At 43.9% G+C, this 251,356-nt stretch overlaps 1 protein-coding gene across 2 annotated transcripts; it reads right to left on the reverse strand.

The window, feature by feature from the left end:
• Positions 1-53,481: 53,481 nt before the first annotated feature.
• On the reverse strand, positions 53,482-210,857 carry SHROOM3 (shroom family member 3). Of its 2 annotated transcripts, XM_070394480.1 has the most exons (10): positions 198,873-199,139; positions 112,354-112,485; positions 97,183-97,314; positions 89,880-92,976; positions 83,526-83,599; positions 77,121-78,014; positions 75,419-75,928; positions 71,697-71,847; positions 59,318-59,590; positions 53,482-54,503 (listed from the first exon to the last, which is right to left on the reverse strand). In XM_070394480.1, exons 1-10 carry the CDS (start codon positions 199,007-199,009, stop codon positions 54,135-54,137), a joined length of 5,769 nt encoding a protein of 1,922 aa, XP_070250581.1. In that variant the 5' UTR covers positions 199,010-199,139; the 3' UTR covers positions 53,482-54,134. The 2 variants fall into 2 exon arrangements, with proteins under 2 accessions (XP_070250581.1, XP_070250590.1); XM_070394489.1 differs by lacking the exons at positions 112,354-112,485; positions 198,873-199,139 and adding an exon at positions 210,320-210,857.
• Between the last annotated feature and the right edge of the window lie 40,499 nt (positions 210,858-251,356).

Raw genomic sequence — 251,356 nt, forward strand, 5'->3', positions numbered from 1 at the left:
GTGTGACCAAAGGGTAGAATGGCGCAGCACTCAAGCTCCTGACAATGAAGCAAGGCTGCTTGCTTTCCTCTCCTAGGTTGGAGAAGGTCTTCAAACTCTCAATTGTCTTATTTTGAAGGTGGATTTTTTTGAGAGGATCAAATGAATTAATACAGTACCTGGCACAGAGTAAATGCTCAATAAATGTGAGCTATTATTATTTTTAAACACCATTCAAAATATACAGCTCACTTTAAATTTCATCTATGCTGAAAAAATAGAAATCCTCTAGTTGACTTAGAAGGTGCTACAGGAATAAGATTTACTAATAAAGCCAAACACTTTCCCTTATACTTCTATATAACAATATGCTTGTGTTTCTCATTTCAAATGAAAAAAGACTGTTTAGCTATCTCTTGTGGGTAACAGTCATTAGCTATTATGTCATTAAGCAGAACTATGTCTAATTGAAGTTACATACACTAACACCCAACAAATAAGCAACTCTGGTGGGACCTGGAACTGAAACCCAGGCAGAGCTCCTAAGGGGTGAGGCTGATGGGGAGGTGTGTGTGTGTGTGTGTGTGTGTGCGCGTGCGCACGTGTGTGTGTGTGCTCGCGCACACGTGTGTGTGTTGAGCCACTATCACTTAAGAAATTGAAATATCTAAATTTAACCATACAGTAAATTTCATCAAAATTCCACTAACTTGGTCAAAATAAAGTCTCATCTTGGATTAAAAATGATTGACCTATTGAACTATTGCTTCTCCTTGGTATGGAAATAGCGCTTCTTGATTTTTAGTTCCCAAGTTTGACTTCTCTTTTCTACATCTAAGACGTGAGCTTTCTTAAAAAGGGCATAGATGTATGTAAATTATACTTCCATTAAACAAGAAAGTGACAAGACAAATAGGCGAAAGATGTTTATCAAATTGCCTGTTGGTGCCAAAACCAGGACTCTGATTTGAGAGGCTCTAATTCTTCCATGCGTTCGATTTCTCTTTTTGAAAAGAGTGAACACTCCCAAGCCTAACAGCTGCCAACAGGTGTTTCTGTGCCATCACTCTTTCTGAAACCATAACTGTTAGTCCTATAGGACTTGAAGCTTTTTGTTAATATATTCTTGTCCCCACACACAGTTAGCTTTCCAGTGAACCCTTATCCTTTGGTGTCAATCAGGGAAGAGCCCCAGGGACATGAATGTGGTGAACACAGTGACTTGCCACAATCCCACAACGGGTGTCGTTGCCTGAGAGACTGGGCTGGCTAAGGTAGGCCTGAGGCAAGGAGACGTCGGCCCAGAAGGAGTCCCACTTCCCTAGTGGTTTGAGGAAGTGGGCTTGCCAAATCATCTAAGGGTTTATAGATCAGAGCAATTGAAGTTTTGAATTAAAACAAACTTTTGAAAGTGAGCAAAAGGAATATTCAGTCAGCAGGTGACAATAGCTTTGCCTGAACTGATGGTCCAGGGAGAGTCACATTCACTTTTCTTTCTGGGAAGAGCTAGGATATATCCCTTACCCCTCAACTCACCCCCCCCCCCCCCCCCCCCCCCCCCCCCCGCATAGGAATAGCCATGCCCTTCCAGCGTTGGGATGTTGACTGGGGGTTCTCCTCAGTTTCCCACCTGTTTATGTGCCAAATGTGAAATCTCTGTGAGCCTTGATTTTGTGAAGAAAGGAGAGGTGAGGAAGGAGAAAAACATACCGACAGCGTAAAGCTGGCCTCAGATCTTCAGGATGGACCATGCTAACATGTACAATATTGCAATGGATAAAAGCAAATGGAGAAAAAAGAACAGAAGGCTGATTTTGCTTTATCCTGAGGCCAAATATTTTCCCAATGGAAATTTTAACGCTTGATTCCTAAGGGGCATGTAAACTAAGTAATTTTTCATAATAATGTATAATGAGCCTATCTGTGAAGCCATCTTTCTCTGCATTGAGGAGAGATCACAAAATATTGCCCAGATTCTTGATACCTGTCATGAAGTCTTGGGAACACTGAGTCCTAGAACCACTTTTCAAATATGGGTTACACTGAATATACCTCTCTCAGGAGCATTGTGTCCAACGAGAATGATCTTTTATGTGCTTTTTTCTTCTGAGCTTTGTTTTTGGCCAACTGTGGCAGTCAGTTGGGAACTGACAGGGGCTGGAATTCAAGTAGTATGGAAATAGATTTTTTAATTACTTGACATTTTCAATTATTAGTGTTATGGATATTCTATGCCATTTCACCCTCCCCTCTCCATATAGTTCTAGCATGGATAATGGGGAATTGAGTTATTGTATCTATATTTTTACACCACAAGATATATTGTATTTTTTTAATATGTTTCCACCTGGCCAATGTGGCTCAGTGGTTGAGCATCAACCTATGAACCAGGAGGTCAGGGTTCAATTCCTGGTGGGGCACATGCCCAGGTTGCAGCTAATCAATGATTCTCTCTCATCATTGATGTTTCTATCTCTCTCCCTCTCCCTTCTCTTTGAAATATATATATATATATATATATATCTGTATGTATTTCCCAGATTCTTAGTGGAGGAAGGCATCTGTGTAAGGAAGCTGACCCAGTGACTACTAAAATTCCTAATTCTGTGAACAGTCAGGGATTCTTTTGAGATCCAGGTATTTTCCTGTTAAAACAGTGGTTCTCAACCTTCTGGCCCTTTAAATACAGTTCCTCATGTTGTGACCCAACCATAAAATTATTTTCATTGCTACTTCATAACTGTGATGTTGCTACTGTTATGAATCATAATGTAAATATCTGATATGCAGGATGGTCTTAGGCGACCCCTGTGAAAGGGTCATTCAACCGCCAAAGGGGTCGCGACCCACAGGTTGAGAACCGCTGTGCTAAAAGCTTTATAAGGCCACTTGGAAAAGTAGAGTAGCAAAACAGGTGGACCAGTATCACCAGGCAATCCTTGCATTGTAGGCACAGAGTGGCTCTATTCTGCCTTAATGTGGTATATGGCTGACTCAAATTTCATTTTGGAGGTCTTTGTGTGTTTTTTCCCCCTCAGGTTCAAAACTTCTTATGTCTTTATTCATTTTCTCTGGTTGAGAAAAGAAAATCATCATCCATTATAAACTTAAAGCTATGGCAACTAGATACTGGCTTATGTTGGAAAATGGTTTTGATGTAACTAACAGTGGGTGTTCCTATAAAGAAACAAAACATTTATATGAGCAGAGATGAAGCAGTATTTTGTGATGTGTGTAGATACCACAACAAATGCTCCCATTATCCAGTAGGTTTGAAAAATGGATTGCTTTGATTAATAAATTATTCTAGTGAATATGGATTTCTCACATATTCTTTACATGATTAAGAGAATTGAACTACAATGAACTACACTAAGCACTAGACTAAACAAAGTATTTTATGTTTAAAAAAAACATACAAGACCCTGAAATGTTTTTTTGTGCTTATTATTGTGAATATCAATCATCTTTGCATTTTAGATGTACAGAACTAAAGCCAGTTGATGAAAGGTTGGGTTTTGTAAATTTTACAACTATTTTTATATTTTAAAAAATTGAAAAAATATACAAATAAGACATACTTACTGTAAAAAATCAGATAACAGATGGAGTAAAACAAGAAAAGCTCCAATTTCTCTACCTTGAGGTAATCACAGATAATATTTTGGCATGTGTACTTCCAGAATTTAGAACAAAAACGAAACCACAGTACATAGTAATTTCCAACTTATTTTATTGCTTAATATATTTATTTTTCCATTGGAATTGGTACTATATCTTGAGTTCAAGGAAGGAAATGTTTAGGTCTTCTGACAGAAGAGCAGGCAGACAGCTCTGGGAGAGGTGTTGGGGGCAGGGTGGAGGGATTGAGCAAAAGAAGAAAAAAAGAGAACTCATGAGCAAGGACAACAGTGTGGATTTCGGGGCAGGGCGTGGGGGGCAGATGGAGGTGGAAGAGAGCACAGAGGGGATAAATGGTAATGGAAAAAATGAAATAAGAAGTTTAAGTCTTTAGGTGGCTGAAAGTGGGGCAGTTCACCATCTATTTGTAGACCAGACTTTTGCTTCAGTGTAAACTTCCATTCTCCGCAGTCAAAGGCTATATCCTAAGTGTATCAAGTTTTCAATTATTTTAAAAATCATTTCTTGGATTCCTTTGACTTGAAGCAATAATGTTCTTTTGTGTCTAACCAGTGTCTTGGCCCGGGTTCTGGGTGCCAGCCTTTTCAGGTAGGAGGCCTCTCCTCCAGGAAACAGAAAGACAAGAGGGCACACCTGGCTGTGACCTCACGTCTCACACCTGCAGCTTTTCTGTTTGTTTGGGGTCAGTGGAGACATGAGAGAGGTGTGAGTCAGACCTGATTGAAGAATGTTTGCTGTGCTTGATTACAACTTAAAATGGGCTAGATCTACCAGTATCACTGGTCTGGAAAAAACATCCTCAGGTGAGGATTACAAAAAAAAGAATAGCCCTGGGCTGGGCTGGGCTGGGCTGGGCTGGGCTGGGCTGGTGGGCCGGGTAAATAAAGGTACAAGTGCCATCCAAGAGGTAATCCCAGTAAAGGCCTCCTGAGCCCTGCCTGTCTCCTCTGCTGGCGTTTTCCCAAGGACCTCATCTTCCCTATAGTCCTGCCCACTGCCTTCTGCCTTAACCCCTCCCCTACCTCACCAATTTCATAGGGAAGATGTGGACGTGTAAGCAGGCACCAGCCCCTCAGCTTGAATAAGAAAAAAGAGGAAGAATGAAAGAAGGAAGGAAGCAAGATGTTACACAGGGTAAGAATGACGACAATGCAGCCATTGACCGGTTTGTTAAGGCTTTTTTTTTTCTTTGTGGCTCTGACTCTTGAGGAATCATTGCGTCTTAATTATACACCTGATGGAGAAGAACTCAGGGCCTGCTACAAATGAAATTAAATTCCCTTTAGAATTAGTTGAAAGCTTCCAGCATAGATTCCCTTTTCTTCCAGCACAGACTCCAAGCAGCTGGCTATGTATTTGGCAAGTACTGCGATTGTGATTGCATGGAATGTGTCTCTGGGAGAGGAATCCCTGCCAGACAGGGAGACTCACGGCACCTCCAAGTTTTAAGATAATTGAATTAGGTTGCTGTGACCATGAGGTGCTGTCATTGCTCATCCAGACAGTGACTGAATAGCAAAGGTTCTTGGAATTAGGAAAGGAAGCTTAATGTAGTTCTTTAGCGTATCGATATATATAAAAGCCTAAGTGACCGCCTGACTGTCCGGTAGCTATGATGTGCACTGACCACCAGGGGGCAGGCGCTCAACGCAGGATGGCAACTTTGCAGAGTGCCCTCTCACACTCCGGGACCTCTTGGGGGATGTCGGACTGCTGGTTTTGGCCCAATCCCTGCAGGCCAGGCCAAGGGACCCCACCGGTGCACGAATCCATGCACTGGGCCTCTAGGATTCTATATTAACAGAACCATCAAAGGAATCAGCTTACAGATGATAAAGGCAACTAACTGCTCATGTATTACATTGTTGTCCTAAGGTGGCAAGATACTCCTTCAGATTTAAAGCCTAGGCATTTTCTGTTTTTCCCTAAGGGCAAGTAAACTAACGTGAGGTGCTCCAACTTGGGGTTGCTGGGGTCAGCTGTGCTGTAGGCTAGTGTATTTTGTATCTTCTCTAGCCCTCATTACAATTCACCACTTCTTAATTAGAGGCAGGTCATGACCTTGGAAGATGAAGGAAAGCATGTTTTCTCACGTGTGGTCTGTGACTCATCTATGTCATCGCTTTGCTTGTCAGATAAAAATGGCAGGGGCTTGAACTCCATCCCAGATTTAGTGAATCTGAATTTCTGGGGCCAGGACTGGGGAATCTTATTTAATCCAGAGGCTTTGGTAATTATTCTGATCACGGAAATGTGAGGACAGATTCCTGTTGTACCTTCTTCAGGCATTGTAAAATAACAAACCATGATAAGAAATATATCAAAATGCTAACAATGGTGTGGTTTGTGTGGTAGGACAATGTATGGGTTTTCTGCTTTATATCATTTTCTACATTTTAAATGTGATTTTATTAATATTGTAATTTTTTCTTTTTTTCCCTTTTTAAAAAAATTTAAATTCTTTTTTTTTTAAATTAAATCTTTATTGTTCTGATTACATTTGTTCCTCTTTTTTTCCCATAACTCCCCTTCTCCCAGTTCCCGCCCCACCCTCCGCCCTCACTCCCCACCCACTGTCCTCATCCATAGGTGCACGATTTTTGTCCATTCTCTTCCCGCATTTCCCATTCCCCTTCCCCCCCCCCCCCCAAGAATAGTCAGTCCATTCCCCTTCTATGTCCCTGATTCATTGTAATCACCAGTTCATTCTGTACATCAGATTATTTTTTCACTTGATTCTTAGATTCACTTGTTGATAGATGCATGTTTGTTGTTCACAATTTGTATCTTTACCTTTTTCTTCTTCCTCTTCTTAAAGGAAACCTTTCAGCATTTCGTATAATACTGGTTTAGTGGTGATGAAGTCCTTTAGCTTTTCCTTATTTGTGAAGCTCTTTATCTGACCTTCAATTCTGAATGATAGCTTTGCTGGATAAAGTAATCTTGGTTGTAGGTTCTTGGCATTCAGTACTTTGAATATTTCTTGCCATTCCCTTCTGGCCTGCAAAGTTTCTGTTGAGAAATCAGCTGACAGTCGTATGGGTATTCCCTTGTAGGTAATTGAGTCTCTTTCTCTTGCTGCTTTTAAGATTCTCTCTTTGTCTTTTGCTCTTGGCATTTTAATGATGATGTGTCTTGGTGTGGTCCTCTTTGGATTCATTTTGTTTGGGGTTCTCTTCGCTTCTTGGACCTGTAAGTCCATTTCTTTCACCAGGTGGGGGAAGTTTTCTGCCATTATTTCTTCAAATAGGTTTTCAATATCTTGCTGTCTCTCATCTTCTGGCACCCCTATTATTCTGATATTAGTGCGCTTGAAGCTGTCCCAGAGGCTCCTTACACTATCTTCACACTTTTGGATTCTTTTTTCATTTTGCTTTTCCAGTTGGGTGTTTTTTGCTTCTTCGTATTTCAAATCTTTGACTTGATTCTTGCGATCCTCTGGTCTGCTGTTGGGAGTCTGTATAATATTCTTTATTTCAGTCAGTGTATGCTTAATTTCTAGTTGGTCCTTTATCACAACATCGAGGGTCTCACTAGATTTCTTGAGGATCTCACTACATTTATCGGCAGTTTCCATAAAATTCTTGAAAAATCTTAGAAACGTGGTTTTGAACTCTATATCCAGTCGTTTGCTGTCCTCCATTTCTGTCATTTGTGACCTGTTTCTTTGTCTTCGCATTTTGTCTGCTTCCCTGTGTTGGTAGAGTGGTTTTGTGTGCTAGGTGTCCTACAGGGCCCAGTGGCTCAGCCTCCCCAGTTACCTGAGGTGGGCACTCTTGGTGCACCCCCTTGTGGGCTTTGTGCAGTCTTGTTGTAGTTATGCCTTGATTGTTTTAGGTGTCACTGGGAGGAATTGACCTCCAGGCCAATTGGCAGTGAGAATCAGCTGTGTCTGCAGTGGGAGAACTTCTGTGCTGAAGACACCCTTCTGGGGCAAGACTTGCTTCAGTGGGGCTTTGGTGCTCACTGAGTCTGCCCCCTGAGTGTGTTCCTTATGAATCTGAGGAGTTGTAATCTGGATGGTCCCACTCTGACCACTGGGTACACTGGCTCTTGGATCTAAGAGGTACTAATTTAGCCTCTCCCTGAGGCTACCCAGCAGGAGCTACGAAGAGATCTGCAGATTCCCCTTCCTTTTTTGGGGGTTTGGGGGTGCCCAGATGAGACCCAGCTGAGAAGCAATGCAAGCTGCTGTGGGGCCTTGGGCCTTCTCTTGGAAGTTCTGGGTCTGTCTGGCCCAGCTGCAATTTGTTAGGTAATTTTCAGGTTGCAAAGGACCTGGGCATTCATATGCAAAAGCCTTTGCAGCAGCCTGGGTGGGGCGGGGTCTTGGAATCAACAGGGTGAGCAAGCAGCTATGGCTGATCCTCAGCCCTGCCCTAAGGGGCCGCTCGTCTCAGTGTCCCGGTAATTGCTGCCAGCACCTCTGAGGGAAAGCCGTCCTCAAGTTCCGAGTTCTGCCTGCTGCCAGACCGTCCAGTTTCTCCCTGTATGAGCCCTGGGACCCCAGAGATTTCCCGGAACCAGAGTTCAGAGCAGTTGGGAGCTTGTGACTCCCTCCTGATTCAAAAAGACAGCCGCGTCCTCAGGTGCCAGCCCCTTTCCCCACGCGCCTGAGCCTCTGTACCTCTGCACTTTACTTTCGTAGCTCCTCTGAGTCTGTGTGCTCTTCTCTTTCCTTCTAGTTGTAGAATTTCCACTCAGCCAGCCTTCCTGTGGTTCTGGATGATGACCGTTCTGTCTTTTAGTTGTATTTTTGAAGTTGTTGTCGGAGGCAGCAATTTCCGGTGTTTACCTATGCCGCCATCTTGGTTTCTCTCAATTACATATTGTTTTTGTGATTAATCACTATGCTTTAATTATGTTCAATTTGTAACAATGAAAATACATCCTGCATATCAGATATTTACATTACGATTCATAACAGTAGCAAAATTAGTTATGAAGTAGCAACGAAAATAATTTTATGGTTGAGGGTCACACATGAGGAACTGTATTAAAGGGTCGCGGCATTAGGAAGGTTGAGAACCACTGTGCTACAGCCTCTCCAGGAAACGAATGTGCCATCCTTGAGCACGTGGCCTGAAATCTGCCTCCTTTCTAAGGCCTCCCCGCTTCCCGGAGGAAAAGTGTGTCCCCTCCCCTGAACTCCAAGGGTACTTGCTGTCTGGGCCACTGTGGAGTTCTTGGATGTTTGTTATGTGGATGTTTATTCTCCAGGATGAAGGCTTGTTTTTGAATCCTTCCTTGAGTCTTGCTTAGTTCCCTACTCAGTAGTATACACATATTAAGTGCTTCATACATACTTGTTGAATGTATGGTTTTTTCAATTCTGTCCTTCCATTTAATGCATTCATTCACCAAATATTTATTGCGTGCCAATGATGTGTCAGGCATTTTTCTTACCCTTGGGATAAATTCATGAACAAAAAGGATAGAATTCTGTCATTGTGAACCTTACTTTCTAGGAGAATGTAGGTTTGTGTATTGAAAATCAGATGCCCCAGTCTTATGTGTTAGATTTGTTTCTGTAGCTTTCCCTGTCCCTTTACTTTATTTTAAACATTTTTGTTTTGTTTTGTCAATAATCACCTGAGGATATTTTTTCATTGATTTTTAGAGAGAGTGGGAGGGAGGGGGAGAGACAGAGGGAGAAACGTTGATGTGAGACACATTGATTGCTTGCTTCCCGTACGTGCCCTGACCAGGGCCAGGGATCGAGCCTGCAACCAAGGTATGTGCCCTTTACTGGAATCAAACCCGGAACCCTTCAGTCTGTAGTCCGAAGCTCTATCCACTGATCCAAACCAGTGAGGGCTCCCTGTCCCTTTATTGTCCAGAGCCCAGTTGCAATGCTGGAGCTACTATATCTGTTTCGATATTCCTCTTGACTCCCAGGGCCAGAGAGGGGGAGTGAAGTGATCTGAGGGGCATCTCAGTTCTCTCAGAATGGTTCTCTCTCATAAGCCATCCTGTGTCCTGAACTTCCCTCTGCCCATTTAAACATGTCTGTAAGCTGTATTGGAGCCAACTTCTGGAGATAATGTTTGTAAGTCTGGACGCAGGCCAAGAAAACAGGAAGGCACATGCATATCTGGGCATAGTGTTAGCTACGACCCATGCCTTGATCTAGTCCCAGACAGGTGGCGGGTGCCACATTTGCCAGGGTTTGTGGCTCATCAGCTGCCAAGATAAAGGATTCTTGCTTTTCTAATTGGGGACAAACGCCAGGTACCAAGATCCCATGTATGGGATAAGTATGGTGTGTGTTATGATTGGGGATATGTGTAGAACAAAGCATGGTGCTCTCTAGTCTCATTTTGATTTTCATTGTTTCTGTAGCTAATTTGAGGAATGGGGGTAGGTGGTGGTGGAGAGAGAATACCAGTGTATTCTCAACCTGTCCAACAGGCAAATGCAGGGTTAAAAAATAATAGCTACTTTAGAGTATAGTAAAATGGCACTCTCATAAACTCTTAGGAGGAGAAAGTAAGATTTGAATACAAACTTACTAGTGAGCATTTTGGCAACATTTTTCAAAAGCCTTAAACATGTTCATCCTCTTGCCAAAACTGGTTTGGCTCAGTGGATAGAGCGTCAGCCTGTGGACTGAAAGGTCCCAGGTTCGATCCCGGTCAAGGGCATGTACCTGGGTTGCAGGCACATCCCCAGTGGGAGATGTGCAGGAGGCAGCTGATCGATGTTTCTCTCTCATCGATGTTTCTAACTCTCTATCTCTCTCCCCTTCTCCCTGTGTAAATTCAATAAAATATATATATATAAAAAAATGTTCATCCTCTTTAATGAAGTAATTTTATTTCCAGGAACTTTTCCTGAGGAAATAATTTTGTATTTGCACAAAAACTTACTCAGAATGATTTTCTTTTAAGTGTTATTTGCAGTAATGAAAAACAACACAAATGTTCAACAATACAAAATTGGTTAACAATGCACATTTATGCATTAGAATATGAGGTGGCCATTGAAAATTCTATTCAGCCCTGGCTGGTATGGCTCAGTTGTTTGGGCATCGTTCCATGCACTGAAGGGTTGCTAGTTTGATTTCTGGTCAGGGCACATGCCCAGGCTTTGGCTCAATCCTGGTCTGGGGCATGCAGCCGATTATCAATGTTTCACTCTCACATCAATGTTTCTCTCTCTCTCTCTCCCTCTTCTTTCCAATTTCCCTAAAAATCAATGAAAATCTTTTTTAAAATTCTATTCAAAGACTGGAAAATGTCAATAATTTTAAAGTTAAGTGAGATATACATGAGGGTTAATTATAGTATCCTCTGTACCTTGGGGAATGGTTGAAATTTGTGATAATAAAACTAAAAACTCTTGTTCTCAAAGAATGGTTATAGTTAATGCTTAAGAGACATCATCAAGTGGAAATTGGCAGATTATTAAACACTAGGGGCCCAGTGCACGAATTCGTGCACCTTGAAAGGAACTGTGGGTGGCGAGGCTGCAGTGGGCACAGGGGTGGGTCTCGGCCCATCCTCCGCGCCCCTGCCCGGCCCCTTCGGCTGTGGTCCTCCATCCCTGTCTGCCAGCAGCTCCGTTCCTGCCACCACTCCCACAGCGTGTGTGAGTGGTGGCTGCTGCTCTGATCACCCCTCAGGAGAAGGGGGTGGGGGTGGAGAAGCCTTCAGGGGTGATCTGGACCAGCGCCAGGCGCCAGCAGCGGGTGTGAGCGGTGGCTCTGACACTGACAGCAGGTACAAGTGGCGGCTGCTGCCCCCATTTGCCCCTCAGGAGCAGGGGTAGGTGGAGAAGCCCTGAGGGGCGATCGGGGCTGGCTGCCACCACTTGCACCCACTGACGGCACTGAGTGATCGGGGCCAGCACTGGGCGCCTGCAGCGGGTGCGAGCGGTGGCTCCAGTGCCAGCTGCAGGTGCGAGCAGAGCCGGTGCTGGCAGCAGGTGCGAACGTCAGGTGGAACTGTGGCATGCGGGAGCAAAGAATTGTCAGTTACCACCAAAGGCTCACCCCAATGACAGCAACTGGCACCCTGCCTTGGTTTGGTGCCCCCCCCAACTCACCTGCTCCACCATCCCACTGCAGCCACCTGCCATGTTCTGTGCTCTGTCACTTGCTACAGACGCCTGTCATGTTCCACACGCGCCCCCTGGTGGTCAGCACATGTCATAGCGACCGATTGTTCCACCGTTCGGTCTATTTGCATATTAGGATATATATATATATATACAAAATAATGTTAATAGTGGCTATCCCAGGGTGGTGCAAATATAGGGATTATAGAGTTTTCTTGTTATAATTCTTTATATTTTCAAACATTTACTTAATAAACATGCATTACTTTTATAATCAGAAAAAATAGTATTTCAGTATTAAAAGGGAGAAGAATCTTATAAAAGAAGGAGGGAGAGTCGGACAGGTCTGGGCCCTGGCACATGACTTACCAGCTGCATGACCTAGGACAGTGATGGCGAACCTATGACACGTGTGTCAGAGGTGACACACGAACTCATTTTTTTCGTTGATTTTTCTTTGTTAAATGGCATTTAAATATATAAAGTAAATATTAAAAATATACATCTTTGTTTTACTATGGTTGCAAATATCAAAAAATTTCTATATGTGTCACGGCACCAGAGTTAAGTTAGGGTTTTTCAAAATGCTGACACGCCGAGCTCAAAAGGTTCGCCATCACTGACCTAGGGCAAGTTCCTTAACCTTCCTAATCCACAGTTTTGTTTCTGTAATAAGAAAAAAAAATGTACGTACTTTATGGGTCTTATATGAAGATTAAACAAAAACAATAAGGAGAAAGGTTTTAAAATGATATCCAATAGAGAGGAAGGGCTCAGTAAATGTTATTTTAATAAGAACCAAGTCTAATTTCTGCTGAGGTCACGGTAGCATGATTGATAGTTGATTGGCCTCCCTACAATAAATAACTAGAGAACTGGACAAACTCAGATGCTGAACAACAGGCATCAGAGCTTAGATTCCAGAGAGGTGAAGAGCACATTTGGTGAGCTCTCTGATTTCTCTGGCTTTCTGGACTGCAGTACAGGGAGTGGGTTGCAAGGAGATCACGGCAGCCTCATTGAAATGAAGAAACAGACGTAGATTAGAGTTTGGGGAGGTTGAGGCAACTGGAATTTGTGGTACTAGTTATCCAAGAAAAAAGGAAGTATGCAGAAAAAGGACTATATAGGCATTCACAGGGTCCCTTCGCGTCTTTGGCCAAATACAAGACTCTACAGGCTGGGCACATAGCACAATTTACCAGAGAAACAAAAAGTACAAGGAACCTGCAAACTGAACAATAACTGGAGCTTGCAGAGCGTCGACATTCTAATTCCAACCAGCCAGCCAGTCGGTAGACTCCAGAAGGGCCACACCTGGGAGTTAGGCAAAAGTAGTCCTGAAAGAAAGGGTGCTTCATGAAAGGGCCGGCGGGGCACGTGGCCCCGCAGGCATCCGGCAGGGAGGATGACGGGCAGCCATGGCCGAGGCAGCGCCTGACCAGATAGGCGCAGGCCCGCGGACGCCCAGAAGGACCCGGGCCGCCCTCCTCGGCCTCCGAGTCACTTTCGGGCCGAGCAGCGGGCGACCCAAGGGCCAGGTGGGGTGGTGGGCGGCCCGCCTCCCGGTGACGCCCACGGCAGCAGGCCTTGCATGGGAGCCGAGTGGCTGGCTTCCCATCCATTAAGGGACCTCCATTTTGTATGGAACCATGTGCTCAGCGAAGGCTCCTTCCCCCTCGGAAGGAGCCTCTGCTAGCCACACCCACCATTTCTCTGGACTAACCAATGGTAATCAAGGGAAGTGCACGCCATCGCTATGACCACATCCTGTGTAATGGGTCACCAGCTCGCACCTGGCCAATCGGCGGGGGGCACAGCCCCCTCTCCCGCCCCTACTCCAACCCTCTATGAAACCCCTGGTTCGAGCAGACTGCTCTCTCTTTGCCACCTGCTGCTGCGTCAGTAAGGAAGGTAGAGGAGCTAAGCCCGGGCTTAAAATAAAAGACTCTTTGCTTTTGCATCGGATTGGATGGCTCCCTGGTGGCTTCTTGGGAATCTTGAAATCTGGGCATAACACTTCAGACCAGCGGTTGCCAACCTTTCGGACTTCAGGGACCACTGGTTGGTGACCGCTGCGACCTTCCCAAGGAAAACTTGAAAATAAGCCTCTAAATCAACTGCCTACAAAAATAAAACTGAACACTTTTAAAAGGGAAACAACAGAAATCCAGGTACTAAAAAACATGATGCTCACAATGTCCAGAATCCAATTAAAAGATTACCAGGCATGAGAAAAAAACATGAAAATAAGGTTCCTACCCAGCCACTAGAAACAAATCCAGAAATGATGGCAGAAACTAGCAGACAAGGACTCTAGAGAGCTATTGTGAATATGTTTAAGGATTTAAAGAAAAACTCAGTGAACATAATGAGAAACATGAACAATTATGATAAGAGAACCAAATGTAATTTTTAAACCTAAAAATCTGAACTGCATAATTCACTGGATGGGCTTAGTAGCACACTGCTAAGATCAGTGAACTTGAAATGTAACCCCTCCCTCACCTCCCCCCACCTCCAAAAAAAAGAAAGAAAAAAGTCCAGATTGAGGCTCAGAAAGAAAAAAAACTGAAATTAATTAATTAACTAATTAATTAATTGAGCCCCAGTGACCTCTGGGACAGTATTAAGCAATCTGACATGAGTAATTTGAGACCCAAAAGAAAGAAATGTGGAAAAGATATTTGAAGCAATAATGGCCGACATTCCAAATTTAATTTTAAAAATATATATTTACCAAGAGATTTAATAAACTCAACAAACCCCAAACAGTATAAACACGAAGAACCACATCAAGACATATCTTAATCAAATTGCTGAAAGCCAGTGATAAAAGCAGCCAGAAAAATAAAGACATTACTTTCAAGGAAACAAAGATAAGAATGTCCACTGACTTTACACCAGAAATAATGTAAACCAGAAGACACAGAGAAACATAGAAAGAAAATGTTATCTTAGGATTCTTTATACAATAAACAGAACCTTCAAAAATGCAGATGAAATATATTTTTACATAAACAAAAGCTAATTACTAAAAAGTTATTATTGCCTGCATTTCAATAGCTGATGATTAAAGTAAACAATAGCTAATTATTAGAAATAATTGCTGCCTATATTACAAGAAATAGAAAAGAAAGTTTTTTAGTTTACAAGGAAAAAATACTAGCTCTACACAAAGAAATGAAGATCATTCAAAACAGTAAATAAGCGGGTAAAAGTGTTCTCATTATTAAAATTTTCTTCAAAGATAATTGAGTGTTTTTTAAAAATATTTTTATTGATTTCAGAGAGGAAGGGAGAGGGAAAAAGAGATAGAAACATCAATGATGAGAGAGAATCATTGAACGGCTGCCTCCTGCATGTCCCCTCTACTGGGGATTGAGCCTGCAACTGGGGCATGTGCCCTGACTGGGAATCAAACCATGACCTCCTGGTTCACAGGTCGATGCTCAACCACTGAGCAACACTAGCCAGGCAATAATTGAGTATTTAAAAAAATAATAATACCAATATATTTGGGGTCAATAACATGTATATGTAAAAGGTATGACAATGGAAGGGGGAATGGAAGCAGACTGTTATAAGGTCTAACATTATCTATGCAGCAGTATGATTTTTAAAAAATTAAATATATTGGGGTGACATTGGACAACAAGAAATACGATTTTATTTGAAGGTAAATTGTGATAAGGTAAATAAGTATATTGTAAACTTAAAATTATAAAATTAAAACTAAGATGAATAAAATAATGGATATTATATGACATTGAAAATACTCATTCTAAAAGATGGCAGGAAACATGAAAAAACGAACAAAGAAGAGATGGGACAAATAGAAAACAAATAGCAAGATGGTTGATGTAAAAAAAAAACCCCAAATCCCAACAATATCAACAATTACATTAAATAAAAATGGACTAAACACACCAATTAAAATCCAAGGTTGTCAGACTGGAAGAAGACATGATTCACACAGGTTGTCTGAAAGAAATGCACTCTAAATATAAAGATCTTAAAAATAAAAAGAAGAAATAAAATATACCATGCAAGTATTAACCAAAATAAAGCTATATTAAAGTGGACTTTAGGACAAGGGATATTACCAATGACAGAGGGACGGACATTTCATAATAATAAAATAGCCAATTCATTATGAAGATATAACAATCCTAAAAGTGTATACACTCAGTAACAGAGCTTCAAATACATTAAAAAAAACCTGACTGAATTAAAAGGAGAAATAGATAAATCCACAATTATAGACATTTTAGTACTCCTTTCTCAATAATTGATAAAATAAGTAGATAACCAACCAGTAAGGACATAGATTTGAAAACTATCAACATGTCCTAATTGGCATAGATAAAAAAACTAAACCCAGCAGTGGCAAAATGCATATTTTTTTCAAGTCGAATAGTCACCAAGAGAGACCATATGCTAGGTCATAAACTAAGTCTCAATAAATTAAAAATGAGCATTTTTAAAAATATATATATATTATTGATTTTTTACAGAGAGGAAGGGAGAGGGATAGAGAGTTAGAAACGTCGATCAGCTGCCTCCTACACTCCCCCTACTGGGGATGTGCCCGCAACCAAGGCACATGCCCTTGACCAGAATCGAACCTGGGACCCTTGAGTCTGCAGGCTGACGCTGTATCCACTGAGCCAACCCGGTTAGGGCAAAAAATGGGCATTATTTTTATTATAAAGTAATTAAATGAGAAAATATATCTGTAAAATCTCCAAGTTTTTGGTAATTAAATAAGGCATTTCTAAGTAAACCATAGGTCAAAGAATAAATTATAAGAAAAGTTATAAAATATCTTCAATGAATGATAATGATATATAAAAGATATATAAAATATTTTATATTTATAAACATGTTAAATATCAGAATTTGTGGGATTCAGTTAAAGCAGTGCTTAGAGGAAAACTTATAACATTAAATGCTTATTATTAGACACAAAGAAAATTCAAAAATCAACATCTAAGAATTCCACCTTAAGAAGACAAAGAAGGTCAAAATAAGCTCAAAGCAAGTAGAAGTAGGAAATAATAAAGATAACAGCAGAAGTCAATAAAATAAGAAATGGGGAAAAATAGAAAAATAGAGGGGATATCACTACAGACTTAGACCATTTGTGACAACACATTTGACAACTTAGATGAAATTGAGAAATTCTTTAAAAATACAAATAACTGGCCCTAACCGGTTTGGCTCAGTGGGACTGAAGGGTCCCAGGTTCGATTCCGGTCAAGGGCATGTACCTTGGTTGCTGGCACATCTCCAGTAGGGGGTGTGCAGGAAGCAGCTGATCGATGTTTCTCTCTCATCGATGTTTCTAGCTCTCTATCCCTCTCTCTTCCTCTATGTGAAAAAATCAATAAAATATATATTTAAAAAAATGAAAATACAAATAACTGAAACATAGGAAGAAATGGAGTATATTTCAGAGCCTGGATTCTGGAGCTTGGATGCTAGAGTTTGAACCTGTGTTCTTTCGCTTATTAGTTGTGTAAATTTGTGCAAATTCCTTAACTTCTCTGTGCCTCAGTTTCTCCTTCTGTAAAATCAGGATAATAGGGTTTTTGTGAAGATGGAGTATTTTACAAAGATCTGTGCCTGGCACTACATGTGTTAGCTCTTATCATTTTTTTCAAATCTTATATGATTTTTTCTGGATTGAAACTTATAATTGGTTCTGATGGCTCAAATGAGATTTTGGGGTAGTGTTAGCGGTAGTTTTTTGGTCAGTAAGATGGTTGGTAATAGACACAGCTGGAAAGTTCATAGATTCAGTTCAAAAGTCCATTGGTAGTTTGCTTAAATTCAACATAGGAAATCAATCACTCCCCCCTTTCCAAAAGAGAAACAAACCCTGATAAGACACATTCCCCTTTGCCATGACCCTCCTAGCCTCCGGCATTACTCACTTCCCCACGTAATTCTGAAAGAGAGTTAAAAAAGGTTGACCTCATGGTTTGTTGGGAGCGTTATGCGTGTTCAGCAGTCAAAGTGCAGCTGAAAGAGGCTGTTGGGAACAGGAGGGCTTCTTGGGTCAGCTGGCAGATGGGAGGAAATGCTTCTAATCTGGTCTAGCTTCCAATCAATTAGGAGCAGAGTTTCTAAGCCTCGTTCTGAAACCCTGGATGTTTCTTGCCCTTCCAATTTCCTTCTTTCTTGGGCCCCCAGAGACTGAGCCATGCCTTGCACTCTCTCAGGTCACTGCTATGCAGAGGACTCACCAGCCTGCTTACCATTCATGATGCTGAAAAGCCCTGGCATGAGTTTTAGGGCTCACAGCCAACAAGACTGCAGGCAACGCCCCCCCCCCCCCCCCCCCCCCCCCCCGCCCATGGCCAAGACCGGCTGCTCCGGAGGGCCTCTGCCTGCTGCCAGGTGAAGCTAGAGGTTGTCCCTTCACAGTGCCCAGCTCAGACGGCTGTTGTCCTCCGTTACTTTGTTGGGATTCAATCCCTACCAAACATCCGTTGGGTGGCAGTGCCTCAGGCGGGGACGTGAGCCAAGAAGTTATCCACCACAAAAGAACATGAACCCAAGCTGAATTTGAACATCTGTTTCCTATGTAACGCCCTTCAGAAAGCATGGCATTGTTTGCTTTCCAAATCTGTTCCCAGCAATTCAGGAAAAAAAAAGAGAAAAAGACGCCAGAGTCTGAGGTAAGACAGCGTCTTCTCCAAGAGGGCGTCCTTCCCTCTGAACCTTGGGGTCCTGAGGGATCCCCAAATTATCACCATTTAAAGATGATGCGAACAGATGTCCTGGCAGAGGCGATGACTGCTCTCCCTGAGAAATCTGTAGCTCTCCCAGGAAGGGGGAGAGGAGGTATAGGCATTAAGTCCCGGAAGAGTTTGGGAAGGGATGGCTAACTCCTTAAGGCAGAGGATAGCAGGTGACCTGGAGTCAGACCTGCTGTCCCGGTGAACATCCGTAGCCAGAGATGCCACACCCATAATGACCAGGACTTGGGCTTGCGATTACACAGGCCCTGGACTTTATGAGCCATGTGACCTTGGGCAACTAATATAACTTCTTGGAATTTTCAATGGTCAAATGGAAATAATAATGCTTCCTTTATGGGATATTGTGTGGATTCAATGACCTAGCACTTATGAAGCACTTGAATCGTGCCTGGCATTGAGTAGGTCTTTAATATTATTATTAGGCCCAAGTCATCATCATCAGTCAGTTCTCATGAAACACATTCTGCTTGGAAAATTAGATTTTTTTTTCTTACAGAATAAAGACGTTCTGTAATAGATAATATTACAAAAATATTCAAAAATAGTCTGTAATATTCAGAATATAAAAATGGTACATTGGGTTTTTACAGAATATAGAAATATGTCATTTCTGCCTGTGAAGAATTTATGTCCTAAGAGATTTAATATGACCTAACCCAAAGGGTAATATTACTAGTCTATAACGGTGAGTAGCAGATTAGGAAGCGAAAGCTTTATGGAGGAAGTTGGAGAGTAAAGCCTAAATAACTACAATGATCACTCTACTACGTTCCAATCCCATCCATTCATTCACTTAAATCATTTATTTATTTACTCCCCAAATTTATTAACCAATGTTTGCTAAGGATCTTCTTATGTATCAGCTATTAACTTTCAATATGAAAGCCCTAAGGTATTGTGGTCATGGTATGAAGTGGGAATGCTAGACTAGTGTGAGATCTAAACTAAGACACTTTGAACAAATAAACTGTTAAGGTTCTTGTTGGTAGATAATGGTAGTCCCCAAAGAAGGTGAAGATTGGTGACTTCCTCACTCCTCACACCAGGTATAATGAAAGCAAGCGTCACACCAAATCCTGCCAAATAGAGGTTATTAGGTAAATATTCACCAACTAGCAGGCACAACACAGTTCAGATAACTGTCTGGGAGCTTACTAGTAAGTCCTAGATCTCAGACTGTATAGTTGCTTCCATCCTACTCTATATGGCAAGTTCTTTCAACACAGGTTTCTATGACGTATAGTGGGTATCAGACAATCAGAAATCAATGGCTTGTCATAGAACTGGTTTGCAATTAAGCCTTAGGCACCATTTCTAAAGATTCAGGCTCAGGCCTCGCTGGATTTTACATCTTGCTCATGGAAGAAGAGGGATTGCTGCTATAGTATTTTCTAACTGCTCTACTTACCTGATTCCTTTAATTTTGCCACTGAAAGCCCATTTTTTAACACCAGTCATGTGCATAAACGTCAATAGCTTCCCTTTGACATTGAGCATATTTAACGGAAACCTGTTGGTTGTTGGCTGAGGTGTGATAATGCAACGACTGGCTCTAACGCAGGGAACTCTCTGATGTACTGCTAGCTGCCAGCCCCTTCGCTGCGCTTTCTTGATCAGTCCCAGGGTTTTGGCTTAACTTGAGAAACACACATGTAATGTCACATTGTAAATGCTGAAATGTTTTAAAATGAATTACAGACACTAGAACAAAGAGGACTTGCAGGATGAACTCTACTTCACCTGGGATCTGGCCATCAGTCTCCTGAGCCAAAAATTTGATTTTGTTCTCACACCGTAAGAGAAAAGCTCAAATTCATCAAGTTTACAGAGCCTGGTATATAAAACCAGAAAGTCAAATTATTTGTGTACAATGACATCTCAAACTATTATGCAGCTTGGATGTTGATGGGATAACCATCTTTTCTCCCTGGACACTGTGTTAAGGGGAAGTTAATCATCACAAAGTTGCTTGTATTGAACATTGAAATCTGAACAAGAGGCTGTGTTGACTGATCCACAACAGGTATAGACCTGCCAGAAGTACTTGAGTCCGTAAGCCAAGGCATTTTTCTTCTTATCTCAAACTAAATGGGAGCTGACTAGTTTCTGACCTTTGGGGTTTCATGTTCTTTCTTCTGTTCATAATAGGCCACAATTCAGGCCACTATATAATCCATTATATTTCTTATAATCCACAAAATACCACGTGCGGGCGCGCATGTACAGTGCGATTGAAACTTTGTGGCCCATGTGCAGAAGTCAGTATTTTGTGGAAGAGCCACACTCAAGGGGCCAAAGAGCCGCATGTGGCTCGCGAGCCGCAGTTTGCCGACCACTGGTCTAGTCCAAACTCTCTAGAAATATCCATATTTTTCTTCAATGACGTTTAGACTATAGTCAAATTCTCCCATCACACTTTGACAGGAAGATGGCTAATCACTGTCACTTTGAGTGTATAGATTATACTCACTGAAATTTCAGAGAGTTCATTAAGCAGTGTTTTGCGTTGCTTATTTTATTATTACTAAAATATGTTTTTATTGATTTCGGAAAGAGGAAGGGAGAGGGAAAGAGAGACAGAAACATTAATGATAAAAGAGAATCATTGATTGGCGACTCTTGCACAACCCCACTGGGGATCAAGCCCACAACCTGGGCATGTGCCCTGACCAGGAATTGAACCATGATCTCCTGGGTCATGGGCCAATGCTCAATCACTGAGCAACACCGGCCAGACTTGTTTTGTTTTTTAATGACAAAGGTTTGAAGACCCAACTTAGAATCCATTGATTTGTGTAAGTTTCTGGCACAGCTGCATCCAAGGGTACAGTGCCATCGACCCAGTTCTTTGAATCTGCTGTACTTCATGTTTGCATCATCTTCAAGTCGGCTCTTCCCGTGTGGTGGGTGGCCTCTAACAGCTCCGGGCACACATCCTCCCAGTTTCAAGTCTGGTTTAAAAAGAGCTCCTTTCCTTCTCCATAGTTCGATTAAAACTGCTACAGTGAAATCTCATTGGCCTGGCTTGGGTTATATGCCCATCACTGTACCGATCATGGTGTCCAGGGAGATAGAAGGCATGGATTGTCTAGACCAGCTGTGGGCAAACTACGGCCCGCGGGCCGGATCCAGCCCATTTGAAATGAATAAAATTAAAAAAAAACACACACAAAAAACCGTACCCTTTTATGTAATGATGTTTACTTTGAATTTATATTAGTTCACACAAACACTCCATCCATGCTTTTGTTCCGGCCCTCCGGTCCAGTTTAAGAACCCATTGTGGCCCTCGAGTCAAAAAGTTTACCCACCCCTGGGCTAGACCTTGGTTACGTTACCACTCCTGAGATCTGTTTCTTTGTGCATGGAGTGAGTGAGTGTTAAATAATGAAGCTGTGACCAGAAGAAGGTGGTTGGATTCCACTGATTTGTCCCAGCTCCAAGTTCTAGGGGGGTTATTTTCCTTTGTGTCATGTATGTCCAAAAAATAGGGAGTATGGCCTTGTCATCCAACAACTCAGTCCACAGGGAGAATAGACATGTGCACAAATGACCAGAAAGAATAAACAAACAAACAAGAGAAGTGTCATAGGAATAGTGTAGAGAGAAGAGGGGAATTTGTAAGTTTGGAGGAAACAGGAATTACTGTGGTTTGAGAAGATGAGGGAAGCCTGCATGGAAGAGGGGGCATTTGAGCTTTGAGGGTAGGTAGGGCTTTGGCAGGCAGAGGCAGAGGAGAGGGGCTGACGCTCAGGGAGGAAACTGCACAGTGGAAAGGAGACAGTAGGCACATCTTCCAGTGTCTCCCAGAATTACTTCCGATTGTGTGAAGTGCGTAGTACAGGTGTGTGCAATGTCAGATTGAATAAGGATATGTAAGCAGCTTATCCAGGAGCAGTGCCCACGGCAGAGGATAAAGGGGGAAGTCTCGGGAGTTCCATAGCTTCTGTCTTAGTATCGAAAAGTATAGTCTGGATGCTTTTTAAAATGCAGCTTTCTGTACTCAATCCCAGAATCAGAAACTCAGAGGGAGTAGGTCTGAGCCCAAGTGGGTTTCAGGACATGCTCCAAGCCCACATGCAGCTCTGCCCACTGTTATATTGGCAGAAATACCCGCCTCCAGTCACATTGTATTAAAAAGCCCACAGCCACTCCAGACCCCTAGGCCCTACCCTGCCTTACCTTATGGCTTCCGTTGGAACTGGGCTGATTAGGGCAGAGCTGGGATCCAGAAAGGGGGCAGGGTGAGGCCTCTCTTGACCTTAAGGTGGAAAGTGAGAGCCTTATCAGATCCCCGGGCTTGGCCAAGCGGCTGTTCCTGTTACTGCTGCTGATGGGTGTATGGGTACAGCTCAAGAAGAGAGGGTTTCAGATTTTGTTTGGAAAAACCCAGACTGCATGACGTCTGTCAGCACTTAATCTCCAAGGGCAGTGAGCACTAACAGGCAGGGGCTGCGATTCAGTGGCCTCCGGCCCTTTGTAGTGGTGGGTGGGTTTACACGCCAGGTAAACAAACACTTCCGTTTAGCACACGTTGCCAGGAGCTTACATTTTCTGCCTGCCCCTGCACGCTGCACTGAATGGCCTGGCCACTGCCAGGGGTGGGGAACCTGTTTCTGCCAAGAGCCATTTGGATATTTATAACAGCATTCGAGGGCCATACACAATTATCAACTTAAAAGTTAGCCTGCGATATTTGGTCAAATATTTAATTAACTCATTCTTAATGCCTAGGCAGGGCCAGACCAAATGATTTCAGGGGCCTTATCCGGCCCTAGGGCCCGCGTTCCCCACCCCTGTATGAAAGGCAGTTTCCTTCGAGGAAGAAGTTCAGGAGTTCACGGTCCTCCACAGCTGCCTCTGAGTTCAGGGTCCTTTGTACATGTCAGGAACTGTGTCTGCATTTTAGGGAAGGATGAGAGTGGGCTGGGCTGTTCATAGTATTTAAATGGAGACATTGGCTCACTGAAAACTTACAAAAGCTGTACTGGAAATGGAAGAAGTAAGCTAAAGGGCAGACAGGCCCAGGTGGGCCTGGTCATTTTCTTCTGTTTATTAAGGCAGCTGCCTCTTGCTAAAGATCTGGCAGGCAACCTGGGGATTGCTGGCCGCTGGCATTGGGAGGCCGGTCTCTCCACGCTCCCCGCCCGCTCAGGAGTGGGAGTGAAGGAGCAGAGCTGCCCGGGTCCCTTCCAGAGCAGGCTGCTCCCAGCCCAGGGTCCAGGGGAGTGGCCGAGAGTGTGCCTTCTGCACCCCGGCCTGTGCCTCCTCTGCACCCCTGTGCTGTGCGGCCCCAGGCTCCTGCCGCTTCTTAGCTCGGGGCTGCCAAATTCAGGCTTCAGCTCACAAGTACTTGAGTCCAGCAGCTCCTTAAATTCGTTGGCTCCACTCAGCCTGGGAGGCCAACGGTTCTCCTTCCCGTAACTGCACACTTCCTCCTCCCACTTCATTTTGTTCTCCATGTGCATTCCCTTTGGAGGAGAAATGCGATTCCGATCCCTCCTGTGCGACTCCAAGCGAGCGCAGCGATGCCTTCTTGCTTCCAGCTTCCTGGCGCTGCTGACGCGACCTTTGGAATTCCCTGGCGCCCCGCCAGACACCCCGCTCTTCCCAGCATCTGTTTAAACACCGCACTTCCGGAGGCAATGCCCTTTGCCTTTCTAATCTTTTTGTCTTTTGGCTCCAAGTTCCAAAGGGGATTTTGCTGCCTGCCAGGTCAGTGCCAGTGCTCGGTGGCTAGAAGGAAAGCCTTACTCATACATTCTCTGGGCGGATGGAGTTGCCAGTGTTAAAGGTTGGCATTTGGGGAAAATGTCAAGGCTTCTCTTCACATGTTGGGAAGGGCACAGCCTGTAGCCTGGCACTTGATGCCCTCTGCCATGTGTGCCAGGCTGCCTTTGAGCCTTTTCTCCGACCACTGCTCCTTTCTTTACGCGTTTACTTGTACTTTATCCGGCACCCTGACCTCCCGGGCTTTGCTTAAGCTGTTCCTTCTGCCTGGATCACCTTCCCCCAGCCCATTTTCTCTTTCTGCATGGCACAATTCCTGCCCTTATTCTAGTGTCAAAGCCCACTCCAAAAGGCTTTCATCCGACTTAATCTCTGCCCCAGCCCTGCTCTCCCATTGAGCTACTATTGTATTTTCTCAATTCTAAAAGACACATTTTTTAAATAACAGCTATATTGAGATATAATTCACCTATCATACAATTCACCCATGTAAAGTGTACAGTTCAGTGGCTTTTGGCATAGTCAGAGTTCTGCAACCATCCCCATAATCAATTCTAGAATATTTTCATGATCTCCCTCCCCAAATCCCATGGTTTGCCATCCCCCACTAATCTAGGTGCACACTCCCCAGTCTTCTCCAGCTCTATGCAAACACATTGACTTTCTGTCTCTAAAGATTTGCCTATTTGGGATATTTCACATAAATGGAATCATACTATATGTGATCTTTTGTGACTGGCTGCTTTCAGTTGGCATAATGTTGCCCAGGTTTATCCATGTTATAGCATGCATCAGAACTTCATTCAAGAGGCACATTTTAACGTCTCTGAAATAAGGACGCATCTTCAAATCAATGGTGTGCATAGTTTAATTCACAGCAATTTGTCTTTCTTAGTAATACTTAAAATAATTTTTTCTTGTTTATTTTTATTTATTTAAAAAAGGGGAGTGGGGGAGGGGATGGCCAGTATTGCCTTCTAGATTTTTCCAGAATAACTAGCTTTCCTCGGTTCTTGCATCTTCCAATCAATGGCATCAAATTCAGTGAGATGTTACATTTATGTCTCTACTTTACCTTCTATCGCAATCGGCCTTGCAGCAAACTCATTTGTTTATGTCTGTCTTGCCTCATGAACTGTAGGCTCCAGTAGGATAGTAGCGATGTCTTAATTGTTTCTGTATTTTTTAAAGAGTCTTCATTGCCTTTGTATCCTTGAAAGAGTCTTGACTTTTAAGAAGTCCTCAGTAAATATGAAGAAGGAGCTATGCTATATGCGGAGACTTATTCTCCAACAATTACATGGCAGAGCAGGAGGAAGGTGCACACTCTTTGTGCACACTTGGTGAGCATGCAGTGTGCTAATGATTGTGTTTTGGTGACTGATATGGTTAATTAACTAAACGTTTGAGCACCTACTGTGGGCCAGGTTTTGTGTTCTAAGCAGAAAGTGTTACAAAGATGGTCAAAAGATTGTCTCTCTCCAAAGGAACTCATATTGTCGAAAGACATTTATGTAAGTTGTTATACAACAAGGAGACTGGGTTAGAGGGCAGTGGCTGTACTTAACACATGGGCATTAAGAACATGGGCTTTACAGTCCGGGGTCCTGGGTCCTGCCACTTTCTGGGAACCTGAGCGTGGTATTGAACTCTCCATGTCTTCCTTTTCCTATCTGTAAAATGGACACAATAAGAGTATATATCTCTTGTAGTAGTTATTAGAATCAAATGAGACAATGAGTCTAAAATATCTGGCACATTAGTAAGTGCTCAAATACATGATAATTATTGTTGTGACTTTTAGATAATTAAACCTGTGGGGATTTTAGAAATTATTTAGTCAACCCTCCCCCCACACACCTAACTTTATGCTGTAGGGTCTGAAGCACCAAGTGGCTTACCCTCTAGTTGGAGGGGGTGGGAGGGGGCTGCCCAGAGGGAAGATGTTGAGGGGTGAGAGACATTAAAATGGTTGAGAACTTTCAGCAAGTAAGATGGGTTCCTGGAGGTGAGCTTGAGGAAGCCTGTCCCTCTAGCCTAGGACCTGAGGGCCTTATTCATTTGGTCTGGCCCTGCCAAGGCATCAGGGGTGAGTTAATTAAATGTTTGACCAAACATAGCAGGTGAATTTTAAGTTGATAATTTTGTATAGCTCTTTGATGTTATAAATATCCAAATGGCCCTTGGCAGAAAAAAGTTTCCCCACCCCTGTACTGGGGTTAATGATCAGTCATTCAGCTATTTGTGTCAAGATCCAATCTTTGTCTCTTAAGAGTTCACAGTCTGGTTGGTGAGATAAGGAGTTATAAGACAATTACGTTGTATGATTCAGGAATTGTAATTCTGCATACAGGATGGGGCAAAAGTAGGTTTACAGTTGTTCATATGGCAAATAATGAGTAAATAATAATACAAGAGTAAACTCTTTTGAGCACTCACAACTGTAAGCCTACTTTTGCCTCACCCTGTACATATCCCAAAGGATTGAAAGCAGGGACTTGAACAGATATTTGCACATCCGTGTTCAAAGCAGTGCTATTCACAATAGCCAAAGAAGTGGAAACAAAATGCCCATCAATGGATGAATGAGTAAACAAAATGTGGTCTATCTATACAATGGAGTATTATTCAGCCTTAAAAAAAGAATGAAATTCTGACACATACAATAATGGGGATGAACCTTGAAGACATTATGCTATGTGAAATACACCAGACACAAAAGAACAATATTGTATGATCCTACCTCTGAGGTACGTAGTCAAATTCATATGAGACAGAGAGTAGAATGGTAGATTCCGGGGGCTGAGGGGAGAGGAGAATGGAGAGTTAGCGTGTAATGGGCACAGAGTTTCAGTTTGGGAAGATGAAAAGTTCTGGAGGTGAGTGGTTGTGATGGTTGCACAAGTATGTGAATGTATTCAAGTCACAGAACTGTATATTTCAAGATGGCTGTACTTGCTAACAGGCTGCAGCGTAGAGGCACATGACCTTGACGATGTTGCACACTTGTGTATTGAGTCACTGATATCACTTTGCCCATCTCCTCAGCTCCTTTTCCTTGGCCCTCAGCACTGGTCTGGGGGGTGGTTCGAAGGGGCTGAGAACAAGGGGTAGAGTAGATTGTTGCTGCTGGTGCTGTAGGAATCCTGCAGGCACAGCTGAGGTTGGAGGCCTTTATGACCATCACTTAGCAATCCAGGTGAGCACAAATGGGACCTGCACCAGGTGGGGGCAAGAAGAAATGCAGAGAAGTGCAGGGATTTGAGGAAGGTTAATAGTGCTTAGTGACCTATAGGAAGAGCAGCATAAGAAAAAAGAGCACCCAAGGAGGTCACCCAGGTTTCTGGTGAGGGTGACAGAGTGAATGGGAGCTGCTCCTGAGATGTGGAGGGAGAATGTGGTTTTGGGGGGAAGCAGTGAGTTCTGATTTCTATTTTTGGATGTATTGAGTTTAAAGTGATTGTAGTATATCCAAGCGGTCACTAACCCTAAACAAAATATCCGTTTCAATTTTATACAAAGAAGATACAGGAGGATCCACTAGGGCAGTGGTTGGCAAACTGCAGCCCCTTGAGTGTGGCTCTTCCACAAAATACCACGGCGCGCACGTACAGTGAGATTGAAACTTCGTGGCCACACTCAAGGGGCCAAAGAGCCGCATGTGACTCATGAGCCGCAGTTTGCCGACCACTGCACTAGGAGATCAGATTGATTTTTAAAAATATATATTTTATTGATTTTTTAGAGAGGAAGGGAGAGCGATAGAGAGTTAGAAGCATCGATAAGAGAGAAACATCGATCAGCTGCCTTCTGCACACCCCCTCCTGGGGATGTGCCCACAACCGAGGTACATGCCCTTGACCGGAATTGAACCTGGGACCCTTCAGTCCGCAGGCCGATGCTCTATCCACTGAGCCAAACCGGCCAGGGCGATTTTTTTTTTTTTTAAAGAAGAAAAAATGCTGCTCAGAAACTTTCCAAAGAGAATATAGGACCAGCTGTGCAGCTTGCTTAATTCTGGATCTTCCTGGGCAAGTCTGATTACTGATCTATGTTTATTTTCAGCAAGTAACCCACACTCGGTTTGCTTCTCTTGGTTCTTATTAGTAAAGTCACTGATTGGGATGCAGAATCAGTTACTCAGGTCTTCCTGGTTGAAATCCAAGCCATCATTTCCAGCCCTTGAAAGGAAGGAATAAAACCCTTTAGTTTTGGGGGATTATAAAATGCAAACCCCTAATTTTATATCATTGGGGATAGTTTCTTTGTTTCTAAGCTTGATTTGCCTCCAAAAGGATTTCCATTGGGGAGATATGTCCATTATTTAATTTGCTTTGCTGTTATATTATTTATGTTTACCTCCCATTTTACATCCATGATGGCTACAATCTTCAGATATTACTTCCAGGAACACTGGATTGGCCTTAGTCTTTCCAGCCTGTCCTCTCCGCTTGCGGCCCTCTGGCGCTTGAGGACACAACCACATAAATCATCAAGTTCCTACCCGGGGCCTTCCTCCATCTGCCAAAACTTGGGACAGTCTCTCTTCACACATTAGCCTGGTTTCCTTCCTGTTTTGAGATCCAGGGCAGAAAACACTGAAGAAAGACCCAAGACACTGGGTTTTTGGCAGTGTCTCATTGCTTGTCAAGAGACCATCTGTTTTTGTGTACTATGTTGCCATATACCAAGCACTTTTACATTTATTATCTTATTATTACCTCCTGGGCCTCAATTTTTTCACCTGTGAAATGGAATAAACATACCTACTCATCTTTCATACACTTGTAAAGATCAAGACTGATAAGAGATAGGAGAGGTCATGGAACTACCAAATCTGATGTTTGAAAATATACACAGTATTTATAGGGGGAGAGAGAGAAAGAGAGAGTATTAAACTTATTGCTCGAGTTTCTAAAGTTTCTCAACAGCTACTTTTCTGTTTTTCTTTCTTTCAAAAGCCCTGCCAGCTCCTATCCCAATGCTCCTTTTAATAAATAATAGTAATCTATACTAATAAAAGGGTAATATGCTAATTAGACTGGACATCTTCCGGACATCCTTCCAGACGTCCTTCCGGACAAAGCCACAGTGGCGAGGGCCAAGGCAGAGGTGGTTAGGGGGAAACCAGGCTGGTTGGGGGGCAGTTAGGGGGCGATCAGGCAGGCAGGCAGGCAGGCAGGCAAGTGGTTAGGAGCCAGCGGTCCCAGATTGTGAGGGGTCCCAGATTGGAGAGAGTGCAGGCTGGACTGAGGGACCCCTCCCCACCCCGTGCATGATTTTCGTGCACTGGGCCTCTAGTCTCATATAATTAATATTATTTAGCAAACATTTTCTAGAGTAGATAATAATTGTATTAAGAATCCCATTAGTTTTCAGCCTTGCAAGTAGTTACAAATAAGCCCATTTTATGGGTAAGGAGACAGAGGCTGAGAGAAGTTAAAATTGCCAGCCCCCATTCACACAATGAGTAGGTGGCAGAGACAGGATCAGAAACCAGGCCCCATGTGGATCTGGAGTGCCTGCCCTTGATCACGACAGTTTATTGACTTGCTAGCTCTTTTCAAAGTCACTTTTTCTTTCCTTCTTCCTCTTCTTTCCCTTTCCTAAAAGTATCTTTACTCCCAGGCCTTGAAAATGTCTATTTTGGAAACCTCAAGTAAATAAAAGAAATCTGGTTGGGCCTGGCCAGTGTGGCTCAGTTGGCTGAGCTTCGTCTGGGTTACCAGAAGGTCCCTGGTTTGATTGCCGGTCAAGAACACATGCCCTGCTTTCGGGTTCAGTCCATAGGGTCAGGGTGCCACGCGGGAGGCAAAACCGATTGATGTTTCTCTCTCTTTCCCACTCCCTTCCTCTGTCTCTAAAATAAGTAAAAAACATGTTTCTTTTCTCTTTCTTTTTTTTTAAATCCTCAGCCGAGGAGATTTTTCCATTGATTTTTAGAGAGAGTGAGAAGAGAGAGGGAAAGACAGAAAGAAATATCGATATGAGAGAAACGCATGGGTTGGTTGCCTCCTGCACTCGCCCAGCCAGTGCCTGAGCCCGGGAGGAGCCTGCAACCGAGGTATTTCTTAAAGAAATCAGGTTGGATGATCTCTACAGGTGTGGGCAAGTCGTGAGTGTAGGATGGGAGGTGGGGGACAGGGAGGTGAGGGGGAACTGTGGAGGACACCCATTGACTGTGTTTGCCGCACCCCATCGCCTTCCCCGGACAAAAGCCTACAGATCCAGGGAACAGGCCTCCAGTGAGGAGAGGTTCTCCTCTGTTTCTCAGCGTCTCAGTCCCTGGACTCCTCCCCTTTCACAGTGATGTTTTCCACCCGAAATCTTGTATGGCTTGGGGACAGGCCAGAGGAGGGAGGGATTGGGGGCCCAACAGGGGAGTGGGGGGAGGAGGGGAGGAAGAGTAAAGAAAGAAAAGCAGCTGGAACTCATCTCCTGGGGGCTGGCCAAGAAGGAGGCCCAGGCCCTGGGAAATCAGCTGGCCTCCTCTTCCGCAGCCCCTCCCGGCTTCCTTTCAGTCTGTGTGACTCAGGGACTTAGCCCACTTGGGGCAGCTCCCAACAGCAGGCGCTGCAGATGTCCCACCAGCAGGGAGACCCCACTGGGAGAGGAGATGTGCTTTCAAGCTGTGAGGAGCCAGTTGTCAAATCTTGGAGATGTCCTTCCAAGTGTCCACATTGCAAATCAGGGGGGAAAACCATCTCTGGGTGGGCACGACTCCAGTCCGCAGGGCAGTGTGGTCAGAAAATATAGCTGAGCTGTAGGTGTTCAGTGACAGAAAGGCAGTGTAAGTACTGGACTTGTTAGAGGGAGAATTTTAAACTTTAGTATTTCTGCAAGACCGTGTCCTCCAGAGGAGCTCAGCCGTGGGGAGGATCCCATGTGGCGGGAACGGAACCAGGAAAGGAGGTTGATTGAATGAATGTGGGGGAGAGTGAGAGAATTGCTATGGTGGGCCTGAAAGTCATTCCAGACTTGTTTTAAATTTAGAGAAAATTCGGTTATTCTGGAAGCATATTTGGGCTGTGCATGAGGTCGGGAGAAACTATGTGAGCAAATAGATCATATCATGTCACTCTCCTGCTTAAACCAGGGGGAGCTGCCATTAGAATAAAAATAAATTCCCAACTCCTGCTGCAGCCTGCAAACTTCACGACAGGCCCGGCCTACACGTTTCCCACTCATTTCCCACCCAAAAGGCTCCAGCCATGTCGCTTCTTAGGGTGCCAGGGGCTCCAGACTCAGGGTCTCGGCATCTGTTCTGCTCTTTGCCTGGAAAACGGTTGCTCCTGGCCTCAGCTTATGATAGTGCTTTTCAAATACAGGTCATGAGCCCTAACCGGTTTGGCTCAGTGGATAGAGCATCGGCCTGCAGACTCAAGGGTCCCGGGTTCGATTGTGGTCAAGGGCATGTACCTTGGTTGCAGGCACATCCCCAGTGGGGAGCGTGCAGGAGGCAGCTGATCGATGTTTCTCTCTCATCGATGTTTCTAACTCTCTATCTCTCTCCCTTCCTCTCTGTAAAAAAATCAATAAAAAAAAAAAAAATACAGGTCATGACCCATTAGTGGGTGGTGAAATTAAATTTAAAGTGGATTTAAATACAATAGACAGTATTAGAATGTATCATATAATATGAATTTATATTATTTTATGAAACATGTTCATGTGTATGAGTATTCTAGATTATGGCATAACATAAAATTCTTACTAACTAGTCTCAGTCATAAACTATGATGGATAATTTAGGCTCTTCTGCCCTTCCCCATCCCTCTCCAACAAGGAGTTACTTTTGATTTATAAGAAGCTTTCTGATCTCTTTGTAGTGGCACTATTATGAATGTTCAATAGAAATGAATTGAGCCTGGCTTCAAATATCATTAGCCAACTTTAAAAAGTTTTCATGTATCTTGTTTGAAAATTGGTTAGAAATGTACAGTCTCCATGTTGTGTGCCTTCATGAAATTAATAGAATGGTTTGCATATGAAACCCATGATTAAAAGTTCTATAGCAGGTATTGTTTAACCAACCCAACAGCCTTTCCCAAACTCCTATTTCCTCACCGTGTTTTACTGCAGAGCTAGGAAAAGCTAAATAGTTCTTCTTCCAGACTCCCTTGCAGCTAACAATGGCCATGTGATACAGGTCTGTTTAATGAGATACAAATGAAAGCTTGTTCTAAAGTTGATAGAGAAATTTTTGCTTTTCTAATAAAAGAAGCTCTGGTTGGCATTGCCTATTTCTCTCCTTTTCTTCCTGCTTTGAATGCAAATGTGATGCTTATAACTGTTTTGGATTAGCAACAAGTCATATTTTTGATGATGAGGGAAAGTCCCAGAAAATCACAGAGATGCTGGTGCTGATAATTGGGAGCTCTGCAAGCTCTGCTGGTGTCGCATTTGCTGATGTCCCAATGGATAAAGCCAAGCTCAGAGTCAAATGGCTGAGAACTACAAGGGTGTGGATATCAGGAAACATGATTCCTTGGAGCATGAATACATTGGAGCCATTAATATAACAATCTATTATGTCCTCTATCCCTTCCTCAAGACATTTTATTTCCATCTGTTAGAAAATTGTTGTAGTGTATTTATATTATTAGAACAAGACACTTGATTGTTCCCCAAAATTATTGTAATAAATATGTTAAATCTTTGTCTAAATTGTGAATTTTAATGTGTCTTTGGTGCTTCATATCTTATACCATGCTTTACATTTTATAATGTCTTCTATCTCTATCTCCAAAATTCCATTTACCTACCAGCAAGCTGCCAAGATTAACTCTCTGATTGAGCCTGCAACCCAGGCATGTGCCCTGACTGGGAATTGAACTGTGACTTCCTGGTTCATAGGTCAACACTCAACTACTGAGCCATGCCAGTTGGGCCAAGATTAACTTTTTAAGCAAAATAACAACAGCAATGAATATATTTTGGGCTCTTCTAATATTCCAGGTACTGTGCTAAGTATCTCATTTAATCCTCACTGCAACCTTAGAAAGCAAGTATCTTTATTTTTCCCATGTTATAGGTAAGGAAATTGAGACTTAGATGTATTATGTGCCTTCCCAAAACTACACAGTTAGTACAAGGCAGAATGAAACTGGAACTCAGGTCTGCTTGCCTGCAAAGTGCCCGTTGGGCATCCTCTGAGTAGTATTTCTCACAGGGAGATCTCTGGACCACCTCCCTCAAAGTGACCTAAAGTACATGTTAAAATGCAGAGTCCTGGACCCCACCCCAGACTTACTGGCCCAAAGATCAAAGCTTGAACTTCTTAGCAAAGTTCCTCATACTTTGGCCTTTGCCTTCCTATCTAGCTTCATGTTGGCTTGGCCATCACATTTCTTGCCATTGACCCTGCACCGATGCACACCTTGCAGATACACACAGGAGTACGCGGCACACTTGAATATGCTGGGCTCTTACCTTGGATGATGCAATTCCTTCTTGTGGAGTAGCTCCACTCCTTCCTACTTGCCTAATCTTGTGAAATTCCTTTTCTTGTTCAAGACTCAGCTTCTCTGAGAAACCTTTCCTTGTGGCCGCTTCCGCCAGTTGCATGCTGCTGCTTCCGAGGTTTCCTTGGAACTTCACAGCTAGCACTCCACACTTACCTTTGCAGGTCTCACTTGCTGTGACCCCAGGGGCATTTAGTAAGTCTTATTAAATGTTTTTCAATAAAGTCAAATGCGTTAAAACAACATTTCTAATGTAAAAACCACAATTTAATAATAAACTAGGTCTTATTGCTCAGGTTAGACTAAAGAAACAAAACCATAAAGCAAGACAAACTTTTAAAACAAAATAAAACAGGAAACAGGAAGGGGGTAAAGGTTGTTTTCTTAGCTTATAAAGGAAAATTCAGAATGTTTTATGCTAAATGCTAGTACTTAGAGTGAATATAGATTTAAGAATATTTACTTGTTTTATTTTTATTATAGAAAATTCAAATATGCACAAAAGTAGAGACTGGCACACTGATTCCTTGAGTACTTATCACCCGGCTACAACAGTTCTCAACATTCTGCTGCTCTTTCAAATGATGCAATTCTAAAACACTTTCATTAATTCAAAAATAGAGAGCTAAAAGCAAGTAAGGTGATTTAAAAATACCCTGTGTGTGATATTGCAAAACCAGCTATGGTTTTAAAAGAATGACCTTAACATCTACCATGTAGTCCTTGGGATTGAGCATCTAATTGGGGAGGAGTGGAGTGTGGGGCTGTCTCAGACTGCCTAGACCTAGGGGTAGGGCTGACAGCCTGTGGGAATCAAATACCCTTTGTTGTCCCTGCTCAAATTCATCAGTAGCTTGTTGAGAGCTAGATAAGAAGAGTGATAATTGGGCCAGATGGTTCTTCAAGGGGAAATGGATATCCAACTTTTCAACTGGGGCCCCAAATTCACAAGAGCCTTCTATTTAGACCTCAGATGATGTCTTTCAGAAACAGTTCAATTACAGTATATTGCTTTGGAGTGTGTGTTAAGGATTAATTTGTTTAATGTAAACATTTACAATATTCTACAATTTTTGTAATTTTTAGCATTCATTAGTTTTTCATTATAAAGTATCCTGGGAGCCCAGCCAGTGTGGGTCAGTGGTTGAGCATCGACCCATGAACCAGGAGATCATGGTTCAATTCCCGGTCAGGCTCTATCCCCAGTGGTGGTGGTGGGGCGTGCTGGAGGCAGCCAGCTATCAATGATTCTCTCTCATCATTGATGTTTCTACCTCTCTCTCCCTCTCCCTTTCTCTCTCTGAAATCAATAAAAACATATATATATATATATATATATATATATATATATATATATATATATGACTGTTACAACTGGTCGACCAAACGACTGGTCAACCACTCATTATGACGATGCACTGACCACCAGGGGGCAGATGCTCAATGCAGGAGCTGCCCCCTGGTGGTCAGTGCACTCCCACAGCCAACCTCCTTAGGCTGGCCAACCTCCCTCGGTCCCTCCCTCAGCTGGCCGACCCTGATTGGCCCAGATCTCAGGTCAGGCCGAGGACCCCACCCGTGCACGAATTTGTGCACCCAGCCTCTACTATATATATATATATTTAAAGTGTCCTGGGAGACTCAGCTAATGGAAGTGGCCTGGGACGCTCTTGACCTCTGAAAGACTCTCTTGGAGGTCCCCTCTTCAGAGTTGTCCCAGGTTTCCTTCACTCACAGCCCCTGTCTGAGCTGATGGAAATATTGCCAAGGTTAGAATTAGGTCCGGGAAGAATGACTGAGAAGCCATTGAGTAAAGTAACAGGAGATATTTTGTTGGAGAGGGAGCAAGAAGGAAAAATATAAGAGAGATGGGGTGGCATACTGAGATTAGATGTGTGAGGTGGGGTGGGGTACCCTATGCTCTGAGGGATCTCAAAAGGAAATCTGGATTTAGATTTTATTTTATTCAGATGTTTTTGCCTTTCTTAGAAAGGAGAAACCAAGGCACCAAAGCCGGGATCCTAATGTTTAAAAACTTGAAAGCAAATCCTAGGATGCCTGCCTGCTCGAGAGACTTGGAGACAGACACTTGCTGCATATGGACATATGGACAAGGAGGGCCTGAATTCCTGTCTGAAAGGAAAAGGAAACCCGTGGACTTTTCATCTCCCCCACTCTGGGCAGGCAGCTCTGACCCAGCCCTCTGACCCCTAGGACAGCTGCTCGGCTTCAGGGCCGGGGGCAACAATGAGAGGCTGCAGAGCTTCCTACTAGGTATGTGCTGACTGACGAGGGGAAAGCAGCCCTTAGCAAAGCAAGGAGCAAGAACTGCTGACTAGGGTCACCGTCCTCCCTCCCTAGGAACCCAGGGGAGGGCTTTACAGAGCTGGTGGTGTCCTGGAGAAAGGGTGGATTTTGTGAAAAATGCGGGATCAGCTGGGTGCTTGGAATGACTGCTCCGGACCTTTCAAGTTCTCTTCCAGGAAGAGCACTGGCGCCCAATGAGAGGGTGTGAGGACTCGCTTCCCCAGACAGGGCCAGCCTATGGACCGGTGACGGCAATGGGTCGGGAAAGGTCTGGAGGGCAGCCAATAGAGAAGGCCCCTGGGGCGGCTCCTTAATGAGCTCATCCAGCGAGGAGGTTAAATGACAGCCAGCTGTGTTGAAGCATTCACACAGCTCCAGGTTAGACAGCTAAGCAATGCGTAATCCGGCCGATTTCCTTTCCTCTGGGTGTGATTCACGGTGGAGGGTGTGTAGCAGGGAGTGGGAAGATGGGCTGGGAGAATTCCGCCCGCCCCCCCCCCCCCTTTACCCTTTTCTAGTAGCAAAAGTGGAGAGCATGAGCAATGACAATAAATCAGAAATACATTTCTCAGAAATCTAAAAAGAAAGTGATTTTGTTACAGATATGATTAACATTCAAAACAATTTTTTGACTTGCACTGCCTAATTGATTTGATTTGTAAGCTGTGCAGGGCTCTTTGTGATGAATAAACACCTTGGGCTTTTGTAGTTTATGTAACAAGCTGCATCATTTTTTATGGTTTTGTTGTTATTGTTTTTTACAGAGAGGAAGGGAGAGGGAATAGAGTTAGAAACATCGATGAGAGAGAAACATCGATCAGCTGCCTCCTGCACACCCCCCAGTGGGGATGTGCCTGCAACCAAGGTACATGCCTTTGACCGGAATCGAACCTGAGACCCTTCAGTCCACAGGCTGATGCTCTATCCACTGAGCCAAACAGGTTAAGGCTCATGTTTTATGTTTAATGCATAAAGAGAAGCCACATGGAAATGTGGATGAGGCATGGAATCCCAAGATTTTAATAAATCCCAAAGAAAAAAAAAAACTAAGCTCCTTGTTTGGGATGAATAATGTTCTTTGCCAACTGCCTGTTAAACCATTTTGATTCCAACTCAGGAGAGGAGGCAAGGGGGCCAGGGAGGGAGGGGGGAAACATTTTTAGGGCACATTTAGTCATGCATTCCTGCTTCCCACCCATGGCATTTTCTTTAGATCTGTTTTTATGTTTCCTCTCCTTTAGGCTCTTTCAACATTCTTCAGCTTGCAGATGGGCAGTGAGGCATGAAGAAGGTGAAGTATCCAAACAGGGACCCAAAATGAACTTGGCTCTCAAATAGACTTCTCTTTACACTTCACTACCTCTGGTACAAGCTGGACTCCCAGCTTCCTCCCCCCCGCCCCCTCCCCCTTTCCAGGCTACTCCCTCACCATTCCCATGCACTTGTGGACTCCGAGCTGACCTCAGGGATGGGGGAGGAGCAGAAAGACCATTTGGTTCTAGACTCAAATTCATCAAAGGCCTCAAGGGTTGAAACAGGAATTTTTGGGGGTGAAAAAGACAGGTTTTAGGAAATTTTAGAAATTAAGGGGACCGTGGAAGAAACACAGGGCTGCAAAGCAGCAGAAGGTACATTTCCATAGAATAGGGAAGCTGAAAAGCTGCAACAGGTACATTTCCATAGAATGAGGGAGCTGGGAACAGCAAAAGGTCTATATTTACAAAATAAAGAGAAGGAAGCCCTCCATCCAGAAGAAGAAGAAAGCCCAAAGGGAATAGGAAAACAATAAGGAGGGGGCGGGGGTGCCGGGGGAGAACCATGTGAGGTTGGACCTTTGAGCCCAGGAGTTACTATAGTAACCAGTCCGGGAATAGTGACCAATCAGAGGGAATATCAAGGCACCAAGATCTGCAGCCTTTATAAGCCGTAGGGAAAAGGAACTCAGTGGGACCCTTCCTCCTCCCCACATGGGAGTCCGTTCTGTGGGACTCTTCCCCCTCCCTACGTGGGAATCTGTACTTGTTCTTTAATAAATTTCCACTTTTGCTGTACCACCCCCTGTCCGTGGATTCATTCTTCAATTCCAGTGGACAAAGAATCCGGGTTCCAGTCCAAAAATTCCATTTCAGTGTGACTTTGGCATTATCCCCAGATGAGCATTTGTACAGTCATAGTAGTGCATTCTTGTCAAGAGCACTGATTGACAGAGGATCTTTACACCCCAGTGACGGTGTTTGTAACGTTCGGCATGCCTTCCTTTTAAAACCAAGTTCAGAGCTTCGAAATGAAGTGGCCCAGGGCTCTCACCTTCTGAGCAGACTTGCATGCACTGTTACCAGTCGAACACGTAGCGTCGTCCTTGATGAACTGCGGGAAGTTCTCCCCATGGAGTGGTCTCCCTAGGGAAGAAGCCCAGGGGAAGATGAGAGGATCTAGCTCTTAGGCACCCTGGGTCTTCAGGAAGGTGTTGCTTTCTTTGGTCTGGTTTCACAGCACCTCCTGAACTGTCAGTGGAACTTGTGGGGTCCGTGCCAGGCGGGTGGGGAGTGGACCAGAAAGTCGTGCGTCCTTTTCTCCCTTGGCCATAGCAATGCTCTGTCCTTTGGACGGAAAGGGGCTAAGCTGCCTGGTTCAGGGAAGGCCGGTGTGGTGGCCTTAAAAACTCAGAGACCTAGAGTGACCACAAAGGCTGGTCTGAAATTAGAACTTCTAAAATTAAAACGCAGTTTACGGTGGCAGTTGATGGTATCTCCCCTGACAAAGGCCAATGTTGACCTCAATGGAGCCTATTGTCTTTTTGCATCTACGATAACATATCGTTGGAATGTCAAAGTAATTTTCCTTTCTCGAGCCCCCTCCTGTGGAGACCACAAGTCCCCTGATTGTTATTGAGTTAATTGTTGACTTTTAACTATCCTGCACCCACCTAAGTAAAAGAAGTATGTCTATCATTTTACTTTTTAACCAATCCCAGAGTCTCCCGCACCCCCATGCTCTGTTCTCTCCCGCCTCCCTAATCAATCACCAATGGATTTCACATAACCCACTTAGGCCCCTCTTTGGATTGTAATATTTAAAACAAGGTGCAAAAAGCCATTCCAGGGAGCATTATCTCAATCCGTTGAGATTCTGCTTCCCATCAACTGTGACAGTGTGGCTCCAGGAAGCTCACAGAAATCCTTCACAGGTTTGAATGTTTCTTATGTTAACAGTCCCCCCAGCACCCGGACAGGTGCCCGGGTTTCCTCCCTCTGCTACTCCTGCTCCAAAAAGTGCCTCTGGGCAGGCGTTGAAAGGAGACTGTGTGTGTCATTTATTGACCAAATCAGGACACATTGGATAGTGAAAGGGGCACTATTGATCATTGTACTGGGGCAATAAGAATAAACCAGGTAAACTGGGAGCAGAGGCTGCCTCAGAGACTTGAATGCCCTAAGCAGGGCACAGGAGCATCAAGCCTCTGGGCCTAAAGTGCAAATAGGAGTGATGGCTATGTATGTCCCAGTGGTAACCTAGTGACAATTAATTGATGGTGCCTCTCACTCCTACCCTTTGCCCTAGGCCCTGGAACCCTGGCACAGTTCAGGGTGATGCTGGGGGAGGGGAGTGGGCCTGGAAGCAATCAAGATGATACGAGTATTACTCATCTATTCATTAAACCTGGAGGAAAGGGAAAAGGAGAGAAGAAACGACTAATAAACCTTTAATAAACTTCATAAGAACAGGGATCCTGTCTGTTTTGTTCAACACTTTCTAGCAGAAGCATTTCAAAGTCAAACTTAAGTATTTGTTAAATAAATGAATGAATGAGTGAATGAGTGAATAAATTAAGCTGGTGTCCCAGGAAGAATGGTATCAATAATAACAGAAAGACAGACAGGAATTGAAATAGATTTAGGAGGAAAGATAGCTTTGGTTTTGAAAATACTAGCTTGAGGTGGCAGTGCTATAGTTCCCAGGACCTATGTTCAAATCAGCCAGCTGTGTGTGTGAGTAGAGCTTTAAGACAGGTTGGTCCTGGGTTTGGGAGCCAGGTGCATGTTGGTAGTGAGTATCATGGAATGAGTATGATCGCTTGGGGAGTAAACAGAATAACGCTCATAACGGGCTCTTGGAAAAGGAGGCAAAGGAGTGATCAATAACGAATGATCAAGCTATTTGAATCACAATAAAGATCAAAGTTTATGTTAAAGGAATTACTTTCTAAGAATGAAATTTCACTCACAGGGAAAGTGGAATGGGAAAGAATGGACCACCTCAGTCGGCAAGTAAACATTATCCACTAAGGCAGGCTATGCATTGCCACCAATATCTATTTTTTCTTTGTAGTAATAGAGGATCTTTGTCCTCACTGATTTTTTTACCCCCAACAATTTACTTTTAATATTTCAAACATTCAACAAAAGTAATTTTACAGCAAAAACACATAAACCTGTGGCATAGATTCTACCACTAACCTTTTACTATTCCTGTTTTATCACTAATATATTTATTCTATCTATACCTCTGTCTAGCCATCAATCCATTTTAATTTTTGACACATTTCAAAGAAAATTATACACATCCTACATTTTTCAGTATGCTTGTTATTAACCAGAGTTCAATATTTGTTTATTTTCATTTTGTGTAAAATTTAAACACAATAAAATACACAAATTTAAAAAGTATATGCACTGAGTTTTCCTCAAAATCCTATATAATAATGTAATATGCAAATGGTCATTACATAACACCCCGGATCGCAGATCAGCAGGACTGTGGGGCAGCGAGATACAAGCGGCGGTGGAGGCGTACAGGAGGGGACAGGGCAGCACGGCAATGGGGGCGGGGGTGGGAGGAGCTACAGGAGGGCGGGGCAGCAGGCGGAGAGCTACATGAGGGCAGCAGTGAGCTACTGGCACATGGATTCGTGTGCAGGGCTACTAGTTATATTATAAAGGTTTCCCAAACATACAGCAAAGTTGGATGAATTTTATAATGATCCCTGTATATTCACCACCCAGATTTCACCATTAACATTTTCTTTGACTTACTTTATCACAATCTGTCCCTTCATGTGTTTCTCTAGTTGTTAAGCAACCTAATTTTTGAGGCATTTCAAATACTTTCCTTCTCCTCAATGCTTAGGCAGGCATAGCATAAACCAGAGATAGACGGGTGTTTATAGTTTTCTTTCTTTTGATGTAAAATTTACATTTAGTAAAATGCACACATCTTAAGTGTATAGTCATTGACTTGTCACAAATGCACACTCGGATGTGATCAAACCCTTATCCAGACAGAGGACATTACTGTCACCTCAGAAAGTTCCCGCACACTTCTTCCCACGCAATGCTGTCCTCATTCGGCCCAGAAACAATCATAGTTTTAATATTTTCCCAGTGTAGGTTTGATTTGCAAATAGCATCATACAGTATGTATTCTTTTTTTTAAAAATATATATTTTATTGATATTTTACAGAGAGGAAGAGAGAGGGATAGAGAGTTAGAAACATCGATGAGAGAGAAACATCGATCAGCTGCCTCCTGCACACCCCCCACTGGGGACGTGCCCGCAACCAAGGTACATGCCCTTGACCGGAATCGAACCCGGGACCCTTCAGTCCGCAGGCCGACGCTCTATCCGCTGAGCCACACCGGTCAGGGCTACAGTATGTATTCTTTGTGAAGGCTTCTATCGCACAGCATGGTGTTTTTGAGATCCACTCATGTTGTTGCTAGTACCACTAGTTCATGCCTGTATCACTGAGGCACATTCCCTTGTCTGAATATGCCACGTTGTTCTGTTGGTGGAAGTGGATACCTGCACTGCTTCCAGTTTGGGGGTATAATGAATAAAGGTGCTATGAATGTTCTTCATACAAGTCTTTTGGTGGGCCTCTGTTTTCATTTCTCATGGATAGATTCCTGGGATTGGAATTGCTGAGTCTTAAGGGCACGTATATGTATACTTTATAAGAAACTGACAGATATTTTTCCAAAAGTGATTGTACTACATACTTCCATCTACAGTGGATTAGAGGTCTGGTTGCTCCACAAACTTACCGGTTTTAGGAATTGTTAGTCTCTCTAATTGTAGCCTTTCTGGTGGGGGTGTGGTGATAACTTGTGGTCTTTTAAATTTGCATTTTTCCGATGATTAATGATGGTGTACATTGTTCATATGCTGGTTGGCCATTTGTATATCTTCTTTTGCGCAGTATTTGCTCAAATTTTTGCCATTGGTTGTTTGTCTTTTTCTTACGTCGTGGAAGTTCTTTAGATATTCTGGGTACCACTCCTTTGTGAGATATATGGTTTGTGAATATTTTCTTCCAATCTGTGGCTTTCGTATTCATTATCTTAATGATAGCTTGTGATGAACAGAAGTTTTAAATTTTGATGGCGTTACATTTATGTTTATTGCTTTTTTTGACCAGTTTCACAAAACGTTGCTTATTCCCACGTCACAAAGATAATCTTTTAGTTTTCCTGTAAAAACTTTATGATTTTAGTACTTATGTTTAAAGCCATAATCAATTTAAATTAACCTTTGTGTATGGTAAAGAAAGATGGATTTATATTTTTTCCCATATGGACACCTAGTTATTATAGCATTATAGGCCCTTCCCCTTATTTAGTTGTTTTGTTACCTTTTTTTCCTCCCTTCAAATGACCATATATGTCAGCCTATTTCTGGGCTCTATTCTGTTCCATAGTCTATTTGTTGATCCTTAAGCCAGGACCACACTTTCTTGATTACTCTAGTTTTATAGTAAATCTTGAAGTCAGGTAACGCAAGTACTCCAAATTTGTTATTATTTTCCAAAATGCTTTAGGTATCCTAGGTTCTTTGAATTTCCAATACAAATTTTAGAACAATCTGTCAATTAAAAAAAAAGTCTCCTGGGATTATGATTGGATTACATTGGATCTGTGATTATTTGGGGAGAATTGACATCATTTGGTGAGAAGTTTATTTAAACTTCCTCAACGTCTTTTCAACAACGTTTTGTAGTTATAAGTCTAGAAGTCTTGCATGTCTTTGGCTAAATTTATTTCTAAATTTTTTATTTTTTACACAATTAATTACAATTACAAAGTAAATTTCTAGTTAAATGTTTTAATTGATTAAGTTTAAGGCGTACAACATGTTGATTTGATACATTTATCTATTGCAATATGATTGCTGTGGTAGTGTTAGCTAACACATCTATGACCTTACAAAATCATCATTTTTTTCTTTGTGGTGGTAATAAGCAAAGCATAGTGATTAAATAATGCAAAGCATAGTGATTCTAGACCCTTAGCAAGTTTGATGTTTATAACATGATACTAGAGGCCCAGTGCACAGATTCGTGCACATTGAAAGGAAATTAATTAGAAGGTGGGCAGCAGGTTGGGACTGGGTGAGATGGGCTGGACACACCCTGGAGCCAACCTCCAGCAGTCTCTCCCTGGCTGGACACACACACGTGGGGCGGCGCCGGGGCTCAAACAGCGTCTGTGGAGTGAGGGGGGTCCCTCCCGCAGGTGGGGTCCGTCGGCCTGGCCTGTGGGGATCGGGCCGAAACCGGCAGTCCGACATCCCCTACGGGCAAGAGGGCACTCTGCAAAGTTGTTGTTGCTAGGCAGGTCCTGCATTGAGTGTCTGCTCCCTGGTGGTCAGTGCATGTCATACCTAACGGCTGGTCAGCCGGTCGCTTAGCCTTCTATATATATAGATTGTCTAGAACAGGGGTGGGCAAACTTTTTGACTCGAGGGCCACAATGGATTCTTAAACTGGACCGGAGGGCCGGAACAAAAGCATGGATGGAGTGTTTGTGTGAACTAATATAAATTCAAAGTAAACATCATTACATAAAAGGGTACGGTCTTTTTTTTTAAGTTTTATTCATTTCAAATGGGCCGGATCCGGCCCATGGGCCGTAGTTTGCCCACAGCTGGTCTAGAATCACTATGCTTTGCATTATTTAATCACTATGCTTTGCTTAAGCTTTATTTATATACCACTTCTAGCTCAATTTTCAATTATTTGCTACTAGTATACAAGAATACAATTATTTTCTATATTTACCATGTGTCCTGAAACCCTGTTAAATTCACTTGTAATTTCTAACATTTTTTTAATAGATTACTTAGGATTTTTAAAAATACAATTTTGTCATATACAAATTGTGATAGTTTTACTTCTTCCTTTGCAAACCTTTGCCTTTTATTTTTTCTTTTTGCCTGTGACAAAGGCTAGGACCCCCAACACAATATAAAATAGGGTGGTTACAGTAGTTATCCTTGTCCTGATCCCAGTTATAGGAGGGAACATTCAATATTTCACTATTAAGTATGATGTTAATTATAGATGTTTGTGTGAGTTGTATTTTTCTAGGAAGTGTCTCTTTAATCTGTGTTGTTTAATTATTTTGACATAAGGTTGTGTATAATATTCTTATTATTCTTTTAATGTTTATAGGATCTATAAGGTCCTTTCTGTCATAGATAATTTGTATTCTCACTTTTTTTTTCTCTGTTAGGTTAGCTACGGATTTATTAGTTTTATTGCTTTTGTTAATGTCCTCAATTATTTATCTGTTTTCCATATTATAAATTTCTACTTTTGCCTTTCTTTCTTACTTCTACTTCCTTTTGATATATGTTGTTCTTTCTTTAGCATTTTTAAAGTGGAAACTTAGGTATTGAATTTAGAGCATTCTTTTCTAATGTAAGCATTTAAAGCTATATATATTAGAGGCCCGTTTCACGAAGAGATTCGTGCAATAGGCCTTCCTTCCCCTGGCTGCCGGCACCGGTTTTCCTCCGGCACCCGGGACCCAGGCCTTCGCTCCGGCTGGAGCCACCTTCAGTCTTCGCTCCGCCACTTCGCGCCTACGTATGCAAATTAACCGCCATCTTTGTTGGGTTAATTTGCATACTCTCCCGATTGGCTGGTGAGCATAGTGGAGGGATGGTTAATTTACATGTTTGTCTATTATTAGGTAAGATATCTTTTTAAACTGTTTTTTAAAAAAATTTTCAATTGCAGTTTACATTCAATTTTATTTTGTATTAGTTTTAAGTATACAGCATAGCGGTCAATCACATACTTTACAAAGTATTCTCCCTGATATATCCAGTACCCGCCTGGCACCATATGTAGTTATTACAAGATTATTGACTATATTCCCAATGCTGCACTTTACATCCCCATGACTGTTTTGTCACTACCAATCTGTACTTCTCAGTCCCATCATGTTTTTCACCCAGTTGCCCAAGCCCTTTCCCCTCTGGCAACCATCAATCTGTTCTCTGTGTCTATGAGTCTGTTTTTACTTTGTTCATTTATATTGTTCTTTAGAGTCCACATATACTAGTAAGTGAAATCATATGTTTATATCTTTCTCTAACTGACTTATTTCACTTACTGTAATGCCCTCAAGGTCCATCCATGCTGTTGCAAATGGTAAGATTGCATTATTTTTTTATGGCCAAGTAATATTCCATTGTATATATGTACCACAGCTTTTTTACTTTTCTATTGGGCTATTGTAAATAGTGCTACAATGAATATAGGGGTGCATATATTCTTTCAAAGTAGTGTTTTGGGTTTCTTTAGATGTATATCCAGAAGTGGAACTGCTGGTTCATAAGGCAGTTCCATTTTTAATTTTTTAAAAAAAATATATTTTATTGATATTTTACAGAGAGGAAGGGAGAGGGATAGAGAGTCAGAAACATCAATGAGAGAGAAACATCAATCAGCTGCCTCCTGCACACTCCATACTAGGGATGTGCCCGCAACCAAGGTACATGCCCCTGACCGGAATTGAACCTGGGACCCTTGAATCCACAGGTTGACGCTCTATCCACTGAGCCAAACCAGTTAGGGCTATTTTTAACTTTTTGAGAAACCTCCATAGTGTTTTCCACAGTGGCTGCACCAATCTGCATTCCCACTAACAATGCACGAGGGTTCCCTTTTCCCCACATCCTCACCAAAACTTGTTGTTTTTTTTATTGATGACTAGAGGCCTGATGCACGAAATTCATGCAAGGGACTCTGCCCTCGCAGCCCCTCGCAGCCTCGGCCGGCCCTCGCAGCCCTGGCTTCGTCCAGAAGGTCATCCAGATGGTCGTCCGAAAGGATGTCCAGATGGTCCTTCTGCTGTTTGGTCTAATTAGCATATTAACTCTTTATTATATAGGATAGCCATTGTGACAGGTGTGAGGTGATATGTCATTGTGGTTTTAATTTGCATTTCTCTGATAATTTGTGACATTGAGCCTCTTTTCCTATGTCTATTGGCCATCTGTATGTACTGTTTGGAGAAGTGTCTATTCAGGTCCTTTGCTTATTTTTTAATTGGATTATTTGTGTTTTTTTGGTGTTGAGTCATATGAGTTCTTTTTTTTTTTTTTTTAATATATTTTATTGATTCTTTACAGAGAGGAAGGGAGAGAGATAGTTAGAAACATCGATGAGAGAGAAACATCGATCAGCTGCCTCCTGCACATCTCCCACTGAGGATGTGCCCGCAACCCAGGTACATGCCCTTGACCGGAATCGAACCTGGGACCTTTCAGTCCGCAGGCCGACGCTCTATCCACTGAGCCAAACCGGTTTCGGCTTAACTGCATCTTGAAATGATGACCTTCATTCCTTATTCCTAAGCACATTATTCCTTAGCTTTTAACTGACATTTGCAAGAAGGCCATACAATTTGTTCTTAAACCCTGTTCTACCATCTTCAAAATTTATTGTTCAAGAACAAGTCTTCAGGGAGATTTGTAGAAAAGGTCAGGGAATACAAATTTTTTTAAAGAAGGGAAAAAAGTGGAGGAAGAAAAGTACTTGCATTCTCAATGTGAAAATATATGTTTATTCAGAGTGTTAAGTTAGATTAAAGTTTTAAATAATAACATAAAACATATCCAGTGATGCATCATTAAACCAAGTTTATTATTAAACTTATTATTAAACCTTTTGAGTAAGCTAGGAAAATAGCAATTTATAAGCGCAAGCTAAAGTTCATTTTCTGTTTCTCTACTTTCACAGAACCCTAGTCCTGGTGTTAATAGGATTTACCAGGTGACCGAAATGTACACAGGAGTACCCAGAGATACAGGAAACACCCATTTATTTCCAGATGTACTAGTACCGTGATTCAGGGGAGCCTGTTTCCAAATTCTGAGCAAACCAATATGGAGGAAGCTTTCTCTTTATACCATTTGGTTTCTTTGTCCCCCAGATAAGGATCAGACATCCGGACCTTTCACAGGCTTTGCAAAAAGCCCCATGTGTTGGGATGGGGGTCTGGAGCCAGTGCTGATAAACCCCTCTGGGGGTTGTGTATTGTTCATGGTTTATGGCCACTGTAAAATGTGAGTATTTCGGTAAACAGGTCTTGGAAGACCAGATAATTAAGGAAGGGGCAGAGACTAGACTATAGGCTAACAGGAATGTGCATTAGGGATACTAATTAACTAGGTACAGAGTCCGGCTGCTGGTCTCCCCCCCGCAAAAATGTCTTTTTTTTCTCATCACTGGAAGGGCTGTCTACCTTCTGCCTTTTCACAAACCTGCTTCCAAGCCATTTCATACCAGGTGGGTTTGTATTCTCTCTTTTTTCTCTTTTAATTGCCAGGAAGGTAGATCCATATTTTTAAGTTCTTATTCCAATGTATGTGAGCCTTTGTTGGGTTATGTCTTCTTATCAGCTCAATTCCTATGCCCATAAACAAAGTCAATTCCTATATTCTGTTCTGGTTAAAGAGGGGAAATACATAGCTCTCATGTACTCCTATGCATATTTAAACAGTGCAAACTCTTTCTTTAGATATCTCCCTTGTTTAGCTTAAATGAGGTAACATTTTTAATTTTCCCCCAAATTAAAAACACACATATATTCTAGATTTTACTCACAGGTCTTTCCTTCTAGTTCTTTATTTATTCCCATTTTATCCTTTGTAAGACTCCCCACTCCCCAAATAATATAAAGAATATATTTGGAATCATCTGGGTAATGAAAGAACAGGAAGATGACAGATGTAAAGTTTGAGAAAGAGAAAAGCACACACAAGGAGACAGATGGTATACTACTACACGTGGAGACACAGCAAGAGACAGAGGCAGAGCTAGGCAGAGAGATGGGAAATAGAAAACTTATACAGCTGGATTTTACTCCTAATACAAAAGGGATTAGTATAAGCAAACTCCATTTTGTGTTGGAGGTGAAACCCAGAAGCAAAGTTTCAGACTAATACAAATCAAGGTTACTTATATGTACTAAACTTATTACTATAACACATGCTCTTACATAGGCCTCAATCTAAATCTATTGCTTTAGGTATTTTGAGGAATGTGAGTGTATGAAGCACATTTAAGAAACTGCTTTCTTCTTGGACACTTTCAAGAGATGTAAGTGAATCCACAGACAGAGGGTGGTATAGCAAAGGTGGAGATTTATTGAATAACAAGTGCAGACTCCCACGTGGGGAGGGGGAAAGGGTCCCGAGGAGTTCCTTTTCCCTACGGCTTATAAAGGCTGCAGATCTTGGTGTCTTGATATCCCCTCTGCTTGGTCACTATTCCCTTGGACTGGTTACTATAGTAACTCCTGGGCTCAAAGGTCCAACCTCACACGGGACACGGGACAGGTGAAGTTCTCCCCCACTCCTTCCTTATTGTTTCCCTATTCCCTGTGGGCTTTCTTCTTCTCCTTCTGGATGAAGGGCTTTCTTCCCTTTATTTTGTAAATATAGACCTTTTGCCGTTCCCAGCGTCCTCACTCTATGGAAATGTACCTGTTGCATCTTTTCAGCTCCCCTACTCTATGGAAATATACCTCTGTTGCTCTGCAGCCCTGTGCTTCCTCTATGGTCCCCTTAATTTCCAAAATTTCTCAAATTTCCTAAAACCTGTCATTTTCACCCTCAAAATTCCTGTTTCATAAGTAAGTTGTATGTTTGATAGACACTAATTTTTTCCTTATTGTCTGAGAACTTGTTCTTATAGAATCAGCAACTACAAAATCTTTATGATACCAGAAGATAATGCTAGGGTAATAATCTAGTCGTATAAATCTGTGCCATTTATCAATTAGTGCCTCTTAGCCCCACATTTGCCCTTCACTATTTCTCCTTTGTAGTGAGCATGCGAAGCTTTCTCAGTAGAGGGCACTAGAGGGGCAAGAGGGAGGGAAGGACCATCTTGCTGTTTTGGCTGCTGCCTGGTGCAGGAACGGTGTGGGTGTGGGGAGTCTGAGGGAGTTCTGCCCCAAGTACAGGTTTCCCCGGTAGGAGAGAACCTCCTCTCAGTCCTGCAGACTAGAAACCCACACCCTGATGGATTCCTGTTCGCATCAGTGCCCCAAAGGCATCTGCCAACACCTATTCGCTAAGCAAAGATCACCTGCAACTCCAAGGGTTTCCACTGAGCAGTCACCTTCTGCAGGCCACCACTACCCGTGTAGATGCCCGCGGTTGGTTGCTGAATGCACCGTTTGCACTCTGGGGGGTTGCTTTCTGCTTGCCCAGGGCCTGAGACCAGCGCTGGCCTGGGCAAATCAAGGAACGTCTGTTGTCAGTGGGCTGAGTCCTTGGGAAGGCCTAAACTCAGCCTTGGCAGAGGCCCCTGTCCAAGTCTTTCCTTGGGCAATCTCCTTGGGATGCAGGGTGTCATATCAAATGCCTTCTACCCCATAGCACTCCTTTACCAGAACCTAATCATTCTTCCTAGTAAATGTCTCCTGTTCAACCCACTGTGTAAGGCAATGGCAAAATTGATGTGTTAGCAAGAAATGCAGCTGTTTTCCCTGTATAGATTAGAGAGGAATTTATAGAATGAAGTAGGAATACATGAGCCAGTTTCTTCACTCACAACTTTTTCCTGGTCTAATTTTGATGGTAGGGTTTTGAAATTGGACGATAGCTCCTTTCACTTCTCAAAGGACATTAACACCCTTTTGTTTCATCAGGTAGGCTGTCAAATCCACGCCATGAGAAAGTCTAACTCACCTGTAGCATGAGACTTGTGAGGAAGCACCAAACATCTGGTAGGGTCCCCACTGAAAAGTCGGCCATGATTTCAGATGAGTGCAAGCATCATGAATTCAGAAAGTATCAGAACTTCAAATTACTGACATGTATTCATTCCTTTTGAGGAAAAATAATTAGTGCAGTTGAGCTTGAATTAACGTTTAGCTTGTTTAAGTTTACAAAAGTGGAAATAACCCATATCACAGTCTTGGGGATTATATGAAAGTAGAGGGAACAATAATAACTCATAATAATGTAGTTAATGAGAGTAAACTTGACAGGGCTTTGAACTCTGGATTAGCACATAAATTCATGTTAGTCTTATTGTGATCATAACAATAGGAACTGTACAAATGATTGGTGTCAGTGGCTCTCAAATGTTAAGACACAGATTCCCAGCCTACTTGGTTGTGTCCCAGCAACTGGCATTGTTAACATGCATTCTGTGATTCTGATGCAGAATATCTTGCTTGTACTGTACTTTGAGAAACCATGATGCAGTGTCTGAATGAACTTCCATAAAAGGAAGGCAGCAGTACCTTGTCTCCAATAAACTGTTTCTATATAGAGTGGCCCCTTCACATCCTCCTGATCTCTCTCTCTTTTTTAAAAATATATTTTTATTGATTTCAGAGAGGAAGGGAGAGGGATAGAGAGTTAGAAACATCAATGATGAGAAACATCGATCAGCTGCCTCCTGCACACCCCCTCCTGGGGATGTGCCCACAACCGAGGTACATGCCCTTGGCCGGAATCGAACCTGGGACCCTTCAGTCCGCAGGCTGATGCTCTATCCACCAAGCCAAACGGGTTAGGGCCCTCCTGATCTCTTTATGCATTCCTGGAGATGGAGGGGTTATTTCTGGCTGAAGTTTTTACTTTTTCTTGCCCATTGTAAGGTGAATAAAACTCATGCTGTTCTAACAATGAAAACAAAAAACCCAACCTAACAGAATAAAATCAACAATATTATGGAAAATTAAACTAAAGAGAAATAAATTTGGAACCACATAAGAATAAAAAGCGAATATTTTCCTAGGCATTTAGGGAACCCACAACCTGCCCCCCAACATCTTAGTAAAAGATGTTTGTATATAATACAAACTTAAAGGTAGAGCTTGAATTAGGAATAAATGTGACCTCACTTTTAAAATCGGAAGTGATTTTAGATCAGATATTGACAATGGACTACTAGGGACAGTGGGATGTCCCAGGCTGGTTTCTCCTCGTTTAAGCCCCCAGGCCCTCACTCCTAAAGCCGAAAGAAAGGCACTGATTCTTAGGGGTTGGTTGACCCAAACTTGCTCATCTTCAAGTTTGAAAACCAGTTGTGCAAAATGAAAACTAAAACGTTCCCCTGGAACAAAGGAAAACGTGTTTGGTTTTGACAGCGTCTCCTGGAGGAACTCAGACACTCACACTCTGGGTCCTCTCTGCATTCTTTGGGGTTAAGTAGCCACAAGGAACAAAGCAGCCCGAGAAAAGGCCGAGTCACCCAACATGCAGCAAGGCGCCCAGGAACTTCCCAAGCGGCCCAGGTGGGAGGCCTCCCGGTTTTGTTGCAGGACATTGTCCTTTCTTGGGACTTCACAGGTTTTAGTCTCAGCATTTGGATTATTGCAAGGCCATCCTCCCCGCCCCCCACCTGACTTCTGATGGGACGTGGTATTTCTGAAATGACCACATTCACAGGGAGAGTTATTGACTGTAGACACACATTCTTGATGTCATGTGTGCCCTGAAATCTTGACTGATAACCGGCTCATGGTTGCTCTGCTCGTCGTCTCGGTTGAGAGGATATTGTTGGGAGGAAAAAGGATGGCTTCCACTGTGGATGATTTAAAAAAAAATAATGGGGAAAGAATACAAATAGGAAAGGGAGAAAGTATAGGCTTATTTTCTAGCTGAAGGCATTTAGAGGTTAGCAGTGAAAATTAAGCTAGTGGTTTCTTCTCATCAGAGCCCAGAGGTCAAGTCCTGTTACAATAAATACCACACCCACCGAAGAATCAGACTTCAGAGTTGTACTTGGTCCCTCACTCACTTCGTGTGTAACAACTGAACAACTTTTCAGTGGAGGGAAAGAAGAGAGGCTATCGCAGGAGGGTCACAGGCTTTCAGGGGCTCCTGGCGTGCCCAGCAGCATCACCTGCTCCTCTACTACGGGGTCACCAAGTCTGACACATATACATTAGCAAAGTGACTGAAAAAGATTGATTGCAAAATGTTCCCCGTCAAATCCTTAAGAGGAATAATTTTAAGGAGTGTTGGGAATTAGGAGCCCTAGGTCCCTACAAGCAATTACACTAAGAACAGCGGAAGACATTGACTGGCTGGCTTCAGCCTGGCCTGCTCAGCGCAAGGAGCCACTCAGTAGCAGCAATTCACAGCCAGTTACCAAGTGCGGCGATTTCAGGCTCCTGTGTTGGCCTAAGTCTGATGAAACATCGGACTCTTTTCTCTACTTCAAAATGACCATTCGGAGTGGCTGTTGGATGCTGTCACTGGTCCCACCGATGCTCTGGGAAATGGGCCCTGTGGGTGTAAGAGAGGCTTTTGAAACGTTCCTGGGAAACCAAGGTGCTGTCTTACTGGACGAGTCAGTGTATAACCTCCAAAGAGCAGAGCAACAGCTGGGGTCGACGGCTCCACTGGGTGGCCCACTGGCTCTAAGCTCATCAAAAGACATCTGTATTGGGGACCAAAACTACAGTTTAGAAATTTTAAACCAGAAGGTAAATCTCATCCAGTGATTAAATATACTAAGGAAAATTTTACTCTCTGATTCTCTAGGACTGACTCTGATTCTCTAGGACTGGCTGCTAGAGTACTTGCAGCCCAAATGAGCAGAGAGAGCTACCAGCCACAGTTCAGGCACATATGGAAAGAAAAAACTAAAGCACAGCCTAGGATGCATCACCTGCAGTGTTAATCTGTTGCCATCTACAGTGGCTCTCAACACAGCCAGGCCTCTGGCCCTAGCCTCCTCCCATGGTTCCAGTTTTAATAGACTTACTGCTTGGGCTCTTGAGTATCCTCTATAAAGTTATTGAAGCATGAAAGTGCAAAATAAATCTTCAGATGCTGAGGGAATTGTTAATGGTGGTTGGTAGGTTTGACATGAAATAAAACCCCAAACTTTAAAAAACAGCATCATTAAAACAACCTGATAACCTATCTCACTAAACAGGCTATGGTGAGCCCAAATCCTGTGCACGACTGTGTGAATTCAGTTTTGAATTGTCTTGGTAGCTGACCTTCCTCTTGTCATACAGGCTGGTGAGTCGCTGGCCTCGTTAGTAAGATACGGTTTTATCTCCCCACCAGTGATGACAGTCAGCCCTAGGAAGTGATGCGGTAGCCTTATTGCTGGAAGCTGCCTTCCCGGAGGTGTGTGCTCCTGTGGCAGGAGTAGAGTGGCGGACGGGCAGCAGTGGGACCTGGGTCCCCCAGGACTCGGTTTAACACAAGCACAGGAGGTCCCCTCGTATTTGTAAAAATAAAGCAGGCAAGTCAAGAGTTTAAGAAAAAACAAGTCTCCACACTCCATGGGACTGTCTTTGGAATTCATTTCATTAAGGTTTCCACAAAATACAAAGCTCCAACAACATAACTGTCTACGTCCACCACAAAACAGAATCAAATAAGTGGTTAGCAAACAGACATAATGATCCTTTTCATTTTTAAAAATATAAATAACAATGTTCAAGGCTTTACAATTTTCTGCGGTGTGTGTTTTTCTTTAAGGCTTTATGATGCAGACCCTTCACTAATGAGTCCTTGTACCTGTCGTCAGGATGCATGGCCCACACATAGGCAGGTCACGGTGGGTACATTCCTGAGGGTGACACACACTGATCCCTGTTGCCTAAGCCGGTTGGAAACTAAATCATCAAACACCCTCCCATCAGTTCTCACAGTTTCATTAATTTTCTTTCTATTGCAAAGTAACAATAGAAAGGGCTAAGTTCCCAGCAGCATTCAAGCTCTCAGATCAACCATGAAGGGTGAGAAGGAAAATACAGGCTTTTTCCTGGATAGAATCTTTTCTTTTTATCCAGAAACCGCCCCCCAAACCCATAGAGTTTAAACAGTGGTTTGTACTGCAACATTTTTCAGATTAAATAGTGTTGAAAGAAAGGGTGATCTTTCGGTTGGGCGTTTTAGAAGAGGTTAGAGTGGAGAGGTTACCGCTGGGAAAACACCACTGGAAATACATCCCCCCACAGGAGTCATTTCCCCCGTGAGGTCCGGGGGCAGCGCCAGGGTGCCCGCCTTGGGGATGAAATCCACGGGGAGGCTCTCCAGCAGGCACTTGACCTGCTCCTGGCCCAGTTTGATCTTGTCGTCCAGCTTTCGCTGCTCAATGAGGAGTGTTGACTTCATTTTCACAAAATGCTGGTAATCCTGGAGTTGTTCCTCCGAAAGGTAATTGCCCAGGATGTCCAGCACCACGCGCTCCCTCCGGTCCAGGTTCTCCTTGAGCTCCCGGGCATCCTCGTGCTGCCCCGCCAGGACCTTCCTCTTCTCGTTGAGAGAGCTCTGCCGGGGCAAAACGAGCAGGTGAGCTAAGGGCGAGGGTCGGCAGGACAGAGCCAAACTGCCCACAAAGACAACCTTCCACAGGACTGCAAACGTGCAGGCTTCCCTTTCAATGATCACTCTAAATTAAGGAGATTATGTTTTTGAAAATCAGCTTATTACCTTTCGACTGGGTACCCATGGTTCTCCTACTTGTGAAGCCATGTGGCAGCGTTGAGGGAGATGACCTTAAATTGACTGGGTAATGACTTGACTTGAGGCTTGTGCACTTAAAAGCACAATCAATAATCTCACTTACATGAGGTTCTTAGGAGAGTCAAAATCGTGGAGACAAAAAGTAGAATGATGGCTGCCAGGGACTAGGGGGTGCGGAAATGGGGAATTAGGGTTTAACGAGCAGAGTTTGTTTTGCAAGATGACAGAGTTCTGGAAATGGATGCACAACCATATGAATGTATTAAATATTACTGAATTGGGTACTTTTAAAATGGCTAAGATGGCAAGTTTTATGTGTAGTTTACAACAATAAAAAAATTGAAAAGGCCAAACATCAAATATTTCTATTGATAGTGGTTTTCCAAGTGTGGACCAGCAGCAGCTAACCTGAGAGTCTGTTAGAAATGCAGATTTCAGGCCCTATTTCACCTACTGGGGGGTGGGGCCTAGAAGTCTGTGGTATTCTGAGAGTTTCTTATACAAACTGAATGGTAAGGTAACATGCAATCTTTAGGGATAATGTACGTTATGGAACATTTTAATGTGTATGTGTGTGTGTTGGTTTTTACTCATCATGCTGACATACAATGAATGTCATTAACATTTTAAAAAATTTTATAATTAGCCATTCAGACTTTTCAGGCCAAAGTGATTGAGAGACATTAAAATGAAAATTAAGAAACAGATTATTTAAATATATACCTCAATACAAATTAGCTTATGTAGGGTGATGAAAGGCTTATGTGTCTTTGTCCTAATTTTCCTCAAACTAGCCTATCTTAACATAATCATGTCTAGGGGGAAAAGTGCAAAATTATAGATTTGTCTTACAAATATCTCCATTTTCATAGGCTTCTTGCACCTAATCAGAAAAACCCACCTAAAACCTTCCTCCCTGATTTTGAATGAAGGCACCTTTCAAAGTACTGTAGAGATATAAGTTAAAAAGTGAAAACCTCTCCTCACCTTAAAAAAAAGGAAATATTTTAAACACCAGAAATTCATAGAGAATGATGTAATACCTGTGTACCCATCATTAACAGTGCCAAATCTCACCATGAAACTTTTTATATTTGCTTCTGATTAAAAAGTTAGATTCAGTTGAAGCCTTACACATACTTATCCCAGTCCCATCTTTCCTTCCCTCCCCTCTTTGGCAACTATTATCCTGAATTTGGCACTTAGTGAAACACGTATTACTCCTTTTCTCATTCCTATTGGATTTTTTATAGTTTCTTAGCAAAGACTGATCATTACAAAAACTAATATTGATGTAGTATTTCGCTGGTGAGCAAGCACTTATTTGTATTTGAGAGTGTATGTGTGCATTAAGTGTTGAGTTGAATTCGATTGTAGAACAACTTCTCTCCCCGAGATCTGCTCCAGAATTCCTATCTCAGATATCTGCAGCACCCACCCAACTTGTCAAACAGGAAACTACTTTCTGTTCTACCCGCCCTCTCTTGTAACACACCTGCTAATTCAAACTCATTCTCTAACCCCATTACAACTGCCCAAATTAATGGCCTGGAGCCTTCTTGCTAGACTATTACAATAAGTCTCCCAGCTGTAAGCATCATTCTCACCCCTCCCAGGCTGATTAAGTCATAAAATTAGTTTACAGCTCTTCTTGGCCAATAGGTTAAAGAGTCCAAAGCCTACAGCATGACACATAAGGTCCGTGTAACTATTTTCTGCACTGGATACTGCTTACCCCTCCAGACCCACACTCCTCAGCGCTGCTCTGTGGCTGCATCAACTGGGCTCCCTTGCCTTCTGGGTTTGGCCAATGGGAGTCATGGGGAGAGATTGGAGGAGAAAGCAAGGGGGTATTTATCCCTGGCTCCGTCTCTGCCAGGTGGTGGTGGCTGCATTCTTTCCCCAAGGCCTCAGTGCTGTAGGACAGCCACAGCTAGAGTTCTGATGAGGACCCCCTTCCTGTTGCTCCTCCAGATCTAGAGGTAGTAATGGCTTCCCCTCTGATGCTGGCTCTAGGGGCCAGGGAGCTTCATTCTTTCTTCTTGGTTGCCATTAATCCTTCCCATACCTTCAATGATACCTCTTTTTTGTTATTTATTTTGTTTATTAGATTCCACATATTAAGTAAAATCATGTGGTATTTGTCTTTCTCTTATTTCACTTGGCATAATACCCTCTAGGTCCATCCATGTTGTCACAGATGGCAAGATTTTATTCCTTCTAATGGCTATTGTATGTTAGACTACAGTAACATCTATTGTATATATGTACCACACTACTTTATTCAGTTGTCTTTTGATGGACTCTTAGGTTGTTTCTCTATCTTGGCGATTGTGTAAATAATACTGCAGTGAAGATAGAGGTGCGTATATCTTTTGAACTGTGTTTTGGATTTCTTTGGATAAACACACAGAAGTGGAATGGCTGGGTCATATGTAGTTCCACTTTTAATTTTTTTAAGGAACCTACGTATTACTTTCCATAGTGGCTGCATCAATTTACAATCCCACAAAAATGTACAAAGTTTCCCTTTTCTACACATCCTCACCATATTGATGATAGCCATCTGACAGGTGTGAGATTATATCTCATTGTAGTTTTGATTTGCATTTCTCTAATTATTAGTGATGTTGAGCATCTTTTCATATGTCTATTGGCCATCTGTATGTCCTCTTTGGAGAAATGTCTATTCAGGCCCTTTGCTCATTTTTAAAACTGAATTGTTTGATTTCTTTGGTGTTCTGAATGCCCCTTTAAATAGAGCTATCAAAAAAAAAAAAAAATTGGGAATCTATTTCCTGTCTAATCCCTGACTACATATTTTTCTATTTTCAGTAATTCACTATTTTAAAAAATGAACCAAGTAATCACTTTATGTTCTAGACATAACAACAATATGTAAATCAGTTTTTGAAGATGCCATGGTCTTTCTTTACTTGGTCTATGATATTCCTTCTAAATCATGAAGCCTTTCCATTCTTACTCTGCTTACAAATACGAAATTCTTCCCAGTGGTCGGCAGACTGTGGCTCGCGAGCCACATGTGGCTCTTTGGCCCCTTCGGTGTGGCTCTTCCACAAAATATCGGCTCTTCCACAAAATACCGACTTCTGTGCATGGGCCATGAAGTTTCAATCGCACTGTACGTGCGCGCCCGCACGTGGTATTTTGTGGAAGAGCCACACTCAAGGGGCCAAAGAGCTGCGGTTTGCCGACCACAGTACCTAGACTATTAAGCATCACTTGCGTGAAGTCTTTCCCCGCCTCACCCCACCCGCTGAGAAGTGTTTCTGGGCTCTGCCTTGATTGCTGTGCTGCAGCATACTGGACCCATTTGCTGCTTCCATACTGGTTTTCCTCACTGCTGGCGAGTTCCTGCAGGGCGGGGCCTGTGCTGTAGCCAGTGTTCATGCCTAGCACACACAGAACCTGACACAGTACAGGTTCTCGTTTGCTGTTTGCTGTTTGCTGAGTGGGAGGAAGGAGGAAAGGAAAGCCTTCCAAGGCAGATACTATTAGACAGTTCCCAGCAGAGGCAGCTCAGGCTCAGCACACTTCCAGGAAGAGGGCTCCCACTGCAGTGGAGCTGCAGAAAGTTTCTGGATACGCAGTCACAGTCCCAAATGCTTACCATCTGGACTTTTTCTAATCTCTTGGAAAAAAGACATCATTCCTTTTAATAAAAAAAAAGTACACACACACACACACACGCTCACTAGGAGAAATAATTGGGAAATCCCTGATAGCATTAAAAGACAGAAAGAGCTGTAGATAGGAGGAGGAGCCAGAGAGCAAGGGAGCATACTGATGGCTGGAGCATTTACCACTTTGCTTGTGCGTGTGTACACATTATAGCTACGTTTATTGTCTGACTTCCCTTGGTAAGTTAGTTCCCTGAGAGCAGGGGTCTGTCTGTTTTGTTCCAAGATATATCCCAAGTGCCCAGAGCAGTCAGTGGCACATACTAGACACCCAGCAGACGTATGTTACACAGATGAGTAGATGAAGAATGCTCTATGGCAATGGAATAAGTTCAATGAGGTGAATAAAACCTGGGGTCTGCAGCAGGACTCCTCCTGTCCTGGCTCTGTCACTCACTCCATGAGCCTGCACATAGAGAGTCAGCCCACAGTGCCTCACCGAGGAAGAACTAGAAGTTGATCCAGGATCAGCACCACTGTCATCACCTGTCCTCTTCCTTCCAGGAAGGGGTGTGGTAGCGACACTTGGGTGCATCCTCCCCGAGGGCTTGCAGCCTCCAGGTGAACTGCAGATTCCCTGGGGCGTAAGCTCATGTTCCTGCGCCCTCTCCTCATCCTCCAAAGTTCTGTTGTCCCTCTCTCTCTTTTTCCAAGGTCAACCCCCATTAGAAAGGAAGGAAAGAAACCCTGGCACCTGTGTTTTCACCCTCCTAAGTGTTCCCTGAGCCTGCAGGATCAGCTTTACATCTTGGCAGGGAACGTGCCTTCTCCGTTTCCTGGTTATCTATACTTTGGACTTCCTCCCTGCCCCAAGTAGATTGTCATCTTCTTGAGAGAAGGGACCGTGTCTTACTGTGCTTCTCTGTGTACATGGGCTCAGAGGGAAAATGTGTTGAATGGAATTGCTAGGCCACCTACCCTTTCTTCTTTACTGGCATCTTCACCAAGACCGCTGAGGGCGTTCTCCACGCGAGCCAGGCGCCCCGAGAGGGAGAGCAGCAGGCTGACCACCTTGTCCAGGTCCCCGATGAACATCTTGTACTTGTCAAACTCGTTGGGCTTGCAGAGCTCACTGATCAAAGCCTCCACCTCTTCTCCCAAGGCGTTATTGAGCTTGATGTCCATTAGCAGGCTCCCCTTGGCTTCCTGCAGAGTCTCAAGCTTGTGGGTGAGGCTTCCAATCAGCTCGGCCTGGAACCACAGAGGAGACCCACGGCAAAGGTTAGCCAACCACATCCCGTCTTTTCTTCAAGGCTCACCTGAAGGTCCCCACTCTATATGGCCTGCGCCCCAACATGAGGGCAAAAGACCCCTTCCTTTCTCTGAATATCCACAGCTGTCTTCTTGGAGCCTATGAATCCTAACAGGCCAACACACACATTGCCTCTTAATATTTTCCAACAGTGTTATGCTCTGTACAGCTCTGACTTCCCAACTGGTTTATTAAATACTTACTTTTAAAAGTCTTTTAAAAGACATAATCTCATTTGATCCTCACAACAATACCATCCAGAAGCAGGTAGGGTAAATATTCTTGTTTTACAAATAGTGAAGCCAAGAGTCAAAGAATTACGGGACTTGCCCAAGATCACAGAGTTGAGTTGAATATTAACCACAGATACCATTCATAGAGCAATGACTACATGCTAGACCAGGGGTGGGCAAACTTTTTGACTCGAGGGCCATAATGGGTTCTTAAACTGGACCGGAGAGCCGGAACAAAAGCATGGATGGAGTGTTTGTGTGAACTAATATAAATTCAAAGTAAACATCATTACATAAAAGGGTACGGTCTTTTTTTTTTTTGTTTTATTCATTTCAAACGTGCCGGATCCGGCCCACGGGCCGTAGTTTGCCCACGGCTGTGCTAGACACTATATGAGACACTGTACACAGATGATCTCATTTATTCTTCCCAACAATTTTGTAGTGAACACTATTTTATCCACACAATAGGCGAGGAAACGAAGACTCAGTGAGGTGACGTGAGGTCTGACACAGGTACCAGTAGGTGGGGCAGCTTTGAATGCAATCAGCCTGACTGTAGGGGCTCTCATGGGCAATCTGATAAACTAGGAGCCCAGTTCACCAACTCGTGCTCCTTGAAGGGAACTGTTGGCCGCGAGTCTGTGGTGGGCACAGGGGCGGGTCTCGGCCCATGCTCCGCGTCCCCGCCCGGCCCCTCCCGCCGTGGACCCAGTTCCGTCTGCTGGAAGTCTTGATCCTGCCACCGCCGCTCCCACACGCTGACAGTGCCAGTCCCACTCACACCCACTGATGGCACAGAGCGATTGGGGCTGCCCTGATTGCAGGGGGAGGTGGAGAAGCCCTCAGGGGTGATTGGGGCCAGCAGCTGCTGCTTGCAGTGGCTCCAGCTACAGGTGTGAGTGGGGCCGGTGCCAGCAGTAGGTACAAGCAGGGCCATCGCCGGTAGCAGGTGCGAGAGGTGACTGCTGGCCCCAATTGCCCCTCAGGAGCAGGGGGAGGTGGAGAAGCCCGGAGGGGTGATCAGGGCCGGCAGCCGCCGCTCGCACCTGCTGACGGTGCTGAGTTATCAGAGCTGGCACAGTGAGTGTGAGTGGTAGCTTTGGTGTTGGCAGCGGGTGCAAGGGCCAGGTGGGACTGCAGCACATGGGAGCAAAGAATTTTCAGTAACCACCAGAGGCTTGCCCCAGTGACAGTGACCAGTGCCCTGCCTTGGTCTGGCATTTCTGCTCACCTGCTCCACCATCCCGCCGGCTGATGCCTGCCATGTTCCATGCTCTGCCCCCTGCTGCCGATGCCTGCCCTGTTCTGTGCGCGCCCCTGGTGGTCAGCGCACGTCATAGTGACCGGTTATGCTGTTGTTCGGCTATCACACCATTTGGTTTATTTGCATATTAGTCTTTTATTATATAGGATATGCACACGAGACCGTTACCAGAATTCAGTTCCTTGTCCTTTCCATTGCACCCCTCACTGTCTCCATTTATTAGAGCCATGTAATTTGCCACCTTAATTGCTACATATATAAAACAGTTACACAAATAGCCAATATATTTAATTGAAGGGATAAAGTAAAGGTCTTAGTGGTTTCAAGCTTGACTTCATTTATATGAAGCGTCTACTATTTCTTTGAGGCAAGAGAAATTAAACTCCATGGCTTTTGATTCTTTTACTTTTCTCTTAGCCTGAGGTAGCCAGATGGGAAAAGGACATAATCTTTTGGGATTAAAACCTATTTCTTTGTCATCAAAAAGGTTCCAGCTCAAGTGTGTGTGTGTGTGTGTGTGTGTGGTGTAGCTTCAGTTGGAAACTTGGTACAAAATAGTCACAATTTCTATGTCAGAGTAAATCTTCATTTTAAAAGAAGGGAAAAACCTGACTGGCATGGCTCAGGGGTTGAGCGTCGACCTATGAACCAGCAGGTCATGGTTTGATTCCTGGTCAGGGCACATGCCCAGGCTGTGGGCTCAATCCCCAATGTGGGGTGTGCAGGAGGCAACTGATCAATGATTCCCTCTCATCATTGATGTTTCTATCTCTCTCCTTCTCCCTTCCTCTCTGAAATCAATAAAAACATATTTTTAAAAAAAGGAAGGGAAAAATAGAAATAGTTTTGACTAGCAGAATTAAAGGGTACTGATGACTTTTTGTATTACTTCTTCAACCTCAGCATCAGAGGATAAAATAATCACAATGATAAAGGGGAATATTTATTTCTACACAATCTGCCCATCTTGGAGTTGGCCCACGAGATATACTTCAATCCTAAGTCAGGTTCATAATGTTCTTGAAATGTCCAAGTTCTGGGTGACATCCTATTGTCTTCTCAACATGTCTAATCCCGGGGCTGCAGGGTAATTAAATATCATTTGGCCCTGACCAGGGGTTTCAAATTGGTTGGAGCATCATCTTGTACACCAAAAAGCTTGCAGGTTTGATTCCTGGTTGGGGAGCATATGGGAAGCAACTGATCTATATTTCTCTCTCTCCCCTTTCCTCTCTCTCTCAAATCAATAAACATACCCTCGGGTAAGGATTAAAAAACATTCCTATCTGCTGTACCCTCTCATCATGGGTTATAATCTCAGAATTCCTCAAGCTATTTTGTTAAGACGAAGTCAATGCAAAAGACAATTTTAGTGATGGAAAACTACGTGTATAATAGAGGCCCAGTGCACGGCTTCGTGCACCGGTGGGGTCCCTCGGCCTGGCCTACAGGGATCGAGCTGAAACCTGGCTGAAGCCGGCTCTCTGACATCCCCCGAGGGGTCCTGGATTGTGAGAGGGAAGTTCTCGGGTGACAAATCCCAGAATTGGGCTCCCACCTCTCTGGTTCCGGGTGCGTCACCTGAGAACCACTGCTGCCAAGTCACTGCAGCTTGGCAGCTCCTGCATTGAGCGTTTGCCCCCTGGTGGTCATTGTGTGTCATAGCCACCGGTCGGACAGTCACTTAGGCTTTTATATATATAGATATGGTTGTTACAATATTCAACTAAAGAGTCTCAGCCCAGAAAAATGCAGGTGGGAGAGACTATTACTTAGTGTTAATTGCTTAACTTTCCTTATAGTCTCCTAGAAAATTCATTGTTTTCCAAAAAACAATTCTGGCTGGTAGCTATGGTATTTGCCTGCAAGACAACCTGCTAGGTACCTCCAGCAAACCTCCCAGCAGGATGCTGCGCTCCTGCTCTGTGATGTCAGGTCCTGTGATAGGAACAGCAAGGACACGGATGGACAGCAGTGGGGAAAGAAGCACTGCCTGCTACCACCACGCCCCACAATCCTGCCGGTCAGGGTTAGGTTGACTGAGACCCTCAGATCGATGACTGAGACCCTGACAGGGACATGAAGTCAGGCCAGGATTCTTTAACCTCTTAGCTTGCATTTCCTAGGCTTGTCACTCTGAATGCCACTGGATGATACTTTCCAAGAGAAAACCAGGTTATACCCAAGTCCCAAGAGGTAGTTAACTGAGCAGCAATGTTCCTCTCACTCCAACCAAAGGAAAGGCCTCCTGCTTATTCAAGTGTTTTGCAATCCATTTCAACTTCATCTTGAGAAGTATAGTCTCAAAAAAGGCTTTTAACAAACTAAATAGTGGAAAGAAAAGGTAACAGCCTCTGGTTTTCCCTTATATTACTTCCTTTGAAATTAATATTGTGTGAAGGAACTCAAAGCACTTTTATTAATAATTTAATTCATATCATTAAAAAATTCTCATTATGGCGCTGTCGCTGGTATTTTAAGGGACAGTATGCTAATTTTTTAATTTGCAAATAAGCAGAAACCAGTAAGAATAAGTCTGTCCTCACATGTAGGGGTGAGTGGTGAAGATAAGCAAGAACTCTTCCTCTGCATTTCTCCTGAACTTGGTTCCCCAACTTTTTCAGGCTCTTTCAATCTAAGTCAGGCTGTACTGTCCTTGAAATATTCTCGTGCTGAAGGGGTAGCCACCGAGTAAGCAGAGCTCAGTGGGCAAGGACGGGCCAAAGAAACTGACACAGCTGATCAGCCATCTGTGATCAGGCTCAGTAGTCTCATTCACTGCTTTGGTTTCCAAAGGCATCAATGCTGGGCCGAGCTGTACACCCTCAGAGCTGTGAACTCCAGACTTCATGGTATGAGTAAGAGCAGAACGAGATGAAAAGGCCTAGGAGTGGCCCATGAAGGCTTCTTTGGGGAGGACCAATACACGTTTTGTGGCACTGTGATTTCTGAAAGCTGTTTGCTGGGACGTAATATGATATTGCAACAGCTCGGCCATATATGCTAATACAAGTATACTAAGCAGTCGACTCAGTCACTTGTGGCCCAAATGTTGCATATTTGAATGGTATTTGAATTTTTAAATTTTGCCACGCCCTTAAAATATGGACATTTGGATTTTAAAATGCAGTTAAAAGGGATTTGAGTAACTGAAGGCAGCAAGGGAAAGCTGGCTATACTAAATAGCCATTTCTTTGCCAGCAGATAGATCTCTTCCAAAAAAACCTACCAACTTCCTGCAGAGTTCACTGGAGAGAGAGAAGAGGTATTTTGGGTGTGTGTGTTTTTTTTAAAAAACAACAACATACTAGTCTCTTGGGAGCTACCGATTTGCAAAATCCCTGGCATTTATCCACTTCTCATCTGGGATAAACTTACCTCAACCTGTGTGAGGTGCTATTTATAAGGGTTCTTTCTCTAAACATAGTTTAGCAGGCCCTCCCTTCCTCTTCACCATCTGCACACAGCAACCCTACTGGGCCCTGTCCCATCTCCTTCCTGCTCCAGGGAAAACACGGACCAGGAGTCAGGAGACGGGCTGTGACAGAAAAGTCACCATCAGGCATCGACTGACCTTCTGGGTCTGGGCCTGCTCATCTCACCACAGCAGGGGGATAATAAGACCTGCCTAAAACTAGTAACAAGTAATGTTTCTGCACTGAACTCCTCTGTGCCAGGCACTGTTTAAGTGTTTTACTAGTCCATTGCCACCCCCGACCACCGGATGGGATAGATACTGTCATTATCCAGGTTTTACTTATTTAACTTGCCCAAGCTCATGTGGCTATACAGTGCCAGAGCCAGGCTTAGACCCAGGCCCTCTGGCTCGGCTTTTAATCGCTGCATTAAAATAGCCGATAGGAATATTATGAAGCTCCCATCAAATAAATGCTGGCTATTTGTGTGAGTGCGAGTGTGCTATCATTAACATTAGGCAACGCTTTGAAGAGCACATGCTACTCATTTTAGGGAGATGCCTCTAGGGCAGGGGTGGGGGGCATCCAGGCCACGAAAGGACCCATGAAATCATTTGGTCTGGCCCTGGCAAGGTCTTAGGGCTGAGTTAATTAAATGTTTGACCAAATATAGCAGGCTAATTTTTAAGTTGCTAATTTTGTATGGGAAATCCAATCTAATAAAAGAGTAATATGCAAATTAAACATCACTTCGCTATAAAGATGGCGGCACCCACAGCCAATAAGGAGGGAATATGCAAATTGACGTGACAAGGTGAGAGGTGGAAGGTGGCTCTGGGCTAGAGCGAAGGCAGAGAGGCGGCTCCGGGCCGGAGTGAAGGTGGTGCCTGCAGCCAGGGGAAGGAAGGCCTATTCTTGCATGAATCTTTGTGCATTGGGCCTCTAGTGGTGTTATAAATATCCAAACGGCCCTTGGCAGAAAGAAGGTTCGCCCCCCTGCTCTAGGGGCATACTCAAGGTCTCTCCACCCCACCCCCGAGCTTCACCTTCTGTTCCGAGAACTTGTGCTGACAGTGTTGCCAATATGTCATGTAGACACAGTTGGCCTCTGCTGATTGACTGTCTTCCTCTCAAACAAGAGTAATTCAGGACTCCTAGCCACGGGCGGGGCTCAGGGGCAGGGAATTCAGGGCCTGCTAGGAAAACCCAGGGAGGATCCAGGCAGCAACCCCGGGCTGTTTTCTTAGCTGAAGTTCACCCAGAGAAGTCAGGGGCCGTTTGTCCAGTGACAGCAGTGGAATCAAGCCTCTCTCCTGTGGTGTGACCCATCGAAACAGAAAGGCCCGGGGCACCCGACTGCCATACAGAGGTCCTCTGTCAAGAGCGGCTCCTCACCATTTCCTTTGGGAAGGCTGGTGCCAGAAAGCTGTCCCATCTACTTAGTATGGTCTCTCGGTATCGGGAATCTCTGATACACAACAAACAGTATTTCTTTAAATTCAACGAAGCTCCTTCTCCTCCCTCCCTAAATGACCTTCCTGCTTTTCCTGTTTCAGTCACGACACTCAACCTCGGCCAGGAACGTGGGAGTCATCCTCGGCCCTCGCCTCTCTTCCATGCTTCACATCTAATCTGGTACCGGTTCTATTTTACCTTTTTTTTCAATCCGTTTCTCACTGCTTCTACTGTTGCCCTTAGACCTGTGCCGTCACTCCCTGGACAGCTGTGACATGCTCCCTACTGCCCTCTCTTCCTCCTTGTACAGCTGCTGCAATGCAGATCTCCCTGCTGATAAACGGTGTGTGTGTGTGTCTGTGTCCCCATGTCCTCATACAGCTGCTGCAATGCAGATCTTCCTGCTGATAAACGGTGTGTGTGTGTGTGTGTGTGTGTGTGTGTGTGTCCGTGTCCTCACACAGCTGCTGCAATGCAGATCTCCCTGCTGATAAACGGTGTGTGTGTGTGTGTGTGTCCCCGTGTCCTCACACAGCTGCTGCAATGCAGATCTCCCTGCTGATAAACGGTGTGTGTGTGTGTCTGTGTCCCCATGTCCTCATACAGCTGCTGCAATGTAGATCTCCCTGCTGATAAACAGTGTGAGTGTGTGTGTGTGTGTGTGTGTGTGTCCATGTCCTCACACAGCTGCTGCAATGCAGATCTCCCTGCTGATAAATGGTGTGTGTGTGTGTGTGTGTCCCCATGTCCTCATACAGCTGCTGCAATGTAGATCTCCCTGCTGATAAACAGTGTGAGTGTGTGTGTGTGTGTGTGTGTGTCCCTGTGTCCTCACACAGCTGCTGCAATGCAGATCTCCCTGCTGATAAACCTGGCGTGGGGGGGGGGGGGGGGGGAGGGCGGTAACTCACGATGCTGGCCAAGATGGCATAACCCCCTGAAGCCTCTCTCCCTGCTTACTGCAGCCAACGTCCTAGGCTCAGAAGAGGGCTCAGTGAACTATGGCAGTGACCCGGAGGGCGGGCAGCCTCGAAGTATATCCATAATGGGGGTGAGTTTATGTGCGAGCTCTGACCTGAGAACAGCCCCCAGGCAGAACTACACAGACAGTGTGGTGGCAAAAACTCCAGGAAAAGCCCTGCCTTTAAAACCAGAGGATGAGAAACAGGGGCTGTTGTAAGCTCAAGAGTGGGGGGATTTCCTGTTTCGAAACCCCTTCTCTCTTTTTTTTCTTGCCCTGCCCCCACCACAGGTGACTCCACGTAAACAGAGCTGCATGCACTGTGCAGGGGAGGCTCCTGCATTTAAACTCCAAGAGAAAACCCTTCTCTCTGTCAGAGCAACTGGGAAAAGGACCTGTGGTCCAAAGAGCACGAGGGGAATCTTCACTACCTTTTCCTCCTCTTTCATTGAGGGTGGTCCCAGCAGTGCAGAATGGTACAGCGCTCAGGTTGCTATACTTGTTGCTAGAACTTATCTTTCTATATAACCATGAGAATGTGTCTTTCTGGCCAGATGCCCAGGAAAAGGGGCTGCTGGGAGCCAGAGAGTGGGGTGGGGGTGGGGGGGGCACTGAACAGTAGAGAGCTGGAAAAGATCCCCTATTCTGTGCAGAACTGACCTAAGTCCTAGGCTCACCCTCAAGCTGCACGTGTGTGGGACAGACCCACAGAGGCACTGCAACGACTCTGAGAATGGAACGCGATAGAAATAACTGCCCAAGTCCCAGGCTAAGCCCTGAACGGTTCCAGTGTGGGACACAGCCAAGTCTCTGAACCACCACCCAGAGGTGGGCTACAACTTGTAGTCAACATTTTCCAGGAGATTTTAACAGAACCCAGAGTCCCACAGCGTAATACTCAAAATGTTCAGAATGCAATACAAAATCACCCAGGATAAAAAGAACCAATGAAATGTGAGCAATTCAGGGGGAGATCATCAACAGGCACTAACACCAAGAATAACCCCAATGTTGGGATTATTACCAAAGCCTTTAAAATACTCTTTATAACGATGCTCCATGATAAAAGCAAGCACCCATGAAATGAAAAGGGAGAGAAGTTCTCAGTTTCTTGTCGTGTCTATTTCTTTGCTAACTGAATAGAAATTTTAGTACTGAAAACTGTATTTGAAATTAAAAAAAGAAATCACTCACAGAATGGAGACAGGCAAGTCAGTGAATTTGAAGATAGACTAATAGGAATTCTCCAACCAGAAGAAGTGACAAAAAAACAGATTGAACAACAACAACAACTACAAACCCGGAGCTTCAGGGACTTGTGGGACAATATCAGAAGGTCTAACATTTGTGTCCTGTCACCAGAGTCCCAAAAAAGAGAAGAGGAAGATCAGCGCACAAAACATATTTGAAGACATAACGGCTGCAAACGTCCTACATTTGGTGAAAGACATACATTTATGTAATCAAGAAGCTCAGCAAACCCAAACAGGATAAACCAAAAAAAAATCAGGCCCACCCACATCATAATCAAACTACTGAAAATCAAAAATAAAGAAGAAAAATTTTAAAGTAGCCAGAGAAAAACAACACATTGCATATGAGAGGAACGAGTATTTACATGACTGCATTTCTCACCGGAGACCGTGGAAACAAGAAAGTGCAGCAACAATTCTAAAATGCTAAAGAAAAGGAACAGGCAGCCCAGAATCCCTGTGAAAATACTCTTCAGGAGCGACAGCAAAATTCTTAGATGAAGAAAAACTGAAAGAATGTGTCACCAGCAGACCTATTCTAAAGAAATGCTAGGGGACGTTTTTCAGGCTGAAAGGAAGACAGAGCAGAGGGAAGCCTGGGACTTCAAGACTGAAGGAGGAGGAACGGAAAGGGCAGCTGAGACCATCTGGGTCACTAGTGATCTCTTGGGGAAAGCCAATTCCAGGGAACAACAGATTCTTTTTGCCTTTTAAAATTTTCCACTAAGTCTCTAAGCCAATGCCTTTTGCCCTGAGAATCGAGAATCATGGGCTCTGCTCAAGCAGATTTTTGCCAATAGATATGGCAGGGTTTAGCTACGGAGTTGGTATCAAACTGTCTTTAGTTTTTATGTATGTCAGAAGTTCAGACAATGAAAGTGTTTCATATTTTAAGTAACGCTTATATTTACTTGGAATATTATAATTCATCATCTAGGCTGGATATATAAATAGAAAATATATTAAAATGGAATTAATTTAAAATGCCAATTTCAATTTAACAAACATTAATAAATCAGGACTCTAGTTTCCACTGACTTTTGGTGAGTTTCATGCCTAGATATGCACCTTAGGGTATTAATAACTTTGGAATATTGAGCAACAAATTTCTACTGTGCAAAAGTTGGTGAAAGGCTACCCTCTGCCTCAGGACAGTCTTGGGGAGTGAATACTGACCATGTGTCATTTTTGAAAATCATTGTTAGAAAGCTTGTACATCAGGAGGACTGCACTTTCAACTTTATGCTGAACGTTTTAATAGATGCCTTCAACTTCATGTCACGTTCACATATTTTCTCTTTACAAGTCAGATATGCAAATGTAAGTACCACTCACAAAAATTCTATTACACATTCGTAAACTTGTAGTTCATCAAAACAAACAAAAAACTCTCAAAGGTTTCTCCATTGCTGAAGGCAGAAATCGAACCCTCCAGCATTTCACACCAAAGCCCCTGGTGATCATGAGGTGGTTCCAGTGGATCCTCCCACATCATCTCCTGCTGTATGTGGCCCTCCTTTATTTTCTAAATTTGGTCATTTCTAATTTAGTCACTTTGTTGTTGTTTTTTATATGTTTTTATTGATTTCGGAGAGTAAAAGAGAGGGAGAGATAGAAACATCGATGATGAGAATCATTGATCAGCTGCTTCCTGCACGCCCCCTACTGATGATTCAGCCCAAAACCTGTGCATGTGCCCTGAGAATTGAACCATGACCCCACTGGTTCATAGAACGATGCTCACCCACTGAGCCTCACCAGGTGGGCTAGTCACTTTGTTTTATATTCCAAAATACCAAGCTACCAGAAGTTCCTTTCTTCAAGACACACACTCCTTATGTTTTTCCACACCTCTAGGTCTTTTCCCACTCCATCTCCTTTGTCTTGAATGCCCCCATCTCCTCTTGTCTGACTCATTCCGATTACTTCAGTATAAAATGTGACAATCCAGTTTTGTGAAAATAAATACAGCGGTATGTAAAAAGAAAAGAGAAAAAAAGCTCACACCTAGAATATAGGAAGTACTCAATAAATGGCATCTAATGTTATTTCCCATGAGGATTAATCCTCTCTTCCTTCATATACTCAGTCCAAAAATACTTTGTGCCACATAATCCTCAGAATGAGAGGGTGATAATAAAGTGATGACAAAGAGGTTAAAAATAAAATTGAGATGTGGAGGGCAAAGCAATGAATAATATGCCACACTGCTGTTGTAAAGCAGGGTATATCTACATGAAAAAAATAAGTAAAATGTTCCATTATTTAAAGATGTCATGGCAGCTTGATACCTGTAATAGGGTTTATGTAGCTCCCTCTCTGGGATAAACACAGACAGAACAGAGCTAGGTGTGTTCCCCCGCTCAGAGGACCCATGCAATGGGGGCGCTCAGCAGCACCGAGATAGGGATATGAGGTGTGCTATGAAGCAGATGTTTAAAAGGGAAAACCTTGGGCTGGGAGAGAGTGTGTTACCACAGTGGCTGCATCAGCAAGTCAGTCCTGGCACTGTGAGCCCCCTGAGCTGGAGGGAGAATACCACTGAAGGAGGTGCTTCTAAACCCCTAAGACTTCCTGCCCCATAACTTCCTGCTCCCAGGGTCTGTATCCTGTGGTCTCATTCCAATACATAAACACGAGGGCTTAGGACACATATTCTAAAATAAGTGAATGGAATCACACGAGAAAGTTTCTCCTAGAATTGGTACCACTGAACCATTTACATTCCAGACTCAGCAAGAGGCAAGCCTTAACAAAGAGTCCTTTCAGCACACAGGCCTGAGCTGAGGGCTGTAAGCACAGGGCCAGGCAGCCCTCTGGGCTGCAGGGAAAGTGGAGCGGCAGGAACTTCTCCCCTGTAGGCACAGGCGAGCTTAGATCTCCGTGGCTTGGGGAAGACAGCAGCAGCATGGTCATTTTAAAAATGCTTAGCAATGAACATTTCTGTAAGAGTATCAAATGCTAAATTCCAATGCTGTGCTTTCAAGTTATTCTTCACTGGGGTATGGCAAAGAGAGCTGGGGAATTTAAAGATTAACATTCCCTTTTCCAAAGTGTCTTTTGATGATCCAGTCTCTCTTTAAAATTTCTAGATTTTCTAGTTTTCCTTCTGCGCATGAATCATGAGTGAAAATTCCGCAGGCCTCGAGAACAGTGTTGTGGTCTCTGTGCTGGACTAGGAGGCAGGGAACCGGGGTCTAGTCCCAGCTATAAGACCTTTAGGAAATAACTAATAGCCACTAACCTTCACTTTTGTCATTTATAAAAGTGAAAATGACAGGGGGGCTGTGAGGAAATTGCTCAAAGTGCCATGCAAGTCCGGAGACCAATGATGGTTTGGGCGCGACTGGTGATGTGACAGGCCCCTTTCCCTCTTGCCCTAAGGGGCGTTACTGAGTAACCCTGCCGGGACCCTGACTGGCTTTCTGGGGAAAACAAAACACAGGTCCCAATTCTTTACCTTCTTTTCATTGACATCCACCTGCTCCTCTTCCTCACTCATCTCTTCTGGCATATGTTTGATTTTGTTCAGAAGCTCAGCCTTGGGAGCCGACACGCTGTAGTAGGCAGGGCAGTTGACCAACATGCCCACTGCTTCCTTCTCTTCACTCCTGCGTCATAAAGAACAAAAAGTAGAGCCATACACAGCACACACCAGAAGCTTCATTTCACCAGGTCTCTCCATTCAGAAATGTGTAAAAAAATCCTGTTCAATTACCTCCTAGAAATTAGGATGAACTAACTAGTGAATAGTTACTAATGAGTGATAACCATGGGTAGAGCTCCTGAATCCAGGCAAACTTGGGATGAAAGCCACCAAAGGCAGTACTGGGAAGGGAGGAGTGGGGATCAGGCCTGCGGACTTGCCGGATGACTCTGGGCAAGTCATTTGCCTCTCTGCATGGTTCTCCTTTTGTGATAAATATAAGAAGGATATTGACTCCCCATTTCACAGAAAGACAGTGGGGAGCCAGGACTCAATCGCTGTGAAAGTATTTTAAGGCTATTGCACATATCTCAGATTTTAAGTTACTTCCTACTCTTCCAGGGTTCCCACTATCCTTCTGATGCACACTATAATTGTTACTTGGACATTTGTCAATATTCCTTCTCCCTAAGCCTGACATCCTATATAAACCCCAGAAATCTGGAGCTTGCTGTTCAATGTATATAAGGTCTGAAATCTACTCACTGATTTCACAGCAGGGGTTTTCAAGGCTGGGGAACAAATGAGGAGTTGAGAAACCTGATACCTACTGTTCTCTGTTTTACTATAACTAGAGGCCCAGTACACGAAATTCGTGTGTGTGTGTGTGGGGGCGTCCCTCAGCCCGGCCTGCACCCTCTCCAAACTGGGACCCCTCGGGGGATGTCCAACTGCCAGTTTAGGCCCGATCCCTGCCTAAACAGGCAGTTGGACATCCCTCTCACAATCCAAGACTGCTAGCTCCTAACTGCTCGCCTGCCTGCCTGTCTCATGGCCCCAAACTGCCCTCCTCTGCCAGCCTGATCGCCCCTAACTGCTTGCTCCCCTGCTGACCTGATCGCCCCTAACTGCCTCTGCCTTGGCCCCCACCCTGGTGGCTTTGTCCGGAAAGAAATCAGACATCCAGAAGATGTCTGGTCGACCCGGTCTAATTAGCATATTACCCTTTTATTAGTATAGATTAAGGTGCCTTTCAGACTTCCCACTGAATAAATGACTCTATGGAAGTAGGTTGGGCTCTCTCAAAGAGGTATTTCAACTGTTCAATACTATAACATTACATAACATCTAGACCAGGGGTGGGCAAACTTTTTGACTCGAGGGCCACAATGGGTTCTTAAACTGGACCGGAGGGCCGGAACAAAAGCATGGATGGAGTGTTTGTGTGAACTAATATAAATTCAAAGTAAACATCATTACATAAAAGGGTACGGTCTTTTTTTTTTTTTAGTTTTATTCATTTCAAACGGGCCGGATCCGGCCCGCGGGCCGTAGTTTGCCCACGGCTGATCTAGACCATCATTTTACTGTGGAATAAAAAAACCCATAAAAGTCTTTACTAGTTTTCTGCGTGGTGGGACTATTCCTCTAAGCCAGGGGTCCTCAAACTATGGCCCGCGGGCCACATGCAAATACAAATATTGTATTTGTTCCGGTTTTGTTTTTTTACTTCAAAATAAGATATGTGCAGTGTGCATAGGAATTTGTTCATAGTTTTTTTTTAAACTATAGTCTGGCCCTCCAATGGTCTGAGGGACAGTGAACTGGCCCCCTGTTTAAAAAGTTTGAGGACCTCTGCTCTAAGCAATATAATTACATCTAATTCAGTTAATTGAAAAAATAGGAAAAAGGTTTTTTGATATGTTCCCCTTGCTGCCCAGATATATTCATGACATTACAAATGGGCTTCTCATGCATTTATTTGATAACTAAATTTCACAATAGATATTTGCAGCCTCACCCACAACAGAGCGATGCTCATTCCCACCAGAAGATGGCACATGCCATCCTTTAAAATTCCTCCTGCAACAGCTACATGACCATTTCACTTCTAAATTGACTGAGAACATAGGTTCTCCATAATAATACTAGGAAATGCTAAGGATGTACTTATACATTACACTGATCTATCTGCAGCAAGTGGTCAGAGGACAGAATGAAGTGACTAGAAGCCCCCTGTTTTGACCTACCACAACCATTCATGGTGAGCTAACTGGCACACCCACAAACATTCATCTTTGGGTCCCTCCTGATACCCAGTGCATTGTCTTGCATACTCTAGGTGCTCAGTAAATGTTTGCCAAATACATGACCCTAGGTAAGTCAACTTCACCTCAATTTGTTTCTGCCAAATCTGAAGAAGAAGGGATGGACAAGGTGACTTAGTGTTCAGGCCTTGTATTAAGAAAGCCTCTGATATCAAAGAGCTCGTAAGTACTACATAACTCGTTCTTTCTCCCCTCTCCCAACAAAATATGGCATTCTTGTAATTTAGTGAGATCATTGGAAATTTCTAAAATGCACATCCAACTTTAGATGAAATGCTCTCTCTTTATTTAGTCTGGAAGAACTAACTGTGGAGTTCCAATCTGTCAATTCAGTTTTCATTGGAAACTAAAAAGAAAATAAAACTACTCTAAATCTTTCCCATAGCAGTACTTTAAGGAAATCAAACATGCAAGAAGATATTCAATAACCCAGGAAAAATCAAAAGAATGAAACAAAGACTTCTCACGGTCCCTTTGCCCCCTGGGGCTGGGCGCTGGCACAGGTTATGGGGCTGTAACATGTGTGGCTCAGGGAGCTTCAGGGGCAGAGGCTCAGAGGCTGAACAAAACCACGGGTGTGTCCCAGTCAGACCTTCCTTGATTCTTAGAACACGAGCATTCACCCTAACTCTTCAAAGGTGAATGTCAGTGTGGTATACAAATCAATGTCTCTAGACTCTCATCCTTTTTACAAAGACCCGTTCAGTTCCGCCTTGCAGGGGGGGTGCTCTATCGTGTTCATTTCTATCCCCCTCAGCACTGCCCTCTGTGGGACTCTCTGTAAAGGTGAGTGATGGAGAATGGGAGGGCTTCAATGTCCTCACTTGTAAAATGGAGATCAAACTGGTAGCTATCTCAGAAAGTTCTTGTGAAGATTAAACAAGATGATTATCTAAAGAAATGAATGCATTTGACACAAAGAACATGAACAATAAGTATTAAGACTATTATTGTTACTAGAGGCCCGGTGCACGAATTCATGCACAGGTGGGGTCTGGCAGGCCCACCTGATTGGGCTGGCTTTGGGGGAGGGGACGCGGGAGGTTGGCCATCCAGTCCTGCCTCTGATAGGGGTGAGGGGGCTGATTGGGGGCGGGGCCGGCTGGGGGGAGGAACCGTGAGCCCTTGGCCCACCGGCCCCACCCCCTGGTTGAACTCCCGGTTGAACTCCCAGTCTAGGGGACAATTTTCATATTAGCCTTTTATTATATAGGATTATTTTTTATGGTTGGACAAGAGCATGGTAACTCAAGGCCAGTCTGTCCCACCTCCTACACCTCAGAGCCATCCCCCGAAAGCTGACAGGGAATGTCACTGTTGGGTCAGGATCGTTAGAAGCAGGACAAGATCAGGTAAGTAGCCCCAGATTTATCACCCGTGGGTGGACTTCACTTGTAAGTCTGCTTGGGGACATTACCAGGGACCTACCTCTTGCCTTCGTGTCCTGGGCAGCTGACAGCTCTCTGCATGGCCTTCCTCTTCACGCCATTTTCCTGCAGCAAGTTACCGTCGCGAGGAAACAAACCCTCCATCAGGTCCATGGTGGTCTTCAGCCTGGAGTCGGGGTCCAAAATGTCTGCCAGAGATTTGTCTTGGTGGACAATTTCCTTGGCCAGCACCTCCGTTCTGATGTCTTCTGACGTCTTCTGAGGACCAGGACTGGCATTGTCTTCTAAACCACGAGTCCCACTGAGTAGGTCGTGGACGAGGCCTTGGGTCAGAGCGGGAGGCTGCTTTCCTGGGCCTGGCTGCCAGCCGAGGGGCCCAGCATGCTGGGGCCGGGCGCCCGAGGTGGGGGGCGGGCTGGGCCCGTGGTCCTCGGAACCTCTGACGGAAGTTTGGGTTCTGGAAGCTGGTATCTGATGGCCAATCGACTGGGCTGCCCCAGGCACGGGCCTTTCCTTGGCAACTGTCCTGTTGGCAGATTTGCTGGAGCTACTGGATATTAAAAGAAAAAGAGAGGGAGGTGGTGAGAAACAGTCAATAGGAAGGTGAGGATGAGGGTGAAAGAGCTGTCACCACTGGGCTGGTGGGAGTGGGGCGAGGCGGTCACATTTCCGAGCATCCTAAGGGCCTTCAACTGATTGCTCATGGGGAGGTCGTGTGACTTCTTAAGGGGGATGAATCAAGTAGGAATTCATATTCCAGAACTTTCTGAAGGGCCCAGGTGGACAGAGGGAAGGGGTAAATCACTCTGGTATTGAGAGTGATAGCAGGCAATGTGGTGGGTGGGTGTCTTATTCCGTGTTGTGAAAGATCACTTGTCCTAAGGAGTGTGTGTTGGGAAATGCTTCTTCCTCATTCTTCTGGCTTCCAAGAGCAGGTTTTCCTAAGTGTTACTGACCTTCAGCCCTACACTCGATTCCTTCCTAGTGTCTTTGGAAAGAGATGCTAACCACAGCTGGACCATTCATAGTCCAGCTCTTCTGTTTAAGAGCAAGGCTGCCTGTAGGCATGCTCCTGCGTTCTCTCTCGCTCTCCCTCCATCTATTCAGGGTGTCCCCCCAAAATGTATACATACTTAAACAGCTGATAGCTCAATTTTGAAAATGAAATGTATTTTAATAAATACTGCCTTTATAATTATTCAAAATGTGTATATACATTTGTTTGGACACCCTATATATAAAATAGACTCACATGTGTGTGTGGATGGCTGGCATGGCCTGTGAATAGGCAGGTAAACCTATTTAATCTGGGGGCTCAGTGTCCGGATGGAAGCCATTTCTCCGTATCAGCTCTCTCAGTAATGCAAGTGATATTTTTGTCTGCTGTATGCCTTCCTCTTATCTCTCATTCCTTAACCGACTCAGAGCGTGGGCAGGAAGGAGGGATGCTACTGATGTCGACCCATAGAAGCGAACTATGCCTCCTGGGAGAGGGCTTTCGTTTTCACTGCTCTCACTCCTTGCTGCCCAATGACTGCTTGTATAACCACCACCCAAGGTAACAAGAGAATCAACCTGCCAGCTCCAGGGGCTGAGCTTCTATAAAAACCCTCCATACCAGGGCTCTCCTGTGGCCAAAAGCAGGAGGGTCTAGGAAGCCTGGAGTGTGAAAACCTCTTACTAGTGAGGGAAACCCCCTCCTCCTTAGCTAAGGGCCTGCCCTACCCCATCTGCCCACTCACCTCGCAGGGGGCTCCATGCCATCCTCGCTGTCCAGCTGTGCCTCACACAGAGCTTGGGGAGGAGGAGGAGGAAAGTCTTCCCAGCTGTTCACCAGGATTTCCTGGCTCGGGGGAGGGGGTGGGGGTGGGGGTAGGGGGAGAGCTTCGAAGGTGGGGTGGGAAGTGGCATTGGGGTGCAAGTCCTTCACAAACACTTCGTCCTCGTAGTCCTCCCGAGGCAGTGGGGAGGCCTGCAGGACGGACTCCGATATTCGGAGGGAGATCCTCCCTGGAGTGCTCGGGACCCCAAGAGGTGTGTCTGGGTCGGAAGTGCTGCTTGAACTTGGGAGGTTCTGCTGCTTTTTGTAGTGCTTCAGGCTTGCTGACTCGGGAGAGCAGGATTCCTCGGGGAGGCTGTTCTCTCGGACAGTGTGGGCCCACTTCACACGAGGTGGGGGAGGCTGCTTCCTCTTCCCCTCTTCTGCCCCGCGCTCCGGGCTGTGGGGCTCCTGGCCTCTAGGACGGGGAGGCTGGGCCAGGCTGTGGCCGTTGCTCCTGTGAGTCACTGCTGGGGTGTAGGGCGGAAGAGGCTGCTGGCCCGTCTGACCGTCCCTCCCAGTCGGCTGATCACCGGCAGCCTGTGGACAGTGGCTGGAGGGGGCAGGGGAAGGCAGAGCGGAGCTGAGTGGGGTCAGTGATCCTGCCCTGGTGTCTGTGAGATGCCCTGGCAGCCCTGTGGGTAGTGGCCTGGGGCAGGGCATCCTGCTGGCCTGCCTCTGGTGGTCCAGCTGTCTGGGACAGTCGCTGGGAATGGAGGCACCAACTGCTTTGCAGCCGGAACCACCCCATGGAGGGCTGGGCTGGTGTTTGAGCACTAGCATCTCTTCTTCGCCTCTTTCTGGACAACCGAGGGACCTGGAGCAGGACACAAGCACAAGCATGACGGCTCTGCAGGAGCAAACCCTGAGCCCAGGTTCACTGCACAGGCGGGCAAAGCACTGCCAGGGAAGCTGCATGCTCTCTCCCTCCCCCACCAGCTGCTCATGCAAAGAACAGAGTTTAAATAAAATGCCAGACAGGCATGACCTCCTACAGGGAAATGTCACATAGCATTTGCTTGAATTCGCCTTCTCTCGCTGCCCCCACCTCCCACCCTCACCACCCACAAAAGGTGGCTTTGAGGACAGGCTTCAGGTTATAAAAGGAAAGAAACAAGTGGGTACATCTCTTCAGTTGCTTTGAGGCCTACTCTGGAGCCAGCCCCGGCCTCGGGGGACGAGAATGCTGCCTCATTCTCTCCCACTGCCGTCCCGTGGGGGAGGTCTGTTCAGAAAGCATCTGCGGGGGCTGCTGAATCTGAAGGTTTTATTTACAACTGTCTCGTAGTCTCTTAGTGTTTTCATTTCTTAAAATGGAATGTAAAAGGAAGGGGAGGGGTTTTCACCTAAGGAGCTAATAAGCAGTTACCTTGGGAGAAAGACTGACAGAATTGGACAGACAGGGTGCATGGTGAGTTAAACAAATATCCCCTAGCCAGGCTCCAAGGAAACCCCAGCGCCTTCCAATACCTTTGTTATTGTGTTCTACAGGACAAAAAGGAGGACAAAACAAAGAAAACAGCAGTGTGCGGCACTGCCCGCCTGCTGGCCATGATGTGAGGAGAAAAGGTATCTCCAGCAAACCACCATCTGTAAGTTCCTGACTAGCATGCCAGTGAATCTGGAGAGCAGATGGCCCTTCTCATGGTGCAGACCCAGTCCTCAGGGAGCACGGCTCAGCCCCAAGTCAGAGGCCGGCACAGGCCTGCCACAAAATTGTCTGAGTGCTTGTGGCAGAAGGAATGCAGCATACTGAAGAGAAAGACCGCAGAGACCAAACTAGCCCCTCCTGTGCCCTGGTTTTTCTTTTTTATAAATGCGCATAGTTGAATGAGGGGCCCATCTCTCTCTCCCTCCCTCCTCTCTCTTTCTCAGATGCAACCTCTTCCTTTCCATCACAGATCCTTTTCATTTAGAGGTGGGTTTTATTTGTTTGTTTTTACCAGGACGCTCTCACTATCTAGGATTGGCTGCTCGGTACTTGCCGGGTATACTTCTCGTATACAAATGGGTATACGAGAAGCCCAGAGGCAGGAGGCTTGCTAGGCGTGCCCTGCACTGCCTGTCTCATTCATGTTGGCATCCTTGGCACACAGTACCCTGTTAGTAAATGTCTGATGAACAATGTCTCTTCTACCCAACTGCTCTTTAAACTGGACAATATAAACTATTTTTAAACTTAGCATCCTCCAATAGGACATGGAGTCCACTAGAATCTGTTGCCCTATGACTAATTCGGGTACCTTCACCTTCTTTCCTCTGTATCTGGAGGCTTTTCAGGGAAGACACCACTAAATCATACAATAAAAGAGGATAGCCCCTATCCTTTAAGATCCAGCCCAGGAAACCTGGGTATAATGTTTTTAGTTTGTTTAATCTTTGAAGGTATTATTTGAGTTAAATGCTCGCTTAATTTGGTTGATAATGCCTCTTCTTGGTAACTGTTTTGTATTTTTTCAAGAACAAAAGATAGGATAAGAAAGGTTTCATTTGAGTCTCTTTGATAATAGAGTGTGCAAGGCAAGCACCTGTTGATCTGTATCCAGGAATCCTAATATCCAAGAACGGAGTTTGAGAACAATTAGTCTCATTTCCCCCCTCCTTCATAGCATTCTTTTTATGTGGTGAAAAACACGTAACATAAATTTTACTACTTTAACCATTCACGTCGTTGCAAAACAGATCTCCAGAACTTCATCTTGCAGATCTGAAACTTAGTACCTTATATGCAACAACTCCTCTTCCCCACTCCGCCAGGCCCGTCAACCACCTTTCTACTTTCTGTTTCTATAAATTTGACTCCTTTAGATACCTCATGTAGGTGGAATCATCGAGCATGTCTTTTTGTGATGGGCTTATTTCATTTAGCATGATATCCTCAACGTTCATCCATGTCATAGCATTTCCTTCCTTTTTAAAACTGAATAATATTCCACTGTGTGAACAGACCACATTTAGTTTAGCTGTTCTTCTACTGATGGACATTTGGATTGTTTGCTGTTGTGAATAATGCTGCTGTAATCATAAGTATGAAAATATCTCTTCAAAACACTGCTTTCAACTCTTTTGGATAAATACTAAGAAGTTGGATTGCTGGGTCATATGGTAGATCTATTTTAATTTTTTTGAGGAGTCTTCATATTGTTTTTCATAGCAGTTGCAGCATTTTGCAGTTCCAATTTCTCCACATCCTCACCAACACTTTTTTCTTTCAATAATAGTTATCTTAATAATCCTAATGGGTGTGAGATGGTATCTCAATGAGGTTTTGATTTGTATTTCTCTAATAATTAGTGATGTAGAATTGCCTATATAATAAAGAAGTAATATGCAAATTGACCACCACTCCAACACACAAGATGGCCACCCCCATGTGGACAAGAGATGGCCTGCAGGGGAGGGCAGTTGTGGGCAATCAGGCCAGCAGGGGAGGGCAGTTAGGGGAGGACCAGGCCTGCAGGGGAGGACAGTTGGGGGGGACCCAGGCCTGCAGGGGAGGGCAGTTGGGGGGGGCCCAGGCCTGCAGGGGAGGGCAGCTGGGGGGGGGGACCCAGGCCTGCAGGGGAGGGCAGCTGCGGGGGGGGGGGACCAGGCCTGCAGGGGAGGGCAGTTAGGGGTGACCAGGCCTGCAGAGAAGGGCAGTTGGGAAGGACCAGGCCTGAAAGGGAGGGCAGTTGTGAGCAATCAGGACTGCAGGGGAGGGCAGTTAGGGGGGGGCCAGTTAGGGGGGACTCAGGCCTGCAGGGGAGGGCAGTTGGGGGTGACCAGGCCTGCAGGGGAGGGCAGTTGGGGGCAATCAGGTCTGCAGGGGAGGGAAGTTGGGGACAACCAGGCTGGCAAGGGAGAGCAGTTAGGGGTGACTGAGTCAGCAGGGGAGGGCAGTTGGGGGTGACCAGGCCTGCAGGGGAGGACAGTTGGGGGCGACCAGGCCTGCAGAGGAGGGCAGTTAGGGGCAATCGAGCTGGCAGGGGAGCAGTTAGGTGTTGATCAGGCTGGTAGGGGAGTGGTTAGCAGGTGATCAGGCTGGCAGGCAGAAGCAGTTAGGGGCAATCAGGCAGGCAGGCAGGCGAGTGGTTGGGAGCCAGCAGTCCTGGATTGTGAGAGGGATGTCCGACTGCAGTTGGACATCCCTCGAGGGGTTCCCTGATTGGAGAGGGTGCAGGCTGGGCTGAGGGACACACACCCCCGTGCACAAATTTCGTGCACCAAGCCTCTCGTCTTTTTATATGCTTGTTGGCCACCTGACTATCATCTTTGGAGAAATGTCTATTCCAGTCCTTTTTATTTTTTTTTCAAAAGCTTTTTAAAATATGTTTTTTATTCATTTCAAAGTGAGGAAGGGAGAGGAAGAGAGAGATAGAAACATCAACGATGAAGGAGAATCACTGATCAGCTGCTTTCTGCACGCCCCACACTGGGGATCAAGCCTGCAACATGTGCATGTGCCCTAACCAGGAATTGAACGGTGACCTCCTGGTTCATGGGTCAAAGCTCAAACACTGAGCCACACAGGCCGGGCTATTTAAGCCTTGTTTATGAATGAGCTATTTGATTTATTATTTTTTAAAATATTTTTATTGATTTTAGAGAGGAAGAATGAGGGAGAGAGAGAAAGAAACACCAATGATGAGAGAGAATCATTGATTGGCTGCCTCCTGCACGCCCCCCACTGGGGATTGAGCCCGCAACCCAGGCACGTGCCCTTAACTGGAATCGAACCTGGGACCCTTCAGTCCACAGGCCGACGCTCTATCCACCCTGAGCTAAACCAGGTAGGGCAGCTATTTGATTTCTTAATGGTTGGGTTTAGTCTCACCTTTGACTTCAGACCAGTTCTCTTTTGGCAGTGCTCTAGTTCACTGAGTTTTCCTTTGTCTCTAGTGTTTAATTAATGCACCCAAACTAAACAAAGTCCTCGGCCTCACCTGGAATACTTATTCACTTTAGGCCCAGTCACAGGAGCAAGAGCAGAGAACTGTGGAAGGCTGCTCTTGGCAGTGGAGGTGGGAACTTAACATCACTTCCTGACCACGCTGGCTGCTCCTAAGTGACAGTTTTAGGGTGACTTATTGAGAAGGTGAATAAAGAAAAAGAGTGCATGAATTAAAATAAAAATGTCTGCATGAATTATAATAAAAATTAGGGTACTGGCTTGAAAAACATGGCAGGTAGTAGGGAGGGTTTAAATGCACCATCATTAGTAAGTAGGTTATAGTAGCTAGCTCTATGATGCCGCACTAAAACTACATATACACAGGCATATGGTTCAGGGGAAACACTGGAATTTTCTACTTATTTAGCTCCATGTGACTAGTTAAAAAATTCAAATTCTAAATAACTGCCCATTATATTTTTCTACCTGGGAGAAATGATTTTGATGATAAACATTTTTTAAATTTAATTTTTAATTTGTTTATTGATTTCAGAGAGGAAGTGAAAGGGATAGAAATAGAAACATCAATGATGAGAGAGAACCATCAATTGGCTGCCTCCCACTCATCCCTAAGTGGGAATCGAGCCTGCAACCTAGGCATGTGCCCTTGACTGGAATCGAACCCACGACCCTTCAGTCCACAGGCCGACACTTTATCTGCTGAGCCAAACCAGCTAGGGCTGATGATAAACTTTTAAAATGACTTTTTCTGTTATATTATACTAGAGGCCCAGGGCATGAAATTTGTGCACAGGTAGAGTCTCTAGTGGCTGCCGGCTGCTGGCCGGGGCCTCCCTTCCCCTGGCGGGACCAGCTGGGTGGAGGGGCCGCAGGTGGTTGGCTGTGGCCGGCCTCACCCCCTGGTCAAACTCCCAGTCAAGGGAACAATTAGCATATTAGGCTTTTATTATATAGGATCCTTTAGTGCTGAAACATTATGATTTAGGAGCGTTATTTTTTACTTCAGGTGCTTCCTGTGCGTTTGTTTGCCTCCCTATGTGAAGCCATTCGTGAAATGCTCGATCCTCTCTGAGCACTTTAGTCACCAGGCCGGCCCTCTGCACACAGAACTGGAAGAGATCAGCCACATGAGAGAGGCCCCATGTGTGAGAGCACAGGTGAGCATGAGAAGAGCATATCCACGAACTACTCTGATGCGAAGCTTATTTGAAGCCAAACGTTGCCTTACCAGCACACATTCAGAATCTACTTTGAACAAGTGTCATTTTTAGAGAAAGTCATCTATAAATAAAAAAGTTCCCCACAACCTAGACAAATGGAGAAGGCAGCACAGGACACAATGAAACATCACAATATCACATTTCAATTTCTTATTCAGAGGCATAGAAACGTTGAACTCTAGCAGCATTCATAGGCAGAGGGCATCACACATACCTGGGTCCAGGGCCAGCCAAGTAACATGGATCCTTCACCAGACCAGAGCCATTGTTTCCCCCCAAAAGCACATCCTGAAACACAAGAAAGGCACAGCATTATTACCGACAAATTTACTTGAGGGGGTGGAGGCAGGAAGGAGCAAGAATAGTCACTGGAGGCCTGCTGTTTGTTGTCAGGCACCATGGTGGCACTCTCCCACACCGCCCGTTTCTCCTCGAAGCCCCGGGAAGGACTGTGAGTCCCACCGCGCCGATGAGGAAGCGGCCCAAAGAGGTTAACTTCCCCAAGGTCTCAGCGGCAGAGCTGGGATTTCAACCTCGGCCTGTCTCACCAAGTGCTTCTCCTCACAAGGGCACTTGCTAAGCAAGAGAAGGCTGATAATTATCTCTAGGGTTCAAAACAACTGCTATCCTTGAAATGACAAAAATTAATTCAAAGGGCCAACTTTCTGAAACAGCAATAGGATATAACGGGAGATGACAGGATAGTTCATGACATTTAGCAAAAACCTCCGACGTTCTGACTTATAATTCCAGAAGATATGAATCTGACGTGTAATCAAGCTGAAGTATGTTCTCTCTGGGTTTGAAAATGTTTTACCCACATGTAATATCAATATCTTTGGGCCTTTTCAGGTAGTCATTACTTGTTTTTTTTTGTTTTTAATAAGGGTATTATTGGTTTCCTGAAAGGATCCTAGGTCAGTTTTTGATAAAGTTTTGCCCAGGTGAATAAGTCCCTGATGAAGACAATGTTGCTATTGATGATAAAACATTTAGCTCTCAATTATTTATGCTACTAGGAGACAGGTAGAAAACAAGAAATTAAATCCATACATTATCTCTACATTTAATTTCAGCAATTATTTCATCACTTAATCTGTCCAAAGAGCTTATTGCTTTCCACTCTGCTTTTCTCCCCTCCCCCCCTCCCCCCAGGCAGTGGCGCAGGTACTAATGAGCAATAAAGGAGCCCAAGGTAGTAGGCACAAAGAAGAAACCAACACTCCAAGATTATTGGTAACTGCAGCTAACCCTTATTGGGCATTTACTTTGTGCCGGACACTGCTAAATTCCTTACAGTCCTCAAATTATGAGCCTAGAGTTGTGTTAGGTACATGACATTTCTTCTGTAATTTAATCTAAAACAATGGGGAGAGGAGAGGTAATTGCAGCTCAGAAAGGTTAAGTAGTTTACCCACCCACACAGTTAAGTAGGTAGAGGAGCCAGGATTCAAACCATGATCGCTTCGAAACACAGGGCCTTTCTTGGTAATTTTAGCCAGCTGAGTGGCAGCTGAGGTGGATGCAATCAGACATCAGTGCTTTGAGAGAAAGGAATTCCACATGTCTCTGATTTGCGCAATGACCACTTTAGGGAATGGGAATTCCTGCTCTCCAGGAAACCTTGTGACCCTTTTAAAGTCCTTCCCTGCTGCACCTTCTCTGTTGACATGAATGTGAAGCTTTGCCAATAATTAATTGGGGAAGCCTCTAGGTCCTCTTTAAGCTCCTAACCCAGTATAACTTTTAAATATAGTTTCCCATTCTGTCATTTCCTTTGAATTACAGTATGAGCTTAAGTTGATATTTATGTTAGTGTGGGTAAAATAAAGGAAGTTAGACTCAGGAATAGGCTGTCGAGAGAACTCTCTAAATCTCTTGTCAACAAAACTTGGTTGGAGCATCGTCATGCACACCGAAAAGGTTCCGGGTTGATTCCTGGTTGGGTGCATAGAGGAGGGTGTAACCCGTCTGTCTGTCTCTCTCTCTTCCTCTCTCTAGAGAGCAATAAAAACATATCCTCAGCCCAACTGGCGTGGCTCAGTGGTTGAGTGTTGACCTATGAACCAGGAGGTCATGGTTCGATTCCCAGTCAAGGCACATGCCCAGGTTGCAGGCTGGATCCCCAGTGGGGGGCACGCAGGAGGCAGGCTATCAATGATTCTCATCACTGATGTTTCTATCTCTCTCTTCTTTTCCCTTCCTCTCTGAAATAAATAAATACACACACACACACATATACACACACACACAACAACAACAACAATAATAAACGTCCTTGGGTGGGGAATAAAAAAAACAAAACATTTGGACAGAAGGAAAATGCCTTCCCAAACCAGTAAAAGCCAGAGGAGGATAAATTTCTGTTGTATTTACTTGTTTTGATTAGGCATATGTTCACTGTTAAAGAAGACTTGATTTGCTACAAACCGGTAAGAAGTGTACAGTACATATAAGGCAATTTAGAGAAAAGCAGGGACTATGGAAGAAATACTTATGTTTGTTTTTTAATTATTCCTGATTTCTGATGACTTACTGGTTTTTTATTCTTCATTAGGCATAGCATACTTAAAACTATAGACCTAAAGCCTGTTGAATGCAAATCCTCACTCTTGCTTTGGGTTGAGTTAGAAATCCTAATACCTCTGTGACCAATGAAATATGAAATCAACAATATTCATCTACTTTGGAATACCAGTGTCCAGTATCTGCTAAAATGAATTAGAAATCCATTTGAAAAATCTTAAAATGGTATTAAAAAGGTAAATAACAGTAATGAATAAACTTTAAAATGAAATAGATTTATTGGCTGAAGTTTTACATGTAAGATATTTAACTCTCACCTCCCTCGCTGCTCACCAACCTTTTTTTTTATTTAAGGAGGCAGCATGCTATAATGACTTGAAGAGAGTATGGGGTCAAAACCTGGCTCCCACTACCTTGGGCAAATTTCTTACCCTTTCTGTGCCTCAGTGCCCTTATCTGTAATATAGGGATAGCAACTCTATCTACCTCTTTGCATAGATGTCAGAATTAATTTCATACTTACAAGAGCACTTAGTACAATGACTGGCACATAGTGCACATTTGGTTATTAGTAGCTATTTGCAATTTTACATTTTGTGGAAAGCTGATTCTGTTCTTTATCCACAAGGTGGAATGGGGCTTGTTGAGAGGTGCTAACCATGATTTACAAGCTGCATTCTTAGAATCCATGCATCGAGCCATTCCCTCAGCAATGAAATGCCTGGCACGCCATCACGTGGTGAATGTGTTACACACCAGAAACAAAGGTCTCTGAAAATACAGTGAGAACCAGAGCAGCCTCTAACTCAGCATCTAGAAAAAAAAATTCCTCACTAGGAATCTTAGTTCTTTGCAGGTTTATTTTTATAGCCTCTTCTGTATTTTAGATCTATGCCATGAAGAGGTATAAATTTCTGTCTCAGAGGTGAAATGTTTGAATATTTTTCTGCAGGGCCCAGCTACTTAAGAAAGGTTGTTTTACAAAGTCTCTAAAAAGTAGGAAATAGGCAAGAATTTGTTGTGCCCGTCAGCTCCATCACTAATATCCACTTGTTCAGCAATTACACCTTTGGAATGACCAGGAATGAAAGGAGAGGTAATGGGAGGCGGCGTGTTTCCAACTGGACCACAGCTGGCTGAGGAGAGGCCAGGCCTGCTGAGTATCTGAGTAGGTCTCTGGTTCCAGGTGTGGCAGCCTTCTGCAGTCATTATTTCAGGCCAAGGAATAATCAATTTCCTAAGCAGAGGAATTTATTTCCATGTTGACCTTATTTTGGAGACAGAAACTGTCCTTATAAACTTTTGAAAAGGAGCTGAATCCTTGTCCAAAGCTTGTAAAATCCTGCTCTATTAGCATCTGGCTGGCAGGATGGAACAAGTAACATTTGTTCAGGATGCCGAAGACTGAGCCAGCACCAGAAGAGACTCCATATTTTGGGTTTAACTCGGGTGGTCTCTACAGCAAGCATGTCGTTATTTAAACGAGGCTAAGTGGCCTGCCGGCCGCGAGTTTGACATGCTTGCTCTGGGTCACTTAATTTCATGGAGTTCTCTGAAGCTGAGATCAGAAAAATTCTTAATGCCCTCACCAATTCTTAATGATAAAGTTCCTGGAATTATTTAAAATAAAAGAATGTAACATTTTGAAATAACCACAATAATTATATGGTGAGACTACTTCTGCTTTGTTTTTAACTAGCTCTACAAATAAGGTATGAAGAAAATGGATCAGATCCTGCCATGACCAGGCCCCAGGGCAGGCAAGATCTGGCTGATGGAAGAAGGAACCTCAAGAACAGTCTTGGCACAATTACAATCTGGGGGATGGTAACCTATTTGCAGAATTTTTAGAAGCAAAACAGCACAGATAAAATATTTAATTTTGAAAGTTTCCTCCTCTGGTGTCACAGTCCCCAAATTAAATACTATCTAAACATGGTACTCTATTGAACAGGGTGCTTAAATAACGTTCTGTATTTAGTTGTCTTTCTAGAAAGCTTTTCAAATAATATAAAGTATGTAACTGGGTTTGGAGGAATCTATAGCACCTATGTTTTAGCTCTACTTTCCACTTTAACAGGTTTGAGAAGTATTTGTGGAGGGAAGGCAAAGTAACATTCGTATCTAACTGATTCCCCAAGAGAGGATGATGACATCTAGTGGTGGCTAACAAAACAAACCAGAAGAGGATCCAGTTTTTGCCTGAACGTTCTGTTTTCTTTAAAACATGTGGAGCAAAATGAAGAAAATGTTTGTTCTGTAGCTATGCACTGAATGACTGAAGCTCATCAAACTAGCTGCAACTGCATGTTACATACAAGGATTTAAAGGTGTTTTAGTTCCCTGGCTGGATAGCTCAGTTGGTTAGAGCATTGTCCCAATAAGCCAAAGTGGCAGGTTTGAGCCCCAGTCAGGGAACTTAACAAGAAACAACTAATGAATGCATAAATAAGTGGAACAACAAACCAAAGTTTCTCTCATATCAATAAAAATAAATAAGTTTTAAAAAGTGTTTTAGTGGTAGGATGAGGAGTGGAAATTAGCTTAGTTCATTCTGAAGGGGAGGAAAATGGCTAGCGAAGTCTTATAGAGCAGCGGTTCTCAACCTGTGGGTCGCAACCCCTTTGGGGGTCGAACGACCCTTTCACAGGGGTCGCCTAAGACCATCGGAAAACACATATATAATTACATATTGTTTTTGTGATTAATCACTATGCTTTAATTATGTTCAATTTGTTACAATGAAATTGGGGGTCACCACAACATGAGGAACTGTATTAAAGGGTCGCGGCATTAGGAAGGTTGAGAATCACTGTTATAGAGGATTGCCTCTATAGATTTGTGTGTGCTTGAGTTTACACTGGAGAGAAAGTATTTCTGAATATTCCTGAACAGGAAATACCTGGGAGGGCACAGTATTTTTGCTCAGAAGGCTGTGTGTATGTGCGTTTCAGAAGCCGTGCTGTAAACATACTTCTCAGGCAGTAATGACTGAATCTTTCTTTGTCTGAAGTTGTTTCCTCCAAATACTGCCTCCCACACACGACCCCCAATCCTTGACTTTTCTGCCAGGAAAAACAGAATTTGAGAGGGGGAATGGAGGGATGGTCTCCTCTGTGCTAACATATATGTGAATTCCTATCTCCTTAGGCGGAAAGGGAGCCATGAGGGAGGCCATTGATAGGCAGTGGAATGTGGAGCTTGAGGAGGGGCTAAGAATTAGAGAAATTCATAGACGCCTGGGAGTCAGTGCTCAGGTCTATTTATAGCTCTGCCTGAAATTTCCCCTGGAAAGCACTTCACAATCTTTGCATAGTTTAGAGCCTTTATTAGAAAACCCTTTTATCTGAGAATTGAAATGCCTGGGATTCATTCTCCTTTCTCACCAGGATAGTGCACAGAGAGAGCTCAGATGTGAGTCGGAGAAGCAGGGCTTTGATATGGATAATATACTCTACTGCATAGGATTACTGTGAGGATTAATGAGATAAATGTAAAGCATACTCATCTGAGGGCCTGGCATTCAATAACCTTTTAAAGTCAATAATTCTATTTTGCAAATGCATAAGTCCAACAGAAACATAGAGGGTGCAAAGCTAAAATATTTAAAACCCGAGACAGCCTCTATTCCTTGAACTAAAAAAAAAGACAAAAAAGATAATCCCTAACTTTTCCTAACCACACACTCTTGCACTGAGAGGTGAGTGACCTCCTAAAATGAAGTAATTACATATAATATGTATTCTATAATATATACCCACACATACATACACACATATACACACACACAAACATATAAAGATATCTATGTAAGATTTATGCATCTATTTAAGAAATCTATACAACGACATGAATATCCACACTTACCTTTGTCTCTGTAAGGCTATCAGATGGGGCACTGAGAAAGAAATGATCTCTTGAAAAGAAAGGCTACTCTTCTGCATGTAAAAGGAGCATTGAAGGGGGAAGGACGGGGTAGAGGAGAAGCAACGCAGCTTCCAGGGCCCAAAGGACATGCCCAGGGTCTGCTGGCGACGCCTACCTGGAGTTTCTGGTGGGTGGTGGGAGATGACCGCGACCTCACGTGGACAGGGACCGCCAGGAAATCCGAGCGCTCCAGCAGGTCCTCGGCGGACATGGACTTCCCGGCCCTCCCGGCCGCGGCCCCCCACGAGGAGGGCTCCCCAGGGGTCCTGTCCATCTTCTGGTTGCCGTTGGGCCCACCCAGCGGCTCCCTCTGGGCTGGGTCCCCGCGCCGCCTTTCTCCCAGGAGGCGGCCGCCCGCGAAGGAGCTGCTGCGATCCCGGGCCCCCCGCGGGGGCTCCAGCAGCAGGGCGGCCTCCCTGCGGGGCTGCAGGCTGGGCTCCCGCAGGGAACAGAGGCTGGCGGCCGAGGAGAGGCCGGGCTGCAGGTAGGTGCCGGGCGCGCGCTCCTGCACCCCGGGCTCCGGGAGGCCGCCCCCCGCGGCGGGGCCGGGCCGCTTGCCCGTCTTGCGCTGCACGTAGTCGGCCAGGGCGCTCTGCTGGAACTGCTTCAGCTCCGGCCCCGACAGGCTGAGCGTGGAGCAGGCCTTGCCGTCCCGCTCGAAGAGGCGGCGCCGGTCGGCCACCGTGCTCTCCGGGAAACGCAGCGCCGCCCGCTGCGGGCCCAGGGGCGCGGGCTCCGCCTCCTCCGAGACCCCCACCTCGTTCATCTTCTCGGGCTCCGAGTAGGAGCGCTTCTTCTGCTCGGGGTCCAGGCGCCGGCGGGGCCCCCTCCGGGCCACGGGGGGTGCCGGCCGGGCGCCCTTGGCGGGGGTCACGCTGTGCCGCTCCCGGGGGGTGTGCGGGGAGGCGGACACCGGGGCCTCGGGACCCCGCAGCCCCACGTGGGCCGAGGCTGGTCGCGGGCGCCAGGGCCGGGAAGCCCCCGCCGTCCCGGGCTCCAGGTCCCGGCGGCGGAAGGAGGTGGCCCCCAGCACGCGCGACTGTGCGTCCTTGATGCTGTTCCTGTAGGCGCGGCTGAAGGGGGCGTCCAGCACCGGCGACTCGGGGGTGCCCGGCCTGGGGTCCCGCCACCGGGCGTCCTCCTCGGCCTCGCTGAAGAGCTGGAAGGTGCTCTGGCTGCGGAGCAGCTGGGTGTCCCGCCTCGGGGGCTCGCTGCCCCGGAGCGGGGCGCCCCGGCTGCCCTCGGCGCCCCTCTTCCCCTGCTGACCACACGGCTGCCAGGAAACGTCTTCCAGCTTCGGGTCCCCGTTTTTGAAGGGGTGCTCCCCGTTGCCTAGGGGTTCCGTGGGCTCGGAAAAGCGGATACCGGCGTTTGTCTCCTGGAAGTCGTTCCTGGAAGTCGGGGCCATCCTGCTGGGCCGGTAGGTGCAGCCATTCACGGAGCTGCCCACGCTCGGGGGCCGCTGGCGCCCTTGTTCGCGCTGCTCGATCTTGGAGACCTTCTCCAGCACCGAGCAGTGGGGCTGCCCGTACTGGAAGCCGGGCAGGGCCGAGGTGCTGCTGGAGCTGAGCCGCCTCCGGCCCAGGCTGGACGGGTGGGGCGGGGAGGGCGGCTCCTCCGGCCGCGCCTCGGAGAGGGGGACACAGGTCACTGCGCTGGCTTTGCCCTCGGGCCGTGGGCAGGAAACCGGCCAGTCCGGATGGCTCCTGTGATCCGGAACCACTTTCCTTCCAGGGCCCTCTGCCTTGGGGCTGCCTCCTACCTCCAGGCTGCTCTGCCTTCTTAGACTCTCGGGAATGTTCTGAAGAGAGGAGAAGGCCGACTTGGTCTTGCCAAAGTTGCTAGACTGGCTCTGGCTTGGGCCTTCTCGCTCCAGCCCCTGCTGGAGGTTGGCATTGTGGTCTTCTTGGGAATCACCCTCCCAAAGCTCGGTGGGCCTGGAGGGCCTCCTGCCGTCGCCCACCTGCCAGGCCTGAGGCTGAGGGGGCTGGATGCGGTGGCAGGCGGGAGCCGGTTTGCTGCTGTGGGGGCTCTTTCTCTCGCTGGGATGTGGGCTGCTGCCCTGGAGAGGTGTGAGGCGCTTCTTCAGGGAGGTGTCCTTCACATTTTCAGGCGCCGAAGGGAAATGGATTTTGAGGGGGGCACATCTGACCGGAGTTTCAGGTGTTCTCTCTCCTAGGGACAGAGATTCATGCTCTCGGGGTTGACAGAAGGCAAACGCAGGTCTGCTAGATCCATTCTGGTTTCCATTCTCATCAAGGGTAGCTGTCTTGTCACCGGCTCCCGGAGGAGTCGTATAGCCACCCTCCTTGGCCAGGGCAGGGTAGAGCGTGCCGTTACTACTCGCGGAGGGCTGAGGCACCTGGGCAAAGTGTGGCTCCAGGGATGGTACCGGGTAGATGCCAGTCGGCAGCAGAGGTTGGCCAGGCTGGGCCTTCTGGGGATACTGATGCTTGGGCTTCACCGGGGGGCTGCTCTCTGGACTCTTCTCCAGCACGGTATGCAGCTGTTCCTCCACGAAGGGAGATTTCAGGGCGCCCGCAGAGTTTGCCTGAGGCCGGCAGAACCGTTTCTGGTCAAGGCTAGACCAAGAGCTGGGCCGCTCTCTGTGCCGAAAGGCTGCGTAACTGTCACTCCGAGCGGGGGGCAGCGGTGCGCCCACTTTCGGAGGCAGGTTGTCAATGGCGGTCTCCAAGGAACTGGGACCCTGCTGGCTCCAGGAGGGGGGCGGCCCTCTCCGGCCCCGAGGAACGTGATGCCCTTTGTCATAGCCCTGACTGTCGGCCGAGGCTTGGGCCTCCCTCCCCGGGAGAAGCAGCGCTGACGAGTTCACCTCGTACTCGGCGGAGACGCCCCTCTGGGGGTCATAGACGGTCTTGACATAGCGAATGTCTGCCTGCCTCATCCCGTCTAGGAGGCCACCTTGAGCAGAAGTGTCCATGGAGCCCGACCGCTCCCGGCTCGGGACGCCAGGGGGTGGGTACTCTAGGATGCTGGAGCTGGTGGAGAAGGAGCTGTAAGCCGAGTCTCTCTTGTTATGGAGGTGGCCGAGCTGGTCGATGCTGCTGGTGGACTTGGCAGGGGAAAGAAGGTGGCAGGCTGGGTATCCCCCACTGGGCTCCAGGCTCTCCATGCTCCCCTGGGAGCTGCACTGGTCAGGGCTCCGCCTCAGATAAGCATGGTCATAGTTGGAGAGGTCACTGGTAGAGGAGCTGGAAGGAAGGAAGACAAAGCAGTCAGCACCACTGAGCTGTTATCACTTAGGGTTCAGGCACAGGACGCAGCTTATAAATGTACTCTGGCGCACGATGTTTGGTTTTTGGAAGGGTGGGTGAAAAGAGCCATATTAGGCCTCCCTCTGCCTCCCTGTGCGCCGCTCCTAGGAGTAATTGCCCAACACTGTAACCAGTGTGTGCTTCTAATCAATCACCCAGGCTTGCAAGGGGAGGAACGGGGAGCATGGAAGAAGCCATGTAGCCTTCAGGCACAGGCGGCACACTCACGTGATTTGCCATGTGCTGGAAATGACGGTGTGTGCCAAGAAATGAGAGAGGTGGGGAGGAAAGAGGAGAGGAAGAGGAGGAAGAGTGAGTGACACTGAAATTTTGTGTCTCTTGGGGCTATTTGTGGGAAGAAGGGGAAATGCTTAGAGACCAGGCAAGAGAATGGGTGAGGGAGACTGTGCATACATGTATATGTTTTTAGTTAATATCTTTCCTTTTTATGGCATTGCAGGCCTTCCACCCTGGCAACCTTCCTGGAATCTCAATTGTACTGGAGACTGTTTGTTTGTGATGAGAAAGCTAAACACACAGCTGAATGAGAGAAATTAGAGTCAGAAAAAGCAGATGGGACAGGGAAGGAGAGGGAAGCTTAATCATGAAGCCCATCACCTATGGGTGACCTCCCAAAGGCCGAGCTCAGCCTCTCATACGCGCAGGAGGTAAGACCTCATTTGTGAGCTCCTCCTCCCGGTGGTTTTCAGAGCCTCACTGGGGGAGGGGAGATGACTCTCAATCCTGGCACTGCACACCCTAGAAAGCTGCCTCAAAACAAAATTCCTTATAATTAGCTTTAATTATAAACTTAGACTATTCTTTACCCAGCAAGTTGGGGGCGGGAGGGCATACAGGAAGGAGTAAGTGGTTCAAAAATCAAACAGCAGTCTCCATGGTTCAAATGTCTGTGACTCACGATTCTCTAAAGAAGGGAAAATCACTGGGAGCGCTTGCCTAAGAGCTTCCACTTTTACATGAATAGGCACTGACGCACTATTCAAGTTCACGGAGCTATTATTATATTTCTAGGTCTCATGTAAGTAAATATGGTGTCTTGGTTGGTTGAATATGTAATGATGCATACTGGCTGGACTGTCTCCAGAGTATATGGCGAGAGTCTAGAAGGACCATATTCTGAGTCAAAACTGGTGCTGGAATTCAAGGAAAGAAAACTATATTTTTAGCGACTAACCTTAAGAATGTAACTTTTCTTTTTTTAAAAAATGTTTTTATGCTTTTAGAGAGAGAGGAAAACATTGACCAGCTGCCTCCTGCAGGCACCCTACTTGCGATCAAACCTGCCACCTGAGCTTGTGTCCTGACCGGGAATCAAACTGGGGACCTTTAGGTTCATGGGATCACGCTCAACCACCGAGCCACTCCAGCCGGGCCAAGGTGGCACTGTGAATAGTGGGTAAGAAGAACCTGGAATGAAGGTCTTCAGTCCTACACAGAGAGCCTTACCCTCAAGATGAAATGTGTCAAAGTTCTTACTGTGGTCCGGCTACCTCATTTTCTATTGCTTTCCTTCTTGCTCACGGCACTTCAGCATGATGGCTTCCTTACTAACTCAACTCCGTGAAATATAGCCCATCTCAGGTCTCAACGGCCTTTGTACTCACTGTCCCCACCACATAAAACGCTCCTGACCTGGCTCACTCCTTCCTTTATTTGTCTCTGCATCAGAGAACATCTGGAACTCACTATCTAAAGAGCACATCTTCTCTCCTTACTCCCTGTAACTGCTTTATTTTCTTCATAGCACTTACCATACTTGACAAGTTGCATTCTCTATTTTGGGGACTGGACTAAGAGACTCATTTAAAAAGTTTTTATTGATTTCAGGGAGAGGAAGAGATAGAAACATTGAACAGAGAGAGACATCAATTGGCTGCCTTCTGTACACCCCCTACTGGGGATGGAGCTTGCAACCTGGGCATGTGCCCTGATCGGGAATCGAACCGGTGACCTCCTGTATGGGACACGCTCAACCAAGTGAGCCACACCAGCTGGGCTGGACTTTTCAAGGTCTCTTCTAAAGTACTTTAATACTTTGGGACCATTGTGTGAGATTTCTGTAGGACAGCGAAAAGACAGTGACAAAAGTCTGACAGAGAGCAGCAGAAATATAATTTCAGTGAAATCCAAGCCAGTTTGCAGACAGTTAAGTCTTCAATCTCTTTGTATTTCTCCCTCCTCACGCCTGCTTCTCCCCCTTCCTTGAGCTCCCTCATTCTCCTGCTTCTTAATGAGAAACAGATGCATAAACTTAGGACTGAGATTGCGTTTCTGGAACTAAAGGAAGGCTGTCAGAGGGACGCCGACAGATTGATTCAGCACACGAGACCACTAGATGCCACTGTGCTCCTCAGAAAGGCACCTGGAGTGCTCCTCCAGGACAGCGGCCACTGTCAGACCCTTTGAGCAGAACTGTGTTGGGGTGAAGCCTCTGCCAGAGCAGCAAGCCCGAGACATGGAATGACACGAATCATGGACGATCTGTGCTGGGGTGGCAGAGAATCCACACGTCTGCCACAATGTGGTAATCTGAGCTTTCCTTTCTCCCTTTGTACCCCACACAGCGCTTCTGGGCTGACAGTCAAGTGTGAGGGGAAGCAGGGTGGTAGATACAGTAAGGGCAGATCCACCTGCCTAAACCCCTCCGGAGGGTGGGGTGGGGAGGAGGAAACAGATGGAGAAGCGCAGCCTTCAGAGTATTGCACTTCTGATGCCAACTCCACCATTCTCCCGAGGCCGCTTGGAGCTCCATAGTCACTGTAAGCAGCTGTTCTAAGCACCGGTTGCAGTAGTCTTATCTCTGCCTTTGGGCCGGCATGTTTTTAGGTTGCAGTGTGATTTCAGATTCAGGGGCCTCTTAAAGTTAGGGGTTAGGAGGCTCCAAAGAGCCCACTATTTAGGGTAATCTGTCAATACACACTTGCATTTCATAAGTGCGTGCTGGGTTATGCCATTAACTTTGAAGTTTATCACCAGGTTTCACTGTGCCTTGGAGAAGTCTTCAGCCTAATATAACTAATTGTCATCAGGAACTACACTAAATGCTTTACATGTTGTTTTGTTTAATCTTCACTATGGTCCATTGAGAGATAACAGTATAAATTTCATTTTACAGATGAGGAAACCAAGATCAAAGAGGTTACACAACTTGCTCAGGCTCATACAGTAGGTGAAGTTGAGATTTAAGCCTATGTCTGACTTAGCATTATGCTGTCCCTCCTTGACACTGTTAGCCCCAAACAGCTAACCTTCTGAAGGCCTTCAACCCTGCATGCCCAACGAGCAAAACCACTGTGGGGGTGGGGCTCTGTTTTCTGAGCACAGATGGCTCAGATGGAGAGAATGAATCCCATCAGGGTTATCGGGAGGGACTTGGGCAAGTGGGTGTTGGAAACAAGGAGGGTAACCAGAAAATTACCTCTTCCTACGGCCTGAAGCCTTCCCTAATATGCCGGGAGCCATGTCCACCAGTACTAGGTCTAAGATTTGGTTCTTCATTTGACCAGACATGAGTGCTAAGGATTCTGAGTCCTGTCCTTGCTAAATGCATAGCCAGCATCATTAGTTAAGTAATCATTCCAGAAGCCGTCCTCCACTCTCCCACAACACAACTTGCATCTCATGTCTATGTAGGAACCATATTCTCTTGACCCTCCAATCTCCCTACCATTACCCTTATCCAGCCCTTCCAAAAAGTGGTCAAGCACCAGAGCCTGGCTTCCTGGGATCAGAAGATGAATTCCAGTCTGTGTGGGTTCCAAGTCTGTAAAAATGCAGGGGAATCCTAACTTAGCAGAAAGGACATTAAGTGAGGGAAGAAGTATGTCAGTATTTCTAGTATAACAAGAAATGTCTGAGAATCAACAGACCCAATAAATATCTCAAATAGCTAGCCAGAGATCAAAATAATGCTGTCCTTGCTTCACACCACCCTGGCCAAGGAGATCAAGATGAGTGGTACACAGGTTAGGAATTTTAAGAGGATGAGGAAGGTATTGGGAAGACGGATTGAATACTCAGGATAAATGGAAGAAAGTGTTCTCAAAGCAGAAAAAAATGTTCTTTCGGGGAACAGGACATTTGAAAGAAAGAAACCCCTGGGTCTCCGCTTCGGCCACTTACCTGGAATGGTAGCTTTGGGGCCAAGGCGTGCCAATCGTGCCCTGAGATATTTGCATCATGCTGGCATTGGGTTGGTTCTCCTCAATTTTTGTTGAATGCCAAGAGTGTGGTCGGCCTGCAGGTTCGCTGCGCCTGGGGAGACACAGGAAAGGGACCCCCAATATCAGTGGCATTCTCAGCCGAGTCTCTTCACCAATGTGATTTATGCTTTTGGAAAAAGAATGATCTCCTTTTCCTCAGAGATTTAAAAAAAATCAAATAAATAGCAGAAAACAGATTTTACTGCTTATTTATCTTACCATTGTTATTCTCTGCTTTTTAATATTTTAATTTTCATTTTGACAAAATTTCACACTAATATAAAAATGTAGTAAACTTAGTGTGAAGAATTCCCACGTAAACCCTAATGCACTGTTGGTAAGAATGCAAATTAGAACAGCACTAGGGAGAATAGTATGAAGGCTCTTCAGATAATTAAAGTTAGAACTACCTAGCAACCCACTTCTGGGTATATATCCAAGGAAATTGAAATCGGGATCTCATAGAGATAGCTGTACTCCCATGTTCATTGCAGCATTATTCATGATAACCAAGGCATGGAAACAACCTAAGTGCCCATCAACAAATGAATGGATTTTTTAAAAAAAAGTGGTACTATATATATTCAATGGATTACTATCCAGCCATGAGAAAGAAGAAAATCCTGCCATTTGCAACAAATTGAATGGACCTGGAGGGCATTATGCTAAGTGCAATACACCAGAGAAAGATATATACTGTATGATAACACTTATATGTGAAATCTAAAAAAGTCAATCTCAGAGTGGTGGTGACCAGGTGTTGGGGGAATTTTGGTCAAAGGGTATATATTTCAAGTTAAAAGATGAACAAATTCTGCCCTGGCCAGTGTTGCTCACTCAGTTGGTTGGACATTGTCCTGTGCACCAAAAGGCTGCCGGTTCAATTCCAGACCAGGGCACGTGCCCAGGTTGTGAGCTCAATCCCTGGTAGGGGCTAATGGATGTCTCTCTCCCCTTCTCCCTTCCTTTCTCTCTAAAAATACAAAATCTTTTTTTAAAAAAAATTAACAAGTTCTGGGGATCAAATGTACAGTAAAGTGATTATAACTAGTAAGATTGTATCAAATACTTGAGGCTGCTAAAAGAGATCTTAAATGTTCTCACCACAAAAAAAAAAAATGGTGACTATGTGATAGGATGGAGGTGGTAGCTATAACTCTATGGTGGTAATAATTTTTGCAATTTATAAATGTATTGAATCAATACGTCGTACATCTTTTTTAAAAAAAATATATTTTATTGATTTTTTACAGAGAGGAAGGGAGAGAGATAGAGAGTTAGAAACATCGATGAGAGAGAAACATCGATCAGCTGCCTCCTGCACATCTCCCACTGGGGATGTGCCCGAAACCCAGGTACATGCCCTTGACCGGAATCGAACCTGGGAACTTTCAGTCCGCAGGCCGACGCGCTATGCACTGAGCCAAACCAGTTTCGGCACGTCGTACATCTTAAACCTGCACAGTGTATCTCAGTAAAGCTGAAGGAAAGAGAATTCCCACATAACCTTCACCTAGATTTCATACATGTTAACATTTTATGCGATATTAATTTAAAGCACACAAAGTTGCTTTGGTCTTTCGTGGCCTCGGCTTATCAATATATAAAGACAGGATAACGCTTCCCTCGGACTTTGAAGTCGTGGATAAATGCTATTATGTTAATTTCTTAGTAAGAACTACATAAAACCAGCGGCTACCTTGGTGGCAACACTGCTCCAAGTTACATAAACAGTATAAACAACAAGACACTCTCCAACATAGCTTCTCATTTTGAAAGTCAATGACTTCAACTTCTAAACATCCTGCCCTTATAACACCAAGATTGGACGAAGCCAATGGGAAAAAGTGGGTGTCCCTCACTGAAGAATGGATTTGGAAGGAGGATTGCATTTCTATAGAAGGTCAGAGTCCGGAGAGTGGCTGTGCTTTATTTTTGGCAGAAAAGTGAGGTGAGTGATCAGGCATTTATTTCACGCTGAAAAGTTCTGACATGTAAGACTGTAGGGGAATTTTTCTGCAGTTTAGAAACACTTAGCAGATCCAGGAATCCACTCTGATATGTTGCAGGTAAAGCTGTATGTCCACATATTACTTTTCTATTAAAAAATACATTGACTTTTGTAATATAAACGAGAAATCATTCCCCTGGTGCCAATAAAACTTCACATGCTAAGTACATCACAATAACACCAGCCCAGTGTTAGGAGACATGGGTGCTCACCCTGAATTTCTTATTAGCCTGCCACATGACCCAGTGTAGGTCACTTCTCCACCAGAAGCCTTTGTTCCTCTAAAAAATGAAGACATCAATCAAAGAGGCTGGGTTAACCCCATTTTAATCAGAAGTAACATCTCAGATGCGTAAGAAAGACACTGAAGGACTTGCCAAGAGAGATGATTTCAAAAAACTACATATATTTCAACTCTCTGAAGAAAGGTTATGGTAATAGGAAACTTATTTTGTGTGACACAAGGGATATAGACACATGAGATTTTCAGCAGTCAGTCACTAAATATTTATTGAATTGAAGGAGCCTAAACTCTTAACCACTCTGAGTTTCCTCATCAGTAAAAGTCAGATTATAACAATCTATTTATAGTGGGGTTTTTTTTGTGAGATTAAAAATGAAATAATATACTTGACCTATAGTAAGAGCTCAATAAATGTTGAAAATAATTATCCTGAGTCATTCATTATGATTGAGCTGATGAAGACTAGAGCAGCTAGGGTGACAAGTCAGTCGGAGAGAAGTCAATCAGAGAGATCTACAATGTAGGACTGAAAGGGGAGAAAGAAGCTGAGTGAAGAGAAGAGAGGGGAATGGGCAGGGACTATTGATGGAGGTGAATCAGCCAGCTCTGAGCCCCCAGTAAGATCATGAATAACTATGTGTTACGATGGCAGACGCTGGTCTAAGACTCACTGTGGTCACAGCCTGAGGGACCCTGGCCATGCCGGGCAGTGGCTGTGACATCTCGTCAGGGCGCTGATCGCAGGCCAAGAGGGAACAGACCCTGCTCACCTGGAAACCAGGAAAGAACTGAAGGAAGTAGCTGAGCTAAAGAGAGGAAATAGGATCCAAAACCAAGAGACCAACAATGAAAGCCAATATATTACAATTTTTTCTGTCTCCTGCCCCATAACTGTAATCCTCATAACCGGTCCCAGGTAACCCAGACCTCAGGTTCAGCAGTGCCCCAAAGTTGAATCAGTCCTGTTCTCCGGGGGAGACTCGGGGAGCTCTGGGTTAACGGCTCCATGTCTTAGCAGTTTGGCATTCTTGCTGTGAGCCCTTGGATGCCCGCTCCTCAGAAACTAGGTTCTTCAACCAGTTTCTCAAAGCCGGCCACCTCCCTGGAACCCCAGCTCCTCACTGACTTAGATTCCTGCTTTATCATCCAGTTCCATCCAGTGTTTGAAATCCCTCTTGGTGCTCCAAGCCTCTCTGGCCCAGATCACAGGACACAAGTCCCAGAATCAGGGTTCAAACCCATTTACAAATGACTTCAAATGCTCAATTAATATGACTAGTTATTTACACAGGGAAAAAACCCAGGACTTAATGAAAAAATAATGTCTCTTTTTCATGAGGCACCTGGTGTCATTTCATGTGGGTCCAAAGGGTCCAAAACACATAGGAGGAAGGACAAAGTGCCACCTTCCCGCCCCGTGGTCAGCAGGACCCTCTCTGTACCAGGCGGCCAGGCCTACGACTAGGAACTGGCCTTGAGGAGCCGACGGACAGACGCAGGTGAAGAGTGAACCAGCCTCGCACCTGAGCGTGATGACACTGAGGGGGCTCTTCAGCGTCATCCCCCAACGGCATGCCCACGCACAGCTAACAGACTGGGGCCAAGCAGCTCTTCCCTCCCAAGGGAAATGGACAGGCCCTGACACGCTCCACAAGCGCTACAGAACGAAGATCCCTTTTCCGTCGGGGAGACGAAGGGTGAGGTACTGTTTGCTGAGCTCCAGCAGTTCCCCAGAAGCCCTGTGGCCTGAAATCTCAAAGGAGAGAAGCGAAGAGGTGCCCAGACTTGGTTATCAGGTGTTACTCCTCCTTCAGGAAGGATCAGGCCCTTTGGTGAAAGTCCTAAATCAGTCTGAAGTGTAAGGAGAGACTGTGCACAGCACAAGGAAGGCGAATGGGGCAGTTTCACCTAGTCCTGGGCCAGTGACGGCGAACCTATGACACGCGTGTCAGAGGTGACACGCAAACTCATTTTTTTGGTTGATTTTTCTTTGTTAAATGGCATTTAAATATATAAGATAAATATCAAAAATATAAGTCTTTGCTTTACTATGGTTGCAAATATCAAAAAATTTCTATATGTGACACGGCACCAGAGTTAAGTTAGGGTTTTTCAAAATGCTGACACGCCAAGCTCAAAAGGTTCGCCATCATTGTTCTAGGCCAAGTGAAGATAATTTCTTTGTGCTTTGAAGACAATAGCAAGGTTTTCTTTTACATGTAAGCTACCCAGATGATACCTCAGTTTCCTTTTCTTTCATTCAGGGGACATCTATATGACATGTAGACTTTCTATAGGTCAGCCACTCTACTGGCACTGGGGATACAAGGAATAATAAAGTGCCATCAGACCCAAACAATTCACAGGATAACAGAAGCAATAACCAAGTAAACTGCTGGAACACAATGTGATTGGTTCTGTAAGAGAGGCCTGAGCAAGATGCTCAGTGAACACAGAGGGGGTGGTACTAACACTGTGGGGTTAGGTCAAGAAGCCTCACTTCTAACTAAATCACAAGATTTCTCCAGGTGGAAGGCGGGGAGTGGGGGGGGGGGGGGGGGGAATGGCATCCAGGTAGAAGAAATGGCAGGACAAATGCATAGAAATGTGCAGGCACACAGTACACGCAGAAGAAGCGATGATGATTAAGGGGAAGAGCAAGCAGCAGGAGGTGTAGGAGGGGGCAGACCTTAACATGCCTCTAGAGCAGGGGTGAGGAACCTATTTTCTGCCAAGGGCCATTTGGATATTTGTAACATCATTCGAGGGCCATACGAAGTTATCAACTTAAAATTAGCCTGCTGTGTTTGGTCAAACATTTAATTAACTCACCCCTAGTGCCTTGGCAGGGCCAGGCCAAATGATTTCGAGGGCCTTATACGGCCCAAGGGCCGGACATTCCCACCCCTACTTTAGAGGGTTTGGACAGTATCCCCTGGAAATGGAAATCACCGATAACACTGGCCAGGGAGGGCATGTTCAAATTAGAGTTCCAGGAAGATATTGCCACTTACAAGGAGGATAAACTTGAGAGAGACACGATTGGCAGCTATTATATTGGCCAGAGTGAGATAATGAGGGCTGGGCACCAAGGCAGTGACAATGAACTTGAAAAGATAATAGATCTCAAAGCCACTGAGGAGGCAAAATGCCCACCCAGCCTAGTGACCACATGGATGTAGGTGATGTAGAAGAGAGTATAGTCAAGGAAGAAGGATGGCCTTTATGCTTTTAGAATGATGGTATTATTAACCTAGATAAAGAGCTATCAGATGGGCGGGGGGGGGGGGGGGGGTGAGGGCGTAGAGAGAGGGAGGAGGAAGATAGAGTGGGGATATTGACCAGCTCACTCTGGGGCATGCGAATGTCAGGTGCCTTCCCCAGTGGTCAGTGGAGGTGCACATTACGCAGTAGGGTCTTGAGGACTGAAGTCCGAGCTGCATATAGAAATTTAGGAGTCACAAAACACAAGGTCTTGGGGAGAATGCACAGGGAGACAAAGGAAGTAGTTTAAGGATGGGTCTCTGAGAACTATGACAATTTAGGGGAAGGGGAATGGGGAAAATCCCCAAAAGGAATATCCAGAGAAGTAGGAGGTAAACTGGAAGAGTTAAGGGAGTTTCACAGACTCCTAGCGGGGAGACCAAGGAGGAGGAATTGTCAACACCTCCAGCTGCTACGGAGAGGAGAGTCCGATGAGGTACATGCAGGTCCACTGGATGTGACAACTAGTGAGCCTTTGCATTGGAAAGACGGGCAGAGCCTGATGCGGGCTAAGAAGTGAATGAAAGAGAAGATGGAGACAGCAAAGCCATTTAAAAAACACACCTGGCTCTGAAGGAAAGACGGTGGTGACCAGAAGACTAGGGGCCTGGGGTGTGAAAAGGTTTTGTCCTAGGTGTTTGGTTGTAAACAATGAGAGGTATGAGCAAGTTTATGAGACAGAGTGAACACATGCGCAGCTGAAGGTACAGGACAAAGAGAGGATGACACTCCTTGAGGCTCACGAGGAAGGAAGGAGGAAGGGCTGGCACACACGGGAGGTAGAGGGTATAATCTTCTGTGGGACTAAAGCCAGTTCCACTGAGAAGAGAAGCAAGGAGCAGGTAAGACACTGATGCTCACAGCACGGAAGGGAGGACACTGGAAGGGACTTCATATCCAATGCCCTCTATTCCATGATGAAGCCGAGAAGAGAGGAAAGTGAGGAGGGTGCTACGGTGGGTTAGGGCTCAAGGGACAACGTAAATGAGGACTAGAGGAGTTGAAACTGATTAGAGACATTTAAAAGAATAGCGACTAAGATATGGCTTCTGCCCTTAAGGAGCTTACATTCTGGTAGGGAGGACAAATGAAGCAGTTCCTGTAGAAAATAATAAATCATAAAGAAATAGTTCCTACTAAAGATAAAACAAGTGCCCAAGACGTGCAATGCCAAGACAGGAAACCAACTTAGGAAGTTGGTAACTGTTTGCCTTGGGGTATGATGGGGTAGGGTGTATCAGGTTTCATCACAGGTTTAATACATTAAGAACAGTGATTTTGAAACAAATAAAAAAGTCCTAACACCCCCCCACCCCCCCAACAAAACAAAAAACAACACCCTTTCTTTTGGCCACAGAACATATGTTGAGAAAAGGCTTCAGAGATAAATCTTTGTTTTATAAGTCTCTTCCAAATGTACAGTTAAGTGATGAAAGAAACAATGAAAAAGATGATCTAAATATAGCCCAACTCTCCTGCCTTGCTAGGGGGAGTATAAATGGTTACTGAATAAAGAGCAGTTTGGCACAACCTAACAAAACAAAACAAAAAAGTTTTTTTAATAACACGTCTATCAAATGCAAAACAACCTAAATGTTCATCAGTTGCAGATAGTTAAGTCAGTGTGGTACATCCATATATGGGATATTTATGTGACTATTAAAAAAGTGGGATAGCTCTTTATATATTGGAAATATCTCTAAAATGTATGGTTAAATGACAACAATGAGGTACAGAACTTGTGTTCAGTACCCCGAAGTATGTGGGGGGGAAACATACATAATCACCTATATGTTTATTAATGTAAAGAATATTTCTGGGCTCTGGCCGGTAGCTCAGTTAGTTAGAACATCATCCTGATATGCCAAGGTTGAGGGTTCCATTCCTGGTCAGGGCATATTCAAGAATCAACCAATGAATTCATAAATAAGTGGAATATAACGATGCTTCTCTCCCTCCCTTTCTCTCTAAAATCAACTTTTAAAAAAGAATATTTCTGTAAGAATACTTGAGAAACTAGAAACAATGACTGCCTCTGGGGAAGAAAACTTATTTTTCACTATATTTCCTTTTGTAACTTAAGGAATTTATATTCTGGTAGGGAGACCATGTACTAGTACATGTAATATGTATTAAAAAGCAAAGTACTTTTCAAATAGCCTCTCATTTTAAAAATATACTTCATGTATCTTGAGATACCCAAAAAGTTCAAACAGCTGTTTATAGACTTTTTCAATGATGCAAATAATTTAATAAGCATTCCTGAAGAGCACAGCATGCTTTTTACATTTTGGGATCACTTTGATCTGTACGAAGATAAGGAAATATTTTTTAAAAGTACGTGACATCATGAGTCAGAAGACAATTTAATTTTTAATTTGAGCAAACTAAGTTTTGTGTGTGGGCGTAATTCAAACAAAGCCCTTTTGTTGCATTCCCAACCACAGACAAGGAAGCTTTACTGCGTGGGATGGGTAGGCTGGTGGAACTGGAACTAGCAAGTGACACAATGTCCTTCTTCAGTGATTTTTGTCCTAATATAGAGAGATTCAGGAATGCAAAGCATATTTCTGAGAAATCTACAATAAAACAGTTCGGGTATTTCAAGCAGTATTCACTGATCACCCACTATGTGCCTTCTACTTGATGAATTATTGTTGGAGCTCTAGGAGGTCACAGATGATCTCAAGGAGTCCATAGTTTTGTTGGGGAGTCTTAGACACACACACACACACACACACACACACACACACACACAAATACTAAACAGAATCAGAGTATTACTCATTCGAAAATATTTCAGTGCCTACTAAGTACTAAGCACCATGCTAGGCACTTGATCTTTATATGATACAGGACTACTAATGAGAAAATTAGGTAAGTAGGAGATTAAGCAACTTGTCCAGTCACAAGAATAGTGGGAACCAGAGCTGATATTTAAATGCAGACACTGGTTCCCAAAGTCTGTGCTCTTACCTTTTAAGCAATGAGCATTATAAGGAGGTCGGTGGGCAAAGTAGGAAGATGGGCAATAAGCAAGTAAGCAAATAAACAGGGTATTTTAATGCAGTTACAAGGGCTGTGAAGGAAATAAAACTGGGTAATGTGGGGTTGTAATTAAGAGTACTGCTTTGGATTAGGGACAGCCTCTTTGAGAGATTGCATTTGAGCCCAAGATGTGAATGATAAGAAATGGTCCACCACGCAAAGAGCTATGGGCAGATAATTTAACACAGAAGGCACAATGAATGCTAAAGCCTTCAGACGGGAGTGAATTTGGGGTTTGCAAGAAGCAGGACAGCGTGGCCAAAGCCTCGTGAGTGAAGAGCAGATGGTGGGACAAGACATCAGATCATCTTGGGCCATGGAGGTGATGGAGGCATTTAGTATACAAACGCTAAAAAGCTGGTGCTGCTGGTGATCAAGAATGGGGTCTGCAGTTAGCCAAAAGGCTTGGTAGGAGAGTGGGATTCAATGACCTTGAAGGGTTAGTATGCGGATAAATGGAGACAGTGACAATCATGAATTGGAAAATAAAAAACTCTAAGAGCTGGAGTTAATTTTTTTTTTTTTTGATGTTGTTATTTGATGAGCTGCTTTGCCTGAAACTTTGGGCTCTTCTGGGAGCACTATTATTGAACCATGCCAGTTATCAGCTAGGCATGAGTCAAATTTCTAAGGATACAAAATGTACTCAACTATCAGTACTACCAAAAATGAAGTATTTCCTAATGCACGTACTAACCCACACCTGACACCTGCTTGCCCAGCCATCATTGGTTTAGTGCACAATCTACACTAATAAAAGACAAACATGCAAACTGACCGTACCTTCACTACACTTTAAGCCACACCCACCAGCCAATCAGAGTGACTGTATGCAAATTAACCCAACCAAAGATGGCGGCCAGCAGCCACGGAGCTGGAGCAAGCAGGAGGCTTGGTTGCCCAATGATAGAGGAAGCCAAGCTTCCCGCCTGCCGCGCCAACTCTGAGCTCCACTCAAAGCAACAAAGTTTCAATGATAGAAGGTAAATAAACCCCAGATACCTGCTTTCAGCTGGCGTGGCCACGGAGCTGGAGCGAGCAGGAGGCTTAGGTCGCCCCTGGCTATGGAGGAAGCCAAGCTTCCCTCCCGCCCGCCCTGGCCAGCTCTGAGCTCCTCTCAAGGCTACAAAGTTTCAATTATAGAAGGTAAATAAATCCCAGAAAAAAAAAGGAGAGGCTGGGAGCTTCTGTCAATGGCGGGGTGGGGGCCGGCTTGGCCAGCCTGAAAATGGCCCTCAGCACCCAGACTGGCCAGGCACCCCAGTGGGGACCCCCACCCTGAAGGGGGTGTGACCAGCCTGCAAACACCCGCCACACACAGAGGAACAGTCAGCTCTCCTTCCCACACGTCAGCGTTTGCATGTAAGTCATGGCAGAAGTTAATACCCGCACTGTAATGCCTTTGATCTATAACAGCATTTGTCTTTGTCTTTCACTGACTTTCAAACTCCATTAAGACAGAATAGCACAGTGTAAATGAATAGCGTCAACGCCATCAATAAATAACTTTGTGTTCTCAACTCTCAGATTGGAACCAGGCATTTTATTTGTTGGAGGAAAGAGGGGACTGGCTTCTGCTGATTTCTTCAGATACCAGATAGTATGATTTTAGAATATTTTCTCTACTACTTCCCTGTGCCATCGAATATGTCTCGAGAGAGCTTGGACAGGAGAAATCACTTCCCTGTTGGCTTATTACCTTTCCCACACAGACACATGCAGACACCCACAAATCTGGATCTCAGAAAGGGTCAGTCAGAGAGTTGCAGAGAAACTAGAAATATTGTGTGTGCCCCTGAATTACTGCCTTTTTTTTAAAGGTAAAGATGCTTTGGGTCCCCCCAGAGGACCCCTGTTGGACACATGGGGCGTGGCTCAGCAGGGCACTGCAAAAGGTGTGCATGGCTCTTTCCTTCCACTTGGTGGGCTGTGGGGCTGAGGGAACCTCCACTGGCTGCAAACACTTCTTAATGTACAAGCCCACAGAATTCTGTGCTTTTAGGGTTTGAAGAAGTCCAAACACCAACCAAGATATTTCTAAATCAAGCTAATTTATTTTTATTTAATTGCCAAAACAAAAGGGTTTTCGTGTGAGGCAGAAGGCTAACATTTATGTAGTGATTTTTCCTCCCAAACACCACTCCATTAAACAAAACAAATAAAAGCCCCTAAACCTCCAACACTAAAGAAACTCAATTCTCTTTCAGAGTAAATTGGATGCATTATATTATGTTTTTCTTTCTCCTCATTTAGAGAAAGAGGCCACAAATAAAAAACTAAAGGCAACAATAGAGAAAAGAACGGAAAGCATTAACTTTAGACAAAACTCTGAAACAATGGTCTAAAGAAGAAGCTATATTTAAAAATCATACTGGAAAAGAACTATTCATTAAAAATAAAGCTTTCAGGTAATATTGGAACCTGAATAAAAGAACAGTGTAGGTTTGTAAGGCAGAAAAGCTGGAAACTTTAAGAATACTTGCTCCAATTCCTTACCTACCAATACGTCCACATTAAATCTTACAACAAGAAGTTTAAATCCACCAACACTCACTCATAACCTGACACTGTTGGGGAGAAAATAATAAAATTCAGAAGAATGCTCTCTGTTACTTTCAAATGAAAGAATGCCAACTAAACTTAATAACCAGCCCTATGACCCCTCTCTCTATATATGAGTTTTATAATATAAGGAGTTCATATATTTTCTTTTTTACCCTTTACAAGGTATAATAATAATAAAATGAGTGCCCATAATAATAAAATAAATATTCACATCACCTTGAGATCTAGAACATTATCATGACTGTTGTAGCCACCTGTTCCTTTAAATAAAAGGCATCCTTAGAGGCATTGGATTTAAGCATAACTCTGAACAAAAATTTTGAATTAAGATGATAAGGATAAAAGCTGAACTTTGTGAATAAAGAAAAAGATAATCAAGAATTTAAACCTTTAAATAGAATGGAGTTAAAGAATGTAAGACTGGCATCCGTAATCAACACTTCATGTAAACTCGAAGTTGCCTGAGAAGACTGTACCTTTTCTTTAAAACTGAGAATATATTCACGGGTTTCATTTCTTTATGCAAATGTTGGCAAGGAGAATAGAGAACTTGACTACTACTACATAGATAAGTAGCCTTTCCCTGTGAGAAACAGAAACGCTCTGAAATCCCCTGGGGAAATGGGGAAGTAAATCCGTGGAGTAACAATACAAAGCAATTGCTAATTTGAAGGAGATTAAAAGGCACTCTAGCCCTGGCCGGGTAGCTCAGCTGGTTAGAACGTCATCCTGCTACACCAAGGTTATGGGTTTGATCCCTGGTCATGACACACAAGAATCAACCAATAAATTCATAAGTAAGTGGAATAACAAATTGATATTTCTCGCTCTCCCCCTTCTTCTCTGTCTCTAAAATCAATCAGTAGAAATAAATACATAAAAGCCACTCTAAATAGACACATCATAAAAAAATACAGCGACAGTATATGTGGGAGAGAGAATGGTTGAAAATCCACCCCCCTCCAGAAATATTAATAGTACACTGGCTTACATGAGGTACTCAAATAATAATTTTCATGACAATTTAGAGAAATGGGCTTAAACTTAACGTAAGGTTGGCTATTTTTCTTTATAAACAGATATAGCACAACATCAGACAGACAGCTGTGATAGGCTTGTCAATTGAGAATCCTGCAATGAAAGAACTAACTCTTATTCTAACATAGAGAGGCCTTACCTTGTGGCAAACAGAAACATCCTAGATAGCAACCCTCTGGCCACCTGAGTGTCATATTCAATGTGGGTAAAAAGCCATTGTACCCCGTTCCTGCTCTCTCTGCTCCTCCCAGACAGCGGGAACTCGCCAAGCTTAGTGCAAGTGGGAGGGATCGCACGCCCCGTCACCTCTGTAAACTGGCCGATTAAAGTTCAGTTCCTGCTCTAGAAGAGGAAAGACAAACGCGGAGCAGCTCAGCAGGGCACAGCTGAGGACTTTTTCCTGAGAAGAACCAGCATCTTAGCATGCAGCTGAAAAATGCCAGAGTTCTATTTTGCGGGCAGGAAGAGGAGGGAAGCAAGGAAAATCATCTGCTGATAAAAATTCATCAAACTAAAACCAGGAAGTTTCCTTGAATGATCTTCTCTGCTAAACCCACAGCCTCCTCCACATGCAAAAATGCCACTGTCTGCAAAAGGGAGTTAATTGCTTTAAGCTTCCCACAGTTTGGGAGGCTACTAAAGCAGGGGTTCCATACCAACACCCGCCAAGGCCTCCTAAGCCTCGAGTCCTGAGAACACGAAGCCAGTCTCATCAGGGAGGCAGACTCATTGCCAAGGGAAGTGCAAAGTGCCGGCTGAACTAACCTTGCTGCTCACTGAGAGTGAATTAGGAGTCAGGCCCTGAGTTTCTACTATCCATTCGTCTTGATCTACTTGATGGAGTACAAAGCACGTCACCACGTATGGGTAAATGCTTAATAACTAGGTGAGGCCATTGCTAGAATGATGGCGGTGACTGGTGGTGGAAGGTGAAGACGGGATGAGAAGTTCGTGGAGGAAAGCACTGGCTTGGAAAATCTGGAGTTTTAAGCTAGAACATTCTGTCTCCTTTACCAACTCAGCAAACTATCCTAGCCTACGGCCTGACGCATCTGTTTAAGGAGAAGTTTCTGCTAAGGAAAGTTAGATCACAGGATTCCTACTAAATTAGTTATGAGAGAAGTTATAGAAGGATGAAATTGGATCTGTGAGACCAGTAAGCCCTGGGCCATTAAGATCCTCTCTTTCTCTCTTAAATAACTTTAAAAAAATGTTATTGCTTTGAGAGAGGATAGAGAGAGAGAGAGAGAGAGAGAGAGAGAGATATCAATTTGTTGTTTCACTTATTTATGAAGCATTGGTTGTTTTTTGTATGTGCCCTGACTAGGGATTGAACCCACAACCTTGGTGTATTGGACCAATGCTCTAACCAACTGAGCTACCCAGCCAGGGCCTAAGATTCTCTGTCTTAAACTTGGTTGTCTGGCTGGCCCCTGTATACACCTGGGAAGGCAGGTTGTTCCATTTGCTCTTTTCTTATAAATAAGTGAGAAATACTTCCTGGCTCCACCCCGCCCCAACCCCCACCATGAAAAGGGAGCTATGGTGGGGGTGTGACCCAAGCACTTTTTAATTCCAAGATCAGTGTACAGGCTTCCATGACTTGTCACACCTGCTCAATGCCCACTTCTAACCTCCTACCCCAACATTTTAAGACCCTTAGATGATAAGCCCATCATGTCTGCTCTCTGTATGTGAATAAGACAGCAGCACCTTACCCCTTTCCATATTTCAAACCAGGATTTAGACCACAGCCAGGTTGAAAGAGCTCCCAATGACCAAATCTGGAACAATAAAGTAAGTAAAAGCAGCACGGGATTATAACCCACAAAATGACCGATACATGAAGGAATCCTCGCTGATATAAACAGCTGAATAAGTAAGTAAGTGGGGGAAAGTGACAGCGCTTCCTTACAGAAGAATTCCAATGAGTAAGTGTAGATGGAAATACAGAATCATCTTTAGAGCATTCCAGTAAGAATGGTTGCAGACAATTCCATGGATGGATACTCAAATCAGTGGAAGAAAAGTTTGAGGAGAAGCAGGATATTTGCATAGACTCAAAAGTTATGTCTCTGAAGATATTTATTAATTACAAAGAGACAAATAACTAGAATGAAGAGACCTTACCCAAGTAATCAAGGTTAACACCACCACTAATAAAATATATTGACATTAGATAATCTCTACTAGGACACACGAAGGAGGACATATCACTTCCGAGGTATTCTTGCCAAAAATGCATAACCTTAGTCTAATCATGGGACAAGATCAGACAAATCCAAAGAGAAGACATCCTACAAAATAAGTGGCTCACATTCTTCAAGTGTGTCAAGGTCATAAAAGGCAAGGAAAGACTGAGGAAATTATAGATTAGAGGAGACTAAGGAAACACGAGGATCAAACACAACGTTTACATGTTTATAATGCAAATTCATGTGTCTACGTGAGAGAATCCCCAACTGAAATCAGGGTTCTTGACATCAACAGTAACAGGGGTTGAGTGCTATGGCGTGCTGGGCACCGCCAGAAGTGCTTCATGTGTATTAGCACTTTCAATCCTTTCAGCAACGCTATGATTAGTTATTAAACTCATTACGCAGACTGGAAACTGTGAGAGCTTAATAAGGCACCTGCAGTTACACAGTAAGATAACCACATTACACTACCATCTGATATTTATTTTACCTAACATTTAGTTCCCATTTCCTATGAGTGGGCTCTGTGCTAAGTGCTTTGAATACCTGAACTCGTTGAATTGCCATGGTTGTCCTATTATCTTCTGAACTGTGAGCTTCTGGCCGTTTTGTTCAGCCTCTCCGTGCCACTCTCACAAGCCTGTATTTTTACCAGCCTTGCCCCCAATTCCCTCTTCCAGTCCCTTTTCTGAACGACTCGGTACAGACCCCTGCGCCTCCTACCTGTGCTTTAGCCGAAGCTTAGCTCCTCCTGACCATGCCGCTTTCCTGTGCTGGGGGTCAGAGGTGAGGTGCTCTGGGCTGAAGGAGTCAGAGGTGCCAGTATCTGCAGGACCCGGTGCTGCACACGCATCTCTGGCAAAAAAAAATAGGAAACAGGAAGTTGAGTGTGATGGTGTTTGTGGGCAAGGGCACAAATGAATCTAACAAGAAGCATGTGTGAAAATCAACCCTGGAGTTAGAGCAAAACAACACAGCTAAGAGCAAAGTTATAAGCCTGCAGCCATTGAAGTTCTCTGCCCAAAAGCAGGCAATTCCACTTCTATGTTTCTGTGAAGCACTGACATGCATTGCCAATCTCAAAATAACAGATTTTCCAACCAAGGGGGATGGAAGATACATTAGCTATCATGAAGGTGAACTCCCCTATAATTCAGCATCCATTGGCAAGTGAACTCACTGAAGCCACGGGTCAGACAGGTGGTTTCCTGAGACCACGCCCCGCTGCCTCACCTCTCAGGAGAACATCTGCATGTGAAGCAGCCCTTCTCTGTTCAGCGGGTGGCAGCTCACAGCACATGCCAGCTCCTGAGCCCCAGCTATTTCAGATTGTTTGGATTCCACTGCCCTGCAGGCAAGCCTCGTGTGAGTCCATTTTAAATCTGCCCCCCCCCCCCCCCCCCCCCCCCCCCGGTTCCCTAACACCATCCCCGTAACTTGTTCCTCCTTACTCCCAGGGAGTCAGAGAAAAATGTTAAGCCCCATGTGGCCAAGGCATTGTGCCATGGGAACGGGCATATTTCTCCTTAGGAGAGTCCTGGCTGTGGAATTTCCAAATGCCCTGACCACACCCCTAAGGCCTCCCCTGATTCGACGGCCCCAGCACCAGCACCGGCACCGGCGCCAGGCTCTGAAGCGGGTTTGCCACATTCCACTTGGCTGGGTACCGGTGGTGTGCTTTCAGTGTCTGTCTCCGAAGGTCTAAGCCTCTGAGAGCTGACTGGTCTGCCCCGCACAGATCATGGAAGCAGGCATCTGAGATGGTGCAAGCACATGCCGTTTCTCCTCTGCACAGGCCTTGGCTGAGGGGGTGGGATCACTGAACGGTATTGATTTCTTGTCATTTCAAGATTTGGAGAGAGATGACCAGGGAGTCAGTGAGGAGTTTCCGTTTCTAGGCTCAAGTTCATCTTTACCTTAAGTATACCTAAGCACCATCACCTCCTGCACATCACTTCTCCCACCAAATTAGGATTTCTGGCTTTGAGATTCCATAGTCAATCCAGGTGGAAAACAGTCCTGGAATCAGTGGTGGGAGGCCTTTCGTCCCAATGACCCCCAAATTGGGATCTTCCCTTGGCCCTTCTCTCCCCTTGCCAGTTATTGTGTCTGTATACGGAACTAGGCCTGTCAAAATCACATTTTGTTCTACCCACCTGAGGTTCCTGTGCTACCTGCCTCAGGACAGACTGGAATCAGCCAAGGCTGCCACGGTTTGATCTCATCAGAAAATGGTGCTACAAGGGTACCACGTGACTGGGGCAGGTTAGTCAAGCCTTTCCTTTTAAAGCTATGTGTACTTTCCCCTAGGTCCGTGGTCGGTAAACTGCGGCTCGCGAGGCACACACATGCGGCTCTTTGGCCCCTTGAGTGTGGCTCTTCCTAAGCCTTAGGAGTACCCTAATTAAGTTAATAACAATGTACCTACCTACACAGTTTAAGTTTAAAAAATTTGGCTCTCAAAAGAAATTTCAATCGTTGTACTGTTGATATTTGGCTCTGTTGACTAATGAGTTTGCCGACCACTGCCCTATGTCAAGAGTTATTCTCATAACTTTTCTAGAAGACAAGAACTAATATTTTAGCCCCATTTTAACATTTTAGCCCTATTTTCCAGGTGAACAAAGACACTGAGAGGTGGTATATATCCTGGCCAAACCACACAGGGAATCATACTCACTACGAAAATCACTGACAACCACTCACGCTTCTTCTTTCCAGTTTAGTATTTTCACATCTTTTCCACTTTATGTCACAAATTCTAAAGGCCTTGGGATCACTAACCCAGATTTGGACAAAATAGGTAGCGAAGGGTGATGATGGAGCCATTAATTAAACATGTTACCAAATGAGCTTACTTTTACGTAAAAGATACTCAAAGCTACAGTGTTTTTACTTTACCAGTTAACTACTCCGATATTTTGAATTTAATTAAAAAAGGTCTGCCGCTTGTGTCTATAGACGCTTATGGCGTACAAATGGTTAAAGACACCAAAGAAAACCCACAAAAAAAACAAAAAACCACAACAAAACCGAAATAAACCAAACCTACCAAACAACAACAACAACAAAAAACCCCACAACCCAACAACCAAAACAACATTGTAGAATGAATGAAACAGCTTCAAAGTAGAAAAATACAGAAACAAACTTCCACCTTATGGGGCTACTTCCAGATTTCTGAAAGGTATCCCTCTCTTTTGGGTTATCCACAGTTGTGTTCATGTTTGTGGCTTGGACATTGTTTTCTCCAGGTGCAGGCCAGGGGTAGCCTTTTGGAGAAATTCCTTTGGATTTATGCTGGGTGTATCTGTGTACTCATTTTCATAATTTGCCCTATTTAAAGCCATGTTCTTGGTTTCCCGTGTGTCTTTTTTCTTTGTATCCTGCTCCATATCCATCGTGCATGAAGCCGGACTTACTGTCATCTCCCTATCCTGCCTCTAGTGCCATCGCCATAGCTCCCAGCACCTGTCCCTAGTCTCCTAAAGTGCAGAAGGTCTATATTCCCGGCTGGAGTGTCTGCAAGCAGTTTTTAAGAACTGATACTGGTGGGTATAGATTTCTGTTCTAAGGCTAACACAGCTGTTCTTCATTTTCTGGTGGCTGAGCATTTATCAAAAGTTTCACATTCTCAATAAATTGCTCTGTCTTTAAAATCCCCTTGTTCCTGTGACTGACCTTTTGGGACCTATATATTCAGACTTAACCTCTGGGTCACTGTCCCTTCATTACTCTCCTTTTTTTTTTTTCTTTTTAATTCATTATCGACCATCAAGGAAGCTTGTTCTGTATCCCCTCAGGCCTGTATCCTATCTGGTGCTTTCCATCACAGGCATAACAAAACCTCTCTGTCTTTGGCTCACCCACTCTGGTCTGGCAGCTTGGTTATTACAGGAGGGTCATACTTAACCCTTCAGCCACGTGTCTCAGATCCGCGTCCATTTGTACCTCCCGTTTCTCTTGCTGCTGCTTTTTCTCACTTGATTTCCCCTGAAACCACTTAAATGAATCCGCATGTATGACTTATTCCACGGGCATTCAGCATATTTCTGATTTTTTCCCTGAAACCGTAAGCTTAACTATCGGCAGATCTTAGCCAGTGATTTCTATGTCAGCCTTGCACAAAGGCTGGAAAGGGGTGGGTAGGGAAACCTAGTACATATTTGATCTGTTCAGATTCACTTTAGGCTTCAACCCTCCCACCTACTGAAGCCTGTATCACCTCGCCCAAGGGCCCTCATGCAAGGCCTTCTAGTTAAACTGATAATACCTCCCCCCCTGGAAGGGTTTGATATTCTGTAAAACACTCAGGGCCTGACAGTACACCCACTCTGATCAGGGGCAGGCTGTAAGATGTGTGTGAGCAACATGGATTCTGGAGCCGCTGCTCAGGCTCCTGTTCAGGCTCTATCACCTAGTAGGTGTATGACCTGGGGCAGGTTGCTTAACCTCAGTTTCCTTCTCCATAAAATAGGACAATGGCACCTGCATCAAAGGGTAGCTGTGAGGCTTAAATGAATCAATATAAGCAAAGCACTTAGAACAGTGCCTCACAATAAATGATAACTTCTTACCAATACAAAAGAAACTTACACTTATTAGGCACATGGGATGTACCAGATATTGTGCTTCTAAACGTTATTCAGGTAATATTCTTATCATCTGAGACAGTGATGGTCCTCATTTTACAGGTAAAAAAAAGTGACACGAAATAAAAGTAGAAAAAGTTTGGCCAAATGCCACATCCTCTTCACTCTACTCCACCCCTCATTAAATGCCTCTGAGGAGAAGAACTAGGATCTGAATGCTTTTCTTCTTAGCCATCAGCCACATGCCAAGCCATGCATGCCTGTCATTTCTTCCACATCTTCCTTTTGCTCCTCATATGAAACAAAAGGATATGCATGAAAACAGAAGACCAGCAAATATACCAAAATGTTACCTACCGGGTCCTAAGATTATGGGTGATATTTTTCTTCTCTTTTTCTGTATCTTACAAATTGTTTACAATGAACATTTATCATTTTAACTATCAGAAAAAGTAAATTAGCCTTATTTTTCCCCCTAACTAGATGAGTCTGAGAGTCTAATTTCTCCATATTTTTAGAGGAAGGTCTTGGTCGGGAAATGGAAGTGGATGTACGTATCCTAGGAGCCCATTCGAGCAGTGGAAAGACTTCACGCTGTGGCAGGATTTACTTTGGTAGTTTCTGCAAACACTGATTTTACTCTGGGAGCTTCTTCACTCATTGGAGAGGAAGCAGGATTTCTCAGAAATTGGTATTAGCAGAGGGAGATGAAACCTCCCTGAGAAAATTTAGCCTCTGCCTTTTTGCTTTCACCTCGCGTTCCCAGTGAACCATTACAATTCCTCATTTTAATATCGTACATCACAGCTTGAAAGCACCTTTTGTATATTATTACATTTGGCCCTCATAATAATCCTGAAGGGCAAGCAGAGCAGGTGTTATTTGTTCCCATTTAGCAGATGCAGACAGCCTCAGATGGGGACAGTTACTTGCTCGAGGTCAGGACGTATAAGTTACATAGCTGGCATAACTCTTGCTTCCACACTGTCTCTTATGTCATACTGCCTTTGGATTCTACAATCCTGGAAATCCATTGGCACAGGTGGCAAACATTTAATACCAAAAGCTTCTTTAAAGGAAAAGCTTCTTCCAAAGAAAGCGGAGTTATTGAGATTTAGATGGGACCTCTCTCATAACTGTCTGTAGGTTGAGAGAAATGATGAGTCCAGTTTTTGAACCCCACCCCTCCCCTTACCCCTGCTACCCAGACTGCTTTCCTGATCTTGACTCAGAACTTCTTAACACTGGTCACACTGCTGAAATGATACAGTACATGTTTCATGCTCAGAGCCAACTTCTATACCCAGCTCAACCATCCATTCACTCAATCAACAATCATTAACGGTCAGCCATGAACCACACAATAGATTAGGCATTGGGTTTGTAACAGAGGCAAAAGAGACACAATCCCTCCCTCTATAACATTACAAATTTATGGGGAGCACAGGCAAAATAACGGTACAAATATATAATTACAAATCATAACTGCTAGGGAGATAGAGCACATAAGACAAGGAGGAGTGTACTCAGCGCGCCTCCCTCTCCTTTCCATCTATTTCTTACATTGTATGTATGTTAATCTCCCTTCTCTCATGTGCCTCACAGAGAGCAGGCATCAGAGCAGCAGTCCCAGAAGTTGCAATTAGCTTATGGAGAGTTTTGAGCCAGGCCAGGTGCTAACTACTACCTCCACAGTTTATTGTAATCTTCACAACCAATCTCCAAGGTAGGTACTTTTATGCCATCACATCCCTGATTTACAACTGAGGAAACTGAGACTCAGAAGCAGAGGAAACTGCTCAAACTCTAGTGGAACAAGAACTGGCATCCAGATCTGGCTAATTACAAACCCTGGGACCCTAAGGACTGTACAATACAGTTGACCCTTGAACAACACAGGTTTGAATTGTACTTATGTGCAGAGTTTTTCAATAAATGTATTTCCTCTTTCTTATTATTTTCTTAATTATGTTTTCTCTAGCTTACTTTATTGTAATACTAGAGGCCTAGCGCACAAAATCGTGCGTGGGTAGGGTCCCTATGCCTATCCTGTGATCAGGGCCATCTTCCGCCCGTTCGCCAGTCCCCAGTCCCAGCCCGTCGCCGACACCCACCCCGGTTCGCCGTTCACCATGTGGTGATCTATCAGAGCCTGTGGGCTGGGGGGAGGGACCCAGAGGTTGACCATTCGGCCCGCTCGCCAGTCCCCAGTCCCACCCACCCTGGTTCCCCATTGGCCATCCATCAATTGGAACCTGCGGGCTGGGGGGAGGGACCGTGAGGTGGTCAATGCATCTCATAGCGACTGGTCAATTGGTTGTTCTGATTGTTACGCCATTATGGTCGCTGGCCTTTTATTTTATAGGATAGTATACAGTACCACATGTAAAATGTGTTAATGGACTGTTTATGTTATTGGTAAGGTTGCCAGTCAATAGGAGGCCTGAGATTACCACTATAAGACAGGAGCTATTATCATCCAATCAAAGTGGCCAACCTGCAAGAGACCAATAGGGAAGTCACCTAACGGGTGTGTCAGGATGGTGGTATAATGATGGGCCCTTTTACTTCTTAAAAAGGGAAACTGCCCATGTCCCCTGGGGGCACAATGGGTCTGTGGGAGCCAGCATTTCTCTCCTGCATTTCTACTTGCAAATAAGTTGCTCCTGTCCTAGACTGCCCAGAGAAGAGGGGTGGGCACTGAAGATGTAAATGGAGACTGTCATTCATTGAGAAAGTAGGTCCCTGGCTAAATTTGGCATCAGCTAAGGAATCTTAGCAAAATTGAACTCACCCCCTTGTTGTGAGGGAGGCCTTAATCCTCACTTTGCCCAAGAGGATTACTGGGTCTTAGAAAGAAGCTCACATGCATTTTTTTTAGAAAAGCTCGTGCCAGCTGCATTTATGTCCACAATATGCAAGATTCGTTCTGCTTTTTAGGGTAGATAATAGACATTCCATGCTATTTAAATGCCCCCAAATCTCATACCTAAATGCTTCCAACCTTTGCTATCACCCAAAGCAGGAATCTTGCCGTCGCCCAAGCTTTCCCCCAGCTGTTGCTTTATATTCTTTGGGAGCAGTTTACATGGAGGGCAAGGTACCAAAATGCAGCCCATTTCTGAAAATGTAATTGTTTGAGGTTTACAATACACCTTTTGAAGGTGCTTGTAATTACGGTTCCATGGACTGAATTTTTACTTATCTCCATCATTTTTCCCTTTCCTTTTGTTACTATAGGATTAGTGTAACACAGTCTAGAGTTCTGTGGGGTTTTTGTTTTTGTTTTAAATCCTGTAGGTCCTTACTCATCCCAACACTACCTTATCCACTCCAGAGGAATTCTGGACCCACTGACATATATAATACGGAAGTGGGACTGACAAATTCTGTGTCTTTAGCATGGCACTCACAAAACATCATTTAAAATTATTATAAATTTGGCATCTGTGTTGAGCTTTACAATTTACAAAGTATTTTCACCTAACAATTTTAATCCTCATAACAACCCTATGAAGTATTGTCTCCCTCTCACAGAAATGGAAACCGAGGCACAGGGAATTTAAATAAGTTGCTCAAGATCACAAAGAAAGTGGTAAAGCCAGGCCCCAACCTCCAAATGGTGAACATCACATCACCTAAGGGCTTAGTGAGATATTGGAGGGCTGGGCAATCTTTAGAAAACAGAGTTAGTCGCCTTGTCCCAGGAAGAGCATAACAATTTGTTCAGTAGTCTTCCTCAGGAGTGATGATTTGTGGTGGTTTCTACTACATCTTACCCTCACTACCCGGGCTGCTTAATTTCCACCTGTAGGTAGAGTTCCTGTGTTAACTCTGGGGCCAATGGGACTGCAAGTGAGAAGGAATTTAAGCCTCTAGCACAGTGGTTCTCAATCTTCCTAATGCCACGACCCTTTAATACAGTTCCTCATGTTGTGGTGACCCCCAACCATAAAATTATTTTCGTTGCTACTTCCTAAGTGTAATTTTGCTTCTGTTATGAATCGTAATGTAAATATCTGATATGCAGGATGTATTTTCATTGTTACAAATTAAACATAATTAAAGCATAGTGATTAATCACAAAAACAATATGTAATTTTATATATGTGTTTTCTGATGGTCTTAGTCAACCCCTGTGAAAGGGTCGTTTGACCCCCAAAGGGGTCGCGACCCACAGGTTGAGAACCGCTGCTCTAGCAGTATCTCAGGAGACAGCTTTAAGACAAACTCTTGGCTAGTTGTGTTCTCATCTTGAGCCTCAAGTCCCCATGCAATCCCCCAGTTCCCAGGGCCTCCCTTTGGTACCAATTTCCCTCCAGACTGGAGCCTGGCCTTGTTAATGTTTACTAACCCACAAACAGATGGTATTGAGAGCAAATGGCCAGGGAAGGCAGGTAGAGAGGTTTTATCTGACAGGGCAGAGCAGGTCCTTCCCCCTGCACTAGGCACTAACACAGAAGGGTTGGGCATCCCGCAGGGGTTTGGCAGGTCCTGGGGCAGCCAAGCCAGGCCAGGCCAGCCTAGGCAGGAAATACTCTGTGAGCTGTACATCACCTCTTGTCCCCCCTCCCACTGCAACCCCAACACACCAAGCATGGGAAAGGCACAGAACCCGTGACAAAGTGAGGGTAGTGGGCTGTGACCCCAAGTCACGCATCCAGCTGCAGATCCAGCTGCAGATCGGTGGCCTTCGGCCCAGCCAGCCCTGGCTCAGTAGGGGAGGCCACTATGGCATTCCAGCTGCTAGTGGTGAAGAGGTAACCATGGGAACCATCACAAAGAGCTTAAAGTTGAAGAAAGAGGCTGGAGGCGAGAGGGAGGCAGAGAGGGACTTCAAGTGACAGTCCTGCAATTCTAACTTTAGCCATGCACATCGATTTTGAGTCCGAATAAGAGACAAGTGGAGCCTGCACACAGTGAAGCAGCTTCGAAAGGTCAGGGACAACCACAGAGCTAAGACCTTCCTAGGTTCTTCCTCTAGCTTTCTTCTTCCTCCTTCAGCCAGCAGAGCCCTAAAAGAATTCTGTCTGCCAGTAATTTTGCCCTGAGATAATGGGGGTCACTTGGGTGGACAGAACTTCAAATACACACAGTCACATTCCTTCAAATGCAGGGCTGCAAGACCAAAGGGGGTCTCCCCTTTCCCTCTAGCGTCGTTCAGTCCATCGCCTCCAACAGCACGCCTTGCATGCTGGGGGCTTCTCTGATGGGTCTGTAAACAGACCTGCACCCCTTGGGGCTGAGGAAGGGATCCTGAGACGGGCTCGAGCTGTCTAGCCACACTGCAAGGAGAGGCTGGGGTGTCCAGAATGCTGGTACAGAGCCTCTTAGTGGGACCCTGTGAAAGGCTCAGATCTAAACAGGAAATCATGTCTGTATATTTAACCACATCCCCGCCCCCCCCCCCCCCCCTCCAGGATCTACACATTACTTTAAAGGTGACTTCTTATGTCTTCATCACATCGATAGAGTTCTCCACCTACCACCTAGGACTTATTTTCATTTTTATTTAGTTAGTTAATCTGCACCGAGGATATTCTTTCCATTGATTTTGAGAGAGGGGGGAGAGACACAGAGGGAGAAACATCGATGTGAGAGAGACACATCGATTGACCCGCAACCGAGGCATACGGCCCTGAATGGAATAGAACCCAGGACCTTTCAGTCCGAGGGCCGATGCCCTATCCACTGAGCCAAACCGGCTACGGCTGGGATTTATGTTTTTACTTAAAGTTTTCTAGCTCGGGTTTCACCAGAATCTGGGAGTTGAGGAAATGCCAGTGGAAACAGGGAATATCCTGGGTCAACAGTTTACTTTGCCTCGGACTATGCCAGGGCTCGGGACACATTCCTCCCCTTGGCGTCCTTGTGGAAACCACGATAATATGGCATCTATGTCAGTCCCTAAATGGGCTTCACAAAGTCTAGGCCAACCTCAGAGGCCATCTGGTTCTCCACATTTTTGTTCACCAATTGACTTCTTAATTGGAGTCTCAGGGGCAGGGGGGTGAAGGAGAATGTCAGAGAGTCAGTGACAGGCAGAATTTTGAGGGTTGGGGGAAGAATGTGACGAGTTCATTAGCGCCTCTCCTGCAAACATGCGTCCACCCACCCCCAAGCAATAAGGTACTAAGTAGACCCATAACCATTTAAGAACACACTCAGGAGTCATCAATTCCTCCACCACCAGTGTTCACTTGTAGGCAGCCCAAAAAGGAGGGAGGGCACTTGTTCCTTTCTCCTTGCAGTTATTAAATAAAAAATAATTTTACCTAAAAGAGAAAACTAACTGACATCTATTATGAACCTCCTCTGGTAAGAGGCAAGGTCTTGTTGGGTTCCAATCCTAGCACCTCCATGCCTAACCTCAGCTGTGTTGGTTTCCTCACCTTTAAAAGCAGATAGTAATAGTGCCTACCTCATAGGAGGGCTAGGAAGATACAAGTTTCAGACAGTTCGCCCCTCTTAGCAAATACTCAATACACATTAGAAGTTAACACCCACCAGGTGCTAAGCTAGTTATCTTTACACGTATTTTGTCACTTAATCCTTATAACAGCCTTCATCTGATAAGTATTAATACCTCTGTGAAGGTATTTTTATCACCGTTTTGCAGATGAGGAAACTCGGATTTAAGGAATTTAAGAACTTAACCTAAATTGCTCGTAGGTAGTGGAACTCAGATGCTAACCTAAGTCATCCACAGTCCAAGACCTTTCCATGACACTAAATTGCCTTTGAACATAAGGTCATTTTGTTGTTGCTGCTGTTATCTTTAGTAATGAATACCAAGAGAACACATTAGCAAAAGACTCTGATATTTAAGAAAATAGTATCAATGAAAAAGAACCAGGATTTTAAACTTCCACAATAAGCAAGAGGCTTAAAAAAAAAGACGGGCCCTAACCGGTTTGGCTCAGTGGATAGAGCGTCAGCCTGCGGACTCAAGGGTCCCAGATTCGATTCCGGTCAAGGGCATGTACCTTGGTTGCGGGCACATCCCCAGTGGGGAGTGTGCAGGAGGCAGCTGATCGATGTTTCTCTCTCATCAATGTTTCTAACTCTATCCCTCTCCCTTCCTCTCTGTAAAAAAAATCAATGTTTTAAAAAAAAAAAGACGGGGGTGGAGGGTGGGAGGAGACAACCCTCTACCCTGACAAATATTTCAAGAGAAATGGATACACATTTATACTAAGTCAGGGCAGGGCGTCTATGAATCCTTGAATGTAAAATATCTTCCTATTCATCGCTGAATTCCAGAGGCTATTAAAATGTTCTCAGTAAATGGTTCATGTTTACTGAATGAATTAAACCAACCCAACAACAAAATGCCTCTGCTGGAGATGGCAAAGTATAGGAACATCTTTGGCAAACACTCTGTTGAACTAAATAATAACTGAAGCTTGACCAGCTGGTGTGGCTCAGTGGTTGAGCGTTGACCTATGAATCAGGAGGTCATGGTTCGATTCTCGATTAGGGCACATGCCCGGGTTGCTGGCTTGATTCCCAGTGTGGGGCGTGTAAGAGGCAGCTGATCAATGATTCTTTCTTATCACTGATCTTGCTATATCTCTCTCCCTTTCCCTTCCTCTTGAAATCAATAAAATATTTGAAAAAAATTGAAGCTTAATAGATTAAGTAAACTCCTGTATTTTATTTATCACTCTGTCCAAAGTATTTTGCTGAAAATTCAAGTTGTATAATTATTAAAAAAATTATATTTTTTTTTTTAAAAAGCACAATATTGGTTTGACACAGAGATCAAGAATTGTTTTCCACCTTTGGAAGAAAATATAATATGTCACCCTTTCACCTAGGTTCCCAGAGGATGATGTGAGCCTAGTTTGGGAGTTCAGCTTTAACTAGTATCCTTAAATCAGGCGTCAAAAATTCCCTATTTCCTGGGCTGCCTCCTACACAGTAAATGTTTGCCTGGTGGGTATTTCTTCTCTTTGGGATTTACTTGTGCTGTCAAAGCAAAGCCCCAGTGGTATTTTGACCAGGTAGGCAAGAACTATAAATTTAAATTCCCTACAACCTCAAAAAAAGGACCCATTAAAAAAGAAGATACATATAATGCTCAGGCAATCATCTATCATCTATCTATCTATCTATCTATCTATCATCTAAAAGCCTAAGCAACCGTTACAACCGGAACAGCTGGAATGACTGGTCGACCAGTTCCTATGATGTGCACTGACCACCAGGGGGCAGACACTCAATGCAGGAGCTGTTAGTGTGCTCCCACAGCCAACCTCTCACAGTCCCTTCCCCCCCCTTTCCCCCCACCGCCAGCCAACCTCCTGCGGTCCCTCCCCGCTGCCAGCTGATCCTAACCCCATAGGCCCCAAATGCAGGCCAGGCTGAGGGACCCCACTTCAGTTAATTAATATGTTCCAAGGTTCTTGATAATATTAAATAAGATGGCTTTCACAAAAAGTACATTTTATCATCAACACCGAAACCACGTATTATATTTATCACAGTGCATGATTAGCTGACATTTATTGAGTTCTGACTAAGCTGAACACTTTCATTATCTAACTTAATCCTCACAATAACCCTATGAAAATGTTTTATTGCTGTCCAATGGCTTCAGGCTCAGAGGCATTTAACAACTTGCCCAAGGTTAATATTCACCTACAGACAGAGATGGGATGTGTACCCTTGTCTATCTCTAGGACCCAAGCTGTTCTAATTGTATCTATGCTTTGCATACAATAAAATGCATAGGTCTTAAGTGTTTGGTTCAATTGCTTTTGATCATTGTGGGTATTAATATAACCATAACTAAAAAAAAGACATAGCACATTTCCACCGCTCCAGAAAATCTCTTCTTACTGCTTTCCAGTCAACCCTCCACCCCCAGAGGCAAGCACCATCTGCATTCATAGATTAGTTTTGCCCATTCTAGTACTTCAGAAATAGAATTGCTTCTGTCTCTAGACTCTTTCAGTTTAACACAATGGTTCTGGGATTCATCCAGGTGTTCATTCCTTTTGATTACTGAGTAAGCATTCCATTGTATGGATGTACCACAGTTTATCCATTTTCCTGTTGATGAATCTAGGGAGGTTTCCAGTTGTTGACAATTATAAGGCTGTTATGAACATTCTTTATAAGTCATTTTGTGCACATTTGTTTTCCTCTATCTTGGGTAAACATCTAGGTGTGGAAATGGTGGGTCATGGGGTTGGTGTCTGTTTAACTTACAACAAACCTAAGTTCTTAACTCTGTACTCTACTCCCTCAGAAATGCCCTAGTCCGTGGTAGCCACATGTGGCTCTTTGGCCCCTTGACTGTGGCTCTTCCTAAACCTTAGGAGTACTCTAATTAAGTTAATAACAATGTACCTACCTATGCTGTTTAAGTTTAAAAAATATGGCTCTCAAGAGAAATTCCAATCGTCGTACTGTTGATATTTGGCTCTGTTGACTAATGAGTTTGCCGACCACTGCCCTAGCTTATTAACATGTTTGATTTCCCCTCTTCTATAACAAGTTCCCTGAGAGCAAAGATCCCATTTCCAGTTCCTGGGCTGCCTCCTACACAGTAAATGTTTGCTGAACAAATGAAATGACCATTGTTCATACTGTATTCCTGTTCCTTCTTTAGGCGTTACTATAGCAAAAGGAAATATGCTTGGCATGCACGGAAAAATATGACAAGCTGGAGGGGGTGAAGTGGAGGCACTGCTCATTCATTCAAGCAAGGTGACAAACTGTCCAGCCAGGAGACGCGTGGCTTCCCACCTTCTTTTCGACAGGACCTTTCCTAGAGAGTGAACCCCCCCCCAGTGATCCTGCAGGAAGAAAGAGGGGTGGCTGCTCCCGATCAAGTGACACTATGGAACGGGAGGAAGGTGTCACTGCAATTGAGGTCACACGGTGGTTAGAATTACAGGATACTTCTGGCGAACAGGAGGGCAGAGGAAGCAGCAAGCCATGAAACCCTGACCTTCTGAAAGAAGCCAGCAACACAGCAGCACTGCTGGGGCCCAGGGAACGAACAGCCTCCAACAGAAGTTACAGAGACACTTGGTTTTGGTAAAAGCGCCACATGGCTTCTACATTGAAAACGAAAAGTCAAGAATACATTTTGAGGAGAAAGTAAAATGTTAATGCAAAAAAACTGTAACCAGGTTTAACACACAAGATAGGATAATAAAGAGAACATTGGGTCAAAAGTAGAGAAAGGTCTCAGGCATACAACATCCTTAGCTCAGAGGTTTATCATGCTACACCCCTTCCTGCCCAATTGAGGCAGAACTTTTAATCCCCATGAATCAATTCATTCATTTGCTTTAAATCACAGAACTTACACTGCATTTAACCTATAACTTCTTAGAAGGTAACGGAATCATTATTGATATTCTATTCATCAACAGAAAAGGTTGGACAAGTCCTAAGGGTAATTTTAACTCTTCCAAAAAAAAAAAAAAAGAATATTTGTTTTACATAAATCAAAACAGGACTCAGATGCTTCAGGGCAATTGTTTTCTTTGGTTCCAGGTTATGGAGGACTGAAATAAGTTTAGAATTCCTCCATTTGGATTCCTGATAGGGGACCTAGTCTTCCTTTATCCAGGCAGAACTGCACTGAAGCCATCCTAGGCAGATGGATGTTGATTCTATTCTCAAAATCTCCAGGGAAGAGAATTCTCTACAACATCCCTTGGTAACCTTCTCCAGGGTTTTATCAAGCACATGGTGAGGAAGTTCTGATGTAGAAACCAATAAAAATATTAACTCTATGAGCCTAGCTACAAGCACTGGGAAGAAGGATGCATACGCTTGGGCACTTTGCCTTTAATGGTAGAGAGATGTATTTACAAAACAGGCTACGCAAACAGAAACCATTTGTCAGGAACAGATGTGGGGAGTTGGTTCAAGAGGAACTGCCACAATAAATTCTGTTCCATGTGAATAAGTTATTGATGGTTATAACATTTTTTTAAAGTACAAATTTACTTCCTTGTCAATGACTAGATTTAGTGCCTGGCCAGGTTTGTTCGCAATTTAAAAAAAAATGTCCCTAGCTCAAAGTTTTCAAATGCCTGGGCTTCTGTGTAAAACGAGGCCTTAGCAAACAGAACATAAATGTTATTGTTAAGGATGACTTTACTTCTTTCTCATTTCTGTATATTCTACCTTTTACGGGGGGGTGGGGGGGGGGGGGAGACAAAAATTGCCATCAGAATTAATTAAAATGCAAAACAACTTCTTGTGAAATGATTTGGGGGAAGATTTAGCCATTGGTCTGACCATCATGCTTTTGATTGAAAATGATCATTTAAACGAGCCCGTCCATCTTAACAATAGAAATAGAAAAAGATTTCCTGTTGCACCTGGTATCTCACTGCCATCTCTCCATGGAGATTTCACGCAGGAGGGCAATCACTGGCTGCCAGTCCGAAAGTGCACCACCACCGCACTACGATCTGAACACGAACCACAAACCGGCAATGCTAAAGTGCACGAGAGACAGGGACCCACACACCCCACCCGCCCCCGCCCCCGCCCCCGCAGGATGCTCCATGGACTGAAACTTCATAAGCTCCCATCCTTCAGCCAGGCACGTGTCAGGTATAATTTCATTTCCATGATTTAAATGTCCCTACATGAAAAAACACCTTTAAAAAAATCTGCCTTAAGATCTGCAACAAGTGGGGTGGGGGGGGGGGGGGGTGGGGAGAAGGGGCAGGCACGCCCTTCCCAGCACATTTGGGGCCTTTCCTACAGAAACGAATCCAGTACAATGAAGAAAGTTAGGTCGTTCTGAACTCAGTGGGAGCCCTCGTGGGCAGCCATTTATCAAAATTAAAACATTTCACAGGTCATTTCTTCTGAAAAGTGGTCTTGCTGTCAATAATCGGCAATTACGTTCTTCTTGGCGCAGCAGTTTCTGCCTCCCTAGTAAACACCCAAGGCCCAGAGTGTCCGGAGACCCTCGGAGCGGAGCGCGCCACCTGCCCCCGCCGGCCCGGCCACCCATCCTCCCAGACCCGGTCTCCAAGTCGCCGCCGGGGCCGAAATAGAAACCCTTTTGGAAAGCAGGCGGCGGGACACCCTCCCTCCCTCCAAGGCAGCAGTGTGCCCCGGGGAAACGGACCCCGCCCCGCACTCACCACCGCCGCTCGCGGGGCCGCCGCCCCCCGGGCTGCGCGGGACTCCAGGCCGACGCCAAGTTCAAACCTCGCCGGCGCTCGGTGGAGGCGGCGCTCAACAATGGGGGGCCCGGCCGCGCCCAGCGCCTCCGCGCGGGGCTCCAGCGGCTGCGGCTGCGGCGCGGCGGGACCCGGGTGCGCAGCGCAGCGGCCTGAATCCGGGCTCCGGAGACCCGGGGGGTGCGGGGCGCCGACGGCCACGCCTCCCCGCCGCGGGGGCGCACCGGCGGGGCCGCGCGCGCTCGGCGCTCGCCACCAGGTAATCCCACAGGAAGCCGCGGCGATTGGCCCCGCGCTCCGGCCGCATTTGCATGTCAATGGCAGGGAGGGCTCCCCGCGGTTTGAAAACGGAGTCCGGGCGGGAGGCGGCCGGCTCCCCGCGGGTCCTCCCGGTCCCGACGCACACACGGCCAGTCCCTTCCTCCCCGGGTCGCAGTCACCAAGGTGCCTAACTCTTCCCCCGCCGCTTCCGAAATGGGGAGGAATCCAAAAGAGCACAACACCAACTTTAAGAAGCCCGCGCTCGCTTTTCGGGGGCTCTACAGTTAGTAATTGATCAAATGAAGCATGAATGAAGCAAGGTAAAAAGTTCACAGCTTAAAAAAAAAAGCTCACATTACAAGGAAAATAGCCATCCCTTTTCTCCTTATGTCCTCTTTCCAGTGGGAGTCACCGGGAGAGACTGGGGTCGCCGCTGCCCGGGTGAAACTGTTGAAACCTTCCTTCCAGCCCCTTGGTTTCCATGAGCATCATCTCTAGACGAGAGACGGGTGATTGGTTCAGTGGTCGCGACGGTGATCCTTGGGGAGATGCTGGATTCAGTTTTGGAAACTTTGGGGTCTTAGACACAGTTATATCTGTTTTGAATTTCTGATCAGGGTGCCCAGTTATTCTTAAGGAAGGTGGGGTGCTATTTTCATTTCATCTTTCTTCAAAGGCTCTTCCAGCCTCTTTCAATGGAGGTCAGATTTTTTTCTTTTCCCTCAGAGAGTACCTGTCTTAATGGCTTTCACATGTCAGCTGCAGAAATTAAAATAACTAGAAGATTTGAAAGTGGCTTTATTTCTTCTTAATCCTGTAGAATCTCTGTTGTTAAAAATCTCAGGTTCCATCTTTGAGGCAATAAATATCCATATAGACACACAAAAAAGAGAATGCCTAATTAGGTAGAAATAAGAAAACTCAGTTCCCCTACCGTTGATACCACTTGTCTTTACCTGGCTGTGCAACCACTAAATAAACCTCTTTATGATATTTTCATGGGCAGTTTCTACTCCGCCCCGTACAGCATTACCCCCTTAAAATTGTATTTTATTTTCAACGGTATCACAAGCACATACAAACCCACACACACACCTGTGACACAGTCAGTGGGGTTCCTGCACACATGGTTGTTAGGCATGGGAAGCAGGGGGCTAATGCTGACTGTCCTAATGGGAATCCAGTGTTGGGGGAAGGCGGGTGATGTGCAGAACTAAAACTTTAAAGAAGCCGTCAGCCCTTACAGTTTAGAAAGCACTGTGCACTCTCTCACACTGGAGGGAATAAGTCTTCGCTGAGGACACAGGCAGAGCTCTGGAAGCAGAGAAGGTAAGACCTCGGTCCTGCTGCAGCTTCATCTTGTTTCCTAAGCGCTCAGGGTCAGGTGAACTCTCGTAAGGGTGGACCAGATCCCCCTATTCCTGTGTGAAGCATCACTTTAAATTGGTGATTGAAAACTCATGTTGGGTTGAAATCTAACCTCACACACAGCCTGTATTATACCAGTGAAACCCATCATTGGGCTGCCATTGTACCACAGACTCTGGAAATTACTTTTTACTTGGATGTGTAACTTAGAAGCATCATCAGATTTTTGTAGATGAAAGGAAAACAGCCTGTCTTGTGGGATCAAAGGTGAGAATGGAAATGAAGAAATCTCCACAGCAATACAAAGTTATGCTAACATCTCTCTCCGTGAGCTAGGGGCAAGAACATATAATGTGCTTCCTTTTTTAAGTGGGTATTTGGTTTTAATGTGAACATTACATAACTTCTAACGTAATATTCACTTTAATAAGTACTTTAACTTTTTGAACAACTCACAGCAAAATGTAAAAAATAAGTGAACAACCATACTAGTAAATAAAAAGTTAAAACAGAAATGCAAAGTAAGAAAAGACATTTAAGATCATGCCAAACCTGAGAAATAATTTATTTCATGAAGTGGTGATTGTAACATAAAGGGAGAAAACACTATAATTTCTTTCATTTTTTTTTCAGGGTAACATCATCAATAGGTTTTGTGACTTTAAGCAAAACAACATTTAACAAAACCAATTTGACTGTAGGCTTATGGATATAAACAAGAATTCAGTTCCTATAGCATCTCATTAAAGATATAACAAAATGACATTGAGGACCTGATGCATTTAGTCTTTTCAACCACCTTTTATCCTCCATCACAGCCCTTTCCCATAAATGGCCGAGCAAGCCCCTGGTCCTCTGAGCTAATGCCTTCCTCACCCTCTCCCCTTATGAAAAGCATTTGCTGCTGCTGGCAACTGGCTCATATGGACAAGAGCACCTCTATGTTTTCTATTGTTCTCTGTGGCCCCAGGATTAAGTTCCCGGGTGAAAGGCCGTTAGGCAACCTGGCTGTTATCCAGAAATCTACTTGGACTCTTACAGAGGTCAGAACCCAAGGAAAAGGGGGCAGGACTAAGTTGGTGAAAGTTCACTCACTCTTTAGGCCACTGTACATGTTAGTACAGCTCTCAATTGCAGTGCAGATGGCCTTGTGGGCCAGGTTTAGCAGCCTGCATCAAAACTTTATCGGACTAACAGAAGCAAACAGGAAGAAGAAAACAACAAAACTAGCAGAAGAAAACTCCAAGGGATAATAGCTTCAGAGGGTGAAGGCAGTTAGCAAGCTTTTGTCCTCATGGAAGCACAGGAGACAAAGGACATGTTCAGTGCTGTGGGGGTCAATGATATTTGTTATCAGAAGGATTTATGTAATGTGGAATAAAAAAAGCTTTCAGACAAAAAATGTAATAGAAGGGTGTGAAATTCCAGAAGTTATCTGATTTATAAAACACCAACTTGGATGACAATGTCTAGAAGGTAAATAAAAAATCGTAGGGCATCTACCAGGACCTCATCAGTCATGGAAACCAGCTTCACAAAAGAAGCCTACAGGAAGACATCAAAGATGACATGAAATCATTCAAAGGGAAACTTGAAGAACAGAGACCAGAAAAAGTAAAGCCTTTTATGACAGGGGCTGCAGAACAGATCGATCACATCTTTGCCAATTTCAAAACCGACCACTTCTTTATTGGAGACAACATGAGTCCAGATGGCATGGTTGCTCTGCTGGACCCCCGTGAGGATGGTGTGACCCCACATGTGATTCCCTTTAAGGATGGTTCAGAAATGGAAAAATGTTAACAAATTTGGCAATTTGACCTATCACCTGTCATCATAACTGGCTGCTGTTTTTCATCCACACACCAGGCCAGGACAAATGGGACGGATGTTATCCTGAGCTCCTTGTTTATTTGGACCGTGATTTATCTGGAGCGGAGGCATTGTTTTTAAGAAGAAACATGTCATGTAGGCTGTCTAAAATTCCAACGCATTTAAACTAAAAAAAATCATGGGGGCCGCATTGGCTGGTAACAACTGTCGGCAGGTCTGGTCACTGCCCCTGTTTGCAGGGGAGCCGCACTTGTTATTGCTCTGTCACCAATGACGTCACACCTTTTTTTTTTTTTCTGGACACAGGAATTAATTTCTATGGTTAGAATAATCTGACACTATAATGTAAAGAGAGTTCAATTCTCGACATGATTTAGCTAATACCACTAAACTTTCAATTCCACTTATATTTTCGTTGACAGAATATTATTCAGGAAGTTCCAGAATAGGTTAAGATCAGGAAACTTTCCCATTGGCCCTTTTTACCCCTCCTCCTTCTCTTTCTTTAACTCACCTTGACCCATTTCAATTCAAACACCACCTACTGGGCACCTGCTAAGTGCCAGGCTTTAGGGCTATCAAGATGGAGTGGGACCTAGCCCCAATTTCAAGGAGTGCAAGATTTAACCCAGAATCTCAGACATCTAAAGAAGTGATTGCAATACCATGTGATAAGGAAAGTAGAGTGTGGTTGGTGGTCAAGAGCTTGCTGTCTGTGTGCAATTTAACTGATCTCACTATGCCTCAGTTTTTCCTCTGTAAAATAAGAATAATTATACCTCCCATAGATTTTTACAGAGATTATATGAGCTATTCATTTTGTGTGTGTGTGTGTCTGGAGGGCAGGAGTAATAGTCAGATATTAACTGTTCTTATTCCTTCCGTTGAATTTCCTCATACTCCTGTTTTTCCTCCTAATCTGTAACATTCATTGACCAAGGAAGGGATGACTCAGCAGAACTCATATAACAAAGGAATCCAGGCATAAACCTTAAGATCTGGAAGAGAACTCAATTAGAGCTAGTTTTTCTCCCCAACAGTTTTCCAGGGCTAACGAAGGACAAGGAGAGGCAGAGGAGGGAAGAGAAGGTGCTTTAGAAGCTGGAGCCATTCTGAGTCCTACATGGGGCCAGATGGGAGCTCCAGATAGGCTTAGGGACTGGAAAGCACAAAGTCTGTGCGCACTGACACCATGCAGGAGTCCACAGAGCTGGCTCAGTCCCAGAGTTGCTGGGAACCCAGCATAGAGTAGGAGTCAAAGAAATGTCTGTGCGGTGCACCGAGGCAGGAGAGCCTCCCACCAACCCTCCCAACCCAGAGGGTCCCGGAGAGGCAGGATGTATCTGGTAAAGCCATGCGGTCACAGGTGCCTGACACAACTATCCCAGTTCGGATGGTGACTAAACACCAGCATGAGTCTCCATGGCGACATGGATACCACCGATGCAACTTCCCCCAGCCTGCCTACCACACACACACACACACACAAACACACACCCTAGACTCTGCCGAAACTTCTCAGCTCAGCTGCAACCCCAGGAGCTGGGGGCGATGCTGAATTGGCTGGTACTAAGTTTCTGTCTCCTGGCTGAATGAGGCCTTAAAACATAAACTGTCGATTTTTTAAAAAGAAACAGTTACATTTCTTCCATAATTGTGTTTGTGGCTCAAGATTTGTGCCCACCAAACAGGTAAAAAGGCTCAGCACTGTGCTGAGCACGTGGTAGCTATTTTAATTTTATTTTTGTTCTATATACTGGTAGCAAACAGAAGAGAAAATATTTATGTCCAGGAAGGGTATAGAGAAGATGTTTGGGAGAAGTCTTGAAGGATGAACATGAGCTTACTGGGGTTAAGAGGAGGGGGGTTGGGAAGTTTGAAGGCCCTGAAGCATAAAAATTCCCAGGCCAATTGTGGAGCTGCAAGTACCATGGCCAGTGCCTGGGCAGGTGGCAAACGAAGTAGATGGAGGCAGGTGAAGGTAGGAAGCCTTTTGGACCACCTTTGGGATGTAGGCTTTATCTTGTAGGTGGTGAGAAATCATTAAAAGTTTACACCGGTGCCATGATCAGATCTGTGCCTTCAGGAAGTCACACTGAGGGCATGTGAAGATGGCTTGATGTTGACCACATGCCTAATGTGGAACCCCACTCCAGTTAACAGTGCGGTCTCTGGGAGCATAGTGCTTAGACCCTGGTCACAGAAACTACCATGTGACCTTGGGCCGGTCATGAACCTTCTCCATCAGCTTACTCAACCGTAAAATGACTAAAAATTGACCTGTGTTTCAGATGTAATACTTTATATGAAGCACTTAGAATGGTGCCTGTTATAAAATAAGTGCTTATTGAATTTTAGCTCTCATTAATTAGACTGCACTTAAAAATCACTGTTAACTCTGTATGGGAGAGAATGATGATTATGTCAGAAAATTATAGTAAATTCTTCAACTCATGTATTCATTTAAATCTTGGTCACTGAGCAGAATTTCAGGTAAGAAAATCCTGTAAATTCACTTGTAAAAGGCTCAGGTCAAGCTTCCGTTCAAACCACTACACCTCACTTGTTTAAAAGTGATTGTAGCTGTTCTTGCTGGAGAGAGTGGTTTTCCTTTTTTAACCCTGAAGCTCAGAACAGGGCTGGTGTGAACTCCTAACAGCTGCCACCTCCCATTAGTGGCAGCAACCTTCTGGATGAAGGTGAAGTGCACTTGGTATGTGAAGGTCATTTGACTCTTGGAAAAAGACATGTGATCTGGGTGACAATGAGTACTGACAGCCAGAATCCTGAAAGGTAAAACTCTACAAGTGACAGGTCCTTAACAGCATGAGTTCAACTGGAGTGTACTCAAATACTGGTATGTCCTTGTCACGGGGGAGAATGTGCGCTGGGAACATGGGGAGACGGTGTGGGCAAGGGCGGGCAGGGTGAGCCAGCCGGTATTCCCAACCCAACCTGTGCCTGAGCACAAGTGTGGCCATTATTTTCTATTAATGGAAGTATTTTAATTAATGGTGTCCAAGAAGTGTAAGAATTGAGAATTGAAATATTTTCCGGGACATAGTCCAGTATGTTCTGATGGAAGCTGCAACCCCTTTTTCTTCTTTCTAGAAGAATATTCATATATGACTGAAGATACAGATGAAGATAAATAAGGATTTGGGGGAGGTGTGAGGAATAGAGATGAAATTCAGTGCAATTCCTGTCATTGATCTGCAACTTGTATTTTAACAGAAATTGCTTTCCTGAAAGCCTGCGAGAGGATTGGGTGGGAAGAGAGAAGAGCTATTGAAACAGTGCTGGAGAGAAGAGATTAAAAGAGAGAAGTCAGGGAGAGCAGACGTGGCATAGACACACCTGTATGCCAGGAGGGTTTTAAAATCAACTTGAGGTGTGTGAATCTAATCCCATGTGCCACATATGGAGAGAGCAGATCTGGAAATGGATGGGTTATAAATGGACATACAAATTGAACAAATGATTTACCTGTAGAAATCTGTCTTAATGACGACACAAGTACCATGTTATTCCACTGCTTACAAAACTATGACCTACTTGTTGTAAAGACCTGCTTCCCTTACCAAGATAACTCATCAAAGACACCGATAATTTCTCCATAACAAGACACAGCATCAACAAAACCAAAATTACTTCTTTTGCTAAAGCTCATTGATTTGGCACTTCTGGTCTTTGCATCGTATCGGCATTTTAGGCCTTTCAGAAAAGGACATCTTATTCATTGTACCCACCACATCAAGACACCTATTCTCTTGGCTAGGTTTCTTCCTAAGACTCTGTTATATGAAGTCTTGACTCCATATAAATATTTAAAATATTTAAGTGGCATTAACATTGTCCCACACTGCTTTAAGAACAGCCCAAGGTGTTACAGAGCATCACTTCAAGAAATAAAAACAAGTTGCCAGGGTAAAACTAATGGGTATTTTTGAAATATAAATGAGTTACTTTGATGATTAACTGCTACTGAGGCTTAGACAATAGGATATTTAATGTCTACATATTTTTTCAAAAAGAGTCAAGTCCTATTTGGTGCTTTGGGCTTAAAAACCACACACCTTACCTTCATTTGTAAGCCTAACTTTGAAAGTAAATTTTCCACTAGCTAGTTGGAAGCTTCATTGGTCTTAAGTATTAGCTTCTCTGGCTCTCAGAAGAACAGCAGGGAAATTAAAGGTAGCTCCTGTTTACTTCTTGGCAGTCTCACTTTATTGACTTAAAGAAACCAATTCCTCTCCCCTTATCCTTTCAAAACCACAAACAATTTGCTTTTAAAAAAGATTCTGGCCACCAAGTATCATGATAATAGTTATTATTTTTTTTAGGATTTCTTTGATTTGCCTGAAGTTACACAGTTATATTTTATACTCTTAACATGTAGATTCAAGCACTGATACATTTTTTTTCTTTACTTTTTTCAGCTTATTTGCTTTTAAGCACAACTTTCTCCCAGTCGGTGTTTAGGAAACTGTTCTACTCTAAGCCGGATGTCAGTGTTATTCCGAATACTTTAGTGCTCTTACCTAGGAACCAGATAAGATGGGAGAGAAAATTTATTTTTAAAGTTCTTGTAACCAGTACCTTTGGGAGATGTCCAAAGTATGCTTGTATTAGCCAAAAGCAAGAAGACAGCAGGGCCCTGGGCAGATTCTGCAGGCTTCAGGCTGTTGTGTCTGGGTGGTAGACCAGGAAGAGCTGAGCCACAGCCTATCAGGAATAACAGCCGCCATTTATTTTGTGCCTCGTGTTTGTCCTATACCACGTCTGGGGCTTTACATACCTTATTTCTGATTTTTACAATAACACTTCAAGGTACCTCTGAGCAGTCCCATTTTATTTGGAGAGAAAACGAAACTCGGATTTTAAGTAACTTACTAAGCCCCAACAGTAAAGAAGGGGCAGGATGAAGAATTAAAAGGTCTGCCCGACTCCAAAGCCCATGCCTTGTTCTTATGCCACCCTGGCTGACCAAGGTAACACTGCAGGTTACACTACTTTAGCAAGAAGACTCGTTTTTGTTGTCTCCTAGAGGGCGAAGGAAACTGGACACATCCGCTCTGTAGGCAAAGACTTACTTCATTGCCATTCAGAGAAAGCTACTTAAAAACCCACTTTGCCTCATCAATCTAATGGAGGATGAGCAAAGTCCCAGATGTCCCCAGAATGATCTTTTCCCTCAGTAAATGGAAATTTCATATATTAGTATATTTTATTGATTTCAGAGAGGAAGGGAGAGGGAGAGACAGATGGAAACATCAAAGATAAGAGAGAATCACTGATTGGCCACCTCCCGCACGCCACACAGGGGATTCAGCCTGCAACACGGGCATGTGCCCCGACGGGGAATCGAACCATGACCTCCAGGTTCATAGGTCAACACTCAACCATGGAGCCATGCCAGCCGGGCTATATTTATTTACTCTTAAAAGTTGTGCCTTTTCCCCAATGAAGGGCCCTTAACTTTACCCGATTCCATCCTTCTTACCTCAGCTATAAGGAGAGAATTTCTCTAGCTACCTTTAGTGAGTCCAATAATTACCATTTACAAGCATGCCCTGGTTTCCCTCCTGGGCACTTTACTCACATGTTCCTTTGTCTGGGTTGCGATGCCTTCCTCAACCCCAATCTCTACTAAGGAAATTCTAGCCCTTCTCCTCGGACCTGGAAAATGTATTCCTTTCCTAGTGCCTATAAAATGTATTCCATTCTCAAGGAAACTTCTCTGATCCTTAACCAAAAGCAATTTCTCTCTCCTCTGAATTCTTAAAAATACATTATTCCATCATCCACTATAGCCCTTATCCATTTTACCTTAAATAGAGCTACTGGTGCCATTCAAATAGAAACCTCCCCTCCTAGACTAAAAGTGTTTCATGAACAGGGACCACGCCCCCATTACCTCTGATGCCCATGTGCAGAGCACATGTCAGTACTGACTCAGTTAATGCTCTTTGACCATCATCTCATTGTTTGAGTCCAGGTGGTTCTTGTCTCTCTTTATGTAAGTCCCCATCTTTCAAGACCGTCCCCCTAATGCTTTAGCTATTTCTCCCCCCCAAATTTATGAACTAAATTTTGGTGCTTATTGTATATGGCTTTAAAGTATTGTTTGTTCCGTTATCGGTATTCCTGTATTCCCTATAGAGCTACTCCTGGGTGAATGTCTGGATGATGTTATTATCGTCCCTGTTATTAACGACAACTTCATTTATCGAATGCTGTGCCTCAGGCACTCTGCTGAGTGCTTCATTTCCTTTATTCTACCCCTTACAGAACTTTAGGGTCCCTTGACTTTGATCTTCAGCCTGTATCAGCCCTCAGTCTTCTTTGCTGTAATATACTCCAGGTTTTTGATACCTGGATGGTAAGATCCCAGAGTGCAGGGAGCACATCTTTAGTACTCATCTGGGAACCTACAGTGTCGAGTGCAATCATGATAGAGAATAGATCTCTAATAAATGTTCCACCAGCGCTTTGGAACTGCCGAGTTCACAAAACAAAAAATGCTTTAAAAAAAACACACACCTGTTTTTAGAAATATCAGTGGTAATCGCGTGTTACTAATTATCAAGCCAGAACCCTTCCCCAATCAGTATTGGAACTGCCAGACTAAGAACTCTGCTATTTTTCTTGTAAATCTAGCATGAGATCCCCACTCTTCGTTAAATGAATGTGTTTTGGGCAAAAGAATGAAAGCCTGTGCGAAGCATCTTTACTCTGAGCTTCCCTCCACTCTCTGCAGTACCCAACCTTGTTTAGCTCTGGTCTATGTTCGCATGTGTGTCTGAAGGGAGCTTTGGTCTCCCCTTCACGCACTGGAATGAAAAGATCTGATGGGAACTTAAAAGCTCCCCCACAGGAAACTGTCTGGGCCGGTGATTTACATCCCTGGTTTTCTTATTAGCGAACTGCCAGGCTTCAGAAAACTGGAGCCAACCCAAGTGGGGACCCTGGCAGCTGGTGTGAAACGTGAGACCAGAGACCAGCGTGTCACAGTGGCCGGAGTGGGGGTAATGGGGAGGCTGGGTGGGTAGGAGGAAATGGCTTCTGGAAGTTTGACGGGAAAGGAGGATAGTTCTATGTGGTCAGAGGGGAACTCTCCTTTGATCCTCATATTAGGGGAGAGCCGGAGAGGCCAGGCTGCTAGAGGTTCAAGGACAGGATTTGTTTCCTCTGTCACTTATCTTAGAATGCGCAGGAGAGAGCGGAAGATAAGTAACCTGGAGAACAGTGATCTTGGAAAACAGGTATCTTTTATGTTACATAAAAAACACAACGTTTTTGACTTCCTACCATATGAGATAATGAGGACTTTCTACAGAATCAGAAGAGTTCATCTTTTCAATTTTAATTTAAAAAACAACAGTAAAGTGGGGGCTGGCAAGCTGGCCGGTGGGCATACAGTTTCAGTTCTACAAGAAGAAAAAGTCTGCAGAATTCTTACACAATAATGTGAATATACTTAACACTACCGAACTGTCACTTTGTAAAGGTCAAGATGGTACATTTCATGTTATGTGCTTTTTTTTTTAACCACAATTAAAAATGTGAAAAACTTAAAACATTAAAAAACAAATAAGAATGCCATAACCGGTTTGGCTCAGTGGATAGAGCGTCAGCCTGCAGACTGAAAGGTCCCGGGTTCGATTCCGGTCAAGGGCATGTACCTTGGTTGCAGGCACATCCCTGGCGGGGAGTGTGCGGGGGGTGGCTGATCGATGTTTCTCTCTCATCAGTGTTTCTGACTCTCTATCTCTCTCCCTTCCTCTCTGTAAAAAATCAATAAAATATATTTAAAAAAAGAAAAAAAGAAAAAGAGAGAGAGAGAGAATGGCCAAATACCTTCTGAGGAGGAAAATACATTACTATTCCTTTGGCTGTTATTTCATCCTCTCTCCTCCCTTTTTTTCTCTTAGCAAGCTGCCTTACAGTTACATGTAAATATCTTTTCTCTTTATGCGGCCAAAAGGGGGAAAAAGAAAAAGATGTAAGAGTTTGCAGAAGTAGAGAGGAAAAGCATGAGTCTTAAACTCTTTCTGAACCACTGGCCAACAGAATATTTTAAAAATTGCATGCCTAGTGGATAATGGCAAAAGATGCTCTGAAGCCCAAACAACAGACTCTAGAAAGTCCTTACTACTTGATTCCAAATCAAAAGTTTGATAGTCGGAGAGCTAACAGGTGAGGACAGTTGTGCCAACAGGCAAAATAAGGAACTTAAGAACCCCAATCCAATTCCCTTCCCAATTCTTCTTCCTGTCCCCAACCCCATCCCATTTTAGGGAAGGGACTGTTTTTCAGTGTGGCCTGGTTTAGAGTGTTTTCTTTTGGAGATGGGTGTTTGTTGATCAAAGGGACAAACAACAAATGTTGTTTTAATTTATGCTTCCTTAAGTTCTGCAAATTTAAGGGGAAGGCTTTTTTTATTGGAGGCAATGAGGCAGAATCCTCTTAATGGCAAGGATATTTTTCTCACCAAATTAAAGCCCATGTGTGCTTAAAAAAATAATGAAATAAAAGTAGCTTTTCTTTGGAGAGTAAATAAATTTTAAAGCAGGAAACTTCCCACACAGTTTGCGCTTACTGAGCTCATAATACAGGCAGGGGAGGGAGGTAAACAGGGCATTTTCTTTCCTTTGTCCCTAACTTGAAAAAACAGAATAATTTACAGTCAGAAGAATCTGATCAAAACATCTAAGACATATGGCTGCTGAAACAATAATCTTAAATGCCAACAGTAGGGATAGATTTTTTCCCCTGTTTTATTTCTCTCTGAACATATATTACCTTAGTTTGTTTTTGCCAAATGAGCTCAGCTTTGTATGAATATCACTTCATTAATATTAGTCCCATGTATGCAATTAGACCAGAGAATCTTGCTCTGCTTATTTTTAAAAGAGGAATAAAACACCTTGACTTTTTCACTGTATCCTTAAGAGAAGCAGTGCATAGAGCTCCTATTTCTCAGATCAGCTCTCTGAAAAACACTCTTTCTCTTAAGAGTGGAGGCCATGGCATCACATCTATATATATAAAAGCCTAATATGCAAATTGTCCCCACAGGAGTTTGACCGGGAGACCAGGGGGTCGATTGCTTGCTATGACGTGCGCAGACCACCAGGTGGTAGCGCGGAATGAAGGAAGGCCCCAGCCAGCAGCAGGGGAAGGGAGGCCCCAGCTGGCAGCCAGAAGGTCCCGATTGGCCCTGATCACCAGCCAGGTCTAGGGACCCTACCCATGCATGAATTTTGTGCACCGGGCCTCTAGTAAATAATAGCTCAATGCCAGCTAAACCTGTCTCCCTCTAGATGTTTCTTTTTGGGTGTTTATTCATCCAGCATGCATGTATTATTGAGCAACTACTATGCCTTGGGCTCGATATGATGGAATCTGTCTGACAGGCTGGAGTAAGCTATCCTAAACCAGAACTGACAAATTATGGGAGGGTTCTAAACTGAAGTCTACAGATTGAATAGGAGTTGGCTGGGGAAAAAGAATGGAGGAAAGGGAGCCCAGCAAGACCCAGGAAGGAAAAGAAACTAGTATGACTGAGAGTGCAAAGAAGGAAGTGGCCAAGGGGGTGGACACAGCATGGACACATGCAGATCTGGTCAGGTCCTGGTTGGGAATTTGAAGCTTATCCAAAGGCAATGGGAAGGCATTGGAAGATTTTAGGCAGAGGGACAGGATCAGATTTGTGCTCTAAAAGGATCACTTTGCCATTTGTACTGAGTGAGGCCAGAACTTTCTCCAGCTTTAAGAGACACTGGGTATCACTGGATTTTTCTTAAACTCTAGACATACAATGCAGCAAATTGCTCTTTCTTCTCTGTTTTAGCAATACCACCTTATATCCATCAACACTTAAGCCCCACAGTCTCCTATAAAATTGTCCTTTTCCTGGTAATCTGTAGGGGCCTGAAAGTGGCCCCGTTCTGTTTGGCTTTGTGATGCAAGTGGTCGGTGGGACTTCCTAATGCACTGGAAGTTTTCTGTCGTATGTCAGGGCAGGCAGCTGTGTGCTGACACCGTGGAATTGCCCGGGCAGCGCTTATCAGGGCGAAGTTATGACACGGGGTCAGGATGTCTCACCTGATGGCGGAGAGGAAGATCAGATAGACACCAGCAAACAGAAGAGAGAGGCTGAAAGGCAGGGGCAAGCACTGTCCCCTCTGTTAACTTGCATCTCTCTCTCTCAAACACATCACCGCTCTCCACACAGGAACAGAGCAGGCAGCTCATGGAAAATACCAGAACAGGGTAATGTTTTCACTCTCCCAGGCTCATGAGAGACTGATAAGAATTGCCAGGGATTAAGTTAATAAGGTCAGAAAGCTTCAATAGTCGTAAACATCAGGAAACACCATTTCAATCATAAAAGATGTGGCAAAAAGCAGCCAAGTCCACAGAAGAGTCCAGCACCCCTGGCAAGGCCCCGGCCCTCACAACTGCTGGGGAAGGAAGCCACCTGGGCCTTCACAGACTCTCCCTCCTCAGAACGGCCATCTCTCCTGTTGGCTCCAAGCCCTGGGCCCAGGGTGCTGAGGGAATGCCACAGCTTCCTGGAATGCCCTCCCAGATGCCCCACCCTCAACTGGTATGGAAGGTGGGACAAGAAATTAAACACAGGCTATCAATGGCAGAAAGATAGGAGACCAATAAAAAAACAAAACCCATGGATCCCAGCCAGGCCACACTGCACCAAGTAAGTGCCTCACTTGCAGACTTGAGGTGGTTCTACTAATATGAGGCCAAAGGGCAGAGGCTCATTTTTCCTCCAGGCACTCGAGGTCCTGCTATCTAGGCAACAGCGCTGCCCCCCCCCCCCCCCCGCCCCCGTTTCTGGATGGCACTGGCATCCCAGCTGAGAGCTGCATAAGCCTTGACCGCCCCTCGAGGGGAGATCCTTCTCTCCAAGTCGATGATTCTCACTCCAGGCTGCACCTCTGAACCACCTGGAAAGCTTTGAAAACCAGAGGCTCAGGACCAATCCCCTCCAAATTGAATCAGACTATTGGGAATGATGCCAGGCATTGTTATCCTTAAAGACTCTGATGTGCAGCTAAGTTTGAGAATCACAGCTGTCAGTCAACTAGGGATTCCAGCTGCAGAGACTCAAGAAGAATTATTAATCAACAACTTACTGCATACATTTCTTAAGGCTATACAACTTAAAGAAGCTGTATTAGTTAGCTAGGGCTGCCATAACCAAATCCCACAAACTGGGTGACTTGAACAACAGAAATTACTTTTCTCAGAATTCTGGAAGCTGGAAGTTCAAGATCAAGATGTCACCAGTTTTGGTTTCTCCTGAGGCCTCTCTCCTTAGCTTGCAGATGGCCATCTTTTTACTGTGCCCTCACGTGGTCTATCCTCTGTGGGCATCCCTAGTGCCTCTCTGTATGTCCATTTTTTTTTTTTTTATAAGGACACTACTGATACTGAACTAGGGCCCACCCTAAAGGTCTCATTTGAACTCAATCACATCTCCTCCAAATACAATCCCATTCTGAGGTACCTGAGGTTAAGACTTTAACCTATGAGGGTTTTTTTTTTGCGGGGGGGGGGGGGGGGGGGGGGAGGGGGGGGAGCAGGGGAGAAAGGGGGCCATAATTGAGTTCATGACATAAATTCTTTAGATGAGAAGGTAGCTTTCCTAATAAACCCTTTGACTTCACAAATACAAAATGTTCTATTTATCTAAAGTCAGAAGTTTCTGATTAGTAAGCGAGCCCATTAGAAAGAGTCCTTTTGGAAATGACATGAATGCTGGGCACCCACATGGTAACTGACTATGGGCCTACAGAGAAAACGCTCTTTTAAATGGCCAGCATTAATTCCAGGAAATAGCTCCCTATTTTGAAAATCTGTCGCATTATCTCCAATTGCTAGGAAACGAGGGCCAAACATATTTGGCATGTATAGCCCCGATAAGAACGTGTTTGAACAGTCAGAAAAAGTGTCTCAAACGGCAGCTGGGGTAAGGCAGGTGCCATGACTCAAATTCCTATGGAAATCAAGAAGGTAAATGGTTGAAGTGAGCCAGGGGATTGGGGCACCTGGAGTCCTCATGCCCTGTCTAAAGGGCTTGTGGAGAGCAGGTGCACTTGCCTGAGCTCCCAACTTCTCAGGAAAAGGATTTTAATGTGAAAATTTCCAGTTTTTAAATGCTGGACAGTAATTCAAATTAAAAACAGCACCATTCTGTGGGCCACATAAAACACAGCTTCAGGAGAGATCGGGCTTGTTCGCTGCTGGATCTTGCCTCTGGTGTAAAGCCACAGGGAGACCTGGGTTCTAGTCCTGACTTGGCAAGTCATGTGACTGCACACCCACCTCCTCTGGAGTTCATCTTGAAAAATAAGGCGGCTTTACAGCAGTTTCTTGAAAGTCAGGTCTACAATTCTTCTATTCTCTACTGGAGAATATATGTACGTTTGCCTTCTATCTGGCTGATAGAAGAGAAAGGCAGAGAGAGTCAAAGCACCAGAGGAATTTAGTGTGTTTTACAGGGCTGACGATGGAGGGGGCCACGTGAGAAGGAATGCAGGCTGCCTCTAGGACAGTGATGGCGAACCTTTTGAGCTCGGCGTGTCAGCACTTTGAAAAACCCTAACTTAACTCCGGTGCCGTGTCACGTATAGAAATTTTTTGATATCTGCAACCATAGTAAAACAAAGACTTATATTTTTGATATTTATTTTATATATTTAAATGCCATGTAACAAAGAAAAATCAACCAAAAAAATGAGTTCGCGTGTCACCGCTGACACACGTGTCATAGGTTCGCCAGCACTGCTCTAGGAGCAGAGAGGTGCCCCAGTGACAGCCAGTAAGGAAACCGCAGAAATGAAATTCAACCAATTACCTGAATAAACTTGGAAGTGGAGTCTTCCCAGAGCCTCCACATATGGACCCGGCCCAGCCAGCATTCATGTCAGCCTCGAGGGACCTTGAGCAGAGAACTCAATTGAATCCTATGGGACTTCTGACCTGGAGAACTGTGAGCTAACACACCAGCGCTGCTTTAAGACGCTGCTTGTGGCCATTTGTAACACAGAACTAGAAAACTAATTCAACTGCCAACTCCAAATGTTGAGAATGTTGTGAAGCAACTGGGACTGGACTATAAAATGGTACAACCACTTTGGAAAATGGTATGAAACTTTCTTATAAGTCAAATGTACATCTATCTACCCTATGATCTGGCAGTTCACTCCTAGGTCTATACCTAGAGAAATAAAAACATATGTCTACAAAAAGTCTTGTACGCTAATATTCATAGTAGCTTTATTCATAATAGCTCCAAACTGGTCATAGTCCAAATGTCTATCAACTTGAGAATGGATAAGCAATGAACTACTAATTTATGCAACAACAGGGATGAAGTTCAAAAACATGCTGAGTAAAAAAATACCAACACAAAAGAGTACATACTGTGTTATTGCATTTATAGGAAGGTCTGGAATAGGCAGAACTAATCTGTGGGGAAACAAGTCAGAACAGTGGATGCTCAATCTCATATCCAGCCCCATAACCTCTCCTTTGATTTTCTATCTCTAGAACCTCTCTCGAGAGTTCTCACCTCTCCCCCAGAGCAGTGGCCTGGTTAATTCCACCCCAGGCACTGAGCATATGTCACCAAGGCTTGAGGTGTGGACACCTATAATTTGGTGCTCAGCTTCCCATCCTCACAGTCTGGAGGAAGCTAGGCAGAGGTAATTCATGTTTTCCCGATTTTCACAATTGTCGTGGGATTGTGGAAATTTATTATAAACGGTATGGAAAAGCTCTTGTAACTGCAAAACAGGTATGGTTAGCAGCCTCCCTTCCTGGAAAAGGTTCAGAGAGGAAGTGATTTGCCCGGGTATATGCACTCAATAGCATATCTAAATCCAAAACTGATGGTTTCCCTGCAGCCCTGTAATTTACTGAACTCACAAAAGGGAGGACCAATTCCAGGACTGACCGCAAGGGAAGACCCAGCTGGCACTGATCTGAGGATGTGTGTCCTTGGGAGGGTCCTGAAAGCGACCCCGTCTGCAGGGTCCCCTCCCAATAAGTCAAAGCTAGCTCACCCCTCGCTTTGACTTATTTGTTGAGACCAAGACAGTTTGTTGTCTTTGCATTTCTGTATCAGGAAACCCAACAGTCACAGAGCTGAGAAGCAGGTTTCCTAGTGAGCACAACAGGCCAATGGATGTCACTATTGCTCCACAGAAAGGGAATCCCAACCCCTAGGGGACCTTGAACAGCAGCACACTCACTATTTGGCTTCTTGAACTGGGCCGAGCATACCTGGAACCAAAAGGCAACTGTTTCAAGTGGAATGGTAACTAACAGTCCATTTTTAATTGTTAGAGCTAGTAATGAGCAGGCACATTCAGGTTAGGTTAAGGCAAATCATTCAAATGAAGGCAAATAGCTTTGAACAGAGTTGGGTAGCTACAAATTAATGTGTGTGTCACTTTATCAGGGGAAAAGATGACAAAAAAAAATACACATGCTGCTACTCAGAGTGAGACCTCTCACCCATTCAGTGGCCAAATATAAACATTTTGCAGTCAAATGCTTTATCCTGAGCTAATCCCTGCCATTCATCATAAATATTTTCGAAGGAACTTCTAACCCTCGACCTGATATAAAGATCAAAGGAATAAGTATATTCATTAAGCACCCACTATGTGCCAGAAACTGTGTCAGACACAGCTCTTTAAGATGTGTTATCATTTCCATTTCCATTTTTCGTAGGGGGAAACTGGGGCTTGGCAACACGAAGAGATGTTTCCAGTTCCACAGCTGGTAAGTGACAGCATGGATGCAAGTCCATGCCCACTGGCCTGCAGAGCCCCTGCACTTTCCAATGTGCTCCGGCCGACGCGGTCCAAGCATCCTGTGACTGCTCACTGTGTGTCCCTCACCGGAGACCTACAATGAACAAGGTGCCATCTTGCCCCAAAGAAACGCTAAGGTCTGACATTCCTGGTACAATTCAGAGTGAGGAGAGCGCTTGCTGGGTGCTATGCAACGAAGGGAGAGGTGAGAAGTAACCTCTACAGTGAGATTTGAAGATGGAATAAAATGTGGCAGGCAAAGGGAATACAGATCAAGGGTGATTTATCTGGAGGAATCTCCAGTACTTAGACATAAAGAGGAGAAATATTATGGTTACCTGTAATTTAAACTTAAAGGTGAGAGAGGGAGAAAGAGAGAGAGAGAGAGAGAGAGAGAGAGAGAGAGAAAAACTAGATCTGTTGTTCCACTTATTTATGCATTCATTGGCTGTTTCTTGCATGTGCCCTGACTGGGATCGAACCCACAACCTTGGTGTATTGGGATGACACTCTAACCAACTGAGTTACCAGGCTACAGCCTAAAAAAGAGTGTGTTTCTTTATGTGTTCCTTTTCTGTTAATCTTCGCCCTAGGATATTTTTCCATTGATTTTTAGGGAGAGTGGAAGAGAGAGGGAAAGACAGAGAGAAACATTGATGTGAGAGAAACACATTGATTGGTTGCCTCCTGCACAAGCCCCGACCAGTGCCCGGGCCTGGGAGGAGCCTGTAACCAAGGTACGTGCCCCAGACCAGAATCGAACCCGGGACCCTTTGGTCCACAGGCTGACACTCTATCCACTGAGCCAAACTAGCTAGGGTAAGTGTGTGTGTGTGTGTGTGTGTGTGTGTGTGTGTGTGTTTAAAGGAATAATCTGTTTCTTTTAAACTGAACTGAGTGTGAACTATAATATTAATAACCTATTGCCCATAGTAGATTCTAAAGAGAAGCATAGTACAGGCCCTGCTTGTGAGAAAAGCAAGCTCTGCTCTGGGAATGGTGAGACAGCTCTGGTACCACAAACGTACAAGAAATACCTCCACGGGCTGCCTTGTTGTCAGGACCCAAGTGGGGGCAACAGGAATAAGGAATGAGGGACGCCCATGGACCCTCCCTCTGAGACCCTGACCCCAAACCAAGGAATCCTGAGTCAGCGGGGAGAGAACTGGCCATTGCAGGGGGCCCTGCTCTGAGTTGCTACTTATAATTTCATGAGCACAAAATTGTGAAAGTCTCTCCCTTTCCAGTTCTGGTACAAATCCTCACATACACAGGTGACAGAGAGACGCAGCTGCTGGTAACTGCAGTGCTGTGACTCTTCTTCCAGCCAGGCCCAGAGCTCTCCCCGCAGCAGTGAAAGAAGGTGACACTGAGAGACAAACACCAGTGGCATTCCCTGGCCATTCTTCTGGGCCTTCAGAGCCGTCACAGGTCACAGGCTATAATCATTCTTGCGTTTTCTGACGATGGGAACTGTCACTGTTGTGTGAGAGGCTTAACTGGCCTTTTGGGACACTTCCTTAAAATATAAATAAATTTGCCAACTAATCCTACACTTTGTATCTTGTTTTTTTCTAGGAGCTTTGAAGTCTAGATTTGGAGAAGGAAAGGTTAAGGGAGCAATCTTAGAGAGAAGTAACAGGAATTTCTTTGTGTTTATTTTAATGACACCCATGAGATTCAACCTTTAGCCCAGTGACTATCATCCCCTTTTCCTGCCCAATAGTCATTCTTGGTCTTGGTCATGTTTAATATTTTCAGATAGAAATGACAATAGGACTGGAGGTCCTCTTATTGGCTCAGAACTTAATGGTGATGCTCAAAAAAATAAAAATTGAATCATTTATCAAGTATTTGTTATACTTATGTCCTGGGCACTGTGTCTGAAGAGACAAATCGAATGTTTAAACAAAGAAGCAGAACAATGGACTGTGGGGCCTTAAGACTTCAGTTGTAGCTGCCAGGAACCTGAAAAGAGACTAACACTGCAGCTCAGGTGGGTGATATTTGCAGGTAATACTAGTTGTAAGCTGCTATGTAAGCTACTTCTTTCCCCCTCAACAATTTGGAATGTATGAAAATGATATGTAAATATTGGTGTAATTTTCATTCAAATCAATCATTCCTCCATTCAGTAAATACTGAGCACCTACCAAGCATGAAAAGCCAGTGGTAACCAAATCCACTCCTTTGAATGAACTCATTTTCACAAGTTGAATCCACACTTAGCCAAAGCCAGGCAGTCGCATAGGGTGGAAGTTAAGACAGTCAAATAGAGCTCAAATCTTGGCCTCTCTACTCACTGTGACCTTGAACTAACCATTTTTTCCCCTCTGAGCTTCAAATTTCTCGTTTGCAAAATGGGGTGAAGAAGTTGATATGATGGTATGATACAATGGTTGCCCTCACTGAGATTTTCCTATATGCTAGACACCAGAGTGGCACCTTTTAACAAGCGCCACAGGCAGTCATCCTGGAATGCTCTCTCTTCTTCATCTCCCATACCCAAGAGTCACCAGGTCATGACATTTTATCTCTGAAATATTTCTCAAATCCCTCTCCTCTTTCCATTGTCCTAATTCAGGCCTTCCTAAGTGGGTCTCCTAAGTGGGTCTCCCTGCTTTCACTCTTATGTCCCTTAAATCCATTCTCTACTCACTAACCAAAGCAATCAGTTTAAACAAAAACATGTCGCCCCCTCACTTAAAACCCTTTAATGGCTCCCCACCTCCTAGAATAAAGTACCAGCCCTTAGAACAGCAAACAAGGTCATCTGTCTACCTCTCCAGACTTTTACCATTTCCTGCCCAACACCCAACACATTCTTTGCTTGTTTTCACCTCTGAGTCTTGTGCTTCCCTGTTGCCCATGTAACACTGGATTATGCCTCTGCCCAGTGTTCTCACCTCCACTTACTTATCTTTTAAGACTCAGGTCAGACTAGGCAAATCACCAAAGCCTTCCTCGATGCTTCCATCTTCCACTTCCAAATAGGGTCAGGCGCTCTCTACTCTTGACCATTATCATGTGCTCCTAGCTCCTGGGCATAGCTGTTCTGCTGCATTTACCACATTGACTGGTAATATATTTCCCAAGAAGTGCTTCTCCCTTACTGGACTCTTCTCCTTGAGGCAAAAACCTTATCTTATTCATCCGTATATCCCCATCACCTGGCACAGTGCCTGGCCCACAGCAAGCACTTGGTAAACAGGGAGAGTGAAGGAATGAAGACAGCAATGTGACTCCCCAGCTGATGCTCTTTGCATACACCACACCCCATCTCCAAAATGGCATGTGTCTAGAATGGTTGTTCTCAGTACCGGGCAGTTTTGCTCCCAGAGACATTTCACGATGTCTGGAGACATTCGGGTTGTCACAATTGGGTGCGGAGGAAGCGTGTCTCTGGTATCTAGTGGGTAGAGGCCAGGGATGCTGCTAAGCATCCTCCAGTGCCCAGGACAGCCCCCCACAACAAAGACTTACTCAGCCCAAAACAGTAATAAGAATCAAGATAGAAAAATCCTGATCTTGAACAGGGTCTGGTGCATGGAAGACTCAATATAGTATTCCGAACCCTGGCAGCTTAGTGGCACTAGTGGCAGAAATGATCATCATGCTTGATATAAACCATGTAATTGTACAGCATATTGTTTAAATTTACTGAGCAGTTCTGCATGATATTAACTCATTTTACAGCATCAGATCTAAGGGACTTCAGTTCTACTTTTATAGTTATATTTTAAATTAAAAAAATCATCACCTGAGGATATGTTTTATTGATTTTTTTAGAGAGAGAGAAAGGGGGTGAGAGAGAGAGAGAGAGAGAACATTGATGTGAGAGAGAAACATTGATTGGTTGCCTCCCATACACTCCCTGACTGGGGATCACACTCGAAACCTTTTGGAGTATTGGATGATGCTCCAACCAACTGAGCCACCTGGCCAGGGCCTATAGTTGTATTTTAAATAAAGCAAAGTCCTATTCATGATGCACGGCCCTCTCTTCCCACTTCTCTCCTAACACAAACACATGATATAACTGTTCTAGGCCTGTATCCCTGAACAACCAACTAGAATAACTGGACAATATGGGTAAACCTATATTAGTTCATCAGCTATGGTGTTGAAATGTGTGTGTGTAAATATATATATATATATATATATATATATATATATATTATATATATATATATATATATTCAAATGTATTTCTTATCCTGCATGAACTCATTCCAGGGAGGCCAGGCCTTCCTGGAATTATAAGAGAAATATAAAGATTAAAACTTTTAAGCTGCCAGGTGAGTTTTTAATTAGCCATTTGACATCACACAGCTGAGGCATTTGCCTTTGACATGACACACTGGCTGACCTACTTCTCAGGGGCCTCCACGTCCCATCAACTATGCATAACATGCTCATATTGGGTAATTATTTCCTTCTATGCATATTCAGCCACCTAGTGTTTGGACATGGGGTGCATGGTGAAGGAGCCTGCCTAGAGGTATCAAAACCAGGACACAAGTTCTGAATTCACCACAGTGACCCTTGCCTATAATTCAGCTACGTGACCCCCTGTCTGAACCCCGAGGCAAATTTATGATCAGTTTCTCCTGGTTATCTTCAGCTCCTCTTTCAGTTGCCCTTTTATCAGTCCAGATGTCTTTTGCTTTTGAGAAGAGCCATCTTTCTTGTCTTAGCAACTCCCCTTTCTCTTTACCTAGCTTGAATTATTAAACTACTAAAGCTGACTGCCAGTACTGGATATACATTTGCCTCTGCTTAATACACATGGGCACGGAAGTGGCTATATACTTTCTTTTTGTAAATTTAACACTTAATTCATCGTAGAATATGTAACTCATCCTAGAATATCCAAGCTGAGGCATCCTGAGCCCTTTAAGGTAGCTTTGAGTCCCAGTATAAGTAGGAACAGCCTGCTTATTATGGCAAACCTCTTCATTATTCTAAAATAATGTTTTTAGCCACCATTGAAACCACAGTGAGATTGAAGTTCAGAGGGAGTGAAATTGGACAGTGAAACTTCCTTTGCCAGTGCCCTGATTTGCTTGATAGATAACCAATGTTCAAAAGTGGTGGTTTATGACGGGGGAATTTCCCATTGGCTACACTGCCATTAAACACATTTTAAAAGAGTTCAAGCAAATTTGTAAGGAGGAGGCTGCTGCTAGTTGTGCCAAGGGTGTAGTGCTCCTTGACTTGGGCAATTAGTTCATTTACAACTTAAACAGAAAGAAAAAATGCAGCCTTAGCCTGCTCCTAGGTTTCCTGATGGCTTGTCAGCCATCAACTCAACTATTCTCTATGACAAAGGCATTGCCCATTGGTGTGCAGGCACAGCAGGAAACCTCACCCCTTTCTAAGGCCAGGAGTTCCCTAACTTCTACCTTATTATTGGATGGTGTTATAGACTGAATGTTTATGTTCCCCCCAAATGTATATGTTGCAGCCCTAACTCCCAGTGTGGCTATAGTTGGAGATGGAGGCCTCTACAGAATTAATTAAGATTAAACGAGGTCATAAGGGTGGGACCCTGATTTAAACGACTTTGTGTCCCTTTTAAGAAATACCTGAAAGCTCATTTTCTGTCTCTCTCTGCACACTTTCACATGCACCCACAAAAAGCCATGTGAGGACATAATGAGAAGACAGCCACTGTAAGCCAGGAAGTGAGTTCTCACCAGAAATTGAACCTTGCTGGAGCCTTGATCTTGGACTTTCCAGCCTCCAGAACTGTGGAAAAATAAATTTCTGTTGCTTTAGCCACCCAGTCTGTGGCCTACTGTTAAGGTAGACCGAGCTAATACAAATGGTGATTATAAACTGTATTAAGGAGTAAGCAACCTAACAAGGTTATACTAATTAACATCACAGCAATCACCTAACAATACTCGCTGTGTGCATCACACATCATCAAAATGCTACAGTTTAGAAATTAAGAAAACAGTTCCACTTACAAAAGAATAAAATACCTAAGAATAAATTTAACCAAGGGGGTGAAAGACCTGGGCACTGGAAACTGGAAGACATTGATGAAAGATACTGGGCAACACCAATAAATGGACAGATGTTGTGTGCTTATGGATTGGAAGGATTAATATTGTTAAAATGTCCACACTATCCAAAGCAATCTACAGCAAGCATGTCAAACTCAAAGGCTAACACAGGCCAAATAAACAAGGTTTAAGTTTATGTGGGCCGCCAAAAAAACAAAAGCTTCAATTTTCATAGAAACGTAGGTTTATTTCATTTGAGACATGCTGAATACAAAGGGCTGAAATGAATGAGTAATTGTTAATATAAAATAATAGAACATCGTAATAAAAATTAATATTTTTTCTTGAACATTAACTTACCAGACACTGAATAACTGCACAAATTAATAAGTGTAACGCAAATAAACCTATTTTTCTTGTTCTCTGAAAGCGAAATATTTCCTGTTGTGCACACCAAACAAGTCAATCCAAGACTAATGAGTGGCAATGGGCTGCTAAAATATTCGCTGCTAGTATTAGTGGAGAGAAATGGTGCGCCTGCACGTAAGGTGCATAAGGGAAATGAATGCATAACGATTATAGTAATCAGTCATTAGCGAACATTGTAGTTTGTTATTAATAATTATGTATAATAGGATATTGGAAAAATTAATTTACAAAATTTTATTAAAACGTTTCTTACATACTGTTATATTGGCTGGGCCGCAAAAATATTTGTTGTTGCCCGCATGTGGCCCGCAGGCCGCGAGTTTGACATGCTTTATCTACAGAATCAATGCGATCTCTATAAAAATTCCAATGTGATTCTTTACAGAAATAGAACAAACAATTCTAAAATTTGTATGGAACACAAAAGACCCCAAATAGCCAAAACAATCTTGAAAAGAAAAAAGCTTAAGGCATCCACTTCCAGATTTCAAACTATATTATAAAGCTACAGTAATCAAAACAGTGTAGCATTAGCATAAAAACTGACACATAGATCAATGGAACAGAGTAAAGAGCCCAGAAATAAACTCATACATATAATGATCAATTATTTTATGACAAAGGAGTCAAAAATATACCATGAGAAAAGGATAGTCCCTTCAATAAATGTTGATGAGAAAATTGGGCAGCCACATGCAAAACATATAAAGAACTCATGTAACTCACTATGGGGGGAGGGGGACAAAAATGAGCAATCTGATTTAAAAATTGACAGAGGACCTGGATACGCATTATTTTCCATGGATAAGCAAAGAAGATATACAAATGACCAAGAGGTACATGAAAAAGTGCTCAACATCACAATCATCAGGGAAATGCAAATGAAATACTGGACTATCACCTAACATCTGTTAGAATGGCTGTTATAAGAAAGACAAGAAATAACAAGTGTTGGCAAGGATGTGAAGGGAACTGTTGTGCACTGTTAGTGGGACTGTAAATTGGTACAGTCACTATGGAAAACAGTATGGAGGTTCCTCAAAAAATTAAAAATAGAACTACCACATGATCCAACAATTCCACTTCTGGTATTTATTCAAAGGAAATGGAATCATTATCTTGAAAAGACATCTGCACCTCCGTGTCCACTGCAGCATTATTTATAATAGCCAAGACATAGAAATAACCTGTGTCTATCAACAGATGAATGGGTAAGGAAGATCTCACACAGGCACACACACAGACACACAGACACACACACACACACACACACACACACACACACACACTGGAATACTAGTTGGGCATAAAAAGAAGGCAATCTTGCCATTGTGAACACATGGATGGACCTGAGGACATTATGCTAATGAAAAAAAAAGCCAGACAGAGAAAGACAAATATTGCATGTTCCTACTTATATTTGGAATCTAAAAAAAAAATCCCAAACCGAGCTCATAGATTCAGAGAACAGATTCAGAGACTGAGGGTGGGAAGGAATGGTGGGGGAAGAGGGTGAAGGTGATAAAACGTACAAACTTCCAAAGTTGTAAGATAACTAAATCCTGGGATGTAATGTACAGCATAGTGACTATAATTAACAACACTGTGTAGTATATTTGAAAGTTGTTTAAAGAGTACATCTTAAAAAAACTATTCACAATAAAAAAATTTTAAAGTATGTATGGTGATGGATGTTAACTAAACTTATTATGGTTATCATTTCATGACATAAACATATATCAAGTCACTCTTGTACGCCTAAAACTAGTACAATGCTATATGTCAACTGTATCTCAAATTTTTAAAATGCTAGATTTTAACCCAGGGACAATTTTATATCAAATGAGAAATTAATTATAAATCAGTCCTAGATATACATGATTTCTGGATTGTTTTTATCTAATTTGGGAGAAAAGCTAGCTTATCTTTTATGACATAATCTCAAATTTCTGTAACACATTTTCCCCAAAAAGTTCAAAGGACTTTGCTCCAGACTTCTCACTGGTTTTGAGTGAAGTCCCAGGTTCTAGACAAAAGGCTGATTCCATTGCCTGATTTTGCATTAAAAATCATTTTGCTTTCTCTTAGTGTTTGATGAGAGAAGCATCGCTTTGATTTGGGGATCTTTTTAAAAATGACTTTGTTCTTTTTTAATCCCAACTGCTCCAGGCATCATTAGCTCCTTTTAATAGAAGTTTCAATTTCCTTTTATCCCTTTGAGCATGGGTTCCAATACCCTCAAAGCGGCACCTTTTAATTGGCCTGGAAGAGGTCACCCTGCTAAGACGAGGAAACCATCTCACATATCTTACAAAGTCCGTGAAGGTCTTTGGGATCAGAAGGGGATGGATTCATCCCACAGCAAATGTTTAGGTGGCATGTGATTATATTTTCAACATAATTACTATATAATTACATGCACTCACTCTTATCCAGCACATTCTCTGCTATAATTAGTTGGCCTTTATTTAAAATTCATCTTTAAGATTTTTGTCCTCCTTTTTTAATTTAGTTAATGGCTGAGGGGCAGTGTTATTTTTGACAGTAGTTTCTTTGTATGTCATAATTTTTGGTGCTATTCTCCTATACAGGTTCCCAATCACGTGCTTTTTAAGGAAATGACACAAGGGACTCCAAAGTAGTCCCACCTTCACATACTCCCTATCACACATTGCTTTGCCTATTCTAGCAGTAATTTCTCCAGAGAAGTCAAAAGTGTAAATAAAGCTTCCACTACATGGATACAGTTTTTAATCAAAGAAAATTTTTTGAGGGAAACCTACTCTATTCTCTATTACTTTACTTTCTTCTCGTGTTACACAAACTAATCTGGGTCTGGAGTGGGTACTTCACTCCTTCAGTGGAGGAGGGAAGTAGTAAACCTTTCAAGAAAAATCTGCAAGAATTCACAGAAACGTGACTCCATCAAGTCAGTAGTAAGGAGGAGGGAGGCTGGGGAGGCTGCTAAAAAAACCAAAACACCCCAAAACAAACCACACACATGTACTCTTTCCGGGCTAATTATCCACTTCAAAGAATCACTCGTAAAAAAAAATATTCTACAATATCTCATCGTTTATTTTTAAGACATTTAAAAGAAACCTCAATATCTGGTAGCTCAGGAGTTATCACTCAGAACTTATGAAAAGTCAAGCACTGTTATTTTCACACAATTTCTGTCTCATAGATAGACCATGGGTAAATATTATTATTAAAAATGGCATATCCCAAAGATGCTACAATACACTAAATGAAAAAATCTAGGCCCACAGTTTTCTTTTTCCTATAGCATTGCTTGACGAGGTTACCGCTTTACACACTTTCCAGAATCAACTCCGTTCATTTCCCCTTCTTTTGAAGAACTGGGTGAAATCCTAAGTTTAGCACATCTGATAGAAGTAGACCATCAAGAGAAAGGTAAGCTATTGCCCTCATTCAGTCTTTCCTGAAGTGCTGTGTGTGTTCAGTGTTAGATGTCACCCATCTGAGAGTGATATGGACAATTTAGAACAGAATAAAGGAAGAAGGACCTTAACAGCCCAGGAACTCTAGATTAAGACATGGGAATAACAGGTGAAGGGATTAAAGACTAATCTGGAAAGGAGAAGGTGTGGCAAGCCAATGCCAGCTGTCCTCAAAAAGTTAGAAGGTAGTGAAGTGGGAAAATCATTCAGTGTTTTCTGTTTGGTCCAAGGAAGATGAAAGGATGAAGTTATGAGACAGCAGATGACAGAGTTAATATAAAGAAGAACATTACCATAATTTTAAAAAGTTCAGAACATAAAATAGTCTGCTTTTGAATCAGGGAGTTCACTTTTCTTGATGGGGCTGGTTGACCATTTTAGGGGACTGTGTGAGCACATGTAAGACAAGAACTAAAATTTTCATTTCTCTTCTTACCTTGAAGTTTTATGAAAACGCCTACCTTGGAGAGAAATGATTTGAAGCAACAAAATTAGGTACAAACAAATAATTCAAATATTAATGGTTTGAAGGGTCTAGGACTGGAAGATTATCTTGTATGCTTTTGTATAGGTTTTCCCAACACAGAGCTAAGAAAAGGGTTACTTTATTCCATTAGAAGAGACTGTATGTTAAACTAGTCCAGTTCACTTAGACAAAAGCCAAAGTCTTTAAAGGATGCTCCACTAAGGTTGTTTATCCATACTCATGTACTTAAATAGGCTCTTTTGAAATTTCTGTGTGGGTTGTCCTGAGTGGAGAGACACAGCCCTTCGCAGCCATCGTATTGCCCACTTGGAATGTGGAGAACTCCACTTCACCCACGGAACTTTTGGCAACGCTCCCTCCATGGTCTCCTTCAGCAGTAGAGATTCTAAATGAAGTTTGAGTCCTAGCAGGCATCCTCTGGGGCAATTGAGAGGTGGTGGGTCAAACTCTAGGCTAACTAGTGACCTGGGGGAGGGCGTGGAGAGAGACAGCAGAAGGGAAGGTGCTTCTTCAGACAAGTCCTGCTTTTTTGGTGGCCGGTATCTGTGAAGTGTGACATAAAGAGAAGTAGCAGAGCTCATCTTAATCGACTAACATGTATTCTGCAGTGGCCCTCAACATGACGCCATGGAAAGCACTTCACATTATTCAGTTTAGGTAAAAGACCTGTAAAAGAGATAAAGATAGTATGGTGCTAACTATACAGGCTCTGGAGTCAAAGAGCCAGGGTTCAAGTGCGGACTTTCTAATTTCTAACAGTATGAATTTGAACAAGTAAGTTACTTAACCTCTTTAGGCCTCAATCTCTCAACTATAAAGTGGGGCTAGGAATAGTTGCTGGCTCATAGTGAGTACCAGATAAATGCTGGCTTCTATTATTTTCACAGAAACAGAAAACTGAATCCCACTTGAGCTTGTGTCTCCTTGAGTCCTATCCAAGACACAAAAGGAACAAAAGTGGCATTGAGGTAAGAATCTAGGTCACGTCAAACCTGTTGCTCTGCCGACTGGAAAAGAACATGAATCCAGACTGGGTCATGCTGAAAGTGAACGTGAATCCCATACAGCCTTTAAAGGAAATAAAACTGTATGTCCCGATATGGAAAGGTATCCAAAATATATTCAATGAAAAAGCATGTTATGAAACAGTATGATCACCTTAAGGAAAAAGGATTGTTAATATAAATTATGATAATGTGTCAGCATACATAAAAGAGTTAGAGAAATTTCCACCCAACAATGGATAATGATTTGGGGGCAATTAAGATTGCATGGGTAGTCACTATATATTTGTTATATATTTTTTTAATTGATTAGAGAGAGAAAGAGAGAGAGAGAGAGATCTGTCATTCCATTTAGTTATACATTCATTGGCTGATTCTTGTATGTGTCCTGACTAGGATGGAATTGGCAACCTTAGTGCATCAGAACCACACTCTAACCAACTGAAGTACTTGGTCAGGGCTATATCTGTTATTTCTGTAATATTTAAATTGTTATAAAATGAATATTATCAATTTTTAAATTAAGAAAATCAATGTTTAAAAGAAAAAGCATATTATCCCTTTACTGATTTTAAATTTTACTGCATAGTGGTCACCTTAACTGGAGTAGGGTATCCTATATAATAAAAGCATAATATGCAAATCGACCGAATGGCGGAACGACCGGTTGCTATGACGTGCACTGACCACCAGGGGGCAAACACTCAACACAGGAGCTGACCCCTGGTGGTCGGTGCACTCTCACAGGGGGAGTGCCACTCAGCCAGAAGCCAGGCTCATGGCTGGTGAGCGCAGTGGCAGTGGCAGGAGTTTCTCCCGCCTCTGCTGCAGGCAGGCAGTAAGGAACAAGGGGTCCCAGACTGCAAGAGCACGGACTGTGAGAGGGATGTCTGCCTGCCAGCTTAGGCCCGATCCCCCCAGGCCTAAGCCACTGGCAGACATCCCCTGAGGGGTCCCGGACTGTGAGAGGGGGTAGCCCTGGCTGAGGGACCTTCCCCCCTCCCACACCCCCCAGTGCATGAATCTCGTGCACCAGGCCTCTAGTTAATAATGATGATAGATAAGCTGAACAGGAAAGGTTTCCCTGTTCTCCTTTGGGAATGATAACACATATCACATTTTAGAGTCTCTTTCATCATATCATAAATCCTCCCATGAACCTGGTGATGTGGGTGTTTGTGGCTAAGACTTTGAGCTGTGCAGCATTACATCCTGGTTTGATTCCTGGCTCCACGTCTTACTAACAGTATGACCTTGGGCAAGTTTCTTAATCTCTCTGTGCCTCAGTTAATTTATCTTTCAAAGGGACCTACTATTAGTACTTCAAAGGGGTGCAACGAAGATGAACTATGATACTTTTTGTAATACTCTTAGAATAGTGACTAAGCACTAAATAAAAAGTTTAGCCATCATTATTTTAATCTTCATTTAGAGAAAACTATGGATACAAATGATACATTTATCATAAAACCCCAGGATCCTGACATTCATTCCCACTACCACCTTCCTAAGACCAGAATTTTTATCACTTAACTCACAGATGGTTGCTATACCTTTACACACAGGCTCCTTGCTTCTGGTACCTCGTGCTCCAACCTATCTTGCCTGCTCTTGTGGGATTCAGCTCTTTTGAGCTTTTCTTTTATCACTTACATCTTGTCTTAAATGGCTTCAGTGGTTTCCCATCATCAAAGTTTAAATTACAAACATTTTCATTTGCCCCTTCACACGCTGGCCTCATCCTGCCTTTCTTATATGTGACACAGCATTTCAGACTTGAGCCCTCTGCTTCAGCCACACTGGTCCACTCACTGTTCCCAATTCTGAGCACCTCCCCCTTCCCTCCAATTATGAGTCTTTGTCTCAGGTGATTGTCCACTCCTCTCTCTAATACCATCATCTCAAGATCCCAGTGAGTAAAGCCGCCTGACTACTCAAATCCACATTCACTTTATTTTGAATTCCTAAATGTATCCAACATCCTCATCTAAGCTCTCATTTGAGATTCAATTATAGTCACCGAGGCTAGTGTCCTATGTAAATTCAACAAGCATTTATTGAGCAGGCTTTGGAGATGAAGAGACAAAGTCCGTGCCCTCATTGAGCTCATGTTCTATTAGAAGAAACAGAAAGTAAACAAATAATTGCTTGGCCATGGCTGGCTACATGCTTTGTCAGAGGTACATACAAGGCCCAGCAGTGGCCCAAAGACAGAAACAACCACAAAGAAACAAATCAACATTAAGGGCATGAAATGTGTGGCTTCCCTTTCCCTCACCCAACCAAGGCTGCCTTTCCTCTGGCTGACCAAAAACATGGAGCTGGAGCTGAAATATTTTAAGATCCTGTCCTACTTAAGCTCCTAAAATAACAGGCTCTGACTGGTTTCCCCTCTCCAGCACCAGTCTCTCCCTGGTGTATATTTCTTCTACTTAGTTCGCCTCCATCTGCCTGGTTATTTGTTTAAAATGTGAACCAACTGGTCAGGTACAGTAATCTAATTCTGCATTTGGTTCGAGGCCAATGCATTGAGGGCATTCAATAAATAATGGTGCCTGGTGTGCCTTTCCTAGATTCTGGCTGCATATGTCTGATGTGAAGCTGGGATCCTAGGAGGCAAGCTCATGAGACAGTGGATGAAGGGTAGTGGAGCTCTGGAGGCCACGGAGGCAAACGTGCTTTGACTGCCTGCCCCAGAGATCACACACCTGTGCTGGGCTTGCTGCAGCTAAGCTGACCGCATGCAAATGTTCCTCTCCTGAGTCGGTTTGGGTGTGACCTTCTTCCTGACGTGGTATCCCCAGATTCAATCTGGGTAAAAGTACATCAAGGCTTCCTCCCTATGGGCACCCAGGCCTGTGTTTACTTGCCTTCATTAAGGAAAGTCTCCTTCCTGTGAGTGGGTGGTTTGGGAGAGGTGAGGCGAGGCAGGAGTAGTCTAGGATTATAGGAGCTTTCCCAAGGGAGGAAGAGCAGAGAGAAGACAGGGAGTCCTTCACATGAAATTTCGTGGACAACGTGTATCCACCTTTCTACCCATCCATTCAGCCACCTTCTTTACCCACCATGTGATAGGCAGGAGGCTTCAAAGATGAATATTACAGGATCTGGCTCCTGGGAGATAATAAATATTTGCTGCATTAATGATTCAAGCTTGTGCACTAGCTTTACCTGGATGATCATTTCCTACTGGAGGACATCCTGCACTTTCCATATGACAGATATAATCTAGCATATTTCAGCCCATAGTTTACAGAGGCATAAAAAGAATATTACAGCATAGTTCCTATTTTTGGACTTCGATCCTAATTTTCTCATTTTCAACCTTTTCTGCTTCTGTCTTCTCCCCAGTCTACATTTATGCATCCACTGTCTGACCCACTGTTTGGTCTCTCCTGGCTGTATAATGATTCAAATACAGATTGCTTTCAGGCAACACTGGCAGTTTCCACTTAGCCTCTAGCTTTTTCTTCTAAGCTGCGTTGTTAGACAGCAAGGGGTTGGAGGGAAGTCAAGGGAGCTGGCTCCCAATTTGAGTTAGATCACCTGGTTTTGGGGCAATTTGGCCTTCCCAACTGCATCTCCCATTCTCCATCTGTAGAATGGCAATGATGCCAACTGGCCCAGAGATACAGCAAAGGTTGGTGAGCTCATAGCTGGAAAGGATGATGTATCCAAGAACAAAGCAATATTATGAGGTGAAATTCTGATTTTATGGCTCATCAATACCAAGCCTCATACTGTTTCTGGCTTTTCTGCTTCTGTGATTTTGGCACAGTACTTCCAAGGAAGAGGACTGAACAATGAGCATGACTCGTCTTCTCAGACACAGACTCCCATATATAGACAGGATTTGGCACAAGTAAGAACAGCCGGTTGTAGCTGGCTGCTAATCAAACACGGCCCGCAGGTGAGCATGAAGAACACCTGGTTTGGAGAAGCGCTTCTGAGGCAGGAGAGCATTTTTAAAGTGTCACTCAAAGCTGGAGTCAATTAAACTACAAGTTTAAAGAGAAATCATGTTACAAAGGGAGAAACCGATCTTTATGCTTAAGGATGCAGAAACTTTGCAGATTACAGCTACCCTCCCCCCCCCACCCCCACACCCGCAAAAGAGAAGGTTCCCTCCACCCCTCCTCCCTCCCCCATACACACACACCAATGAATTGCTCTTTTCCCCTATTGAGTGTACAAAACAAATTCTTTGTGGAGGTCTCTCTATAAGGAAATTCCCCTTTATATCTGCTTGTAATAATCTGATAGCTGACAAATATGTTAGTAATGTATACAAAACGGCAGCTAAAACCCAAACCAAACCCTACTCTCATAAGCAGAATAGAAAATGGCAAACCAATGCCCAGTAAAGTATGGATAACCGTAATTGAATTTACGTTGTAATTTTCAAACATAAGAATGAACAAACAGATATTGTGTATATTTAAAAACAAAGAAAATTGCCAGAAATAAGATTCTCTTAGAGAAAATGCTGCCTAACCTCAAAATCAGCCTCAAGGTTGCCAGAAGATGCACTCAACAAGCACTTTCAACCTACCTAATGGAGGCAGTAAAAGTAATGAACACCACGTTACTGCCCGCACATCTGCCACTTCTCCCCAGAAGCCCTCCTGCAGGAATACCGGCTGATGGGAAGCACAGGCCAACGCCGCCCCCACTTACAGACTTTGTTGCCTTCTCCAGCTTTGAGTCCCGAGCCTGGGGAGAATCAGAGCCAGGCAGCCGCTCTTGCTTAGCACCATCTCCAAGCCAGGCCAGCAGCAAGACTGGTGTGAGAGAGGAGGACAGCCCAGAGGGAAGTGGAAGAGGCTCTTACTCACCATCCACTCAGGGCTGGCACTGATTATAAAAACAACAGAACTCCCCCATGCAGGGGCACCTCCCAGCCACCTTGCCTCATCACCACTTTGCAGTAATAGGCTCTGCTGTAGGCATGAAAGGGAAGGGAGCTGGACATGGGGAAAAGGCCAAGAGGCAGAAAACAAATAGGAGCCCCCAAGCACTCCTCAGAGAAGCATTCATTGTAGGGGGGCCTTGTGATACCAGGGGCTCCTCAGAAAAACACACATCCCTCAAGAGTAGGGACCATGGAGGTAGTCACACAGGGATTTGTTGGGTACTCAGAGAACAGTGACAGGTGTTGGAGTTGGTAAGAATGGAAATTGGTGCAGTCACTAAGGAAAACAGTATGGATGGTCCTCAGAAAATTAAGACTAGAGCTACCATATGACCCAGCAATCCCTCTTCTTGCTATCTACCTGAAAAATTTGAAAACATTCATTTGTAAAAATATATGTACCCCAATGTTCACTAAGCATTATTTGTAGTAGCTTAAACAGGGAAACAACGTAAGTGTCCTTTGATGGATGATTGGAGAGAATGATGCGATGTATGCACACAATGGAATACTACTTAGCCGTAAAAAGGTAAAATTTTTCCATTTGCAACAACCTGGATTGCTCTTGAGAGCATTATGCTAAGTGAAATAAGTCGGACAGTAAAGGACAAAAACCATGTGATTTCACTCGTGTGGGCTATAAAACACAAAGTAACTAACAAAACAAACAAAAACAGACAACAGAATGGAGAAGGGGGGGTTGGAGGACCAAGACGGGTCATGTATATGGTGATGGAAGATTAGACTTTGGGTGGTAAACACATAATAAAATATACAAATTTAGTATTATAATATTGAATTTTAATTTATATGTTATTAACCAATGTTACCCCGATATATTTGATTTAAAAAGTGTCTCCCTATAACTAGAGCCGGCTGCCTTCTTAGGGTTGCCATAATTTGGGACCCAAGTTATGGTAGTTTCTGAGACCCCCCTCAAAGATCTGGATTTTGGCTACTTCAAAGGTATTGCCTTACAAATATGTGTGTGGGATGATAATTCTCTCTCTTCCCTCTCCCCTCCCAAGATCACTCCAGTTTCTACAGAGAAGGCTTATAGGTCCATGGGAGTTCTGAGTTAGTCTGTGTCATTTATAACCTAATACCCTTCTCCCCATGAGGTTAGATCACTTTAAGGGTTGGCAAAAGCTTTAGAGTCTTCAGAAGTAGTAAATACACCACTTTTCTGTGTGTGTGTGTGTGTGTGTGTGTGTGTTGTTGTTATTGTTCATCCTTACCCAAGGATATTTTTTCCATTGATTTTTAGCAAGAGTGGAAGGGGGGGTGGGGGGAGACAAAGAGAGAGGAACATCAATGTGAGAGACACATCAATTGGTTGCCTCCTCACCCGCTGGGGATTGAGCCTGCAGGCGTGGTACATGCTCTTGACCAGAACTGAATCCAGGACCCTTCAGTCCACAGGCAGATGCTCTATCCACTGAGCAAAACCAGCTAGGGCGACACACCACCTTTCATGATCTGATCCATGGAGAACTGATTCCCTAGGGTCAGACTGCAGGGGAAGCACCGATAGAAGGGATCACTTCATTTGTCCTTTTTAATTTGCTATTTTTAAAAAAATCAGCTATGTGGCCTTATTCCTGAAGGTAATTTTAAAGCTTTGCAGATGAAGACTCAGAAGAAAATGAGAAAGGAGGGTCTTCATGGATGACTCATGCTATTTAAAGTGTTGAATCCACTTGGCCTTGTCCCATTGCATGCTAGGTAATTTACCTTTAACTAGGTCCTTTGTAAGAAGATTTTGGTGAAATACATTATTTATTTGTTTAATTCAACATTTATTCCCAGAATATAAAGGCAACTCATGTGTGGAAAACACTAACAACCAATCATCCAAACATCTAACATCTCTTTTTAGGGGTAAATATACACATGTCACATCAGACAGTTCATTTCTGAAGTTTCGGTATATTCAGTGCTATTAAAAAAAATTAGAATGGACAAAAGTAGTGCTTTCAGTTTCCTGTTGACTCACCTAACAGGCTTGGCAAAAGCTTTCTTTGACCTCCGCGAGATGACAGCCTCTAAGATGTCCAGCTCCCAGTCACTCCACCCACATTCTAATCCCAGTGTGGGTTCGGTGGTGCTGCCTAGTTTCCCTGAGCTACCCGGATGCCAGTCATTGCAGAGATCCAGTCATTAAATCCTGCCAGACCTGACCTGGAGACCTGGGAGGGGAAAGGCATTATAGAAGAGGTGCCAGCCCAGAACCTGGCATACTCCCTTTCAAGGCCCAACACACCTGGACTCAGCCAGGCTCCAGTCCTTGGCTTTGACTCATGATCCTAGACCTAGTGATGAGGGTGTTTCCCCAAAGCAAGCAATTGAAAGAATTTTGTCTTTCTTCTCACTGAGGGCAGTCCCACAACTTCTACATCTTGGATTCATTCTTAGAACACATAGATTTGTCATTCAGGATAGAACTTTCTTTCCTAGTTTGTTTCTCCTTCAGCAAGACTCTCATTGCCCAGAGGAGCCAGTGACTGAGAGGCTGCCATCAGCTTCTAAAGCTTCTATACACCTGAGCATATCCCTCTCCTCAAAATAATATCCCATCCATAGAGGCTTAGAGGAGAAAGGAAACACTGAATTTCACACAAGTAAAAGAAGCCCTTCCTTCTAAATATAATGGTTCTTCTGTTGCCCTCAGTTTTTGCTACTAAGGTTCCATTCCCGGTTATATCACCAGGGTGAGGTCAAGTCCTCAATCTTTATTCTTTTCATCAAACATACAAAAACCAATGCAAAACAGACAGGCTTTGCCTATTGATTCTGCAAGTATTTTGGTTCAACCCGTCCAGGCCTATCTTTCCATGACATAGTATGCCAACTCAGCACTGTGATGTTTTCCCTTTTTTGAAAACTCCTGGTTAAATAAAAGTGTATATTATAGAACTATCTTTTCTCCCATCCAGGAATGAATTAAAAGACTATTACTCTTGAGAAATTATAGGCAAATAGGATTGCTAGGCACATTGGGAAAACTGACTTAAAATTAGTAGTGGCTTCAGGGATGAAGAAAAAGCCTGCTCTGAGTCCCTGCCTATATTTTATATGAAAGTAGCTACAGGATGTCCATTAAATAATTACCAACTGGTTCCCCTTGGGTTCTTAATGGTTGGGGTACATTTTAAATGGGTAGGAATGTGTTTATGTTTTTGTACTGTGAAGACTGTCAAGTTATTTTAAGATAGCTGGATGTTCCTTCAAATATTTATCACATGGCACTTAGAACAAAGTAACGAAGAACATCTTGAAGTTTCAGAATTTCTACAGAAGAAAACAAGCTTCTAATAAAATAAAGGGGACATCAATTACACAGTCGGCTCACTTATGAAATATGCTCAGGGCAAGAAGAGTTCCAAGACATCATCTTGAAGAATTGATTTAGCAGCATGAGAAGTGGGTAGTCCCAATTCTTAGTTGTGAATAGTGTATAACCAACAGAATCGGTTGGGATACCAAAAGAACTTTCATGCAAGGCATCAGGGCCAATGCCCACAGATTCTCCGCAGGACATTGGTGGGCATCACTGATGTTGAGACTCGGGATTGATCTGATAGTTCAAACCAAATGCCAGAAGCCTCCCTGAGGTTCTACTTTGCATTTTTCACAACTTGAAGATCCAGAGGATCTCATGTCTTGAGTTGCTCCTGTGATGGAGGAGCCATCATTCCTTTGAGCACTTAAGTTTACTCTGCTCCAAAAAAAATAAAAAAATTAGGAGTATACGGAGGGGAAAGATTCTTGAAGGATGCCTAGCAATAATTCTGATGAAAGTCTAAGGGTGGGTAGGTACCCTTAGAAAGATTGTTCCATTTTTCCAGAGGTGTTTTATACCTGTTCTAGGCAGGATGGAAGTCTTGTGTTAGAGTTCCAGGATTCCAGGTCTGACTGTCCCTGCATCAAGCTGTAGAAATGGTTTCATCAAGGAATTAGATGCCACCATTTCCTTTGTGACCAGCTCATGTCAGGTCCCACACAGAAGAGGGAAGCAGCAGGTCTCCCTGGAGAAGAGACAGTACTTTTTCTTCTTAAAGGGAAGGTTGTAATCTCAGAAATATGGGTGATTAGTGAGTGGTCCTTGAGTCAGCAGAAGCTGGGGTGACTACACAATGACCATATTGCTGTGAAGAAACACAGTCGGAGGTAGGTTGGCCGAGATGGTCCAGTGAAGCCCTCTTCTACCTTTAGCTAGATAACTTTGAAGACATTTAATCTGTAGTCTTTCAGGCCTCCTGACAGGTAATCATGAAGACGGGAACTATTATGATTAGAACATCAGCTCAGTAAGGACAGAGGTTTTTGTCTCTCCCACAACAACCCCCTCTCCCTGCTGCATCCTCAACATTCAGAATAGTGCCTCACACATAGTCAGTGCTCAGTGTTTGTGAAGTGAATATAAGAATGCTAGTGAAGCTGTTCTCAGGAAAGGGTGTGGAATTGTCACAACAAGAGTATTAAAGGAATCATGGCCTGTCCATTCTATTTTTTGTTCTAGCGTTTGCATGTATATGTGTCAACACAGTTCAATACACTTCTATAAAAGTCACATGAACACCTGTCCTGATTATATAATACACAGTTTACTTTTTAAAAACTTGGAAAATAAAAATGTCAGCCTTTAAAAAATAACTTAACACTCACACATACAAAATATGGTTGGAGATTGTCTTTAATCATTTTGGAGTTTGAGGATGGCTCCTCTTTTTGCAACTTTGCAGATGAAGAGCTTAAAATTTGATAAATTATCAACCTAATGAGGCTTCTAACTCCTCTAGCCAGTTATTAGCTGTCAGGAAATGATCGTTGTTACTTAATTATAAGATGAAACTAAACATTGAGAAATGTTGAAAGTGATCTGATTGGCCACTATTCCAAGGACTAATTCCACAGGCATGCCCTCTTACATACCAATTAAAGCTGCATCACCATAATAAAATGGTGCGTGCCCTTGGCTGTGTTCTATGTTGTCATTTTCAGATCAGAACAACAAAAACAATTGCAGTCTAGGGCACTTCCTGGGCACCAATGACTGCGAGGCTTTTCTAACTTATAGGATAAGGACTCCGCCTATGGGCTTATTACTCGTTAGGAAATGCCCTTATTTTCACTTAGACCACACCCAAAAATTAAGAGTCAGGATTTCCCCCCCTCCTTCTTTATTTTTAAATTGAATTTATTGGGGTGACATTGGTTAATAAAACCATACAGGTTTCTAGTTACAATTCTTTAACACATCATCTGCACACTGCATCATGTGCTCACCACCCATATTGTCTTTCTGTCCCCATTTGTCCCTCCTTTGCCCTCCTCTACCTCTCCCCACCCCACTTTCCCTTTAGCAATCACCATACTGTTGTCTGTGTCTGTTCTTGTTTTTTTCTTAATCCCTTCACCTTTTTCACTCTGCTTCCCAACCCCTCTCCCCTCCGACAGCTGTCAGTCTGTTCTCTGTATCTATGAGTCTGTTTCTATTTTGCTGTTTATTTTGTTCATTAGATTCCACATAAAAGTGAAATCATATGGTGTTTGTCTTTCTCTGACTGGTTTATTTCACTTAGCATAATACTCTCCAGGTCCATCCGTGCTGTCACAAAAGGTAAAGATAATAAAAGCAACTGGCCATCTGTTTTACTAGCTGCCAGGGAGAAAAATACCAAAGAGCTTCCCAATAGGAAAATGTATATGCATGGCATCGGATTTGATTTTGAGGGGCAGTTTATCAGCAGGGTGAAATGGGTGTTGGAGGGAGAACGTTGAGTGATGCATAGGAATAGTACTCTACATGCAGGGCTACTGGTATATAGATTTTAAAAAATTAAGACACAGTTCTCGGGATAAGTTTTTCATTTCTAGCTTGATTATGCAATTTTGTACCAACACTGGTTTTATCGCTATCACCTACTTCTCCTTTCTGAATTCTCCTTGCTATGTGCCTCGAGATAAAGGAGGTTGGTTAAATGGCAGGAGCCTGGAGCTGGCAGGTTGTCTAAATTTCAATCCCAAACTGCCATGTAAGCATGGTTTTTGGTATTTGCTGAGAATGAAAAGAGAAATAACATTTAAAAATTTGCTGAAATACAAGCATTTTCCACCTCAAGTGTAAACTGTGTTGCAAGATTTTAATTATAAATTACCTGGATTGTAGAGAAGGCCATGTGACCTTATAGAAAAAGGGATTATGATAGCCTCTATCGCCTGAGGTAAGGATTCAAGAGCAATCGCCTCTAACCAGCACACTGATGTTCCCATAAATGCTGGTTTTTGCTAGTTTTGCCTTTTGTCCTACTTGGGTAAGGCTGCAGGAAATGGGTCCAAGAAGCTGGTGCCAAAGATGAGGAGGAGCAGCATGTATAACCATCAGCAGGACTCCATGGAAGTTTAACACCTCCAAGTAGACAGTAGATAAAATTTTCTAGTATGTGTATTAATTTTAATCCACCATTCTATAACCTGGGATTAGGAGTCTTTCTAGCAATACTAGTTATAGTCCTACCTTATTACTAAATCTCTATCTAAAATGGAAACCACACCTGGGAATAAACTGTCTGTGCTTGTCTCTATTTTATCACCTGATCGCTCTTTAAGCCACCGAGGTCCAGCTTTCACCCCCATCATTCCTTTGCAACTGCTCTTGTCAAAGTCACCGTCATTCTCTATCTTGCTAAGGCCAGTGGTGTGTGACCATCTCTTGGGATCCCTCAGCAGCAACACTGATTGCACCTGACTATTCTCTCCTCCAAGAAGCATTTTCTTTTCTTGACTTCCACAACACACCCTGCTGGGACTTGCCCCTCTCTCTTCCAACTCACTGACAGTTTTTTCTCAGTTGCCTTTGCTGGATCTACCTCCTCTCAAAGTCGATGTGCGCCCAGCTTGATCTTCACATCTTTTCTCTTCTCTATCTACACTCTCTCCGCTGAGTGAATCAGGTCCTGTGACCTTAAATATTGTTTATGTGTTGACGACTCTCAACTTTCTCTAGCTCTGATCTCTCCCTTGGATTCCAAATTCTTATATACAACTACCCACCCAGATATTTGATTGGTATATCACACACAATATGTTTGAAATAGAACTCTTGCTTCTGCTATTTCTAGCACCCCCCACACCCATCCCAACTCTCCAAACTTGCTGTTCTCCAGTGTTCCCCATCTCAACCGATGGCCTCACTATCAGCCCAACTATACAGCTCAAAACCCAGCAGTCACCTTCATTGGTCTTCCCCTTCATTATTTCATTCAAGCCATCAGCAAGTCAGTTGATGTCATCTCATAAACCTGTCTCAAATCTCATCACTTCAGTCACCTCCATGCTACCTGGAACAACCTACCATCATCTCCTTGGATTAGTATAATAGTTTCCTACCTGGTTTCCCTGCTTCTACTCTTGGCCTTACACATTCTATTCCCCAAAAAGGAATCCCAGTGTTATTCCAAAGACATAAATTCGATAATATTGTTCCCTTGCTTAAAATCCCCCAACAGCCTCATGCTACACTTAAGACTACAATTCAATTCCTTACTAGGGCCTCTGAGGCCCTACAGGACGTGGCCCCAGCCTGCCTTGTTCACTATGCTTCAGCCATGCTGGCTTCCTTTCACTTCCATACCATCCCCCAATTTTTCCCACCTCAAGGCCCTTGCTCTTGGGTTTCCCCTCTGCCTGGAATGCCCCACACCTCTTTGTGGCAGGCTTCTTATTATTTAGGTTTTCATTCAAAAAGTCACTTGAACTTCCTACCTAAAGTGGCCTACCCAATCTATCTCTATCCCATGACCCTGTCCTGTTTTCTTAATAGCACTTATTACTACCTGGAATTATCTTCTGTACTTATTTGTTTACTTATTTAAAATCTATGTGCTCCTATGAGGATGTAAGTTCTATGAAAACAAATACCTCATCTATCATATTCACCACTGCATTTTCTATGCCTGACATATAGGGGCACTCTATAAATATCTGTTGAATGAGTAAATTATCTCTAAGTGTAATAGCAGTTTGCAAATTATACAAAATGACGCATTGGAACTCAATAGCCAATCCAAAGAATTTACCAATAGCTAAAAAATAAGAAATAGCGAAACCTAGGGGCAAATTGAGGTGAAGTATATATGTCAGACTGTAATCACTGACAAATTAAAATTATGTTCCATTCTATGTTCTTTTAGTCCTTTCCAGTCTTCTCCAACTTATCATCAAGAATCATCAAAAGCTGAAGGCAGAGTTGCCCATATTCTCTTTCTTCTCCTTCCTCCTCTAGTTTCAAAGTCTAAAATGAAAAGGGATGAAATAAATTCCTCTGTCTGTACCCCAGTTTTCTATAATCCAAAAATCATGTCCTGATGTATTCAAAACCTGGCCTGAACAACTCAGAAAGTGTTTTTGGACTCTCCCTTTGAGAGCAGGTCAGTTGAACCTCACTCTGGCTTTTATAGTAAGGGAGGCAAGTGCTGCCAAAATTAACACGAGAGCTCCACTACCTGAATTTTTACTCTGAAGGAAACAGTTGGTGGCAGAAATGATCTTTGACCTTGCCTCTTTGTTATCACCTTCCCTATTCCATCGAATGAAACTGTACTAGTAAGTGCTCTAGGTGGGGCAAAAGAGAGTGCTGAGCTAGGCTTATTCCTGGCTTTGCTATAATCTAAATCTACTCTAGTTTTGGAAAAATCATTTAACTTCCCCCAACCTCCCTTGTTTATCTGTAAAGTGAGAAACCTTTAGTAGATGACCTCTAGCTCTAACTGTGCATGGTGTGGAAATATTTTGTATCCAGTAAGTACAAAACAATTAAACTAATTGGTGGACTGGTTATGATTGGTGCTGTCCTACTATAGTCAAAAGACAATAGAAGGCAGGGTCAGAGGGTTGGGATGAGTCCTATGTCACAAGTTGCAGCTTCTAACTTCCAGAGATTAATAACTTCCCCTGGGATATTTCATGGTTTAAGTACAATATATGTACTAAAGACTGCAAAATTTCTATCCTCAGGCCAGTTCCCGATCCTGAACACCAGATTCATATACCCAACTGCCTAACCAACATCTTCACATGATGTCAATAGACATATCCACTTTAATATATTTAAATTCTCTCTCCAAAGTCTGTTCACCTTGTCATCTCTATCTCAGCAGACGGCAATTCTATCCACCTGGTGCTGAAGCCTAAAACCTGAGTCCTTTCTTTATCTCATTTTACATTTAATCTTCCCACAGATACTGTTGTTTCAACCTGCAAAACAGATCCAGAATCCAACAGCATCTCACCGTCTTCTCTGTTATTATCCAAGTCCAATTATCACCCTCTCTCTCCTGGACCACTGCCATAGCCTTCTGACTCAAACTGCTGCTTGTGCCCTCACCTCCCACCTCCAGCCTTTTCACAGCCAGAGTGATTCTTTTCTTTAAATCCTCACCTGAGGGTATGTTTTTATTGATAATACAGGGAGAAGAAGGAAGAGAAAGGGAGAGAAACATTAATTGGTTGCCTCCTGTATGTGCCCTGAAAGGAAATCTAATTTACAACTTAGGTATGTGCCCTAACCAGGAATTGAACCTGCAACCATTTTGGTGTCACTAACTGAGCCTCCCAGCCAGGGCACCAGAGTGATTCTTTTAAAACATTAGTCAAATCACATCAATCCTCTGCTCCAAACCTTGTAATGGTTCCTCATTTCTCTCAGAGTAAAAGCTCAAGTCCTTATGACGGTCTGCAAGTCCTCACAGGATCTACTCCTCTCCACCCACCTGTCATGGCTTTGCCCTGCTCTGCTACTGTTCTCCCCTGCTCACTCTGCTCCAGCCACAGTGGGCCCCTTGCTATTTCTCAGACACACTGAGCACACGCCTGCCATAGGGCCTTTGCACAGAAAATTTCCCTTGTTCAGTGTCTGCATGGCTGCCACCCTCACCTCCTTCAAATGTCGCTTCTGCACTGAGTCCTATCCTGACTTCCTATTAAAATTACAACCTGTCCCCCTCCTTCCTAACCCAGAATTTCAGATTCCCTGCTTCATTTTCTCCCCATGCACTAATCTTCTAATATTCTTTATAATGTAGTTATGTGTTATGTTTAATATTTATAGCCTGTACCCCTGTCCTGAATATAACCTCAACAAAGGCAGGGTTTGGTATGTTTTGTGTTCAGCACAGATACTCAATAAATACTTGTTGAATGAAGAATGAGTACCATTATGGGTTAGAAATATCCCAACGTCTGTGTATCCACTGCACCCCTCCCTAGACACGCGGGTCTAAGATCCACTGAGCACTGTCCAAATTCCCTGTGGGTTGATTCCATCTTATGATCCAGAATCTCATGAGATGTCACCTGCTCACTGAACCAAAATGGCACGTAAAGACAATGACTGCTTTCTTTGGTTTTAAGACTATTTTCTCCATTGAACCATGGATTTCCAAAATAGGGGGAAACCCAATGATCCACAATCAATTAAATTGCTAATAATGAAAGAAGTTGCCAAATAATATTCTAATGGGAGATCTAGTCTCCTTTCCTGGACTTCTTGCCTAACACTAACTTTAACTCTATCATTTTTTTTTTTATATCTAATCTTCTAAAACTTTTAAAAGCCATTTCTACATTTCTGTAGGGAACTCACATCTATCTTTTCAATGCCTCTTCACACAGACTTGTTAGTCTGTCCAACTGTTATAAAGCAGGATTTCTAATTCCAAATGATGTGCCTGGTAACCCAATACAGAGAAAGGAAGTGGACTCATTTGAAAGGAGATTCCCATCAAAGGGGAGGCTGTCAGTGTCGGATGATAGTAATTTCCTTGGTTCTAGTATTTACAGCTTCATAGGTTGGAGTCAACACTCATCTTCTGAATCATCTTTGTTCACGAAAAGCAGTAGGAAGACTAGGCTTGTATATGCCCTTAACCCTTTGATAAGCACGGGCTTTGTGGATAATCTTAGGAAAAACTGCTGATTGCAGCTGACTTTCAGATAGTTTAAAACAGGCATTTCCCCCAAATTTGTGTCGCCTCCATCACCATGAACAGAATACAAGCAATAGAGGAGAATATGAAAACAAACCATAAAAAACAATAGAGAACACAACACTAGATAGAATCTCTACACAGTGGGCATGTCATTGGCATAACTTACATAAGTGTAAGACCTGACACTTAGGCTTCTTACAGCATCGAACTAAGCCAGAAGTCCCTGAAAGATCTAAGTCTTGGGTTGTATCTTATTTTGAGAAACAAAACCACAGCTTCACACAAAGGGCCTTTTCACTTCCAATAATAATCACTGCACTTAGGTTAAGGATGGATGATAGGTCATAAAGGAACAAAATATAAACCAGATGCTGTTATCCCTTTTAACTCAGAAAAAACACACACATTAAAATCCATTATACACTACCTCAAAAAATGTTTGCAAATTTGTCAAGTCTCATTTTGCTTTAACACACGCAATCTTTCCAATGTTCAATATTATCATTAAATCCAAAAAGGATTTGAGGCAGCTCTGAAATATGCAAAAGACATCCTCCATATTAATACAGATGAGCTCTTAACAAACTAATTCATTTCAAACACTTCATTCCAATTTCAGCTTGGCTTTTGCAAGAAGGGCCAAAGTTTAAAAACATCATAATAACCACTCTTTGCAAACAACAACAAAAAATGTGACAGAGGAGGGGGGAATGGCACCCATTTTTGACCTGTGGTGGTAATTGCCCTGGCTGGGGATTCTCATGCCCCACACCCACGCTTGGAAACCCGAATAACAAAACAGGACTCCAGGCCTTCAGGAACCGCTCAGGCTGGAGCAAGCGCTGCCCGTGCTTCATCTCCCGGGAAACTCAGAAACTTCCCAAGAATGAAGTTGCAGCAGCGAAGCAGGCAGCGGAGCGAACCCCGGAGCTCTAATATACTGTCTTTTGCAGACAACAGTGCTTCAGTGTCAAAGCCACAAGACCAAGGGCAGGCGCCGCATCCAGAAGAAAACCGCTCTCAGCAAGTGCAAAACAGTGATCACAGGGAGGTGGCCCCCAGCGAGCCACGGACAGGAGCGCAGCGCTGCGAGGTCTGAGTGCTGACCGTGCCTGGAGTCCTTCCACACTCTGGCATTTTAATGAGAAGTAAAGAGGAAATGGGAAGGTTTTACGGTAATTGTATTTATGCGTTAAAAATACCAAGTGACTCTTTTAGACTGTTCACGTCTCTCCAACACGAACAGATATTTTTTAAATATTTGGTGAGAAAAACGGAAATAACCTAAAGTTAAAATCCATGTGCATGAATTACAAGTACTAACATGCTAGGATTAAAAACAAAACCCAACAGGAGTTTAGACTTGGACTAAACTCTCTCCACGGAGTGCCTCAGAAAGGAAGCACCGGTTCTCAGTTATGGCCATGGGAGTGAGCAGGAAATTTATTTGCCCTTTCCCCACCTACGGTCTCTTATTTCACATTCCTACAGTGTTCTTTCGGCTCCACACTCGCAGCTCACACTGCTGGAACATACTTTGGTGTTTCCTGCAAATCTGAAGCTAAACTGGAAAGAGGCAGAAAAAGATTTTGAAGCATAATAATGAATCTCGAAAGAAAGTCGTTTTGCATCATGTTTGTCCTGTTGTGTCGTAAACCAGCGAGTGAGATACAAGACGCGTTAATGAGCCAATTAATTAGGAGTTGGACATGGGGGGCGGGGGGAACTTCACTTAAAAATATTGAGCCGAATAATAATTTTTAAAGTATCATCTTTCCTAAAAGAAATATTTTCTAAATTGGATAAAGAAAATACAGAATGCTCTTGCGAACACCTTGAAAAGGCCCAGGTCATGGTTCGGACCACAAAGTAGATGCAGGAGCGGAGCCCAGTGCTTTCCTTGAGGCCCCTGGCAATGAGCTCTCCAGCCAGGCGTCAAGTTTTATAAACTGCTAATTGACGGGCAGGCTTGGCTCTGCAAGGCAGTTGACAATTTGACTCATGCTTACGGTTTCTGTCCTTAACAGGCATTTGTGGTCCGAGTGCCATCAGACATTCTGAGAGGTCGTGTTCTGAGTGATAAGGTTACACATTCAGACTCGGTGAACTTCTTGCCTTGCTGTCCACAGACTTGGGACAACAGGAGATACATGTTTAGGAAGAAAGGAAAGAAGGAATAAAGGAAGAAAGGGAGGGAGGGAGGAAGGGAGGAAGGGAGGGAGGGAGGAAATGACAGAAAAAAGAAAAAAAATCACAATTCATTTCAGTATGGCAAAGTAGCCCACCCTTAAAAGAAGAGTCATAAAAGAAATCAAAAGCATAAAGTAAGTCTTATAAAAATCTTTCCCCTAAAATCAACCAATATATCACCCAAAGAGTAAACAGAGGTGAGCTGTAAATCTAAATCTGCCTAATGCATTCCTGGACTTTCTTCCTGAGAGCAAATGCCACTGAGAAATGAAGGTTCAGGAACCCAGACACCTCAGGGGTTAGAGAAAAGCTGACTGCAGTGATTGTCATCACCAAGATAAGATCACCTGCCCTCTTCAGTAGCTTTAATAGCTAACGGCCCTCCATCTGATGCTCAAAACCATAAACTGAGAACAAAACAAAACAAAAAAACCCTTTGCGTTTAGCCATCACCTCCCACAATTTTAGCAAAGAAGGCATAAGGAATGATAAAATAATCAGGACCACAATAAGATTCACCATTCCATCCATTAGTCTTTGCTGGCCAGCTTAGTTCCCCAATGGCCTCCTTGCCTCAATCAAGGGGAAAATACGCCTTCCAGATCCCATTATTCTCCCAGGATTTGTTCTTTCTCAAACCAAACTCCCCGGAAGACGGTCTATATTTGTTTAGAGAGAGTTCTGGAAAGCTAGAGGTCGGTCCTTCCTGCCCCTGAGAAATGGAACTAGCTGGAAACCTAGTGGAAACTTTGGTAGGAATACTATGATGAATAGTTAAATATTTACAGCATAAGAACCAGTTCATTTGAAAACAAATGTACAAGTGCCTGGCTTCGTTCCCTGTCTCAGGAACCAAGAATGCTCCCTTGCTGAGAGCTGCCATTTTACTGACATTCAAGTGAGAACGGACGCCAGGAAGCCTGCGGAGGAGCGGGCACAGCCACTAGAGTTCTGCAGACCGGCATCGTGTTAGACGAGTTCGTTCTGAGGGAGCCACCCTCTGAGCCACAAATCCCCAAAGAAGAAACGCTTAGGGGAGAAAAAGCAAAACCATTAAAATTTGACATCAAATGCAGGCATGCCCCTATGAAAACTTATCAGTCTACTCATTCCATCGCCCCAAACGAAACAGGATATTAAAAAATGTGAAGAGCATGGCCAGTGTGGCTCAGTTGGTTGAGCATCATTCCATGTACCAAGAGGTCACTGGTTCGGTTCCCAATCAGGGCACATGCCCGAGGTGTAGACTGATGTTTCTCTCTCTCTCTCTCTCTCTCTCTCTCTCTCTCCCTTCCTCTCTCTCTGAAAAATCAGTAAAAACATATTTTTTTTTAAAAAAGTAGAGAAATCCAAATTCTATCAGACAAACAAAACACTGCACTATATTGAAACCCGCTTCCCTCCTAAGGGAGAAGGAAAAGGAAAGAGTGGAGGGTGGAAAGTAGAGCTTCACTCAGACAGTTGTATAAATAAATCATACCCCCTGAAGCTCCATGTCTGAAGTTTGCTTTAATGCGAAGGGGGACGGCTTGGGGATGCATAAGTGTACAAAATGATTTTTAGAAATGCCTCTTTGGACCGTCCGTGTTTGGCTGTATTTGGTGCGAGCCAGTTCAACTGGTCTGAAGGGAGCCTTTGGGAGGTCGGTCTAACGCCCTCCAGTCACTTTGCCTCTAACAGTCAGGTCCCCTGCGTGGTGCTGTGGTGCACAACTTCCTGGAGACGGTGTTGGCCACGTGCGAGGCTCCCAGCGGGGCTGAGACTCTGCCCTGGATTGACAGGAGGCTTTACGAAAAACACTGGGCACTCAGAGGCTCTTGGAGATGGCGACAGAAACACAAAGGAGAAAACCACAAAAATGCCACCGAAGTCGGCTTCACTTTTCTGCTCCCCATGCCAAGGTGCTGCTTGGTGGGTTTGCATTCCCCCGTGAGGGCTGAATGCTTGGGGATTTTCACGTGAGTTGCCCTCGTCCCTTCAGATCACATAATGGGGCAGATAAGGTGCTGCTCCTGGCAGAACCTCAGCTACGAGGCCGGAGGTCTGACCCAGGGAAAAGTGCCCTCTGTCCTTTCATCTGCTGCTGGGATAGATTTTAAAGAATTAAATCCTCATATCTGTATTATTGATAAGCAGGGTAGTCCTGCACAATGCAGAGAATAAAACAAGATATGAGGAATGAATGTCTATTGCATAAACCTTCTTTACTTTAGTAACTGTGTATGTAACATTTATGTTCATGACATTTCAACTTTCCATGCTTTCCAAGATCTGTTCCTAAATTCAGCTCAAATTATACTAATGTGAAAAAAATTTGAGGACAGCATAATAAAATATATAAAAAAATATGCTATATTAAAAATACAATTTATATGTAAGTACATATGTGTTTATTAGTTTTCAAATTGTCATTCTAACAGTTCATATTTTAGTGCTAAAAATTTAGGTATTTTAAATTTAGATTATTTAAATTAGGATTCTATGTATTGATTTCTTGGTTTAAAAAAAATAGAATATTTTTATAAATATACCATGAGGCTGAGACTACATCTTAGAGAACTAAATTATTTGATGATTAACAAAACAAGGCCCTTAAAAGGTTAAATTACATTTCTGCAATGTAGTAAAGTAGCCAAATGTATTAGTACAGGTTGAAGCCTGAAAAATACCTAACTATGGTCAAAGGCAAATTTCCTTAGAGAACAAAAACTTCCTTTAATCCTTCTATCAAAAGTATCATTATGCCCTGGCCAGTGTGACTCAGCTGGTTGGAGTGTCTTCCTGTGTATAAGAGTTAGAGGTTTGATGCCCAGTCAGGGCACATACTTAGGGTGCGGGTTCAATCCTCTATTGGGATGTGTTCAGGAGGCAACTGATTGATGTTTCTTTTCTCTCTCCCTCTCTCTCTTTCTCTCCCCTCTTCTCTTTCTAAAAATAAATAAAAACATATCCTCTGGTGAGGATTTAAAATTTTTTTTAAGAATATAATTATTCTGACAGAGTCTATAATGTCACCAGCATAGAGAGGAAAGCATTCAGTTAAAGTATTTATACCCCATTCGAACATCAACATGGGCTATTCTTTGATCTAAATAGATTCGTGAGGGGAGGAAAGTGAAGTTGGGCCCATAGGTAAGCTCTGAAGCACAGCCTGTCGTTCTGCTCCATAGCAATAACAGCAGCAGGGCGGCAGCATGACTGATCGCATACTCTGTGCCATGCTCAGTTCTGAATGTTGTCTATGCCCTCCACCCTCTTATTCTTTCCACAAATTGTAGGAGGTAGATACTATCATCAATCCCATTTCACAGATGAGGAAACTGAGGAACAGAAAGGTTGAATGATTTGCTCAAGGTCTAGTCTAAGATAGAACTAGGATGTGAACACAGACAATCTGGCACCAGCAACTGTGCTCTCCATCACTAGTTTATTTATTTATTTCATTTTTATTTATGTATTTTTTAATTAATATGTTCTATTGATTTTTGAGAGAGAGGAGAAGAGAGAGAAGGAGAGAGACAAAGAAACATCAATGAGAGTGAAAAATGTCACCTGCCACCTGCACGCCTCCTACTGGGGATCGAGCCCAGGCATGTGCCGTGACTGGGAATCAAACCGGTGACCTCTCGGTGCACTGGACGAGCCCAAGCAACTGAGCCCTACTGGCCAGGGCTAGTTGTATTTATTTAGATAAAACACAAATCAGACCTATTCAGCTTTCCCCTATGCAGTAACATGATTTTTAAATAGACAGTCACTTGACTTTGACTTCTGAGATTTCCTCACATCTCATATTGCCTATATTACCTACTTAACTTCACTGTCAGTTGTATGTTAATTTCTGCATTAGGGAAACCCCACTGGTAGGCAAAGAAGCCGGATTATTGTTTTTAAAACATGATTTAATATCCAGGAAACAGAAAATGCAGGAAGGTTGAACCTTTCAGGATTCCATGCCAGATTATTAGAATCATAGAATCTCAAGGTTAGATAAGGAGAGAGAGACGTCATCTTACCTCAGCCCTATAGGGTGCCTGAATCTCTTTTAAAATATCACCGCCAAGCCATTGTTTAACCCTGACTCAAGGCCTCTTCTATTTTCAAACAACTCTAATTAGAAAACTCTTCCTAATGTCACACCTAATTTCTCACTCCCTTTCGCTTCCACCCGTTGGTCTGGAGTCTAATCCTGCTTTCACTTCTTGATCTTTGCTGTACTGAAGGGGAGACACAACTCTGAGTCTTCTGTGAGATAAATATACCCAGATGTGATGACCACGAACCTTCAGAATTAGATTCACACGTGGTTCCATGAGGTGAAGGCCTTATCTTCCTCACTTCAGGCACCACTCATATTTTTACGGAGCAACCAGACTGTTCTTTAATCCTATCACCTGACCAAAACCCCAAATCCCAGTTAATTCTGCATTTTATATAGCAACACCATTCAACTGGAACAATCACTGGAAGAAGTGCTTCCCCCCTTTCAGAACCTGCCCATGGGCACCTTTCCTGGGTTTAGTATCGTACATGCCAGGGGTGCCTCCCTGTGGCCCCTTTCCCTTCACATGACTCCATCAATGGGCTCATGCTCCATCACCTTTAACACTCTTACCTGTTAAACAACCATGAGCAACAGGATGATAATTTACTTTCAACTCCAGACAGGATTTGTAAACACCGTGATAAATGAGGAGAGGCAGGAAAGCTACATTCCTCTAGCAAGTCCTCTTAAATGGAAACATGCTGCATTTCAGCGTCAGTTGGCATCCATCATTCATTCCCAATCAGGACTGAACTTACCCAGATTCCCATCAGGCACTTTTCCCATCTGGTCCCCTGAAGAGCACATGTCAGTTGAAATTACAGGGAACCAATCAGTCACTGTGTCCCAGAAAACAAAAGAGCACTGATTGCAAATTCATTAACTACGCTTTTGGTTGAAGGTGGTACAAAATGCTCTAAGTAAAGGTACTTTGGGGGGGGGGGGGGGCGGGTTTGAAGGGGGGAATGTGATTTTTAATGCCAAAAGTTTAGACATGTCTTCAAATGTGCTTGACCTTCCTGTGGTCTCTTGTGTTCTTGCTCTTTTTCTCCTTATTGTGTGTTCATACCCTCAAGCCGCCATTCTCAGCCAGCTTCCTCCTTTGCACCCTGCTGAGGTCAACTGGTCTCAGAGGACAAACAGGCATTTCTCTGGGTGTGACACGGAGCTTAACTCAATCTTTTCCGGAGAAGGGGGGATGGGTATAGGCCAACTGCAGAAAACCATCTGGATCCACTCACAGCCCCACTCCTTAATGCCCTTACTCAGGACACAACTCATCCATGAGCTTCCCAAACCCTAGACCAGCATCTGCAAAGAGAATTTGGCTCACAGGCTTGTTTTGGTTGGCCTGCACTGGTGTTAGTCCACACAGAGCTTTCAATTTGAACACTTAATCATTTAGGATCACTCACATAAAAATCCAGATTTCTGGCAACACTGGGTCTGCCTTCCTTCATAATAATAACCCCTTCGAGTTGAGAATCAGCTGCCCTCTTTAGATGGAGCATGAATCCACCAGTTTCCCCTAGTCCTCACCACTCCCCATTGTGTTCTTGGGAAAAGGGCCATTTACCTTTTGTACCTTGCCCACTTCATTCATTTGGGTTTCTTCCTTGCTCTGATAGCCACTTAAGTTTGCAAGCCTGGTAGATATTCTGTCAAAGACTATTAAATCTGTTTTCCTGTCTGTAAAATACGAGGATTGGTCTTCCAGCTCCATGATTATATGATTTAGTGGGTGGCTGAGCAAAGGTGGTATCGTGCTACCTTTCATCCCATTTCCTCAGTAGAGAGGAGGACACAGCATGACCAGTGACCCATGTGAATGAGTGAGCAACTACTCCCCCAGCCCTTAGATATGCCCTTACTTTAACCTAAGGATGGCCCTTCTCTTCCTTGCCATCAACGAGAGGAGCCAAATGGAAGTTGAAGATGAAGTTCAGGTTTGAATAGATGGCTTCCATCAAAGCCCTATTTGATTTTTCTAACTTACATGCCAACCTGCCCACCTGTAGTATGTTCCCAGGACCATTTGAGGGCATTTAATCAAAGCAAAGGGAAGAGATATTAATGAACTTGGTAAGACATTTCTCATGTAATGTTGTTACATGACTCCGAGCTATATCGCAGCTCTGTTAAAATTCTAATAGTTTACAGTAAATGCTTTAAGTGAGCTGTACCTGTGTTTATAAAAGTTGACAGCATAAAAAAACAGCTTGCCTTGGCAAGGAATAGTGTCAGTGGTTATGTAAGGTAGAGAGTTGAGAACTCATAACAATTTCTAACAATTGGAGCTATGCAAATAAGGAATGAGCTGACTTGTCAGGTACTGAGCTCCTTGACCCTGAAACTATGCAAGGACAAGTTAGAAGCACCTCTGTCCTAGGTGTTATGGAGGAGTTTCCTGCATTGGACACGGTGGTGGGGTGGGGGCTAAGAAAGTGGGGGTGGGGGAGAATGTAGGACTACCTATCCTATTACACCCCCTCTGACTCCATATGCTGGGAATTCTTCCTTCTCCCTGTTATGTTTTCTCTTTAACTTAGAAGCCCACTGATTTACTACTGGCCTACATCACAAGATGCTGGAATGAGTGATGGTAGTACATGGATTAGGCTCTCAGCTGGTATTCAACAGTGTTTGTTTTAAGAACCTAAATTTATAACTTTGTACTTTTCATAGTATTTGTGACATGTGACTAAATCTTGCCTGAAATGGGTGTTGCTTTTTTGCTAAGTTCTTTTTCAGTACAGAATATTTAATAATAATAGCAACTGGCATAAAATCTGAAAGCCCCTAACGCTCTGCTCAAACACTTCTAAGCCTGACCATAACCCCTAGAGGCTACTTAGCATGTCACAAGTTGTCCCCTGGGATTCATGAGCAATTATACAGGAAATAAAACTCACAGCTAACACATCATTTCGATTTGTCTCCACAAAGCTTTAAGTATTCCTATATCATGAGCACTGCTTCCATTCATATTTTCTTGTTTGGCTAAACAAACTAGCTCTACATCTAATATTATTGTCTTAATTAGCCAGAGATTTAACTGGAAAATCCTGCCCTAGGAGACAAAAGATGTGTCAGAAGCTGCAGAGATGAAAATGTTGCTGCTATTTTCTGATGTCATATTAATGGACATTGCCATATCAGGAAGAAAAAATACCTTCAAAACAAAATGCAGAATTTCCCCAGAGAGGGTTTAGAGCAGAGGAATAAAAACAAGTGAGGTTTAGAACAAAGAGAGGTGGGGGTGGGGTGAGCAGAGGTGGACAAGATGTTTGGATTTTCACAAAATGTGTCTGAGCAAGTTTCTTTGAGCAAAATGCAATTAAGTTGTTACAAGAATATTCCAAGAAGCAGAGTGCATCTTATTTGACGTCTGACTGATTCAGCCTGTATTGTACAAACACACCTCCATGGCCGATAATGCAGACACAGGGTGAAGGTTATAACTCTTTCAGGTCCTGCACCCCTCCACCCCCAACCTCCCGCAGAAACTCCAGAAGTTAAAATCAGCAAAAGATGAGCCTACAGGGAAGTCTTCCCAAGTCAGGCTCAGCTTGAGGCCAGGCTCCGTGGATCTGTTGCAAAGTTCCTGGTATGCTGTGCACACTAAGTAAATATTAAAAAACTTCCCGTCGCCCAGCTTAATGGGAACCCAAGGACACCGTGACCTCAAGAAGTTCTTATCGATGGAAAACAAATATAAAAACACTGAGGACATTGCCCTAAGGTACAGCCAGAAGGTTTACTACGTAGAAACTGGGTGTCTTAGTTCTTTGAGGGTACCACACGCCCCTTTAGCACCCAGAACATATTTCCAGAAATGATTTAATGTCACCTAACCATTTCCTCTCTTTTGCTGAATTGATTCACAAAAGAGGTATCTCCCTTTTGCCCCTTCACCTCTGCCATTACTCTTAGAAAAAAATTCAGCATTCCCGATAAGAAATAACCAAAACAAGATCGTTTGAATTCCACTGAAACCAATTCATCATGTAGTGTTAAAAAAACACACCAAAAAACCTTCCCACTCTCTATGTTAAATCATCAGGACAGGAACATGCACTTGGAGAGGAAGCGAGCACAGAGTTCACTGGAACGTGGAGCTGAGGCAAGAAGTGGCTTTAAAAAAATTACCTGAAGGTCTGGAGATGAAGAGTGGTGGTGGTTGCACAACAACGTGAATGTACTTAATGCCACTAAATTGTACACTTAAAACTAATGAAAACTAGTCATCTTTATGTTCCGTATATGTGTTAGTCTGCTTTTGCTATAACAAAACTAGAGGCCCAGTGCACGAAATTCATGCGGGGGGGTGGGGGTCCTCAGCCCAGCCTGCACCCTCTCCAATCTGGGACCTCTAGGAGGATATCCGACTGCCGGTTTAGGCCCAATCTGGCAGTTGGACATCCCCCTCGCAATCCAGGACACTGGCTCCTAACCACTCCCCTGCCTGCCTGCCTAATGCCCCTAACTGCTCCCCTGCCTGCCTGATTGCCCCTAACTGCTTCTGCCTGCCTGCCTGGTCACCCCTAACGGCCCTTTCCTACCGGCCTGGTCGCCCCCAACGTGCATATGGCTGGGGTCTCTCAACCTGGGCCTGTGCCCTCTCACAGTCCAGGAGCCCTTGGGAGATGTCCTCAAGGGAGTGAGCCTAAGCCAATAGTCAGACATCCTTAGCTCTGCACTTGCCAGCCATGAGCCCAGCTCAGGGCTTCTGGCTGAGTGGCACTCCCCCTGTGGGAGTGCACTGACCACCAGGGGGCAGCTCCTGCATTGAGCGTCATCCTCCTGGTGATCAGTGTCTGTCATAGCGGCTGGTTTCCACCGTTTGGTTGATTTGCATATTAGCCTTTTATTATATAGGATACCATCAAGTGGATGATTTGTAAACAACAGACATTTAGTTCTCACGTTCTGGAGGCTGGAAGTCTACGATCAAGGCACAGGCAGATCCAGTGTCTGGGGAGAGCCTGCTTCCTGGTTCACCAATGACTGCCTGTTTGCTGTGTCCTCACAGGGCAGAGGGGGTGATGGAGGGCTCTGAGGGCTCTTTTATGAAGGCACTAATCCCATCACGAGGGCTTCAACCCCATGATTTAATCACCTCACAAAGGCCCCCCCCCCACCTCCAAACACAATCACAGTGGGGATTAGGTTTCAGTATATGAATTTGGGGGGAAGGGGACACATATTCAGCCTATGTTAGTATACTTTACCATATTTTTAAAAATCCTCACACAAGGATATATTTTTATTGATTTTAGAGAGAGGAAGGGAGAGAAAGAGAGAGAGAAACATCAATGTGATAGAGAAACATTGATCGGTTGCCTCCTGTATATGCCCCGGCTGGGAATCGATCCTGCAACCTTTTGGTGTATGGGACAATGCTCCAACCAAATGAGCCACCCGATCAGGGATACTACAATTTTTTTTTAATGGGAGAAAACTTACCTTTAAACTCCTCAAGCAACTCCCTCTCCTGTTCCCACTCACAGTGGAGGACAGGCTGAAGTGGCTAAACCTCATATCACCAGTCCTCAGAATCCTCACCTTGCCTTAGCTGGGTCTGGAGAGAGCTGGCCCATTAGTGAGAAGTTGCACACAGAGTCCCTGCCCCCTCCCCCCAACCAACTCTGGATCTCTCAATCAATAAAGTGGGAAATGATTTTGAGATTGACTTAGAGAAGAATAACACCAGGATCCTTCTGCAGGGATGCCAACAGCATCCTATATTAAAGAGCTAATATGCAAATGGTCGTCATGCCCTCGTGCCCGGGCCAGGGGGGATCTGAGGCTGTGCCCCCAGCCCCGGCACCAGGGCCAGGGGACCTGAGGCCGGGCCAGGGGACATGAGGCCGTACCCCCTGCCCTGGCGCCAGGCTGGGGGACCTGAGGCTGTGCCCCCTGCACCAGGGGGGCTTGACGGGGGACCTGAGGCTGCACCTCCTGCCTGGCGGGGATTGACGAGGGACCTGAGGCTGCACCCCCCACCTGGCACTGGGCCTGGGGACATGAGGCTGTGCCCCCCACCTTGTGGGGCTTGACGCAGATGAGGCTGGCAGGGTCTGGGTCTTGTGCGATTTTGAGGCATATGCAGGAGGGTGGGGACTTGACTCTGGGCCCCACGGCGTGCCCCAGACTCTGACAGGAGGGAGATATTCATATACATTTTACTAATTTTCTTTCATCTCTGACACTTCTGTTATAGAGAAAGGGCAAATAGCAATATTAAAATATTTCCTCTAATTAATTCCTTTTTAATGTGCATGAATTTTGTGCACCGGGCCACTAGTTTTAAATATAAAATGCCAGATTACAGACGAAAGATGGAAAAGCTAGGGACAGTTCTGTGGGAGTGTGGGGCATCTCATTGGAAAAAATACATATATAAACAAGAATCACTTCAGGAGTTTACCAAGACACGTGGCTATTTGAAAAATATGTGAAAGTCGATGGCATAAAACAAGGGGTGCAGTTATTTCTGCAAAACAGGAGACTCACTCTCCAAATTTCACGTTAATATGTATAATGCTAACCACTCTCCTCTTTTTTGGTGCTTTAATTTCCTCATCATCAAAGCAGAAAAACCCCTCAGAACCTACTGTCACCTTTTCAGAAAGCCACAGGAACACCTGTGGTCTAGCGAAACAAAACTCTTCCACAAATGCTTGACTTCACTCGCATCTCAATGGCACGTCACTCAGTGAAAGCAAACGAGTCAACATTCTCTGAAACGAAGCTGGTTTTCTTTGGCTAGACAACCACCACATGGCGGGTATTTTCTGTCCTACTTTTATAATAAAGAAAGACGGGCACTGGCTTGTTTGCTTTGGTTTGACAGATGACGGTCAAGGGTAGCGGTGAGGTTATATCCTCATTGTCCTTTGTGAAGGAAAACAACGCACCATCAACTTCCCTTGCAGAAAATACTTCGTCTTGCTCACCTGGGGAATTCTTCAAAGCTCTTTGCCCTTTGCCCTCCAAAAGATAAATAAAAATAAAGCAAAATGGGGACCAGGTGGCAAGAGCTGCCTGGAAGTTTGAGAATCTAAACTCAAGGCTAATACTGAAAAAGTAAGTTGATGCTGTGTCTTCTGTTAGCGTCCGTCGGAATCTAGGATGATTCGGGTATAGGATAGACCTACACTGGGTGAGTGTTAGAAAGGCGTAGATGGGCACAAAGATTTTCTGCTAACCGTGCTCTCCACATCTATTCTGATTCAGATGGAAAGGAAGTTTACAATATAATTTGGCTTTTCATATATTTAAAAAACAAAAAGTAGGACTGTGATACTGAGGGCAACAATGTTCAGTGACAGGTTCTAGAAATGTTCTGTGTGAACTAAGAGGTCCCGAGGGTCCCGGAAAATGATTGCTTGGCTTCAGGAGGCTGAGTGTGTACTCTGTACTCCAGAAATGAAACGACCACCCCTTTCCCTTCAGCTTCCAGGGAATTAGAAGCATGTATGAGCTTTCCTAAGTGTAAATGGCTAGGAAACAGGGGTGGTCTCGTTAACTGTATGTCCCAATTCACTTAAAAGAATTTTCCAAATACAACTCACTAATTTTCAAAAATTAGAGTATCAGGAAGTGTACGTTAAACCAAACTATACCGAACATCATTTATAGCTTACTGATGCATACATAATAATGATAATTATTATTATGATAACAGCCACCACTTATTAAATGCTTGCTCGATTTCAGTGATTCTCAAACTTCAGCAAGCATCAGAACTACCTCGAGGGCTTATTAAAACTCAAATTGCTGGTCTTCACCCTTAAATTAAAAAAAAAAAATTATGGTAAAATACACATAAGATTTACATTTTTAACCATGTTAACTCTACAGTTCAGTGTGTTAAGTTCATTTACGTTGTTGTCAATCAATTGCCAGAATTCTTTTTCTTTTTTAAGATTTTTAAATTGACTTTTAGAGAGGGAGGAAGGGCAAGGGGTGGGGGAGAGAGATGAGACTGAAACATCAGTCGGCTGCCTCCTGCATGCCCCTACTGGGATGGAGCCACCACCCCGGGCATGTGCCCTGACCAGGAATTGAACCAGCAACCTTTCGGTGCATAGGATGATGCCTAACCAACTGAGCTACACCGGCTAGGGCTCCAGAATTATTTTCATCTTGCAAAACTAAAACCCTATACCATTAAACAACTCTGCATTTTCCCCTCCCCCAGCTTCTTGCAACCACCTACCCACTTTCTGTCCCTATAAGTTGTACTACTCTAGTTACCTCATATAAATGGAAGCGATACAGTATTTGTCTTTTTGTGACTAGCTCATTTCACTTAGTATAATGTTCTCAAGGTTCATCCATTTTATAACATGTATCAGAATTCCTTTCTTTTTAAGGCTGAATAATATTCCATCATATATACAAGGTGGGGCAAAATTGTTTTACAGTTGTTCATATGGAGAATAATACAATAATTAATAAATAATGATACAAGAATAAACTGTTTCGTGTACTCACAACTGTAAACCTTCCTTTTTGCCTCACCCTGCATATCATCTATCTATCTATCTATCATCTCATTTTCTTTATTCATCATCTGTTGAAAAACACTAGGTTGTTTCCATATGTTGGCTATTACAAATAATGCTGCTATGGCCCTAGCCCAGTGGTCGGCAAACTGCGGCTCATGAGCCACATGCAGCTCTTTGGCCCCTTGAGTGTGGCTCTTCCACAAAATACCAACTTCTGCGCATGGGCCATGAAGTTTCAATTGCACTGTACGTGTGCACTCACATGTGGTATTTTGTGGAAGAGCCACACTCAAGGGGCCAAAGAGCCACATGTGGCTCGCGAGCCGCAGTTTGCCAACCACTGCCCTAGCCAGTTTGGCTCAGTGGACAGAGTGTCGGCCTGCGGGCTGAAGGGTCCCAAGTTCGATTCTGGTCAATGTCATGAACCTTGGTTTCGGGCACATCCCCAGTAGGGAGTGTGCAGGAGGCAGCTGATCGATGTTTCTCTCTCATCAATGCTTCTACCTCTCTATCCCTCTCCCTTCCTCTCTGTAAAAAATTCAATAAAAATATATTAAAAACAAAACAAAACTGAACAAAAACAAAAAACAAATAATGCTGCTATGAACATGGGTGTACAAAGATCATGTGTTTACTTTTTTCTGAGGAACTACTGCACTGTTTTCTACAGCAGCTGTATCATTTTACTTTCCCACCAACAGTGCATAAGGGCTATGATTCCTCCACATCTTCTCCAAGACCTATTTTCTGTCTTTCTTTTATAGAGTAGCCATCCAATGGGTGTGAGATGGTATCATATTGTGGTTCTGATTTGCATTCCCTAATTATTAGTTGAGCATCTTTTCATGTGCTCATTGGACATTTGTATATCATCTTTGGAGAAATGTCTATTCAAGTCATTTGCCCTTTAAAAATATCAGGTTGTTTTGTTGTTGTTGAGTTCTATATATTCTGGATATTAACCCCTTATCAGATATATGATTTGCAAATAGTTTCTCCCACATCCCTGAGTGTTTTATCTGGGACCTGGGATTTGCATTTCTAATAAGTTCCCAGGCTACTCTGATAGTCCGGGCCCACTTTGAGTAACTGTTCTACATGGCATTATTGTTAAGCACTTTACATATATTATCTCACCTGAGCCTCGCATTATCATTCTTGTTTTACAGAGGAAATGGAAGCTCAAAGGGGTAAATCTTGCATGAGTTTATTCCACTAATAAGTGGGAAAGCAGGGACTCTCACCCAGCCGTTCTGACCTGGGTACACCATCTCTGCTACACTGAGTCAAATAAGGTCCACAGAGAATATTCACTAATGACCAAGTCAATGAACTTGAGAGAACAGGTGGTGCCTTATAAGCTCTGTCTCTTTTTCTTTAAATCAGGACTAACATTCTGGACTCTTTCCGTGGATGTTACATTCTAACATTATCCAGAGACATATAAGTACCATATGATTTCACTCATATGTAGAATTTAATGACCAAACTGAACTGACAAGCAAAACAGAGACAGACTCATAGATAGCGAGCAGGCAGACAGCTTTGGTGGGGGTGGGTGTTGGAGTGACTGAGCAAAAAGGAAATAAAGAGGAAGAACTCATGGATGTGGACAATGGTGTGATGATTGCGGGAAGGAGACGGGTGGGAGGAGGGGAAGGGTAAGGGGGATAAATGGTGATGGGAAAAAATTAAAGGGAAAAAAGATGAGGGGATAGAGAAAAGGAATCTGCTCTAAGTCAGTGGGGTAGATGGTGGTGGTGGTGAAGCAGGGGTGGGACACCCCACTAAGAACAGCTAGACCAGACCAGCCCGATGAATGAACTCAATCAAGAGCAAGATGTTTGGCCTTTAGCTTAGGCAAGTGTTGTGCCTTCCTCCCAAGGCTGTCTGTGTTTAGACATTTCCCCATTAGCAACATTCAGTCAGGACCTCAGCTGGCCCATAGAGGCCTTTCATTGTGTGCATGGGACAAGGCTCTCTCAGAACCCATGTAGCCAGCACTGCAGTGCCTGGCCAGGTCCTTCAGGGTGGGTGGGTTCCAGCCCCTGTGTGGACCCTGTGCAGTGAACACCTAGAGACAGAGTATGATCAGGTGGACAGTCACCCCCACTGTTAATAACCCTAATAAAGGTTAGTGTTACTAGTGGTTAAGAGGGTATATATGGCCATAGGTAGGTAGGTAGATAGGTAGATCGATAGATGATATAGGTAGGTAGGTAGGTAGATAGATAATTAATGGCCTCCTGTTTACTCATTTCCATGGATAACCAAAGGTTGGCACTAACCTAATGTCCATGATGGTTTTAAGTACTGAAGATAAAAACAATTCGTAGTTTAATGAGTTTATCCACCTCAGTGTGTACCTCACGTCATCATGCCCAAATCAGTGACTTATTCTGATGTAAAGCTGGCTATTTAAGGACAGCCTAGCTATCCCTTGTTAGGCCTGAGAAAAAAATCCACTCCTCACAGAAACCAAGCCTGGTGCTTTGTGCTGGACTTCGCAGCTGCAAAGCAAAAGCGTGGTGGTTCACAGCCACTTGTAAACAGAAAATGTGGAGGTCCCCGGATGAGCACATGGGCTTTATTCATCTTCAGATGTTGACATTCCCCAGGGCACCACCACAACAACAGAATTAAGGCGCAAAAGGAATTCAGAACCTTCCTTTGCTATCTCAAGCCTGGGAATCTTTTCAAATTTAAATGAATATCTGTCAAACTAATTAAGAGAAGATGCAACGCGCTCTCTTTCCGTGCTCATTAGAGAACAACTTACCCGTCATAAATTCCTCAGGGAGTGGGAGTGAATAGGTCTCTACACTCTTGCTTAAGATGCCTGGCTTTGTCTATTTCCAGTTGGGCCTGTTTATCTCCTAGACCCAGAAAGACCACAAAGCATACCCTGAATCAAGTTTTAATTTCATAAAACAGAAATGGATAAGATTATGATGAGATGTTGCAACTGATGTTCTATAGTCAACAAAACTGGGGGAACTGACAAGTAATCATTTATATCTGAGTGGCACCTTTTCCCTCCCAAGATGTTTTATATTTATTAGCAGACTGTAACTCTTAAATGTTTCATACCCATGCACATGTAAATATCAATATCACACCTACATACACTTGACAGTTTCCCACCATTTTTGAGGATTTTGAAAATGATGTTTGGTAAACTGACTGGGTAAAATATATGCAAACAGTGTCAGAGTCTGGGTATAGTTTGACATACCAAGATCACGACCTGCATGCCCCTACAGCATTTGTTGGACTCGTGCCAGCTCCCCAGTACAATACTGTGTATGTAATTTAGTGCATATGAATATCATTAATAATCTGGGTAATTCTGCAGGCAGAGATTTTCACCCCCATTTTACAGAAAAGAAGGCTGAGCTTTCAGAGCAGTTCTCTTGCACCACACTGGTAAGCAGCAAAGTCAGTAGCAAGCATGGTGCTAAACATATTTGCTTGTTTAAAATACATGGTTTTATTGCCTTTAACAAATGTTGGTAAATCTAAAATGAAAAAGAATAATTCTGTATCTAAAATTTTTTAATATTAGAAAGAAATTTAACAGTAGCTATTAGAATTTCCATCAGATATCTATAAAGATACATTTGTGAAAACAAGAATTTTTCCATCTATTTAAAAGCCTACATTAAAAAAAAAATCTTTATGTTGAAAGTATTACATAGGTCCTCCTCCCGACCCCCGTCCCTCTCCCCGTAACCTCTTCCAGTCCACTTCCATCCTCCCCCTCCCCCAGGTCCCCACTACCCCATTATCTGTGTCCACAGGTTATGCATATATGCATATAAGTTCATTGGTTGATCTCTCCTACCCACCCTCCCCTGTCTTCCCTCTGAGATTCAACAGTCTATTCATGGTTCTTGACTCTGGGTCTATTTTTGATCATCAGTTTATTTTAAAAGCCTACATTTTTTTCTTATTTTATTCATATTTCCCTTCTTCAGCAATCCCATTAGGTTCCCCCTGCTCCCACTGGCTGAGTTGCACAGTTCTCTTGAACACTTGGGTAGTTCTGTTTTACCATTTATTATTCTTTTTTTAAAAAAATCTCCTGTGAGGATATGTTTATTGATTTTTAGAAAGAGAGGAAGGGAGGGGGGAGAGAGAGAAAGAAACATTGATGTGAGAGAGAAACATCTATTGGTTGCCTGCCATACTCACCCCAACCAGGGATTGAACCTGTAACCTAGGTATGTGCCCTGACTGGGAATCAAACCAACCTGCAACCTCCTGATGTACGGGACGATGTTGCAACCAACTGAGTCACCCAGCCAGAGCCATCTTACTATTTCTTTATTATGTCTTCCTTTTGTTTATCTTAAATAGCATTATTGCAATTTCTCCCTCACAGCATACTTATAGTTTAAAGTGATACAGAACAGCTAAAGGGACACAGAATTTGAGGCTACAATCCTACTCAAATTCAAATCTAATTTATGGTGTTTATTATCTTTCCAACTTTTCTTAGGATTTCTACAATGAGAACTAACTCTCTCTCACTAACATGCAACCAAGTGGTGTTTTAATACCTCTCTCTGGGCTGAATGTCATGGGGACATTATCATTTCCTGGGTAAATCTCAGCTCTGGGTCGTTCCACTCTCGTATTTAATTAAAGTTCACTCCAATGCTGCCATCGGGTCATCATCTTCACTGCTGTGCCCACACTATTGCAGTCAGCATGAAATAGGGCAACCCATCTCCCCACGGCAGGCAATCTTTCCGCACGTACCCTCACACTGAAGCTCTTATCACCATGGGGAATGACTTTTACAGGCCACGTTTGAGTGTAGAAGAGGGCATTTAATCCAAACCAGTTTAATGTTTACTAGTGAGGCTATGTTCAGCACTGAATGAAATGTGCATCCACTTTGCCCCTTGAGGAATAAAATGCAAAAGTCACATTAGATTAGTTTTGACATGCGTTCCAGAAAAAATGTACCTTAATCATCAACTAGTTCACATTTTTGGTTTTAGAGATGAGTAAATCCTTAGCTTTATATATTCAGATAATTATTTGACTCTAACCGAATATATTCAGTTATTTATTTGAAATTCAATCTAGAATAAATAGAACATAATTCCTAGAACTCTTCTTTTGAATGTGATATCACATTTGTCTTATAAAACACACAATTTTAGTATTTCTACATCCTTGTTCTTCCTCCCCCATACTGCTTTAGGTGGTTCTGATTTCAAGTTTTCAGATATTGTCTATCAATTATTAACACTGATCCTGGAAAAACAATGATTTCTAATAAATGCACGGTTCTCATTTTAACAGAAAATTCAGACTTTCAAGAGACAGTTTTGATCAAACACATTTGTTTACTGGAATAACACACAGGCAACTTAGATACTGCACTAAGTAGGAGGTACATACCTAAATGATGTAGTTAAGCTCAAAAGCAATCATGTGTCTTTACTTAGGAGAGCAAGTGAGGTATGTTTCTAGAAAATAAACTGAAAAATCTAAAGCTATAAAATCATCTCCACCTATTTGTGCACAGCATTTCAATCCTATCCTGTTTCAGGGATAATAAATATAACATGTCATCCACTTCGCACAGATACAGCCAGAATATACTTGACATCACCACTCTTCAGGGCACAGTCACCAACACTCCCCAGTAGTAACAGGTTCAAAGAGTTGAAAGCATCCTCTTCCAGGGCAACCAGAAGCTCAAATTCTAATAGAGGGTTCCTGTTGCCTTAAGACTAGCATGCAGTTGAGGCTTGGGAACCCAAAGCGCTGATCCCAGCATTTCATGTAGCCATGCTGCATAAAAAGCCAGAGGATTTGGGTATAAATCAATAAATCTCTGTCCTGTTCATTCCAAAGTATGTGCTTTAAAAAAGATAACTGTCTCACCCTAGCCCGAGTTTGGCTTAGTGGATACAGCGTCAGCCCGAGGACTAAAGGGACCCAGGTTCGATTCCAGTCAAGGGCATGTATCTTGGTTGCAGGCTCGATCCCCAGTTCTGGTTGGGGCGCATGCAGGAGTCAACCAATTGATGTGTCTCTCTCACACTGATGTTTTTCTCTATCTGTCTCTCCCCCTCCCTCCCACTCTCTCTAAAAATCAATGGGAAAATATCCTCAAGTGAGAATTAACAACAACAGCAACAAAAAGATAAATGTCTCAGGAAACATGAGACGATCGGGATTAGAAGCATCCACACCTACGAACTTGGGCGAGCTGCAGTGGCCCCATCCACCCGTCTCCCACTTAGTACCAAAACAAAACAATAAAACACAATGCAACAATGATAATGACGACAATGAAATAACTAATGCACGTTGAGGACATGCATTAGCCCATGTAATCCTTACCACTGCCTTCTGAGGAGAATACTTTATTCTCATTTTGAAGGTAAGGAAACCGAGAAGTGATCTGTCCAGAGTTCCATAGTTGCAGAGAGTCTGTGAGAGCCATGGTCTGAACCCAGGCAATCTGGCTCCAGAGTGTCACCTCCTAATCTGTCATATTAGCACAGTGAGTTCCACGGAAGTAGCTGAAGATGGACTGGCATTCATCAGAATTAAAATTTATTTTCTTACACGCTGACCAGGAGAGATTCAACTGAAGAACCATTTCCTATCACTGATTATGCTTATTTATTGTAACTAAAGTTAGTTTTGTCTACTATCTACCGATATTACTCCACTAGTAAGTTCCAGATCTGGGTAGTCTTTCAAAGATAAAACAAAAGCTTTCTACATAGAACAAAATCAAGAAAATTGACATATGGCTGCAGTAGTCATTTATCATGTAACTAGAGGCCCGGTGCATGAAATTCGTGTGGGGGGGTGGGGGGGCACTTAGCCCGGCCTGCATCCTCTCCAATCTGGGACCCCTCGGCGGATGTCTGACTTGCAATCTGGGACTGCTGGATCCTAACTGCTCATCTGCCTGCCTGCCTGATCCCCCCTAACCCCTCTGCCTGCCTGCCTGATCGCAACTAAGTGCCCTCCCCTGCCAGCCTGATTGCCCCCAAATGCCCTCCCCTGCCAGCCCGGTCACCCCTAACTACCCTCCCCTGCCAGCCTGGTTGCCCCTAACTGCCCTCCCCTGCAGGCCAAGTCGCCCCCAACTGCCCTCCCCTGCAGGCCTGGTCACCCCTAACTGCCTTCCCCTGCTGGCCTGATCGCCCACAACTGAACCTCCCATGCCAGCCATCTTGTGGCTGTGGGCGCCGCCATCTTTGAGGGTGGGACAGTCAATTAGCATATTCCCTCCTTATTGGCGGTGGGCGCCGCCATCTTTGTGATGGCGTGAGGGTCCATTAGCATATTCCCTCTTTATTAGATAGGATTATATAGCTTTCAATAAACACACAATTAAATGCACAACAAAATGAAGATTCATTTTATACCTTGTCAGATATAAATACATACAATCTGGAGGAGAAGCCCTTAGTTTAACTGTTTCTTTTTGAGATAACATGATTACCTATAGGACTTTGTGATCTTCTTTTAGCTTATTCTTAACATCTTTTGAGCTTTTTGCATCATGAGCAGTACTTATCACAGAAGTTGAGTTGGAAAGTACCCAAATAATAGTTTGCAAAATAAAGAGACTCAAGGAAAACAGAGAAGAAAGAACAAAAGGAGGGTTCTGTGATTGCCCCTGGACAGCTTGGCAAGTATTTGCAAAGCCAACTTTCCCTTTCCCTGGAGAGTGTTGAAATGTGAAGGCATTCCTCACCCGACCTCTCTCTCCTACTCCTCCCTTTGTCACCATGAACAGCTGTGAGTCCACGGAGTGCTAAACCAACCAGTTGAAAGGTGAACACTTGAGTCAATCTGGCTGTGGTGTTCCCCCACCCACAATCTCCCAAGCAAGTGGCCTGATGATTTTTTGGACAGATTTGTCTGATACTTTGAGAGCTATGTAGAAAGAAGACAGCTCAGACTAAACCTATAAGAAGGCATGCCAGCAAGTTTTTTCCTATATGGGCTGAGAAAAATAATTTCAATCCTCAGAAACCAATGGGAAGGTGAATTTCTTGCTAAAAGACAGTCCAGTGTTGGATAATAACCACCTGTGGCTCTCAACAGCCATTATTTAACTCAGGTTTCTCAACCTTGACACCACTTGGGCCAGAAAATTCCTTGTGGCTGGTTCTTCTGTGCATTGCAGGATGTTTAGCAGTACCCCTGAATTTTATCCACCAGATGCCAGTGGCCCAGCCCCATCCCACCCCCTGTTGTGACAACCAAAAGTGTTCTCCAGACACCATTAAATGTCTCCTGGGGACCAAAGTCACCTTGGTTGAGAACTACTGATGGAAGTTTTCAGTCTTCTTTCTTCTTTATGGCAAAAAAGTATGAATGGCTAATTTTAAATATTTTGAAATCTTCTTTTAAAAAAATTTCTTTCTGAAAGGCATAACAGATTTCAGAGTAGCATAAAAAAACACACTCCCACTTTTCCTAGTCTCTGACTGATTCTCATGTTGAGTCATGAGGATTTAACAACCATCAAGGACAATAATACTTTATGCTTGAAATGTATTTCTTATCCCAGGCACTTGAGCAATATTAGCTTCTGAATTCTCGCCATTCCCCTTTTCACAGGTGAGGTAGAGGCATACCAGTTGTTTGCTTCTGGTTACAATACAACATACAAACATTTCTAATTTGTGAAAGCATAAAAGGAGGGCATTTATAGAAATATTACACCTCTGGGCAATGAAACTGGCAGGACCGTCAGGGACATTCCAGAGCCGTGACCAAAGTTACAGTCACCCAGTGTCTTATCGAGACCACTTCTTGATAAGAAAGTTAAGTACATTTTCTTTGGGTGTAACTGGCCGCTGAAGCCTCGCGCTGGAATTTAACCATACATATTCTATGTTGAATTGTTCAATGTAAACCAGGCGTCGCTTCAGTGGCCCATTATATCCTAGGGAAACATCTTGGTCATGTGAAAACCAAGCGTACCATAGACCTCTGCCTTCTTCCCAGTGGTGTTATAGTCGAATGGGGTGCTTCTCTATCCCAAACTTTATCAGCCCAATATCTCCAGGCACATCAGGGAGGAGCCAGGTGTGTGCAACCTGCCCTCTGACTCACAGGGGCATGTACCTCCTTCTCCTGGGGCCAATCTATAAAGAAGTCAACATGATATGGAGGCACCATCTAACAGACGCAGGCCCAAGGCAGAATGAAAGTGTGCAAAGCAAACGGTATCCTTTCTTAATGTCTGAAAATCAGCATTAATAGCAAGAACAGCAGCAACCACAATGGCCACTTCTACCACCGCACTTGAGACCAGGCCCTCTGCCAAGCACTTCACTTTCTCTATCCCCCACAGCAGCTCTGTGAGGTAGGTCATATTCCCCACATTTTACAGATGAGGGTCACAGAGCTAAGTATCTTGTCCAAAGTGCCAGAAGGTGATGACCTTGGGATTCAAACCCAGGACCATTCAACTCCAAGGCCTGAGCTGCTACCATCATGACAAGCACAGGGAGACAGAAGGAATGCTGCTGGCATGTCCACCATCAGCAACAAAACAGACAAGAAACTGCTTTCCCCAAAAGAATGGGGAAAGGGTTTTGGATACTCTAGCTTTATATCATTTTACTCTTGAAAGAAAGAATGAGGCTGACAAGCTAGCTGCCCACAGCTGGGCATTACGGTGTCTTATCTTGAAAAGACTGATTATCCACTGCAGGAGGTTTTGCTGTACTTGAAAGGGGTAGTAACAGTTTCCCTTAATATCAATTGGTCATTCTCTGAAGGGGCGCAGCTAAAGATCAGGGTGTTGTTCCTGTCTCAAAGGCTACTATTGAAGCCTTCCTTTTAATCTTTAACCACGATGCTTATATAAGGAATTTTTTGTTTTGTTTTGTTATTCAATAGTTAACATCTTACCACACCATGTCAAAGTTCTTGGGTTTATCAGTCTTTGCTGGGAAGCTATAACCTTCCACTGAGCTGCTGACGTTAAAAACCTGGGAGCCATCCTAATCAGCACCCTTTCCCTCGCCCTCGCCCCAAGAGCCAGGCTTTCATCCAGTCTACCTTCTGCATACCAAATCCACAACTTCCGCAGGCCCTTGTTATTTCTCACCTGGACCACTCCTCTCTCACTAGTTTCTTTTCCTCCAGACTTGCCATCTTTAAAACCACCTTCCAAAATGTGACCAGGGTGGTCCTTCTCAGACACAGATCCGATTCTGTCACTGCTCTGGCTTGTAAATTCTTCATTAGCTCTCCACTACCTTCAGGTCCTGTCCAAACTCATGAGCACTCTCACATGTTGTCCTTCGCTGGATCCTGCTCCCTGCTTTCATCCTCTCCTCCTCCCAGACTTGTTCTGCTCCACAAGTGCCATCTAGCTGGGTGGTGAGTGTGTGGGAATTCCTGGTACTCTCTACTTTCATGAATGTTTGGACATTTTCCTAATACAAAAGTAAAAATAGATATTACACAAATAAAGAGTTGGTTGGGCCAGTATGGCTCAGTTGATTGAGCGCTGTCCCATGCACCGAAAGGTCACTGGTTCAATTCCTGGTCAGGGTATATGTCCAGGTTGTGGGTTCAATTCCCAATCGGGTTGCCCGTGGGAGGCAACTGATTGATGTTTCTCTCTCTCGTCGATGTTTCTCTCTCTCTCCCTCCCTCTTCCTCTCTCTCTCAAATCATTTTTTTAAAAGAAAAAATAAATAAAAATAGTTATTCATTCTACAGAATCACAGGCTCTACCTCTTATAGGTCTGCCTTCCATGGTATTTTCCTCATTAGTCCTAATTGGCTCTCCCAATTGACCTGCCCCTGATGCCCACATTGATTTCATTTATGACTTCACTCAGCTCTTCTAGTTATTCCCTCCTTAAGTCCCTCACTAATTCCCTGATACAAATCCAGAATTCTCTTCTATGTAAGTCAGACCAAAGGGAGTAAAGCTGCCAGAATTTAATTCCCCATCAAAGGCACTGTATACCTGAAATTGAGCCATTTTACTTATGAAAAATGTACTTTTCAATTGGGTGCACAGTCATTTTAGGAAGGAGTGGGCAGATATCACACAGTTTTAATCAGAGATAGATGTTATCGTCTCCCTGCTCACAATTCTAGGAAAAGATGGCCCCACCAAGCCCCTGCTGAAAGGGTGAGACTGGACCTGTTCTTCCTTGGCTACAAGCAGAGCCTTTCAGGTTGTTGCCTGTGGAGCTTGGAACTGGGGCCCGGAGGCTAAGTTAACCAGGGAAGAAAGCTCCAGAGCTGTGAGAACACACGGAGTAAAGCTGAAGATGGAGAGCCAGGGCCACACATACGCAGATGTGGAGGCATAGAAACCCAGAAGTTTAGGGAAAATGCATCAGACAGGATTTTGTTGTTGTTATTGCAAATGATAGAGTGACATTGAATCCACAAAGAAATTTCAGCAAGAGCGGGAATTTCTTAGAAAGGCCAAGAGTGGAGATGGCCTCAGGGATTGAAAAATAGTGTCAGGTGATCCCTCACCCTATCAAGCACCATCTCTTCGGGGGTTGTCTGTCTGTCTTGGTCTCTAGGTCTCTCTCTGCCTCTCTCACTCCCCACCCTCACTGTTTTTTCTAGAGCAAATAAGATTCTCCTTCAGTGTGTGGGTGGAGGAGAAGCAATACAGAAAATAGCCACAGAACAGAGAACTTTAGGTTTACATCCTCTCATATCGGCCATTTCAAAAGAAAGCTAGCTCTGCCTTCTCTTACTCTGTATATAAAATCACAGTGGCTGGGACACATGCTCATCTAAGACGGGCCCTTATGATTGTTTACTCAATGGTCACTTTCCCCTTCTTCCTCACAAACATAATTCTGATCCTATTACAGTACCAGATGACTATGTGCTCTGGAAGGTGGATTCCTGTGGATTCTTCCATAGCTCCAAAAGATAAATCATTCTTGATTTGCATCAGTCACGGTACTCTGATTCCCCTGCCAGCTACTAGTCTAGGCATGAGTGTAGGACCCAACCTTATCTAATGAGATCTGACTCAAAGGAAAGTTTGCAGGAGGGTTTTTGGAAAAGTGCTATTCGTTCCTGATCAAACACAAAAACCTGGCCTCTTTCCTGCCTTTGGCAAAATTGTGTGAGGAGGTGAGGACTGGAGCTGCCCAGCCATCTTGTAATCATGACGGGCAAATCTGGGAATGAAAATCATCATGCGGCCTAGCTGGTTTGGCTCATGGATAGAGTGTCAGCCTGCGGACTGATGGGTCCCGGGTTTGATTCTGGTCAAGGGCACATGCCCGGGTTGCAAGCTCGATCCCCAGTAGGGGCATGCAGGAAGCAGCTGTTCAATGATTCTCTCTCATCATTAATGTTTCTCTCTCTCTCTTTCTCTCTGTCTCTCCCTCTCCCTTCCTCTCTGAAATAAATAAAAATATATTTAAAAGAAAGAAAATCATTGTGCTAAGGATGATAGAATGGAAAAACCTAAATCCTGGATGACATCACTATGCCATTCCATTAACCCTAGAACCATGTTTTCTGGAAAGCCAGTCTGCAGAGAAAGTAATGGAACTGATGTTCAAAGTCAACTAAAATGAGGAACTATGTAGTCCAATGAGAAAGTGAATAGCTGTCTACTTGTTAAATCATAATAAAAGCTAATGGTTATTGACCTCCTACTATGTGTCTGGCAGTGTTTCAAGTGCTTCAGTGTGTTACCTCATTTAATCTACACAATAACCCCACAAGGCAGACACTTGAATTATTCCCTCCTTTTCAGATGGATACACAAGGTCTGGAAACATTTATCCAAGGTCACAAACTCAGCAATGCCACAGTGGGAACTCACATTCAGGCTTCTGACTCCTGACTTAATCACTGGGTGACACTTCGAAGTGTTTCTATTTTCCCATAGTTGGATTCCACAGCTTCCCTCACATCTTTTCAAAGAACCCTCTTTCTATTTGAGCTGGTCTGTGTGTGTTTATGTTCCCTGCACCCAGATGTTCCCTCAGACCCAGGCTTTCTTTCTCCCCCCCGCCCGCCCCCCCCAACAGATCTGTGAGTCTCCATGTCCATTTGTGAAATGTACTGAGTCCAAACCCCACATGAAAACCTTGATTTAGTGGAATTCATGGGTCCCTGGTTTGCGCCTTTCCCAGTTGTCACATTGGCAGGTGTTAGTTTGGGGTCTTTTGGGGCACATTTCAGGTATGATGTGACTTATTAATTAAAATATCAATAAGCAACCCTAACCAGTTGGGCTCAGTGGATAGAGTGTCGGCCTGAGGACTGAAGGGTCCCAGGTTCGATTCCGGTCAAGGGCATGTACCTTGGTTGCGGGCACATCCCCCAGTAGGGGGTGTGCAGGAGGCAGCTGGTCGGTGTTTCTCTCTCATCGATGTTTCTAACTCTCTATCCCTCTCCCTTCCTCTCTGTAAAAAATCAATAAAATATATTTTTAAAAATATATCAATAAGCAGCTGAAAGAGATGAAATTGTTCACACTGGTTTAAATAATTGCCCCTTTACATTCTCACCTCTAATTTTATCTGTTTTATAATTTTTCAAAGTTTTTGCATTAAGTGACACCCTGCAATCACATATGTCTCTGTGGCTCTGTGATACCAGCGAGGTATTTCTATGGCCTTACTGTTTACTCTTGCCACACCCTCACTCCCTCACTCATTCAATAAATATTTGAGTATCTGCCATGCCCCAGGTGCTATGCTAGGCCCAGGGTATCAACAGGTTATATTCCCTGCCCTCACAGAGGGCAATAAAGTGCAACGATATACCAGTCACTTTTTTCTCTAAATCAACACGAGTGCTAAACAAATGAAAAAGCTGCATGGGACAAGACAGAGCATTTTTTTGGTCACATCCAGCGTAGGAGTTAAGAGTGCAGACCCTGCTGGCCAACTGCCTAGGTTTAAATCCCAACTGTGACTATGTAACCTCGGATTAGTTACTGAACTGGTATCTCAACTGTTTAACCTGTTAAATGGGGATTAAAAGTGTAGCTTTGTCATAGGGTTGTTACGAGAGCATTTTATAAACCATGAAGAGCATAGTAGGTACAATACAAGTGTTTGTTCAAAAAGTAAAGTGAGGTGTAGTCTACTCTACCCACGGATCATAACTAAGCAATTTTGCAGCAAGCCGTGGCGATATGGCAGCATGTGAACTTTGGAATCTGCAATTGGGAGCACAGCACTGTTGGTGCTGGTTGAGGACCTGGGCTCCAGGCTCCAGGCTCCAGGACCAGGGTCAACACTGCAGGAGGATGACTCCTCTGGCTCCAAATCACAAAGCCTCCACAATCACAATGTTTTTTCTTGTTCTCAGAAACCCAATATGAAACATGGATTACAGACTTTTCCTGAATAATTTAGTTTTCTTTTTTTAAATATGGTTTTATTGATTTCAGACAGAGAAAGGGAGGGAGAGAGAACTAGAAACATCAATAATGAGAATCATTGATCGGCTGCCTCCTGCACACCCCCTAGTGGGGATTGAGCCCAAAACCCGGGCATGTGACTTAATCAAGAATCTAATCATGACCCTCTGGATCATGGGTTGACGCTCAACCATTGAGCTACACCGGGAAGGCCAGAATTTAGTTTTCAATAAGCAGATCTTGGAAGAAAGCACAACCACAAATTTGGAAGAAATCTTTGAAGTTAAATTGTTAAGTTAATCAAAATGATTGATTACCTCTCTGACCATTGGTTACCCAGCTTCTAATGGAACATTTCCATTGATGAGGATGTATGTTTTTATTTTTTTTATGGATAATTACTTTATTTATTTTATTTTATTGTTTAAGCTATTACAAATAGTAGTACATATGTCTCCTTTTAATTTTTCCCCATTGACCTCCCCTGGCCTCCCCTACGCCCCCCGCCCTCCCACACTTACCCCCTCCCCCCCACCTCTCCACAGTGTCTTGCATCTGTTGGTTGTGCTTATATGCATGCATACAAGTCCTTCAGTAGATCTCTTACCCCTCCTCCCCCACCCAGTCTGTTCGATGCTTCTTTGCCTCTATCTATGAGGATGTATGTTTTTAGAGAGCCTTTTCCTTTAAGGATCATCTCTAGTGATCATCAAGTACCTTTTTTTTTTTGTTCCCAAGCCACTTTCACTGGTTCTGGAGCAAGGATAACCCAAATTCTAAATGATAATCTTCAAATGCATGGAGAAAAAGATTCCCTCTTCTAGTTTCTGAGCTAGTCATCACTTGACATGAGTTATGACCCAAACCCTTCAAGTTGAAAGCAGGAGATCAATAGAATGTAGACACTCAGAAGGGTGTTCAGGAAGATCACTGTGACAGGAGGTCCTTGAAGTGCCCTGGGAAACCAATCTTGCTTCTGGGCTCCGGAGAGAAGGAAAAGATATTGATTCCTTGTTTTGTTTCATCTGCAATAGGCTCCTCCCCACCTGGACTCCAATGGCTTAGAGAAGGGTATCAACATCAAAACTCAAACATGAGTGCATTGAGGTATCATGTGAGTTCCATGGAATTCAACAGAACTTTTGTAGCTGAAATTTAAACCAAATGTATCAAAATACACCTGTCCCTAGAGAGTATGGACTTAGTACTTTCACAATAGAAACAATGGTTTAGTTTCAACAAGGCCAATTTTTTAAAACTAAGTTTTTCTCTCTCTATGTGTGAAGATATAGAATGGGGGGACCTTCCTAGGTGATACAATGGAATACTTCAGAAGCCAAGACTGGGAGCTTAATTCTTATAAGAGGAATCAGCTTGGATCAGACCAAACTCTTCTGTGTGATCACATCATTCCACCATTGAATCCTAGGTAGGGTGCTAAACAAATGGATAAGAGCTAATAATTATGGGAGATTTCTATGTGGTAGTCACTGGGCTAAAGGCTTTTCACAAGTTACTTTATTTAAACTTTGCAACAGCTCTGAGAAGTAAGTTCTCATAGTGGTCATTCAGAGTAAAAGCCAACCGCCTTCCAGTGGCCCAGGGGCTCTGACCTTTGCCCTCCTTCACGGCCTCTGGGTTCTTCCTCACCAGACAGTGTCATCTACACTTTCCCCCCAGGGCCTTCGCACTTGCTGGTCTCTCTGCTTGGAGAGCTCTTCCCCAACTCATCTCAAGGCTCAGTCTCTCACCCCCTTCAAATATCACCTTCTTAGTGTGGCCTGCTCCAGCTACCCTTTAGAAAATGTCAATGCCCCCTGTGCCTCTATATTACATACTTCCCTGCTTTGTTTTTTTTTTCCATAGCAGTTATTATTTTACAACCTTCAACATGATTGACCTAGTTGGGGTCTTGTTATCTGTCTCCCTTGACCAGAACGTATGCAAAGATTTTAGTCTACTTTTGTTCATGACGTAGAAACACAGCTGGCACATGATAGGCACTCCATAAATATTTGTTGGTTAAATTTTGTACATGAAGCAATGGGTACAGAGAGGGTAAGTGGTCATGTTTTTTATAGAAAGACAGACTCCATTAGGAACCCACATTCCAGAAATCAAACTTGGGGTACATATCCTTTTCCTGAGGGGTAGTGGCATCACCCTTGACCATTAGGGACAATACATTAAATCTGAATCATACTTCATGAGTATAAATACACACTAATAATCAAGAGTATAAAGAATTAGTCTACATGTGTACTATATTAAATAAGTATATATGTGTATGCAAAATCAGTTGGATTATTTTGTGACTCTACTGGGAAATTTTATTTGATAAGATTTGAGGGAAATGAAAAAATGTCAAGTGAAAAAAATGAAGAGAATATAAAAGTTCTCATGAAAATATTTTCCCAGGGCTGGACAATGGCAAGAATGACAGCATATAACCCTCCTTTATAGATGTCATTCAGATTCAAAGGGCATTACCAGAGCTCCTTTTATGTGATTATCTTTAACCTTCCTAACAATGCAGAAATCCAATTTGCAGACCAGGAACTACTCTCTCAGAGGTTGTGTACCTTCCTAAAATAGCCCAGTGAGGGGTAGAATTCAGAACAGAATATACTTATTTTGTTGGGCTAGCGGGCCTGCCCCTGTACAGACAGCTGCCAGCTAGGCTTCAGGTGTCCATGATCTTACAGGGACTCATATCCTGAGGAACTGAGGCAATTTTTGTTCATGGCTAACTTAAAACATTTACAACTACCAATATCACTTCCCTTCCCTCTTTTTCTAAGGTCAACCATTACACAGATTCAAGAGATTCACTTTGGAGCGCATACATCCTCAAAGTGAAATCAGTGCCTTTGTCTGAAGTTCATCTCACTAAACAGCTGAGCTTAAAGCTCACATTATGCAGCTGCTGACAGCATTGCTAAGAGCAACAAATACCAGGAAATCTCAAAACCCTGACCGCGTTTTTCTTAATCATATTTTTGTCAATTATTTCTCCACGGGTTTAGAAACTTGTTTTCACTTTCAAAAAAAAAAAAAAATTCTACCCCTGGGGAGGGGAAATTAAGACCTCAAAACCAAGTACAAATTGCTCTTTTAAAGAATGGGAATGAAAGATACGGGGGCTTTTCTTCCTTAAAAGCTCATCACTCTGCAGAAAGAATCCGAATGCTGTCCTGATTCTTCTTGGGCACTGGAGCAGTTTTTGTGGGGTTGTTTTTTTTTTTGTTAGTTATTTTTAATTAAAATTTTTAAAAAGCACCATTCTTGAGAAGCTGTTGCTATGAGACTTCCTGGGCCTCAACAGATGGCCACAGAACAGTGCTCAGCCCCAGCTCTGGGCTCTGAAGCCCTCCACTCAGGCATACCATTAACATTCCTGAAATACCTTCGGGGGCAAGCCGGGCCTGCCGCCTTCTGACTAGCTCACCCGCAGCTCCTGGGCCGGCCTCCCTTGTCAAGCGGCCGAGCTAAAATGTGTTATAAATGAATGACCAGGCCTCTCTAGGAAAAGTCCATAGCAGAGAGGTCACTGCCGGTCTCAGTTTAGTTCAGACCAACTTTTACCCCACATCCCTGGGGTTTTGAGCTGTTCAGGAGAGATGCTGGGCACACATGTGTATGCAGGCACACATACATGTGCACAAGTACACACATATGCACATACACTCATAAAAGCACACCACACTCCACACCTAATTCATTCCATTGTTTGTAAGCCTCTGAGCCCCTCCCAGTCACAGAGCGATCCCGTGAAGAGAGAGGCACATTTTTGGACAGTCGCAATCTTAGCGCCCAGACAGAATCGCTGAGGGAGAGGTTCGAAGGATTCCGGATTTTTCTTTTGAGAAAAAGACATAAAGAGAAAGGGAACTGCATGGCAGTCGAGTGTCTACTTTCTCGCTAACTTCTTGGTGCTGCTGGACAAATCATTCCGTTTCTTCGCCTTTCTCTGTCTTCCAAACTGGGCCAAAGACTTTACCTCCAAGTATCAGAGAAAGGAATGAATGAGCCATGATTAATAAACGACTGGGAAGTTACGGTATAAATATGGGATCAGGGAGGGCCTTCACTGCTCCCAGGGAAGAGAGAAGAAAGGAACTTGGAGACCCGCACCCCCGGCTCTGATCTCTGGGCCCACCGCCCCTGGAGGGCTGGCCCGGAATGCTGACCACTGTTTTTGGTGGGAAGGGTCTACTGGTAACTTTACTCGGCCACCAAGCAGATTTGGTACTTGGAAAAAAACAAGTAATTCTAAACAGCCATAGCTTCTCAGGGTGGGGCTCATTTAAATTCCACCTCCAGGTTGTGGCTTTAAACCGGGCCTGGAGTGTACCAGCGAAGTCCTACTTAAGTGTCTGACGCCAGGGCTCACTTGATCACTTGACAGGACGTCGGAGCAATCCTGCCGGTTTCAGTTCACGAAGATCCCTAAGAGCTTTTCTCCCAGTGATATCAGGTGATATGCCACAACACGCACCACCGCCATCAGCTGACGCTCATTTTTTATCTAATCTGTCCAACTCAGGGGCTAAATGAGTCCAGACTGCTTAGGTTCCTGCCTTTCAAAGTCATCTGTTTGTCCTGAGATGTGGACATTGGAATTGCTGGGAAGTTTTTCACTTAAAAAAAAAAAAAAAAAAAGCCAAAAAGCCTTTGAGAGGTTTGGCCTAACAAAGTGCTGCTTTTTTTGTATTAACCCGTGGCATTTTTTTAAAAAAATTCTTTATTGTTGAAACGATTACATTTGTCCCTTCCGCCCCCCAGGCCTTCAGCACCCTATTGTCTGTGTCCATGGGTTATGCATATATGTAACATTGACGTTTTAATGAAGCCCTCTATACAGAAGTGCAGATGAGGAAACTGTTTCTTTGCCCATGTGTCTAGGGCTAAGGGACCCAGCTAGCTTGTCCTTTGCACATGGAGCAAAGGGAGGTTTTGCCCAGCTGTTCATTCCGCCTTTAGCTTGCAGACTGCCCAGCTCTGAAAAGTCAAAGAAAAGCTGAGATCCTCCGGCTGTTTTTGAGGAAGGGAAGCCTGGAGAGGGAGTTGCTGGGAGGGAGGGCTGACGTATGCAGCTTCTATTTGCATAACTGACCCTTTCAGACAGAGCCAATGGGAGGGGGAGACACAGTGTGTGTCTGGGAGGGGAAGGCCCAGTGTGCGCTATTGTGAGGGACCCTCACCGCGCAGCAGCTGAGAGCCCCGCAGACATTCCACAGCTCCAGACAGGAGACTTTTAAAAATTGTCACTGGGGAAAAATGAATTTAAGATAATTAATCCCTTGCCCCAATCTAACTCTCTAATGATACTGTTCTTGGGATGAAATAATGTATTTTAGTTAACACTTGTGTTAAATTACATAGTTGGGGGTCCCTGGTACTCTGCAGATATGCACAAGGGCTTTCTATACTCAGTTTAAAATATGGGGTTTTTTTGTGACTTTATTTTCTTTTTAACTAGCTATTAGAAGTTTTTCAACTAGCTCACTCTTCCTTTCTGTACCTCTTCAGGACACAGAGTTGTTTTTTGTGAATAGTGTATTTTGGCTTTTTTTTGAAATAGTGATTAGGGCTGAGGTGGTATTTATCCTTCCCAATACGAAAATGACTTATCCTTAATCCAGGAAATCATCTTTGACTTATACACTTTCTAGGTGTAATTCATAAGCAAAGGTCGAATTTTGAAATTTAAGTCAATGCTAAACATACATTTATTTAGCTTTCCAATGTCCATTTCTCCTTCAACTCTCTCAATATTTATAAATTCACTTAGTATCTACCTACTAACCAATCTAAATTTTCATTTATCACCAACCATCTGTCCTATTTGCACGCACTTTATATTAAAAATGATTGCTGTAGGCTTGTGTGATGATCCCATTTCACCCCATGGGGAATGTCATTTCTGATGCTTTTATTCATCAAAGCAGCCATTTTTAGCATTACTGACATGTTGATCTTATTATAGAAAAATGTTTTTACAAAGATGAGTTAGAGGAGAAAGATGGAAATTTCCAACTGGCTATGAACATTGGAAGAAAAACACATATTTCAGGATAATTAACATATGTTTCAAGTGAATGGTTCCTGGATGCTTATCGCCTCTTTTCGCCACCGCTATTTGGTCTCTATTACTGTTTGCTACTTGAACAGGTCATTCAGAATTAGAGAGCGCCCTTGTTTCATGAAGGTGTTTATAGCTTCGGAATTAATAAGATGGGAAAAGTAGTCTCAGAACCTTTTTGGATTTACAAATAGATCTTTATTCACTTACAGCAAGTTTTCATTAAAAAAAAAAAAATCAAAAGGAAAATTACTTCCTCCCTCTCAGGACAAAACAGGCAGGACTGTTAAGCACTAGTCCCAAACCACTAGTCTCCTCACCAACCTTGGATTACGAAATCCTAGAGTGACAACTATGCGGACAGCAATCCCAGGGGGAAGACAGGAGGGTCCTTGATGAATTTGTCAATCAACTTACAAGTAAAATGAAATCAGAGCAGAGCTTAAGTTCAATCAGAATCATGGCTTAATATTCCTAAGGATTTGTTGCTCCAATTTGGTTGCTGGCATTTAGAATCTGACTCTCTCTTGAACATAAGGATGAGTGGAGTGAAGCAAGACAATCAAACCTCCTGCTAATTTACTAATTCCTCGATGTTGAACAAACCTTAAAAAGGAAAACTACTTTCATATTACAAGAGAAAAAGTTAAAGATAGCTTTAAAAATAAGTGGTACTTAGAACGAGACTAGAAATCCTGGGGTGGCATGATTGGAAGGAGCTGGAATGTTCAGCTTAACTTTCTATTATACAAACCAGCCCATAGTGTATTTGCTGGCCCTAATTAAAAGTTACTTTATTCTATCTTCACTTGAGCTCCCGGTCAAATAGGAAGGAGTACACAATGAGGTGTCAATTGCCTGCAAGGGTTACAGTCATCTGTCCGGTACCCTCGTCCACATTCACATCTTCACTGATTATGCCTTGGTATCATTTTGCAAGCACATCTGACAGCGAATAACTTTGTGATTTCATCACAACAGCCTAACCTACACTTCCCTGCCTCTCTTTAGTTTACCTTCTCAATACCGGCCTTTCTGACAAGATACATGTGGAATATAATGTCGAGAAATATCTGGTTTAAAAGGGACTTACCTTAAGGAAGTCTAAGCTAACATGTCCACTGTCCTCAGAGGTCTGTTGGACATCTCTGTGCAGGGTGACACTGGGCCAAGCTGGCCCACCGAGGGGGGCTCAGTGGCTTGGGAGAGGTGGCATCGAGGCACAGCTCCAGCCCGGAAGGAATCCACAGGAGCCAGCGCCAGGAAGCGGAGAGCTAAGAAGACACAGGTGTCTGACACCACCGAGCACCCCAGCTCCCAACCTGCAATCCAATGGCTGCCCTGATTAGCCAAGTACAAAAGGCAGTTCGGATTACTGCCCTCCTCCCAGCCAATCGCGGCCGGCACGCCTGACAGCAGCCCCTGATGGAAGGGGAAGTACACGCGGCCAGAACCTGAGAACCGGTTTCTGCAGCGGCGCTGGCAGCCTGGTCGGCGCGCTCCTGTCCCACGCGGCGGAGAGCAGCTTGTCAGGCTGTTGCAAGGAGAGCTTGTGGTAACGGGTAAGCCATGCCCTGCCCTTCTCCAAAGAGCGTCGCTCTAGGTTCTTTGACTCCTAAACAACAGGGTGCACTGTGATCTGTGATGACAATTAAGTGAAGGTAAGAAAGAACGACCGCCTTGGTAGCTTTCACTGGGGAGTGCCCCGCCCTCCGCCCCACCCCCCGCTCCTGTCCCTGGCCAGTCTCCACTCGGACTTCTTTGCAGCTGAAGTTCAATTTTTAATTAGCTATGGTTTTTGCAAGCAATAGTGTCCAACAGGAACCAGGAGAAAGAGAGGGAGGATCAAAGAAAAAGAAAATTCTTTCTACACTCAGTGTTTCCAACAATAAAATCCAACATGGCAAAAATCACCTCAGACACAAACGTTTATAAAGATACTACTTGTAAACAATAAACAACAACAACAACAAAACACCACCACTACCAACAAGGCTGCATTTCATAAAACTCACCGCAGTGGGGTGCCTGGCAGCTCACATCTGTGGATGGGATCCTCACAGGTTTCCTAAACTGCCACCAGTTATAGGAGTTTCCCTTAACTCCATTATCTGAGCCCTGAAACTGCAGCCCTTTGCAGCTGCGTGGGTTAGCAGTGCTCCATTCAGGTCTCGGGACTTGCCCCAAATATATAGGGGTCAGCTTAACAGTAAGCACAGGCACCAAGAGAGAGGAAAGGGAACCGTGCACACGGAAAGAAAACGGGGCCCCGAGTGTGTCCGAGCTCATACAGATGTAAACACATTTTCATTACTTTACAGCTGCCACGGTGGGAGAAACAAATCATAGGACCCACAGATCATTTATAAACCTCCTTGCTAAAGAATTTTTAAAAGTCTTACAGATTATCTTTTAGATAAGGAAAGACTAGGGAAAAGAGTTCTGAAATCACAGGAGGCAATATATTCTAAATACAGTAGTAATTTCTATTCTAGGCACCAAGAAAGTCTAAAGTGTCCTTGAAAATGGCATTACATTTCATCTTAATTTTGAAATGACTTTTATTTAAAGACTGTTCCTTGTATTCACTAGGAAGGCGGAGTCTCCAGGATGTTACTTGAATTCCAGAGCTATTTATATTCCTATAATGTGAATTCTAAAGAAATAGGATTGAGGCAAGTGTGAGATGGGAACAGTGGTCTGGGGGGCCGGAGCAGAGAATCATCTTTCAGAAGAGATGCCTCCTACTAGATCTTGCACCATAGATGCATTCTTTCAAAAGAATGCTAGGGGGTCCGCACCCTGGCAACCCGACTCCAGAGCCCACACTCGGAACCACCACTGTGAAAGAGAATCTGAATTCTGACGCGGGCATTCACCAGCCTTGTAATTCTGGGCCCATCACTAACCTTCTCCAAATCTCAGTTTTCTCTTCCTTTTAGGAGGGCAAAATTCTTATCCCCTCCACCTCACCCCCTTACAACGTCTCCCAAAACAGCTGAGTTGCATGTTCTTTCATCAGAGGCTACTCCCACCGAGCCGGAGTTCAAGAGCAGCCCGACTATGACATGAATTTTGACTGTGTCAAATTTAACCTCCAGCCGCTGACAAGGAGCTCATCTCCACAGTCCAGAATGGCCACTGGTGATGCTGGACATGTGTTTATCATGATTAGCTGCCTAGTATGGGAATGCCATTCCCTCAAAGAGCAGAACATGCATGCTGGTTTAAAGGAGCCAAGCCCACGCCCTCTTCATTTCACCAGAAATTTCCTCATAGTCCATCTCTGTCCAGTCTCCGCTCACTTCCAATCTACTCTCCATCAGGTTCCCTGCGACAACAGCCTCAGCCAATTGGTGGCTCTAGGAACTGTCCTCGTGGGTGCTAGGGAACATTAGAAGAGAGGATATCTCTATGTGATTCTTCAGAGAAGCTAAAGCAAGCAGGCCAGTAAAGGGGAAAAAATTATAGAAGCAATTAAGTCACCTCTCTTTTCACAAATGATGAGATGACTAAAGGAACCGTTGTTATATTTACAAAGAATGGGCACCTATGTAGTATTAGATGGAACCACATGAAATTGTCTATATTTGACGACTCTTGGTCTACTATAATAGCAATTCCATGTGATTCAACCTGTAGTTAACGTCCACACAACTAGTAATTAACTATGTGTCAGTAGTGACTACATTGCCTTCTCTAATCATCACCACAAATCTATAAGGTAAAGGCTATAATTATGTTACAACTTTATGGAGGAGGAAAGGGAGGCTTGAGGAGGTTAAGAAAGGTGTCGAACACTTCACAGCCAGCAAGCTGCAGGGCGAGGGCGTCCACACCCTGGCAATCTGACTCCAGAGTCCACACTCTGAACCACCACCCTTTGTCAAGGAGAATGTGAATTCTGACGTTGGCATTCACTAGCTCTGTAACCCTGGGCCAATTACTAAACTTCTCCAAGCCTCAGTTTTCTCTTCTCCTGAAGTGGGACTGATGATAGAACTGATCTGCTGTGAGGGCGAATGTGATGATGGAAGTTAAGCACTTAGCCCAGTGCCTGGCCCGCAGGGAGAGCTCCGATGTTCCCTAGTAGCTGTGGTGTGGGCTGCATGATCCTCTCCCACCTTCCCCGGGATCTGAGGATCTGAAGTGAGACAGCACAGTGTGTGTCCCCTTACCCTTCGGTGGCTTGGCAGCCACTCATGGATGGAAGGATAGTGGAGTCTGGAATCCTCAAGTCTGGAAATGACGCCCTTCATTCATGTCAGTGCATGTGACTTTGATACATAGGAAGTCCTTCACACTGCAGTGCCCACCAGCTACCCCTCCTCCTGCTAAGCTGCCTCCCACCCCCATCAACCTGCCCTCAGCCCCACCTTCTATTTCCTGCTTGCTCTACTTCAGGTTTTTATGAGAATCTGGAATGCTTGCACAAACATCTTAGACTTCTCCTTTATTACCTGCCTACCTAGCTTCCTTGGCAATCAGCTGTAGAAGGTTACACAATCCATGCTCAAAAAGCACTGATGATCTCATCTGGAAGCAGTGTTGTGGAACCCACAGTGCACTGGACCAGGACATGAGGGCTTGGCTTTCAACTTCTGGTTCTGCCACTGACCTGCTTAGTGACCTTGAGCAGGTCACTTATTGTCTGAGCCTAATCCAAAACATCACTAAGTTTCTCCCCAGTACTAATCTCTGTGGTAAAGAGAAATAAAAGAACATCCTAGATGAGTTTTTGGAGAAATATGGGGCTTTTATTTTTCCTTTTTTTCTAAAGGCTAGTAGCTGATCTATTTAGGCACATTTGATTTTCTTCTGATTACCTTTTAAAAAACAAACCCAGCCCTAGCTGGTTTGGCTCAGTGGATAGAGTGTCGGCCTATGAACTGAAGGGTACCGGGTTTGATTCTGGTCGGGGCACATGCCCGGGTTGTGGACTTGATCCCCAGTAGGGGGCGTGCAAGAGGCAGCCAATCAATGATTCTCATCATTGATGTTTCTATCTCTCTCTACCTCTCCTTTCCTCCCTGAAATCAATAAAAATATATGTAAAAAAAAAAACACCCCAAAACAATAAAAATGAAATTTAAAAAATTATGTTTTTATCTAAAAAACAAAACCAAAACAAAACCAAAAGCAAAACAAAAAACAACCCACAGGCAGGAGAGGCTTATGTTACTCTGTTGACAAACTGCAGACCAAGACAGATGGCCTTGATTTCAGGGCACAGATCTCCATGGGTATGTTCCCTTATGATCTGCTCAGGTCCTTATAGGGTGCTTGTTGGTGACTAGAGATGGGAGTGTCAGTGGAGAGAAAGCCTCACAAACACAGGAAGGGGATTTTCCTTTTCCTTGGGTCTGTGCCTGTGCATAGCACACATTCTCTAGCAGCTCAGGGTAGACCCCTCCACGACGTAAGGTAGAATAGAAGGCCTCCACAACACTTATTTGCCAGCCCTTGTATTTGTATGCTCTGTTCTAGAAGCTCAAAGTACTTTCACAGAGAATATTTTTAAAAATTAAAAGTTTGTCCTCCATCCTCCCAGGAGAAATTGAATTTTATGAGTGGAGGAGATAAAAACAGCCTGTGGACTGCTTTCTTGTCATAGATTGCTCGCTACCTTCTAACATACTGTATAATTTACATATGTATCGTGTTTATTGTTCATTCCTCTGCTCAGAAGAACATCACCTCATGAGGACAGATGTCTTTGTTTTAATCATGGCTGAGCCCCAAACACCCAGAGCAACAATCGGCATATATTAGATTCTCAAAAAGTAAATTAAGCCTTACAAAGTCATGTTTATAAACAACTCAGGTAGAGCTGGTATCCTGCACATCTCACTTGCAGAAATCACACTGTGTCTTTAGGAGGAAGAGATGATGTAAATAGTAAAATAGATTGCACTGGTGAGGACAGTGGCAATGAACAAGGTGACAATGACATGTAAAGCAAAAAGGTCAATCCATTTTTGTGGGGGTCATGATTAGTTTAGACCTGGCTGCTGTGGCTCAGTTGGGTGTTGAGCCATGCACTGGAAGGTGATGGGTTCAATTCCCAGTCAGGACACACACCCAGGTTGTGGTTCAACCCCAGTCAGGGCGCATACAGGAGGCAATTGATGGATGTATCTTGCTCACATCGATGTTTCTCTTTCTCTTCCCTTCCTCCCTCTCTGAAATAAATAATTTTTTTAAAATTGTTTTTTCTAAAAAGAATTAGTTTAGCCCAACTCTGCAAATTTTCACATAGAAGTTCCATGCTGGGGAAAAACCCCCACAGAACTGGGTAGTGAACCTAGAGAGAGACTGAATTTAAGTTTCTCTTTTCAAGTCCCTTTTTTAATTAATTTCATGGGAAATTGTATTTGTTGGAGAACTCCAGGTGTTTCTAAAGGAGTCAGACCCTTGAGGACATGCTAAGTGGACACACAGCAGTTACTTTGTACTCAGGTGAACATTTTTATCCCAATCTGACCACATGCTGACATCAAGACTGATGAGATAATGCCTGTAGGCCTCTTAGCATCATAAAAGATGTCAGTTAAAGTATTACTATACCTCTCCTGTATAATAGTCATGGGACATAAACCACTTATGATACAGAAATCAGAAGGCATGATTTTTTTTTTATTGCTGGTGCTACTGATGAAAGCCACACTTTCAATTTAAATTATGCTTCTAGCCCTGGCCAGCATTGCTCAGTGGTTAGAGTGTTGGTCTGTGTACCAGAAGGTTGAGGGTTTGATTCCTGGTCAAGGGCATGTACCTGGGTTGCAGGTTTGATCCCTGGTCCTGGTCCGGGTATGTGCAGGAGGCAAACAATTGATGTGTCTCTCTCACATCAATGTTTCTCTCCCTGCCCCATGCCAGACTATTTTTCTCTCCCCTCTTCCCTCTCCCTCCTATTCTTTCTAAAAATTAATGGAAACATATATAAATATATATATATATATATATATATATATATATATTTGCTTATTACTAATATATATATATATATATGCTTCTATTATTGTTTTGCCTGAGACTAACAGGCCCAAAGTAGTCATATCACCCTGTTCTTTTTTCTCTCTTCACAGTCTCTAATTTGGCAGGGGTTGGGGGGACCATGGTATTTCTTCATAAGAATGTTAGAGGCCAGAAGGTAACAAATAAAGGCATTGAGCTCAGTCCCAACATCCCTGATGGGGAACCCAACCTACTACTGAGTGCTAAGAATAACAGGTATAGATGTGGGTTCACAGGGTGAAAAGAACACTGGAGAAAGAACATTGAGGAACACAAATTACAGCATCATTATTTATTTGCTTGTTTATAGGTTAATCCTCACCCGAGGATACTTTTCCATTGCTTTTCAGAGAGAGTGGAAGGGAGGGAGGGAGAGGGAGGAAGAGAGAGAAACATCAATGTGTGTGAGAGACACATCTACTGGTTGTCTCCCACTTGCACCCCCAGGGGAATGAACCCACAACCCAAGTACGTTGCACTTAACCAGAATTGAACTGGAGCCCCCTTGGTGCACAAGCTGATGCTCTAACCACTTAGCTATTAATGACTCATTTCAATCTCTAGGAAAATCACACAGCTAATATAAAAAAAAAAATATGGTATAAAGGTAATAGTAAATGTCCGTTACATTTATATACTTATATACGAACTTAGTAGGGTATTTACTACATATCAGGCAGGATATTGAGTACTTTATATATTTTGTTTTAACTCTTCCAACCCCTGCTAGGGAGCTACTGCCCTTCTACCCACTTTAGTGCTGAAGAATCTCAGGCACAGATGGATTAAAAACTTGGCCAGGCTCACAAAACAAGCAAGTGGCAGTAATAGGACTTGAACCCCGACCACCTGATTTCTAAGTATACTACTGTATATGTTAGATTTGGAGTGGCTTAGAAATGGGATGTGCATGGCATGCTCAACATTTAGGAGTTTGGGGATTTTTCTGGCTAGCAGATTTCTCCCTAGGGAGACTATGCCACGCCACCCCCGCCAGATATCAGCAGAGTAGATCAGTTGAATGGCGCCAGCCAGCAGTAACGAGAGCGGCTGTCAAGCAATTAGCCTGATGATAATTTGGTATGATAAAACCTGCTTCAAATCATAATTCAAATGGACAGTGTAAAGAACATTCTTCCTTTCGGTTTCCTAAGCCTCTACCTTGTACCATAGTACAAAAAGGCACTTCGAATCACAGCAGCAACCCCACGTGCCTTGCAAAGAAGTGTGGCAAGAGATGTCACAAGCAGGCAGTCAGCACATTATGTGGGGTTTTCCATTCATTCAGCAAACAGTTCACGAGGGCTTGCCAGGGTGGGCACTGGAGAGATCAAAGAGAAGACACACTGACTCCCAGCCCTGGTTTAGTATTAGAAACTGTCAACCAACCTTCTGTTGGAAAAGACTCGGTCTGGGCAATTGGCTGGAGATGAAAAAAGTGGCAGGTGTTAAGATCATAGGGAGCAGTGGGGCCCCAAAGCAAACTGGAGAGGGAACGCGTCACCTGACGTGGTGCACACCGCTCCAAGCCAGCGTTGCCAGATCGTCTGATTTTTCCAGAAGCCGGAAAGCCAGATTCTTATGTAAAACTTCCACATTTTTAATGTGGATTAAACAAATGTTTACAGGCCAAATATTTCTAGATCAAACAAATGTCTGCAAGTCAAATACTTCTGTAAGATGGAGTTTTCAAATGCTGCCAATCAAAGAACTTGATTAAATTCACTGACGTGGCTTTTTAAAAATAGAATTGTCTAGATTTATTAGTGGATTTTTTTCTTTGAATTTTTTTCAATTACAGTTGACATTAAATATTATTTTATATTAGTTTCAGGTGTACAGCATAGTGATGAGACATTTATATAATTTACAAAGTGATCCCCCGATAAGTCTAGTACCCACCTGGCACCATGCATAATGATTACAATATTATTACCTATATTCTGTATGCTGTGTTTTACATCCTATGACTACGCTGTAACTGCTGATTTGTAGTTCTTAATTCCTTCACCTAATAGTGGATTTGATATGTGGAGACCTTTGTATTCTTACATACATGTAGTTCAATTCATTTTTAATTTTTTCCTTTTTTTTTGGTATTAAGGTGCAACACACACATAGTGTATAAAGTGCACCAATCTTATGTAAACAGTAAAAAATATATAGACTATTTTCAGCATCCGCTAAGGTTCCTTCCTGATGTTTCCAGCCTATGCCACACTCCCCACCCCCACTTTGACCTCCACATCAATTAGCTTTGCCAGTTGTTGCCTAATTCAAATCTTAATCTCAAGAAATTGATGACAGATCTAATTGCTTCAGGTCTGAAAGAAATAAAACTGGGCTTCACTAAGCAAGGATACAACTGAAGAGAGTCATGGTAAACCCAACAAAGGATGGAGCCCACAGACTTAGCCAACTGCCTCTGCCCCTTCTGTTACCTGTTGCTCTCACACACCTATTCTGTCTGGTAACTATAATTTCCCATGTGACTACCATAGGCCAAGATGTACTTGCCACTCTACATAGAGTATCTCACTTAAGCATTAAACAACCCACTGAGATACAAATTTAGATAGAATGTATTCCAACTGTACAGCTAAAGAAAACTGGATCTGTGGCAGGTTATGCAGCTACCTCCACAGCCAATACGTGAGAAGTCGAGGTTCAAGGCAAGGCCATTACAAAGCCCAGGGACTTTTCCATTGGACTACACGGCCTCCCCATAAAATTAGAAAATGGCATGTTTTCTTAACTCTTCCACAAGAATATAACAAACTTCATTTCTTAACCAGGAGCATAATCAACCTTATTCAATTTAAAGTCTGACTAGGAGTTCACACTTCACATTATAAGGATTGGTGGTGGTATGGAAAGGTATTGAAAGAGGTATTGGAAACTGATGTTTATTATCTAGGTACTTTTATTTTTAACTTTTAAAAAACACGTTTTTATTGATTTCAGAGAGAAGAAGGGAGAGGGAAAGAAACATCAATGATGAGAATCGTCAGTCATCTGCCTCCTGCACGCCCCCTACTGGGGAGCAAGCCTGCAACCGGGGCATGTGCCCTGATGAAGAATAGAACCATGACCTTCTGGTTCATGGGTAGATGCCCAACCACTGAGCAACACTGGCTGGGCTACGTACTTTTATTTTTAAAACAACTTAATGAATAAAATTAAAATAAATACCTCGCTATCTTTTCTCTTGGGCTTATGAGAACATTGTCTTGTACAAATAGAGTTTTAAGACAGGAGGCAGATTTGGGTGTTCAAAGATCCTTCTTTGGGGATGTAAAGTACAGCGTAGGGAATATAGTTATTAATACTAGTATTATAATAACTAGGTATGGTGTCCGATGGGCATTAGATTTATCTGGGTGATCACTTCATAAGTTATATAAATGTCTAGTCACTATATTATACACTTGAAACTAATATAATATTGTATGTCAACTAAAATTGAAAAAAAGAAAAACAGCAAAAAAGAAAAAAAAATGCTTCTATAGCCACTTGACAACAGATGGCTTTGCCAGAAAAATCAGCATTTCAAACATGTAGTCCTCAACATTTTCCATGCTGATTACAGAACTAAATATTTTGCAAAATGGTGTATAATAAAAAAACCATTTCCTCTCTCCCAGGAAATTTGTGCAGCCTGGAAATGGGATTAGAACAGTGGGACAGAATTTCCTGTAAGAGGGCTTCCTGGTGGCAAGCGGATTGTGAAGGAGCTGCAGGAACTTGTCTTGAAGCTGTGTTCTGCATAATAAATTCACTGTTTTCACTTGGACCGAGTGGTTTTCTAGAGATGCTTTTATTCATTCTTCAACAAATTGAGAACACGTGAATTTTTCATATTAAGAATATTATTTTATTGGGTGAGCAATCAATGCCTATTACTGGGAGGTAGAGGGGTCTAAAGCTGCCAGTAACCTCTGCTACCATCTGCCAACACCTTTGCCTCATCGCTGCCTCTGGGGAGGATGGGCTCATATACCCAGTGATTAGCAGAGTAGAGCAATAAAGGCACTAGACGACCTTCTATTCAAGCCAATGGACAGAGTACACTGCCAGGCCCTCCCTGGTGGCTCATTCTTTCAGCAGATGGGGGAAAGCTGATGGCTTGCCAATACTTTTTATGTAGAATGATACAGGCCACTAGCAATTCATTGATGCTGAAGGCCTTTTAGTCTGAGATATGCAAAAACTCCATAATACCTTTTATCTCAATAGTCACACTAAGACCAACTATCCTATTTGAGTTCTAGAGCCAGATCCATTTGCATCTTCTTTTTACACTTCAGGTAGCTCAGAAACTCAACCACGATCTAGTGAAGTACCCAAACTTACTAGAAGCACCTGTTTCAAAGTTTAGACCTGAACTCCAACATCCAGGATTATGTTCCACAGATAAGCAGGCAAGTTAGCCATGTGACCTTTCCTCGAATCAATACCTGATGCTTAAGAACTTAAGCCATTTTTAACTCACAACTTTAATCTTTGCTTAGCTACCAAATTCCTTCTTTTATTTTTAATTAATTTTTTTAATTGTGGTAAAATACGCATAACAAAATGTAGCACCTTAACCATTTTTAATTGTGCAGTTCAGTAACATTAAGTACATTTACATTGTTGTGCACACATCACCACCACCCGTCTCCAGAACGCCTCTCATCTTACAAAACTGAAACTCTGTACCCATAAAACAATAACTCCCCAGTCATCGGTTCCCCCAGGCTTCGGCAACCATCATTCTACTTTCCGTATCTATGAAATTGACTGCTTTAGGTACATCACACCTGTGGATCTATGCAGTATTTGTTTTTTGAGACTGACTTATTTCACTTAGCATGACATCCTCAAAGCTCACTCATGTTGGACCATGTGTCAAAATTTCCTTCCTTTTTTTAAGGCTGCACATTCCTTTTTTTTTTTTTTTATTTAAACCAAAACATGTTTCAACTTTATCAAGCAATATTAATCAACTAGATTGATTGGGGAGTATTTGGTCTATTTAATAAGACTTTAGGCTTGGAGCCTATAAGAGGGAATAAAAGAATTTGCTGAAATCTTTAAAGCTGGGGTTCTTAAGGGTCCATCAGAATCACCTGGAAAGTTTGGTAAACCACTGATTGCTAGTCCCAAACCCCAGTTTCTGATTCAGTAGTTCTAGAGGAGGACCTGAGAATCTGCATTTCATACACATTTCTGGTCAGTGACCACACTTTTGAGAACAACGGCAACGTATCCAGTGTTAAGCCTCTAGGATTCCAATCACCACATTTTCCCCGTAGTGCAAAGAAGATGCCCCTCCCACCTACGATAGGAGGCTTGCAGTTATAGAAGAACAGAAGCATAGAGCAAAGTAAGAAAATGGCGAGAAAGTCCAGCCCTTCCCATTCCAGAGTATTGTGGAAATGAGGGAAAGATGATGGCAAGTTCTGATTTCACCTCTCCGGCTTCAGGCAGAAGAGTGCATGATGCGAGGTAAGTGAGGGCAACGTCCAGGGCGTTGGGGAATTTTGGCTCTGTTTGCTCCATGGAGACTCTAGAAGGATCTCACACTGGAGAGGACCAGGCCCAGATCAGCTCACACAGATACAGATGCCAGCCAGTAGACTTGGGATGAGGCAGCTATGATGGGGTGAGATGATCCTGAGGCGAACACTGGGCCAGGGGTTACTGGGGTGGGGAACTTAGCAGACACGAAGGCGTCTGAATCTAATGTGTGTGTCTGCCGGTGGGAGGTTGCCAGGGATCCCCCAGGGCATCACCCAGGCCAGAGCTGACCGTGAATTTGACAGCTGCAGAAGTCAGTGGTGGAGGTCAGAGGTGATGGGGAAGACCACTGTGCCCTAAGACCTGCACTCACCCCTGCCCCAAACCCCAGACACTCTTTTGGCAAAGCAGCTGGGCAGTAGAGATGGAAGGTTACATGTGAGAAGGGAGCATTTTATGTTAGAAAGACTAAGCGTCACCTCCAGGTACTATTCAGCAATGAGACCAGGCTAGCTTTTAATTTGGCTACGACTGAAACTCTGTTTCCTTGCTGACCAGCAAGTATGGGTTTATGGGAAAGACCAGATTACATTTAGGCAGAATAAAGAATTCACTTTTTTTTCTTCTGTACATATAAATTGTTATGTGACTAGAATTGTTAGATAAAATCAGGGGCATTTACTAAAAATTAGTTGTTGTTTATCTGAAATCCAAATATAAACTGGGCATCTTGTATTTTGATTTGCTAAATCTGTCAACCCTGCACGTGACCTTCTGTGCACATTTACATGGGGTGATAGGTTATCAGAGTGTCCCTTCATCACACTGCCTACTTCAGTCCACAAATCTCAACCACAATACAGTCTCATTGTTGTGCCAATGGAGAGCAATTGACAAAGCTAAACTCCAATTTGTGCATACTGGGTTTCAAGCTTGTGTTAATCTCTCAGAAACAGTCGGGTGGCACAGGAAAACTAGCCTGGGACAAAAGCCTCCGTACCTGAAACATATCCATCAGGTTCTTGTCACTATATTCAAGGCCTGGACAGCCACATTGAATGCCCACCATACACCTGTAAGATGATTTCCAAAAGTGTGAAATGAGCATGTTCACTTTCCTTTCAGGACATCTTATATATTCTCCAACCCCACCTCAGGGCCCATCATCACTGGCCACTAAGACTCCCTGCTGACTCCTGGGAGGAGCCAAGTTCAGCCTTAAGAGGTTGGGGTCATCTTCTGACTTGAAGGCTTTTAATGACAAGACCCATTTATTTATTTGTCCACAGATAGCTCCAACCAATTTGTCACAGGGGTAACACCATTGGGAAGACATTCCTTTATGTTAAGATCCTGCTAACCTTCAAATTGCTTCAAAAAATATGAATAATAGCTTTACTACTGCCATTTTATATCAATGCAAGATTGTATGGTTCTCAAAGACTTTCAGCTATTCTTAGCCATGTCTTTAGAGCTCAACAAGGTTCAAAGGGAGCAAGAAACCGAAAGGCAAGTTTGAATGAGGAACCAGCAAAGAGACAGGTGTAGAGGAGCAATTCCTAGAAGAGGTTAGAGTTGAGACAGAATGGGTGGGGTGTGCAGAGAGCAGTGGGTACTAATGGAATAAAGCCTGGGGCCTTCATTAGGTGCTGGCAAGAACAGAGAACAAAGACACATCTCAACTCCTTCAGAAGCTGGATCAGACCCCAGCCCAGCCCCTCCTGTAATGGACAGAGTCTTCCAGTGCTATGAGCTAGTACCCACAGGTCTAGCACTTAAACTTAGCACCATTATCAAACATTTAATATTTGGAAGAGAAGCGATAAAATCTCCAAAGTCCTCTTACAAAAACAATGGATGTTCCCACATTTCCATACTAATCAGGTATATCAACCATTTAAAAATTACAGAACACACTGTGATTGATTAGAATCAAGCTTTGGGCTCTTTTTGTTTTGTTTTTGGGGGAGAGCAGAAAAATGATGCACCTGTACTCACATTCTAATAACCATACAACCCTCTGTGGCTTCTCCCTTCTTGCTGTGTTGTTTCTCCTGTTACTGTTTTTACTGGCAGGTGGACTTGCTCCCATCAAATGAGTTAGACAAGAGGGGAAGGTTAATTTATTTAAGGGAATTTGAATCAACACTGCTGGGGAAACAAAAGGCACCAGTGTGTACTGTTTTGAAAGCAAAATAAATAAAAGCATTGGCAGAACCCACACTGTGGTCACCCAGAGGCTGAAGACCCACGCTGGTTCAGGGGTTGGAGCAATCACAGAAAACCCGCTCCTCGGAACACCTACTGGCGGAAAAGCGTGGGCTTTTGTTTCAGTTAGAAGGGAGTTCAAATCCACACTTCTTAGAGGTGCCTGTCCCCTTGGCCAGGTTGCCTTATTGAAAGTCTGTTTCCTCTTCTTTAAAACAGAGTAATAATCATACCTATTTTATGGGGTTGTTGTGAGAATTAAATGAGAGAAAGAAATGCATAGAACACTCAAAGCTAACATGCCGAAACCGGTTTGGCTCAGTGGATAGAGCGTCGGCCTGCGGACTGAAAGGTCCCAAGTTCGATTCCAGTCAAGGGCATGTACCTGGGTTGCGGGCACATCCCCAGTAGGAGATGTGCAGGAGGCAGCTGGTCGATGTTTCTCTCTCATCGATGTTTCTAACTCTCTATCTCTCTCTCCCTTCCTCTCTGTAAAAAATCAATAAAATATATTAAAAAAAAAAAAAGCTAACAAAGGTGAGAGCTTACAAGGATTATTTATTAATGTTGACAAGCTAACTCATAAATCACAATTGATTCCTAGGCCTGACCTGTGTGGCTCAGTTGGTTGGGCATTGTCAGTGCACCGAAAGGTTCCTGGTTCGATTCCCAGTCAGGGCACATACCCAGGTTGCAGGCTCGATCCTGGTAGGGGGTGTGTATGAGGCAGTCGATCCATGTATCTCTCTTACATCAGTGTTTCTTTCTCTCCTTCCCTTTCCCCTCTTTCTAAAAATCAATAAAAAAATCTTTTAAAAAATGGATTCCTAGATATAATATTCTACATTTGATCCAAAATAAGCCAGTTCTTCAGAACTGACTATGAATCTTATGGATGTGAAAGCCTGATGGTCCAGATTAATCACCTCATTTGTATTCAATTCCAAGTGTCCCCATTCTTTTATCCCATTTGCTTAATTTCAGAATTTTAATCCCAAGAAATTTTAATTCTCATACCACCCACATCATCTGCATTTAGGGGCCAGGAAAGTGGTATCCATGAATTATTACACAGGAAGAAAAGAACTCTCGATAGTTATAGGGCTATTACAAAAATGTCAGAGAAGGGAGCCTTTTCTGCACATTTTATGGGAAGGTGTCAAAATGACATTTGCAACGATAGGATGCCTTGTCAACTCACGCGTTTGCAAAGGGGAAAGAATGCAAGCTAGCCTAAACAAACAAAACAGTGTGGGTCGTACATTCCTGAACATGAGCTTATTTTTCTGTTCATTAGTATCTCGTGGCGGGACTTGGAGTTTTTGACCTCTGCCCCTGACTTTGAGACAGTGATGGAACGCGGACAAGGAATCATGACACAAAGGTTGAAAGGGCCCCTCATCCAAACATGGCGGGTCTCGGTCAGGATGCTGTGGAATGTCCCCCTTCTTGGGCTGCAGCCCGGGCTGCACTTTCCCAGGAAGCCCCACAGACTGATGCGGGTCCCCAGCCTCCTCCAGGCAGCACTGCTGCTCTGAAGGTGTCAGATGGGAAACTGTAAACAGTGACACGGGAGGCCATTCCTGCTTAGTGACCTGTATCAGAAAGGTCTATTTTTAGAAACTGCCTCAAGCGGCTATGCCCTTGGAAAGTAGGCCGGCCTCATACTATTGCTATTTTTGAACATTTCTGTGCATTTGGGTTGTGTTCTAACACGTTTGTGAAGGAGTTCAGAGAAGATAGGAACCATTCCTGATCTTGATTTGAAGTTGAAAATCTGAATTCTGAATTTTACTTCTGCATCATGGCCAAGAGGCACACAGGTACCCTTTCATTTCAAGGAATAACCATGGAGCTGCTCAAGCTGACGTGGATCCATGCTTTTGGGTTTTCTGTGGGGCAAGGCGACCAGGTGAGATGCGTAGGAAGGACCACCCCGAGCCAGAGGAAGCTAGAACATTGAGTGCTGCTGCCTGCCTCAGGGGGAGGTAGAATCACTTGGCAAGTTTGTTAAAAAGCAGCCTTCCCTCTAGACCAGGGGTCCTCAAACTTTTTAAACAGGGGGCCAGTTCACTGTCCCTCAGACCGTTGGAGGGCCGGACTATAGTTTAAAAAAAAATTGTGAACAAATTCCTATGCACACTGCACATATCTTATTTTGAAGTAAAAAAACAAAACGGGAACAAATACAATATTTAAAATGAAGAACAAGTAAAGTTAAATCAACAAACTTACCAGTATTTCAATGGGAACTATAGGCCTGCTTTTGACTAATGAGATGGTCAATGTCCGGTTCCATATTTGTCACTGCTAGTGGTAACAAGTGATGCAAGTGTGCATCAGTTAGTCTAGATCTGGTTGGAGATTTCAGATGTTTCATTCTGGAAAAAGGCTCTCCTAACTTCAAAAAAAAAGGCCCTACTAACTGCAAAATAAAAAAATAAAAAAAATAGAGCTCCTAACTTCAAAAAAAAATCCTAACTTGTTCTTACCTCAGTCCTCAGGCAACAGCAGGCTCTGCACAGACAAGCTCGTGACTCGTCCAATCACACCCGAGACTGAGAGGAGGAGTCAGAGGCAGAGAGAAGGAGGGGAGTTGGAGAGTGCCGCGCACATTCCACACATGCGCACTGCGGGCCGGGATGAGTCGGCTGCTAAGCAACAGGCAGCGGCGGCAAAAACACCCAGCAGGCCGGATAAATGGCCAGCGCATGTGGCCCGCGGGCCCGTAGTTTGAGGACCCCTGCACTAGACAGTTCGATTTAGATTTAGCAAAGAGTACAGTACAGAGATTTGCACCTAAAACAGGCACCACCACTGATTTTGATACAAGCTGTCTAAAGTTCACACTTTGAGGAAAAACTGTTACAGGAAAACATGAAAGATGTTGAAGAGTTAGAAGGGAGAATCAAATAAAACACATATACACCAAATAACCTGTTCCTGCCATCAACGAGAAAGGCACAGCTTAAAGCAAAGGGGAGTGGTCCTGGCTGCCAGGACATACTGACCTGCCATGAAAACCTGGCTCCTCTTCCTAATTCTGTTTCTAGTCCTGTGACCTAAGGTTAAGTCCTTCAACCTCTGGGCGCCTTAACTTTTACAAAGCAGGCAGCAGCTTCTCCAGAGTGACCCCTCTGGGGGTCAGAGAGGCTTTGCCCGTGACCTCTGACACCGCCCCCCCCATACGAAAGTTCTTTTACAGCTACGCTCATTAGCATCACCTCCCCGCCCCCCGCCCCCCCTGACAAATTTGATCTCTGTCCAGTTTGGGTGTGACTCTCACTGGCAGGAAACAAACCCCATCCACCTAGCCCCGGGGTCGGCCAACTGCGGCCCGCGAGCCGCAGGCGGCTCTTTGGCCCCTGGAGTGTGGCTCTTCCTAAGCCTTAGGAGCACCCCAATTAAGTTAATAACAATGTACCTACCTACATAGTTTAGGTTTAAAAAATGTGGCTCTCAAAAGAAAATTCAGTCGTTGTACTGTTGATATTTGGCTCTGTTGACTAATGAGTTTGCCGACCACTGCCCTAGACTCTTGCTCTCTCACTCACAGAGCTTAGGCTCTGCTGCAGAAAACGGGCTGGAAGGAGGGAAGAACCCCCTTCTCTTAGCAAAGGATGGACATGCCTCCACCTAGGATCTGCTGAGCACTGGTCCCAGCAGCCGCTCAGCAACTATTCTCTGATTGGATGAAAGTGCACCAAACCCAGGCTGAAGTTATTTTCTTTACACCCATTGTCTTTATTGTTATAACCTTCATACAAAGTAGAGATGACTGTTCTCACTTCCCAGAGGCAAAAATAGAAGAAAAGAAAAGAAAAGAAGAGAAAAGAAAAGAAAAGAAAAGAAAAGAAAAAAGGAAAGGAAAGGAAAGGAGAAGAGAGGAGAGGAGAGGAGAGGAGAGGAGAGGAGAGGAGAGGAGAGGAGAGGAGAGGAGAGGAAAAGAAAGGAAAAGAAAAGAAAAGAAAAGAAAAGAAAAGAAAAGAAAAGAAAAGAAAAGAAAAAGAAAAAGAAAGGAAAGGAAAAAGAAAGAAAAGAAAAAATGAGAGGTGAAATCAGCTGGCCCAGACCTCACAGTGAGGGTCAGGGCTGCAAAGTAAGTTCTGTGGGATTCGAAGCCAGTGCCCCTCACCACTGCACAGCACTGTGCTGGAGGGGCGGGGACGCTATTGGACTCCTCCATGAGACAAGGTGACTGCAAAGGCCCTTATTCCAGGGAGGCTTGCACGATTTTTCTAGGCTGAAGGATACAGGTGAAAAGTGTGGTCAGCTTAGTGAGGAGACTCCCGACCAAAGGGAACAGGGAGGGCAGTGAGGATGAGCCCAGCCTGCCCGCTCCAGTGAAATTTAATGCAGGAAAAGGGACTAACTCTGTCTAATGACGTAATTCTTAACAGCCAAGATTTCTATAGCAACTTACTACACCAGTGAGGGAGATGTTGTTCTTGTACCCACTTTCCGGATGAGGAAATATTACAGCGGTTAAGGGGCTGGAGTAGTACATGATAAAGCTGGGATTCAAAGTCAGGCAACCTGGCTCAGAACCGGTGCCCCTAACCACCAGGCCACACCGCTGCTAGAGGGTATATTTTTGTTTTCATTTCACAAGCATTCGTTCAGCGCATATTAGGTGCTCATTCCATTCCAGGCACTGGGGACACCACTCTGAACAAAATCTAGGCATTTATATTCTAATGAGGAGACAGTGAATAACTTTGTGAGTATATGTCTCCCAGGTGAAAAATAAAAATCAAAGCGTGCTGGGAATATGACAGGAAGGGGCTGCAATTTTTAACGGACTGTGCAGGGAAGGCTGACATTTGAGCAAATGCCCAAAGAAAGTGAGGGAGCAAGCCAAAAGGGTATAATTAATAAAAAAATGTAATTAAGAAAGTAACGTGCAACCATGAGCGAAAAAACAGTCATCCTCTTTCAGTGTTTGCTCAAGTTATAGATAAGGGTGAAGGACAAAAGGTTATGAAAATATCTCACTCCCCGACAATGCTGCGCTTAGGGGCTTGTGGGTCCTGCTTATTTACAATCAGTGGGTGACAATGGCTGATTCCTAAGCGACACCTGTAAAGAAACATTCCAAAGAATCCTCTCCAAACCTCCGTAGAAAGAATCACAATCTTCTTGAAAAACAACGCAGCCACCTTTCTGCACAAACAGTAAACACACTCGCCAGGCAACCATCCTGAGGATAACTTGACGCCTCCCACCCACTAAACAAAGACAGCATCAGCCGGGAGTTTAACAGCAGAATAAGGGGAAAGTGGAAAAATTGCATTTTTCAAACATGCTGATAAACTGTACAAAGCAGTCCAGCGGCTGGTGGAGAGACAGGGACATGAGCCTCAGACCAGAGAGGTAGTTGAGCAAACATTTGAGTGGCAGAGGCAAAGCCACAAAGAGCTGGCCTTGCAGGTGTAATTTTCCCAAGGACTAACCAGGCTCTTGCAAACTGCCACTTGCTAGGGCACCAGAAAAAAAAGATCCATGAGGAGGCAGGTGGTAATGAAGGCCTATTTGAGGCCGGCACTTTAATTAGCAACAGTCAAAGGGGAAAACACCATGAGGGGGGGATCTGAAGTTGGAAGGACCCAGGGGTTTCTCCGTCTTTTGAAGACTAGGTACTTGTGGAGGGTTCTTAATGCTCCCAACCCTATACTTCAGGCCTCGTCCCCAGCACCTTATCAAGACACCTGTGATCTTGGGGCAGTCATAATTAAGACATAAAAACATATAATCCAAAAGGAAAGTAAAACAGTGGAATCATCCAGAACAGGACCTTCAAAGCTCTGAGTTCCCATGAAGGATTCTGGGCACCATTTCTCTACCCCTCACTCCACTTGTGCTAAGGCTCTCCAATGTGTGCTTTTTAAAACTGGGGACTGATGCCCGGCCAGTATGGTTCAGTGGTTGAGTGTCCACTCACGCACCAAGAGGTTGCCAGTTCAATTCCTGGTCAGGGCACATGCCTGGGTTGTGGGCTTGATCCTCAGTAGTATGGGGTGTACAGGAGGCAGCCTATAGATGTTTCTCTCTCACCAATGTTTCCATTTATCTCTCCCTTTCCCTTCCTTTTTCTCTAAGTCAATAAAAACATATTTTAAAAAGATTTTTTAAATTGGGGAATGACAGCAGAATAAGGGGGGAGTGGAAAAATTGCAAAGTACATGAATATTTCATAAGCTAAATAGATGCTCACATGCTTATTCCACGCTAGTACCTCTTGACATTGTCTTCATGTTATGTCCCGTCAGATTGAACAAGTTCAATGGCATTGAGCCATCTTTCTTTCATGGTATGTTTCATGGGGGCACCCTCTGGAAATGACATGTAAGGTGAACGTGGCAACTAACTGCAGTAAGATGGGTATGGTTTTAGCCCCTCCAATGGCTGGCAGCCCCAAAACCTACTGGTAAAAATCAACTCCCTGGTAACGGCTCAGGTCACAGGCCTCCGCGCTGCCTACCGACAACCCCTCCCCTGCCATTCCCATTTCCCAGTACTAACATCACTTAATGAGCTTAAAAAGATTACACCTCCATACAGCAGTAATGAGAAACACAACTCACAGAAATGCAAGGGCAGGGGCCAGCCTTGCCCTTCTCGGGCAGCCCTCTCTGGGTCCCAGACAGCCCTGAAACTCAGCATTGGGGGTCTTTGCTTTGGCACTTGGTCCCCCACTAGAACAAGGCTTTGTTGTACTCCTTCCCTCTCTCTTGGCTTTCTTGTTTCTCCTGCTACTTTCCTTAAATCGCCTTCCACTCTGTGTGCCTTTCTTCTACCTCTTAGTCTCTCTACCTACTCACTGTTTCTCTTTATCACTTCACCTTACAGCTTTAACCCGTGGTTCTCAAATTTTACTGCACATTAGAATCACCTGGGCAGCTTTTGAAATTGTCTAATGCCAGGCTACACTTTATACCAACTAAATTAGAATTTGGGGGGCTGGAACTGAATTAGAATTCTGGGGGCACCTGTTAGTTTGTTTTTATTAACCCCCGATGTAATTCCAACATGCAGCCAAGTTTGAAAGGGGGCAGCTTTAAACCATTTTGATTCAAGGATGCAGGATTACAGATATTTGGTTCATATTCGAAACCAGAATCATGCAAACATGTTAGTTTTAGCTGATGCCTCACATTTAGAATGGGGGCTGGAGGGGAGGATTCCACCATGACTCTTGTGTGATCTCAGAGCTCAGACTTCAGCTCCTGAGGCTCAGACAGATACCTGCGTGCCATTCTTTCACTGTTCGGCATGGAGTGGTGAGTCCTGCTTGGAATACCTTCTTCTGCTGTAAAACCATGTTATCCCAGGAATGAAACCAGGTCGTTTACCATCAACCCCCTTCGCCGGGGAACAATACAGCATTCCTTTGTATGTGGCTAGTGTTCAGTGCACAGCCAGTGAGCATATGTAACCCAGTGAGTGAAAATAGCAGTTATCATTATATGCTCCAGCAAAAAAAAAAAAAAAAAAAAAAAAAGTCCCTTTTCTCATTACAGTAAGGGAGTCTTATTGCATACCTCTCAGGAAACCCAATAATGTGTCAGATGAATTTTCCATGGGAAGGAACAACTGGTTAGGAAATCAAATACTATACTTCTAGACAGTGACATTCAAACCCAGGACTCCAGGGAAGCCAAAAACTGCTCTGGTATGGTCCCAGCAGGATTGAAATACCTCCTCAAAGCATACTGAGCAAATTCCCATGATGCCAGGCCCCTTGGAAAAGTTTCTGGGGGTAGGAGGCCACCGCAGCTGCCTCCTTCTCCTCCTCTCAACCACTTGCTCAAGTGGGAAAAAATGTCCAAAGGCTAAGTTACCACAGTTCTCAGTTATACCAGTTTCCCCTCTGGGGAAGCCTGATCCTGGGTCCTAAGATGCAATGCAAACTGTACTGCAGTTTGGGATCTGTATTCATGTCCCAGGTATTTGCTGGTCCTTTGCTCAAATTCAGAAATGCAAAGAGCAGAAGAACAAAAGGACACACGAAGTAATAGTGGGAACCAGAGGGGATGAGACGGTCATCACAAGTGCTGGGGGGCACATGGAGGTGGGAGGTACCATACAAGACACCGGAGGCTCCCAGCAGAATCTACTGCCGCCACTGGCAGCCGCTAGAGCTCCCAGCTCTCCTCAGAAGGTGCCAGGGTGACCCAACCCCTGCCTGCCCATCCATAGAGGACTCGGCTGCAGAGGACAGCGTGGGGCCCTTTTTAATATCTTGACACAGGCAACTCTTGGAAATACATAGGAAAGAATCTTTCTCATTTGGTTCCTGTGTCCAGGTGAGGTGGAGGAGGCCATGTGTGTTATACAGAGTGAGTGCCTGGGCCTTCAATAACAGTTTTAGCCCTAGCTGGTTTGGCTCAGAGGAAAGAGCATTGGCCCACGGACTGAAGGGTCCCATGTTTGATTCTGGTCAAGGGCACATGCCTGGTTTGCGGCTTGGTCCCCAGTGTGGGGGGAGGCAGCTGGTCAGTGGTTCTCTCTCATCATTGATGTTTCTCTCTCTCTCTCTCTCTCTCCCTCTCTCTCTCTCTCTCTCTCTCTCTCTCTCTCCCGCTCCCTTCCTCTCTGAAGTCAATAAAATTTTTTTTAAAAGAAAAGAACAGTTTTACAATTGCCTATTTGTAAATTGTGATTGCTCCTTTCCTCTTTGTCCCCAGCTCCTACTGCCTGCCCACTTGAGAGTTATCTTTTGACACCATACTTTTCCCAAAGGCCGCATGTTGTGCTGCCTAAAGAATATAATCCTTTAATTTAATGGGACAAAGATGGCCTAGAAAATGAAAGATAGCTGCCTAGAGCGCCCCTTTCTGCCGCCCGAGGGTCCTTTTCTGTCACTCAGCTTTGCACCAATGATCTCTGATTTGTTTCAGAATGAGAGCTTTCTACTTAAGATGTCCAAAGAACTTGATCTTTTTAAAAAAATCCCCATTCTGAACTTGGGCCTAGTTGGTACTGTCTTTTATGTTTATTATTGATCTTAGAGAGAAAGGGAGAGGGAGAAAGAGAGAGAGAAAGAAATATCGATCAGTTGCCTCTGAGCATGCATCCCGACCAGGGACCAAACCCACAACCCGAGCATGTGCCCTGACTGGGAATCAAACCGGTGACCTTTTTGGTGCGCGGGGCAACACTCAACCAAATGAGCCACACCGGCCAGGTGGTACTGTCTGTCTTTTAAAACTATATTTCCTCTTAGCAAAAAAGTTATCATCAGAAACTTTACAACCAGTATGTTCTCATTTTCACAAACCAGTCAGATCAGTGCCTTAACTAGAACAATCTTAGGAGAATGCAATCAGGTAAATTTGGAATAACGATTTTATCTTTCATTACAATGAACCATTTTCATATACATTACCTTCTTTCATCCTTATAGCAACTGAGCAGGGAAGATATTATTACTGTTCTTCATTTTAAGAAGAAACTTAGTCTCAGAGAGATTGACTTGTACCCATGACATCACGGTCAGAACACAAGAGAGTAAGGTTGGGACCCAAATGATATGGATTTCTCTTCCACATGCACATCTGAGAACCGGCACGATCTGGCTTAGAGGTTGTCAATTTATCCAGAAAAACAGATGCTTTTTATGTTCCAGCCCCCCTCCACCCCACGTCAAACTTTGTTGCTGTAAAACTAGGGAGTTCTGTTCGATTTCATTAAGAGGAGACATCATAAAATATGTATTTTTGGTAGATCTTTTATGAGAAAATAAACTATATTGTCCTGAATCCTCCAGTAAAAAAGAGAGAGAGAGAGAGAGAGAGAGAGAGAGAGAGAGAGGAGACATCATGTGGTTAATCAGTTGCTTTAAGACTATAGGTGCTTTTTAAGGGAAAAGAGTCAGGCAGCTGGGGCCGGAGGAGGCGAGGTGACAAAATAGCAGGAAGGGATGTGGGGAGGGGGTAGATTAATATTCCAAGAAATTCTTTTCTATTATTAAACTGTAACCATGAGTTGGAAAAGGGAGTGATTTCCACAATCCTTTTTTTTTTTTAAAACTAGTAGTTGAGTTAATTTTGTATTCTTTAAGAGGGCCTTAAAAAGCATTCCACTTATTACCAGATACTTTTTTCAAGATCACTGACTTGCAAATCCTGGGTGAGTTACAGTCTCACAACTCAATGTAGACACAAAAAGTCACAGAAATCTGACACAGAGGTAGCAAGTGTGTGAGCCACCCATCCCATTCCATTCCAATAACATCATCGCACCCATTTATAAAAGGGACTATTCTGCTAACCCTTAGAAATGTGGGATGGTCTTTTCGGGGCAGTGTGGGCCCGAGGGCTGTGGTGAACTTAATTTCATCACCATTTTTGTTAGGCGGGAGGAAGCAGCTGTAAAGCAACAGATAGTTTTATTTCCAGAGGTTGATGGAGAACTTGAGACAGCCCGGTGCACAAAGCAGTGCCTCTGAACTCCGGCAGGAAGTTCATGGTCAGCGGGAATCACTTCGTTAAACGTGTTTTCCTAGATGACTTACAAGTCAATTTATTGGGGGTCTTTATTTTGTTTTGTTCTTGCCTTTTGTCTATTTGTTTTTTAAGCATCACACGCATTTCTAGAGGAGAAGGCAGGGGAGTATAAGTTCACTGCTTGAGGTGCCAAGAGGCCCCAAGACCTATGTCCTCAGAGGCCACGAGCCTCATGTTGGTACTAGCACCGTGACCTCGGCAAGTCCCTAGTACACATGGTCGGATACAGTTCTCTCGTTTTTTACTTCCAGGCAGAGCTGTAGGTTGAAAGTGACAAGACCTAGATTCTCACTCTGGTCCCCCTCCACAGGGCAAGTCACACAGCCTGGGAGCACACAGATTTAGGCAGATGCTTATTGTCTTTTACTAATTCAGCCCCACTTCTCTCCATTCCCTTTTATCCCCAGTAAAACACAATCTATTTCTACTACACACACACACACACACACTCACACACACTCACACACTCACACACACACACTCACACTCACACACTCATATTCAGTAAAAATAATAAATAAATAAATGTCCCCTTTCAACACACAAACTCATAGTATAAATGAATGGGAAGAAGAAAAGCGATATCAAATGTGCAGAGATGGTGGGAAGGTATCCATAGCGGACTAGGCCACAGAGGAGTAAGATTCCATTTTGAAAAAGGACTCCCTTTCCCCCACCCTCTGCTCACAGTTCTGAATCAGGCACGCTGCTTCCTACACCCAGAAAAACCATTTCTCTGCCATAGTCATCCCATTGACGGGGACCCTCCATCGTATATGTTCTAGAGATGAGACCTCTCAAAGGAGGTCATCTGCTTAACAAATATGCATTTTATTTCCAGGACAGTTCATGCTTAAATCACCATGCTATTATACTGTATGCACATATTTCTCATTTAATCCTCATGCTCCTATGAGGTAAGAATCAGAGATATTAAAAGACTCGGGGTCACAGAGCTACTGCCTAATGCCATCAGAGTTTACATCCTGCCTCACCATCTCCTGGGCCCTCTCTCCTAGAAAGAATGAATCTGACATTCACGTGGCTTCCATGAGACTTCCAAAACAAGAGCAAAGCAACTACCATGAAATATACCCCCAAATTTTTCTTTGCCACACAAACCAACAAACAACTGATAAACAAACAAACACCACAACTCAGGAGTAGGATAGTGTTTGGCAAAAACAGCACCTTGATACAGAAGGATGAGAGGTTTGGCTTTGCCAAGAAAAAGGGGGGTTGCAGGGGTATCAGTATTGGGATTATGTAGATCCATTGGTTACAATGCCATTCTGATTATCCAATTCAAGACAGAAATCTGAGTGCCAACCCTGGTTAAAAACCCTGGTTAAATTTCCCTGGTTAAAAACCTGAGTTTCGATGAATACCTAGCAATTAACCCCAACAGCCTATTCTGAAGGGAAATTGTAGCCTCCTAATTTTTAAATTTAAAATTTGAGTTATCAGCGAACAGCAGTGAGTGCTACCTGTACTATAAACAGCTTGCATCGCTTCCAGGGATGTTAACTTAAACCGGGAGACCCTTTGCTTTGTTTAGTTTGCATTTAAAATGTTCCCTGTTTCTAAGACATGTATTTTGCATATATCTGCCAAGGGACGCCTCTGTTGATTTCAGGGAGGGTTTGGCTTGTTGGCTCTTATTTGTGTGCATGTCTGCTTTCCTAATTTCCACCCTTTGTACTGTCCTTGCATTCCACGAAGGTTTTCCTTCTTCGATTTTCCTTCAGCTGGGAGGTGTTTGTTTTCCTTTAGGAAGGTTTTTCTTCGACCCACTTCTTATTTTCTCATTTCTTCTCCATTTATCCACCACTAGCTACAGACCTTCCCTCTTTGTGTACCCAGCAGCGGCAGACACATTGTTCTTGCAGCATCTACACCACCCCATACTCCCTCCTCCCACCCAGAGCACTAAACTCTGCCTTCGTTATGGGTCAGCAGGTCTTTAAGGTCTTTGACCCACAACTCACTTGAGACTTTGCATTTCTCTTGTCATTGTAGCCTTTTAAGAAGGTGTTTCTACTTTTGATTGTTTTTGGTCACTGGGTAAAACACCCTCAAAACTTACATAAACACCACTGCTCTGCCCCGCATTCCTGGCATTTTTATGACGGCTGTGGAAGCTGGCCCCAAACTAATGGTAAGAGAAAAAGAAGCAGGTACAGACGGAGCTGCTGATGTGTCATTTCCATCACAAAAAAAGATTTCTCTAGGAAACTGAAACCCCAATTATGTTTCCAAGAAGCCCCCTCAATCTTTCCTTTAAAGTAGAGAGATTAACTCGGACAAGAAGGAAAACTAATCAGTGAAACATCACAAGTCACCCTGTCGTGAGTAACTAGAAGCAAATGAAAATCTCAGGACATGGCATGAGCCAAGGTAGAAAGGTAAGACTTCTCAGGACAGGGACAGCTCTACTAAACAATGCCAGATTAACCCAGGGCAAAGGGTTTCCCCCCCCCAGTTCTCTGAGAGGTCGGGAGGAATGTCCATCCATGTCTAGCAAGGCCCGTCCATAATCCGTGTCTCTAAGTAAGTGTGAGAAGTGAAGCCGGCCTTCTTTCCTAAACTCGGAGCATTCAACTATAAAAATCAATACATAATGGATGAGATAAGACATATTCAAAAGGCATCTTAGAGACAAAATGCTTCCCACCCCAGAAGCAGAGAGTGCAAGGACTCTTCAGTAACCTTATCGATCATATTAACATATCTAAAGAAAGAATGTGTCAGTCAGAAAGGGGATTTGGAGGGGACAAGCAGAGAAGAAATGAGATTGGAGAGGAGCCCTTGGCAGCGTGATCCCTGCAGTCCAGAGGGGCCCTGACTCGCCAGTGTGAGCAGCTGGGGAGCCTGGCAGACACATCCCTAATGGGGAGCTAGGCCATCTGGCTGGCAGAGCAGATGCCAGCACATGGGCGCTGAGTCTGAGATCACCATGAATTTATGGTCCGACTTCCTAGCCAGCTTTCCTGTGCAGATAAAGTATACTGATGCTTGTTCAAAATGAGTTAATGCATTGATATTCTGGTGTATATCTTTCAATTTCCTGTGAGTTTGGTCAATGTGAGTGAACATTCCTAAATTCCATGAGCTCCCGGGCCCTGTCATGTCCAGTTCTGTATCTGTTAGGCTGGGACCAGCCCCTTAATGGTGGTAAATTCACCGAGGGAAGGGATAGGGGATCTTGAATAACTAATAATGATTAAATATTGAATGTCTACTATGTACTTATACTTTATTCATTAAATTTCATAATGCCCTGTTGAGGCAGAAATTATTTCCATTTTATAAATTAAGAAATTGAGGCAAGGAGGCTCAAGGTCACACAATTTGTAAATGACAAGGCCGGGACTGTCTCCTGTTCTGTGAAAAGAAGTAACACAAATCTCATGTCACCACCCACTAGAAGGCATAACCAGAGCCAGCGTGACTCCCTTTTCACAGCAGCCAACAGGGTGGCCCTCTTCCGAGGTTAATCCATCACCAGAGTCCTGTCAAAACACACCGGGAGTGTGGATTCCTCTGCCAGTCCTCAACAGGTAACTGTCAGTGTTCTAAAGTTGGGCTTCGGGTTCCAATGTCAAAGTGAGTTCAAAACCTTCAACACTCTCTGGACTCATGGAATGGCCCAGTATTCTGAGCCTTCCTGCCCATCTGTTTGAACTCAGCCACATGTCTGGGATGACTGCTTGCTTTACTCAAATCTTGAGCCACAAGGAATGGGCCTGGAGTTGGCCAATAACAATGTAGTAAACAACATCAGGAGCACCTGTTGTTACCATGGTAAAGATGAGAACACTGACTCTCCAGTGAGGTTAAGTAATTTGCCCAATGAGAAGGACAGCCCTGGAACCTGACCCCAGACACCCATCCCCTGAGCCACTCTGTATCACTGGCCACCAGAGAAACAACCAGCTAGGTGGCTCTGAAGAGAAAACAGGCAGCCCAGCACACTGACAGTCACCTGGATCTGGGGACATGGTAGGACCACACCCATGGCTGTGTTTTTGTGGCTGGGCGGAGCTGCCGCTCTCCTATGTGAGGGCTCACTCAGTCAAGTCTGAGGAATGAATGGATGCAGGAGTGAAGGATCCTATAAGAGACTCTCTGTGGCGTGATGAGAAGATCAGCTAACTTTTCACCCTTAAAAATAGTGTGGCTTGATTTGACTCCTAAATTTCCAGGCAACTTGAACATTCTCAGATGTTATAATATTTAGTTGGCAAGTAAGGCAGCCAAAATCTGATTAATGAAGAAATACTTTTTTAAAAGTAAAATGTGCCTGGCCGGTACGGCTCAGTGGTTGAACATCGACCTATGAACCAGGAGTTCAGGGCACTTGCCTGGGTTGTGGGCTCGATCCCCAGTAGGGGGCGTTCAGAAGGCAGCCGATCAATGATTCTCTCTCATCATTGATGTTTCTCTCTCTCTCTTCCTCTTCCTTCCTCTCTGAAATCAATAAAAAAATATATTTTTTAAAAAGTAAAATGTGTAGGCCTAGGGCTTAGCAGGTCAAGAAACCAGGCCATCTAGACACTTTTCTGTGTCTTCCACCTATCAATCTGCTCTGGTACCTTCAGTAACCTAGTTACCGCTTACCTATAAAATAGGGACAGTGATAGCTGTCTCACTGGGTTCTTGTGCAGGTGAAATGAGCTAACATATGTCAAACACCTCGAGAAGTACTTGGTTAGTAATAGTGACTTAAAAAAATTAGAGCTCTTCCCCTTTCTTTAACTAATTCTCTCCACCAAGAGGGAATTGGTTTTCTGGGAGCAGGAAACTTCTTATTTTCAGGCATTAAAACCAATCACAACCCAAACCTTTTCCAACAAAGGAACCACCACTATCACAACCAGAAAAACAAAGCAAACAAAAGAAGGAATTTGCTTGTTTTGGTGACCACTGTGGTGTAGGTGAGCGAGTGGAATGTCACCTAACGCTCCAAGCCAACTGCTTTCTCTGGTCCCACAAGGAGACAATGCTTCATCTAGCTCTCACCACACCCGGGATCAGGGTCACTTTTCATCATGCCCAAAAATGTGGAAGAACTCTGCCAAGCTGATACCTGCTGGAGAGGCCAGTGTTTTTATGTCTTCACCCAACTTCCTTCGCACATGCCACAAAATGGGCAAGGATAAATGGGGCAGAGGCATCATGATCCCCAAGATGAGGTTTAAAGAGCCAGCTACCAGCCGTGGGGCGAGCTGGGGACTGTGTAGGAAGCACAGTGAGCAGCAGCCCACCTACCTGCGGACCACCAGCCGGAGGGTCTTGTAGGATCCTTTCACCAGGGAAACGGCCTCCCTTCTGGAGCTGCTCAGCACGACCTCATTGATGTGCACCACCTCGTCCCCGGCCTGCAGTCTGGAGCTCACCAAATCCGCTTTGCCCCCTTCTTCAATCTGCTCAGAGGGAGGAACAAACCACGACTTAGCTGCCCTGGGCACGGCCTGGGTTCTGCAGAGCCCCAAGGACGCGCTGAGACCAGAACCCACTTGCAGGGTAAGCTTTGAGCAAGCAGGGCCCGGCCTCCGGTTCCCACACCCTCCACCCTGCCTGCCCATAGTGCACGCTCAGGAACATTAGCTGAAGGAATGAATGATCTTGGTTTCCATCCCGAAGCCAGTATCCCAGGGTGCTGACGGCCCTCAGCCCTTTACATCTTCAAATCCCAAAGTCCACTCAAAGCAACTCTTTCATTCCTTAGAAGTTGAGTTCTTCTTACCTTATTTTTGGGTCTATAATCCTAATTCACCAGGTTAAAGGCTGCTGTGCCAGTTTGTGGACATTTAGGATTCCACGTTCCCCTCCTCCTCCCTTGCTGGTCCTGTCACCGCCTTTCTAGTTGATAGCATCAGTGTCAGTGGATAATTCTTTGTTGACCACTCGGATACTAAACTTGCTTGCCAAGAAAGTTGAAGCTATTGGCTAAAGCAAGGCTGGGAATTACCTTAATCCTTGTTGTCTCTATTTATTATCACCAATGATAAATTGAGATGTCGAGGTGCTTTGGCTGATGCGCTGGAAACAAAATCAACTTCAATATACCAAGACTAACTAAATGCATAAATTTTTAGTTGATGTCAATGATTCACACAATCTATCTGAAAATCATTATTATGACTTTAGCGATATTTACAAAAGTTTTAACAATCATTTTTCTGGAACTATTCATCAAAGAGGATTATACTTCTAATTCCAAGCCCTGCTGATACCGTCTGTCAACAGACTCAGTGAAAAATGAAGGTTATTATTTTAAACCTTTGGACCAATTCTTCAGCAGCTAAAGAGGTCACTGGCATTGTTTGTCCAATTTCACCTGTGTAGAATTTACTTATTCCAAGAATGTGATTGTCAACAGTTTAAATGACTTCAGATAATACACCAGGTACAACTGGGTGGGAAATCCCTAAGCCAACAAACTAGATGAATATACACCTGGAAAATTAGTATGCTTTTCCCTTCTCAAATCCTGAATGTATCCACACCCATAAGATTAAATTGATTTTGCTTTGATGACCAGGTGAGGGGGTGACATTTGAATCATTTACAGTCTTTTATATTGTTGTAAATTTAGCACCTACTATAGTGCCTGCAACAAATCTGGAGAAGTTGATTTAAAAGAAATAAAAACAGTACTGGGAGATATATGCTATGATAGAAATACATTCGAAGTAGAGGCACAAAGGGGTGTGTGTGTGTGTGTGTGTGTGTGTCCATGTCAGCAGCTGGATGTGGTGTTGGAGAGGCAGGAGGCCAGGCCTGGCTCCTTGTCCTCTCTTTTAATTCTTCTAATCCAATCTAGAGGAAGAAGAGTGAAGCTGCCACTTGGGGGCTGGTCCTATGTTCTTCTTCTCTAGGGTTTGTACCCTCCAAACTGAAATACCTTCACCTGCTTCCTCCCCAGCCCTGTTCCCATCTTACGTCATCAGCTGCAGCATTACCATGATCACAAGCATATCATTGGCAGCAACATAGTGACCTGTTCCAACCTCAAGGAGATCAGGTCACACCCCTCTGCATGACCCTACTCATCACACCAGAGTAGAAACCGAAGTCCTCCCTGCATGTGGGTATTCGGGACGCACTCCCGTCTCAGTCCTCATACATGCTGTTCCCTTGGGATTTTATTTTCTTTCTCCCTAACCTCCTCACCATGCTTGCTACCAGTTGTTGAGTGCCCTCTGTGCTCCCATAACTTTTTTGCATTATCTTAAACATCTCAAAGATGTTATAATCTTTTTATATAAGCATGAACACCAAGCTCAGAGGAGGCCCAGGACTTGCTCAAGGTTGCAAAATCAGTAGAGCCCAGCCTGGAATTCAAGACTGACTTCAGAGCCCACACTCTCGAGCCTGCTGCCTCAGAGACTCCCATGGAACTCTGTCACCAAGTAACCACTTCTTCACGTGTCTGCCTAATCCTCTGAGTGCCCCCAGAAACCTGACATCCAATATTTTTGTGTTCTGACTTCTCTTTCAGAGATACTATGAATTCTGAAGGTATTATATTGCCCCAGTTCAACAGAATTCACAGCTTACACATGAGAAAAAGAGTGGGCCCACACTGCCATCAAGTCAGGGGTTGGCCTTGCAACATAACACTGAACATGCAATGACTTCCATTTCTGTGCAATCCTATCCCGAGCTTTGATTAAAATGTGACTCGCCCTGCAGAAGTCCACCACAACTGAATTTCACCTGCACTCTAACGTCTCTAACCTCATGAATGACCCTCCCCTGCTTTCCTGGGTCCTTTCATAACTGGATGATGACAGGGAGGAGTATGGGGAAGGAGGAGTAAGTCAATACCTCACAGTCAATGCAACGAATGTGCAATTTGTGTGCTGTTTTGTACAGTTGGTGATCTGAGGAGAAATGTGTTCTCCCAAAGTGCAACAACTGTATTAAAGCAATAAGAAACATACAGAAAGATAAAAAGATAAGTAGATAAAGGGATATATTAAGAATCTTTCAAACAAAGCTTGTAAGTGTTGCTTTTTATTCACTGGGGGTTATCATTACTCACAGCCTGGGCATTCTTGTTTTAAACTGTATGTAAAGTGGGGACAACACAATAGAGTAGAATAAATAAAAGTTCTTCCCAGGAAGTATATCTTGCTCTCAGATCCTGTGAAGTTAATATGCATTTTTGGAACCCAGAACTAACTGCTGGACTTCAAACGAAACAGAAACATTGTAATGGGTTGCTCAGAGCGATATGAGGTACACATGTGATGTCCCACTCTCCCCACCTGCTTCTCACCTCACTGGCGTTGTGCTGTTGAAACTTTTTGGGGTCAGAAATGATTGTGTTGCAGGAGATGAAAGAGCACTGGCTTAGGAGTCAGGAGTCCTGGGCTCTCATCCCGATTCTGACCCTTTTGATCTGAGGGCCCCGAATGAGTCTCTCCTCTATAAAACATGGGCACCACTGTTTCTGTGCAGAATGATGAGACAGTGCCAGGGACGGAAACGTGTGTTCTCACACTTAACATAACCAGCAGGGAAAATGCCTTAGTTTTATTTTGAATTAGACTACATATACAACAGTTCCTATTAAAGATGATATAACCCGTTTCTTTTATTATTTTCTAAATAGGAGACAGTTTATTTCCAAGATTCATAACGTGGATGGCAGGCACAAGAACAGAAGTGGAAGCAGTGTGTGTGTGAAAACTGGGAGCGCAGGAGTCAGACCAGCACGGGTGTGACTCTCATGCCAATGCTGGGGGATCCCAGGCAAAATATGCCTCCCCCGTGAACACCCATTTCTTTAGCCTAACTCGGGGAGCAGCGCTGGATGAGGATCAAGTGAATGAGTGCACAGAAGTTTCTTGACATGTAGCAGACTCCATGGAGGTGTGTTTCATGGATTGTGGGGTTTTGCAGTTTCCTGGAATATGTTCAATACTTTTCTGACTTTACATCACAGGAATACACGTTGTTAGCTACTACAGAGGCCAAGGGGAAGACATTTGCTGGCAAGAGATGAGGTCAAAACAGGAGTTAACTTGATTTATACGTGAAATAGGAGTCAGTCTCTCCTTTGGAGGGAAGCTTTTATTTCAGAGAGTGGTCTCAGGGCAGGAAGTTACCCAGCGACCCTACGGACCCTCCAGATGAACTGCAGCCCCAGAAAACCGAGACATGCCCACAGATTTACTGCTAATGGGGAGGGAGGACCGGATCTCAAACGTAGGGTAAACGTTAAGCTCCACTGAGGTCACAGCAGCCACTCGACCTTCCTCGCTGCTGGAAGGAAAGTTCACAGTCCCTGGTTCCCCCAAGATGATTGAGTCACAAAAAATAACAAGTTTGGGCCCTGGCTGGTGTGGCTCAGTTGGGTGAACGTTGTCCCATGCACCAAAAGGTTGCCGGTTCCATTCCCAGTCAGGGCACACGCCGGGATTGCAGGCTCCCTGGTGCAGCGTGTGCAAGATGCAGCCAATCCATGTTTCACTCTCACATTGACGTTTCTCTCTCTCTCCCTCTAGAAAATCCATTTAAAAAATCTTTGAAAAACAAAACAGAAGAACAAGTTTGGGGTGATTAAAAAGTTGAGTAGTCTATATATATATATATCAGGGGTCCTCAAACTTTTTAAACAGGGGGCCAGTTCACTGTCCCTCAGACCGTTGGAGGGCCGGACTATAGTTTAAAAAAAAAAAACTATGAACAAATTCCTATGCACACTGCACATATCTTATTTTGAAGTAAAAAAACAAAACGGGAACAAATACAATATTTGTATTTGCATGTGGCCCGCGGGCCGTAGTTTGAGGACCCCTGATATATATGCACATTTTACAAAAGATTTAAGGCAGCTCCTGGTAAATATAAAGAATAAATAGTTGAGGGAATCTGAACAAAAAGGGGAAAGTAATAAAATAAAAACCAAGGATAAGATTAATGGCAAGAAATGTATTCCGTACACGGGGATTTTTATTGTCCAGGTCTCCACAGTTACAAGGTTTCATAGGGAGGTTTCATAATCTTCATAATTCAAAAATATTCACGCGTGAGGAGACCAGCTTTACATAAGGCCTCACTCAAACAGCCCTTGCAGTTCGGTACCAGCCCTGTCTCCTGTTATTGCATCAAAGTCTTTGTCAGAATCCTGGATGTGGGGTTGCAAATAACCAAAACAAAAAGCAAACACCATGCAAATCAACTGCACAGTTAACTTACCTATCTTTCAAAAGAGGCAGGATATAAAATAAAATGCAAATCAATTGTGTAGCCGATTTGCATGTAAAGGATAAAACATTAAGCCATCTTAAAATTATGTGAGAAAATTAAGATAAAAAGTCCATGTAATTAATTCTTCATTCTGAGGGTTAGCACATGATTGCAATTGCCACTTACATTTTTTTTTAAATAAAATTAAGGTTGAATAAACTTATTTTCATAGTCGTTTGTTTTGTTTCTCAATGATGTGTCATCTAAAATCATATTTTGGTCCTTGTTTTAAAGTGGATTTCATTAGGCTGATTTTTTTTTCTAGGATAATTGTTTGCAGATTATAAGAGTGGAGTGGAGAGCAGTTTGGATCTCAGCTTCTTGGTGGCAAAAGCAAAAAGGAAACATGCTTAGTTAGGAAATAAATACCTGTGCTGTTTTCTTAAAAATATGTTTTTATTTATTTCAGGAAGAGAAAAGGAGAGGGAGAGAGAGAGAAACATGGGTGAGAGACAAACATGGATCAGCTGCCTCCTGATCCCCTACTGGGGATCAAGCTCACAACGTGGGCATGTGCCCTAACCTGGAATCCAACCAGTGACCTCCTGGTGCATGGGTTGATGCTCAACCACTGAGCCACAACGGCCCAGGCACCTGTGCTGTTTTTGATGTGCAGTTGGGAGTACAGGAATGCAAAGGACCAACAGAATGCATCAATCTACACCATCCTACCTAATAAAAGGGTAATATGCAAATTGACCGAGCAATGGAACGATCGGTTGCTATGACACGCACTGACCACCAGGAGGCAGACGCTCAATGCAGGAGGTGCCCCCTGGTGGTCAGTGTTCTCCCACAGGGGGAGCGCCGCTCAGCCACAAGCTGGGCTGATGGCTGACATGTGCAGCGGTGGTGGCGGGAGCCTCTCCCGCCTCCATGGCAGTGCTAAGTATGTCCGACTACAGCTTAGGCCAGCCGTGGGCAAACTATGGCCCGCAGGCCGAATCCGGCCTGTTTGAAATGAATAAAACTAAAAAAAAAAAAAAAAACAAACCGTACCCTTTTATGTAATGATGTTTACTTATATTAGTTCACATAAACACTCCATCCATGCTTTTGTTCCGGCCCTCCATCCAGTTTAAGAACCCATTGTGGCCCTCGAGTCAAAAAGTTTGCCCACCCCTGGCTTAGGCCCACAGTGCTAAAGGGTGCAGGCCAGGCTGAGGGACCCTCCCCCCACCCCCACCACCACTGAGTGCACAAATGTTGTGCACTGGGCCTCTAGTTTTATATAGAGGACTTGCAAATCCATGGATTTTGGTATGCACGGGGGTCCTGAACCAATTGCGTGTGAGTACTGAAGGACAATTTATGTTTTGGAGGAGTTAAAAGTTATATGTGGATTTTCTACTGCATGGGGGTCAGCATCCCTAATGCCCACATCGTTCAAGGGTCAATTGTATTTGTTTCCTAAAGTTTTCCAAAGTTTTTTCTATGGTTTAGGTTTGTGATACTGGAAAAGCTTTGGCTCCCAACAAGCAGAACTATAATATGACAAGGGTGGCTATTCTCATTGCTAATGTCTAGAGGGACTTCCTTTGGTGTCTATGCAAAAGAACCTCAGTGGAGGCTGAGCTAGAAAGAAACTGGGTAAGAAAACTCACACAGGCTCCCCTCCTGTACAAGATAACAATTGTGTTCTATTAGTTCACTGTGAACTACCAACATTCAATGCATGACATTCCGGAGGCCACAAATTTACCTGAGCAGTAACCTGCAAAAGGATTTCTTCACTCAAGGGTTCTGAACAATGATTTGTTTATTTTCATTCTATCAGAGCCATATGGTGGTTAAGCTTGGGAATGAAACTGTCTGGATTCAAATCCTGCCCCCATGCTTAGAAGATATGTGACCTTCGATAAGTTATTTGACCTCTCCTTGCCTGTTTCCCTTTCTGTGAGATAAGGATAATAACCCCCTACATAGGATTATTGTGAGGATTAAGTTAATGCCTGCAAAGTGTTTAGAAAAATGCCATTTAGTAACTACTCAGTAAATGTTAGTTACACTCAGTACCTTATATTCTCTTCCATAAATTAGGAATACTAATACCACTTTTATATACCTTACAGGTTATTTCATAGATTAAGATTATGGAAATTTTATGAAACACTTTGAGAAGCATAGTATAGTACTCTATAGAGTGATTCTATGACAATCTGGAAGTCGCTTGATAATTTTAACCATCCCAAGAGGAAGGCTTCTGATTAGAAGCCAGACGTGGAGCTGCTGAAAGCTAGAAATAAAACACTAGAAGCAGTCTCAGCATAAAAGCAAAGGGAGAAAAAATAGAGGGAAAGAGAAAAGAGCATGTCTGGTGTGCCTACTAGCTCTTAAAATCTGGACACTCATAATGTCATTTAATTCTCACCAACACTAATGAGGTAGGTATTTTGTCTACCACAAAATAGACTCAAAAGATTACGTTGCTTGAAGTCACAAAATTATAAAGAGCAGAACCAAAATCCAAATCCAGATCTGTCCAAAGCCAAAGCACATCACACATCCTTCCAACCAACTATAAAGCATCCCTTCACAAAAATAAAATCATTCACCGTGTTGGTTTAACCTAAACCACAGAGATGGCCAAAAGGATGAGCATGACCATGGAAAGGTTACATGTGGACCAGTTTAGTGCTCTACTAGTGGGGAAACTCATTGAAAGGAGATCCTCAGGAGGCTGCTGGGACACTGCAGCCATCCCAAGACGCAGCTCTGCCACACTTGGCTGCATCTGCAAAGATGGGCCAGTGAGTAGATAATGGTGCCAGAGAAAGAATAAATATGTGTTACGTGAGCGAATAAATGAAGAGAAAATACAGTAGGCCGCTCATTCTTAAGAACATTTGAAGTCCTTCACAAACACCCACATTCCAGAACAATCTCTCTAACCCACCCCAGCTCTGCTAACAGACTCCCACCTATTATGACGCTGCCTTGCTGTAGTCATCTGCGAACTCTCAGGTCACTCCTCATTCCCTGAAAACTTTTACCACCGGCTCAGGTCAGACCTCACACCAGCATTACTCTTGCCAGCACACTTGATGCCCATAACTTTGCAGATGATCCTCCAGTTTTCGGGCTTCTGTTTCCCTTGACTCCCTCCTACAAGCATCTCAGGGACTTGCTTCCATGGTCAGACCCTAGCTCTTGACATTACCAAAGTGCAAAGCTTCCATGCTCCCAATTTCAAGCACCCCACTCTCTGACCACCATTTTATTTTTTGGTTTTCTCTAGTAACAGCATTATGGAGATACTAGAGGTCCAGTGCATGAAATTCGTGCACTGGGGGGGGGGGGGGGTGATGTCCTGCACCCTTTCCAATCTGGGACCCCTTGGGGGATGTCCGACTGCCAGTTTACGCCCGATCCCTGTGGGATTGGGCCGGGCCTAAACTGGCAGCCAGACATCCCTCTCACAATCCAGGACTGCTGGCTCCCAACTGCTCACCTGCCTGATTGCCCCTAACTGCTTCTGCCTACCAGCCTGATCACCCCCTAACCACTCCCCTGCCAGCCTGATTGACGCCTAACTGCTCCCCTGCCAGCCCAATCGCCCCAACTGCCTTCCCCTGCTGGCCATCTTGTAGCGGCCATCTTTTGATGACTTAGGGGTGGCCATCTTGTGTGAGGGTGTGACAGTCAATTTGCATATTACTATTTATTATATAGGATAATTCACATACCATAGAACTCATCATTTTAAAGTGTACAATTCAATGATTTTAATGAGTTCACAGAGTTGTACAACTGTTACCATAATTACCATTAGAATGTTTTAGTCACCCCTCTCCCTCAAAACCATACATATTAGCCTTCACCACATTGAATCCATCAGCAAAGCCTAAATTGTTACCTTCAAAATATGTTCATGATCTGATTACCTCTCACCACCTACACTGCTACTGACCTGTTCTGACCTGCCACCATCTCCTGCCTGGATTTTCTCGTAGGATCCTAACTGGTGTCCCCACTTCTGCCCATGTGCCGCTTCTGCTCACTCCACACCCCTACCCCACAATGTATTTTCTTTCCTTCTTTCCTTCTTTTCCCAGCTTTATTGAGATATTGACGTGTAACATATGTCCATTTAAGGTGTATAATATGATGATTTTAATACACATCCCATAATGTATTTCAGCACAACAGCCTTTTAAAACTAAAACTAAGTCAAACACATCACTCCTCAGCTTAGAACGATCAAATGGCTTCCCAACCCACTTAGAGTAAAAGCTCAAGTTCTCTTAATGACCTTCAAGACCCTACACAATCTCACAGTCTCCCCTTTGAATCTCCTTGATTTTTTCTTCCGTCACTCTCCCTGGGGGTCACTCTGCTTTAGCACCTGGCCTCCCTGAGACTCCCTGAACTGTCCAAGTGCACATCTGCATGGTCTTCACTTTTAGTGGTTTTGTTGTTGTTTAGAACACCTCTCTACCCGCAGGTATTCATGTTTAGCAAAGGTTGTTTCAATTCAAAAAATTGCTGGGGCAGGATTGGAGTGAGGTTGGAATAAAAGAGAGAAGAGAAAAGAAAAACTATATATAAACTCTGAAGCTCTCTGAAGGCCAGGGTCTAGTCGCCTTATTATTTGGTACATCCTGTAGGATGGTTATGTATACATTTTACAAATGAGATAACCCAGACATGGAAAGATTAAGCCATGATCACTAATAAATCTCTAGTAAACAGTGTCCAATAAAAAAATCTAACCTCAAAAATCTATCTTTGGCCCATAGCATCACTGATTTCCAGCTTCCTAGTTAGTTGAGAGCAAGCTAGGAATGGATGCTTATTACAAAATTTAAATATTTACAAAAGTAATCAATTCAGCTTATTTTTATAAGTTATTCACCCTGACTCTACCCTAAAAGGAAACTTCTGTGTGTTCAACTGAGGTTTAATGGGGTTCCAGAGATTCCTGGCAATTTTTCAACTAATCATCTGGGATCATTTTCGCATGATAAAAATTCCACCAAGTGGCCCACTGCACACAGATGCTTGTCAGCAAATTTACTCCTTCCAGTTGCTACTAAGGAGACATAAACAGAAGGTCCTGCCAGTGAAAGAAATGAAAGAAGTGAAAGAAAAACAAGTTATTTCATTGCTTTACTCAGCAATACCATTTCCCAAAACTCCATGATGGGTGGCCCAAATATTTAGAAACCCATGTGCCATAGACCTTTTAAAACGAGTTGTACCCTGGGCCTGGAGTCAGATGCCTGAGAACGCACGGGGTGTCTGGCTTCCCTTTTAGATGCTGCTGAAACCCACCCCCACATCCATTATCTTTCCATTATCAGCTTGGCATTGCTGCCCCAGCTCTGGTTTATTCTTCTCCCCTGACCTCTGACTTACGTAATTTGCTTTTCCCTGTCTGGAATCCTTGCCCCAACTAACTTCAATCAGTCAAAAACTCTGTGCTGTAAGGAGGGAGATGGATGTGGGGGGGGGGGGGGGGGGGGGGGAAGCGATAACCAAGTGACTCATATGGAATTGTTTGCAGCCTGCCTCCCGGCCAACCTCTCCCCACTTATTTTATGGTGATGGGTTATTCATTAAATGACCCTGAACCAGCAGTGAGAGGTTGGTTTCTATTGAAAGTGTGGCCTTATATAAATATTAAATCAGCTCAATAAACTAGCTGATTTAAAATATCCTACCAAGTCTAGTTTCTACTTTCCTATAGTTGAAGTTTGGAAAGGGAATGGTGGTCAGGATATTATTGTACAGCCCCCTAAGTCCTATTCATGGCCTCCAGTTATAACTATAACTTCCAGTCAGGAATGTTTCCCAGTTGCTAAGTAGCCTAAGTTAATCAACATAATCCGAAGAACAATCCTGGGAGGTCAATTAGTATTATGCATATTTTACAAATGAGGAATGTGAGGAAACTTAGCCCAAAGTCCAATATAAAATACTAGTGGCCCCAGTGCACGAAATTCATGCACGGGGGTGGTGGTGGTGGTGGTGGTGGTGGTGTCCCTCAGCCCGGCCTGCACCCTCTCCACTCTGCTTCTAACCACTCTGCCTGCCAGCCTGCTCGCCCCCAACTTTCCCCCTGCTGGCCTGCTCTCCCCCACCTCCACTCCCCACTGGCATTGCTCCACTCCAAATTGCCCCCCCCCCCCGTCCTGATCACCTCCAACTGACCCCCAACTGATGGCCTGCTCGCCCCCCAAACTGGCCCCCCTGCTGGTCTGCTTACCCCAATGGCCCCGCCCCCCATCAGCCTGATCACCCACAACTGCTGTCCCATCCTGGCCTGATCACCCACAACTGCCCTGCCCTCTTGGCCTCTAACCAGCTCTACCTCAGCCCCGGCACCATGGCTTTGTCCAGAAGAACGTCTGGAAGGTCTCCTGGAAGGTCTCCCAGTCTAATTAGCATATTACCCTTTTATTAGTATAGATGGGGAGGAATTGGAATTGAGGCTCAGTTTAAGCACATAGTCCCATAGGCAACACATTTACCGGTGGCTAGCAACATCCAATGGAAATGTCTCATTTCACTGGTTTATAAATAAACCAATGTACTAAAGCACCTGCTCTGTGCTGGGCTCAGAAGATACAAGAACATTTGTTTTTTACCCCCTTGCCATCTAGTTGGAATTGCAAGGCCTATAACGA

Source organism: Myotis yumanensis, unplaced genomic scaffold (genome assembly GCF_028538775.1).
Source record: "Myotis yumanensis isolate MYYU_CA2020_CCGP unplaced genomic scaffold, mMyoYum1.0.hap1 SCAF_1, whole genome shotgun sequence".
Lineage (NCBI taxonomy): Eukaryota > Metazoa > Chordata > Mammalia > Chiroptera > Vespertilionidae > Myotis > Myotis yumanensis.

What these genes read in the sequence shown, in the direction of transcription:
- SHROOM3 (XM_070394480.1), bottom strand. Translation starts at nt 199,009, where the DNA reads ATGAAGAATTTACAAGCCAGAGCAGTGACAGAATCGGATCTGTGTCTG. An exon ending in CCACCCACCAGAAACTCCAG is followed by an intron (nt 83,600 to 89,879) that starts GTAGGCGTCGCC and finishes CTTGTGTTTCAG; the next exon opens with GATGTGCTTTTGGGGGGAAA. An exon ending in CCAGGACACGAAGGCAAGAG is followed by an intron (nt 71,848 to 75,418) that starts GTAGGTCCCTGG and finishes TTTATGACGCAG; the next exon opens with GAGTGAAGAGAAGGAAGCAG.